Source organism: Peromyscus leucopus, chromosome 6 (genome assembly GCF_004664715.2).
Source record: "Peromyscus leucopus breed LL Stock chromosome 6, UCI_PerLeu_2.1, whole genome shotgun sequence".
Lineage (NCBI taxonomy): Eukaryota > Metazoa > Chordata > Mammalia > Rodentia > Cricetidae > Peromyscus > Peromyscus leucopus.
Window position 1 is genome coordinate 52,665,533 of NC_051068.1, and position 288,358 is coordinate 52,953,890.

At 38.1% G+C, this 288,358-nt stretch overlaps 3 protein-coding genes and 1 pseudogene across 4 annotated transcripts in view; 1 reads left to right on the forward strand and 3 right to left on the reverse strand.

The window, feature by feature from the left end:
• Window positions 1-26,192: 26,192 nt before the first annotated feature.
• Window positions 26,193-55,928, reverse strand: Serpini2 (serpin family I member 2). Its single transcript, XM_028867240.2, has 9 exons — window positions 55,411-55,928; window positions 53,222-53,476; window positions 43,388-43,618; window positions 41,901-42,095; window positions 41,630-41,822; window positions 38,025-38,122; window positions 34,002-34,088; window positions 30,570-30,659; window positions 26,193-26,414 (listed from the first exon to the last, which is right to left on the reverse strand). Exons 2-9 carry the CDS (start codon window positions 53,466-53,468, stop codon window positions 26,338-26,340), a joined length of 1,218 nt encoding a protein of 405 aa, XP_028723073.1. The 5' UTR covers window positions 53,469-53,476; window positions 55,411-55,928; the 3' UTR covers window positions 26,193-26,337.
• Window positions 55,929-59,369: 3,441 nt separating this feature from the next.
• On the forward strand, window positions 59,370-59,494 carry LOC114691755 (annotated as a pseudogene).
• Window positions 59,495-60,606: 1,112 nt separating this feature from the next.
• On the reverse strand, window positions 60,607-215,775 carry Wdr49 (WD repeat domain 49). Its single transcript, XM_037206669.1, has 20 exons — window positions 215,384-215,775; window positions 175,097-175,537; window positions 174,383-174,559; window positions 173,396-173,570; window positions 161,739-161,906; window positions 159,844-159,992; window positions 138,776-139,009; window positions 125,822-125,986; window positions 118,996-119,120; window positions 117,000-117,009; window positions 113,000-113,013; window positions 111,600-111,730; window positions 109,358-109,456; window positions 106,811-106,972; window positions 104,779-104,966; window positions 103,603-103,800; window positions 98,170-98,345; window positions 77,178-77,287; window positions 75,680-75,826; window positions 60,607-61,168 (listed from the first exon to the last, which is right to left on the reverse strand). Exons 1-20 carry the CDS (start codon window positions 215,570-215,572, stop codon window positions 61,038-61,040), a joined length of 3,189 nt encoding a protein of 1,062 aa, XP_037062564.1. The 5' UTR covers window positions 215,573-215,775; the 3' UTR covers window positions 60,607-61,037.
• Window positions 215,776-255,828: 40,053 nt separating this feature from the next.
• Pdcd10 (programmed cell death 10) overlaps window positions 255,829-288,358 on the reverse strand; it is a 40,966-nt gene continuing 8,436 nt past the window's right edge. The window contains exons 2-8 of one of the 2 annotated variants that reach the window (XM_028867191.2): window positions 279,381-279,597; window positions 271,854-271,907; window positions 267,196-267,313; window positions 265,730-265,856; window positions 259,397-259,475; window positions 259,047-259,129; window positions 255,829-256,455 (exon numbers count right to left, since the gene is read on the reverse strand). In XM_028867191.2, coding sequence (XP_028723024.1) covers window positions 256,374-256,455; window positions 259,047-259,129; window positions 259,397-259,475; window positions 265,730-265,856; window positions 267,196-267,313; window positions 271,854-271,907; window positions 279,381-279,476 — 639 coding nt within the window. In that variant the 5' untranslated portion in view covers window positions 279,477-279,597 and the 3' untranslated portion in view covers window positions 255,829-256,373. The remainder of the gene's footprint in view (window positions 256,456-259,046; window positions 259,130-259,396; window positions 259,476-265,729; window positions 265,857-267,195; window positions 267,314-271,853; window positions 271,908-279,380; window positions 279,598-288,358) is intronic. The other variant, XM_028867192.2, reaches the window with a different exon arrangement.

Consider the following 288,358-nt stretch of genomic DNA (forward strand, 5'->3'; position numbering starts at 1 on the left):
GACAACTGAAATGCAAATTTATTTTGTCTTGAAGTATCAGATATTGTCAGTCTGAGACAAACAAAAAAGGAATATGGTTTTCTGAAGAGCCAGATAACCTAGTCAATAATATGTTTTCACTACAGAAGATAACCAGCCCACTCCAGTTAAAAATCTGCATATAATTTTTGGCCCTGTAAAATGTAACCATTTTTTTTACCAGAAGGCTTATTAATAATATAAGCAGTCACTTATTGTATGTTTTGAGTGCTATATATTATGACAGACAATGAAAATGTGTGAGAATCATGAGAGATTAATTCTTTTACTACACTAATTTTCAGGGAAGACTGGATCCTGAAAATGACTGGTTCTATGTAGTTTTTCAGTGGGTACTCAACTCAATGGACTTACTGTGATAGCATCCAAATGGCTCTAACATGGATATCATAGTAACAGCTGATTTGGTGTGTTTACTATTTAATAATGTGTCTACATCTGTTGACTACAGATGCATAGTTTCTATTCCATGCTGAAGTTCGATTGTTTTTTAATGTTTTTTAATAGATTTGTGTGTAGTTTATGATAGGAAATGATGAAATAGACTGTTACTTACATATGGTTTTGCTTCATGACATACTTAATTGATTCAAGTGATGGGTAGCAATGGGCAGATATCTAAAATCTTCAATAACTGTTTATAGGAAACCTGATGAACATCTTTTATCAAAACAGTCTGAAGGCTGAATATCATGTGGGAGATGAAATGCCATGGAGTCCACTTTGGGATACTTTTACAATACCTGTAAGGAACTGTTGGAAATATCAAGTGAACAATGGAATCCGTGGGATAAGAGTGCAGAAACCAGACATGCTAAATATGGTAAGTGTTTGAAGTCATAGGTATGATTGATGAGAACTATTAGATACCAAAGGAAAAGAGAGAGAGAGAATAACTGGACCCTAACATCACAGCAGACAGTGGAAGATGAGACCAAAAAGGATGCGTGAGAAAATGAAATGGTACCCAGAAAAAAATACATTATACAAATAATGAGAAATGGGAATTAAAAAGAGCAATACTTTCAAGCAAGCTAAGTGCTGCAGAGATGCTAAAGACAGAAAGAAAAGTATTGCTTTTGGTGAGTAAAATTTTGCTACCAAGTATAAGAATTAGGATGGAAGTCTGACTGTGTTGAGTTAAAAACTGAAAAGAAGGGTACAGCAGATGAACATGTCAGTGTATTCTCACAGGGAGCCTGGATTTTCAGCTAAACAGAAGCCCTGACCTGAAATTAGTCATCAAAGAAGGTATTCCGGTACACTGTTATCGCTCATCTTCTAAAAGCATGACACTTGAATTGTGAGAAGGCAGGTTCTTAAGCAGCCCATGTATTCTTTCCAACCGGAGAGATTATTAGTGCCTCTTCTGGATTGTTTTAATACAGCCTACATGACATCTTCAGAATACTTAGCTTTTAGCCAGACATTTTATGAGCAGCCCAGTCTGTGTGCATGGTCTAAAAGAGGCATTTATCTATTAAATGAAACAATAAACTTAAAAACATCTTACTCCTGGTTTTCATAACAGTCAGTGAGCAGGTTTGGCCTCCCTTTCAGAAATGCTTACAATTAGACAATTAGAGATATTTTACAAGGAACTCATGATATTAGAAGTTGTATAAACTGATTAAAGTGGCTGAGAAATCTAAGTCAGTCGTGTAAATAAAAGTCCTTTTTTTGGACAATCCCTGGCTTTTCCACCATGGATAAACCTAGGATAATATTCCACCATTCATCTTTCATGGTAATCAGTGAACATTCTCAGTTCTCTACTGAGATCTGTGGGGATTCAGGAAAGTAGGAGGAGGCACTGAGCAGAGCCCAGTTCTCAGTGCCTCTGTAAATGATGGAAGCAATGGAAACCTTACAAGAGGGAAACTTTCATGTGTAGAAATTTGAAGTTGAAAAATATCAAGTGAACTAAAAAAAAAAAAAAATCAGCTTTCTCCTGGTATTTTTGAATGGCCTGTTTGCCTACAGACACAGGATTAGAGAAAGGGCCATTACTTAAACTCCACCTCTACTAAAGTCACCCATTTCGTTTTCCCACCTTCAAGTCCTTTCACAGGTGAGCATGAAGTAGTCAATACTCATTTGGTCTGCTGGGTGGCGCCAGATCATCACGTAAGTGTAAGATCCCAGCAGCGTGAAGCATTTCCAGTTTGGAATCTCTCTCTCTCTCTCTCTCTCTCTCTCTCTCTCTCTCTCTCTCTCTCTCTCTCTCTCTCTCTCTCACACACACACACACACACACACACACACACACACACGCTGCATAGTCATGTTTATGACCCTTGCTATGTATCTTAAATTTCTCTAACAGTAAAGTATGAATGCTAGAAAAACTGCTTAAAGAAATATTTCAAATATAAATATAATGAAGACTTTCTTCCATTAATGCTAAAATATTTTACATGAAGAAACCCCTTTAAACTAATGCCTACATCTACGTTTTCTCAAGGTTAAAAAAAGGCAGACTTAGATACAATATTGATCAGAAAAAAAATCTATATGACCATTATAATTACTGATGTGCTTGTAGTCAGCACTGAGCTGGCCTTGCTCTGTTATGTTGCTAGCTTGTCACAGGACCTCTGCTGTACCCCTAGGCAATCTCCTCCAGTGTCTCCATGTCTACCTTGGGACATGACAATGTCTTCTGAGATTATCCTAAGCAGCTGTAGACTCCCTCTACATCCAGCTCATAAGGAGGTACAACCATCCTGCAGAGAGCCAATCTGCCCTTGTCCTATGGAAACTATCCTCCTTCTGAGTCCTATAATTGCATCTTCCCATGACATCATACTGAAAAATTGCTACTAAGTTGACTGGACTGCACAAAATTTTGAATCAGTCAGTGAGGGAGACTTTTGTTGTTTATTCAAGTCCATTACAGTAGTCTCTCATAATAACAGAGCTCACAATGGTTTATATGGTTACTCAGAGAAGAACTACATATTTCAGACTCCTTTGCACTTATTTATGGTATGTGGTTTAGTTGTCTCCAAGAAAATGTATGTGAAAGTGTTAAGTGCAATTTCTGACTCATTAGTTTTGTAAAAAAAAAAAAAAAAAATGTCCTTTACAATTTTTGATCATGCAAGCAAAAACATTTCCTAAGGAATCACAAATTGCATTAAGCTACTGTTTTGGAGACCTACATCTGAAAGAGCAGTAGCTTATCCTTTACCTAACTAGTACTGACATTAACAGACCAGTGAATTCCATCTCCCATGTTTGAATTTTTAACACAGTCAGCATGGAGCTCTAGTTGCTTAATGACCAGGAACACCTCTAGAACAAGAATTTCCACTCTATGACAAGCCAGCTGCATCTGTTATTCTCACAGCACTAATAACTTTGAAGTCAAACACGTCATCTTTCCACTTCCAGCAGAGTAGAGCTTTAGTACAAGGCTAGGCGCACAACTCATGTTCAAAAACAGGAACAGAAAAATGCTTGTAACTTAGAAAACTAGGGCACGCTGGTAAGCTGCCTTACCTGCTTCCCCAGAAGGTGAGCCATGGGAATATGAAGCTTCATAAGCAGAAGCCTCTCCAAATAGCTAAACAGAACATCAAGCTTGACAACGGAGCACATTGCCAATGCTTAACTTGGCTTCCCCATTTTGACCTGCCAGAAAACGTGGCAGTTCATTAAAAGATTAGCAGTGAATATTAATATTACTAATGCATTAATATCTGACCTCTGCTTTCATATCAGATGTCATAAAATTGCACAAGTGTGGAAATGTCTTAAGATTTAATGCAAAGCATGGAAAAAGAATACTCTGGAACTAATCTGTCAGATGAAAATATGATCAGAAACAGCTTTATTATCCTGCTGACACTTTGATGCTGTATAACAGAGCCCCGCCTCTTTATCTTGAATGACATGAGGCTGTGCTTATGAAAGTTAGGGCACACAAAGAAAGATACCAATCTCATTGAAGGATCATCATTCTGTAAAGGGCATTGCTTAAGATAATTCCCTGCATGCTTTATTCACAATAATTTCAGGTACAGTTATAGATTTGGTTTATGGCATCTAGATACCCAGATGTAAGAAGGCTCAAAGGTGACTTTTATGTTAATTTAACAAGAACAGCAAAATGATTCATGAAAGAAGGACTTCAACCCATAGCTGTTTAACCTAATATATTCTCCAAAAATGTAAGTAGTACTTCCTGTGTAGCACTATTCTGTGCACCTTCATTAAGTAATCATAGCCCAGTAAATAAAAGTGTCTATCAAGACTCTGGGTAGGTCTCAGAGAATAGAATCCTGGAATATTTGTATTTTGTCTGATGTTCTCCAAGTCTTATAGTGAAGCATATCTCCTTTATTCTCTTTTAGAAGGCATTTCTTAGATTTACATTTCCTAGTTCGTGAAAATCAAGTAAGACAGGATTAAATGTAAATATAAGCTTGTGGGAGGCATTAACAAGCTTCTTTGTCCATTTATGTTCTAACTTAAGCTGTCCAGTTGTAAGGTAAAGAATTTGCCTATATCCCTACTTCTTCTACCTCACCTACAAAACAAACAATTCAGAGTTGAGATAAGTCATTGCATTTTAATAAAGCATTTGCGTTTTCCTGAAGCTCAAAAAAAATCTAAAATGTTGACCTACCAATTTTGAGAATCATTGGGCAAGAATGCAAATGAAGGCCCATATATCATGTATGAGTCTTTATAATTTATAAAACATACCATAAATTGAAAGGGAATAATGAGCATTCACTTACTTAGAAAGAAAACTTTCAAAACACCTGGTAAGTTTGGTCTATGAGAATTCTTTGCATTCACTGAGTTTCTTCAATAGCATAAAAGCTTTAAGAGAAGCAGCTCTCAGTCCCTACAAGGGCATACTCTTATGTCTTCTATCCCTGCCTCTCTGTTCTACAATATTGTATCTAGTGGCATGTCCATCTAACCCCCAGGTCCAAACTCCCTCTTTGTCCTTATAAGCACAATTTTATGACCCTTTCCTTAGACCTCCCAGTGAGTATAACACAGTGGAAAATTCTCAATGACAAAGGACTTCACAAAGCACACTAAGTAAGGGTTGGAGGTGGGGTTGTGGCTGTTTGAGAAGTAAATTATAAGTTAAAATTTTGAAAGCATGGTCATTCTAGGAAAGACTTGCTGTGGCAGTTTAAAAGAAAATAGCCCCCAAAGGGAGTAGCACTAATGGGAGATATGACCTTGTTGTAGTAGGTATGGTCTTGTTGGAGAAATTCTGTCACTGTGGAGGCAGACTTTGAGGTCTCATATATGCTCAAGCCACACCTAGTGAGTCAGTTCACTTCCTGCTGCCTATATAAGATGTAGAACTCTCAGCTACCTCTCCAGTACCATGTCTGCCTGCGTGCCTTCATGTCCTACTGTGATGATAATGGACTGAACCTCTGAACTGTAAGCCACCTCAATTAAATGTTTTCCTTTATAAGAGTTGCCATGGTCACAAAGTGTCTCTTCACAGCAATAGAAACCTGAACTAAGACATTTAGCAAATGGAGGAACCAAGGAGGTTTGTAATATGGGACCAAAGTCCCTTGCCTCATGATGAAGACCACACTGAATCTAGGGCAGCAGTGGACAGACAACCAGGATAAGATTGAGAAGTTAGGCTCTGGTCCTGCTTCCTATCATTGTCTCACAATTTCAGTATTTGGAATTCAGTACACTAGTGGTCTGCTGTGTTATGTAATGAGTTGTAGAAAGGTCATACAACATCCATCTCATGAGTTTGTGAAAAAATACCCTATAAAGACCTCTGCAAACACTTGGTGAACTAAATAATTTTCTCTTTTTGTGAACAAATGATCTCTAAAAGTAGACCCTATGTCTTTATGTACCCATAAGTGAAAAAGACATTTACAAAATTTTACATTGAGTTTTTAAGGCCTTCCCTATGCCTATATTTTAGTCTTTCTTATCTGTTCTGTAGTCATGTACAAATACTTTATTGCTATCCATTCTTCTCTGGTGTAAAAGAAAAGGGTCTGTTGCTAGAGTACTTGAAGCAGTTACCCATAGGGTAGAGCTGTGAACTGCCTCGTCCCTAACAGCAGATACTCCTGGTTTTGCAGATTCACAACTCCACTCTTTATTTTATATCTTAAAAAAATGTCTGTCCTATGTCATTGAAGCTTATATAAACATATACAACAGCTGTGAAAACTTTCGGTTACATGGAGTAGATCTTCTTGTTAACAATTTTTTTTATTCTTCTTTCATACATTGCATCTGTACTGAAGTTTTGTCTCCCTCCCTTCCCCACAGTCTTTCCCCTCCCATCTTCCCTTTCCCCCAGACCCACACACCCTCTGTCTTGACTCAGAAAAGAGCAGGCCTCCCAGGTACATCTATCATACAACCTACAGTAAGACCAGGCACATAATCTTGCATCAAGGTTGAATGAGGCAACCCAGTAGGAGGCAATGAGTCATATAAGTAGGCAAAAGAGCTAGAGATAGCATCTGTTCCCTATTAGGGATCCCACATGAACCCCAAGCTACTCAGTCATAATATATATGCAGAGGACCTAGGTTAGGCCCTTATAGGCTCCCTGATTTCCACAAGTCCCCTTGGTCCCAGTGACTTGATTCTATGGGCTTTATTATGCTGGTGTCCCTGACCCCTCTGGTTCTTCCAATACTTCCTCTCCCTCCTGGACCAGACTCCCTGAGCTCCACCTAATGTTGGGATGTGGGACTCTGCATCTGCTCCAATCAGTTGTTGCATAAAATTTCTCTGGTCTCTTTGGTGACAGTTCTGCTATGCTTCAGTCCCAGAGCAGGCAGGACACATTGTAAATCAAAGGTTTTGTGGCTGGGTTTGCCAATCCCTCCACTTGAGGGTTTGCCACCTGATAACAAAAGGTGACCAGTTCAGGCTCCACGTCCTCCATTACTAGGAGTCTTACTCTGGTACATTCCATGGAGTTTATGTTGCACTAGGTTTTCCCTTCGCATTTGAAATGTCCTCCAACTCCAGCTCTTTCTCCTAGTATTTCTCCCCATACCCAGTTGATACCTCTTGTTCCTAACCCCTCCCATACCTAACCCTGGTCGATCTTCAAAAATCTATTCTATCTCCAATTTCCAGAGATATCCTTGTATCCACCCTTAACCCCCTTTTGTTATTTAACCTCTCTGGGTCTGTGGACCGTAGTATGATTATCTTTTACTTTGCAGCTAATATGCACTTATGAGTTAGTATATACCATGTTTATCTTTCTGTGTCTGGTTTACCTCACTTGGGATGATTTTTTTCTGGTTCCATCCATTTGACTAAAAATTTTATACATTGTTTTTGACAATGGAATAATACTCTGTTGTGTAGATGTACCACATTTTCTTTATCCATCCTTCAGGTGAGGAGCATGTAGGTTGGTCTCAACTTCTGGGTACTATGAATAAAGCTGATATGAACATAGTTGAGCAAGTGTCCTTATGAGAGGATGGAAAGTCCTATGGGTGCATGCCTGGGAGTGGTATAGCTAAATCCATACACGTATGGACATCTGATTCTTTAAAAACAAGCCAGAAATATACAATGGAAAGAAGAAAGTACCTTCAATAAGTGGTGCTGATCGAAGTGGACGTTGATATGCAAAACTATGCAAATAGATCCATATCTATCACCCTGCCAAAACTCAAGTCCAAGTAGACAAAAGACCTCAACATAAAACCAGATACACTGAACTAGATAAAAGAAAAAGCAGAGAGTAGCCTTGAACACACTGGCACAGGAGACAACTTCCTGAACAGAACATCATTTGTGCAAGCAATAAGAATGACAATTAATAAATGGGATCTCATGAAACTTAAAAGCTTCTGTAAGACAAGAACACCATCAATAGGACAAGATGGCAGCCTATAGAATGGGAAAATATCTTTACCAACCCCACATCTGACAGAGGGCTAATATCAAATTATATATATGAACGCAAGAGACTAGACAACAACAAACTAAATAATCTAATGATCAGAAACACTGAAGACACTTTATGCTGGAGAGGATGTGGAACTAGGGGAACTCTCCTCCACTGCTGGTGGGAATGCAAGCTTGTACAACCACTTTGGAAATCAATATGGCACTTTCTTAGAAAATTGGGAATCAATCTCCCCCAAGATCCAGCTATACCACTCTTGGGCATATACCCAAGGAATGCTCAATCATACCACAAGAGCACTTGCTCAGCTATGTTCATATCAGCATTGTTTGTAATAGCCAAAACCTGGAAACAACCTAGATGCCCTTCAACTGAAGAATGGATAAATAAATTGCGGCACATATACACAATGGAATACTATTCAGCAGAGAAAAAACAATGACATCATGAAGTTTGCAGGCAAATGGATGGATCTAGAAAAAAATCATCCTGAGTGAGGTAACCCAGACTCAGAAAGACAAATATGGTATGTACTCACTCATAGGAGGATGCTAGATGTGGAACAAGGATGACTGGACTGCTACTCACATCACCAGTGAGGCTACCTGGAAAACAGGACCCCAAGAAAGACACAGAGAAATGGATGAGATCTACATGAACAGCCTGGACATGAGTGGGAGCAATGAAGGGCGAGGGTCGAGGGAAAGAGAGCAGGAGATCCTAGCTGGATCAAGAAAAGAGAGGGAGAACAAGGAATAGGAGACCATGGTAAATGAAGACCACATGAGAAAAGGAAGAAACAAAGAGCTAAAGAGGCCCACAGAAGTCCACAAAGATACCCCACAAAAGACTGCTGGCAATGGTCGAGAGACAGCCGGGACTGACCTACTCTGGTGATGGGATGGCCAAACACCCTAATAGTTGGGCCAGAAACCCCATCCATGGACTGAGGAATCTGGATGCAGACATCCACAGCTAGGCCCCAGGTGGAGCGCTGGGAGTCTAATTAGTGAGAAAGAGGAGGGTTTATATGATCGAGAATTGTTGAAACCAAGGTTGGATAAAGCACAGGGACAAATAACCAAATGAATGGAAACACATGAACTATAAACCAAAGGCTGAGGGGCCCCCAACTGGTTCAGGCCTTCTGAATAGGTGAGACAGTTGATTGGCTTGATCTATTTGGGAGGCATCTAGGCAGTGGTACCAGGTCCTGGGCTTGTTGCATGAGTTAGCTGTTTGAAACTTGGGCCTTATGCAGGGACGCTTAGCTCAATCTGGGAGGAGGGGACTGGACCTGCCTGGACTGACTTATCAGGTCGATCCCAGTCCTCAGGGGAGACCTTGATCTGGAGGCGGTGGGAATGGGGGGTGGGCTGGGAGGAAGGGGAGGTGGAAGGAAGGGAGAGAACAAGGGAATCTGTGGCTATTATGTAGAACTGAATAGTATTGTAAAATAAAATTAAAAAAAAATAAAAAATGGGGTACAGATCTACACAGAGAATTCTCAACAGAGGAATTTCAAATGGCTAAAAAAAAAAAAAAAGAATGTTCAACATCCTTAGCCATAAGGGAAATGTAAATAAAAAAGACTCTAAGATTCCATCTTACACCTGTCAGATGGCTAAGATCAAAAACACAAGTGACAGATCATGCTGGCAAAGATGTGGAACAAGGGGAACACTCCTCCACTGCTGGTGGGAGAGCAAACTTGTACAGCCACTTCAGAAATCAACATGGTGTTTTCTCAGAAAATTGGGAATTGTGGACTATTTCTATACTTGAAAGTTTGTCTTTCTCTGATTTTGTGAAACTTGTAATCCAGAAATATCAAAAAGATGATACTTCTACTTTAAATAGCAGAAAAGGGAGAAAAAAATCACTGTGAATACCAAATACTTTTGTTATACTAGGAAAGAAAGCAAATATAAAACATTCTTATGCTAATTAATTTTAAAGTAGTAGTAACATATACTCTAAATACATTACATTTTTAAATCCCATTTTCAAAGTTAAAAAATATCATACAGAAGAATAGCATGTCTTTGAATTTTTCTTATCTCTTTAATTCCTCTTCAGTAGAAGATAGTCACGGCCTTTTATCTCTCTCTGCATTATCTGTTGCTAGGCATTATAGTATGATATTGGTTACTTATGAGAGCCTGAAGAGTAAATTGGAAAAACAACTTTAAAAATTATCACATAGGCAGTTTGACTTCATAGAGTATCAAGTGCCCTCAAGAATTCCAATACAAACTTTTATAAGTGTTGATAGACAGTATAAAATCATTATAAGTGTTGATAGGCAATATCAAAAATAAAAGAATTAATGTGGTTCTTAAAAAATTATTTTTGTTGTATAATTTAACTTAGCCAACTAAATTTTTATATTTGAAGCATTCTATATCAAATATTCTGAAGGAAAAAACATCATATTTCTATTTTAAATGTATTAATATAAAAATACTTTGATCACATTAAAATTTAAATGTCTATAAAGAGTGACATATATAATGGGCTATTTTAAGTACTCATCATCATTTAGATAAAATAAATAAGTTAGCAATGGATTTTCCTTAAACCCTTTAGATTACCCACATTATTTCTTTATGGATAAACCTTAGAATGTAGCTGGACCATTATAGCATTTTTCAGATCTGGTGTATCATTCATCACAAGACACCTGATAGAAACAACACAGACAAGGGAAGAAGAGTTTCTTTCAGCTCGTCATGGTGGGAAACTCCATAGCAGAGTACATGCAGTGAAAGTGTGCCAGCCCTCCTTACATATGGCAGAGAGAAGCAGAGAGCTAGACTAGAAACAGAAGCAGGTATAGTCCTTAATGGCCTACCCATACTGGCATAAGTAACTCAGCTTGGCCCTACACAAAGGTTCCATTATCTCCCCAAACACAGTCACCCTCAAGGGGCCAGCTCAAAACACGAAACTATGAGGAGTATTAAAGACTCAAACCATATTGTTTGGTATATTTCTATCCTAACCTGCTGGTTTAACGAGTCTTGATCAAAATCAAAGTATAGAATTAGACAAACCACCAGTGAAAGCCAAATATATGTCAAGATTTGGGATAGTTGAGAAAGCCTGAGCACTTGAACTCACAAATTATCCTTGCTGAACTCTAGATAATTTAATTGATTTCTCCTACAATCTTTTGAAAAAGCACCAGAGTACACTGGTTTAAATACAGTCTAGCTTTCAAAAGATTTTTATTCCATGCCAAATGCAGTGTTTATTGCAAGTACAGTAATTGTTTTTTTCTCCTTTGTGGTCACTCATAGCCAACTGAGAAGAGGAGGGAGAATGTGTTTTCTAAAGAGGCCCTGTAACACAGGAAGGCACTATGGAGGTCATGAAGGGAAAACTGGTTCTACCACTTCTTTGAGTTCTATGTTTAGAGACACCAGTGTAGACACAGGTGAGAAAATAGGCATAAAGCAAAATAAGTAAATATTTACTTTAATAAGAAAAAAATTGAATTTTGGTTAATGGTTTCCAGAACTTCTCATTTAAGTTAACCATTTACATGCTAGGCATATTTTCCCCTTTCATGTTACTCTTTTTTGTACATAAGCAGATTTTCTACTTTTTATCTTTCAAGCATCAGCCTGGCCTGAAAGTTGTTTCACTGGCTAGTAAAAAGGCCTCAAATTCTCTTTTAAGGCAAATATCAAAATTCAGAATGCCTACATAATATCAGTTAAAAAAATTAGTTCCAAACTCAAACAAAATCACTATGTGTGTATATATGTATATATACCATATATTATATACCATATATGTAATTAACTAACAAATTTTTTAATGATCTCTCTCTGTCTCTGTCTCTCTTTCTCTGTCTCTGTCTCTTTCTCTCTCTCTCTCTACACACACACACACACACATACACACACACACACACACACGAGGAAAAATGTAATCCCCAAGTCAGTCAATACTAATAGAGACCTCAAAATGATATTGATGTTGTGCTCGTCTCACAGACTTAGAAAAGATAAATTTCAAAGTTGTAAAAGGTGAGAGAAGGGGTGGGGTGGGGGGACTGGGAGGAGTAGAGGGAGGGGAAACTGTATTTAGATTATAGTGTATGAGAAAAGGATCTATGTTTAATAATAGATTAAAATTTAAAATAAACAATAAAGGAACACCTGAATAGGTCTTTACAAAATGAAATCTCCAAAACTGTAACATAATAAATATTAGAATTAAATACAAGTTATATCCAACATAAAATATTAATAAGTTGTAAGATATTATAATGTAAATTATACAATCCATGGAACAGGAACAACAATTTAAAAAATTAGGATCCTATGATAAGAGTCAGTATAATCTACCATATACATAATTAAAAAGCAGGAAAACTAGGTAGAGAAAAAAATATTGGAAAAATAATGGCCAAGATGTTAAAAATTTGTGCTATGAACAAAATATTAGGAAATTTCCCCAGTTCTTTATTTTGGTGAAGTATAGATTTGAACACTGTGGCAGAGATCTGCTTTGTATGATGTCTGCCAGACACCTGCATTTGAAAACTCTCAAGCTGATGTAACACTGATCACATTCAGCATAGTGTTTATCTAGCCCTGAAAGCTAGGACTGCCTGATACTATTGATAAACACTGTTGCTACATCCATGTAGAGCTTTTTAGAATCTCCTAAAGGAAAAGTGTAGCTTCCCCATTTCTGCTCCCATATGACTTATAAATGTGGATTTGATAACTGCCACTAGTAAAACAACTAGTATTAATGTAACAGCGTAGGGAGAGTTACTGTGTTTGATTCTCTAGTATTCTAACACCATTATTCCTGCACTGGGTTGACAATCCCCAGAATTCTTTTACTTAACAAAGAAGAGAGTTCCTGCCATTTTCTCAAGCTCTTTTTCTGGGAAGTTGGAGAGTCAGATTTTGGGGGATTACTGTGGCATTTGAAACTCATCCTCTCTTATACAATTACCTACAACCTTGATGTCTACACTTCATAACAATAAAGAAGACAGGCACTCACATTAGTAACTTTTGAAAGACCCCCCCACCAAAGGCCCAGACACAGTTCCCTCAGAAACCCAAAAGAGCTGAGAAAAGAGATATCTTAAAATAAACAGAACTGAGTCAGTTCCCCCTTCCTGGAGAGGGTGAAGTCAGGTGTTTCCAAAAGAACAAAGTCAGGATGTCTGGTGGTGACCAATTAACCATGAGATGCCCTTCTCCAGAGATAACATGACCAGACTCCCCGGAGATGGGTTGTAAAACTCCTGACAGGGCAAACAGATAAGCTGAAATAAGACAAAATCCAGGCCCGGGAAAAACTGGACCAATCAAGGATGGACCCATACTAACCCCCTCCCCTCTAAGGAATTTTGTGGGTTTTGCCTATAAAAACTAACTTCCCCAAGAAAGAGGAACTCTCCTCCCTGCCTCGCTGTGTTGGGTGTGGTGGACAAGGGTTCCCTGCCAGCTTGAACTATGCACATGTGTGCTGAATTAAACCTTGCTATTGCATTCTGGACATCTTCGGTCTTCAGTGGTCTCGTTGGGGGTCCTAATCTGGGCAGAACAACTTTAAGCTTTTATTTGTCAAAGAAAAAAAGTAGGGGTCACATTAAACCACAATAGTGGACAATTATCCATAGCTGCATAATCACATTTTGAGCCAATCTGATTTCTGTATCTCTAAACATAAATGGAAAGCATAAACCATAAACTGTATGTACTTATTAGGCATAATTCAGCAAACCAATCACCATCAGACAAATTAGCTTCACTGAGTCTTTGGCTTTGGATATATATTAGTATATAACAACCCATCATTAAAGAGGGCAGAATCTTTATGCTTTATAAAGTGTGTGTGGTGGTTCAAAAGAAAATGCCTCCCAAGGGGAGTGGCACTACTAACATGTGTGGCCTTGTAGTAGGTATGGCTTTCTTAGAGGAAGTGTGTCACTGTGGGAATGGGCTTTGAAGTCTCTTGCTCTTGCTTTGCTCAATGTGACAGACAGTCGATTTCCTGTTGCCTGTTGTAGGACTCTTAGCTATGAATTTAGCACCATGTCTACCTGCATGCTGCCATGATTCCTGTCACGATGATAATGGAATGAACTTCTGAAACTGTAAGCAAGCCACCTCAATTAAATGTCTTCTTTTCTTTTTCCTAATTTATTTATTTTTTAGTAACCAATAAATTTTCTATTTACATAGATCGGGACCCTTCCCTGGAGCATGGGTTGGAGCCCAGTGCCTAGGGTGTGACATCTTGCACAGCCTTGGGGCAATGGGGAGGGGCTTGGACCTGCCTCAGCTGAGTGTGCCAGGCTCTGCTGACTCCCCATTGGAGACCTTTATTTGGAAAATAAAGGGGGGTGGGGGTGAGTGTTGCTGGAGGGCTTCTCTCCAGGTTCCCCAAGCCCCGCAGTCCCACAATCCACTTATAAAATAATCACTCAGACGCTTATATCACTTATAAACTGTATGGCCGTGGCAGGCTTCTTGCTAACTGTTCTTTTATCTTAAATTAACCCATTTCCATAAATCTATACCTTGCCACGTGGCTGGTGGCTTACCAGAGTCTTTACATGTTGCTTCTCCTGGTGGTGGCTGCAGTGTCTCCCTCCTCAGCCTTCTGCTTCCCAGAATTCTCCTCTCTCTTTGTCCCACCTACTTCCTGCCTGGCAACCTACTTCCTGCCTGGTCACTGGCCATCAGTGTTTTATTTATATAGAGCAATATCCACAGCAGGTGAGCATGGGGGATGGGATGGGGAGAGGGCGGGGGGGGGGGCTGGAGGAGGGAGGAGGGAGGAAGGGTGAATCTGTGGTAGGTAAATGTTTTCTTTATAAGAGTTGCTGGTGCCATGGTGTCTCTTCACAGCAGCAAACACCCTAATTAAGACCATGTGTCACAGAGCCATGAGGTGAGCTTCATGTTCCGTGAAACCCTGGCATCACAATTTGTTATTTTTACATCAAGCTAAACTTTTACATTTTTCCTAACTTGACCAGACTTCGTTTTTGACAACTTTAATCCAATGACCCTTCATTGAGCACCTGTCAGGTGTTGGTTCCTCTGAGAAACAGGAAAAATAAGACTTTGTTGTAGAGCAGGTTTAAAAAGACAGAATTTGTTTTAAGCTCATCCCAGCATAAGCATTTCATACAATGAACTATAATGACACAGGAGGAGGGTTTTAAGACTACATTGATGGCTTGTTTAACTGAAGAGATATTTGAATTGGGACTCAGAGTAAATAGTGCTTGTAGAAGGTATGCAGATAGGCTTGATAAGAAAGAATGAAAAATATTCCCTGGCAATGTAAGCATCTTAGACAGTCACTGAATGTGGAAGATTAGGGCTGTGCTGGATGACCAAGCACAGATGAGTGATGGCTACAAATGCACAATGCAATTGTAAAAGGCTAGGGGTATTGACTAGAACCTTGCTTTTATTGTTCATGCACTAAAGTGCGATTGTCTTTTTAAATTATTTACCGTTTTCCTTTTTATTCTTTACATAATCTGTTTTCATTTTCTTTCTTTATTGAATATGATAGCTTCTTTTCTATTTTATTGTTAGAACATTCTGTGTATAGATTTTTTTAAAAAGGTCATAGAAGAGAAAAGGTAAAGTATTATTCAGTGAATATGAAAACATGATAGGCAGTCACCCAAATCAGCATTTCCTATAAATTTGTAGAAATATAAATGTTTGATTATCATTTATTTAACAACTAATATCCATGTATAAGTAAATACATACCATATTTGCCTTCCCAGAGAGTACAGGTAAAGAGGAGGGCTCTAGAAAGGTAAGCATTAATCTTCCTGGGAAGGGGAAAAAGAATAGATTTTGTGGGTAGACTGGGGGCCTGTGGAGACAGGAGTGGGAGGTATCAGTTGTAAGGAGGATGGAAGTAGAGAGGGCCAGGGGAGACAGCTGAAATAGGCAGGAATTTGGGGGATGATGTGGAAATCTATCGCAGTAGAAATTTCCTGGAACCTATGAAGGTGACCTAGTGAAGACTCCTAGTAATGGAGAACATGGAGTCTGAACTGGCCATCTTTTGCAGACAGAGAAGGCTTGTTGTGGTGGGACTGATTTGCACTTGGTTGAGTTATTGGTTGAGAGAGTCTCTTGGAGTTCCCTAAACAACCCAGGTCTTGCTAGGACTGAAGGTTGCTCTCTGAAAACTGACAATGGGACCCCATTGCAGACAACGTCCGCAGAGCTCATTGAGTGTAGAGAGGTCAAGCTGGTGCCTGCATGGAGCATTCACTCCTACATTCTAATCTCTTTTGAGTGAGCAGGTACTCTGCAGGCTATGGAAAGATAAATCTGGACACCTATCCAGCCACAAAATCCTCAACCTACAATCTGTCCTGCCTGAAGATGAGCTACAGCAATGGTGGTATAGAATTTGTAGGGGTGGCCAACTAACGTTTGGTTTAACTTGAGGCCCACTGTACAAAAGGGAGCCAGGAACCAGAGACTGGATAGCCTAGAAACCTAGGGTAGAACCAAATATGATTGATTAAAAAAAAAAGAAAGAAAAAAAAATGATTCTTCATGATATTCTACTATAGTCATAGACTGGTGCCTTATCCAGTCATCATCAGAGAGGCTTCCTGTGGTAACAAATGGGAGTGGGTGCAGAGACTCACAGCCAGCCATTATATGGAGAGAGAGTCTAACAGATATCTGGTCCCTCCTATCAGAGATGGAAGAACCTGAGGAAGAGAGGGAGGAAAGACTGTAAAAGTCAGAGGGGATGGAGGACATCAGGAAAACATGGCCCACTGACTCAACTAAGCAGGGCTCATATGAGCTCACAGAGACTGAAGGAGCAAGCACAGACCAGCATGTATGTGTCTGCATCACATTCTGGTTATATGTTATGGCTGTTAGCTTGGTGTTTTTGGGAGACTAATAGTGGGAGTAGATGTGTCTCTGTTTTTTCTGCTCTTGGGACTCTTTCCTCTTATTGGATTGCCTTGTCCGGCCTGGATATAAGGGTTTTTTTGTCATGTCTTATTGTACTTTGTTTTGTCCTGTTTGGCTGTTGTCTCTTGGAGTCCTATTCTTCTTTAAAGAGAAAATGGAGGGGGAGTAGATCTGGAGGAGAGGTGAGGTACAAGGGAGCTGGGTGGAATGGAGGGATGAGAAACTGTGGTCAGGATGTATTATATGAAGAATCTGTTTAATGAATGAACAAATAGAAATATAAATGCTGAGAGTCCCAAATCTGACCCATCAAATGAGGAATGCAGGGGTTGGGACTGAGCCACTGTGCAAGCCCACCAGGTAAATCTACTACTAAGTGTGCGAGCGACTACTAAGCAATGAGCGGTAGTAAGATGGTTATCTTCACTGTCAGCCCGACTAGATAGAGAACCACCAGGAAACACACAACTCTGTGCATGTCAGTGAAGACATTTCCAGAAAGATTTTAACTGAGCAGGGACTAGAGACAGCAGCATCCCATGAGCTGGGGTCCAAGGCTGAGTATGGAGAGATTTGTAAAGCCAGCCTTGCACCTCCTTCTGTTTCCTGATGGGAGCTGCAATGTGACCACTTGCCTTCTCTCCTGCCACTCTGCCTTCCTTAGCATGCACTCCCTCCCATGATGGAATGTACCCCCTCAAACTGTGCCCCAAAATAAGGCTGTCTGCCCTTATGTTGCCTCTTATTGGGTGTTAGGTCACCATATTGAGAAATGTAGCTAAAAGTTAGAGCCAATGATTCAAAGTTTAAATGCCAAATCCACCATTCCCTAGATGTGGCCCTTGAGAAAAAATCTCCTTAATTTCTCAGAATTCAACTTCCTTATTTTTAAAGGTGTGAAAGACTCACCGATTATGTAAGATTTCTATGTTACTCAGAAATAGCAATCTATCCCTAGACATGTTGCTACTATTCACAAAATAGGAAACGTTCTCATAAATTTTCTCCTGAACGTTTTTGTGGATAAAAGAATACAAATAAGGTAACATAAGTCATGTAAAATTAAATGATTCCAAAGAAAAATCTGTTTCAATTTTTATAAATGCCTGTGAAGAACTTGGTCAAATCAGTTTTTTTAATTTTCTGTGGCGCATATGCTTTTAAATATTATTAGCAAGACAACGTTATCATCTTTTACAAGTAAGCATGGGTGTTTGTTAGTCAAAAATCTGTACCAGTCAAGTTCTGGGATGCCAACTTACAGCTGGTGTGTGCACACAGAAACACACACACACACACACACACACACTCGTGAAGTTTGCTTCTTTTTTATTACAAAATAAAAATTATTCTCAACCAAAAGTGCCATATGTGGCTGCCCAAAATGTATCCCAAGTGAGCTTTCTGTTTTCTATGTATTTTCTTCTGTTTACAGGAAGGACATTATTGTCATAGAGATGAGTAATTTGCATGAGGAAATGTTGTAGAATGTTGTTCCTGAACATAGCCACAGAATTAGGGAGAATGGAAAAAAGAAAAAGAAACAAAGATTCCAGAATGTTATTTTACTGTGTTTCAAATATGAGGGCAACAAATACACATTAAATGCTACCTAAACCCAGGGACCTGGAACCATGCTGTGTATTTGTTGGTCTTAGTGAAAGTTCACAGTATGGTGATTCAGATGACAGGATCAACGTGATTCATATTGCTGATACATCCTATGTTTTCTGCTGTGTGAGATTTCCATAGTCACCCTTAATTTGATGTCCACTAACAAAGTGGCCAAAATAAGAGAGAAAATAGGCAAGCTTGCTTTCTCACCAATGCAGCCATATGGGACACTTATCATTTTTAGATTCCTATTTCACTGCTAGAACCTGGGTCCACCATTTTTCCATATCTAAGGGATACAAAGTATAGTTTCTGGATGGATATTAAGACAGTATTTATGTGGTCTATTTTATGTTTTCATAGGCAGAAATTTTATCACTTTCACATCTGAGCTATCTCCCATCCTTTCTGGCCTGCCATGCCTAGGTTGATGGTTGTGGTTTGCTGTCCTACATGAAACACCCTGTTAAAGACACAAAAAGAGCACTGGCAATTGGCACATATAATCCCCCAGATAGGACTGAAAATGTAATTCTGTTGGTACCACAATTTGATGTAGGTATTCTTGTTTGGTGTTAGCCCACACTGTAGAACCAGAACCATCAGGTCTGCTATCTTCTAAATATGGCTTGCAGGGTCACTTTGCACAGTAGCATCAAGATGCAGAAGAAAGCGTTTAGAGCAGTGTTTTTGTTTCTTCATCATCAGGGCACACAGGGGGCATACTCATCTCTACTAGTAATCTGCTGCTAAGAACCAATTACAATGCTCTGTCGGTTAAGTGCAATGGGAGATAAAACAAGATTCCTAGCATAGTGACCACTGACCTGCACGGGCAAACTCTGGACATAAAGGTGTGCTAGTTAGATGTCCCTGCCTAATGGAAAACAATCAAACAAACAAACATCTGTTTTAACAAAGCAAACACCAAAAAGAAAGAAAGAGAGAGACAGAGAGAGACAGAAAGAAAGAAAGAAAGAAAGAAAGACAAGAAAAGAGAAGAAAGAAAAAGAAAAGAAGAAAGAAAGATAAGAAAGAAAAAAACACACGGGTAGGGTACTCCATCATGCATAATGCCCTAGGTTCAAATCCTAGCATCATAGGGCCATTGCTAATAGATATTAAACCCCTAAGGAGAATGTTATAAATGTTCATAATGCAATGGACCAAGAAATCCCAGTGAAAGGAATATTCTAGGAAGTTAAATTTTGTAGAAAAATGCTGCTTATAACAATAATAACTCAAAGGCATTAGTCCAAAGATGAGGCTCTGTTTGAGCAGTCCAAGATTTGGACTAAAGGTTTGTTGTTGTTTGTTTGTAAAGTAGGCTTTCTCTAACTCTTCTCTGTACAGGTCAGGACACTGAAGCCCCAGAGAATTGAGGTGACAAGCCAAGAAGCTTGTTAAGCAGTGACAAATGTCTCCTCATCCATTTCCTTCAATAGCGTGCTGTCAGGCTGATCACCTGAGACAGAAGAAGGCAGAAAAAACTAGATTTAGATGTTTTTTTCTCATATGCTTTAAAGTTAGAGATGGTCACATAAGCAGCCGAGGTAGGATGAGGAGAAGATGTATACAAGAGAAAGTGCTCTTAGCAAGCAAACAGAATAAGACCAACCTACCTCTCCACCAATGCAGAAGCCAGTCTCAGGCTGGCCCCCTCTTCTGGGTCCTTCCTGGGATAAATTTCAATGTTCTGGGGACACACTGTGAGGAGTTATCATTTTAACAGGTTTAAAACACAGAATTCTATTGATACCCACCTGCAGTTTTCTCTGTGTCTTTAAAGGTTTCTAGCTGTTTATCTAATTCAGGAGAATTCTATAAACATTATCTCCCCAAACTAATTATTCCTTATTTGACTTCCTGCTCCCCATTGCCTGATACCACAGATGTCTCTAAAATCTCTCCTGAATTATAACTCTATATGTCAAGAGAAGTCAATTCCAGAGTGTCCACTGGAGTACTCACAGCCAAAGGAATGTTTTGGGAGAAAACAGTAGGTGATTTAAATGAATATGTATGATATAGTAGATGTTTATAATGAGTATTAATTTAATGATATTTATATAGAGACAATGTACTTTTCCAAACGATAAAGTTTTCAAAAGCTTCTTGACAATGAAAATTATTTTTATATTCATTTATTTAATGAAAAGGTATATATTTTAAAAATATTTCAGATATTTTAACCTTCATTGCTGTGGGATGGTCTGTATGTCAAATGTGTTGCTCTGATTGGTCAATAAATAAAACACTGATTGGCCAGTAGCCAGACAGGAAGTATAGGTGGGACTAACAGAGAGGAGAGTTGAGAGAACAGGAAGGCAGAGGGAGACATTGTCAACTGCCGCCATGACAAGCAGCATGTGAAGACGCCGGTAAGCCACGAGCCACGTGGCAAGGTATAGATCTATAGAAATGGATTAATTTAAGATGTAAGAACTAGATAGCTATAAGCCTGAGCCATTAGGCCAAACAGTTTAAATAATATAAGCATCTGTGTGTTTATTTTATAAGTGGGCTATAGGACTGCCGGGGTTTGGCCGGACCCAGAGAGAAAACTCTCCAGCTACAAATCATGGTATAGGGATACTTTAACTACTGAGTTCACTAAAATTGAAAGGGATGGTTCCATCAAGGCTGAGCAAGGTATCCCTCCATAAGGAATGGGCTCCAAAAAGCAAGTTCATGCAACTGGTACACATCTTGGTCCCACTGCCAGGGGCCCCACAAACAGATCAAGCCTGGAAAGTGTCTTCCACATTCAGAGGGCCTACTTCTTGATGTAGGAGGGAAGAGCTAGGCCCGGCCTCAACCTGGCATAACAGATTTTGTTGACTACTCAAGGGAGGCCTTACCTCCCTCTGAGGAGTGGATGATGGATGTGGTGGAGGGGAGGTGGAGGGCAGGAGAAGGGGAGGGAGGAGGAACTGCAGATGGTAGATAAAATTAAAAAAATACTTTAAGTAAAATAAAAAGAAAGGGTCGGTTCATAGTTCATGTGCTTCCATTCATTTGGTTATTTGTCCCTGTGCTTTATCCAACCTTGGTTTCAACAATTCTCGCTCATATAAACCCTCCTCTTTCTCACTAATTAGACTCCCAGCACTCTACCCCGGGGTCTAGCTGTGGATGTCTGCATCCAGATTCCTCAGTCCTTGGATGGGGTTTATGGCACAACTATCAGGGTGTCTGGCAATCCCATCACCAGAGTAGGTCAAAGGCTGAGGGGCCCCCAACTGGATCAGGCCCTCTGAATGGGTGAGACAGTCGACTGGCTTGATCTGTTTGGGAGGCATCTGGGTGGTGGTGCCAGGTCCTGGGCTAGTTGCATGAGTCGGCTGTTTGAATCCTGGGACTTATGCAGGGACGCTTGGCTCGATCTCAGAGGGGAGACTGGACCTGCCTGGACTGAGTCTATCAGGTCGATCCCAGTCCTCGGGGGAGACCTTGATCTGGAGGAGGTGGGAATGGGGGGTGGGCTGGGGGGAGGGGGAGGAGGGGGGGGAGAGCAGGGGAATCTGTGGCTATTATGTAGAACTGAATGGTGTTGTAAAATAAAAAAAAAAAGAAGAAAGAAAGGGTCGGTCGTGAGCTAATCTGGGAAGTGAATTACCTACAGTGCTTCTGTCAAAGAGGGTATATGTAGCTTGAACCCATCCCAGAAAGCTTGTCTCTCTTCCCTACCAGCTAAAAGTCTCACTTTTTAACCAAATAACACACCAGTAAAGAGAATGAAATTAAGCAAGAGAATAATCAAACTTCCATATAATATAGTTTAGGCTCAATAGTAGAGAATTAGAGGCAAACATTTAGCAAATTTTATTGAAGAAAAGCAAATGTACTTTGTTTTTAAAAAGCATGTTCTTGAACTTAAAATTAGCTTCACCTAATTACAGCATCTCAATTATTAAAGTTTCTCTTGTTTCCTAATCGCTGTTTTCATTAAGGCCATTCATCTTGCTATCTGAATTTGGCTTCTTATTGCATTTGCCTCTTGCTTATTGTCTGTTAGCAATCAGGAACAACATCTCAGCTCTCTGAGGCTAGAGATTATGTTAGCTTTGTACATTGGTATATCCCAGAGCCCAGAACAATGCCTAGAGCCTTGCAGAAGCTTCATTAATATTTGTGAAATTAGTGGCTGAAGCCCTAAATCAGCCTAAAATGTAGATCCTGGAAGAAGATAGGGATCCTAGTAATACAGAGGAAATAGAAACCAAACCATATCTTCATTGAAAAAAAATTATTCTTAACTGAACTCATATTCTTCCTGAAATGGCAAAGTGTATTTATTTTTTATTTTGGATATTTATGCATGTGATGTGTGTATGCATAGGCATGAGTTTTGTATGTGTGTAGTTGTGTGATATATGTTCACAGGTATGTGCACGTGCCTGTGCATGCATAGGAGTTGAAAGGAGGATCTCAGATATCCTGCTCTACCACTCTTCAATTTGTTCCCTTCAGACATGGTTGCTCACTGGCCCTGGAGCTAGGCTGGTGGCCATTGAGCCCCTGTGATTTTCCTGCATCCATCCCCACAGTGCTAGGGTTACTGTACAGTCACACCCTACACGTTCTCTGAGCTCAGTTCCTTATGCTGATCATCAAAATATGCCATACTGTTGGGAGGGGTATTTTTAGCTCAAGACAATTCAGAGCAGACACAAGGAAAGCTCTCTGCTTCCCCTCCATTTATCTTAAAGACAAAAAATACATTTTCAGAAGGAACCTCATCCTCTTGCTGTCAGGAAGGACAAATGTTGATCACAGAAGACTGCTTTCAACACATCCAAACCGGAGAAGGCATTACAGATATCTGAATATCACACTTTAGCAATTAGCCTTTGTGGACTATATGCCTGCCTTCCTACAACATGTCAGCTCTTACAGACTCAGGACTTTTCTCATTTTTCAATTTTCCCAAACTTTACTGTTCTTTGTCAAAGATGCCATGTTTAAGTTGTCATTCAAATCATATATTTGAAATGAATTCATTTCTACATGAGGTTTTCTATATGCACATGAAGTATATGTGAACATGCATGCTTATTTTCTGTTATTATTGTACTTATTATACAGACAGTCCAAAGTAAAAACTATGTAGGTCAAAGGGAAAAACACTTTTCTCCTTCTTCAAAGGCTTAGTCTTCTAGATCAGAGAGTTATGAGACCAAATTTATCTATTGTGTTAAAAGTTTTATGCCATTGACTATTTTCTAGAACTTTGAGTCATAGGTTCCACTGGGAAGCCAAGTAATACTGTTTCCTAAGATTCTGAGTACATTTAGCATAATGTACGTAGATTACCTGTTTCAATGCCTGACATATAATTAGGGTTCAATGTGGGTAGCTATTATCATTAAGCTCTCTATCAAGAAATTGCCATGACAAACAAATGAAAAGATATTTTCCATCATTAGCATAAAAATGGTAAAACCTGTGAAACATGTGAAGCTTGATTGAAATTTAGCAATATTTTATTTCTTCTAATAATAGATTTCAGAGTACCAGACCAACCTGGTCAGCTTCATTGTTAATTTGACAAACCTGGGAAGAAGGAATCTCAGCTGAAGAATTGCCTCAATTAGGTTGTGCTGTGGCCATCTTTGTGAGACAGTTTCTTGAATGAATATTTCTTGAATGAATGTGGGCTGTGCTGTCCCTGCAGGCCCTCTGTGGGCCATGTTATCCCTAGGCAGGTAGGCCTTGCGTGTCAAAGGAGGCTAGCTGAGCAAGCCAGAAAGCAGTGTTCCTTCATGGTTTCTCCTTTTGTTCTGGCCGCCAGGCTACTACTGCCTTGGTTTCCCTCAATGATGTGCTATATCCTGTAGCATAGTGTATTATCTCAGCAACAGTCAAGCAAATGAGAGCAGGAACCAAGCTTCTCAAAACCTTCTGCAATTAGACAAAATGATGGTTTTTACGGTGTTTTCATACTGGTGTGTCTGCTTGTGTTCACTATCTCACTGGTCACCTTTTTTCCTGTTCTGATTCATTCTTTGTCTCTCTGTCTCTGTCTCTCTGTCTCTGTGTCTGTCTGTCTGTCTGTCTCTCTCTCTCTCTCTCTCTCTCTCTCTCTCTCTCTCTCTCTGTGTGTGTGTGTGTGTGTGTGTGTGTGTGTGTGTGTTTCTTTTTTCCCTCCCTTAAGAATCAAAGTCATAGAACAGGAAAGATGGTTCAGTGATTACAAGCACTTGCTGCTGTTCTAGATGACCTGAGTTCAGTTTCCAGCAACCATATCAGACAGCTACAATCACATGTAATTCTACCTCCAGGAACTACAACTCCCTTTTCTGTCCTCTGTTGGTGTACACACACACACACACACACACACACACACACACACACACACGCACACGCACACGCACACGCACACAGTGTATATATGCATACAGACACACACACTCAGACAACTAATTCCATTTTTTAATCTCCTAAAAAAGGAAATCTAGGTGAGTATAGCAGAGATATACTTGTACATCCTTGTTTATCACACACTGCAAAGGAATGGAATCCATCTAAATGTTCCTCAATAGATGAGCAAATGGATAAAGGCAATGTGGTTTGTGTACACACTGAAAATTTATACAGCCTTAGAGAAGAATGAAATTATGTCACTTTCAGTAAAATGGGTAGAACTGGAGAATATCATGTTAAGTATGATAAACCAAATTCAGAATGGTGAATATCACATATTTTCTCTCATATGCAAAATCTAAATACTATGTATAAATAAATACATATGATTACAAATAGAAGCAGGACTATATGGGGGGATAAGAGGTCAAAAGGTGGAGAAAGGGAGGAGAAGGGCTCTTTATGGAGGGCAATCTTGGTTCCAATGCTACCTTAGCTAGATATTCAAAAATTATGGAAGGTCATCTCGCTAATCACATTATTTTGGTTGCCATTTTTATCTAAAAAACTGAGAAGGTTTTTTCAAAGTTCTCAGCATTTCTCACTTTCACATATAGCTATAGAATAAATCAGTAGGAAAAGTGATAATAAATTTCATATGCTATTAAAAAGACAGATATGTGGAATAACAAGATTAGTAAAATACACAAAACTCCTACACTGTCTCTACCCTGGGTCTCTATATCACACGTTAGAGAGGGATCCACCATGTAGACTCTTTCTTATTTTACCCCTCTAAGGTCTAGATAAAACTATCATGAATGGGAATCTGAGAGTGAAGTCTTTGCATTAGGTATCCTACATATAATTTTGTGTATATATGTATGTGTGTGCATGTTTGTGTGTGGGAGGGGGTACGTTTCTGTGTATGTGTGCATTTGGCACATACATGTGAAGACAGAGGAGCACCTAGTGAGACATTCTACAGACACATTCTACCTTTTCTGTTGTTGAGACAGGATTCTCAGTGACTTAGTGCTCCATGAGTAGGTTAATCTGACTCCCCAGTGAGTCTCAGGGAAAAGCCTGCCTCTACCTCCCCAATGCTACAATATAAGCACACCATGACACTTGGCTGTTTTCTCTCTCTCTTTTTCTTAAAACCTGTGTTCTGGATTGAACTTAGGTTTTCAGGCACTTTCACAATGGAACTATCAGCCCACATAAATTCAATGTGGAAAAATCTTAGAATTTTTGAACAATTTAGGATTTGTTTATGTTTTATATAATCTCAGTGCTTTAGAAAAACATCAAAAGAAAAAGATTTATATCCATCTTCAGTTATTTTATAGGCACAGTTTTAATCAGAACAATGTTAGAAATTTTTCAAAATGATGACATTTCACCAATCATCCATTTTCCAAGTGTTGTCTTGTATTTGGAGACCATGATTTTTATTCATAGTGAATCTAAATCTCTCCCCTTCACTGTTTGGATATCAGGATCAGTCACTCTTCCCATAAATAAAATTGACTCTAGAAAAAAAGAAAAAAGATGATTTAGAAATTTCTGTAGAAAAAGACAATAATTATATTCTTAATGATTTAACAATCCTTTACTCATTTTTCTCTACAGGTGAAATCTGGCAGCAAGAACCTCCCTATTTGTCTAAAACACTTAGAGCATTATTAATCATTTTTGGTAGTTTGAAAAGTAAATAAAACCCTACAACAGTTTGTCATGGAAAATGCATTAGTCTTGTTTTTCCTGAGAGAGTTTTTCTAAATATAGAACCCAACCAGGCAATCACAGCATAATAAAATGGTGATGAGCACAGTGCAGCTTCAAGTCAGAAGAACTGGCAGCCATCTTTTTATGCACAGAATAACAGCCTCGGGTTAACAGTGCAGTTTCCCAAAACTCCTTCTGCTCTAAATCAAAGCATACTTCACTACTAAAGACAATATTTTCATATCACTAGTACTTTCAAGTGCTCAGCAAAATGATATTGTATCAAAATCAAGCATACACCTGTTTCCAGCCATTCTCTGTTCCGCAGTGACATGGACAAAAGAACTAGAGGACAGATTAGGAATTAATGTTGCGTCAAAACTATTCACCTTGCATTTCACCTGGGAAAGGGAAGTGGAGGAGCGTCAATGACAACCACCATAAACTCTTAATTGCAGGTATAATGAAGGTTAATTTTAAAAAGTGGTAAAATAATTTTTGCTTCAGTTAAAGCTAATTAATGCAGTTAGATATATTTGAAACAACAGCAGGAAGGTCCTATGCTTAGTTAACACCTTGCCATTCAATTAAGATAAAGACATGAATTTTGGGGAGAGTGAGGAGGGGTAAATGGATAGGTTTGCAGGGAGGAAAGGGAAGGAAGAAATACTATAATTGTATTATAATTTCAAGAAGAGATAGACAGTATTAAGAGTGTCAATAACATGGATGGAGCTATAATCTTAAACTGATGTTTTTCTTTATATTTTTCCTCAAAATTGCAAAATTATGTCAAAAAATAAAATGAACACCTAGGTTTCTGATCGATAAGGATGCACCTTTCCCAGGATGAATAATGCTTTTAGTCACAGTGGGAAGCACTGGTAACTTGTGTCTTCATAATGCTCTGGCATAAAAAACTTCTCAGAAATTGGGAGGAATTCTTTAAGTCACTTTTATAGGTAAAAACATCATTTAAAATTTAAACATGGCAGTGTACAACACTTCACAAACAATATTTGTCCCAGTGTTCCCCATCTGTTCATTTCACCATAGAGAATCATACTTTGAATTGAGTCTTTCCAGTCACTACGAAGTTCTGAGGGTTAATGAAACGTCCCTTAACAAAAGAGCAATTCAAGTACAGGGTAGGAACAAGAGTCGATACCACTTATGTTTTCTTTCTTTCTTACATAGGTGCCCTCTTCATTTAACTAAAATGTTTACTCTAGCTCTCCATCAGATGGAGTTTATAACTCCTAACATTAAAATTCACAGCATTGCCAAAACATATGGTTAGATTCCAATTTATTTATTCATAAATATTATTCAAGTTGCTTATTCTTTCAGCTCAAGTGAAGAATTCTAATGCAATAAATTTTGTCTGAGGAGTAATGTCAGCTTGAAAATTATGACTCACTACTTCCTCAGAAATGTGCATTTCATGTACCATCCTTCTCAATTTTCGTCTGGAAGTCTATAGAATTGTTCTGCTCCCTCAGCTTTGAAAAGCTAATGAGTCCTTTATCTCCTGCAACTGTAACAGCTGCAGATAAATATACTGTAATATACAACCCACTTAGTATGAAAATCCAAATAACATATAGAATTTTTACAAGTGGAGTATGTGATAATTTTAAATCCAGATTAAAAATTAGTTGTACAAACCTAAAGTCATCTGCCTGCATACTTGAGAAACTGTCAACTGAATATACATACTTTGGGTAAAGCTTAAGCCATTTCATGATCTTCTAAGTCAACATGTCTCATTTATAAGATAAAAATAAATAAATCACAAAATGCAAACTGCTTTAATATACTAGCACTTCCTAATTTTTAAAGATTTTAAAAAGTTTTTTTTAATGTGGATTAGTGTTTGCTGCATGTATTATGTGTGTGTGGTGTGTATATGAGGCTAGAAAAGGGTGTGTGATTCCTGGGAATTGGATTTAAAGACAACTGTGAGCCACCATGTGTATGCTGAGATCTGAACCTAGCTTCTCTACAAGAGCATCCACTGCTCTCAATCACCAAACAGTCTCTTCAACTCCTATTCTAAATTTTATGTCACAGTCCATACCTCCTAATATATGAGATCTTGTTTATATTAAGCAATACTTTAAAGGAGTAACCCTGCTTCAGAAGGCCTCATTGCAATAATAATCATAGAAATTGTTGCTAAGGTTTAATTGTTAAACATTATCACAAATAAACAAGTATATGGATCATTTTGGGTTTTAAATTTTCACTGCTGTCATACAAGATAAAATTATGAAATTACACTGCCTTAGAACAAATCATCAATTAAGGAAATATAATCATTCTAGATGTCATTTACATATACAATATTGCCCAGTGTAGACTCATTTCTTGCTGTTGTCCATACTCAGTAATTAGATATACTAGTTATAAAAAATGAAGATTGTTCAGTGGTTAAAGTTTTGTAGATCAAATAGCATATTCAGAATGTATTTTAATAAAGACATCTACTACTGGGATTGAAATTGTCTTAATACAATATCAGTGATTTTAAAGCCGTTTCAATACTCACTCTGGAATTAATATTAGACATTAGCATTAACACTCATACCAGTATTAGTATTAGACTAATATTAATTAATATTAGTTTAATATTAGTATTAGAGTTAGACAAAGAGACTAGTGTAACCCTTAAGAGTACCAGTAGCATGGCCATCGGAGAGGGGCTTGGACCTGCCCCTACTGGATGTACCAGGCTCTGCTGACTCGCCACTCGAGGCCTTATTTTCTTGTAGAAGGGAATGGGGGGTGGGTTTGGGGGGAAGGCTGAAGGGGTGGGAGGAGGGAAGAGGGGGGATCTGTGATTAGTATGTAAAATGAATAAAAAATGTCTTAATAAAAAAGTGCCAGTAACAAAACCTTTAGTTAATCTAACAAATTCAGAGTCACAAGTTAACTGTGCCTCTTTTCCTTATGAACCAGTTTATAGAAACTGACAGTTATCTGTCCTTCACTTATTGCTATTTATGTTTATCGATTCTTTTTTAGTGAGAGCCTACTGTGTACTAGGAAGCATGTTATAAATAAGCTTTATATGTTCCTTTAGGTTATTTTTTAAATACTGATTTCTTTTCTAACTTAACAGAAAAATATAACTTAAAATGATGAGCAACATGAGCTGACTTGTTAATGGAGTTGGATTGTGAGCAGAAATCTGCCACCATGTCCTCAGTCACAGTGTGTAGAGGAATTGACATTTCTTCCAAAGCTTTCTAGTATACTTCAGGCTGGATAAAATACCCTCTGCTCTTCTGTGTTTTGTGACTCTCACAGGGTATTGTTGTTGTTAGAATCCTAAGGATGCCCTAAAGATGACTTCTTCAGTGTTTTCACACTCTGGCAGATATTTTCATAAGAGTAAATAGTGGGCAGAAAATTACTATTGAAAATATGGCAATCTATCCGGACAACCTGGATTTCCATGTTCTGACATTATGCCACACAGCCAACTGTACCATCATACCCCCTTTTATGCCTCACTGAATCCTCTGGAGGTCTGAAGTGACGTTTGGTCCCACCTTCCTTCTCAGAGCCTCGATGAGCCTCTCTGTACATAACTCCATAATTCCCAATTTCCATCCACTCCATTGCGGCATCACAGCAAGTTAACCTCATTTGCCACTTTACCAGTCTTTAATTGTATGGTATGACGCAAGCTAACTCTTCTCTCTCTGAGTTTCTAAATCCCTATTAGTCAAATTACTGCTGGAAGTGATGCTAGCTGAACATATGGAACAGCTGTGCCAGAAGCCATATTAGCGCTACCCTATCTCGAACTCTCATCATATCTTACAATACCATAACCGGAGTACAAGATACAATGAGCAAACGCCCATTGAAAGAAAACATGGTTTCAGATACGTGTGTAATAGCTGACAGCTTAATTTAACACTACCTGCTAAGAAATTTTAAAGAGTTACCTGTTTGGGTATGCTTCATAATAAACAGAAATGGATGATTTGCTCGAAATTGAGTTTGAGTCAAACTCATGATCGCAGGGATGTTGATGCCTGTGAAACAGAGACAGCAGTCATTTAGATGTTCACACTCAAGAAATTCATAAAAAATATATTGCAATAGTTTTCACAGACAAATGGATTTTGATGTAATATATCCTAAAGGCAAAGACATTTGTAATTACTTTTCAATCACTGTGCATGGGACTAAATATTTGACCATTCATGAATTCATTCTGACTTCACATTTATGTTCAATGAGAAAGAACACCAAATACTAGATTCAATTTAGTGGAAGCAATGAAAAATGTCATATTTTCAATAGTAATTTTCTGCCCACTATTTACATTACATGATCTGTTCTTAAAATGCTTCACCTTTTAATTCCTTTCCAGACATGTTTGCACTTTATTGCCATATTTCAAGCTGTGAGAATTTTATCTGGGTTCAAAACTACCTACATTACATTTCCAGAATTATTCTGTGAGCTCAGAGCTTTTAAAATTTATAAATTATGCATTTACATATATTGTATATATGCATTATATATGTGTATATGACTTTTATCAAAAAACTAGGAACAGATACTTGCTGAGTTACAATTACTTATTATAATATTTCACATTATTTTAGCTTATGTGGCATTTGCCAATAACGTGGGAAATTTCAGTGGCCAGACAAAGTTTTTTCCTAGATTAAATGTGTTTGCACTCATCTCAGGTTCTATTCATCTCAGATCTGACTGAGTAGGCTAGAGTGAGATCTGAGAATGGCAATTCCTGAGAAGCTCCCATTTGATGCCCTAGTCTCTGAAATGCATTTCTAGCCTAATGTAAACTGCATCTTACTTTCAATGTCCCTGAAAAATTTTGTTCAGGCCCAAGGGGGGGAAAATCAACATGCATTGGTCAAAACTGAAAAAAAAACAATGAAATACAATCTTACAAAAATGACATGAATGCCACTCTTCCATACAGAATAACCATGACAATGCCACCCAAATTACCTGTGGATTTTTCACATCTGAATTACTGAGATAAATCAGAAAAGTAAAGTCAATTTTGCTCCCATTTCATTTTCAGTGAAAACTTTTTTGTTCCTGGCTTGTTCGTGAACAACACCCAGAGTACATCCTTCAAAGTCAGATTCTGAGGCTATTCTGGGGCATGATTCATCAGGATATCTGCTGACTCCTATTACCATCTCCTAATGAGTGCATAATCCTCCTCCTGGAGAATTCTAGCCTCACAGTGAGAGGCACTGTGCAATAGCAAAATGGCTTTGAGCTTTAAACCAGGGAACCTGATATCAGTTCAAATTCTGTCAATTAACAGCATGACCCCAGGCAAGTGACTTTACATCTCAGGACCTTCTCCTTCACTAATATAATTAGAGGATTGCTCACTAATGGATGGGAACTCATTCAGTATTGTGTAAAAGTAGATGAAATGTTGTGTTCATGAGCCATTAACCTCGAATACATAGTGCTGGTTTCTCCGAGGACTGAGAGAGTCCATCTTCTGCAACCTCTGTTTCTTGAACAGAGCAATACAACTTCCTTCAAGAGATGGCAGAATAGTAATGATAGCCCAGTGTGTCCCACCTAGATGTCAAAATCCATGGTACTATGTATCACTATGAAATAACATGAGGGAAAGGGATGGTTGAGCTGGGGGAAGGACAGAGCGGGAGAGGTGGAGGTGGAGAGCAATGAAAGAAATATCTTGATAGAGGGAGCCATTGTGGGGTTAGGAAGAAACCTGGTACTAGGGAAATTCCCAGGAATCCACGAGAATGACCCCAGCTAAGACTACTAGCAATAGTGGAGACGGAGCCTGAACTGGCCTATCCCTGTAATCAGATTGGTAAATACCATAACTGTCATCATAGAGCCTTCACCTAGTAACTGATGGAAACAGATGCAGAGATCCACAGCCAAGCACCAAGCTGAACTCTGGGAATCCAGTTGAAGAGAGGGAGGAGGGACTATATGAGCAAGGAGGGGTCAAGATCATGATGGAGAAATCTACACAGACAACTGAACCAAGCTCATGGAAACTCATGAACTCCAGACCTACAGCTGTGGAGTCTACATGGGACCAAACTAGGCCTTTTACATGTGGGAAATAGTTGTGTAGCTTGCTCTGTTTGAGGGGCCCCTGGCAGTGGAATCCGGATCTATCACTGGTGCATGAGCTGAATTTTTTGAGCCCTTTCCCTATGGTGGGATGCCTTGCTCACTCTTGATGCAGGGGAGAGAGACTTGGTCCTCCCTCAACTGAATATACCAGGCTTTTCTGACTCCCCATGGGAGCCTTTACCATTATGGAGGAGTGGTTGGGGAGTGGGGGGAAACAGGAGAAGGGATGGGAAGGGGAACTGTGGTTGGTATGTAAAATGAAAATAAATGAATGAATAAATAAATAAATAGAATTTGGGAGTGTTTTTTCAACAATACCCTTTAAATGATGCACATTTTAAAGCACTGGTTAATGCTTTAAATCCAAGTAGTATTGGGGAATTAACATAGAGTAACAAGAGAGCCACTAATTGTTTGTTTGTTTGTTTCTAGTTCATTTCAAGGCTTCCACCAATTGTTTTTTCAAGCTTTATTTACATACAACAAAGTTACTATTCAAAATAACATTTGTTCAATGAAGTGCAGAAGAGAGGTTATTCTTAACTTTCAGTGTACTCTCAAACCAACTAGTGAGTTCAGACACCTAGAATCTGACTGAGAAAGTCTGGAATGAGACTTGAAATTTGGCCCTTTTAATAAGTTTCTAGGCAAAACTCTTGCTGCTAGTCTATCTACTGTATGTGTGGTATTTAGGGCAGCCTGTAAGTCCCAAGTCAAAGCTTCCTCTCGTAGGTTGTGAATTTGGATCACTTTGGGAAATTTAAGGAGATCTTAGAGCTTGGATCTCATCTACAGCAAGACAGATCGAATTCTTTTAAACTACCCAGGTGACTCTAATATGCAGCTAAGTTTTTGAGCCACTACTACTGAGATAATAACAAGAATCAAATTAGAAAGGTGATCACTAAGTTAATATAATTAAGAATGATATTAAAGAATACAGTGATACTGAGCACATACATGAGGATTTCATAGTTGAGTCCTGACATTTTCTTCCCAGATGCTTTCTGCTAATTGGTAGTGCTTACAATTTGCACATAAGAAAATATCAATAGATGAAGTTGAACTGCTAATCAAATCATTTTCTTTTGTGTTATGCATAGAGGAAAAGATGTATGTACAACATACACAAGCACCATTTTCTTCCTATCTCTATACAGCAGAAGATAAAAGAAAGGTCCGAATGGGGCAGAACAACCCCAAGCCTCCACCCTGCCCACCATCCTCGTCATTTCTCAAGAAGTCATTTGTTTTACCTGTGGATGTTGCAGCTTCGCTTCCGTCTTCATTTATCTCCAAGAAAACTTTCTGCATGACTCTGGAGACGTAGACTTCAGATGACTCTGATGAAAACATGAAGGATTATTTGACAGTTAAAATCAAAGCCATTACTATTAGGTCCTCAAATAATTACATGTTCAAATATACAGAAACCATGATTGAACAAATGAACTCTCTCCAATGTAGTCAGTTTTCTGGAGATAAGTGTGCTTAGCTTTAACTATGAAATTCATGAAAAGATAGACAGATAGGACAAGTTTGCCCAGACATAAAAGGTGAAGACTGAAAGTACAACCCTCTAATCAGATACCCCACTATGAGGGAGATTTGAATGGACAGAGGGGGCTTTTCACTTTGCCACAATCTACAGAAAGACTGAAAGATCGACCTCAAAGCCAACTTGTCTTTTAAATTATAGATTCAGTTCTGATCTGACATTAAAAAGAAATCCATTTTCCTTCAAGACTGGTTAGGTCAGAAAAGTCTAAAGTAGTTTATGTCATCTGTCCAAATAATCACTTCTGAGCTGTGCTCTTTAAAAACTGGATAAATGTTTCCGTGTAAGACAGTGTCTTACATTTGCTCTATTATGCATGTGTTCTGAGGGTTCCCCTTTTCACCCATGGGTAGAAACAATATGAAATGTTTCTGTCACAGTAGCCTACAAGGAAATTCTTAATAAGTGAAGACATGTGGTAAACATCATGTCAAGTCAGCTTTGCAAGACCAAACATATCTAGCTTCTTCAGAGTCAAGAGAGGCATGCCCTAAAAACTATCTGGCACAAAGTTGGTTTACTACAGACACCACTTAAATCAATGGACATGAGTGTGCTCAGTGACAGAAACCTGTAACATGGAGAAAGGGGAAAGCCAAAGTTTCAGTGTGGATTTTCCAATACATAAGACAGGCACTCAGGATGAGTCACCTAGACAAATTCTCCTCAATAGTTCCCTGAAGTAAGACAGGATTCACAAATAAAGCACACAGTTAGTGACTTAATAGCCTGGGCAGGTAATGGAGAGGTGAAAATTTTCACCCAGATTAGCAATGGAATTAGTCCAAATGGCTCCTAGGTCATTAGGCTGAGGTGTTTGGTCTTATAAATACAGCCCTTGCAGTAAAGCTTAGGAAAAGAATCTGGGACACACTAGCTTAGAATAATGAACAAGAGTTCTATAGACTCATTGGTATCTTTGTCTTTGTTATCATTTCTTTTAAATATTCATGAAAAGACAAGTCAATAATTGTTAAATTAAGAACTCTAGAATATTGCTTTCTAGATGTTTAAGTAAATTTGAATATTGTTCTATTTTTATCTATCTATTCTCTCTCTCTCTCTCTCTCTCTCTCTCTCTCTCTCTCTCTCTCTCTCTCTCTCTGTGTGTGTGTGTGTGTGTGTGTGTGTGTGCAGGTCCTTGTGTGGAGAGGCAACAAGAGGGTGTCAGATTCCCTAAAGCTAGACTTACAGGCAGTTGTGAGTTACCTGATTGCAGTTCTGGTAACTATACTCAAGTCTTCGGCAGAAGCAGGAAGTAGTCTTAACTACTAAGCCATCTCTCCATGTGCTAAATTCTTCTATTTTCCCAAAGTTATAAGACACACACATACACACACACACACACACACACACATATATATATACATATATATATATATATATATATATATATATATATGACATAAGATCTCACTTAGATTAGAAAGTGGAGATGCCTAAAACATAAGTCTTTATTGAACATGGCATAGGAGCTTATAGCATGGTAAGAAGTCATATTTGAAGCCCAAAGTTTCAAACGTACATATTATATTCCAAATTATTGAACTATGTGAGCATAAAATATCTATTTCTTGTAGAAATTGTTCCACTAATATTAGACTAGTTCACATTACATTTTGGTAAAATTTTATTATACAAAAATAAGAAAGCATAGCAAGTGTTGTGACCTAGATAAGTGTCCTTCCACAAGTCTCCTGTGTTGGAAGCTAGGCCTTCAGCTAGGTAGGAAGTAGATGATACTGGAAGAAATTGGCCATTGTGTTTTTAGGAGATCATATCCCCACTCCTGCCTTTTTCCCTCTCTCTGCTTCTTGTCTTCGATGTGATAAATTAGATCCTCTACCAAATGTTTCTGCAGTCATTTGTCTAGTCCAAGCCTAGAGGACCAAAACACCAGGCTAAATCCTCTAATTCAGAATCCTCTTTGGTTTGTTTACAGCAGGCATTTGGTCACTGCTCTGAAAAGTAGCAAATATAGCATTGAATTGCTTATGTTGATAACTACCAGCTTTAGTGTTCAGTCAATGAGGCAGGACCAAACGTTAAAATAATTCAAATAGCTAACCCCAGAGGGGAAAAAAAGGCAGAAAATGTTAGACATTTATTCTCAGCTTGGAGTTATTCTTTTGCGCAAATTATTTTATGAAGCATTTTGGAAGTATTTTCATAAATCATCTTGTAAAAGGTTTATGGAAGCTACAAATTGCTGGAGTTTGAACGGTGAGTTGCTGTTTAAATGCTTAAGGTACACTGAGTGAGATTCCTAGGGCCAGGAAGAAGGTAAAGGGAAAGAAATGCTTGAAAAATGCTTGGCGATTATGGGTTGTGGAGGTGACTTTGGTCCAGGGTGCACTAAAATAGCATCTTACTGGAGTGTTCAATGTGGACTGTGCCTGCTGGTACTGTAGAGATTTGTAAGAAGTCAGATCTAATGTCTCTGTGGAAACAAGTAGTTGTGTCATGTGTGAAGGTGATAACGACTTTGTCTGGCACCTATGCACGGATTCCACTTCCTTTACTCAGAAATGTTATCCATCCCACCCATGCACCTAACTGAATGGTGAGGGAACAAATGGACAAATACTTCCCCAAAGTCTAGATATTTACATAAAAGTCCAAAAAGTGTTTCTACTATATGTTATATGGTGATACAAAATAGACTGGCAAGTCTATCTCATCACAATTCTGCTGAATTTTTTTTAAGTGTGTGTAGTGTGTATGGCTCTCTTCAGTTAATTTTTTTCAGTTATCAGTTTTTTTCAAGGACTGAAGAACTAAAAGAATGTCTGGCATAGCTGTGGAAGTAAGGAACCCAACAAGGCATAATTCCCTAGAAACATGTCAGCATGAACAACCATCTCTATTTGCTGTCAGCCCAAGGCTCTGTCCACAGTAACCTTCCTGATTCCTGATCATGGACATCATCCAAAGCTTTGCATGCTTTAATACCACCAGATTGTCCATCTGAGTTTTATTTGTCCTGCTTAAATGACAGACATCAAGGAGTGATTCCCATCATTAGGAAGGGAATAGAAACGGGGCAGAGTAGAAGTTTACATAATGCTTTTACTTACGTAGTTTTATCATAAGTATGGCAAGAATGTTTATCCAACTTTATGAAATCCTTTCTGAATTTCATTGGGGAAATGTAGCTGGAGTTTTCCTGTGTCCCACTTGGCCTGTGGTCAGGACAAATCTCTCTCATTTGCCAGTCCCACAGCTTCTCGGACCCAAATAAACACACATGGGCTTATGCTAATTAAAACTGCTTGGCCGTTAGCTCAGGCTAACTACTGACTAGCTCTTACACTTTAACTCAGCTCATTTCTGTTAATCTATATGTCGCCATGTGTTCCATGGCTTTACCTGTGTGCCATTACATGCTGCTCCCTGGATGGGAGGCTGGCATCTCTTAACTTAGCCTTCCCGTTCCCAGAATTCTCCTTGTCTGTTTATGCCACCTATACTTCCTCCCTGGCTACTGACCAATCTGCATTTTATTAAACCAGTGTATAAAAGCATTATTCCACAGCAAGGAAAACTTCATACCTGGGAGATACAGTGCATATTAATAGGAGGCTCATCTAAGTTATGACATTTATTCACTACGTATATGCTTGCTAGGACTGATGCTCTCTCATTTTAAGATCAGCTGCTAATAAAATTCCAAGAAAACAAATCAACGTGACAATATAAAAATTACTTATCAACACCATACCTGTTATTCCAGTAAGGTCACAGCCACTACTGAATATCTCAGTTACATTTAAGGAATATAATGCTTCCTTAAAGTCTAATTTTTGCTCCGTTTTAAATCTGTTTCAAAAAGATGAACAAAAATGACTTAAAACACTGTGCACATTTTCTAGGAAATTTTTTTGAGACGTGAGTGGAATGGCAAAGATAATATTGTGAATCTTTGGCTTTCACCAACCCAATTTCATGTTCTTATGTCTCACATCATTTTTATATAGTTCCATTAATTGGTTCCACGTTGGTAATAACTTGCTTCCTGGGTATATTGTTGGTTGGAATGATGAATAGAATGATTTTTAAAGTGACAATTACCCACCCCCAAAAAGAAAAACAGTTTTGTTGTTGTTGTTGTTTCTTTGTTTAACATCTTTGATAGAAGTGTGAAGCTTCCTTCTAACAATTTTTCTGTATTCAAGATTTTCTGACAAAGATGTGCCCTGGTACATGCTCACAACACTATGAGCAAGCAGGAGTCAGCAGTCAACACTCCTAGAGGAAGCTTGTTGGCTACTGATGTTCAGAGAGGCATTTATGTCTCACCATCCTTCCTCTTTATTCTCACATTTTCTGTGAATCTATTCGTTTTGTGGACATTCCTAATGTCTAAGTGGAAACTTCATGTTGATAAACATGGAATGGAACTGGGTAAAATGGACAAGATGTATCAGGTCAGGGGAGAGAGGTGAGATCAGGGAGACAACTTGTGGTGATATTTTATTTGTGCACCCCAATAATACTTATCTGGGGATCAGAGAACAGAGCCAGCCACCAAATTAGACAAAGAGGCCACGTGTGGTGGCACATGCCTTTAATCCCAGCCCTTGAGATCTCATGCTTTTGCTACCAAGTATTTAGGAAGCATACACGTCTTTAATCCCAGCACTAGGAAGGAAAGAAAATGGCAGGGCACAGAAAGGTATATAAGGCATGAGTAAACAGGAAGTCTCACTCTGGAGGCTGAGGAATTGGTGAGGTTGGTTGTGGATTACACTGTTTTTCTGATCTTCCAGCTTTCACCCCCATATCTGGCTCCAGGTTTTTTATTAATAAGACCATTTAGCAATTCATCTTACTAAAGCTGAACAGTGCTTTTGATATCAGGTTATAAATTGAGAGTACAGCATCCAGCTTACTTGAGTCCTTCACTCATGAAGAAGGCACTAGTCAGAGAACCTCAGAGATTCTCTTAGGTGTAGATCTTCCATGGTTTCAAGACATTTATAGGCACTGAATCTCATAGTATTGTTTAAATATTATTTCATAGATGCTTAGAGAATTTTTTTTTCATTTTTAAAAGAGATCACAAACTTTTTTAAAAAGGAGAAAATATGACTTCCTGGGGAAATGCATGTTTACTTATCAGTGACATTCCCTGGCAACTCCTACCTCAAGATCTATGTCTGTACCCTAACAGGCACTTGCCTCAACATATGTACACAGCTGATTGAGGACCTTGGATCTGACACATAAGCTGAAGTTGGGGGCTAGAAATTTGATGGAAAATAAGTCTAACTCAACCATAATACTAATTGATGAGTATTGATTAAATTTCTTCACTGTATTTCTTCAAAATAATGAATACCCTGTGGGAGAGAGCTAAAATTATTTCCTAACAAAATGGAATGTATTTTGTAATATGCTAGACATTCCAAGCCCTAGGTAACAGGGTTTGTGGGGAATGCACAAACTAAAAATCTATTACTAATGAAAACTGCAGTTTTATGATGCTATTTTCAAATTCTTAGTAATTTCCTATTGGAAAAAATTAAATATGATTGTTTTAAAACTATTCTCTTTTTATCATACTCTTTAAACTGAATATCAATAAAGGTAGAAACTATATATTCTAATATACCTGCTATTTTTAGAATAATAGCCCAACAATTTTAGGATAATGACAAGAATACTAAAGACTTATTACAATGTCTAATAATGTGTAATTATCACTAGAAAGTCATTTAAATAATAGTCCTGCTCATACCATAGTCCAGTGAAACCTACAGAAATAGAAATGCATTCATTCATTTGATAAAAGCATAATCTGAGGCCAATATCTAATTATCCATAATTATTGTAGCCAAGAATAAGGGGAATGAAGCAGAACTTCCATGGTTAGTCACTTAATATAGATCACAGTTTTTAATGTCTACAAAAATGGTAGGAAGTCAGCATTGTCATAGAAGAAAGTGTAGTCAGGTTTCTCTGGTCCTACCCTGCTCTGTAATGCCATGGTCCTTTATAAAATAATCACTCAGAAGCTTACATTAATTATAACTGCTTGGCCATTAGCTCAGGCTTATTATTGACTAGCTCTTACACTTAAATTAACCCATAATTCTTATCTATGTTTAACCACATAGCTTAGTACCTTTTCTCAGTTCTGTCTTGTCATCTTGCTTCCTTTGTGTCTGGGTGGTGACTCCTGACTCAGTCTTCCTCTTCCCCAAATTCTCCTCATCTGCTTACCCTGCCTGTACTTCCTGTCTGGCTACTAGAGAATCAGTGTTTTATTTATCAACCAATCTGAACAACACATATTCACAGCATACAGAAAGACATCCCATAGCACTTTCCCCTTTCTGTCTAATCAAAAAGGAAGGTTTTAACTTTAACATAGTAAAATTACATATAACATAACAGTTATTGAACAAGAATTACAGTTACAAAATCTAGTCTATTTGTGTTTGGCAAAATTAAAGAAAATATTCTATCTATGCTCTATTTGTGAGTCTAAAGATTCATTTTACCACTGGCTGGCCAAAACACAGAAAAACTTCCAACTATAAGAAAGCACTCATAAGAAATTTGATTTCTAAGCTTATGGTCAAGATATAGACAAGAGATATGATTTAAATTCAGGTCCAGTTGGGTCAAAGCTAACATGCTGACTCTTTCTGTCTTCTATTCAAAATGTAATTCCACTATAATTCCAAACCATGATCTTGATCAATATATACACTGCGAGTCATTGTTCATCATAGTTGTGTTTCAACTCCCATCTACCTTGACCCTAAACTGAAATTATAAAAGGAATATCAGCTAAAAGTAAAGGAATGGGCAACAAAAATGCTGGTTTGATAAATAGTTAAATTATCATGAAATAGAATATTTATCATATGAAACATTGTCTGTTTGCCTTACACATGGAATTTGCTCCCATGTGTGAACATTGGGTTAAAAAAGGTCTCACATAGGTTAAAAAAAAAAAAAAAAAAAAAAAAAAAAAACTGCAGAAAATCTGAACTCCTGTGCTAAGATAGACCTGCTCCTGGTTTCTTGTCACTACTCTGAATTTGTCTCATTAGTCCCCTCTCCTGTACACTGAGGGTTTTTATTAAATGGGGGAAGAGGGAATTAAAACCTCTTGATGTCTCCCTGTGGGTCTCTATCCTATTATCTGAAATTCAGTTGTGTACATGATAGACTTTAGTGAATCCGGGATTATTTAAGGATGAAAGTAACCAAACCAAATCCACAGAAATACTGCATCAGTGCCAAAATATAAATTCAGAGACTGGGAATTGGCTCGTGGAATAATGTGCTTGCTTCACAAGTGTGAGGACCCACCGAGGGAGGCTCACTTCCACTTCCTCCTCATGCAGCTCAGAGAACCATCTCCGGATGTGATGAGCAGTAATTCGTTTTTCCACTTCTTCTATGCTCACATCTTCTGTGGGAAGGATGATGACCATACTAAACTCATCAGCCTTGTAAGGCAATTCCAAAACCTGACATTCCATGAATGAGTCAGAAAAATAACCTGAAACAAATAAAACTCATTAAATATATTTATCAGTTATCAAAACTACAGTTTAATATATGTAGTTTCTCATATTACCATATTTTGTTCTCAACAGAGCCTTCATCATTGGAACTTTGACAGTTGAGCCATCTTTCTTGCTAAAATCTGACATCTCTGTGTCTTCTTTTCTGAATTTCTGTTTCCAGTCCCCCTTGAAATAAATGGCATTTACCAGGACCAGACGAGTCAGGGGGCCAAACTCTTCCTCAGAAAACATATTTTTAATTTTTCCTATAAATAGAATAGAGAACATAATAGGGAGAAAAATTAAATAGTGATTCAAGGGAACTGACTAAAACAGGCCAAAGCAAAAATGTCTTGCACAGAGCTATTTTTGACAGGGTATTCTATCATCTAGCATGAGCCAAAGGAAATGTTGCTAAATTCTTCCCTAAGAAATGGGTACAAACAGGAACACCAGGAAAGAGGAAATGAGTGTTCTAGGAAAAAGTGGACAGAGCTAGTAATGAACTCTCTGTTGAGATGATATCCATAAGTTGTTCCTCAGACAAGAAGAGGAGAATTGAAATATGTTTTCCCACGTGTTTACCAGTGTTATTCAGACCTAAGGGCTAAACTGCCCATCAGGACAACCAGATTCAGTAGATCAGTGGTCCAACCAAGCTTATTACTCTCATGGCTGCAACCAATGACCAGTGGCTAGCCTGATTGTCATCTTCAAAACAACCAATCTCTCCTCACCTTATTTCTCTGTGCAGTAAGCAATTCCTTGTTTATAACAATATTATTTCCTTATTTCACATCCCTATACATTCTGATCCTCAACACTGAGTCACAGTCTCAATGTGTTCAAATCTGTGTTTGAATCTGCCCATGAAGATGTAAGTAGAAACTCACACAATCATAAATTTCTGCAGCATAATCATAATCAAATAAAAATACTATTAAGGGTTCGATTTATGTTTATTATATCACATACATGGTTATTCAAGTTTCTAATAACTGAAATATTGTAGTAGGGCCTAAGTTTAAAAAGAACCTAAGTGCACAGTGTTCTAAACTTTGAACTCAAATCTATCTTGACCTTAACCTCTATTTAATGACTTTGTAATTTTTGCTGCATTGGTTCTAAAGGTTATATTAGCATATCTATGATAAGATTGTTAGCATTATTTTTAAACATTAACATAATCAACTAAAATATTTACAGTATACTTGGAAAAGTGACATTTGGAACTGACATATCTAATATATTCCTGAACAAAAATAGGCCTCCTGTTTCCACACCTGAAAAAAAAAATCAATACTTCAACAAAAAGTACTGCTAAAATTCTCCCATGAATAATAGGGGACTGACTGAAATTAGTGCATGAATCAATATATTTTTCAAAGCAGTTCTGAGTTTCTCTAGTGTTAATTTAAATAACCGTAGGATGAAATGGAGGATCTGATCCATTTGATCCACAGTAGAATGGGAAATACCGAGCCATTCTTTACTTTGGGATGTTGAAAGTCATGAATCCAACAGGAAACAGCAGTTTTATGAAAATGGGAAACTTTACCATCTGTTTTGCCTTCGACCCAGGTGCTTATTTTCTCTGCACAAGACTTTGCATCCAGAAAATCCACCAGTTTGGTAGCACTCTGAAAAAGTTCCTTGTTGCCATGGAGATATGCTTCCTTCACAATGAATCCTTCTTGAAGGTAGAGGGCACTGGCAAGATTAAATGTAAATTCCTGTTTCTTCTTTGAGATGGCCGAAAAGAGTGACTTCAGCACAGAAAATTCCTCTCCTGCAAAATAATTATAACGTCTCCTCACACATTGAACAACATGAAAACAGTAACTTCTTAATTTGGCCACATGCTCCCAATCATGTCACGTTTTCCATGCTGAGACCTAACTAACTATGGGAAATCAGTACAAAGATTTTGAACATTTGCCTCCTATAAAATACAGATTTTGCAGAAAAATCAACAATGATACCGGACAAAGAATGGTCATGTGAATTTAATTTTTTCAGAACAAAATTATGAATTTATACAGGCTGAAGGAAGGCCCAACTTTCTAATCACATTTAGATCATTCAATAACAGGAAATTTCCATTTAAGACCCCTCCTTTGAGAGGGAACTGTTGAGTATTAGTGGAGATATGACACTGATGAACAGTTTTTCAATGTTACTATTATTTCAGCTTCCAGAGATTGCTGTTTGTTGAAGAACTGCACCTGTCCAGCTTTCAAGGTTTACAAGAAAAGCCCTATAATCATCACTAGGCTTGTGTAAAAATCAGAAGTGCCTATTTGTTCAGATTCAGGAATCTATGTGTATTTCGACTGTCTGCAGGAATAGAGTAGCCATCCGAACAATAGCTACTGGGTAAAAATCAACTAAAATAATTACCACTAGCTAATTATTTATTGTTGAGTGGTTCTGACCCCAATGCTATACATGGCTCTGAATCCCGTCTGCTCAGATGATTCCTTCCATCAGTTCTTAGGCATCTCCTAACGCTACAAACATTTTTATGTACTTCTGACTTTATCCTAGAACTCAGTCATAAAGCCAGAAACTGTTTCCTATAACATGTTATTTCTGGGCTTTCGTTACATTTTCAGTAAAAACTGAAATGCCACTTACGTAACTTGAAAGTTGATAGCATTTGATTAATCTCCATTTAATAACAGCTCACCATTAAAACATACTCATTGAGTAGAATTATTGAGGTGCTGGGGAGATGGCTTAGTCAGTAACTTTCTTTCTGTGCAAGACAAAGGACTTGAATTCAATCACAACATAAAAGCTAGGGAGGTCATTTCATGCCTGTCATACCCACAGTGGGTAGGCAGAGGCAGCAGGGTGCCTGAGGCTTGCTGCCCATCCAGTATAGGCAAGTTGGTGAACTCTAGGTTCAGTGAGAGAACCTGTTTTAAACAATAAGGTAGAGATTAATAGAGTAAGTCCCCTGACATAGACATCTAATCTCCAAAAGTACACACAGAGAGGAATGTACACACACACACACACACACACACACACACACACACACACCATAAAACAAGTATTACAGAAAACTTCTTTGAAAGTATCTAAGGGAGATAAAGTGTGAGAGTACACACGGTTTAATTATGAAACTAGTAGTCATATTTTTTTGTGTGAATAATGGAGCTGACACTGGGGAGCTGCCTCCACATGCTTTGCATCTTGCCCTCCTAACTGGAAGTGATGCTTTGGTCTCTGACACCTCCTTGGTCGGCAGTTTTTAAAAAGGCACAATCTGCCCATCTATGCAGGAAGCCAGGCTAGATGCATTGCATTATATTTGAAACTTCAGGTTCTCTGAAGACAGAGACAAATGCATAAAAGATTTTTAAATATGAAAATACATTTCATATTATTAGACTTGAGGACTTCTATGATTCCCAAAAACCCTGGACTTCTTTATACAAGGAGATGGAGAAAATTATACTCTTTTGTTTGGTTATGCAAAGATTCTGGAACATGGTATTCACTGCTATATAAAGCTTTAAATGGCATATATTAGCAGCTGGGCAGTGACAGAGATGACTCCCTCAGTAAAAATACAAAAGCTTATTCAAGAGAATGAATGACAGAGACAAAGTGGATGATTATAAAGTAATTTTCAGGCATTTATAATTTATGGACACCTTTAAAGGAATGTTAGGGAAAACAGAGAGGAAGAGAAAAAAATAGCTGTACCTCATTTGCCAGAGCAAATAGAATCATGTCATATACTTAAGGTCTAAAAACCTGTGACAAAGAGCTGACCTTTAATAAATTACTGAGCTCCTAGATCAATGGAAAACTATCACCAAGTACCACACGTTTGGGGGAGACTACAAAAATATTGGGCTGATAAACTTGATTATATTTACAGGTTAATGACCTCATTTACACAAATTGAAAAAGATACATATGCATGGCTCCTAATCAGGAATGAGAAAAAAAACTTGTTTAATTTCCTAAAATAGAACCAAAGACAACCAATAATGGGGATACTCTGTTTGAGTATACCAGCCCTCTTAGAAAATGTTTTAAAATTCTAGCACTGGTTCTGATGTCAAGAATCCAAAGGCGAATTATGTGTGCATGTGATCCAAACACGCAAACAAAAGTAGACCTAGGGCCTGGGGAGGTAACTCAGTCAGTGGCATTCCTCCACTAAATCCTAAGGTCCTGAGTCTGACCCTAAATTCAAACATTAAAAAAAAGAAAAGAAAAATTCTGGTCATGGTGACACATGATTATGATCTCAGCACCATGGAGACAAAGACAGATGGATCCTTGGGACTCACTGTCCAGACATCTTAGTGGCAAATTCCAGGTCAGTCCAAGACCATCACAAAAAAGGGTGTATGTGAGGGATGTGGAATGCTGAAGAGATAGTTCACTGGTCCCGAGCACATACTACTCTTGCAGAGAACCGGAGTTAAGTTCTTAGCATCAGGTGTCAGGTGGCTCACCACCATCTGTTACTCCAGCAACATGGGGTCCAACCCCTCTGTCCTCCACAGGCACCTGCACTCAAATGCACCTACCCATACACACACACACACACACACACACACACACACACACACACACGTAGGGGGAGGAGAGAGAGAGAGAGAGAGAGAGAGAGAGAGAGAGAGAGAGAGAGAGTTTAGAAAGTTTAAGATAAAACCAATTTTTTAAAAAAAACTGCACTCTTTGAAGAATAGCACTGTCTTCTGGTCTCCAAATCCTCATGTCTATTCATGTACACTCACAAACTAAGAGACCAAAATTATGGATTATTTCAGACAAATGATCCACACAAATCCTCTAATCCAAACCCTGTTTTTAATAGTAAGGAATCTAATATTCATAGACGTAAGGAAAGTTGAGAGGCAACATGATTGGGAAAAACCACAAGGAATTTTATTGTAGAACTAGAGATGAAATTCTTGCTAAGTATTCTTTCCTTTGTTTGTAGTGCTGGGCATTAAACCTTGTACCTTAAGCAGGCTGGGCAGGCCGTCTAATATTGAGCTGCACCCCAGATCCAGGTTTTCTTTTCATGATGCAATGATAAAATAGAAATGTCTCCAATGCATCCTTTGACTAATCAATTACATTTTTTTTCCAGAGCATTATCAAGTGTTCAGCACAGTGAAGGACATATATTCTGGACAGAAACTTTGATGCTTAGGTAACATGTAAGTACTCTGCACCTTGGGAACCTCAGTGCTGCAGGTATGCTAGCAGTTATATGCATCTTTAGGGTCCTATAGAATAAGCCAGATATTTGTGTGGAATAATACAGCAAGGACCACATATTGGTAGCAGGAAAGAAAAATCAAGACTGACGATTCAACAAATAGCATATTTTATAAATCAGTGGTGTAGGAGGAGGGACTAGAAAGAAGACTGAGTAAGAATATTTACTCTTCTTCCATAGGACTCAAGTTCTGTTCCCAGCAAACACATTGTGTGTTTAACAACAATCTATATCCTCATCTCCAGAGGATTTGATATTCTCTTCTAGTATTTTTAGGCCCCTACATTCATGCACAAGCCACATACATATGCATGTGATTTTAAATAATAAGTCTTTTTAAAGAATAAAATTACTGAGGGGCTAAGGGCAGAGCCAGGAGTGAAGTCAGTTAATGAGATTCATCTAAGAAATTAAGTCTAAGGAGATGTTGAAATATGCAAGAATCAAGCTATATTATATTTCAACACACTATTTTTTTAAAAAAAAAAAAAAAAAAAAAAGCAAAAATTGAGGCTGAGGAGATGGCTCAAAAAATGTTGGCTGCATAAACATGAGGACCTGAGTTTGACGCTTGACATCCATTTAAAGACCTACTCTGGTTATCGGATGGCCGAGCACCCTAACTGCCATGATAGAACTCGCATCCAGTGTCTGATGGAAGCAGATGCAGAGATCCACAGCCAGGCCCCAGGTGGAGCTCCAGGAGTCCAATTGGCAAGAGAGGGGTGATTATATGAGCAAGAGGTATGGAGACCATGATTGGAAAAAGCACAGGGACAAATAGCCAAACTAGTGGAAACACCACATGATCTGTGTGAACTAATAGCTGAGGAGCCCCCATGGAACTGCACCAGGCCCTCTGGATAAGTGAGACAGTTGATTAGCTTGAAGTGCTTAGGAGGCCCCCCAGGTAGTGGAACCCGGACCTGTCCTTAGTGCATGAGCTGGCTTTTTGGAACCTAGGGCCTATGCTGAGACACTTTGCTCTCAGCCTTGGTGTAGGGAGGCAGGGACTGGACCTGCCTCAACTGAATCTACCAGGCTCTGCTGACTCCCCAGGGGAGACTTTGCCTTGGAGGAGGTGGGAATGGGGTGGATTGGGGGGAAGGCTGGGGGTGGGAGGAGGGAGGACAGGGGAATCTGTGGTTGATATGTAAAATTAAATTAATTATAAAATAAAAATATTTTTTTAAAAAAGCTGGTGTTGCAGTGTGTACTTGTAATCCCAGCACTGATAAAGATGGGATGCTCCCCGTGGCTTGCAGGCCAATCAGTCTAGTGAAATAATCTAGCTCCATGGTTAGTGACAGGTCCTGTCTCAAAAAGTAAACTGACCTCAACCTCTGTCTGCCACATGCACATGCACACACAGGTATGCTCATGTGATTACATACATGGATACAGGAATCAAAATGGTAAAATGTGATGAACAAAATATGACAACTTTCAATAATGACAAGATTCGTTTTGTCTTCCTTTGTTCCAGTTTCCACATACCTCTGCCCGCACTGCCTGCTGCTGGCTGTCTCGGTCTTCACTCCACTCTTAATTCCATTTACTGGTCTCACTCCAGACTGTGGAGACGTTTCTCCATCTCCTTGTCATTCACTATCTCACTCTTTCTCGCCTCTTAACAGTGTGTCTTCTCTTAGTTCTTCTTTTCTCACTTTTATCTTTCAGACTTTATTTTCATTATTTTGCCTTTTAACTTTCTTTTTCTTTATCATTGACCCTCCATATGTGTCTCTCTGTTACTTAAAGTGTGAATGGCAGAAATATTTTGGCAGATTATGCTCACTGGTTTGCCATCTATATAAACTCTTACAAGGAAAGTATAAAATTGCCCTTATGAGTCTCACGACATTGTTTTGGGGAAGAGCACTAGACAAAATACTCAACTGCTGTGGATATCACTCTATGTAAATAAAACACTGATGGCCAATGACCAGGCAGGAGGTAGGTGGGACAAGGAGAGAGGAGAATTCTGGGAAGCGGAAGGCTGGGGGGGAGACACTGCAGCCACCACCAGGAGAAGAGCATGTAGAGACGCCGGTAAGCCACCAGCCACGTGGCAAGCTATAGATTTATAAAAATGGGTTAATTTAAGATAAAAGAGCAGTTAGCAAGAAGCCTGCCACGGCCATACAGTTTATAAGTGATATAAGCGTCTGAGTGATTATTTTATAAGTGGATTGTGGGACTGCGGGGCTTGGGGAACCTGGAGAGAAGCCCTCCAGCTACAAATGGCGCCCAACGGCTCGAGTTTCCACCTTAAATCTGAGAATATTTAATAACCAATTCTAAACAGAGCCAAAACCAGGTTCCTGCTTCTTGTCTCATACGGACAGCTAGATGCGGCAAAACGCAAGTTTGAACACTGGCGGGTTCCTGGCGGGTGTGTTTGACCGGCAGTATGGAGGAAATGAGGCATCTACCAGCGGCAAATTAAGCTGTGTGGTAGATTTAGTCTTTACTAGTATTTAAAAAAAAAAAAAAAAAAAAAGAGGTTTCTGGGCTACACGCTGCTTTGATAAAAGCTTAGACCCACTATTTCTGAGACTTGATGACTCCCAGAGCTGGCGGAAAACGTACCACTGCCATGTTGGGAAGCTGAAGTGGGCGGAGCCAGCAGCCACAGCGCCGTTTCAGGCTTACAATGGTACAGTTTAAAGCAATAGGCTCAAGGCTCAAGGTAATATAAAAAATAAGCCACGTAACGATGGCTACCACACAGAGAATCTGGATTATGTTGTCTTTGATATTCGTAACTGAAGAAAAACATTTGATTACAAAAGCTGTTGAGTTATGCCAAAATGTATATTTTAAAAGTACCTTGACTTCAAAATTTGGATATAAGGATATGTTACTTTGGAAAAGAGGTTCTGCTTTTGTCTCCACAGAAAGCCAGAGGCTGTGGATTTGTTCCAGATTAAGATACATCAGGTTTCACCAGCCAAGACCCCCTGAAAGGTCTCCGATGACACCATGGCCCAGATGATCCAACATCCAGACCGGTTTCAAGGCAACTGGTTCACACAATACAGCCTCACGGACTACCCCATAGGTCTAAAATTTTCTTTGTATCCCCATAAGATACAGCGCCCCCCTCCAGCAGGAAGTAGTAAGAGATGCTACGCCCAAATTCCCAAATATACCAAGCTGGCTTTAGAGGTGGAATTGGCTCACTCCCCTCTAAACCCAGACATATTGCTTTAAAAAAAATGGTTAAAAGATTCTTGTGTCCCAAATCAGAAGAGCCCTCTGGTGTGGGACAGAGAAAAACCAATATTTTTATTTAAAACAGGTTGATTATAAATGTGATCTCTTTCTAAAAAAGAAAAGGGATATAATATGATATATAGGAGGATATGGAGATGATAAGATAAAAGGGTAGATTAATGAACCTACTTTTAAAGAATAACTTGTTTAAAATGTTTTACATTGGTATAGATTTTAGTTTATGTTTAAAATGTTTTACATTGGTATAAATTTTGGTTCATTGATACAAACTTGAAGTTAATTTTGTTATACTCTCTCTATATATGTATATATTTCTATTCTTGTTTGAGTGTTGTGTTTATATAACTCATTTAAAATTGTAATGGATAATTAAAAAATAGATTAATAATTAGTCATCTATGATAATCATATCTGTAGCCATGTTAGTTAAGTCTTCTAGGTATACATAGATATATTTCAGATAGATAGGTAATCTTCAAACACTTCATAGACCTGGAGAATATGGCATTTAAATAACTTAGAATTCTGTTGACGTGAGACACAATTGCTCCTGGCTGCACCAATTGATCCCGAGAGAATGTTGGGCTTCTAAGACATTTCCATTTGGAAGTTTGTCTTTTGGCACAAAATGGCCTACTGGGCAAAGAACTGCCCTTGCCTTGATGGCTGACAGTACAAATGCAATGCTCTCCTTTCTGGACAAGCGGGACACAAGGAAAGCGACCACTGTACTCTGCCAAGACAGGGTAAGATGGTCTTTCAGAAATCCTGCTTCTGAAAATGGTCTGTCAGATACTCTAGGCCTGTAGCCAATTTGAATGCACCAACAATGCTGAGAAACATTAGGTGACTGTCCAGGCTGCCAGCTGTCTTGGTCTACTCTTTTAAGATTCCCGAAAGTTGCTTGCATCCATCTACCATTTCTCAGGTACCATTATGTTCCTTCTCAGGTCTTTGATGTGGTTGAAGGCTAGATAGTCGTAATTTCCTCAGTTATGATAAAAAATAAGTTAGCTATAAAACCTTAAACTCACAAATATAAGATAGATAGGACATCTTCTTTAATATTGTAACTATAATTCTTGCTTGGTAATTGTTTTGTTATATGTAATTTTACCATGTTAAAGTTAAAACCTTCCTTTTTAAAAAAAGAAGAAAGGGGAAGTGCTGTGGATATCACTCTATGTAAATAAAACACTGATGGCCAATGACCAGGCAGGAGGTAGGTGGGACAAGGAGAGAGGAGAATTCTGGGAAGCAGAAGGCTGGGGGGGAGACACTGCAGCCACCACCAGGAGAAGAGCATGTAAAGACGCCGGTAAGCCACCAGCCACGTGGCAAGCTATAGATTTATAAAAATGGGTTAATTTAAGATAAAAGAGCAGTTAGCAAGAAGCCTGCCACGGCCATACAGTTTATAAGTGATATAAGCGTCTGAGTGATTATTTTATAAGTGGATTGTGGGACTGCGGGGCTTGGGGAACCTGGAGAGAAGCCCTCCAGCTACACTCAACCCTTGTATTGTTTTGTTTTGCACAGCAGAGGTATATGCATCTTATGGAGTGATTATAGATATTACATGCTAGTTTGCTTCAGACATGCATAGCAGTGGCTAGTAGACCATGTTTGAAGGTACTTCATTATTATTACTGTGAATATTTCTATGTTTACCTCCCACCATTCTGAAGACATGCATGTTTGTATGTTTCCCTCCAAGATGTATCCATCTTGGAATTTAATTTCAGAGGCCTATTTTGATGGCTTATCATAGAATCATGCATTCATAAGCAATATATTACTTTTCAAAGGGGTACCATGTAATATTTCTGAGAGTGGTGTGTTTGGATTTGATGAAACTAATCAAGATGACTACAGTATCTTCATTATACATTATTCACAAAGGAAAACTCAATTAACTTATTAGCAATACCATTGTACAAAATTGCTTTTCTGTACAAAATTGCTTTTATTGAAAATGGAGCAATGGATGCCCTGCCATATTTTCAGGAAAACAAATTCCTAAATACAGATAATGTGTGCTAAGGAAAATGTACTGAAATTAATTATGGTTGTAGTAACTAGACTCCTAAATCAAAAATCCAGATGTCTCTTCTGATGTTCTGATATGCTATGTGACAGTGATATAAAAATCCAGATGTCTCTTCTGATGTTCAGGATATGCTATGTGATAGTGATATAAAAATCCAAATGTCTCTTCTGATGTTTGGGATGTGCTATGTGATAGTGATATAAAAAGCTTAATACTGAGACCACTATGAACTGAAAGCATAAGCCAGATGGCCAGGGAGATGCTCCAAATTTGATGTCAGATGCCCACATGGGACTCCAAACAACCACCCGCATTAAAAAAAAAAAAAAAAAAAAAAACTTTTGATGGAGTATTTAAGAGCTTCCTTCCACCATTTTATAAAACTACTAAGCAAGCTCATAAATTAAATGATGTTTTTCATGGTCTCTTGGTGAAGTAGTGCATTCTTTTTATGAGAGAAGTGAGAGAAACTACTACTGAAGAAGGGTTGAGCAAATAATGCCCTTTCTACAAGAATAAATGAAATGCAATGTTATTTTCAATCCATTCTATCATACTAAAATCAATAAGTAGAAGTGCACAAACAGTTCAGAGAAAAATACAGACATACAGAGAATTTTATTTCTGTATAAGCATTAATTTCTTAATAAAGATTTTTGCTACATATTTTTAAAGGGAACAATCAGAAGTGAATAAAATATACATTTATAATTATCTGTTGGTCATAATTTGGTATGCTCTCAGCTTATTTTTCACATGTTGAAGTTCAATGATCTGAGCTTCTCTCTAATATCCTCAAACTAAAGCTGACTGTATCTATAGAGAGGTACATGTAAGATGCTCACCTGTTGAGGATTCCTGCATCCTTAAGGTTTGCAGAATCTGCTGTTGTGCTTTGCCTTTTGCACCTAGTTGGACCATTCCAAGAAGCACAGTTGTTCCAAGGGGGGAAAATATAATGTTGTTCTTGTGAGAGAAACAAATAGCTTTATAAAGATCCACTGCAAACTCAGCATTTCTTTGAGCCGCAGTTCTTGAAGCTTGAATTCCAGAAAAAAACAGCAGAAAACTCCACAATGTGATCTTATCCATCTTGACTTCTGTGTGTTAATTAAAAATGTATTGTTTTCAAAACAGACTTGATCATGGTGAATTTAATAGAAGAGTTACCATCTATTAGACTATCCTGAACAAATGCATACACATACAGAATATTTTGTGTGTCCTACTACCACAGATAGCCTCTACATCATGGCATTTGCTGTATAAGCATCATGCAATAGGAGAAGCCCTCATACTACTGGTTGTAATAAGTTCCTTCAAAAGCTAGCATAATATATACTTTGAGTATCCTAAAACCAAGGGTAAAACACTACACAGAGTATTATCATTTCTAACTAGCTTTATGATTCTTCCTCTCTATTTTTTCATCAGTTCTAACTAGCTTTAGGATTCTTCCTCTCTATTTTCCTGTGACTTTAATGGAACATTTGTAACTGACTCAAGGGAAACTTGTGTTCAGGTTACTTCAAAAGCGTTTTAGACCAAGAGCTGGAAAGTCAGTGCATTCCAGGTCAACAGAGCAGTCTAACTACCCCAACAACTGCTTTTCTAATACTCTATGAGTCTTGCTTCTAAGAGAAAATGTCCCAACTCTTACTTCACAGTTTTCCAAAAGAAAAAAAAATGAAGAAAGATTAAAATAAACAAAATGACAGTCAAATATAAATGGTAAAGTAAAAACAAAGAATGAAATCTTCAAACATTCTGACTAAACAATTAACAACTATAGGGATAGCAGCAATAGAAAATCATAACCAGTCACAAGACTGCCCCTGTCATAAAAAGTCCACTGAGACAATTACAAGAAAGTCAACTATCTGATTATACCTTCAGTTGAAACAGTTTTGCGAGCTTTGTAGAATAGACATGTTGAGTTCTCACAAGTTTCAGTAATGTTAATTTTATTTGAAAAATTATACATATTAATAACTATTAATAGGCGGCTAGGAAGTGACCTTCGAATGGGAGCAAAGACTAAAGCCTTTAGAATAGTGCGGTTAGCCTTGAAAAACTGAAATACTATATTCTTAAAGTTATAGGTTAAGAGTTACTAAGAAGCATTGATAGGCATAATGATAAAAAATAATCAAATAGCTTCAAAAAGTAAGCTCTAAGGTGTTATTTTGGTACTTCAGATTTTTTTAAGTATAAATAGAAAAATTCAATTTATGTAAACATAGACTTTACAAAGGGCAAAAATCTCAAAGTGTAATACAAAGCAACTAATAGAAAATAATGTTGGTAAGGCATGAATACAGATGTAAATTGTTGTGAAAATGATTTATTAAGGATTGAATCAATATAATACTAGTTTGTGGAAGCACAACAGTAAAAATCATTTCATGAGAGAAGTTTTACATATAAATGAATGTCTACATATTTTGCTCTGATCCGTGTGTGTATGTATGTGTGAGTATATATACATATATATGTGTATATATATATATACATATATATATATATATTTGGCTTTGAACTTTTTATGGATGAATATATGTTCTTTATGAATATATATGTATATATATTCAATTTCTCAGACTATTTCTGACAAAATTATCTAATTACAGCTATGTAAGTCATCAAAATGTTATCAGGATCTTTCAAACAAGTTGGAATTCATTAGATGTATCTTTATGAATTTGGCGAACAGTGAAATAATAAATATTATTAGGAATGATGTAGCTCTCCCTGGTAATATAGTCTTGGTATTAAGATAACATTCATACAGCTACTTCTCTTAATAAAAATTTACATCTGTAAGTAGCCATTTCTACCTTTAATTTTCTAGGCATTTAATAAGTTATAACATCAAACAATTTTAAGACAAATAAAAGCAACGTTTTATTTTTTTAAATTATTATATTATTCCCGCATGAAAGTGAATTAAGCACCATTTCTGTACTTCAATAAGCAGAGCCCATGTTATTGTATATCTGGTTCATTCAAAACTATTTAATTTCAAGGTACTCACCTTGAATTAACTTCTGGTTGTTTACTGGAGAGCTGTGACTAAACTATACTTACTGGAAACCCTTATATATGAAGCACCTTATCAGTGAAGGCCAACTGCACTTACCTGGAACACTGCATGATTAATTCTTCCCCAAGCAGAGCAGGTGTGCACTATGCTGTTATGTGATCAAGTTAATAATCAATGATGCAGTGTGAATGAATTAAGAAAGAGAACAGTAAGACAAAATTGTTCAGTGATATTATTGTTGAATTAGTTATTTCATTTCCTTTAAAAGTAGAAACAATCAGAGAAATGGTGACCGATACTGTAAATGTGATGGACTCTCATGGGACTCCAAGTCAGATTAAGAATTCAACCCATCACAAATACTTCAAAATGCTTGTGAGGAAAAGAAGAAAGCCAAATCACATCCACACCACAGCTGCCACAATTCATCATTTTTACACACTGGTCAGAGGCATTTCCTGTGTCTATGAGTCTCATTCTAATTTACTGGAAAAAAGTATAGATGTTGAAAATGTATTTTTATGTTTAACAAGAAAAAAACTAGATTAAGATTATTAATTTACCAAATTCTGCTTTTTAAAAAAATCAAACCACTATTAACTGCAGGTAACTTGATCGAGAATATTGTGGTTACTTATATGTGATTTTAACATTCTACATGACTTCCTCTACAATCCAGACATCAATAAAAAACATATGCATAATTCAATGGGTTTTATCTCATTTTCATAGTTCCATTCAGTCATCTCAGTGGCAGGCAGGTATTAAATACATATATCATTCGTAATGGCCTCTGAGAAATGGAAAATTTAGTATGGTTTCACTGCAGCACACATGTCACTCTTGATCACCAAATTTAACAGTATTTCGGTTAAGTCCATGGAGAAGAAATAAAATGTACATACCTTCTTAAAATAAATACATCTCTAAAATTTGTATCCCAGACTTTGGGCCTTGTTAATACCTTTCAGTGATTTAACAGGGTCAGTACTCAATAACAGACCTGAGAAGCATTATGACTAGGCGAAGCCATCATCTCCTAATTAGCTAGGTTTTACTTTTTCAGCACTGAAGATTGAACCAGGACTGTTATCCATGCTGACAAACAGCTCTCCCACTGACCTACATTTTAGTCTACCAAACAGTATTTTTTACTATAGAGGCATTCCAAAGTATTTCTTTTTAAAATCTCGGGGTTTCTTCCAACATTATATTTTCTAACATAAAGTTTTTTTCTAGATTTAATGATGCTATAAACAGTTTTCCAAACTGAGCTGTTTAGTACATGAACAATACCTTCTAAAGTGTTCTACACATAAATACAGATCAAAATATCTAAGACTATCAGCCAGTGTTCTTCCATCCATGCAGTAGCACCAGCAACCATAAATCACTCGAATCCTTAGCTACCAACTTATTGTGTCTGCCCATAATTCTGATCATATTGTGATTTATCCAAGAAACAGCTAGTTCTTTCCCTTGAAAAGGAGTAGACAGCCATTCTGTCTTATTTAGACCATTCAATGTGATTTCTCTGTAGTGAACTTAAATTAAAATAGTTCAAACAAAAATATGCATTGTCCTTTTTCTTCTGGAGTAAAAAGCAATAACCATGCTTCCACATTTAAGATGTTTTAGTAGTCAATAAAGTATTATTGTCCATAAAATATTACTGCCCATCATTTAAATACTTTCACAAATCTCTTCTTTTCAGATATGCATTTTGCTCCTAGAGAATAGAAGAAATATGTGCATAATGAGACTTTAAATGCTTTTGTACAAATTTTATCATCATCTATAGCAAGGAGCTAGCACTATAATCTCATCACTTTTCTTAGTATTTTATAGTTATTTTTAAATAAAATATACTTAATTCCAAACTTTAAAAACACAAAATATATACTTTGTACTCATCAACAAAAAAACCTAAAAGTTAATTTTTCCACTTGATCTCAAATTAATCTCAGGCAACTTTTATTCTGTTAGTGTACATCATATATTTTAAGTGATAAGAGGAACATATTCTAAAAAGAAAAGAGTTACATTATATCTAGTATAGATGTACATATTACAAACAACTATTGAAAATCATAACACATCTTATTTTAATATGACAAGTTCCTTTCAGTTTAGAAAAATGGTTCTTAAATAACTGCGTCTAAATGTTAATTTCAGAAACAGTTTATAAATTTCCAGTCTATTAGCATTTGACAGGCAAGACCCTGCTACTTGTTTAGCACAATTAGATGCTATAAAGTATGAAAGAATAGTAAGATGTAATAGCTAAATGCCATTCATTTTTCCTTTTGTGTATATTTTGTCAAATTATTAGAAGTGGTAACAGCAAAAGAAACTTTCAGAGCTTTAAAGCACCTATTGAATTTATCAAATGTACTTTGAGACAGCTCCTCTTAATTATATTTATGGAATAGGACATGAAGTTCATAATGAATGGAATTAGTATTCTATAAAGCATCGAGCATTGCAGACATAATAGTCTACAAAAAGAAAGTCTGTCTATATGGAGCAGACTATATTACACTAATCTCTTCACAAAATCAGGAGTTAAAAATAAGGTCTGCCTATCAGAAAACTTTCTAAATTACACCTGAAAAAAAATAATAGCTCATTCAATTTCAGCATAATTAACCATCATGCTATTTGTGAATCCACTTGAGATAGCTGAAAACAAGATGAAGTTCTCCTGTGTACATGTGAACAAGTTGTCTTGCCTCTGCCTCTATAACTGGAATGGAGAAATGGATGCATGCCCTCATGGGTGTATAGACAAATGTATATGGAGAAACGAGCTGCCACAAAGGATTTGGTATCTTTATTACTTTCCTTCACATCTTAATAACCCCTTAAATTTCTGGGAATGTGTCTCTGACTTAAGTTCACTGTACTATCATCAACCTGTTACTTATAAATCATTATTCTGCTTTGAAATGATGGGTTATCCAATCAAGCATTCCATTCAGTGTAAAAATTCTCTGCAATCTCCCTGTGAGATGGTTTGTTTCCATTTGAACATATAAATGAATCCTTTATCTCAAAGTAATATTTTTTAGTTTTAAAATTTTGCCTTGAAATATTTTCAAATTTACATGAATTTGCCTGTATAGTACAAAGATCTACTATCTGCATGTCTTCCTTTTCAGTTTCTCCAACTGTTACCATTTGCTACACTTGTACATTCTATATATCCTTGATCAATAGATAGATAGATAGATAGATAGATAGATAGATAGATAGATAGATAGATAGTAAATCAATGATAGAGTTAGGTACATAGGTACATGAGTGCATACACAGATGTCTTATGTGTTTTGCATACACATATAATATTTTTGAATCATTTGAGGTCAAGTTGCAGCTTTCTATTTTGGTGATATTGTGTTCCCCAATATATCGTGCACCCTAATAAATTTATCTGGGATCAGAGAACAGAACAGCCACTAGACAGACATAGAGGCCAGAAAATGGTGTCACTCACACCTTTAATCCTATCACTTGAGAAGCAGAGATCCATCTGGATCTACGTGAGTTTAAAGCCACCCTGAAAACAGCCAAGCATGGTGACTCACATCTTTAATCCCAGGAAGTGAGCCTTTAATCCTAGGAAGTGATGGCATAAAGCAGAAAGTTATATAAGGCATGAAAACCAGGAACTAGCCTGGTTAAGTTTTTAGGCTTTAAGGAGCAGCAGTTCAGCTGAGACCCATTCGAATGAGGACACAGAGGCTTCCAGTCTGAGGTAACAGGATCAGCTGAGGAACTGGTGAGGTGAGGTAGCTGTAGCTTGTTCTGTTTCACTGATCTTCCAGCATTCACCCCAATACCTGGCCCTGGATTTGTTTTTATTAAGACCATTTAAGATTTGTGCTACATTCTATTACACAGAATGATTCCAGCACATATTATCTATATTCTGTAAAGAATATTTTTCAATCGCTTCTCGGCCTTTTGGCTAAGATCAAGTGTAGAATATTTTTCAAATAAATACCTAAACACACACATGCACACACATACAGATAGACAGATAGGTGCATGTGTGTGCACATGCACACACACACACACAAAAAAAAAAAAAACCCACCTCCTGTATCTTTGCCATATAGTACTACCATCCAATGAGAAGGTAAAGTCATATACATAAGAGTTATAATATCTGACTCACTAGCCACATACAGAAGTTAATTCTGTCAGAAAACCTTTCCACTCCACTCATTCACAAACCAAATGTTTTCTCTAATGATGCTGGAAAATCTATTATTAAATCCCATGTCACTAAATATATCCTGTAAAAAAGTGAACCGAGTGAGGATACAAATGCCTTAAACTTAGAAATAGGCAGAGCAGGGTTATAATTCCAACAATGATATTTAACCATTAGACAACATTAAAATAGACACATGTTAAAGAATTGCATATGAGATTTAAAATTTAAATAGATAGAATTTTTTGGTTGTTGATCACAATTATCCAATGCATTTTAATTATTTACTAGCATGTGTTATTGCTAGAGTTTTACAGCCCAGCTATTCTAAAGGCATCTTTAAAATATAAATATATCCAAATAAACTGAACCTGTGGAAATTAACATTAATTTTTCTGGAGGATACAATAAAAATTCACAATATTGGCTTCCTGGAGCATGATGTACATAAAGAAAAGTTTGTCACAAGGAGAATCAGTAAAGTGCAGAACTAAATATTTCCTACGGGCTCTTTGTGGACAGTGATGCCTTTATGAAGGTTCAGGCACTTTGCTTCTTTTCCAGGACTATTACCTGTTTGGCTATGATATGCTACTCCATTTTCAAATACAGAAGCAGATCACTTCCATCAATACCACACTAAGGGCATAAGAAAAGGAACATAAATCTAAAATGATTGCTAGGAAATATTGATTATCCTGATTTGACTACTACATATTGTATATATGTGTTGAAATATTAACCTCACTGTGCACATCCACATGTTCAAAGGTCACATGTCAATCAAAATTACTTGAAAATACTTAATGACTTTTAAATGTTGACAACCCCAATTTGATTATTAATGTGTACTGAATTTTAACACTGTACACCATAAATTTGTACAGGTAAAATTTTAAAGATATACATATTAAAAGAATATTTTTAAAGTATTTAAAAAGAATACAACATGCTGTTATTGTCAATATCTAATTGTCATTATCAAAATTGTTAAAGATCAACACATTATAATGAGGGAGAACATTAAAATAGACAAATTTTAAATGATTTTTAATGAATTTGTTAGTCTTTTATATATACTAATAAAGATTTTATAATAAAACACATTGTAAATGTTTGGCTACAGGGGCAATTGCAGGGGCACCTAGGTAGAATACTTTCTTCTGAAATAGATAAGAACCAATCATCATTCCTCCACATTAAACCAATCTTTCCTATATCCCTTCTTAGATTATACAGACAAAGGGACGATTCTGAGTACAAAGAGAACAAACACATAGTCTGAAGACAAAGTGTCTTGACATTTACGTGGAAAGTAATGGAGAAAAGGAATCTGGATGCTTCTTGGCATTTTATGGAAGTGTTCCCTGTCACCGTGGTGTGTTTGTTTTTTGTTTGATCATAATTGCTTCTTATTTCTTTTTATCTTCACTTCACCACTTGTTTCTTGACACAGTTGCTTGTCTTGTCTTTCATGATCAAGAATTCCTTTGGGGAACAGGTTTTTCTCATCAAATACAGCTTTCAAAGCTACAAAATGATAAAGAACATGACATGAAAATTACATTTAGTAAGAGTCCCAGTTAAATGAAATAGCAGGGAGAAATCAATCAAGTTTTCTTTGTGTAAAAAACTAAGTTTCTAGGCCCAAGAATGTACAGGAGAGATTCTTTTCTAAGCTTCTGCTCATTTTAGTTTTATTTGAATTTAACGCTCTCTGTCTCTGTGTCTCTGTCTCTGTCTCTCTCTCTCTCTCTCTCACACACACACACACACACACACACACACGCGCACACACACACACACGCACACACACACACACACGCACACACACGCAAACACACACACACACACACACACAGCTTGTCCTACAGCTTTCTGTGTATGATGACAGAGATTGGTGATATAAGGGTGAGGACTAAATAAGCTGGTGTTTTCTGTTTCTGTTTTTAATCTACTTTACAGCCATCAAGGGCTTGTAAAAAGCCCAGAACAAATTATTCTGTATTGAAATAAGAGAATTAAAATAATCAAAACACAGTTTGACTGTCTGAATGACTAAACACATACATCTGCAATCACATCCTTACAAAACACTCTGATGTGCAGGGATCTGTAGCTTCAAAAAAAAAAAGAAAGAAAGAAAGAAGCAAATTATTTCTATGGTTGGTGATACTGCACAGCAAGAAATAGGAGGAAACTGTGCCATGTATTCAAGGAACTAATTTTGGCCTCCATTGTAACTCTGTCATTTAACCAATGCGTACTGGAAGTACATTATACAAATGTTTTGTACTAAGCTATAGGAACTAACATGAATAACTCATAAGCTCTTCTTTGAACTAATTAAAAGCAGAAACAGTATGTATGCTGGTTGCACCATAAATAGCATAAACATTAGAATAGGGTGCTAACAGAAAGCAGGCTACACAAATCAGGTATAAATAAATAAAGAATGTAAAACAATATGTAAGGTCTAGGGTACAGCTTTAGGTACTATTTATTTGATGAAGATGTGGAAATGCAGACAGGATTTTAGTTACCTATCATGAAGATGGAGATGAAGAAAGATTGACAACGGTGAACAGAAATGTCAGCTAGAAACAGTAAAGTATGCGCAAGGGCAGAAAAAGAGAAGCTACTTTCCAAGTAATGGGATAACTCAGCACAATAGAAGAATAGAGGAGAAAAAACATCATGGGGTGAAACTGAAGCTTGGCTAATGAGAATGTTAAATGTCCAGCCAAAGAATACTGAAAAAAAGAAAAAAAAGAAAGGATACTAAACAACTTTATAATGTAGTAATATCTTAGGCTGGGAAGATGACTCAAAGGATAAAGGACTTGCTTTACAAACATGAAGATAGGAGTTTGGATTCCCAGAATGCACATAAAACCAAATGCAGTCTATAATGCATATACAATACATGTCTATAACCCTGCTGTTCCTACAGTGAAAGGGGAGGCAGAGGCAGGAGAACACTCAGAAGCCAGTCCCATGTGTTCAGTGATAAGGTGAAAGGAGTGAATTGACATTGGAGCTGTCCTCTGACCTCCACATGCTTGCCTGTGCATGTTCACACACACACACACACACACACACACACACACACACACACACACACACGCACACGCACACGCACACGCGCACACACATGCACGCACGCACGCACGCATACATGCACATACACAGACACCCTACACCATCATATACTCCCCCACAAAAATTAAATGTAAAATAAAATATGGTAAATAAGATAAAAGCACAAAACAAAACAAGAAAAAAGTAAACAATAATAAAGCACTCCTTACCAGTAGTACAAACATGGCTATAAAACTCATTATCTTTCCCTTTCCATCCTTTAAATTGGATAACAAGAAGAGAAATGAGGGGAAATTATTCTGCAAACAAAGACCATTGTCATAAAAAAAAAACTCAAAAGGAAAATGCAATCTGCAGCCTACAAAATATGAAGAACACCGCCCAGTCGCTGAGATTGCAAAAGTTACCTGAGAAGAAAATTACACAATGGGGAGTCGAAGAAGAACAGCACCAGCAGCACCAGCAGGGGCAGCTCAGAGAGAAGGAAAACAAACCACAAAGCAAACCAACAAACAAAACACTCACAGGAACTTAGAGCACCCTAGAAATAGATGACATTGGGACCCAGACAGCTGATCACCCGGGAAGAGAGACACTTGGTGCTCAACCTTTGTATGAGATGATAGAAGCAGGACTGCAATTGGAGGACATAGTTGTAAAAAAACATGAGCAACTTACTGAAATTACTTAGGATTCTAAAAGAATGTTTAGCATCACTGTGATGAATTTCTGCCTCTATGTATATTTGTACGTATGTTGACTAAACTCAAGCTACCAGTTAGTCCCTAGGAATTTGTTTTCCAGGTGCAAGTAATAGCGTTTCTAAATCTCTTAGGCGAATCCAACTTAATCAATTGGAAGACATAAAAGCAGTACTGAATCTTTCCTAAGAGAAGGAAAAAATTTCTCTGCCAAGAGTGTCCATCTTCCCTATGACTGAGCTCTATGTATTTTGTGGTTGCGTTGGGCACCCCACACTGCCTCAGACCACCCCCTACCCAATATAGGACCATGTTGGTTCTATTTCTCCGATTCAGTTCCAACTAGTATATTTGCCATGAGTCTATTGTTTACTATAGAATGGTTGCAAGAGATCATAAAGACAGACAGGTGAATTTTTCATGGTCCCTATGACTTGGGGCTGATGTCTGTTGAATAATCCTAAGAAAGAAACTTTGTGTCCATCAAATGCATGGCTTATTTTAAAGTAGCTTGCTTGCATTGTACCCACTTAGGAACTTGAAGCACTGTCTTCAAGGCTACACAGTTTAAAATCTTGGAGAACAGTTTGCCCAGAAGGGTTAGCAACAACCATTATTTGTTGGTTCATTGGTCACATAGATCTTGAAAGCTTCTGAGTGCTTCTCTTTAGACTTTCGAAGAAAAAAACTCCCTACCTGGGCACTGTAGTCTCACATGAAGTTATCTCTGACATGCTTATCAATCTGTTCTTGTACTAGACTTCTCATTTACCTCCAGATACAACAATGTTTGTTCTTCCCTTGACAAACACCAATTTTGCTTCCATCTCAATGGCTTTACAGTTCTGTGTACAGTGCTTGGACTATTCTGCCTCAATGCCTTTGTGGGTTCCATCTCTCAGAATTTGCCTGACATGCAAACCTGTGGGACTGCCCATCCAGTCAGGCTTCTTCTGGGTGCTTTGGGGACTGCATGGGATCTGTATAGGGATAGAGCCCCCTTCTGGATAATTTGGGTACTACATTACATTGCTTCATTTTCCTACACAGCACTTAGTTACTACACAGGCTTTGATCCTCTCTGACTTATTTACTAATAATGTTACCTTTCCTATTGTCGTGACAAATACTGAGAAAAAAACCTTAAGGAAGAGATCATCAATTTTGGTTCATCGGCTCCTTTGATCTTGGGTCTGTGGGAGGGAGTGTATAGCGGTTGGAGCATGTGGCCAAAGTTACTCACCTCAGTAGAAGAGCAGAGAGGAAGTGAACAGAAACAAGATATAACTCTCAAAGACATGTTCCCAGTGACCAGCTTCCTCCATCTCCCTAAAATTTCTACCACCTCCCCAAAATAGCTTCACCATCCGAGGACCAAACATTCAATACATCAAAAGAACACTTCATATTCAAGCCTCAAAACTTGTTTACTGCCTCTCTCCGCTAAAGGATAAATTCAATGAAGCAACTCAATCAAATGAGAGTCATACTCCTACACGTAAGTAAGAATACCCTCTGCATATGGGAGACAGTTGTGTACCTGGGTCTGTTTGAGGGGCTCCTGGCAGTGTGATCACAATCTATCCCTGGTGTATGAGCCAGCTTTCTAGATCCCATTACCTATGGTTGAACACCTTGCTCTCACCCTTAATAATGCGGGGAGGGGCTTAGTCCTGCCTCACCTGAATATACCAGGCTTGGCTGTCTCTCCATGGGAGAACATACCCTGTTGGAGTAGGGGGTAGGGGGAAGAAGTAGGGGGAGCAGGAAGAGGGATGAGAGGGATATCTGTGGTTGGTATGTAAAATGAACAAAAAATTTTTTTAAATGAATAAATTTTAAAATAAAAATCTATTGTAATTAGGAACCATTTGCATTCATTTGATTTATATTCATTCAAATATATATATATTTGTATATTACATATATACATATACATATATATTTGTTGAACTGATAAACAAGTAAAAGGGTGCTGCTCAGTGCTCACACTTTGCATCCTTACATTGTGAAGACTGGAGCAAAAAAATAATGATAAAAGTGTAGGTGTTTGTAGTATACATGATCATATGTTCATGTATTCAACCATAATGTCAGCCCTGAAAAATCAAAATGTAGGGCTAGTTGAGATAGCATAGTGGGCCAAAACACTTGGTTCCGAATAAAGGTCTGAGAATGACCATGGGGACCCACATGATAGAAGGAAAGAACAAACTACCACAGTTTGCCCTCTAACCTTTACATGTATCATGACATATACATGTTCTCTCTGTCTCTGCTTCTCTGTCTCTCTTTCTCTCTGTCTCTCTCTCTCTATCTTCACACACACACACACACACAGAGAGAGAGAGAGAGAGAGAGAGAGAGAGAGAGAGAGAGAGAGAGAAATAAACATGTAATAAAATTAAAAGTAAAAAGTGGCATCTATGGGCTTGAGAGATGTCTCAGCACTTAAGGCCTCTTGATGCTCTTTCATAGGACCTGAGTTCAGTTCCCAGTCCTCATCTTAGACATCTTACAACTGCCTGTAACACCAGCTCCAGGAGATCCAATGGCCTCTTCTGCCTTCTAAATGCACAAATATACATGACATGCACAGAGAGAGAGAGACATAACCACACACATAAATAAGAATAAATCTTAGAATAAAAATCTATTGTTCTCAGGAGCCATTCACACTCATTATTCCCTACTCGGAAAACTGTGGTGTTAACCCACTCACCACATCATTTCATAGTTGGCTGTCTGACAACATTTTCTATAATGACAACCACAAAGTATTTTTAAAGGGATGAAAATGAAGTATGTGCTGGTTGTGAAGAACTGAAAAACACTGCCACTAAAATAACATGATGTCCTGACTTACCAATGACAAAGTTGGCTTATTGGCTGCCATCTGGCCTTTCCCCCGTCCCCACTAACTGGCAACTTCATCAGACTGACAACAATAGCAAAATTTCTAAAGTTGGCCTGAAAAATGTACGATTCTATGCAAACCGTGCATACCAACCAGCTGCAGATAATCTGCCATTTCTGAAAACCTCCCTCACCCATATTTCCAGCCGCATTCTAAATCTCACTCACTATTCTTGGTCTAACTCCAGTGTGCATGATGGACATGAGAATCACTTGTTAAAAATGCATTCTGACTCAACCACAGCCAGGGACTGTGACTCGGCCTCTCTAACAATTATTCTCACCTTGTGATGTCCTGAATAAAACTCGTCCATCTAAGTTCTAGGTGAGCATTGTCAAAGCCCTGGTCAATTTCAGCCTGAATCAGGTTACAATCAGCTGGGAGGAGTGGAGGGAGGGGAAACTGTGGTCTTGATGTAGTGTATAAAAAAAATCTATATTCAATTAAAAAAAACATAGCAACAGGCTGGTGTCAAAAAGTGGAGATCGATTAAAGTGGCAATCTTCATATGATTCTTAATAATGTCTATAGAGGTCATTATCTGTTTATCTTTTCCAGATATCTTTTTATTACATTTTTATTTATTTTTGTGTACATATTCGTGTGTTTGTGTGGGCAGGTGCATGCATTCCACACTGTGCAATTAAAGGTCAGAGGACAATTTATGGAAGTCTGTCTCTGGTTCTGCCCTGTGTTTTCTAGGGATCAAACTCTGGTCATCGGGGTAAGCTTCAGGTGCCTTTTCCCACTGAGCCCCAGAATATCTTTTTCACATATTCAGATAATTTATAGACTACAAGTATCATTAGGTGTTTCTGAGTTTAATGATGGATTTACCTTATCAAACAAAGCTATAGAATACTGTGAAGTATTTATATATAAAATTGATTTTAAATAAGAAATATATATATATATATATATATATATATGTGTGTGTGTGTGTATATATATAATCTGTACTGTAAAAGCCATAGAGAACAATCTTGTGCTTCCATGGAAAACTATTTTATCCTAAACACCCTTGAAGGTCATCAGAATCAGGCTGAGTTCACTGGTCTTGAATTATTTTGCCTCTTTGTGAATTTGCAGGTGGATTGATTTATAGTATTACTACTCATGAAGTCATTTGTTAAAGTTTTTTTTTTTTTTTTTTTTTTTTACCAGCGTATAGCACGGTTAGGGGATGAAATCTTTAGGAGATAGAGTCTAATGAAATGAAGTTAGGTCACTAGTAACTTGAACTATAAGCAGATATTTGAACTTCTGCCCTTCCTGACTTTCTTATTGGATCCAGCTAACTAAAGTCTTCCCCCTGCCACATGCTTCCTGCCTTGATGCATTCCCTAGCCATAGGCTCAGAGCCACAAAGCTAAGTAGTCATGAGCTGAAACCTCTGAACCCATGAGCCAATATTATCTCCCTATGTTGAATGCCATCAAACATCACAGCATCAGAAAGCTGACCAGAGCAGGTTAGTGATGGATATGTAATTCTCTTGTCTGGTAAAGATTGGACTGACTTCCTTCCTACCTTGAAGGTAGCAGTTTGGGTGGCTGTATCTAAGTAATGCTAAAGCTGATTTCCCTGTACAAATTATCCTTACTAATTATCAGTTCTTTTCTTTCCCTATCAAGCTACAACCATCTGAACTAACTTTTGCAATTATGCCAAACCCTCATCAACACCCAAAGATGTTACTAAAATCTTAATACAAATAGCCCAGACCCACCAAACTCTAGGTTGCTTTGTGAGAATCCATGTCCCAGGAGCTTCAGCCATCCAAAACCACTACCTCCCAAGTTGTGGTTCAACAAGTGCTGTGGAATAATCTTTCTGTACATTATGAATACATATTACTCTCGTTGGTTAATAAAGAACTGAATGACGGGCAACCAAGCAGGAAATATAAATGAGACAGCCAAACTGAGAATGCTGGAAGGAAGAAATGTAGAGTCGGTAGAGTCACCAGGAGATACAGAAGGAGCAAGACATGCTGGAGGACAGGTAAAGAAAGCCATGAGCTACGTGGCAATGCATACATTAATGGAAATGGGTTAATTGAAGTTGTAAAAGCTAGTTAGTAATAAGCTTGAGCTATCGGCCAAGCATTTATGATTTATATTAAGTCTCTTGTGGTTACTTGGAAGAAACTGCCTGGACACAGAAAAACTTGCTGCTGAGATCTTGCTTCACTGCATCCAGAAGGCTTCTGGCCTCCTCTGGCTTGTTCAGCAGTAACTGACACTCATTCATCATCCACAAAACAGAACCTGACAACACTCATTTTACCTGATACTGAGCTTCTGGAAAGCAGAAATAGGTAATAAATCCCATTGTTCTTTTGTGCTCCAGAAACAATTAATCACAAAAAACCACCAACTGCTCTCATATTACTGAGACACAACCCTCTCTATCCTTCTTCATTGTTTCCAAAGACTCACAGATGTCTCCTTCATTTGTGCAAAAGCACAGGCCTCCTTTTAATCCTCTGAGTTGGTCCTCTTTAATGAGAGTCCTTCCCAGTACAATAGCCTGAATAAAATCATCTCTTTAATCATCTCTTTAATTATTGTTTGTAATTTTTCTTGATGGGCCACAACAATAATAATAAAACCTACTTTACCTGAAGTGTTTCTGATGGAGCACATTTTCTACAATGGAAGCTTTAAAGATTCATAGAATAAGTATGAATGGTTCTTATGGTAAACCTGACCCTGTGCGCTGGCTCTAAGCACTATGAATACAGCATATGAAAGAGGGATTTCAAGCTGTTTGAGAGTCCACTGGGAACAACTTGGAAGCTAAAGATGTTTCAAGTTGAAAAAGAACTACAAAGAATACAAAAGGATATTAAAAGCCCAGTAGCTAAGACTGAAAAGCCAACAGGGGATTAGGCAGTGTTTGAAAGTGTCCCATGATCCAAAGTTATAGTTTATAACATTGAGAGTACCTGGGGAAAATGCTTCTTATAGTACAATTGCCAAATAATATTCACTATTGTTTCCATGTTTTATTCCATTTATAAATGGAAATGCTTCCCTAAATAATTATTACTTTATAATTTACTGGGGGTAATAACTCTGAGCCTAAAGACCTCATACTTATGTTCTCCAGAGTTCCATTTCTAAAGGCCCACATTGCTGTTCTGTCCACATATTGCATTTAAAATCAGCTGAGAAAACGCTGAACTTTAAATTAATTTTAAAATAAGTGTCTCTTAGCTGTGCTGCTACTCAGTCTCCACGCTTGCTCTTTCCCGCCTACCAAGGCCAGTTTTCTTCCTAGATGGCCGGCAGACACTTCCTCCCACCAAATCCTGAAAATGACATTTCCCTGACTTTGAACCATCTTCATCTGCATTTTCTCTCTCACTGGGGATCTTCTGCTTTGGCATAGTTATCCAACCTGAAATTTGATAGTCATATTCATATGTCTCTGATCAGGTCTGATCAGGACATGTGATCCTTCTCCTTCAACCATTAACACTTTCAAATTAGTTATTTTCTAAGGTTTTCTTATTTTTTTTTAAATATTGTAATATAACATTTGATAAGTGATTGGGATGTGCTGTCATGTGCTGTAATTAACCCTCATAGCTTTGCAAGATGGGTATCATTATCCGGATATGACAGATGAGAAAACTAATAATAAGAGATGTAACCCACACATATGCAAGTTCCTACTCAAAGGCAAAGTGAAGCATGGAAGACAGATGGACTGCACACATCTCAACTATTAAACTAAGCTGCCTTCAACCTAGCCACATTATATCACCCTCCACACTGCTCCTAAAAAGTCTTCTAAAATAGGAATGGGATCAAGTAAGTTTCCTCTTTCTTTTTCAACAAGAATTTTGTTTCTGTGGAGGATCTGGTAGGCAGTGGACAGTTATCATTCTCATATAAAGCAAAAGAGAATGTAAGGTAAATGACAAATAATTCTCTTATAGTCATCAGAGGGCATGGGAAGAAAGCAAAGATGAACACATTAATTAAAGGGAAAAACAGCATAGACATTTCCTAGATGATCTGATATTCTTTACATCATATGTGGACATTTGTAGGAGACAGATTTGTACTGGGTATGATCAAACCTGAAATATCCCCAGCACTCAAGAAGATAAGAATTAGGTCTTTCAGGCCAGTCTGGGTTAATAGTTAGTTTAAGACCAGCTTGGGTTACAAAGCAAGACCCTGTCTTGAGGTGGAGGTGTATACTTTGCCTCAAATGTTCTGATAGCTCTTTATGGGGGGTACAGAGAAATCCAGTGGCTTTAGCCAACATTCCCTTTTGCATTCTCTGAACACTGGTAGGGGTGGGAGACTATTCAGTAGACTGAAAAAGCAAAGAAATATACTGTCTTGTGAGATTTATAGGACAATACTCCTCTATCTAAAAGGGCAGAAGTCTAACTCAGGCATTCTAAATCAAAAGTACCCTAAGTCCAGTAAAAACTGCACCTCAGAACTGCCTATCACAGTTCCTAGTTTTATTGACACAAGTTGACCATCATTCTCTTTACAGAACTAAATAGGCTTCACTTCAATATCTACAAAGATTTTACTATTTCTGTTGAATAACACATGACAAGACTTACAAGGAGGTCGTAAAGTGTGACCAATAACCAAGAGTAAAGCAGATAGCAGAAAAAGAGCCAAGGTTGCCCAGTGTGAGCAGATCAGAGCTGTAAAATTACTGTTGTAAACAAGTCTTGCCTGCATGGTAGGTGCAAGAGCACACTTCTGTCATCCCAGCTACATAGAAAAGTAAGGCAGGAGGATGCTTTAACTTCAGGAATTTGTGGCCAGCCTAGGAAACACAGAAAGACTGCATTTAAAATAAAACAAAAGTTTTAGGAGTAACCAATCACTTGTTGATGGGATTTAAGGTTCGCTCCATGAAAAGGAACCCATGTCTGACATTGATGGGGTGGCCAAGAACCTGAGACTAGAGATAGGCCAAGGACCTAGGGGAAAAAAAAAAAGAAAAAAAACAAAAAACAAATACTACAGTCTGCTAAAGGAACATAGCAATAAAAAGACTCCTAGCAATATCATGCTATACTCATAGATCTGTGTCCTCCTCAGCTGTCATCAGAGAAGCTTCCTACTGTGTCAGAACATGGTCCAAAAATAGAGTTGTGTGAGGAGAATTCAGAGTGGTTGTGAGGAAATGAGCCAAGAGTCTTGGAATTGTTCTTGGAATGTGTTTTTGTGCCCCTTTCAGGTGTAGCAGGTAGGAGTGAGTTTATTTCAGATTATTGGCTGTGGTTATTTGTTTACATGCCTTTATGGAAAAGTATATTTTTGCCATGTGCTGCTTGTCATTGTGATTATATACAGCTCGAACTCATGAGAACTTTACTCATTTGTGCTTTCTTAACTCCCAGAGTATGAATTGCTGATGCTCTGAATAAAGTTATCTATTGCTAGAACTTTAATCCACCCCATTGATAGGCTTTGATCTCCCAGGTTCCACCACCTCTAGAGAATTAAACACTCCTGCATAGATGGGAACAAATACAGAGACCTACAACTAGGCAAAGTGTAGAGAGTGAGAGACCTCAGAACACTCAGTCCTAAATGGAATGTCTCCATCAAATCTCTCAAGGCTCAGGGAACACTGTAGGAGAAGAGGTAGAAAAATTGTAAGAGCCAGTAGGAATGGAAGACAGTAGGGAACCAGTGCTTTCTAGACACAACACACATATGAACTCACAGTGAGTATGACAGTATGCACAGGGCTTGTGCAGGTCTAAATAAGTAGGGATCCAATGCTGAGAGCAGAAGAGGACACACATCTCTATTCCTAACCCAGAAGCTGTCTCTAATTGATAACCACTCACAAAGGAAAAAATTTGTTTTCTCCAACAGACTTCACAGGGTATGCACACCTAAGGGCAGGTCCCATGTGCAGCAGAAGATGACCAACACAAAATGAACTCAAGGATATATATGAGGTTTTTTGTTTTTTGTTTTTTTTTTTTTTGTCTCGTAATTGGGCATTCTTTGTTACTTTTTTACTTTACAGATATTTTGCTTACATATTATTGTTTGCAGTTTTGTGGGTTTTTTTATGGAATTTCTATGTGTGCAAATGTATGTGTCTCTGCATCTGTGAGTTTTTCTTTGTCTCTTTTTTGTTTTGTCCTATTCTGGTTTATTATTATTTTATTTTTATCTCATATCAACATCATTACCATCATCATCGTCATTATTTAGATGCTTGTTTGTTTTCAAATGAGAGCAAGAAAAGGTGTGGAGTCTGGTGGGTGAGGAGGTGGGAAGATCTGTGAGGATTTTGGTGGTGGGGAATCCATAATCAGAATACATTGTATGAACTACTTTCAGTAAAACAAACAAACAAAATAGCAAGGAAAAGAAGCCTGAAAGAAAAGTTGGACAAAATGAATGAAAATATGGTACTTTCAATGAGAAACACAGCTATACAAAAGGGACTCAAATATCACTCAAATAAATATGTGTACTTACATGCATTTGTATGTCCAACTTATTTATGAAATCTAAATTAGATAACTGATTAGATAGATACATTTTCTTAAATTTTCTGCATGTGTGTCTGTGCATCACTTGCCTGATGCTCACTGAGTTCTGAAGTTCAGATCCCCTGAAACTGGAGTTATGGATGGCTGTGAGTCACCATGTGGGTTCTGGGCATAAAACCCCAGTCATGAAAAAGCAACAAGTGCTTTTAACCATGGAGACATTTCCCTAGCCCCTGGACTAGACACATTTCAAAACAGACTGGAGGGCTAGGGAAGTGACTCATAGGATAAAAGCTGTTGTAGGGGAAGAAAAAAAGCTCTTGTGAAATCATTGTGACCTGAGTTCTATGCCCAAAACTCATGTCAAAAAACATTGATAAGTAAATTCATATTGAAAGCAATTTTATAGCAAGTTCTCTCTATTAAAGGATATGATCTCAAATGGAGCATGACTACCCCAAGAAGTAAGGCAGGGCAGCAAAAACACTATTTATTGTACCTTGAGGTCAGTCAAAAATAATGATAATGAGATATAAAAGCCAAAGCAGTCACAGAGGAGATAAAGTGAAGTCATTCAGAGCAATGGACTAAAACACTTCAGTGGCTTCTCATTTTTGAATAAATAAATGCCAATATCCCTTGAATGACACTGTGGGTGCTCCATGATCTGGCTTGCTAGCCAGCTGGGGTTCTGCACATTCTTTTTGGAATTCAGCCATATAGACCCCATGTGCTTTCCTTTGACTGTGTTACTCACACTTCTATTACTTTACCAGAAACACACACACACATACACATACACACACACACACACATACACACACACACACACCTTTTTTTTCTGGCCTGCTTAACTATTATTACCTATTTACCCTTTTTAACTGTGATACCTTCCTAACATTTTTGGTTGAAATGTGTGTAAATTTGTGTGTATGACTGTGACCATGTGTATACAAGTGTATATATGTGCGAGGATGCATGATTGTGGTCACCCTTTGATATCAGAAGCCATTCACACTATTTTTTGTTTTGTTGGTGGCATGGGTCTTTCTGCATACACATATATAATATCTTGTGCTGGATGGTTTTATGTAACCTTGACAAAAGCAATAGTCATCTGAGTGGTGGGAATCTCGATAGAGAAATCCCTCTATACAAGGGCTGTACGCAAGCCTGTAGGGCACTTTTTAAAATTAGTGATAGATAAGAGATGATTCAGCCCATTCTTGGAGGGCACACCTCTGATCTGGTGGTCCTGGCTTCTATGAAAAAAACACCTTGAGATAGCCATGAGAATCAAGCCAATACGCAGCACTCTTCTGTGGCCCCTGCATCAACGTCTGTCTCCATATTCCTGACCAGTTTGAATCCCTACCTTGGCTTCCCTCCACAGACTGTGATTCAGAAACATAAGCTAAATAAACCCTTTCCTCCCTGAGTTACATTGGTCATCATGTTTCCACCCAGCCCCAATAGATCCCACAGCTCACCCTGCAGGTTAACCTAGCTAGCAAGCTTCCCCTAGGATCCTCTCTCTCTTTCTCTCTCTGACTTTCCTAATTCTTGGGTGCTAGGACTACAGGCTGCAACTGTGCATACCCATCCAAATACATGGGTTCTAGAGATCCAAAATCTAGTCTGTAGCAAATTCCCCTCAGACTGACTCTCCCAGTTTAAAAAAAAAAAAAAAAAAGTTAGATAATCCTGATGAAAAATGACAGGACTACAGATTGGAAGGCCCATTCCATATACCTAGAGGCTTAAAGTTTATGATTATGTACTTCTAAGAGAAATTAGCAGAAAAATCTCAAGAAAATAAGCAAATGAGTGCAAATTTAGAACAGAGGAAGTTTAAGAAAAGACCTAGCAATGTGGTAACAGAAGATTGGAAAGTACAGCAATGAGACATGACAATTGTTCATGATGATAACTGTAAAATATCTCCAAGTGTGGATATAAGAGAACAACTGCCTCCTACAACGGTATTGTCAAGAAGAATATTGAACCCTATGTCAGACTCTGGGAAAGCTTAGAGACTGTGGGTCTCAGATGACTGCCATGTAGCTCTGTTCCTTTCAGTACCACACGTTGAAAAGACTCTGTTTCCATTGATTATTTGAAATGAGAGCCCCTACAGTGCCCAGATGCCTTCTCAGTTCCTCACCCAGTCTCAGGTTGTGTTGCCTGAATTCCCACAAGGCTCCTTTTGTGGAAAAGATGTTTGTACAGATCTTATTCTCCAAATGCTCACAGACTGCAAAGGCTAGAAGAGTCTGAAAAATAGAGCAGCCCCATGCACATGCTATTTGGAAATCCTCAGAGATCATTCCTTTGCATTTTTTCCAGTTACACTTCCTTGTCCTCTCTTATTAGCCCAGCACTGCAGCTGGAGCCTCTGAGACAATGCACTTTAAGTAGCCGCTATTTATAGAGGCAAAGGAAAAACAGAGCCAGATTGCTAGAGACTCTCTTTTAAATCTTTAGAATCTCATGATGTTTCTATCTCTGGTATCAGTTTTGAAAATGAAGGTTATTTGGGAAGGAGAGGTACTCATCTATGACAGATTCATAGCATCCAAGGCAGTCTTCCTTCAGAACAGCGACACAATAGAAATATCCATTTCACATACTGCAGCCTGTTGGCTCTTCTTGCTGAGAGCACAGAGCTGTAAATCTTGACAAACCACGCTACACTTTGTTTCATGGCAACCTACAAGGCACATGTGTTGATTTTGTGCTATTCTACTGTATTTCATTTTCCTTTAATTGTACTGTATGAAGAAAGAGTGGAGATTGTAGGTACACTGAGAACTTACTTTCAGAGAGCAAAGGAAGCTCCGGAATTTGGGGCTCATCTTCCTCTGGCTCTTCCTTAAAGTATTTGTCAGGGTTTAAAAGGAATTCAGGTTGCTTCACTTCAGGCAGCTCGTTCAACATTCTAAGGCTTAAGGACCTAAAGATGCCTTCAAAGGGCAATTTAAGGGAAGGAAGAGAGGAAAAGGACAATGTCATTAACTCTTTGAAATGAGCTAATGCATTTCCAAATTTACTTTTTAAAATGTAACCTTCTTATCACTCAGTTGATGCAGCTGCAGTGATTACCACATCCTCTAAGCTCAGCTGAAAATAAACCCAGGGTCCTTTCTGTTCAAAGGACAAGGAGGAACCCAAGACTTCCTTTTCGTTCATTTTGCATTTTGTGTATTTTTCTACATTATTCCGTTGAAAATGCATGAGCTGGCTTTTTGGTGCCCACTACCTATGGTGGGAAACCTCGCACAGCCTCGAGGCAGGGGAAGGGGCCCAGACCTGTCTCAACTGAATGTACCAGCCTCTGCTGACTGCCCAAGGGAGGCCTTATCTTCTTGCAGGAGGGAATGGGGGATGGGTTGGGAGAAGGGCTGGAGGGACAGGAGGAGGGAAGAGGGGGAATCTGTGATGGGTATGTAAAATGAATAAAAAAAAAAATCTTAGTTAAAAAAAAGAAAGAAAAGAAAATGAGTATTCTACAGTTTTGGAAAGGCTTCAATTTCTCTTTTATCTCCAAGAAAATTATATCCTTTGTGAAATGCAATACATTTTTCAGTGTTTTTTGAACGAAATATCTAAATTTTGAATTGACAGGTACTTTTTCATTCCAACGCAGCAGCATTTTCTTTATTTTGCCCGTGAAGAAGTAAAGGATTTATGCAAGCCACACATTAAAAGCCAAGTTTTGAATGAATTGAAAAAAGTTTTTGCTTCATGTGACAAGGGAATAATCACAGAGAAATCAATAAATGCCAATAGAAGAAATGGTTTTATGTTCTGTGGCTGGTAGTTCTGTGGAGGCAGGAACTGCGGTTCTACTATCATGCTGTACTCGCTCTGCAAGCCGACCCTAAGCCCGTGGTTCTTGAGCTTTACTACGCATCAGAATCATCACACAGAGAGCTAAGTAAACCGTGGGTCACCATGTACCACCTGGCTTTTGATTTATTCAATTTTTTTTTTTTTGAGGAAGGGAAAGAGGATGCATGTAGTAGGATTTACATTTTTAACCTGTTCCATGATGCTGATGGTGCTAGACCTACACTCTTTGAGAGCCAGGGTGCTGAGCAGTCAACACCATTTGTTGTGCATGCTAGAAACCTTGTGTGCTATTTAGTAGGCCCAAGCCTTACCCTCCTCCTTCATCAGATGAGGACCATAGGATTACCCGTTATATTTATTAAGGAAAAAAATGAACATTCCTGCTGGACAATATAGCTCTGTGTCCTATTCACACTATTCTATGAAATGTCATTCTCTACTGTGTCAATAGCAATTACTTACCGGCTGATTTTTGTATAATTTCACGATGGCAAGGTTTATGTGTTTTTTTCTTATAGATATTTCTCTTCTTATATTCCTGACTGAAATTTATTTCTTCTGATGATCTGACCCTGGAAGAAAATAATTAAAATATAATAATAATTAAAAGGATAGACAGAGACTTTCTGGCTATGGTAATATAACTTACGTTTGCAAAAAGCATATCTCTTCCTGTGTTTGTAAAAAGTGATAGGAACATTTGCTTAAGTTAATGAAGCCATGCCTTGAATAAAATGCCCTGCCCTAGGCGTTAGTAGAGTAGAGAGAATACAAAGGAAAGAAAGAGTCTTCTGTAGCTGTGAAGTCAGGGGAATATGATACAAAAAAACAAAACAAAAAAAAAAAAAAAACAACCTCACAGAAACACATTCACACTTCCTTTGCCTTGTGCTTAGGTGACAAGACCCCAGAAAAGCAAATATTGTTGTCATCTGTCAGCATCTCTTAAACCATGGCTCCTCTCTTATAGTATCCAAAAGCCAAAAATGATCAGTAATTTTTAAGTTTCCATATATACCTATAAGAAAACATTAAAAGAGCTGGAATGCACACAGAATCTCCTGTAAATGGAAGGTGGAGAGCTGTGCTGGCTAACCTTGGTTGCCAACTTGACTACATCTGCAGTCAACTAAAACCCAAGCAGCTGGCACACCTGTGAAAACTGTTATGATTGGGTCATGGGATATGTGAAGCCCTACCCTAAATCTAGGCTACACTTTCTGTTGGTATCCCATATAAAAGGATATGGGAGAAGGAGGTGTTTATATTTTGCCTGCTTGCCCTCATTTTCAGTGGCAAATTTATCTATCCTGCTGCTGAAGCATTCCTTTACTGGGGTTTGAACCTAATTCTTTGTTTTACAGTGTTCACTGAAGACCAGCAACTCTCAAGGAAACATCTGAGACTCCATCATCAGACTGGAACTTCTGAGACATCCAACCTCATGGTCTGAACACTACTGGATTCTTGACCTTTCTGCAGGGAGACAGCCATTGTTGGACTAACAAGACCACAGCTGATAAGCCACTCTAATAATTTACACACACACACACACACACACACACACACACACACACACACACACACACACAAGTTCTATCCCTTAAAGAACTCTGACTAATATAAGAGGAGAAATGTTTTATATCACTGTACAACACTGGCAGAGAAGAGAAAATAATCTTCAGATGCTTAACACTAACTACTATAGATGCCTGGCTTAACAGATAAAACTTCTGATTCCAAGTCCCTGTGAATGTGTAAGGAGCACCAGACTTGGAAATGTCCACCTTCCTCAAGTCATGTGGAATGATGGGAATTTGCTGACCTACTACTCTGCATCCTTTTCCCATATCTTCTAGCCTTTCATGGTTGGCATTCTCCCACCTGATAATTTTTATTCCCAATTCTGTTACAGATTTTGTAACTACAGAATGATGAGATAATTCTTAAACCCACAGTCCACAGTCTCAGTTTTCTTTTTATATAAAGAAAACTCTGTGGTTGTCTTTGGTTTTTGGAACTGGGGCGGGGGGGGGGTTGCGGGGGGCTTTTGTGATTGTTCATGCAGACGCCCACAGAGAACAGGGAAAGTGTCGGCTCTCCCTGACACTTGAGACTACAGTCTCTATATGTAGTGCTTGGAAACAAACTCCAGTCTTCTACAACACTAGCAAATGCTTTTACCACTGAGCTATCTTTCCTACCTTCTTGCTCTCATTTTGAAAGAGGTCCAATGGCTTGAAGTTCCACAAAGTATCTAATGATACTATTCAACAAATGTCAATTTATTGCCTTTCTTCATCTATTCTATTTTACAGTATCTCACAAACTCAGCTTGAATTATCAATACAAGTAAATTCAATCTGTGTATCACCTTCAATGTTATTATTAGGTGCATTTACACAATTTAAGAATTTATTGACTGATTTTTTTTTTTACTCATTAATAAATTTTTCACTCTAGAAAGTATTTTTAGGTTTATAGAAAAGTCATGACAATGGCACAGAATTCTGGGACAGCCCTCACTCATTTTGTTTTCCTTTTTTTGGATGTTTTACATTAATACTTACTACATTTTTAAGATAGCAATATTAGGACCTGGAAAGCTAGCTCAGTCATTTAGAGTTCTGACTGCTCATGAAGAGGACTGGTATTGAGTTTCCAGCACCCGCATGCCAGCTCACTACTGTAAAAAGAAATTTCCAAAAGAAACTCAGGACAAATGACTGTGGTGCCTATTAGTATATCAAAGTGGATGCTGGCCTCCAGGATTTCTCAGTATCACTTCACCTGTGGCTTTTCTCAGGTCTTCTAACCCTGTCCCCTACCCTAAACTTCTCTGCCCATGGCCTTCCCTTTCCCAAGCTTCTCATTCCTATGTAACACTGCCATTTCAGCTATGCATTCTCTTTGTGCTCTCTTCTCTCTCTCTCTCTCTCTCTCTCTCTCTCTCTCTCTCTCTCTCTCTCTGTGTGTGTGTGTGTGTGTGTGTGTGTGTGTGTGTGTGTGTGTGTCTATGTGTGTGCGTGCATCTTCTTGGTCATCTCTCTTCCTCTCTTTCTCTCTACCCCACCCCTCCTCTCAAGTCTAGTCTGCTGGCCCTGTTCAATGTACTGCTTTCTCTCCATGCCCTGAACTCTTCCAGATGCCTCTGGAGATACTCTTCCTCAGATCTATAATAGAAATGTTCCCTTCAGTCCTACCTTGATGCCAGCATGGCCTCACTTTATACATGCTAAAACCTGGAAAAACCTGGGTAGCAAGAGAAACAGCGAACCAGATGTTTCCTGGCCATTACCTGACTCCCTACCTTCCTGGCCTTTGACTGGCATTTCAACCTTCCTGAGTCCCAACAAACAGGCACCCTACTTTGAACTGTGAAGCAATTACAGAAGAGATTATGTTATTATTATCAACAAAAAGGCTGGAATGTCAGGTCCAAAAGAAATGGGATGAACAGCTAACTGCAGTACCTATTAGCATACCAAACACATCCTGGCCTCAAGGCTCTCTCTCAGAATCACAAACACCTCTACAGAGTTCATACTGGCATCATACCTCTTCTTAGCTCTTCTCACTCAAGCCCCTACCCTAAGTTTCTGCAGCTCATGGGCTTCCATTTCCCCTAGCTTCTCATTTCTCTATAACCCTGCTATTTTGGCCATGCGACCTCTTGGTCTTCATCTTCCTTTCTTGGCACCTTCTCTCTTGTCTCTGTCTCTTGGTCATCTCTTCTCTTCCTCTCTTCATCTCGTGGCCTGTTTTAGTATGCTGGCCATATTCAGTGTACTATTTTCTCTTCCTGATCTAGACTCCTCCAGATGCCTCTGGATGGACTCTTCCTTATGTTTATAATAAAACCCTTTCTCTCAACCATACCTTGGAGTGGGCATGTCTACACTTTATACAACTATCACCTGTAACTCCAGTTCTAGGAAATCTGATGCCTCCTGGCCCCCATGGGCCGCTATTGGTACATGGTGCACATGAGCTTAGGAAAAGACACAGGCACTTACAAATACAGAAAGGAAATTTTAAGAAATTATTTTAGAAGTCAATATTAGCACCTAATTAACCAAACTCTAAATTTTATTAGCGTTATTAGTGTTGCTTTTCCTTAATGTCCTTTTTCTGTAATGTCAAAATTCTAAGTATCTGAATCCTGAGTCTTCTCTAGTCTATGACACTTTCTCATACTTACTGTTTATCACAATCTTGACAGTTTTAAGGAGCACTTGCCATGTTTTTAGTAGACTAACCCTTAATTTGAACCTTTGAGTGGCTTTTTTCATGTGGTTACACTGTAGTTATTGGTCATTGGGAGGAAGGCAACAAGGGTGAAGCACTGTCTTGATTACATACTACCAGACATACATTGTCACCTGACTGCTGCTATTCACCCTTATCACCTGGGGAATATTATGTTGTCAAATTCACACTAATAACAAGCTTTCTTTACTCATTGTAATATAAATTTTCTTTAGAAGCAAGTTACCAAACAACCCATACTTTAGGAGAAGTGAGGCAAAAACTTGGGTGCTATTTCTTGAGTGTTCCTGTATCTATGAGAGATCTCTTTGGAATCACACACTTTCTAAGAGAGTTCTGCTCTCTGAAAATAAACTTTGGGAGATGTAAAGTTTTTTGTTTTTCCCAGCAAAACTGGATTTGTTTTCCTCACAATAGGCCATTGCCTATAAAAAGTAGCATATTATCAGGACAGGAAAGGTGGCTCAGGTGCTAATAGCACATATTACTCTTGCAGGGAACCCCAGTTTGGTCCCCAGTACCCATGTTGGGTGGCTAACAACTGCCTGTAACTCCAGCTCCAGAAGAACACAGTACCTTTGTCCTCTGTCACACCTATATTCATCATCACAAAACTAAACACAGACACACAGATAAGGAAAAATAATAAAAATAAATATTTTCCAAACTAGAATCTTATTTAGCCACTTCTGGGTTTCACACACTAAATCTAGCATTTTAAGTCTGCAAAGAAATCTGCAACAGTGGGAATTTGGTAGTGAATATAGGGAAGGTAGCCTGCCACATAGGCAAGCTTTGTAACTAGTGGATTAATAATACAATTTCACTAGAAAAGTATCATATACATAAATTGATTGCAAAAGCAATCAAAAGGAAGGTCCCACTTCTGAATATTAATGCCAGACTTTGACTTTCCTCAAAGTGTTATGACCTCTTACCCTTATTGAACTGTTTTTGCATCCTCACTTGGGTATAATTTAAATTAACTATCTTCTGTAGGAAACAAAATGTCTCATGCAGAGATAGACAGAGGCAGGCAAAAAATAAAAGAACTTTCCAGGATTACAGTATATTGATTAACTTACTTAAATGACTACATATAGAATAGGATTAGGCTAATAAACCTTGAATGCAAAGGGCATCTCTATGTAAAGCTAGATTGCAAAATCATCTACATACCCTAAGTCCAAGAACCTGTTGTTTGCTTTCCACTGATATCTACCATTCAGAAGAGTGGTTATCATGAAAATATACTGAGAACTAGAAAGGGGTGAATATTCCTAAGAGAAGGAGCACAGATAAAAATAATGAAGCACAGGAATACAAGAAAAGGCTTAAATAAATTTTTTTGTGTTTTTTTTTTCTTCAAAAAGGCTTTACACTGTAATGTTGGAGGGGGCGCTATGGCTTCAACCAACAGGACATCAATTTCTCTCTGCTCTGGATGTAGACAGGAAGTGTGATAATTGTGACAAAAACTCCAGAGTCCTACTAGGCATAAAAACAAAATAAAGGGTAGTGACTCTGCTACAGGAAGTGCTTCATAAGATACTGGGTGACTGGAGAGCAATTCGTCATCATTTTAATCTGGTACATGCTGGACAAGCATCATAGCATAATGGGAAAGTTTTAGCTCAGCAACGAGAATGTCTATTTGAATCCTGTGGGTGGATATTTGATTCTCTCTTCCCAACTCCCCCAGATGTGAAATGAGAATTAAAGTAACAGGAGACCACTTCCTAAATATAACACAGGTAGCACAGTCACTAGGAGCAACAATTAATAAATGGGACCTTCTCAAACTGAGAAGCTTCTATAAGGCAAAGGACATTGTCAATAATAAGACAAAAACAGCAGCCTACAGAATGGGAAAAGATCTTTACCAACCCCATATCTGACAGAGATGAATAATAGACACAAAGCAAATTTGTGTCTACATTCCACAACCCCAGAGAAGCTAGGTAAAGAGGAGGACCCTAAAAAGGATGTGCATGGATCATCCTAGGAATGGGAAAGGGTTAAGATCTCCTTGGTAAACTGGGAGGGGGAAATAGTGAAGAGGGGATGGGGGGTGGGAACATGAAAGTTCCAGATGGCCAAGTTGGGAGAGGGACAGAGAGAAAGAGCTATGAAAGAGATATCTTGGCAGAATGGAACACTAAGGGGAAGGGGAGAAATCTGGAGCTAGGAAAATCCCCAGGAACTCACAAGATTGTCCCCAGCCAAGACTCAGAGCAATGGTGGAGAGGGTGCTTGAACTAGCCTTCCACTATACTCAGATTGGTGTCTACCCTAATTGTCATCATAGAGCCTACATCTAGTGACTGATGGAAGCAGATACTGAGACCCACAATCAAGCACTTGGCCAAACTCCTGGAGTTCAGTTGAAGAGGGAGGAAAGGGATTATAGAAGCAAGAGGTGGGGAGGGTCAGGTATATGATGGGAAAAACCAAAAAGATAGCTGACTCAAGCTAGTGGGAGCTCATAGACTCTGGGCTGGCCGCTGGGGAGCCTGCATGGGACCACACTAGGCCCTCTGAATGTGGGTGACCATTGTGTGGCTTGATGTGTTTGTGGGTCCCCTGGCAATGGGACTAGGACTTCTCCCAGGTACAAGAACTGGCTTTTTAGAGCCCATTCTCTATGGTGCAATGCCTTACTCAGCTGTGGTGCAGGGGGGAGGGGCTTGGTCCTGCCCCAGTTTCATCTGCCAGCCTGTGTTGACTACTCATGGGAGGCCTTACCCTCTATGAGGAGGGGATGGGGGGAGGTGGGGGGAGTTGGAGAAGGGGAGGGAGGGAGAACAGGGGTTGGTATGTAAAATGAAAAAAAAATTGAAAAAAAAGAGAAATAAAATAACATCCCTCACCTTGAAGTATAGTGAGAATTAATGACTTAAGTAGAAAAAAGAGCTGAAAATCATCTTAATGATTCATGATAAGAGCTCAATGAATGTGGGTTATTATATTATTCAACAACACAACATGATTTTATGCTAAGAAGAGAGTTCCACACCACTTTCTAGCATGTTCTAGTACTCTTGGTAATTCTCAGAAAGATCAGACAAAACATCAAGAAATATGACTCACTCCCCAAATGATAGCATACTCCTTTAGGGTTTTGAAGACTTAAATTTCAAAAATTAATAGGTCTTTATGTTTCATATTTGAGTATATGATAATTATCACCACAGATTGTTGGCAAAAGCTGGATGTCAGTCATTGAAGACTTTTATGTCAGATGATTACTAACTTAAAATAGAACATTAATATTTTTATATGTTTTTCTTTAAGTCTATTGATTTTCTAATTTACTTTCTAGCTTGACATCTATTGCCAAAACAATTAGGTAATCAATAGCAATACAAATTTAAATGTCAACTCCTTACTAATAATGATAGAGCATAGTGCACTGTTATTGCAAGGGCATACGGAACACTAATAGTGAAGTGCAGCTTCTGCTTTATGAAAATTGCTGTGAAGTTAATGTAAATTTCTATTTCGTTTCTCAACTGGCTTTTTCCTGGTTCTTTATAATTAATCCCTCTCTAAGGTAATTTTTAAAATGATGGTCAAAAGGAGAAATGTGACATATAGTCAAAGAGGGAATAGAATTGCTTACTATTTCTGTAGAACCATAATGAACATTGATGAATGGGTGCCATACAAATGGACAGATTTGTCTCACCTATAATAGTGATTAAGTAGAAGAGCATGTAAGATGCTGCATGGATGCATCTCATTGAGATTCTCCAAAGAATGGCTGAATGTATTAAAGATGTTGCTGGGAACAATCTAATATGCTTCTAATATTTTTTTCAACTTCGCTATTAAATTATTAGAAGTCAGTACACATATCAAAATGTTCACATTCAAAAACAAAAAAAAATCCAATTTAAAACAATGAGGAAGATATCTTGGGTAGGGTGGCTGAGGAGGAAGAGGCAGAATTATCTCTGTTAGTTTGAGGGCAGCCTTGTCTATATACAAGGATCAAGGCCAGCCAGGACTACGCAGTGAGATTCTATCTCAAAGTCAACCCCTACTTCAAAAGGCACAAAAAAAAAAAAAAAAAACCAACAGCAAAAAGATATCAAGGGACGACCAATGAGCTAGCTCAGTGTATGAAGGGAGTTGTCACTCCCTATGGATCTGAGTTCAATCCCCGGAACCCACATGGTCAAAGGAGAGAACCAACTCCAGACACACACTGCGACACTTGTGCATACACACATAAGACAACAAATAAATGCAGCAGTGCTGACTTCCTGCACAAGACCTACACAAGATCAAGGCAGTCAACACTCCAGTGTGGCTGGGTGAGGAACTAAGGGGCCTCACTTCCAGCTGAGAGACTATTGACAGTTGATGAGTGCTGGGAGAGGAAGAGTCAGTTTCCTTTAAGGGTGTGGCCCTGGTAAATCAGCTGTGCTCCAGTACAAGGCATCACACATCTGAGTATATAGGCAGCACAAAATTAAACTTAATGGGTTATTTAAAAAAATGAAACAAGAAAAGAGGGCTTGAAATTGGGAAGAACAGTGCAAATGGGTAGTGGATCTGAGCAGAGTTGGAGAAAGGCATGAGAGTGACTGTAACTAAAATACATGCATATATGTATAACATTTCTAAAGAGTATTAAACATGTCATATGTTTAAAAGGCATATTATGGGAGCAGTTTAATGGCAACAACAGTATCTAATCTCGAGAATCTAGAGAAATTGTTTTTTCGTATGAGCTGTGGGAAAGACCAAAGAATTAAACAGAAGTTTTAGCAAGGTGATCCTGTTTGCAGCGGGGTCCTTTTGTTGTTCACTGCTACCAACAGTAGGCACACTAGCCCATGAGCACTTTCAGGAATTCTTTTGTCTCTCCAATTTTGCGGTAGGAACACTGAGGTTACAGGTGCATAGAACCAGACCCAGCTTTCATGTGGATTTTGAGGATTTGAACTCAGGTCTTTCTCACAGCAAGCATTCTAGTCATGGTTCTATCTCCCCAGCCCTTACTGTATTTTTGGTGTGTGTGTGTGTGTGTGTGTGTGCGTGTGCGCACGTGCGCGCACGCTAAATCTATATACTAAGCCCCCATTGATATTTGCATTTCAATTATTTTTGAAAATATTTGTATGCACTAATAATACACAGGCAATACGAGAAGTGGCCATATTAAAAACAGAAAGGACTATGGATTGGGGTTTAGCTTACTGGTAGAGTGCTTGCCTAGCAAACACAAGGCCCTGTGTTTGGGCCTCAACTCTGAAAAAAAAAAAAAAAAGACAAAAACAGAAAGGACTAAAGCAGTGATTCTCAACATGTGGGTCACTACCGGTTGGGGGATCAAATGGTCCTTTCATGGGGTTGCCTAATACCATCACTAAACATAGATATTTACATTACAATTCATAACAGTAGCAAAATTACAGTTATAAAGTAACAAAATAATTTTATAGTTGGGAACACCACAACATGAGGAACTGTATTAAAGGGTCACAGCATTAAGAAGGTTGAGGACCACTGGTCTTAAGTAATTTCATTTACTAAATAAATATTGCTAAAGGCATTTAATATTTTTATTATCACCACTTTGCACAATAATTGAGCAACATGTAGTTTATTTAATGTGCATCCAAAATTCTCTCTCCAATTTTTTTTAAAACCTTGGCCAACCACTTTGGGGTGGTGGGCTTAGTAAAGAAAAAAATGTATTACTTTTATGGTGAAAATATATATTAAGGATATACTGCCTAAATGTTCCATTTTGCACATAATTTCCCTTTGTGGGAATATATTCCAGTAAGCAGCACTCCTCCATGGCCTCTGCACGAAATCCTGCCTCCAGATTCCTGCCCTGACTTTCTTCAACAATGGACTACGATGTGTTAGTCTAAGCCTAATAAACCCTTTCCTCCTCAGCCTACTCTTGGTCTTGGTTTCATCACAGCAATGGTACCCCTTACTAAAACAGAGTGCCAGCACCACCTACTGCTATCACTTAGGGGGAAAACTGTGCATCCATAATGGTTCTTGTTTCCTGTTGCACCCCTTCATTTGTTCCTCCACTACTTTTTCATTTTTTTAATAGTTTTGGTGATTTGAATGAGACGAACCCCATGTTCTTGGACATTTGAATGCTCAGTACCCAGTTGGTGATTATGTGTGGCTGTTTGGGTGGACTTAGGAGGTGTGGAGTTGCTGGAGGAAGTGAGTCACTCGGCTGTGACCTTTGAGGTTTAAGAGCTTCCTTCCATTCTCAGTTCTTTCTGTTTTCTGCTTGTGGTTGCAGACAGGAGCTCTCAGCTGTTTCTCATCCCTCTGGGACTGTAAGGCAGAAATAAGCCCTTCCTTCCATAAGTTTCCTTGGTCATGATGCATCACAGCAATAGAAAAGTGACTGATACTAATGGCAATTTTTTTTGTTTTGCAGAATTAAAGGGAAGAGAAGATGTTTCTCCGTATCCATCGCTAACTTAGTACTAAGACCTTCCTGTTAGCTGTTCAAGTTCTCCACTCATCTTCAAGATTTACATTTAAGATAACTTCTCACCACCTACCTACTTCTCACACATGACTTCATGCAATATTTTAAATGTTATGGAAGCCAAATGTTCATGTATAAGCCTGAATGTAATAGGTATCAAATTATTTTTTCAGAGGAAACAATTGGGTGCATTCAGATGAAAATAGAACTTATTTAATTCTTCATGCTTCTTCCTTATTGCTTCATTATACCTTTTCTGTCCCTCTCCATCTTTCTTGTCTCGTTCCTCTCATCTAAATTTACTGACACCTGCAATTACCTAGTCATCAAAAAAAGTTTCCTCAACTCTCTTCATGTTTTCAGACACACTTGTTTTTCTTTTGCACTTTTGCAGGACAGAAACTAGCCTAGTCAGTTCTGTGTGTTTACTCATTTAATTAAGTAAAAGAGCTTGGGCTTCAGAAAATATTTTTTTTTTCAAAAAGCAATTTTCCAAGGCTGAAAGGGATAGATTTATTAAATCTGTAGAAATGACCAGAAATTACAACCAGCAAGTTACAGCTGATAAATTTATTGTCACAATCCTGGTCACATTCCTGGGAGAATCAAGGAATACAACCAACCAGTCAATTGTAAGAATGTATTTGTAACCATTTTCTTTCACTTACCACATAATTCCTAAATGACATTATTATATGCTGTCTCATAACAACAATCACAAAGTTATTACAAGCCAATTATCTGGAATAAGCAGAATTTTAAAGAGCATAGGCAGTTGTTCTTATGTAATTTTTGTCCCTTGAAAAGCATGCTGCACAGCTGATAAAATTGTGCCTCCCTATCCTGAAATTGTCTGTGGCCTTCAGACACACATTCAGTGTTGGAAGACCAAATAGAGAAAACAAAACTCTAGTTTTAAGGAAAATCCATGAATTTTAAAACCTATCAGCACTATTTTTCATAAAACAAGGTGTCTAGGAGTGATAAGACATAGAACAAAATGAGATAGAAATCCAATAAGAGGTTAAAAATAAGTTCAAAACTCTGTTTTTTTTATAGTAACACAATTTATCATAAAGAATGGGACACTAAAGGTTGCAACATGGTTCATCAACTAAGGGCACTTGCTACCCAAGTCTGACAACTTGGGTTCAATCACTGATGCAAAGAAAGAACTGACTCCCAAAAATTTCCCTTGACAAATGATATACATGAGATATTTATGGACAACTATGTTAATTAAACAAATTTAATGTAAATGAATCTTTTTATCAGCCAACAACTAAGAGCAGTCTCATGCCTCAGCCGCTCTTGGTGTTGAAGTTCATATGTATAGCAGTTTTAAGTAAAAAAAAGAAAAGAAAACAACTAATTACATCAGTGTTTAAGGGGGTCTAGATAACCGCTTTCTTTTTGATGAGCTTAGCAGCATTGTCTAGATATCGCATAACCGTTTTTATGATTTACACTTCCTCTTAGTTATTTTAGTTTTATGTTTTAGCCTGTAAAATCATCAGTTATTCTAGTTAGTATGTCTGGACCATGGTCAGGGCTACAGACAGTCCCAGAATGCTTGCTAAGATGGTTGATGCTATTGGGGTGTGGAAAGCTGTGAAATATTCAGGCAGACACAAAACAGAGTCAGGACAAGATGGTGTTACCTTAACCATTTCACACTGAACTCTACTTCACAGCATCTCTCTGTCTCTCCTGTCTCTCTTTCTGCCTTTCTCTGTTGTCTTCCTCTCTCCTTCTATCTCCCCCCTCTCTGTCTAATAAATAAAATGAAAATTTATTTTTAAAATGGTAAACTGGCATGTTCGCTGGGATATATAATATTTACATTGACTCTTTCAGGGATATGGAAGAAAGAGGAACCGTGATCTTGCTGTGTTGACCTCAGTTAACCCTTTTTCTCATCTCCAAACTGAGCTGGTGGGAAGCATCTTATCCTTGGCAAAGTCTTTCCACTCTCTGCCTTCTATGATTGTATATATTGGCGATGATCTATTTCTACATCAAAAATGTCCTTTGCTGGAGAATAAATTGCTACTTGACATTTTGGAAAGCTACAATTCAAAGAGATGGAAGAATAAATACCAAAGTTCAATTTAGCATAACAGGTTCTCAAAAAGGGAACATTTTTCTTTTGTCTTGACGTCAGAAGTTGAAAGCATTGAAAAGCAAAATTATTAATTGGGAGTTAAAAAAAAAATAACTATCTCCCTTGCTCCAAAGTGATGCAGTAGAATCCTTGTATTGACCCACTGCACCTAAAGGGATTGCTTCAAAACAGATCTTGTAATGCTTGTGCCCACTACCACACTGAAGAAGAGACAAACACAAATTTGATATTATCACAGGAGACTCAGTGTGCATTCATGCCTACTTCCACAAAGTGAAGCACACTTTACATTCCCTTATTTGAGCCTCAGTTCATGTTGACCATTCAACAAACTGAAAGTATAAGCCCTGAAATGACATTAGAGGATAGCAGTGGATTGACATCTCATTAAGACATAAACAGGTACCTAGGCAGTGTTGTGGGTAGGAGCTCAGCAGTTAAGCAGGAAGGAGAACGCAGTAGAGTATGTATGACTCTAAGTTTGTCTATATGGACTTCCTATGGCTACACAGAAATTAACACAAGCAGTGCACATGTAACACAAGTGCATAAATTGTGTACAGGCTGTAATCTAAATACACCTTATGTGCATTACCTCAGTAGACAACTAATGGGTGCATCAGTCTGAAACATTCAAAACAAAGATCCCTTTATGGAGGCCACCAAAGAACCCCCAAATGCATGTACTCCTGTATTAAAGCTCAAACTCTGCCCGTGTGCTAAGCCTGGAGAACTGTGATTCGATCATTATCCTTCTTCTTTACCTTCTCCATTTCTTAACCTCAATGACTGGAAAATAGAAATATCAGTGAGTGTCAGGGAAGAAGGAAAGGCAGCTTGTGCTGTGGATGATATTCTATTGGTCAACATAAAAGACAGTACCACTCAATTGATACATAATGAGAATTTATAGAACAATTTTCTTATCAATTTAAAGCACTATTTATTTAATATTTGGAGTAAATAGTGAGTGAATTTTATTCTTTAAGTGGTAAGTTCAAATGCCTACCAGATTATGCTTTGCAATTGTATGTGTATTGCTGTGGATATCACTCTGTATAAATAAAATGCTGATTGGCCAGTAGCCAGGCAGGAAGCATAGGCAGGAAAAGCAGAGAAGAGAATTCTGGAAGTGGAAAGCTGAGGCAGAGAGATGATGCCAGCCGCCGCCATGACAAACAACATGTGAAGATGCTGGTGAGACACGGACCACATGGCAAGATATAGATTAATAGAAATGGGTGAATTCTGGGAACAGGAAGGCTGAGTGAAGAGAGACACTGCCAGGCACTGCCATGACAAGTGAGATGTAAGATACCGGTAAGCCACAAGTCATGTGGCAATTTATAGACTAATAGAAATGGGTTAATTTAAGATAGAAGAACTAGATAACAAGAAGCCTGCTGTGGCCATACAGTTTGTAAGCAATATAAGTCTCTGTGTGTTTACTTGATTGGGTCTGAGCAGCTGCAGGACTGGCAGGTGAGAGAGATTTGTCCTGACCGTGGGCCAGGCAGGACTGGAGAAAACTCCAGCTACAGTGTATGATGGGAGCACTGCTTTTCATAAGCATATAATAGTTCTTTACTGAATTAATAAAAACCTTCCAAAGAGGAGCTTCCTAGATAGTGTTACCAGTAAATTCTAGAAAACATGTAAGTCACAAGAAATACCAATTCTGTTCCACAAAAATAGGAGCAAAAGAACATTTAGTAACATATTCTAGGCAGCAGCAAAGTTCTCATACCAAAAGGAGACCCAGAAAGACTAAAGTCCAATTTCCCTCATGAACATATTTTCAAAAACCTTAATATTACATTATTAAGCCAATCCAACTGTGTATAAAAAGGAATTATATGTGATAGTCAAGTGAGATTTATTCAAATGTATATGTGCAAAGCTTGTACACCATTTAGAAATCAATGTATAAAATCCTCCCTAGATTCAACATCAGATTAAAGAATTTGTAGCTAATATAAAAAGAAAAGAAAATAGGTACAGATTGGAGAAAAAGAAATAAAAATAGTTTTGCTTGAAAATGATATCATTGTCTATAAAGGAAAAAAGTAAAAAAAAAATTTTGGAAATAATAATAAGCTATTATAGCAAGACTTAGTGATATTAGAGTTGATTTTTAATAAAATAAAATCTAGTTATATGTAATCAACAAGCAGTTTGATTTTGAAGCTGAAGTACACTGTTTATGCTAGCACAAACATTGAAACATTTAAGTATACTTCAACAAAACACACATGAAAATACCTTTATTAGAAAAACTATGAAACTCTAAAGAAGGACATCTTTTTTAAAGACATATACAAATAGAAAGATGCTGTAATATAGAAGTGTCTTCTGAACTGAAACATTCCCTCCACTGGGAGAGGGCAGGACTCAAGAGACTCCAGGTAAACAAAAGGTCACATGTCTCAAAAAGTAGAAATTTGCAGGATTCTAGACAGTACCTCCCAGCTTGTTAGTAGCAGTAAACAGTTGCTATGTGACCAGCAAAGCTGAACAGAGATATTTCTTCCACCTGGCCAGTGGCCTGCAAGTATGGCAGCTTTCCTGGGTTGTGTTGGCACAGTCTTTTTCAAGGCACAGCTACTTTTTTGAGCCAACCCTTCTGCATGTTAGTTCTCACTCGTATTTCCATTAGTAATCCTGATAAAAACTTATCCGTTTACCAAATTGTACTTTGGTTCAAGCATTACTTCAGTCTTTGTTGTTTCACTCTGTGAAGGCCAGTGGGATGTATTGTAACTCCCCTGCAATAGTCTGCCATATAATAGATGGTCATGAGTAGAAAGAATGATACTGGTTTGTCCCAAGCTGACCTACATTTCAATAACAACCACAATCTTAATTCTAGAAACGTATTTTATGAATGTGAACAAAGTGACTGAAGTTTTTATGAAAAGGTATAAGAACCAGAACAGCCAAAATAATATAGAGGGATAAAACAAGAATACTATGAACAAACTGTACCTTTCTTCAAGGTTTAATATACAATTGCAATAACTAAAACAGGACTATGTTGGTAAAAACAGACAATTAGATCAAAAGTTCAGAAATAGATCCATGCAAATAGAGTGGAGTTATTATTTATAATTTTATTCTATGTGATTGCCAACTTGTGATTTAAACAAGACATCATTTGATGTTAAATACATTAATTGTTCATTTTGTTACTTAGGAGTCAAAAGAAATGAACTATCAAGTCTTCTGTGAATATTGAGGAACATTAAATGTGTGTCCCTTAGTGAAAGAATCTAGCCTGTAAGGATTGTTCACTATATAACTCTTAATTATATGTCATTATGGGACAGACAATGCTAAGAAGAAAGCATAATACCAGGAGGTGCTAAGTTCAGTCACAGGGATGGTAGATAAGTAACTGGGGGAAAGACTAAAGATACGTAAGAATTAAGTCTGAAAGAAGAAACAAAAGACAAGACTTTAGATGGCCTCAAATAGATAGAGAAGCTTTCTTTAATTCCAGAAAGGTGGCATCCCCAAATATATGTACATTGTGATCAGGCCTTAGGACTCAGAAATGCAAGAACCAGACAGAGTTCAAGAGCACACAGATTACATGCTTTAAGATGGGGGTTTTACAGCTAAGGATAGAGAAGGAAAATAGCCACAGAAATTGTAACACATAACAAATGAGCCTTACACTATGAAGCTTAATGAGCAACACAATATCAATGTTTATTCATCAACTGTAACAACTGTTGAGTACAAACACAAGACTGAGGAGTATAGGGGAACTTTTGGTACTTTTAATTAAAATTTTATAAACCAAATATGTATGTATATTGGTAAACTTCCAATTTTATAGGAGAAAGAATAGATAGAATTATCTTCTCAAATATGATAGTTTCGAATATAAGGTGAAATTATGAGAGCATAAGTTAAGAATAATACAGGAAATAAAGCTAAATGAATATTGAAACTTCCTTGCATTTAAGAGTAAGTGGGCAATAAGAATAGAGTTTTGCTGAGTTATGTGGGGAAATGATAAATCTGATCAACAAAAGTAAGGTAGAAACTTAAAAAGAGTGGCATATAATTAGAATTAAGCTCTTGAAACTTCTTTTGCTCAAATTCCTGTGTATTTTACCAAAAAATAGGAGTACAGTCTGACAAACATTCTGAGGTAATAGTGTTTGATGAATGACAGATAAATGATAGATGATAGATATAGATAGATAGATTAATGATAGTGAGATGGTTGATAGATGATATATATGTGACAGATCAATAAATAGAACTCTGCATGATAGATAATAAAAATAGATGATATAAGATATATCTAGAGAGAGAGAAAGAGAAAAAACTGATTATTATCAAAGAAAAGGGTTATTTCTCATAATTAGGTTGAGGACAGAATAGAAATAGAAGTGTAACAAGAATAAGAGGAAAGAAGTCCATGAATTGGAGAGGGAAAAGGGGAAGAAAGGGAAAGGCAGAAATGATATAATTATATTTGAATTTAAAATTTAAAAAAATATTTAGAAAAACAAAGATTAGACAACACAAACTAGGAATCAATGTCTGCCAAGAATTCTTGGGAAAATTGGGATACCAACCCAGCCACACAACCTTTGACCAACAGTCTGTAATGCCTATTGGATGTGCCGGGATAAGAGTGGTTCAGTGATTGTGGGAGTGGCCAACCAATGACTAGTCCAGTCCTAGACCCATGCCACAAGAGTGAACCCACTCCTAACACTTCATGGAGTTCATGGAGTTCCAGGACCCAGAGGCTGGGTGGACCAGAGATCTAAAATAGAACCAAACACAATTGGAGAAAAAATGTCAATGTAATGATGCCTAACAATATTCTGCTACACTCATAAATTGGTGACTACCCCAGTTGTTATTAGAGAGCCTTCATCCAGTAACTGATGGAAACAGATGCAGAGACACACAGTGAACTCCTAGCCTTCTCAGGGAATCCTACTGAAGAGAGGGAAGAAGGATTGTATGATCCAGAGGTGTCAAGGATATCACAAACAAACCTACAGAAACAACTAGCCTAGTCTTATAGGAGCTAAGAGTCTGAACCAACAACCAGGGAGACTGCATGGGACCACCTTGGGCCATCTACATATATGTGACCATTGTGTGTTCTCTAATAATCTTTTTGAGCACTGTGAAGATGTGTCTTTGCCAATGAGACTTCTTATTGGATTAATAAAAAGCTAAACAGACATTATCTAGGCAGGAAGCACAGGTGGAACATCCAGATACAGATGACACTGGGAAGAAGAAAGATGGGGTCACCAGGAGACACAGAGTAAGCAAGACATGCTGGAAGATAAGTGAAGCTACGAGCCACGTAGCAATATGTAGATTAATAGAAATGGGTTAGCTTAAGTTTTAAGAGCTAGTTAGAAACAAGCGTAAGCTATTGGCCAAGCTTTCGTAATTAATAAGAAGTCTCCATATCATTATTTGGAAGCTGGTCAGCAGGACAGAAAAATCCTCCTACAAGTGACATTTGATGTCCAGGGCCATGAATATCAACATAAAACCTAAAAAAAAAAAGCTTAAAGAAAGGTTCCAAAGACACAAAAATGGAGGCAAGCATGGCCTCCTAATCTCATCTCAACACAATACAGAGACATGTCTCCCAGCAGCTGCCTGCAGGATGGAGCTAGCCACCAGCCACCATGTGCTAGCACCATGCACTAATATACTGGAGGCTGTCAGGACAGTTTAAGATTCATTTCATGTGATTAAAGAACAATACAGATGCTCAATAAAGACAGATCCAGACACAAGAAACCTCTAAACAGGTTACAGTGTGTTTAAAAGTATACATAGGCTTGAGAAGGAAAGGAATAAAAATCGCTTAAAATGATAAAGTCCTTAAAAATAAGAGTAAAGTAATATAAAAGAAAAAAGTCATGTAAAGATGGAAAATAAACAGATGGATGCTGTATGTTATTGTGTTGTCTTTAAATTTTTTTGAGTGCTGATGAATGAGCTATAGCTGTTTAGATACAGATTATAGAGGCTGCTGGATTAAACTAATTTACATATTTTTAAAAATGTCTTGACTTCAAAATTGAAGTTAAAAGATGTGTTGCTTTGGGGAAGAGGTTATGCTTTTGTTCCCACAGAAAACAAAAGGCCCTGGATTCATTCAAGGTTGAAGATGACCAGGTTTGGCTGAGAAAGACCCCCTGAAAATACCGGCCAGCCTCAAAAACTACTCTAGTCAAGACTTATCCATTATACTGATATTCTCAAGGTTCTCCCAAAGATTCCAGCACCCTCCAGACAATAGGAAGCAGTCTAGAGAAAACAACACCCACATTCCCAAAAGATGGGTTATTGATGTGTCTTTGTTTTGGGGGGAGGAGTTGGTTGCAAGTTGTTACTAGTCATGGTCAAGAAAATACTATTCAAAGGAGGTTAGATTCAGGGATCTCTTTAAGAAAAAAAAAGGTGGGATATCAAAATGATAGGAGAAAAGGGTAGATTATTGAATCTATTTTAATACCCAAAGCAACTATTAATCTCAAAATAATTTACATTGGTATGGATTTTGATTTATTCAAAAACAAATTTAAAGTTACTTTTGTTATACTGTAGGTATGTTTCTACTCTTGTTTGGGGTATTGTGCTTCTATAACTCATTTAAAATGCAATGCATTAATAAGAAATACATATTAATAGTCATTTATAACAACCATACTTATAGTCATGTTAGGTATGTGTTCAAGGTCATACAGAGATATATGTTAGATACATAGATAGTCTTCAAATACTGCAAAGCCCTACAGAATATGGCATTTAAAATGTTTCATGACAGTGAGACACATCTGCTCCTGGCAGCATCAATTTACTCCAAAAATGCATGATGTGCATCGAAGAACCTCCATGTGGAATTTACTTGTTTTGTGGCAAAAAATAGCCATTTGGGCAGGAAACTGCCTTTGCCTTGACAACTGACAATATGCTGTCCAAACTGGGCAAGCAGGATACAAAAGAAAGTGACTGTCAAACTTTGCCAAGATGGGGTAGGAAAATCCTTTAAAAAAATTGCTGCTTCACATACACAAAAAAAAAAATCTGTCAGATATTATAGGACTGTAGGCCAAAGATGAATGCTCTAACATTGCAGAGAAACTTTGAGTTACTGGCAGGCAGCAATATGTCTCTGTAATTTGGAAGTGGCTTGCATTGCACTTCCTTTCTACTCAGGTAATATTGTATCCTTCTGGGGTCTTTGTTAAAGACTGGATAATTATAGTTATAATTTTCCTTAGTTGTGACAGAAGGCAAATTAAGTATAGAACTTTAGACTCACCAAGATAGGATAAATTGTGGAGCATTTTCTCAAAAATTGCAAAATAAAAATGGATTGCACATTGCATTGTGAATGTAATTCTTACCTGATAATTGTTCTTAATATATATAGTTTTACTGTGTTAGAGTATACACCCTTTCCTTTTTACTTAGACAAAAAGGGGGGGATGTTGTTGAGTAATCTTTCTGTACACTGTGAAGATATTTTCTTTGCCAAAACAACTTCTTATTGGTTTAACAAAAAGCTTAACAGCCATTAGCTAAGCAAGAGGTATAGGTGGAACAGCCAGACACAGAGGACACTGGGAAGAAGAAAGGCAGAGTCTCCAGGAGATGCAGAAGAAGCAAGAAATGCTGGAGAACACGTAAAGCCATGAGACATATGACAGTGTCCAGGTTAATAGAAATGGGTTAATTTAAGTTGTAAGAGCTAGTTAGAAAAAAGCCTAAGCTACTGGCCAAGCTTTCATAATTCAGAACTCTCAGCATTATTACTGAGGAGCTGTTTGGTGGAACAGAAAAATCGGCCTACAGTTTTGTAGCTTGGTCTACTTGTGAGACTCCTAACAGTGGGAGCACAGGCTGTGCCTAATGCTTTGGCTGGCTTTTGGGAACCTATTTTTCATACTGGGTTGCCTTGTCCAGCCTTATTGCAAGGGAAGGTGCTTAGTCCTACAGCAAACTGATATGCCATAATTTGTTGTTACTCATGGGAGGCCTGTCCCTTTCTGAACAGAAACAGAGGAGGAGTGGATGGTGAGGAATGGTAGGGGAATGGATGGGAGGAGAGAGGGGATAAACTGCAGTTGGGATGTGAAATAAATAAATAAATAAATAAATAAATTTAATTTAAAAAGTAAATGCATACAGTCCAGTACTGAGAAAACTGAGGCAGAATAATATTCAAGAACAACCTAGGTTGCATGTAAAAACCTTGTCAGGGATTACCTGACTGAAACAGAGAGACAGTGGGGGTAGAGAGAGAGATAGAGAGACAGACAGACACAGAGACAGAGATGGAGAATGTAAATATGAAGGGAGGGTAAGAAATAATAATCAATGGAGGCAAGAAATAAAATACATAAGTAGCCCTAAGAACATGTCCATACCACACACAAATACTCAATAATCTCCAAACCTTAAGAAAAAGTATGAGGTTGCCATTGGATAGCTACAGAGCACCACAGGAAGTTAGGTCCAACTGTAGCCATGTCTTATTAAGACTTCACATCTAGATAATAATTACAAGTACTTACATGTGTGTTGAAATATCTTTGTTTTTTTCAGCAAGTAGAGAATCTTCTGTTGAGCATGACTCCTTTTTAGAAAATAAAGAATTTATTTTCATGCTTTCTTCTTGACTCTTATTTTCTATTAAACTACTATCTCGTTTAGGAAGAGAAAAATAACTTTCAATATCCCAATGGCCTGCCTGAAAATGAAAATCTATTTTATTTTCATAAAATTTGTTTTCATCTATCACTTATGAACATTTAACCTGTACAAGATTATTAAATAAGCTCTCACTGACATTTACAAACAAAAAATGACCAAGACCAGCTGTGATCTTAGTCTTGTAACATACATGTAATGTATATAACTTTTGCAAGGGTAGAACATGAGCTACATCATGAGAAAGAAACAAAACTTATAATGCAATTATAATGAACCACACAAGTGACTAGTGATTACCATTATACTTTTAGTACCTGAAGCAAAAGAAGATAAAACTATCAAAAAACATTTTGTCAATTTTTTTATAATATTTTTTTCTACCATTTTCTTTTCACCCAAATTTTTTAAAAAGGCCTCAGAAACAAATCCAGTTTTTAAATTTTTCCAGGAAAAAAAAATGGCTGTGGCAGTTTTTGTGGGCTTTGCCTATGATGATTGATATAGCAATGGCTCTGTGAGTTCATATGTGCCTCAGTCCTGTTGTGTTTGGGAAGCACTGTTTCCTTGGTATTTTCCACTCCCACTGGCTCTTGTAATCATTCTGCCTCCTGTTCTGCAGAGTTCCCTGAGCCAAATGGGAGGAATTGACGGAGACAACTCATTTACGATTGAGTGGTCCAAGGTTTCTTACTCTCTACACAGCTGTGGATTTCTGTATTTGTTCCCACAAATGCAGAGCAAGCATCTCTGATGATGGGTAAGCAAGACTGATTTATAAGTATAGCAAAATGTTGTTAGGAGACTGAACTGTAAACGAGCCACCGCAACTAAATGTTTTCTTTATAAGAGTTGCTGTGATCATGGTGTCTCTCCATAGTAATAAAAACCTTAATTAAGGCAGTGTGGTGTCCCAGAACCATCAGGTGGGCTTGGTGTTCCAACAGTGCCACTCCCTATGGACCTATGGGGGCCATTTCATTCAAACCACCACATTCTACTACGTGGCCCTCATATGTTTATAGTCATATCATAACGCAAAATGCATTTAGTCCAACTTCAAAAGTCTCCATAGTCTTTAACAGTCTCAGCCCTGTTTAAAAGTCAAAAATCTCTTCTGAGACTCATAGCAATCTCTCAAACATAATCTCCTAAAAAAATCAAAATCAAAAGCAGATCACATATATACACTATATAATGGCACATAATATTTTTTACCATTCTAAAAGGGAGGAAAGGGAGCATAGTGAGGAAACACTGGACCAAAGCAAGACCATCTGGCAAACTCCAAACTCTGTCTTCATGTCTGATGTCAAACCCTCTTCAGATCTCCAACTTCTTAGAGCATTGTTGACGGCAACAGACCTATTCTTCTTAGGTTGGTTCCACACCCTGCTAGCAGCTTTCCTTATCAGGTATCCCATGATTCTGGCACCTCCAATACCTTGGGGTCTCCAAGGCATTCCAAGCTTCACCTTCATAGATTCACACAATGGCCTCTCTGATCCTCTGTGCAGGGACACTCCTGACATAAGCCTGGCCTGAACAACTTTCCTTAGTTGCAGAGAGATTTCATAATGTGGTGGTATTGTGTTCCCAGCCTAACTAGTGGCTTGTTCTGTCTCTCTGATCTACCAGCATTGACCCCAATAACTGGCCTCGGGTTTGATTTTATTAATAAGTACTTTTAAGATTCCTGCTACACATTTCTTGTATCCTTACCTCTAAATCTAGAACCATGTGGTTGGAGCTGCCAAGTTCTTCTGCTTGCTGGGGTTAGAACATGACCTCCTCATTCAAATACCATTGTCAACAGTTTTCTGGTTTTAATGGTTTCCTTCACTGTCTATGTTTGGCTGTCCTGGAACTCTCTGTAGACCAGGCTGGCCTTGAACTCAGAGATCTGCTAGCCTCTGCCATCCAATTGCTGGGATTAAAGGTGTGCACCACCATATTGAAGCCTTGGCTTTTCATTATTTTATTTTCACTTTTCTTTAATTCCTTATCATAAGGTGGTAGCTCGTTGGGTAGGTATACCACTGAGGCCACCACTTCCTTTATTCCACTAAACATCAGGCTTTTCTTTAATCTGTTTATACTTCCCTGGTGACCTTTTTTCTTCAAACTCTACATTTAGAATTTTTCCTTGTCCAGCTTGCTCTTTTTCATTACAGATCTGCATAAGACTTGCCACTAATAACCACTGGACACAACCAACACTAGGCTATTTAAAATACTTCTCCAAACTCAATCAATTAACACTCTTCAATTCAGACTCAGCCTGACTTTTCAGACAAGGGCAAAGGCATCCACATTCTTTGCCAACATATCACCAGAAAGATTTCTAGGCCACATTCTGATATTCTTCTCCTCTGAAACCTTTTGAGCTGAGCCCCACAGTTCAAATCATCCTCAGCACTACTCTCTTCCATGCTCCTACTAGTATAGCCTATGAAGCCCCACTTAAAAGTGCCCAAATCCCTTTTCTAGTCCAAAGTCCCAAAGTGTTCCACATTCCTTCAAACAAAAACATTGTTCAGCCTATCACAGCACCACCCCAGTACCTGGTAGCAACTTCTGTCTCTGTTAGGACTTTATTGCTGTGAAGAGACACCATGATCAAGGCAACGCCTACAGAGGAAAATATTTAATTGGGGCTGGCTTACAGTTCAGAGGTTTAGTCCATTTCATGAAAGGAAGCATGGCAGCATGCAGGCAGATGTGGTGCTGGAGTGGTAGCTAAGTTCTACATCTAGATGGGCAGGCAGCAGAAAGAGAGTGTCACTGGACTTGGCTTGAGCTTTGGAAACCTCAAAGCCCACCCCAGTGACTCACTTCCTCCAACAAGCCCCCACCTTCAATAATGCCACTCCCATTGAGTCTTTGGGGGCCATTTTCTTTTTCCTTTCTTTCTTTTCTTTTTTTTTTTTTTTATGTTGACAAGGTCAGATGTTTTCTTTTAAGCCAGATTGATTTTCCATGAGATTTTACAAGAGTCTCATAGGCAACTAAGTACTCTGTTGGGTGTTGTTTTGGGACTTTTTTTTTTAAGAAAAATTTTTTTTTCCATTTTACATACCAATCAAAGATCCCCCTCTTCCCTCCTCCTGCCCCTCCAGTCTCCCCCTCCCAACCCACCCTCCTACAAACTACCACAGTATCTTCAATGTCTGAGATTCTCTCTTCCATCTCTTGAATTCTGTTGGGGTAGCTTGCCTCCGTAATTCCTATTCAAAATCATAAATATTTCATTTCCAGAATTTCCTGTTTGTGCTTTCTTATTGTCTCTATTTTCATTTTCTGATCTCTAACAGATTAGTTTTCTTCAATTTTTTTTTTTTTTGTATTTTCTTAGGTTTCTTTAAGGGATTTATTCATTTTCTCTTTTTTTTCTGAATTAACATTTTTTAATTTTATAATTAATTTAATTTTACATATCAGCCATAGATTCCCCTGTCCTCCCTCCTCCCGCCCTCCCTGCTCTCAATACACCCCCCATTCCCATCTCCTCCAGAGCAAGGACTCCCCTGGGGATTCAGCTCAGCCTGGTAGATTCAGTGGAGGCAGGTCCAGTTCCCTCCTCCCTTCACCCAGGCTGAGCAAAGTGTCCCAGCATAGGCCCCAGGAGATCTATCATCTTCATTTAGTTGGTTTTAAGGGTTTTTTTTTCCTTGTGCTTCAGCTATGTTGGAACACTCAGGGCTTGGTGTGGTAAAATAGCTGGGCTCAAGGACAAACATATTGTCCTGACTGTTATTGATTGTGTTTTTATACTGGCATCTAATCATATGGGTTTGGGATGATTATATGTCCAGGTATTGATTTCTGGGTTTCTCTTTGGTGGATGCTTTGTTCTTTGGTTTCTGTTTCCTCTCTGGATTTTTGGAGAGTATGATGCCTGTGTGTTGCCTGATTTCCTGGTCTGCTCAGCTGGTGAGTTCACAGGTAATGCCTGTAGGTGTTGGAGGCTGGTATAGAGCCATGAGTAGGGGCATGAAGGCTAGGAGAGGATGTATGATCTGTGGGATCCACAGGAGATGTGATCTGTTGCAGTTCTAGGGACAACCCTGATTTATTTAGTATAGAGAGCAGAGAAGGTCTGTGGGCAGCCTATCTGGTTTTCTGGTTGGTATGGCCTGTAGCCGAGCAGGAGATGACTGCTGGAGTTGGGGGCCAAGACACAGAGACTAGTGGGGATAATGGGGTAAAAAGGGGATGGTCTATAGGATTCACAGGAGATGTGAGCAGGGGAGGTTTCAGCTGATGATCTGTTGGAGCTCTAAGGATGGAACTCAGGATTTTTTTTCTAAAATATCCTATAATAAATATGTTGAGCCATCAAGACCAACCAGCTTCCCATGTCACATTGAAGGGAGCAAGCAATCTCAGCCTAAGTGCTGCCATTTTGACTTCAGACTCCATTTTAGCTGTAAGGTGAAATAAAGTTCAGGTTCCGAAGCCATAGGGGAGCTGAGAACTTTCCGATGGCTGACCAACCTCCTCCCGAAACCACAGAAATAGTCATTATTTTTATATTTCATTCTTTAGAAACATTGTGGCTCTTCCTAACAACAGAAAGAACTAATTCATCTGATTGGTTGGACTGAGATGCTTGCACTGTATGTCGGTTAACAATGATGGAAAATCCCTAATCTGACTTCTGATTGGTAAAATTTGTGACTGTAACTTGGCAAAAAATGTTTGTGATTTTGTGCTTATAAACCCCACTTCTGAGCTGGGTGGTGGTGGCGCACGCCTTTAATCTCAGCCCTTAGAAGGCAGAGGCAGGTGAATCTCTGTGAGTCTGAGGCGAGCCTGGGCTACAGAGTGAGTTCCAGGATAGGCTCCAAAAGCTACACAGATAAACTGTCTCAAAAAAAATAAAATAAAATAAAATAAATGAATGAATGAATGAATGAACAAACCCACTTCTGCCCCCGCTTGGGACTGTCAGGAGAAACAAGGCTCCTGAGTTCTTGTCTGTAGCCCTGATTGATCAGCGACCCGCTTATGTGGTGAATTATTAAAGTCTTTGGAACCCGTGTTATGCCTCTCTCCTTTCTCGTGGCGCATAACAGGCTAGCTGTAAAAACACGTACCCCCTCTCCCCCCACCCCCGTGCCTCCATGGAGCTGGTTGCAGGGAAAGTGAGAACAGAGTTATAGCTGCAGCATGGCCCATCAGGCCATTCATAACTAGTAAACTTTAGACAGCAGAGGAGACGTCCATGGAAATAAGGGCATATTCACACTAACTGTCAAGTCAATTCTAGAATAACAAAGAAGGAATGTGCATACCTGACCAAAGATTAAGGATGGGGCATTGCAAAGTCCAGTCACGCAGATACTGCAGTCTGCAGAGGAGGAAATGATAATCAAATGACCACCTGGCTCACACATCTGCAAGGAACTTATCCGATCCTCATGAGGTTGAAATGATCTGAGCAAAGGTGGAGACTGGGTGATTTTGTTCTCAGTGGAATTAGTACAATAGTCCTGAATGAAAAAAAAATCCAAATTTTAAAAAATCCAAATATTAAATGAATTGTTATTTAATGTCAATTTTTAAGAAGCCTGATGTGGAAATGGGAGGGTGCATTTAGAAATAATAACCTATGGTTCACCTTCAGGAGAGAGCTCATGATGATAAAGGTTAGAAACAAAGATATTAATGTTGACAAAATCTTGACACTGAAATGATCAACTTGAGAAAAGAGAACAGGAGAGAGAGAGGGGGTCAGAGACTAAAAAAATAAATAAAACGTAAGTCGGTATCTGATAGAGGGGAGCTTGGCCACATGGAGACACCTAATATTACATCATCTTATGATTTTTTTTTTAGTGGAGCAGGTAATTAGTTATTATGTCAATTACCTTAGGATGTTGACAACAGTAGATGAAGGAGCAGCACACTAGATGGCATTAGAATTTGCTTCATAGAAGGTGTATCCAGCTGTTCATGTCCCATCAGTGCTACAGTGAAGTACTGATGAGACTGTACTTCTGCACTGGACAGCTGAGGTGGCTGCATATTAAGATTCGGCACTGAGAAAAATCTATTCGGTTTTGCTTTTGTGTGTGTGTGTGTGTGTGTGTGTGTGTGTACATGTGTATGTGGATTATTTTAAAACTGTCTCTGCTCAAACTATGCAAATGGTTTCTTTTTTGTTTGTTTGTTTGTTTGTTTGTTTTAAGATAGGGTTTCTTCATGTAGTCCGGGCTGTCCTGGAACTCTATCTGTAGACCAGGCTGGCTTCAAACTCATAGAGCTCTGTCTGCCTCTGCCTCCTGAGTGCTGAGATTAAAGACATGCACCATCACAGCCAGGCAAATGGTTTCTTTAAAATAGTCAGGACAGAGCATTTCCTCCTTTATCTAGGAAACAGACAAGGTGTGATTCATAGCCAAATACATTTTTTATTAGACAGTGTGCTAAAAAGTAATGATGATGCTGTGAGAATATTTTCCGTTTACCTCTATGTTCCAGATTTTCAACCATCCATCAGGATCTCCAGTGGCAAGGTATTGATTTTGTTTATCAGTAGACATAATAATGGATCCAACTCCAGCATGAGCCAAAAATTCAGCCAGAAGTTCTTTCTTGAATGTGTCCCAGAACCTGACATAACCAGATGCTCCACATGACACCAGGTTGGCACCTCCTGTTACATAGGGGAAACCAAATTAGAAAAATAAACCCAGAAATCCCAAAGCAGCTTCTCCTACTGGATCACCCTGTTGGGAGCATATGAGAGTGGAGAGTCAGCATCACTGTGATCTATCCTGGGCACCATTCTGACCCTCCAAATTATAAAATGGCAATTATTCTATGAGGCCCTCGCTGTAATATTAAGAATTAGTGTGGAGTATTAATGACACAGGTTATATAAAATATTCCACTGTTTGGTTTTCTTTTACTCTTTCATTACATTGATATTTGCATTAGACTTTGATAAAATTAATTTATTTCTTTTATAAATTTACAAAATACTAATTTAAACATTATGGTACTATCCTGAAAAATATAAAACTTATTCTCCATAATAAGCCATTGGACATGTACACAAGAAGCAACAACCCTTATACATGGATCTAGATGCATGTACGCACTCATGTCAGTAAAGATTGATTCCCTACTGAGCAGCAAATCATGGATTCTATATATGAGCTCATTTTTAAATTTTTCATCAGGAATTTTATTATAAGCCCTTGTGGAACTCTTTTGTTGTTGTTAATAGATCTGGAACTAACCATTTATAATTTCCATTTACGCAAAATGTTTTGTGAAAGTATTCCTCTGTGGTAAATTTATTATTCGATAAATCTGTAGATGGCTTTCCATTTTTACATAAGTGTACTGGGCATTAACAATAGAGTTAAGGTGGAAGTTATGGTATGTCTGTTTCAGTAGGAACAGTTTAGAAACCTAACATTGAGAAGAATTAGTTATCAGAAATGGAGTAATTTTAGGATAATGTTTCATATTCATAATGTGAGGATAACTATGTTTTGAACAATGACAGTTTTGTAATCAGTTTCAAATTCATCTTAAATGTTCAATTAGGTTTTTGAAACAAGTAGAGGTATAACTTTATTGATAGTGAATTTTATATAAATATCTCACAGGTTTTCCAGTTGCAAATTCAATGTGGAAAAGTGATTATACAAACTATGGCTCATATGTGTTCATTTCTTTTTCCAAACATATAAAATGCTCATATCTATCTAGATCCCTAATGTTACACAGACACAAAAATAATTCTCAAAATATAATTTAGGTGACAATTCAATAAATCTTCTTTATGTTAGATTTTGTAGAACAAGATGTAAGCTGCATTCACTTCATGCTACAAAAGTAGGTACATTGTAATTTTGTTTATACACTAGCAGCTCACCACAAATAGTCACAGGGTACCACCAATGCTAGTATCTCTCTTCACAAAAATTCAAATGGGACTCTGACCTATTATAGTGAATAAAAATCAAGTAGCAAAGAAGTGCCAAACATCCCCAAAGAATACTCAGGACGTGAACCAGGTTGGTATAGGCAGTCAATTCAAACCTCCCAGTTGAGTCCAATCTCTAACCTCCTCAGTATAGTACCTCTTCAATGCAGTAACAGATATGATTAGCTTTGATACATGTGGACCTACACATTGACTCACATATTTGTAACATGTATCTAACCATGCCCTCTGCCCTTCTAATACACCTATATGTCATGACTGAAACACTGGTATCAATTATTTGCCATATGAAATAATTGTTGGAATTTTTCTTGCTTTCAACTCAAACTAGAGAATGGGTAAATTATTAGGCAGATCCATTCACCACCTTCCCTAGAATAAGCTTCCCGTCCAAGTGCCCCTGGTTTTTCATGAACCAGGACAAGCTTGATAGCTACACAAAGTCAAATACTATAAGATCTAGATAATAAAATAGATTGAACTTCCTTTATTGCTTCCTTTCTTAAATAGAAAAAGGCAAATACAAACATATATTTTACCTGTTACTGTATTGTTCTTTCTTGCTTCAAGGAAGCAAAGCTTCATAACAGCATTATTACCTTCTGTGTCACTCTCAAAATTTTGGGTAGCAAGGGTGGCCTGCTGTGCCAAGCAGTGAGCTGAGCAGCTCCTCTTGGTATTAAGCTTTTGGGTTTCTGGGTCTGTGATGAAGAAAAGAACAGGATTCTTGGGGAAGAGAAACATCTTCTGTTCAAACCAGCATGCTTGAACAACAATAGACCATCTCCATCCTGGCCTTGGGTGAGATGATGTCATCAAGTCTCACAACACATATTGAGTCAGCTCCCTACTGACTCGTATCACATATCAAGCCACCTACTATTCTCGTCTGCTACCTCAACTGAAAAGATTGCTTGATTTCATTTTTGCTCTGCATATGCCAGGCACACTTCCTGTGTTTTCCCTTGTGATGAATTAATTAGAACTGTATATCTTAGTCATTGTTAACATTCCAGAGGTCTCAATATAAATGTGTCACTAACAGCATGAAATTCTACTTAATGCTTATCTTGCAAGAATTTAATGAACATGAAATCAAATGAATAAATATATGCATACTTAAATAATCTTCTTTAATGGTTCCATTTGTGAGTGCATTACTCTGGAAAGGACATTCCTAATGGTAGTCTAATTATATAATTCTATCATCTTCAGGCCATATTATGAAAACTGAAAATGTTTATAACAGAATTAATTGATAATTTTCAAACAGTTTTGCAAAAATCCCTATGAGAGATACCTTCAAATTTTCGAAGTGAAAAATATAGTAATGTTCTGGGTGGGGTAATAAGTCAGTTGGTAAAGTGCTTGCCACACAGGCAGGAGTGCCTGAGTTCCATCTGCAGAACCCACTTTAAAGTGAAGGGTACTGTAACATGCACTTGGATCCCAGTGCTGATGGGGAGATGCAGACAGGTGGATCCCTGGGGTTGAATAGCCACAGTAGCTCAGTCTACTTCAAAAGTTCTAGACCAGTGAGAACCCTTGTCTGAAAAAACAGAACAACATAGCAACCGAGGTAGAAAGCTCCTGAGGAATGGTGGGTGATTTTGTCCTCCAGTCTCCATTTGCCTGTGCACACACATGTACTTAAATCAACACACACACACATGCACAGACACATTCAAGAAGGAGAAGGAGGAATGTAACAATGCTCTCAATGTCTTTCACAAGTTGGGTATTGTGATTTGAATGAGAATGTCACCCACAGGCTCAAATGTTTAAATACTAGTTCCCAGTTGGTAGTGCTGTCTGGGAATAGCTTGGCTTTGCTGGAGGACTATGTCACTGGAGGCAAGCTTTGACTTTGAAGAGCTACATGCATTCCCATTTAATTTTCTGTTTCATGTTTGCAGTTGAAGATGTAAACCCTTGGCCTAGTGTTCTGTCACCCTGCCTCCACTTTGCCCTTATTTACTTAAATACTCTAGAGTCATAAATGTAAATAATGTCTCTCTTCTATAAATTGCCTTTAACCTGTTGTTTTAGTGCAGCAATAGGAAAATAACCAATACAAGTATTGTTTCTTTCTCTGTCTTATTTCTCTATGTGTTTAGTGGTAGCCACAGTTACGATGCTCTAAATATAGACAGTACTCTATTGAAGGCAAAGGGAGAGAAAGAGGCAGAACTACACCATCTCCTTGGAATGTTGAGATTAATGAAGTTAGTTCTTTGTACATAAGGCAGGTCAAAGCTTTGTGTCGGTAACCAAATAATCCCTCAAAATCTTAAATTGTTAAATTGGTTTTCTTACTCATAATAAATCACTCTTCAGCTTTTCATACACACACACACACACACACACACACACACACACACACACACACACACTGCATCTAGTAGCCAGTACTTCAAAATGTGTTCTCTATGAGCTTACCCAATTGAGACAATAGTAACTAACTCGACTATAAGTAACTATTCGGGAATGAAATAACTATTATCTAAAGAAACCAATCTAAAGAAAAACCTTTAGTTTCTAAAGAAACTAAGATAAAACATGAAAGGCAATTGTGGAGACACTTTACTGAAGTAAAAATATTCATGTGCTCTGCTAACTGCTATAAAATATAATATACTCCTGTCTAATGCTCCTCACGAGTTTCTAAAGTAAGGAATAATTTATGATATCCAGGTGGCATAATATTTAATACAAGCTCCAGACTGAGGCTGAACAGCCAGTCAAGTAAGCAGAGTTCCCATTTTCCTACCAAAGGATACCCAAGATCACTCAAAGACAATTCTGCAAGTTTTATTGGCTAAAATGAAACTAAATAAAAATGAGAGTCCTGCTCCCTACTGTCAATAATACAAAAATGCTTACTTAGCATAAATAGAAAAGTGGAGTGCTGGATAATTTGTAAAGCCAAGTCAGTCTTAAGGGTCTTCTTACATTATCACTAATCCTTGGAGCTTACAGCCAGTCATCTATAAATCAGGTGTACCCAGCATAAGGGGCATACATAAACAGCCAGGCCTACTGTACTACAACTCAACCCAAGGTTTCAGTTTCAAATTTGCACTCACCTAATTTGGATGTTAACTGCCTCTGGTAATCAGGGTGAAGGACATGGTGAGCATTTTCTGTGCTGCTATTCCACAGAACAATTTCTCCATCATAGCTACCTGTAGGAGCCAGGGCAAAGAACATAAATTATCAGGTGATTGTATAGAAACATGCAAGCAGAGACAAAAGGAAGCCATTATCATTGTGTATCATATAAAATCTTGCAAATAGTAAGTGAAAGACCCTAACCCTTCAGGCTCACACCCACCAAGCCCCAGGAAATAAGGAACTAAAAAGAAAACTAGTTCCAAGGGCAACCTGATTCAGCCATTACTCAACCACCCCTGTAACAATGTAACAATGTAAAAAGATTTCTGTTAAGAGATGTGCTCAACTGTGGCTGGGATAGTTGCAAGTGTTCCAGGAAGGACCACTGTGACCTTTGTGTAAACTCCACTCCCGCCCTGATACACGCCCCTTGAGGTTTCAGGAAGAATGTACATTCGGATGTGACTGTACCCACTCTGTGATCAGACCATGATCTTGTGAAACAAAATTGTATGGGAATTGTAATCTTATGGCTTTTGTGGGTTTTTTCCTTTAAAAGAACCCATGTGGCTACAGTAAGATGCAACTCTTGCTCTTTGGAGCAGAGTTTGCCCGACTGTATAGCTGCATTAATAAACACCTATTGCTGTTGCATCAACTGGACTGGAGTCTGCGTTCTTGGGGTGCCCACTTGAGACCCTAGATTTTGGGGTCTAACATAAGCATTCTCTATTTTTGGAGACCGAAACAAAAGGAAGCCATTATCAATGTGTATTATATAAAATCTTGTAAATAGTAGGTATTCTTTATTTTTGTAGACATGAGTAATAATGATACCTGATATATTGTTAACTGTAGAATATTAATATTTATAAAGTAACCCATGTAGTTGGTGGATATGAGCCAATTAGCTATATTATTTTACTCTAATAAATCACTCTGAATAAAGGATCTGAAGTTAAACAGTTAGAGTCTGAGTCCAGGTTCTGCCAATTATTAGTTATGTATCATTACATATGATATTAACTCATCTTGATGCCAAAATGTTTTCATCTATAAGATTGGGTTAACCATTGTACTTATGTAGTAATTTTAAAAATGAAAAGTATGTCGAGTGGTGTTAAGCACTAGGCAGATAATGACAAAGTGTAAATTCTTAGAGTTCTGTTCCTACACTATTTGTGTTACAGAGAGTTCTTTGCATTTCTTTCATCTAATTTCTTTGTGAAATGTTTTCTCCAGCTCTACAATTCTCCCTACATGAAGTCATTTGTTCCTCCTTTGTTTTGTTTTCATAAGAACAAGAGAAAAGCTCAAAAAGAAAAAAAAATGATGACCAAGCCTGTGCTGTGGACAAGTCACATATCAGTGTCCAAATGGCACACTCGGTGGTCACTGAGGACAGTCTATTACTGAGCAGAGAAACAAAGGCACGTGGGGAGCACAGAGCACAGCTGAGTTTGAGTGAGACATATAGATGGTGACTTCCTAAGATTTGGAAAGAGGAGAAAAAACATATTAAGTTTTGTACTGTTCTGGACAGAGCACTCTACTTAGCTCAGAAACTGTTAGATAAGGGGGTGGATTCCAGCTCCCCACAGAAAGTCTACTACTATCTACTATGACTCCAAAATGCATTATTAATTAATCAAGGGCTTAGATTAACATTTTTCCTGTATAACTGAGGGCATTAGAATGAATTAGGAGTTAGATTATGCTAAAGAGTTAATTTGTTCCATGCAATACCTATGATGTTATCTAAGATAGATATAAAGGAGAGTTAAGATATTCTAATTAAGAAGGATTTGAGTGCCACCAAGGTATGATTTTTACCTTACTGCTTTGAAAAATGAACAATACAATCAAAGTTAGTGTTCGCTAATGAGTTTATTGTATGTCAAGCACTATGTTAAAACATTATACTGGCTCTCTGTACTTTAAAACAAGCATGTACCCAGACAGAACTATGACTTGAAGTTTAAATAAGTCACAATATCATCCATAGTTAATTAGCATAGCCAGTGTGTGAAATCAAAGATATAGCCATGGAAGCTGGTGGTCCTAACTACCATAGAAATAAGGACTTGAAGGAGCTATAAGATGGCTTCATTGGGAAATCTATTCACTTTTCAGTTGAGAAAAGTCTTTTTTGTTAAATTTACCCAAAGCTAACAAACTATCTCTAATCCATTGTCCAGAGAAGACTCAATTTACCTGTAGCAAGAGTTTGCGGGGGTAAAAATGCGGCACACAAGATGTCATCTTGATGATGGATTCCCCCTTTCCACTCTTCAGACTGGATGGAAAACTGATTGAAGTTCTGGGGTCGAAACACAGTAACTGCTCTGTAAAATGATATAGAATTTAGCTGTGAATTGAAAATCGGTACTGATATTGAGTAGCCATTATCCACTTGAATGGTGCAATTTGAAAAGTCTGAAAGACTATACCATCCAAAATGTTATCACCACTTGTCATCCATAATAAAGTAAGCTGCCCACTGCAGTTTCTTTAAAATTCTTGCATGAAATCTCTGGTAAATTATAAATGCTTAATGTGGGAAGGTTAATTATGCTCCCATAACTGTTAAAACCAAGGATACATCCATTTATCAGATTAATTATGTTTCCAAGACTCTGAAATAAAATTTCCTCACATGAAACTATTAAGAGTTTTATGGCAATAATAACAAAAACTAGAGTAGGTCTATGAACAAATATTGTCTGGTAGTTTAAATTAAATCAATATGGTTTCTTTAATCAAAGCTGCTTCTTAGGGTGTTTACATATAATCATCCCTATGATATTTTCCAGAGTTACAGTAGCCATAGAATTCACTTTAGCTTTAAAAGTTGCCATTTGAGGAAAGTGTTTGAAAATTGCCATCCACAAGAAGTATGAGATATGGAAAACATAGAAATAACAGTTTTGGAGAGGTCAACCTTGAGGTACTGCTGGCCAATCTAAGTGTAGAGTATGGTGAAGATAGACAGTCTGGTGCCCAGGAGGGAATGAGAAAATGTAGGTGACAGTTTATGGGAAAATCGGCACTGCCCTGTTCCCACTCAGTATCTTGAGCTCTGGCTGACAACCACTATTAAGCCTCCCGTTCTTTTCATGGCTACCCTCTCTTCAAATGACCATTCATTACCATAACTTGAGTCTTCACTCTCATTCTTCCTCCCCTCCCTGACATCTTTCTTCCTCTCCTGCTTAATTGTCAAACCAATGTTCATCTTCACTTGTGAATCAGAAGCTGCTTCTCCTCCTTGAAATTCTTGCTTCCAGTGTTCATTTGCTGTTAGCCTGGCCGTAGAGGCAGGCTCCACCCTCTCCCAGACCCAAGGATGTTTGTCTCAAAGTGGCCTCCTAGGCCCCCTGTCTCAGATGGGCTGCTCACCCACGTATTCTGTGACATGGAGGAGTGGAGGACAGGAAACTAGCCCAAGAGAGAAAACAGGTAGACAGTAAACCGTTTCCAGCAGATGTCACTCTTTTTTTTTAATCATGATATCCAAGTTCCTACAGTTGGGAAAAGAATCTGGAAGTCCAACCATGAGAAGCTTATCCATGGAGAAAATATTCAATTAGGAACTCAAACTGACTGCCTCACACTTCCCATTCCATTTCTCCTTGATGTTTTGAACACCAGATTTGACAACATTTTGCTACCTACTTGTTTATCAATCATCTATATATTACTTGCTATTTATTCAAAACAAAAGGAATGACTATCATGGATCATGCTCCAGAAACAGAACACAGTACACAGTTCTTGCTTTTCTGCTTGCCCTCTTTATTATTCATTCCTGAGTCTCCGTTTTCTTGACCCCTTCTTTCTCTCACCCTTTGGGTCCTAACATTCTATATTATCACTGTTTCCCTTCTCTCTCTCTCTTCATTCAAAGATTCCATGTATCAGCATGGATTCTAATGTTGGTTCCATACAAATGGCTTTCTATTGATCTTCATCCACAATGCTTACCAGGATTGGATGGTTTCAGTTTGCCAGTCCGAGGTTCTATAAATATTGTCCTTCCATTGCGAACATATCTTAACACACGAAAAAATCAAAAGTTGCCAGCATTTTTCCATACACTGTCCTAAATTCTAGAATTTAGTTTACAGGCCATCCTTACAGCCTCGCATGTACCATTTTCCCTCTGGTCACAAATACTTACATTTTACATCATGCAAGTGTGACATAGTCATTCTTTCCATTTCCACTTTAAATGGCCACTTAGCGCTTCCTAGCACAGAGCTCTCCACCCCTGGTCAACAACTGTAAGAGGTCCCTAACCCAGTCTCACTGCTGCTATGAAATCTTCATCCTGATATTAGACTCACCTTTACATTCCTGAGCTTTTAATATCACCTCATTCTTCAAGCAAGTATTACTTCTCCCCAGAATGTCTTCAACATTTAGAATCAGCCCCAAATGACTAAATATTAAATGGAATGTGCTAAGTGCACAAGCAGCATTGATTAACTGCCATGGGAGTCCAGAGCACAGATCATGGAGGTCCAGTTGAGGATTTATATTTACTATATAGACCCTAAAATATATATAGGACATGGGAAAAAGAAGCATGCTAGGGAAAGGAGAGAAGACAATGAGAGATGAGGTTGAAGCCTTGCTTAAAAACACTAGCCAAGTGGTGGTGGTGCGTGCCTTTAATCCCAGTACTTGGAAGGCAGAAGTAGGCAGATCTCCGTAAGTTCAAGGCCAGCCTAGTCTACAGAGTGATATCCAGGACAGGCTCCAAAGCTACACAGAGAAACCCTGTCTCGAAAAAAAACCAAAACAAACAAACAAAAAAAAGACTTCCTGGCTTTCCATTTCTCACATTACAAAATTCAAATGTGAAAGCCTGATTTTCCAGATCCAATAATATATAGACTTAATCTCCTTCTTGAGAATTGTTTCTCCCTATTCTTCTGTCATTGCCTCTTAGCAGTGTGTGTGTGTTTGTGTGTGTGTGTGTGTGTGTGTGTGTGTGTGTGTGTGTGTACATTTTCAATGAGCTTTGGAGCAAGGTCATAAAAAGCTATGAAGTAATATTCTTTGCACAACATTGAAGAAATAAGATTTTATTAAAATAGAGATTATATAATAAATAAAGTACTATGCTCATCTGAATTGTACAAATAGATTACAAGGTTTCAAATCTACTGTTTTACAGGGAGGTTTAAAAATGTCAGTCATATCCAGGGCTAAGTTACTGAAGAACATTATCTTGCACAAACCAAAATCTTATTGTTCTCTATTTCCAGATTGTGGTTGATATATTGTGCACCCAATAAACTTATCTGGGGGTCAGAGAACAAAACACACACTATGTTAAACATAGAGGTTAGGCAGTGGAAGCACATGCCTTTAATCCTAGTATTCTGGAGGCAGAGATCCATCAGTATCTCTGTGAGTTCAAGGCCACACTGGAAATAACCAGGCATAGTGACACACACTTTTAATCCCAGCACTTGAGATTTCATGTCTTGCTTGGGAAAGACATGTGCCTTTAATCCCAGGAAGTGATGGCAGGAAGCAGAAAGGTAAACAAAACAAGGCGTGAGGACCAGGAACTAGAAGCTTTTTAAGCTTTGGGGCTTTTATCAGCAGTTCAGCTGAGATTCATTCAGGTGAGGAGAGGACTCAGAGCCTTTCAGTTTGAGGATTCATGGAAACAGGATTGGCTGAGAAGATGGCAAAGTGAGGCTAGCTGTGGCTTGTTTGGTTTCTCTCATCTTTCAGCATTCTCCCCAATATCGGGCTCCCATGTTTCTTATTTAATAAGACCTTTTAAGATTCGTGCTACACCAGATGTTTTGTTTTCCTTTGAGGTATCTTCTGTCCTTCTAGGGGAGCCTCATGTTTCTGTATCCTATGCACCATCTTCTCAGGCCACTCATATTCCATGAAGGTCCTATAGGAACTCACATGTGAAGAAATAATTCCCTTCTGACCTCTTGAATTATTCACTTTCACTAATTAGATTAAGATTGTATCTCAAAGATCCTCAGTTAGATTTTAAGTACAAAGAAACAAGGGATCCTCATTTCTTGAACTGAATGAGGGAAACATCTGCTTAAAGAGAGCTTTCTGTGACCATTCTACCCCAGGATTCTCCCTGGAGTCCACCATCCCTTCTTGTTCTTCATTTTCCTTGGTAACATTCATCATTGTGTTCTATATTTTTTGTTTGTCTCCTTTTTGTTTTTCTGTCTCTTCTTCAGTAAAAAGAAAGAAAGAAAAATTTATGAAACAAAAAGGTTTCCACCTGTACTATCAATGCTAGAATATTATTTCATACACAACAGGCAATGTACAAGTATCTATCAAATACAGTTTAAGAATTATTCCTCTATTTTAAAAATAATAATTCTAATATGAATATCATTAATTGAGGCTTGGGAAGATACTATAAATAAAAAAACTCAAAGATCTAAAATTCAGTTTACTATCACAATATCATGTGTATATATATTTCTAAGTTCCTCTGTCTAGTAGCAGGTTAAGGGGAAGGTGAGTGTAGAATGGGAGTGAGAAACATAGGTCAATTCTATATCTGTTATGTAAGCCAACTGTCAATGTCAAATGTCTTTTTTACCAAGATTCCCATATTAAATTGATATAGATATATTTAGGGTGCACCACTCAAGGCATGGAATGCTTCTCATAATATTCTACAAAAAGTAGCCCTTTTGACGTTTGACCTTGTGTATCAAAACACTGAAAAACTAATTACTTGGCACTTTTTCCTTAAAACCTAACCTGAAAACTTTGATTTGAAATGACAGTGATCCTTAAAATATCCCAAGAATCCACACACTCTACCTCTTAACTTTTCCACCTCAAACACAACTCTCTTTTTTTTTTTTTTTTTTTTTTTTTTAGTTTGAACTTTGCCAAGAACAAAATTGAAGTTTAGGATGAGCCAGTTTTCAGCCATTTTGAGGGTCAGATAGACTTGCACTTTGGCACTGAAGGTATTTACCAGCTCTGTTCCATTCCTCTTAGATTGGGAAATGGGGAGAAAAGGGCAAATTAAAGTGCTATAGCATTCACCCAAGCAGACATGATGCTCTAAAGAATACAGATGTGGTACTCACAGATGCAGGTTTCCAAACACTCAGGATATAAAATGAATAACCCTTAGGACAATTAGGTTGTATGTTGGAGAAAAAAATAATCAATAAAAATGGTGGAGGTCTATGCCTGGGGCCATGAGGTGAACCCCAAAATCCAAGAGCGAAATGATGTCAGAGAAGAGACTAAACAATGTGTTCAGTTTAGAACATGCTGAATCTTGGATTTCAGTGAGAAATATCTAGTAGAAAAGTAGATGAGTGAGCTTAGAAGTAACAGCTTAAGTCAGAGGTTTGAGGTTTCCAGAAGATACTGCCTGCCTACTAAGATGAAGGTAAGGATTAAATTAGATAATGTATGTAAAGTACCCACTGCCTCACAGCACCAGGAACAAAATAAACAAAACAAACCAGTTAGTATATTTAGGTGCCTCAATTCAATAAAAGCAATTTCTACACAATCCTGAGCATAATTATCAGACCAGTCTCTATCCTGAGATAGAGCCTGAAGTTAAAGTTTTACTTTAACCCAAGAGGCTCTCTCACTGGATTTTACAGAAAGCCTGATAAGATGATTGTCATTCTTTACTTTTTCTTTGTTCATCACTGAACCATACTGAGCTGGTTTCAAGTCCATATATCCTCAGCTAGAACCAAGCAATTGCCCTTTGGCTTTATGAGCTAAAAGCTGCATGGTAGGAATGACTCTATCTTGTTCAAGAAAAATCCATCCTAAAGTATTGTCTCTAAGGAAACATATTTTTGAAATCGATATCCATAAATGTTGCATAACATAACTGATAATTCATTAATGCAATCTCCAGATAAAGGACCCAAGACTGACAAGTCTGAGAAAGATGGAAAAAATAGAGATGAAGATGGAAGAGTACTAATTTTCTTTCTTTCTTCCTAAATCTTGCCTTAGTTTGCAGGAAATAACTAACAGTCTACCAATGTGTATCACATGAAAAATGTTTCTTTAGGACACTTTTCAATAACTTGATATATCAAGCACTTTAAATTTTGTCTTATTCACAATCAGAAATACTATCTTTGATGCTAATTTTTAACTATGACTATCTAAAAAAATATAAAGAAATGCTGTATGTGAATTTTGTTTTCATTCATTTTTTTCCTGTTCAGAATATAAGCTGGATCAGATAGATAAGATACTCTCATCCCTCCCATGGAATTAGAGACTTAAATTTATTCATAACCATGGCTTAGCTATAGACCTCTTAGCCCTAGCCTGCTGAAGAGCTGTAACTTGATAATGGATAATGATTGCTCCCAGGGATGTGAAGAAGCCTTGTCCTTCCAGCTAAGGATGATTGAATTGGTCTTTAATATCAAGTGGAATGATCTGAACTACATTTTCTTTATCATCAAACTGCCCTTGAAAACAGTTAGTCCACATATAATCATTTCAGGATTGAAAAATAAAATGTCTTTTCGAAGATTGAAAAAAATCACCCAGCATACATAGCTGATTTCAAAATGTCTGAACCCTAGCTTCAGACCATAAACGTTATGATTATATAAACAAACAATGTCAGGAAAGTTACCTAATATGGTAATATTTTGTGAATTATCAAAATTCTAAGTGATAAATTCTCAAAACAGAACACACTTAATTTTCCTGATGGTTATACAATAACATAGAAACACCCTATCTAAGATCCCTTAGTTCTCTCAAGAAAAGTAAAAAAAAAAAAAATTATTTTCCTAATAACGGTGTGAGAGAAGTGCACCTATGGAAGAGACAGTATGCTATGTGAGGGGCATTTCCACAGTGACTGGAGAAGGGTCTGGCTCAGGTGTCAGGGAGCCATTTCTTCTATGGCAAGGAATAGGGCTCTTACTGTGATGAACATAACCTGTGGTTCGTAAGCCTTTGGAACTGGTTTGTGGAAGAGATTGGGATATACTTGGAGATGCAGGGTATGAAAATGTATCAAAAGAAAAGTGAAAGTTTTTCTGTGCAATTGGGGGAGGCAATTTACAATACTAAGAGTTTATTGGATTTACAATAGAGACTTGGAAATTTAAGAAATGGTAGCACATATTTGTTTTTTTTTTTTGTTTTGTTTTGTTTTGTTTTTTTTTTGTTTTTGTTTTTTGAGACAGAGTTTTTCTGCGTAGCTTTGCGCCTTTCCTGGAACTCGCTTTGTAGACCAGGCTGGCCTTGAACTCACAGAGATCCGCCTGACTCTGCCTCCTGAGTGCTGGGATTAAAGGTGTGCGCCACCACCCTCCTGGCTGGTAGTACATATTTATCCGGAATTTTTTTAAAAAAGACTCAAATTTCCAAACCTAGGAGAAAACCCCAAAATGTTTCCCCTAGCCAGCCAAGCTGGGTAATTTTACTGTATTTTATTCACAGAGTATCTAGTCGATTCCAACTCACTTACCTAAGCTACCAACAAGTTAATGAGTCATAACAAAATGAGAATTCTTTGTTCTCCTTTTATACTTTGATTCAAATAAAAGCATCCTCATTTTCCCTTCTGACAATTTACATAAGCATATCATACCTCTCCCAGCCTACAACCAGGATACTCTTCTTAAGAACCAGGATCTGTGAAATATCCACAACTCCATCTTGCCCAGCATTTAGGGTGTGGTGACAATATCCATTAAAGTCCCACACCTTTAAGAGAAAAGTGAAAATCAACATTGAGATGGAAAGACGAAAATATCTTCAGGATGTGAAATGACACAGTGCAATAGGATGACTTGGTTAAATATAAGTGTTAGTTTATCTCAGTTGTCAATTTTGTGAGGTCTGAAATCACTTAAGAGGCAAATCCCTGAGTTTACTCTGAGGGTGTTTTCAGAAAGAATTAACTCCTATGGAGAGACCCACTCTAAATGTGAGTGGTTCATCCCATGGGCTGAGATCCCAGACTGAATTAAAAGGAGAAAATGAATGGTGCATGGGTACTTACCAGCCTCTTCTGGCTTCTCCACCATGACGAACTGTACTCCAAAATATGACCCAAAATAAACCCTTTCTAAAGTCACTCTGGTAGGTATTTTATCACAGGAACATGAAAAGTAACTAATGCAGAAAATTAGTATCAAGAAATAGGTCTCTTACTGTGATGAAACTAACCATGTGGTTAATAGTCCTTTGGAACTGGTTTTTGAAAAAGGTGTAGAAAAGTTTGGAGCTGCAGGGTACTGATGGTCTAGAATGTGGTAAGAACTTACTGTGCTGCTGTGGGAGTTTTGCAGGAGAAGAATGCTGAAAGAAATGTGCAGAGTAGAGGATAAGATCATGAGCTGTTAGAGGGGAACAGGACTGGGCTAGAAGATATTCATCTTATAATTTGGCAAAGAATCTGAAACCTAATCCTCATGTCGTGAGAAGTCTAGAAGAGCTGAGTTTTAAAAGCAATGACTAGCCTACTTCTGTGGGTATGTATATGTGTATGCTTCTCCTGCTTTTTCTTCCTCTGTTTTTTGGTTTATTTTATTCTAGTTTTTTTTCTTACTTATTTTCTACAGATAGAGAGAAAAAAGGTATGGAGTTGAATGGGCAGAAAGGTGTGGAGGATCTGGAAGGAGATGAGAGAGGGGAAAACCTTGGTCAGAGTAGATTGTGTGGAAAAAAATCTATTTTCAATTTTAAAAATAGAGTAGTTTGTTTGGCAGAAGATAGCATTCAGGCTGTGCTATGGATACTGTGCATTGTTTGTATCTTGCTCACCCATGAGAAAGCAGCAAGTAGATCAAAGCAGTGTGAAAATGTTCAGAGAATAATGGGATTTGAGTGAGGTTAAAGTTGGAGACATGGCAGTCGAGGTAAAAGCAACTATAATTGTTGAAGAGATTAATGTCATTAAAGAGATAAACAACGTTGTTCATAAAAACAACAGAAAAAGTGGCATGAGGATAAGACGTCAACCATCACAGTCTGCAACTTCTAAAAATGAAAATTAACTCATAATAAGAGAGCCCTGACTGAAAATACTACCAAAATTATTTCTTACTAGAAACCATCTCCCTGAGGTTGCTTATGCACAGATTTGGCCATCCAGACACACATAGGACACAATAGTTGTGGTAGAAGGGTCAAAATACAGTTCAAGATGGACCTTGTGGACCTTGGCAGCAACATCCACATGGTCCTGGATTGACAGAAACTTAAAATATGAGAGTTAATAATTTAGGCCTGCACAAAGTTTTCAGAAAGCTGCTAAAGCCCAATAATATGTAGTAGAGTCAGATGCCCAGTAAAAGGGTTTTGAGAAGTCATTGTGTGAAGCTGTGATAGTGAAACCTAAATTGCATTATAGTTCCCAGGATGTTAACGGTGCTAGAACCAACTAAGATTTGGTGAAGAAAATTGTATGTATGGCATGGAACTTACTAAAAGAGAGTGATGTGTACTAAGGCTGAAAAATGAGAGGGACAGCACTATCCACAGCTGCCAGGGCCCAGATGATTCCATCATGACCACAAGATAAGTTGTCGAATTTTGTGTTTGACATGATGGGTGGATTGTAGTCTTGCTTTGGCCACTCATTCTTTGCTCTACCTTTATATCTTTATTCTGGAATGGGAATTTTTATTTTGTTGTTGTATACTGTGTGTGTGTGTGTGTGTGTGTGTGTGTGTGTGTGTGTGTGTGTGCAGGGCTCAGAATTACCTTGAGTTGTAACTAAAAATTGAGTTGCTCATCAACTTCTTAAGAGACTTTGAAGTTTGGGCTTTTGAATAATGCTAGAGCTGCTAAGATTTTGGAAACTCTTTTAAATGAACTGACTGCATTTTACATTATGAGATGTTCATGAGCCATTGATGGCTATGGTGGAATGATTTTTGATGCTCGGAAGAAGTTGAGTAGAGCACTTATTTAGCATGAACAGCATCCTATGTTTAATCCCCAGCACTACACACACACACACACAAAAAATTGTTACATTTGAGTATTAAGTTGATGAGGGATAGTCTTGTGATGAGTAATTTGTTAAGCTGATGGAATTTAGAGTCACATAAGAGACAAACTTCTGGGTATGTCTGTTAAGGTTTTTCCAAAGTTTTAACTTAGGTGGAAAGGCCCAAACTTACTGTGGTGATACCACCCCATGGAACATGATGTTAGACTGGATTACAGAAAGAAGAGCTATTGCAGCATCGTTCTCTCTTTGTTTCCTGATTGGAGATGTGACAGGACCAGCTCCCTGTGTTCCTGCTGCCATTCCTCCCCCACCATGATGAACTAAACCAGTGGTTCTCAACCACCCTAATGCCGTGAACCTTTAATACAGTTCCTAGGGTTGTGGTGACCCCCAACCGTGAAATCATTTTTTCATTGCTACTTCATAACTAATTTTGCTACTGTTATGAACTGTAATGTAAATATCTGTACTTTCCTATGGTCTTAGGCGACCCTGTGAAAAGGTCATTTGACCCCCAAAGGAGTCTTGAACCACAAGTTGAGAAGAGCTGAACTAAACCCTAAAGCTATAAGACAAATCTACTTGGTACTAAATATAGTTTTGGTAGGTTATGTTATAATTAATCCTCTCAAAATTCAAATTTAGGTGATACCAAAGTCTTTTAAATATCTGGAATGAACAAGAATGATGGATTAATGGAAACTTCTTTGTAGATTTAAAGTAGGGGCTGATTACAAGATAATTCAAGGCTTTCGAGAGTTGAGAATGAGGAACTCTCAGCATCTGTGGGAAAGAAACTGAAATTTTAGTTGTTCACCAATGAGTAGAGTTGCAATTAATCATGCCCGAGCAATGAAGCATTTATAATACAAATAAACAAAGAAACAGGATTACAGAGTTTCTGAAGCAGTGAACAGTGGATAGACTTGGGAAGTGTAAGCTTTCCTGGCAAAAGGAAGGCACAGAAGCCCCATGACCCTGCCCACATGCCTTTCTTCAGACTTTTCCAACTGGCTATTTATCTGTATCATCTGAAATATTTTTAAATAAATATAATGAAGTGGTTTTTTTTTTTTTTAGTTCTGTGAGATTCCCTTGAAAGTAAGTGTAACACAATGAAGGAGGGGTTCATAGGACTCTGGATTTAAAACACATGGATTAGAGGCATAGGTTACAATCTATCTTTACAACCATCATTCCAATTATGGAGCAGTCAACTAGGGCTCAGCCCTCAGTCTGTAAACTCTAACCTAAATGCTATGTAAATAGTTTAGGAACTGAATGTGTTAAATACTCCCAACTAGTACCTGCTGGAAAATCCACCACATGATTGCTTCTGTGGAGGAAAAATGTCTGTAATTTTTTAGTGAGCACCAGTGTACTGCTCTATTGAATATTCTGGAGTCTGTTGAAATCCTGCTTATTTGTTTGTCTTCCATTATGTGTGATATAGGAACCATACTCCTCAAGGATGGCTGAAGGATTAAACATCTAATTCAGGGCCTAAAGCATGCTTCTCATGTGGTAGGTCTCCTGTCTTTTTCTGATTGAGTTGCCTGGGGACAGAGGTTGCCAGGCCCATTCTTAAAGAGTATCTAACAGTGGTTCTATTCTCTACTCAGGCACTGAGGTACTGACAGGGCCAAAAGATACACTTTTAGAGAGGGAATCAGTATGTCACCAGCAATTAGAAGGAAGCCCTAAGGTGAAACATTTTTGACAAATATTATGCTGAGGTCAAGTTTGCACTGTGTATCAAAATTAAAATCAATACACTCTTTGACTTCCAAGTTCAACATCTGAAAACCTCTCTCACAGATACACTAATTCTTGAGAAATGTCTTATTTTCAGGCTATACTACAACATTATTTGTAAACCCTAAAGATTTGAATCAAACAGATTCCTATTATCAGGAGACTTAGGCTGTATTATATGATATAACCATCAGAAGATGGATCATGCAGCTGGCATTGTTCAGTAGTTAAAGCACATGTTTATAATATGCACAGTCCTTGTTCCATCCTCAGCAATACCCTCCATGTACACAAAAAGAGATAAATTGTCTGTTATTTCTAGACTAGCCCCAAAACTCTAACAGCTATGACACCTTTCACTAAGGTACTTTAACTTTTGGAGTTTTAGTGTCCTCAATTGTAAAATATGTATTTGACCTTGTACTACTGTGTATATGGGGGGGGCTTGTAACAGTGTCTGGTTTGAAGTAAACATTTTGTAGACTTTAATAAACATCATTATTTATATAGAATATTCATATAAACTAATGTCTAGGACAGAACCATAAAACAGCAGACCAGCATGTTCAGTGGTCTATCATCTAGCAACAGATAGCTCTTCTAGGCTAGAAAAATGGACTAGAAACCAGAAATACTGGTATCATAAGCAGAAAAGAAAACAGATTCTGTGAAGACATTACTTCAAAGATTAATTAGTTTTCAGATCTTTCAAAACCATGATAAGTGGAACATAATGTTAATTCTTTGATCATACAGCTTCTGACTTGAAATCGTAAATGGGGTTTCAAATTGTCATTCATTCTTATTTCTTCACAAAATATGACCAAAGAAGCTCAGTCTTTAATTTACATGTCTAATACAGAGGTTGCCAGACTTCAGATTATGTTGTTTGACTGTGGTAAGAATAAATGCACCATAAAATTCAGTAAATGGCTACTAAACAGATTTTAAGGTTTATTTTAGTATAAGTTTATATGTATGTGTGTCTCTGAGTGTGTATGTGCACATGTGCAGATACCCATGGAGACCAGAAGAGGATGCCCTGGAGTTAGAGTTCTAAGCAGCTGTACAAAGTGGGTATTGAACACATGTCTGCTGAAAGAGCAAAAATGATTCTCAACTGTTGAGCCATCTCTTCAGCCACTGCACAACTTAATTCATAGACACCTCTAAAATGTGCAGGTTTCTGCAGAGAATCCAGGGTCACCTGGGTTCCGCTTCCAGGTTGTATTGCTTTCCTCTAGATAAGACTCTTAATCCGTTCAACTGAAATAATTCCCATGAAGAAATATTGAAAAGATCTAGCCATCCTGCATTCTAGGAAGTGTTTATCATGGATGATTTTTTCATTATCTACAAGGTCTGCCTTACCCTAGACTCTATAACCAGTTCCTTCTACATAAGGGGTAAATGGGTCTTTATTTTTTGCTTTATTTCTGCCTTAGTTTCACACTTTAGGAATGGGTAATGAGGCATTGGCTGATTCCTTTCACCTGCCTAACATTCCAGTTTCAGTTGTTGCTCTTTTATTTCACTTCACCTGTTGGGACTGGTGTGACCAGCAACTTTCAGATGTTGTACCAGATCTTCTGAACTGTGATCCTCCCTACACCAATCTCCCTCCAGTCCACATCTCATTGATGTAGCTTTGCATAACCATGTTCTACTGATATACAGAGATTTCCATGCTGAACCCACCCAGGCTCCCTTTTCATGCTGACAGTTATCAGCCTGGGCTTTTTCTGAACTCTTGCCACTAGCTGTAGGATAGGGTTTCTATGTATCCAGGTAGCTTTTTGTGGCTTCTCTGCACTTTAACAGGGTGAATTATGCACCCTATGCCGATGGTCCATTCACCAGGGGAGATAGTCTAGCATCTTTCTGTCCTTGTTATGACAACTTTGAGAATCATGTGGTTTATTCAAGAAACAACTTTCTGTTTCCTCACAGAGTCACAAGTCATCTCCAATCAAAAATGACCATGGCTCTTTACATGGCTCTCTTCATGACACAAGGCTAGAAGTGTCTCTGGTAGGCATAATTTCTAGTATATCTGTCTGGCTTTACATGAAAATTTCCTCATGATGCAAATTAAACTATCTCCTTTCTCACAGAAGAAATAGATGGTAGTTATAAAATAAGAAAACTAAAAGAAATAAGGTACTGTTAGTTTAGGATGAAAAAGAAATATGATTATGATTATAGTTTTATTATCCTATCTCACCACCTCAGTACTTTCATATAACAAAAATACAAGTCATTAAATATGTTTATTTTCAAGTATTCACTTTTTGCTAAAAAAAAGTATATTATTGCCATTTAAAACCTTTATTATGTTGTCCTATTCCTCATTTCATAAATTTAGAAGAAAGAAAACTAGAGATGTTAGCTGAAGCATATGAAAATTATCCAGGCCTCTTATTTTCAAAAAGTAATCATGCACTAGAAAAGGCTTTCTGAAATAAGTATGCCTAGCTGTGTCTTTTTACAAATAATTTATTCAGAAAAAATCATTTATCCATCATTCTGACAGCTTCATTATTGGCTGATTTATTTAGCTCTTATCTCGTCTTGTCTTTCTTCTTCCGAGGCCACAAAGGCAAAAGCAAGCAAAGTTTTAGCTGTGCCTCTCCACACATCTTTCTAACCTCCTCATGTCTGGGTAGAAGAAGCCTCATTTTGGCCCTACCTTTACAGTCCCATCTGTGCTGCCAGTCAAAAGCCTCGACTCATTTGCATCCAGGGCCATGGTGCTGATCTCTGCATTGCCATGGCAACCAGAAAACTGTTTGATTTTCTGCCCAGTTTCTATCATCCAGAAGGAAACAGTAGACCCCACATCAGAGCTGATTACCTAGGAGAAAATAACATAGTGGAGAAATTAAATATAGTTTCAGGATCAACCACTTTCATTTCAATAAAAATACCTTGCCTGTGCAATTTCACTGCTGAGATCCCCCAGTGGTTAAAGACATTTTTTTATAATGTTTTTCTTCTGTTTGTTAAGCTGATAACATTTCAATTTGTAGGCCAGCGCTGAAGTAATGAAGTCATGATCTTCTTTATCATAGAAGGCAGTAATCTGCTTCCTTTACCCACCATTCAGCTGACTGTCTAGAGGCCATCTTGACTTAATACCTCACTGTCAATAAACATAAATCTTTCACGTTTATTTAAGAAAGACAAATCTCATAGTTCTGGTACTGTGACACTATTTACTAAACAAGATGGAACTTTTTACTTGTGATCTACTTGCATGTAGCAATAAGAAAAAGAAACACTTCATGACACTGTGGGAAGTAGTTAGGTTCAACAAGTTACTGGAACTGTTACTTTTTTTGTACCATCAGTCCTCTTCTTTCTCTTTGCTCAGAGTGGGGTGTGTGTGTGTGTGTGTGTGTGTGTGTGTGTGTGTGCTATAATTATTCATGTATCACTAAAAACAAAGAGTGTATGTTAAATATAAATCCACATATACACTTCAAGAGGAAAGCAACAGAACAAGCACTGGCAGGAACAAGACAATGTGTGATAAGAATGAGAAAATATGGGTTCGATAGAGGCAAGTCAACCACTTCTTTCCACTCTAGGTATACAATGCCTGTAAGGCATTTTTTGTTCAAACCACTCTACCAGTGAGACTGTAGAGATCTAGCTAATGAAAGAAAAATGATAAGCACATGAATATGTAGACAGTAATTTATGTAGGGTAATATCTTGATTTTGAGAAATCAAAGTATGTCCCTACTGTTTACACATTTTCATTCTATAAATGTAAACTTATTGAGAAAAGTTTATATTTTATATCGTATGTGTTGAGGGAACCTAAAGTATGTTAGGAAAGCTAACACCGATAGTGATCATAAACACATGCATACATTCTACAGGCTCTTACTGAACATCCAGCCTGTGATAGGAGGACTTGAGTGACTAATTCCTACTTTCAAAAACTCTAGCTGAATGCATTAAAACTTCCAAGTAGCGTCAAGAGAGATGGCTCACAAGAGCTTGCCACACAAGCATGAGGACCTGAGTTCTAGTCTCAGCACAAAAAGGTAAAAAGAAAGAAGAAAAAAAACTGGACATGGCGGCCCATTGAACTTATTATCTTAGTGATCACTTGCAAACCTGAAAAACATTATTGGGGCCAGGATTTTACCAATGATGTTTGGTGGTTAATTCTCGTTTCCTACCTTTTGTAACTAGTTTTGTCAGTCAAGCTGAGAGTGACACAGTGTGGTCTACCTTTACTCAACTGTAGAACCCCATGAAATTTAAATTTTGCTTAAAAGAGAAGAGTGCCTCTTATTGAAAAGCATTAAGAAATTCAATGAAGGCCAAGTGCACAGGATGTGAAGGGACAAAGAAAGGAGATGTCTCAGTTAGGGTTTCCATTGCTGTGGAAAAACACTATGACCAAAAGTAAGTTGGAGAAGATAGGGTTCACTTCACCTTTCAGCTTTACAAGTACATCACACAGAGAGGCCAGGGCAGGAACCTGGAGGCAGGAGCAGAGGCTGGATTGCTGCTCACTGACTTTTTCCTCATGGCTTCCTCAGCCTGCTTTCTTACAGCACTCAGGACCATCGGCCTAAGGGTGGCACTGCCCATCATGGGCTGGGCTGCTCTCTTAGTTATGCTTCTATTGCTGTGAAGAGATGCCATGCCCAAAGCAACTCTTATAAAAAATAAACACTTAAATGTGAACTCAAAGACCACCCCTCCCCCAGTGGCAACATCCCCCAACAACGTAGCACATCCAATTATTCCCCAAACAACTCCACTAACTGGGGATGAGCATTCAAACACATGAGCCTATGGGGGCCATTCTTATTAAAACCACCACAGCCTCTCACATCAATTACTAATTAAGAAAATGCCACACGGGCTTACCCATAGCATGATCTTATGGAGGCATGTCAGTTTCCTCCTCTCAGATGACTCTAGCTTGTGGTGAGTTAACAGAAAACTAGGACACAATCGTTGAAATAATGATCTCACAGCGGCTGTGATTGCCTGGACAGGATGTTGGGACTATCAATAGTCAATTGTGGATTGAGGAAGAGGTCACATGGGGCACAATCTCTCCTTGATAAACTGGCAACCGACAAATTCTAAAAAAGAGGGAGTTATTGCCTTCAGTGTGTCCCCAGCTGTGTGATCCAGTGGAAAGTTCCAAACCTGTGGTAACACAGACAATTCTGCTTATGATTGAGTCACAAAACAAACCCAAAATGACATGAACGTAATAAAGGACCACACAAGCAGGAGAACCTATAACAGGAGTATAATATAGACAAAAGTGGGTGGGGGCAAGAGTAGTTGGAGTGTATTAATCATATACATGTATGAAATTATTGAAGAAGAAAGTTCATGAGTTTAAAAAAATGAGAGAAATGTCATTGTTTTTGAAAAGGAGAAGACTGCTACAAGGGCTGTTGTTGATAAGGACATCTCTAAGAGAAGAGCAGAAACAAAGCAGGGCTGCAAGAAGACCACACCGAGCCGACTAGAATCGTGACTGAAGAGCGTCTTAGCTAACCGAGTCATTCCAACAGTGGAAGGAGAGGAGGGCTTGGAAGAGGTGACACACTGTGGGTAAAGTTGATATCTCAGAGAAACAGAACAGAATCTGGATCGGATCCCTGTTAAGCTTTGTTCTCGTCTCTGAAGTTACAATTCTGATTAGATGATTCCTTAAATGACATAAAAGATTATTACTAAGCTAGGAGGAAACTTCAAAGCTGAATGGCCTATGTCTTTGAAATACTGTGACCTAATACATTATCATCCCAAGCAGATGACTGTTTCCACTTGATTTTGTTTGAACACCCAGATTCTCCAGCAAATGTGCTAAAGTCTGACTGTTTCACCAGTTAATTGTCTGAAGTTGGGCATGAGGGTCGAGTATATTAATTAACCTCTGTAGACATCACTTTACCCATCTGTTGTGCAGAGATAATTATGACAACTAGCCCAAACCTTGTTAAGAGGGCTTAAAGAAGCTACGATTTGTAAATCACTAAGTGTAGCATATGGTATTGCTGCAAATAAGCTATAAAAGTTAGCCATGTCACTCTTCTGAGGTTCGTTTGTCTGGCCTATTATCTGGTCCATTCATCTTTCAAATTCAAATCAATTTAAGAAAATATAGTATATAATTTTCTGCTACCACAACAATGAGTGATTATAATTTTAGAAACTAGATTTCAATGTACATTGAAATTTCAAATATGTCATGGCTGTTACTGTTATCTTACATAATTATCTTCTATTTTATTCTTTCAAGTGTTTTGATCATAGTCACTCTTTTACTCTCTTATTCTCTCTTAGCTCCTTTCCACACCTAACATACTCCTTCTTCAAGCAAGTCTCCCTCCTGCCATTTCTTGCACGTCTTTGTCTGTGTGTGTGTGTGTGTGTGTGTGTGTGTGTGTAGGAGAGAGTTGTGCATGTGTGTCTGTGTGTGATAAGCACAATATTTAATTAGAGTTGCCTGTATAAGCATGGAAGGGTGATTTTTTTTTAACTGAATAATGATGGCAACTTACCAATTGCTATATCACCGAGTAACTATTAACTAAAACTCCTGTGAGGGGGAGGTAGGGTTTCATAAACTTCTCTTCCACCCATGGTGAATTATTGACAGGCCAAGTCTTATGCAGGTCTTAGGCAGGTAAACCCAGCTGTTTTAAGTTCTGTCATGAAGTAGCCACATAATGTCCAGAAGACAATGTTACATAAATTCTATGAAATTTAGACTCCATACTTTTTAAATAAATGCAACTTTCTCAAAGCATAAAAGAAAAAAAGTGTGAAAATGGTCTTTTAAAAAAAGACTAAAGTTTGTGATGGATTTTTTTTCTATTCAAATTAAGCAGGTATTATATGCTCTGCTGTTCAGTACTAAAAGGTGAATATTCCCCAGCAGAAATATGCATGGAAGTTGACATGTAAAAGCCATGTTAACAGACTCCTACTCCTTTACCCATGTAGACATTTGTTCTGGAATAAGCAATGCTCACCTTCTGCATTGTACCCTCCCTCCCCTGCCATCGGGTTGAGCTCCAGCATACTAGGCATCAGCTTTTATCACTATTTCTCTGCTCCTTTAGGGCTATTGTATGAAATCTGAATCAGCTGTGACAAAAGCAGAGAGCCAGTCTGATTCCATTATATGGCAATCTGCCTTCCTATGCTGAAGGCAAGAAAGCAGTGCATTGAAATCTGCCATGTCACAAGTACACAACCTGCTTTAACTGGAGTCAACACTTCTAGGGCAACAGTGGAGAATTAGAAAAACAATGCACATGAAAAGATTTCATGTTTAATAAGAGAAGAATACACTTAATGTAGATTGGCAGATTAGGAAAGTAATTTAACTGCAGGACACTGGGGGCTTTATTTTTAGCTTCTTATTTTTGTCAGTAATAAAGCCCAGAATAAATACTGGCAACACACTGGTGTGCTTCATTTTGACTACAGCAAATTTCTTTAAGTATGCAGCTCAAGCCTTGATGTCTTTTATCAGAGTAAGCCTCAACCACTGTTGATTTGCCCTCCATCTGCAGAACAGAAGTGGCCCCACATTCCAGAGCAAATGGGCCTCACATGCAGGCCTGCTCTGACAAGAACACAATCCATTTTATGTACCTGAGCTATTAAGTGTCTAGGAATATATGGGATCTTTCTGCCTCTCTCATCTAAGGCTGTCACAGCTAATCAGACAGTTTCAAGAAATCAGAAGCTATATCCATGTCACCTAATTGTCTTCTTGCAATTCCACAAATAGCAGGCAAAGTGAGTCATCCTTCATATGCATCCCAAGTAGGGGTCTAAGTAACAGCAGGAATCAAAAGTGATAGCAGCAGATGCCATTGACTACCAGGGGATGGAGACATTTTATTTAATTGCTGCTTATAATTTTATTTCTTTAGTCAGTGCTATTTATGGCCCCATAAGATGAAGCAGGTTTCTTCCTTTATTCTCATTTTCCATTAAATCATGAGGAGTGATCTCAGTAAGCAGAGAGATGAGCAGAATGCTAACATACTGTGAACTAACATATACACTGGATTCAAATATTTTAAGACAACCATTCTCCATCTATAAATTTTGTTCATCAAACGTTGTATCTTCCCATGTTAATTTGTAGCTATTCTTTCATATTAATTCCTTGGATTTATTGATCACCCATAATGTGCAAGGCTGCAGCATATAGAAGACTTACTTACATTAATGGAAGGCTCTGTATTACCTTTTATGAGGAAAGAAAGAGGAAAATGTGAAGATGTAGAAAGTAAATGAAGAAATGGGGAGAAAAAAGAAACAGGACGTAAAGAAAATGCATTAAAATGACGCTAAGTAATCATAAGAATTGCACAGAAATGTACTGAGACTGAAGCAAAGGGAGCACTTTGGATGGGCTCAAAACCAAGGCAAGACGTAACTGACATGAAGGAATGAGTTATCCAGATAACTCTGAGACGAGAATTTCAGGCAACAGAGACAGCAATGCAAAAACCCTCCAAAGAGTAGCAAGGAGGCACACACAGCTCACAGTGTGATGGGGGAGAGAGCCACTCTTGAATCTGCCTGTGGACAGTATACAGGGTTTCAGAACACCCCAAAGAGCTCCATATCACCATGTATGACAAAAGCACTTAATATAATGTATATTCTTAAACACCTCATTTTTTGTTTGTTTGTTTTGTTTTGTTTTATTTTGTTTTTTGAGACAGGGTTCCTCTGTGTAACATTTCTAGTTGTCCCGAAACTAGTTCTGTAGACAAGTCTGGCCTTGGATTCACAGAGATCTGCCTGCCTCTGCCTCCTGAGTACTGGATTTAAAGGTGTTTGCTACCACAGGTAACCCTTATAATTATTAAATTATATATATATATATATATATATATATATAATTTAAAAGAACAGAATATATACAATATTACACACATACATAATACAAATACATACATACACACATATATACATAAATACATACATAAATGTGTGTGCTCACTCGTATAATAATAAAATAATATGTGGATCCCGCCCTTGACCCAGAGATATGTTCATGCCCTTGCATTTCCCTGTCTAGTTTGGGAATCTCAAAGGAGTTATCACTCCCCTCATAGAACCAGAATTCCAGGGCAAAATGGGTTGCATTTGGACCTAAAATTGCAAGGTGTTACTGCCTCTCAGGAAATGTGGACCATGTGGGTCTCCTCTGGAGGAGCATCAATGCGGGACCCCATGAAGAACTCCTTTAGGCCTCCTGGGTGGAGTTGGTGGGAAGTTACTAGTAAAAAAAAAACCTTCTGCAAACATTTAATTAAAAAAAAAACAAAAAACAGGCAATCCTTTGGCTGTCCCAAAGAAGTGCTCTTCTGTTTGAATTAATAAAAAGTGGAGCAGTCCACTGTGCCCTCCCAGTCATGACCAGGGACACCCCACTCTTTGCATTTATAAGCAAGCTTTGAGAAACTTATAATTATATTTTATATACTGCAATAGCAGCAACACTTACATTATAAAAATGAATAAAATAACCCTGAAAGGTGCTCATCAAATCCGGAAAGCCACTTGCTTCCAGAGGAAAAATACTAAGTAGATAGATAAAGGGAGGTGAGAGGGCACTTTATATATATATAAAATCTTTTGTCCTTTTGATAGGAGTGTTACTCCTCCCAAATAACATTCAATAAAATAAGTATGTGTACAGGTGAGCATGCAACTCTGTGTGTGTGTGCGCACAAGCTCACGTGCTAATGCAACCCATAAGGCTGTGGGTAGACCATATGCCTTTATCATGTGATTAGAGCATATGGTCTCAGGACTGATTTATAATCAATTACAGTTTTGAGATGACCAATGACAAAAAGGTGTGTTAACACAAAATGTGTCCTTTGGAGCCTAACAATAGGGCAACAAGGAGAATATTGTCATTCGTTTTTCTTCCCAGTTCTGTTCAAAAAGGAATATTACTGGTCTTGCCGTGCACACAAGTTCTGAAAGTGTGGCATGTCATGTAAGGCAAAGATAAAGCTTTCTGTCAATTCTACCTTGCCTCTTACCTCCAATTTTACAATTACTGAGAGAATTAACACTTAAACTGTTGAAATGTTCAGATAACTCAATCCTCATCCACCCACCCCACCCCCAAATAAAAAGATGTGCGAAAAGGAAGGCAGGGCCTGTGGCTCAATATTTAATAAATACTTGGGACTGAATTCCTGTGAAAGAGTGAGACTCAAAAACAGCACCAATCTGGATAAAGTCACAAGCCACAGTCTGCAAATTTGCATAGCCCGTGACCTATGATCCTTTGCAGGGACCCAGACATGGATGCTGGGAAGGCTGAAGGAAGTCAGATGGCTACTGTCAAACAAATCCCTTGAAGAGACCAGAGATGTGATTAATACATGTGCACTTGAAAGGTAGATAATGCTAAAATTTGAGAGGCAGGCTGTGTATCTAGTTATCAAATGTGGACATACTTTAACCTAGAAATCAATTTCTAAGAATTTCCCCTAAGCAATAAAATCATGAGTATGAACGTATTTATATGCAAAAACATCATAAAACCAAAATAATCATTAAAGAAAATGGATCTGTAAAATCAGATACTAAGAGATAACACTCTGCCTCCTAAAAATATTATTGGGTAGGTGATGGGGAGATGACTTATTAGCTAAAAGTGCTCAGTGTGAAAGCATGAGGACCATAATTCAGCATCTGTGTAAATGATAGGTGTGCATGGTGACCTGTCTCTAGTCCCAGGTCTAAGGACCTCCAGATCAACCTGGCTATCAAAACTAGTCAAATTAGTGTACTCTAGGTTCGCTGAGAGACCCCACCTCAATACACACACACACACACACACACACACACACACACACACACACACAACACACACACACACACACAGATAGATAGACAGACAGGCAGGCAGGAAGACAGACAGACAGACAGACAGACAGACAGACAGATAGATAGATAGATAGATAGATAGATAGATAGATAGATAGATAGATAGATAAAGTAGAGCAGTAGAAGAAGACAGCAGGTGTCAACCTCTGGCCTTGAAACACACACACACACACACACACACACACACGTACACATATATTCATGCACATGCACACACACACACACACACACACATACATACATACATGAAGAGAGAGAAAGAAATGATGAAGTTCTAGGTTTAGGTGTAATGAAATATATTCCAATACATTACTGAATTGAAAAAGTGTGTCATACAACCATATTTGTGCGAAATAGTTTCCACACAAAATAATCATAAAACTTGTTGATAAAGCCTCAGTTCCTTCCTTAGTTGGGCTTCACTGCAATTTTTTGAATTTCTTCTAATTAGCATGTAGTAGTTGAAGGTGATATCTTATACAAGTTAGTTATTCTAATAAAATTGTAAATACTATTTATGTCAAAGTTCAGTGACACCTATCTAACTTGACTACAAATATATTAAAAGGTAAAAGACAATTGACATTGTGTTTTGTAAAACCACATGAACATGCATTATTAAGATGAGGATCAGAATCATGAAGCAGAAATTTTGCCTATTCTACTTTATAACACATGTAGAAATGCATATTTTTAAAATTTCCTACAATTATGAAATCTGTGCAAATACTGTGAGAACTGTCTTCAGCATCCTGAGTTAAGATCTTTCCATGGTCTTCCTCATCAAATCACTCTTGCTTTCTGGATGGCTGTGAGAGTGTGCTGTGGATATTGCTCTGTATAAATAAAATGCTGATTGGCCAGTAGCCAGGCAGGAAGTATAGGTGGGACAAGCAGAGAAAAGAATGCTGGGAAGTGGAAGGCTGAAGCAGAGAGAAGCTGCCAGCCACCGCCATGAGAAGATGATAAGATACCGGTAAGCCATGAGCCACATGGCAACTTTTAGATTAATAGAAATGGGTTAATTTAAGATATAAATTATATATATATATGAACAGTTAGCAAGAAGCCTGCCACAGCCATACAGTTTATAAGTAATATAAGTCTCTGTGTGTTTACTTGGTTGGGTCTGAGAGGCTGTGGGACTGGCGGGTGAGAGAGATTTGTCCTGACTGTGGATAAGGCAGGAAAACTCTAGCTACAGGGGTGTGCAGTTGTTTCTAACAGAGTTTGTTCAGCTTAGCACCCTCTCTTAGATAGGAGTTGGAAGGGGAAAAGGCATGGAAATAAATTCTCAGAAATGTACCAAGCTATTTTTATACAAGGCCAAGGTGAAGTCCCCTCTGAAGCTCAGCTGGGAGGAAATAACATTGAAATGTGGGTAAAATGCAAAAATGACATCAGAAGAGAAGGCTATTGTCAAATTCAGACAAAACAAAAATCTTCAGGATGGCACAAAAGGAGATAGAGAGTAGGGGCCAATGGGCTACATTCTGGATTTTTTAACATCCATCACCTGGCACAGGCTTCAAACAAGAAACTAAAGAGTTCTAAGAAGTTACTAAGAAAACTAGATTCCTCAAAGCAGTGTCAGTCATGGAGAGAGTTATGGAGCTGGGAGAACTTTTCCAGTAAAGAGAATTAGAAGCAGAGACTTGCTTTGAAGAGATCAGCCATCAGCCACTACCAAGACAATCCTGGAAAGGCACAGTGCTGCATTATGATTCCTCAATCCTCTCAGGCACACATTTTGGCAAGTGAGGTCAGTAATGCACCCAGCATAACAACCCCACCTTTCTACCTCACCAGTTCTCAAAACTTTTCATCTTGAGATCTCTTTACAGTTGTATAAATCATTGTGGAATCACAATGGCTTTCATTTGTGTTCAATAAAATATATGCATAAATATAAATAATGAAGAAATATTTACATTTATATATGCATACATTTATTGCATTGCACATTTAAAGTGTTAACTGTTAAAACAAAATACGAGAGCACACATTCCCTTAACTGCCAGAGCAATTATGTCATCACCCATAGTGTACCACTAGAAAGCTCGACTGCAGAGCTGTGAAAGAACTGACATGAAAAATACTCTTGGCATCACATACTCCCTGAAGATTTCAGACTCCCAGGGATTGAGATCATTGTATGAAAAATATTTTGGCCTCGAGTCTGTGCTTTATTTTCTGAGACCAAACAGAAATATCAGTGAACAGCATCTATACTCTGGCTTCAAGCTCTGTAGCCTACCAAGGCTCCCATAAGAACTCCCAAACTAAATCTGTCCCCATAAATCCACCATGCATGACAAGCTTCACTAGTGCTCCTGATGTGTCTTCTGGCTGGTCTTTTTCTTAGAGTCCCATGCTAAATTGCAAGGCACTGCTGAAAGATCCCCCAACTCCTACTCAAGGTACCATTGTACACTTTTTCATCTCTCTCTTCTTGCATTTTCCATTCTGTGATGAGTATCTTCCTAACAGTGTGTCTGAGAGTACGATCTAGGCCTGCCCTAGAGAGCAGTCTCCCTGAGCTACTAGGGACTGGCAATTAAGGATGACAGCTTACTACCCTTTGTTTCACTTCTTACACCTGATACATGTTCAAAAACATGTTATTTGCTTTGTCGAACTACTCTAAAGTAGTAACTAGTAAAGGACTGTGGGGATAAGGTTTCTGTGTACTTCTCTTGAATGCATTTCTACGATGTTATGTGAAAATGTTTTTCATTAGCTTAGTATCTAGGAAAGGCTGTTAATGCAATACACAGGCCTATGTTCTTTGGAGTTATTTCTTAGTATTTTGTGATGTTAGACATGGCAACAAATAGAGATACACTTGACTCTGCACAGATACTTCCTGCAACGTCTGGTAAATGGGCATATTCCTTTGTCTCTATAGCCCGCCTGTGTAATCTTGGTTTTATTTTCAACTCCCGTGTGAAAGATTCCAGTTCTTTTCTGTGTCCTGCAAGCTGAATTCCTCCTGGATGTGGTTTATCTCATAGATAGACAACACAGGATCTTAAAGATCTACACACAAACATGGCTTTGCAAGTCTCAATTAACAGAATGTTCTCTGGGAAACAAATGTGGCCAGCTCTCAGCATCCACCAGGGAGCCAAATTAGCTAGTTGCCTTCATGAAGTTCAGTAAAATATTTGCAGGGGAATGTTTCTGTGCAGGTGGATTTCACACTGAATTGTTTTGTCAGGGATTTTTATCTCCTAGAATAACCAGAAAACAGTGTTTGTAGTGGTGACATGACCCAATGCTCATTACTAACAAAGTGCTTCCCATGTTCCTGAGCCGGTGCAGGAGCTTCCCCAGTCTTGAAAGGAAGACTGGGTTGGAGTTACTGTTTAATTGGCCACAAGCTGGAGATTCACTTTCTGCATCACTTCTACTATGTTGTTTCCATGGGGCCTGAGATGATAATAGCAGGAGGCTAAACTCCAATGGTGCCTGTTCCTTCCATCGGACTCACAGCTGACCCCACTACCAGCTTGCCTGGCTGGAGGACTTTTCTGTCCTCTAAGAAGGGCCAGGATCTGTGTGGCATCAGGTTCCAGAGGAGCTAAGCTTCATTGAGATTCAGGTAGCGATCCCATATGCAAAGGCTGCAGTGCCATTAGAGTGGTGGGGAGACAGACAACACTCGTGCTGCATACCAAGTGGAGTCCCATTTAACTGAATCATTTTCTTATGAATACATTCCATGCTGCCACTTTGAGCCACTGCTGTAAAAAAAGTGCTGGGAAAAAATGGATCTCTGCTAATTACATTTCATGCATATTTCAGAACTTTCCACGGGGATGCAAGAGGGTGGTGATCATAAAAGGAAATTTTGTAACTAGGTTCTCCTGCATTTTGGCTCACAACCTGAAATAGAGGTTAATGAAGATAAGTATGATTACACTGTGACTTGAGACTATGATTCCTTATAACTCTATTAGGACTGCTTTTGTGACAGGCAGAAAATGAAATTCCCCTTTCAGTCCACCTGGACGCACACATACTGCATTAGAGCATGTGGCTGTTCAATCATTTCCTATCCATGTGCTGTTTATTGGATTCACCATTGGATTTTTTAATTGCACTTTTGAGGTTATGATATAATTACATCATTTCTCCCTTCCCTTTTCTTCAGAACTCCAAACCTCCCCTGAAAACCCTTCCTTGCTCTTTTTCAAATTCACGACCACTTTTTTCATTAATTATTGTTACATATATATTAAAATATATATTCCTAAATACGACCTCTGTCTATATAATGTAACTGGTGTATGTGGTTTTGACAATGACAATCTGATATTGGATAACCAAATAGTGGGCTCCTCCCTGAGGAAGACTGTTTCTCCCACTCTCAGCATTCCTTAGTTGCCTGTAGTTCTTTGTGTAGAGCCTTGCAGTCTTTCCCTCATCCACTTTGGCATGTCTATTGTAGTTGTCTTTGATCTGCTCATGATGGAAGAACCTACATCTACCACTTTACTAAAGCAACATCTAATCTAATCTCTAACTACCCTCTAAATATTGGTCCTTATATCCATCCATCAGTGTAGTCCATACCCTTCATCAGGAAATTTCTTTTTGCAACAGAAGGAAACCATGACCTTTGGTTTTAGGTTAGGTTAAATTAAGGAAAGTGACCACTGAGCTTTGGGATATGTCAGGACAACAGCAGAGAATAACATGTCTTTACCTGCTTCAGGAGGGAATTGTAAAGGACACATGTGACCCCTTTCGCATGGCTCTTCACCCTCTTGCTGGCTTCATTTTTCATGGCTAACAAGGCAAGCTGATTATTGAAGGAGATAAAAAGCCGTCCATGGGTTTCATCAAACTGGAAAAGGCACCTGAAGTCTTGACTTTTCGGGAAAGAACAAGCTATCCTTTGAATGGAAAGTTGGTGTTGAATATCCCAGAGTCTCAGAATCTGAATGACAGGGAACAAATAGGAAAAATGAAATAAATGAGTCAACAATGAGTCTGCTTCAGGCAGTATCTTCCCATCGCTCTCTTGACCCTGGTCGTTGCCTCTACAGCACTGATTGCTTTGTAATTTAGTTAGGACCCTGGTGTTTGGTGTTTGGACTACCCCAAAGTGCCTACAAGCTTTACTAGGGAAATCATTGAGGGTTCAGTCAGTCTCAAGGATCAGAGTATAGGCTTAGTAAAGGATTGGAGTAGGCAAAAAAAGTCTTCCCTAAAAATGTTCATGCATGAATCCCAGAACCTACGACTATGTCATTTTCCAAATTTTTCAAGTGTGGTTGAATTAAGATCTTTAAGATTAGAGAGTACCCAATAGCTTTGGCAATGACCTAGATTGATTGGGGGCTCCCACAGGACCCATTTTTGCCAATAACTTGATTACATGAAACCCGTTAACCACATCCAGGGGTTCATTTGGTGACAAGAGATGGTCATTTGGGCCAGGCAGTGGTAGCACACTCCTTTAATCCCAGCACTCAGGAGGCAGAGCCAGGCAGATCTCTGTGAGTTTGAAGCCAACCTGGTCTACAGAATGAGATCCAGGACAGGCACCAAAACTACACAGAGAAACCCTGTCTTGAAAAAAACCAAAACCAAGAGAGAGAGAGAGAGAGAGAGAGAGAGAGAGAGAGAGAGAGAGAGAGAGAGAGAGAGATGGTCATTTGGGGCTCCATCTCCTGCATTATTTGGTGATTCCATTTAGATCATCTTCATATATGCATATATTTTAGGAAGTTTCTACTGTATTAGGTTTCCATAAAACCCCTCAAATGGCTTTTAGTTTTAACTGCCCCTCACCATATTCCCTCCCTCACTGCCACACACCCCCTCATGTTTAATCCTCCCACTCCTGTCCTCCTCTTGCATCCATAACTACTACTCCCTTACTGGGGCGATTCAATCAGCCTGCCCCTTTCTTACTCTATACCTAAAGTGTATACTCTATACTCTATACCTCTGTGGTTATATGGATTGTAACCTGCTTATCTAAGACCCAACAGCTAACATCCACATATAAGCGAACACATACCATGTCTGTCCTTTGGGATTTGGGTTACCTCACTCTGGGTGATACTTTTCTAGTTACATTCATTTATCTGTAAATGTCATAATTCCAGTTTTTCAACAACTGAATAATATTTCATTTTGTAAATGTACCACATTGTCTTTATTAATCCCTTGATGGATATCTAGTCTGTTTTCAACTTCTGGTTGTTACAAATAGAGGAGCAAAACACTCTATTGCTGTAAACAACATCTGCATGATTCATTGCACACTGAAAAGCCAAGCTGGCCTACCTAGAGCTTTCGCCTCCACTGGCTAGTGTACGAGATACTGCCTAGCAAAGGAGAGTGGTAAACACCAACCCAGCACACACCTTTCAATCAACAGTGGTGACTTGAATGAAGATGTGCTCGTGCAACAATGGCCCAAAGCTTGCGAGAGTAACCAACCAATAAGTGATTTTATTTAAGGCCACTCCATGAGCTAGAATTCATCCCAGATGCTGCTTGGGTGGTCAAGAAGGAGACTAGATAGGCCAGGGACCGATGGGAAGACTGAAATACTGCCATTCTACTAAATGAACATAGCAACAAGGTGACTCCCAAGGGCATTCTGCCGTACTCGTAGATCAGTGCCTTGCTCAGTCTTCATCAGTTAACTATCTAGCCAAAGTAGATGAGAATAAATACAGAGACCCACATGTGTAAAATATGAAGACAGTGAGAGACCTTGGAGCGCTCAGTCCTAAATGGGCTGTCTCCATCAATTCTCTCCCCTCGTGGCTCTGGTAACTCTGCAGAGGAGGAGGGGGATTGTAATTGTAATTGTAAGAGCCAGAGAGGATAGAGGACACCCAGGAAACAAGGCCTTCTGAACCCCGCAGGAGTGATGCCCCTGGGAACTCACAGAGAGTGTGGCAGCGTGCACAGCCTGCACAGATCTGGGCATAATGCGGTTCGGTGTTGAGAGTGGAAGTGCACATGAACCCCCTCCCCTAACCTAGAAGCTGTCTCTAGTTGATAACCACTCACACATGAAAGACCGGTTCTCCAATGAGGTCTCACTGCGGACACAAACCACTCTGAAGGCCAGGCTTCATGGGCAGCAGTAGATGACCAACAAAACAGGAACTCAGTGGTATTTTGGAGGATTTGGAGTTTTTAGTTTAGTTTAGTTTGTTAGTTTTGTTTTTAATCTCACAGTGCTCTGTCTATACATTTTTTCCTTTGCTTCATTTTCTTTACTTACCCTACATGTTCTTTGCTTATATATCCTGGTTTCTGATTTTGCATTTGTATGGAATTTCTGTGTTTGCTAATGTATTAGTCTCTGCATCTTTCTGTGTTTCTTGTGCCCTTTTTTTGGCTCTTTGTTTTACTGTTCATTTGTTTGTTTTGTCCTATTTAGGTTTATTTGTTTTCATTTTCTCATATTTTATAATTACTTTTCTTCTATTTTTTTACATGTCTGTTTTCTAATGAGAGATAGCAAGAAAGGAAGTACAGATTTAGGTGGGCAGAGAGGTGGGGAGGAGTTAGGAAAGAAGGAATTATAATCAGAATAGATTGTATGACAAAAACTTATTTTCATTTTTTTTTAAAGAAACCAAAATAACAAAATACTTTAAGATTTAGGTTTAGAGAGTGGGTTCAGTGGTTAAAACTGCTGCTGCTCTTCCAGAGAACCCAGGTTCAGTTCAATCCTGGCCACACACGACCACCTATAACTCCAGTTCTAAGGGCTCCTAGGTCCTACCTGTCTCTGCATGCACCAGGAATTCACATAGGGCACATAAATTCATACAGGGAAACACACATACGCATAAAATAAAGTAAATAAATAAATCTTAAAAAAAAACCTTTAAGGACTTTAAGATTGAAACATTAAGATGAATTATTTTGGTGAGACTAGAATAAACATGTGTTGCTTTAAATACTGAAGGAGAAAGCAAAGAAAAAGCCCAGCAGTGGAGTGTGAAGACTTTTCCTAGTGTTGCTGGCTATGAAGGTGGAGAATAGGGCAATGACAGACAGAGAAATAGGCTGGAATAGAAGGAAGGGAAATGTATTTTCCTCAGAGCCGCAAAAGGGACACAGCCATTCCAACATCTAGATTTGAGCCCTGTGAGAGCCTTACAGAACATGGCACAATTCTAATCTATAGAAAACCATACAATATACTGTAAATTTATATAGTTCCAAGCCATAGTAATTTGGTCATTTGTTCTATTATAGATAGAAAATAAATGTCATCCTCCCTCCCTCTCTCTCTTTTTCTCTTTCTCTCTCTCATGTGTGCGTGTATGCATGAATATTGTTTTGTGAAATAAGTGGCACTAAATAAAATCAAGTTTAAACAAATTATATATATGTTACTTAACACAAGATATGTACAAGAAATGTATTTATCAATGGACTGTAGAGGACAATCATTGAATCTTTGTTTGAAGAAAGATTACTTTCAGCAGATGTTAATTAATTCTTTTCCTAATTCTTCCATTCACTCATGGCTCATTCTAAAGCTTCTAACTCACACTTTGTCACCTGGATATGTACAGGAATGGGGTATCCATTATGCTACAGATTTGGCACAGGCTAATAAAGAGTTACAAGAGAGACCTGAGAACTGGGGTCAGACTTCCTGCACTCTACCCTCAACTTTGTCCCTTACCAGTAGGTGATCTCCAGCAAGTTCTCTATCTCTCTTGAGTTGTGAATGTAATACTTACCTTATCCAGTTCTTTGAGAATTAAACTCATATCAAGCATTTGGCAAATACCCAGCTTTCAGTAATTGTTCAATGAATGTTCTATTTTATTACATTTACTTCATTGTTTTCTGTATTGAATATTTACAAAAGTAAATATTCTCACTTAAGAGCAGAAAGATGCATTTAAATAAGCTAGTCTAACTAATTCAATGGAAGAATGTTATGATGTAGGAATGGGGCTCAGCCTACTGTTGGGTGAGGTTGAGGAGGGAGCAGGAGGAGGAGGGATGAGAGGGGGGATTTGTGGTTGGTATGTAAAATAAATAAAATTGTTTAATAAAAAATCTGAATGTTAGTTACATCGTATACCTGTAGTCACAGTACTCGTGGACAGAACTGGAAGAATCCCTGTGCCCATTGTCAGCCAGTCTAAGCAATCAGTGAGGTCCAAGTTCAAGTGAGATAAATTGTCTCAAAAAATAGGGTTGAAAATAATTGTAGAAGACACCATATATGACATCTGTACACTCATATACAAGTTTCTACACCCAGGTACATGCATATGCATACACAGACACACACACACACACACACACACACACACACACACACACACACACACGAGAATTGTGACTTTATTGGTAAGAATCTCTGGATCCTAATGGTTAATACAACTTGTTTTCTTCTTTTAATTATTATATTTAAAATGATCCTTTGGGCTGGACATATAGCTCAACAGTTAAGAGTGCCTTTTGATCTTGCAGAGGATTCAAGTTAGTTTCCCACATCAGGACACATTAATATATACACATAAATAAAAATAAACCTTTTTAAATGTGTTGTTAGCTCTATAGTAAATGTCTACTCATAAATATGCTTTTATAATAAAGCATATGCAATTATATATGTTTATAATTATAACTTTTATAAGTTATAAATCATTTAAGTATATTAAAAATACAAGAATAATTAAAAACTATTGTTTCAAACAGTCCTACTCATTAGTTTATTCACATCTAGATGATTTCTGATGGCGATGATGCTCATATCCTTATTGTTCAAAATCTTGTTTTGTTGAAAATAGTCCTCCTTCTAAGAAATAGAAACTTATTTCATATCAAAATAATAACTTGGAGCATAAATAAGTACTGATTAGCAATAACTTACTAGTATTAATGGGCTACAATTTCCTAACAACAATTTTCTATTTTGCTATTTAAGTAATTTATGTTGGCTTTAAGATTTTGTTTTGGTTACTCATATAACTTATAAAAAAACTTAAAACATATGAACCATAGCCTTTCTAGTTTATGTCATAATATTTCATGCTACTAGCAATTTAAAAAAATAAACATTTTAATTGGAATGTCCTTAATTCTCCTTAAAATTGTTGTTGATATAATTATCAAAATCATTTGGGCCTTTGCACCTGCCAGACAAGTGTTCTATCACTAAGCTATATCCCCAGCCTTAAGTCAAGTTTTATTGCTTTTTCTCAGAGATACCCTGAACCCTCTCAATTAACAATTCCACCAAATCCAATTCCATTTTTAATTTTTCATGTTTTCTCTCTGCTGGGAATCAGGCAATAACAGAAATATACTGCCAGCAATATGTAAACACTGCTCTCCTGTGTTCCTACAAACTGCCCGAGGGCATGGGGACTTTCTTAAATTCTCTAAGTCCCCTTCACTATTGTTTCCTATACAAATGGACCTTAAATTTGACTTTAAAGACAACTTATATCTTCTAAGCACTAACTACTTTCCTAATCCACTTTCTCAGGCAATTAAATCAGAATCTTTAAAGACAAGCTCAGAGAGTACTATTTTAAAAATAAATTTTCTAGGTCATTCCTTTGTCCCTAGCTGAATTGTTCTCTGAGATTTTATGGTCCAGTCAGTGCTAATCTCTGTGAACAAGAAATATTTCTCTCAGCTTAATAACTAATATCATGTGTCTTGGCATTAACCCAGATGATGACCGTCCACCAGCTTATACTCAGTCTAGATCCTGTTACTGACACAAAAGAACTCATAGTAATTCAGTCTCTTCAATCAAGTCATTTGCAAAGATGTTGCTCAATGGTACAGGTATTATTTGAGGATCATAAACTTCTCTCTTCTTTTGTGTTCAATTAACTTCTAAAATAGAATTAAGACATAGTTCAAAATGAGTATACTAGGGACTGGAGAGATAACTCAGCTATGAAAGGATTTGCCAATGTGTGCTCGTTAGATTTTTGTCAACTTGACACAAATTAGAGTCGTCTAGGAAGAGGAAACCTCACCTGGGAAAACATGTCCATCAGACTGACCTGTAGGCAAATCTATAGGGCAATTTTTTTTTGATTGATTGATTGACATAGGGGAGGGGCCCAGCCCACTGTGGGTGGTGCTTGGGTTTTATAAAAAAGCAAGTCAGTAAGCAGCACTCTCTCCAGTCTATGCTTCAGTTCCTGCCTAAAGATTCCTGCTTGAATTCCTTCCCTGAGTTTATTTTATAGTATATAATTGAAGGATAGCCTTCAATTATAGTGGAAAAGGAAGCCAAGTAAACGCTTCCCTACCAAAGTTGCATTCGGTCATGGTGTTTATCAAAGCAACAGAAAACAAACTAGAACACAGCACATGAATGGCAACTTGTATTTAGATGCTAAGCAACCACATAAAAACAGGCATAGCAGCTTTTATCTGTAATCCTAGAGCTGGAGAGGTAGAGACAGGTGACCTCCCAGTTTAGTGGAGACTATCTCAAAAAATAAATAAATAAATAAATAAGGTGGATAGTTACAGAATGCTTCTGACGTGAACCTTCAGCCTCCACTTACACATGCACATGTATGCACACACATCTGCATGCACATTTACACATATACATGAACATGTACATTCATCATACACAGTGTGTATATATGTGTGTAATATATAATTTGCTTTATTTTATTTAGGATAGGGTCTTTCATAGTCCGTGCTTGCCTTCAACTTAATATGTACAGGCAGATGATCTGAAACCTCTTGTCCCTCCTGCTTCTTTCTCCCAGGAGCTAGGATTAGAGATGCACATCACCACACTCAGCAAAATACGAATATAATTAATAGTAATCTTATTATTTATCAACTATGTTTTCTTTTTTACTAAGAATAATAGATAAATTCCTAAAATCAGATTGAACAATTGGTTCAGTAAATTTAAATTCTTATCCACACGTGCTGTTTCTACTTACATGTTGATGCCTAACAACTTATACTGGCCATACCAATTCACATTAGTCAGGTTCTTGAACTTATGCTCAGTCAGGGCACACTTGGGGATCTTTATTTCATCTCTCCTTTTATAAAATTGGAACATATTATTTTCATTAAAGCAAAATTTATTTTTTTCACATGATGATGAAGATATACTTTCCTGACCTCATTTCATGTCAATTGTTAACTTTTTAATTGTGCGTGATTATAAATACCATTGTGTTTATGTGTGTGAGAGGTAGAAGCCAACACATTGAGACTTCAGATACTCGGATCTTAATTTAATCCAGCTCAAGTTTGTGATCTTGCATGTGTGACTTTATCCATCCATTTCCTCACCTTCCCATAGAAGGACTGTTGCTAACTCTGGAATTATGTCAGTTGTGTGAAGAATATAGTAAAATTGCTTATCCCATTATGTAAATATTTCCAAATCACAGCTGAAAGTGTGTTGTGAGGATTGTATTAAGATGTAGGCCAGCATTTTGTTTTTAGTCAGGCTTTTGCAGAACTCTGCTCCCTGCCAGAGGTACGCAGAATCACTATTATTCATATAGACACTAATAAAACTCCAATAAACAAATATTTCACTTTTTACTACAAACATTACATTTATAAATAGCTGCATGAATATGGAGATGCATGAATAAATGTGTGGATAGACAGAGACTGTTTTCAGTGCATTTTTGAAAGCTGAGTCAGCAGCAGATAAGATTTAATTCAAGGTACATTGCTTTAAAAGGATCATAATTTCCAAGTAATGACAGAAAAGTGAAGGAGGGAGAGAAAGCTGACTCAAATTATTATGTATGGGGAGGCTTCCTAGTGTTCATAACAGTGTGGAAAAAAATAGAAAAAGAAAGAGGAGGCATGAGGATGTGTTCAGCTAGGGGGCTTTGAAGACTGCAGTGCAGAAGCCTGGCACTGGGAAGTCAGTTCCAAAGGACATGGCTTAGGCATAAAAATAAGAAGATAGAACTGCATGGCTGCCCTGAGTAAGACTTTATGTAGCAGCTCTGTTTAGAATTGAGTCTTTCAGTAATATACAAAATCATAATCAATAGACACTTCAAGGGCATTTTCTTTCACAGTATATAGTCTCACAAAAATGTTGATGTGGAATTCATCAGCACAGGTTTTATCCTAGAATCAAGTGACAGCTGTTTCTCCTCCCAGAGGAACAGTTAAAGGTGGCAGGGGGAGTGGACGACATACTGGTGTAGGTCCTGGTTCACTGTCCCCATCAAGCAAATAACTCATTACACAGACAGACAGGCCCACAGACAGACAGACAGACAGACAGACAGACAGACAGACAGACACACACACACACACACACACACACACACACACACACACACACACACAACCACGACATGAAATTTAAAGGAGAACTAGAAATGAAGAAGGGATTTGGTGTGAGTGGAAGGGGATATTGAATAGGAGGGGTTTTAGTCAAAGAAACTATGTGCATGAATTTATAAAAGAATAAATAAACAATTTTAAATTTTTTACCACTTTTTCCCAGGAATAAGAGCACTATTCTCCAACTAAGTCCTGTTCTCTGATATCCATCTTTAAATGTTACCATAACTGTTACCTTCCTTTTCTCTTACTTTTTTCCAGTTCTTTGACACATAAATGCAACAGGGAACACCTATAGCTGATAAACATTTTCAGCAAAGTAGCTGGATACAAATGTAACTTGCAAGAGTCAGTAGCCCTTCTCCTCATTGCCATATCCTGGCCCACATTTACAGCAGAAGCCTCCTAGTCCACCAGAGACCAAACAAGCATCCTGAAGCTCAGAGACCAGGTCATCTCTCTGAAAACCAGGTAGAAGCCTTGTACAACACCAGAAGCCAGGCAAGCTTCCTCAACCCCATAGGATTCCCAACCAGATCAGAGGCCACACACATAGCCAGGACTCAAGCCACTCACTTGGGCAGCAAACCCCTGTTGGACCAGAGGCTATCTAGGCCATCTGAAGTCCAGCTCCTGACTTGGCCTGAGACCCTCTACTCAGCCACAGGCCACCTCAGACAGACAATCAGAGAGAAAGCAGAAACTAAAAAAGAAAATACCCATTTAACAAAGAAGAACCCAGAAATAGGTTCCTAGACTATAATCACTCTAAATCCAGATATCTAAACTTTAATCTAAGAACACAATGAACACCAGCCAAGGCAATATGTCACCATCAGAATCCAGCCATCCCACTACAGCAAGCTCTGAATATTCCAACACAACTGAAGCACAAGAAAATTACCTTAAAGCCAATTTTATGGTGATGATAGAGCTCTTTAAGGAGAAAATTAATAAATCCCTTAAAGAAGTCAAGAAAAAGGAGGAAATCAATAAATCACTTAAAGAATGTCAAGAAAGCCAAGAAAAGCACACAGTTGAAGGAAATGAGCAAAATTGTTCAAGACCAGAAAATGGAAATAGAAGCAAAAAATATATGTAATCTGAAGGAATTCTGTTACTGGAAAAATGTTGATAAGTGATCAGGAACTACAAATGCAAGCATCACAAACAGCATAAAAGAGATGGAAGACAGAATCTCAGACTTTAAAAATACAATAGAATAAATGCATTCATCAGCCAAAGAAAATATTAACTCTAAAAAATTTCTGACACAAAACATCTAGGAAATCTGGGACACTATGAAAAGACAAAACCTAAGAATAGCAATAGAAGAAGGAAAAGAATCCCAGCTCAAAGGCACAGAAAATATTTTCAACAAAATAGGAGAAATTTTTCATAAGCTAAAGAAGGAGCTGATTGTCAAAGTACAAGAAGCTTACAGAACCCCAAATTGATTGGACCAGAAAATAAAGACCCCTAGTCACAGGATAATCAAAACACTAAACATATGGTGATCAAAGCAAGAAAAATTAGCTGCAATAGGAAAGGATCAAGTACTCGAACCTCCCATTCCCCTATGTTCTCATCCCACATCCCTTGCCCTCCATTACCCCACATCACCCCCAGTTTGCTCATGTAGATCTCATCTATTTCTCCTTCACTGGGCAATCCATGTGTCCTTCTTAGGGTCCTCCCTGCTAGCTAGCCTCCCTGGAGCTGTGGATTGCAGTTTGGTTATTATTTGCTTTACATCTGGTATCCACTTATGAGTGAGTACATACCATGTTTGTCCTTCTGAGTCTGGGTTACCTCACTCAGGATTATATTTTCTAGTTCCATTCATTTGCCTGCAGATTTCATGATGTCATTGTTGGGAGAGCAAGGAAAGAGATAACATGATAAATGAAGACATCATGGGAAGAGGGAGAAACAGAGTGCTAGGCAAGTTCCCAGGAATCCACAAGAATGACCCCATCTTAGACTACTGGCAATAGTCAAGAGGGTGCCTGAACTGGCCTACTCTGGTGATCAGAGTATACCCTGAATACCCTGTCATCATAGAGCCCTCATCTGGTGACTGGTGGAAGCAGATGCAGAGATCCCAAAGCTGGATGCCAGCCCCAGCTCCAGGAGTCCAACTGAGGAGAGAGAGGGGGCATTCTATGAGCAAGGGACATCGAGATCACGATGGGAAAATGTAGAGATGACCAGCCAAACTAGAGGAAACACATGAACTGTGGACCAATAGATGAGGAACCCCCATGGTACTAGACTAGGCCCTCTGGATAAGTGAGACAGTTGTTTAGGGGGCCCCCAGGCAGTTGGATCGGGATCCATCCCTGGTGCATGAGTCAGCTTTTTGGAGCCTAGTGCCTATGACACTTTGCTCAGTCATGGTGCAGGGAGAAGGGGCTTGGACTTGCCTCAGCTGAATGTACCCGGCTCTGTTGACTCTCCATGGGAGACCTTGCCTTAGAGGAAGTGGGAATGAGGGAGTGGGTTTGGGGGTTGGAGGAGAGAAGAGAAGGGAATCTGTGATTGGTGTGTAAAATGAATAGAAAATATCTTAATAATTAAAAAATGAAAAAATATTTAAAAAGGGACTAATAACATACAAAGACAGACCTATTACAATTACACTCGACTTCACAAAGGAGACCAGAAAAGCCAGAAGGCCTGTAACACTTGGGTGCCAGATGTAACACAAATTGCTAAATGGTCTTATAATTAAAAAAAAAAAAAACTGGAGTAGGATATTGGGGTAAAAGCTGAAAGATCAGAGAAGCAGAACAAGCCATAGCCAACCTCCTCAGCCGATCCTGTTTCCACAAATCCTCAGACTGAAAGCCTCTGAGTCCTCACCCCTGAGGTTCTCAGTTGAACTGCTGCTAAAAGTCTCTAGTTCCTGGTCCTCACGCCTTATATACCTTTCTGCTTCCTGTCATCACTACCTGGTATTAAAGGCATGTGTCCTTCTCAAGCAAAGACATGAGATCTCACGTGCTGGGATTAAAAGTGTGTGCCACCACCCCTGGCTCTATTTGAAATGTGTCTTAAACTCACAGAGATCCAGACAGATCTCTGTCTCCTGAGTGACAGGATTAAGGATGTATGCCACCACTGTCTGACCTCTATGTCTAACTAATCTGGTGGTTGACTCTGTCCTCTAATCCCCAGATAAGTCTCATTTTGTTAGAGCACAAGTAAAATATCACCACAAGGGCCTGAACTGATGTGCTGCAGACTCTAGAGACCGGAGGTTTTAGCCCAAACTACTATACCCAGCAAAACTTTCAATCACAATAGATGGGAAAAACAAGATATTCCTTGATAAAGTCAAATTTAAACAATCCACTAATCCAGCCCTACAGAAGGTATCAGAAGGAGATCTCCAATAATCTCACACCAGCATAACCAAAAGAAGGAAAACATAATGCAAACACACACTCACTCACTCACTCACTACCACCACCAGCAGCACTACCACTACTAACAACAAAATAATAGCAATCAACATTAACTGGTCATTGATATTTCTCAATATCAATGGTCTCAATCCCCCAATAAAAAGACACAAACTAATAGAATGGATGTAAAAACAAGATTTGTCCTTCTGCTGCATACAAGAAATACACCTCATCATCAAAGATAGACATTACCTCAGAGTAAAAGTTTAGAAAAAGCTTTTCCAAGGAAATGAACCTAAGAAGCTAGCTGGTGTAGCTCTTCTAATATCTAACAAAATAGACTTCAAACCAAAATTAATCAAGCAAGATGAGGAAAGGAAAAATCCACCAAGATGACATTTCAGTTCTCAACATCTATACCCCAAATGCTAGGGCACCCACATTTGTAAAGCAACAGTACTAAAACAGTACTAAATCACATATTGATCCTCACTCATTGATAGTGGAAGACTTCAATAAACCACTCTCACCAATGGACAGGTCACCCAGACATAAACTAAACAGAGAAATAACAGAGTTAACAGACATCGTGAACCAAATGGACCTAATGTATGTCTACAGAATATTTCACCCAAACACATAAGAATATATCTTCTAAGCACTTCATGGACCCTTCTCAAAAAATGACCACATACCCAGTCACAAAGCAAGCACCAACAGATACAAGACAATTTAAATAACTCCCTGTATCATATCAGACCACCAACATAGTAGAGCTAGATTTCAACAACAGAAAGCCTACAAACCCATGGAAACTGAACAAGTCTCTACTGAATGACCACTGAGTCAAGGCAGAAATAAAGAAAGAAATGAAAGACTTCCTAGAATTTAATGAAAATGAATGCAGAATATACCCAAACTTATGGAGCACAAGGAAATCTGTGCCAAGAGGAAATTTCAAAGCAGTAAGTGCCTTTATAAAGATATTGGAGAGATGTCATACTAGCAACTCAACAGCACACCTGATGGCTCTAGAACAAAAAGAAGAGGCATCAGATGTAGGGGGAGGAGGGGAGAGTACTGAAAGAGAACTGAAAAGGGGAGAATTTGGGGGTGATATATAATCCTAGTAGAATGGAAACTCCCAGGCATCTACAAGGGTTACCCCAGCTAAGCCTCCTAGTAATAGGGGTTACATAGCCTGAACAGGCTAACTCCTGTAATCAGACAAGACTTCAAGTGAAGGGACTGAGACACCAACTCTGCACCGGAACCTTCAACCTACAATTTGTCCTGCCTACAAGACACGCTGGGGTAAAGGTGGTGCAAAAATTGTGGGAGTGGCAAGCAATGACTGGTCTAGCATTAGACCCATGCCATGAGAGGAAGCTCATCCCTGACACTGCCTGGAGCGCCAGGACCCAAGACCTGGGATAGAACCAAGCACTACTGGCAACAGCAACAAAATGCTATAACCATAGATTGGTGCCTCGCCCAATTGTCGTCAGAGAGGATTCATCTAGAACATGATGGAAATCAATGCACAGACCCACAGCCAAACATTAGGCGGAACTCAGGGAATCCTATGGAAGAGAAGAAAAAGGATTTCAGGAGCAAGAGACAAAGCAAAGGCACCACATAAAAACCCGCAGGATCAACTAACCTGGGCTCACAGGGCCTCACAGAAACTGAACTGACAACAGTGAGCCTGCATGGGACTGACCTAAGCCCTCTCCATATATGTTGTAGCTTTGTAGCTTGGTCTTCTTGTGGGACTTCTACAGTGGGAGCAGGGACCGTTTCTGACTCTTCTGCCTGGCTTCTGGGACCCTGTTCCTCATTTCCAGCCTTAACACAACAAGAGATGGTTAGTCTTACTGCAACTTGATATGTCATGTTTGGTGGATCTCTCTGGGAGGCCTGCCCTTTTCTGAGTAGAAATAGAGGAGGAGTGGATGACTGTGGTGGGAGGCACTGAGAGTAGAGGATGGAGGGGAAACTGTGGGTTGGAAGGTAAAAAGCTTCCGTACAGAAGAGGACAACCAGAATTCTGACAAATTGGAAGCCTACAGAATGGGAAAAGATTATTTACCAACTACACATCTTAATACATACATATACAAAATACATAAAGAACTCAATAAACTTGATATTAAAAAAAACCAAATAGCCCAAATTTTAAAATGGGGTACAGGTCTACATTGAGAAGAACTGAGGGTAGAACCAAACATGACTAGCAAAAAAATCAACAGAATGATTCCTAATGACATCCTGGTAACTCATAGACTGGTGCCTTGTCCAGTCGTCATCCGAGAGGCTTCCTCTGACAGCAGATGGAAGCAGGTACAGAAACCCACAGCCAGATATTATATGGAGAGAATCTAAATATGAGGTCTCCATCAGGTCCTCATCATGGTGATTAAGGAAACCCATGAAACAGGGGGAAGAAAGATTATAGGAGTCAGAGGGGATGGAGGACACCAGGAGAATTGGGCCCACAAAATCAACTAAGCAGGGCTCACATGGGCTAACAGATAGTGAGGTGGTAAGCTTGGGACCTGCATTAGTCTGCCCCAGGTTCTCTGTATACATGTCATAGCTGTGAGCTTGGTGTTTTGTGGGACTCCTAACAGTGGGAATGGGTGTATCTCTGACTCTTGCCTGCTCTTGGGACTCTTCCTCTTATTGTGTTGCTTTGTGCCGTCTCAATAGGAGGGCTTTTGTCCTGTCTTATTATGTCTTGTTTGGTCCTGTTTGGCTATTGTCTCTTGGAGGCCTGCTCTTTTCCGAAGATGAAATGAAGGTAGAGTGGATCTGGGGGAGCAGGGAGGTTGGGATGAGCTGGGAGGAATGGAGGGAGGGGACACTGTGGTTAGGATTATTGTATAAGAGAAGAATCTGTTTTCAATTAAAACAAAGATTATTAAAATTTAAACATGGGAATCCTCAGTTTGCAAAACTCAAATGACTTAGAAACACTTCAAGAAATTTTCAACATCCCTAGCCATCAGGGAAATTAAAATCAAAACTACCATGAGATTCCTTCTTTCACCTGTCAGAATGGCTAAAGTCAATAATACAAGTGACAGTTCATGCTGGAGAGGACGTGGAGCAATCCCACTGCTGGTGCGAGTGAAAACCTGGACAGCCACTATGGACATCAATACGACAGTTCCTCAGGAAGGGGGGAATGAATCTACCTCATGATCCAGCTATACCGCTCTTGGACGTACACCCCCAGGACACTTCATCCTATCACAGGGACACTTGCTCAACCATGTTCACTGCTGCTCTATTCATAATAGCCAGAAATTGGAAACAACCTAGGTGCCCCTCAAAAGAAAAAATAGATAAAGAAAATGAGGTACATTCACAATGGAGTATTATTCAGTACTTTAAACAATGACATTATGAAATTTGCAGGTAAGTAGATGCAACTAGAAAAGAATCATCCTGAATGAGGTAATCCAGACCCAGAGAGATAAATATGCCATGTATTCACTTATATCGAAATAAGTGCCATTAAATAAATGTTAACCAAGCTATAAAATCCATAGACACAGACAGGTTAGGCATAAGATACTAGTGGGGACTCCTGGATCTTCCTGGGAGGAGTAAATAGATTATATGGGTGGACTGGAGGCCAAGGTTTTGTGGGGGAGTCAAGAATGGGAGAATCAGGTGGGAAGGGAAGGGGAGATGAAATGGAGGGAGGGAATAAGAGGAGAGACAGTTAGAATTGAAGGGCATTTGAGGGGCAGTATAGAAACCTAGTGCAATAGAAACTTTCTATAATATGTAAAAGTGAGCCTAAGTCTCCAAATAATGATGGAGACAGAGCCCCAACTGAATGTCTCTTGTCATTAAATAAAGCCTTCAGTATCAGTACTGGGCTTCATACAATTGAGTTTTTTGGCCAAGTGGGTCCTATGGAAATCCCCAAACAACCCAGACTTTAGACAAGGCAATGGATTTCTCTCCACAAACTGACAGCAAGACCCCTTTGCTAAAGACAGCAACCACACAACTCACTGAATATGGACATGTCTAGCTGGGGCCTGTATACAATCTTCACCCCTATGTTCTAGTGTCTATGACATGGAAAGGTGCTCTGCAGGCTACCAGAAGAAAAACATAACCATCAAACCAAACACAAAACGTTTGATTTACAATCTGTCCTGCCTGCAAAATGTGTTAGGGCAATGATGGCACAAACTGTGTGATGTTGTGTGATATTTTGTTTATGTTCTGACAAATAAAGCTTGCCTGGATATCAAAGAATGGAGGTAACCACTAGTTAACCATAGAGGCTAGGCTGTGGTGGCACACACCTTTAATCCCAGCACTTGGGAAGAGGGAACAGGAAGATCAGGAGTTCAAGGCCACCCTGGGCTACACCAGATTGAATCATCGGTCTAAAAGAGAAACAGGGCTGGGAGGTGGTGGCTCACAACTTTGATCTCGGCACTTGGAATCTCATGTCTTTGATCCCAGTACTTGGGAGGTGGAGACAGGAAAATAATGCTGACAGAGACAGGTTCTCGACCCCCATTCAGTCTAAGGATTCATAGAGATAGGATCCCTGCCCCCATTTTCATCTGAGATTTCATAGAGGTTAGAAGTCTCTAGTGGCTGGCTGCTCTGCTTCTCTGATCTTTCAGCTTTCACCCTGATAACTGATTCCGGGTTTTTATTGTTAAGACTAATTAGATTCATGCTTCAGTGTGGGAGTTATCAATCTATGTCTGATTTGACTTAAGACCCACTCCATGAGATGGAACCCATACCCAACATTGCTTGGGTAACTAGGAACCAGAGACTACATAGCTAGAGACCTAGGGTAAAACCAAATACTACTGGTCTAAAAATAAATTAGGAGCAATACCTTTTAAATTGATTGGTAGTTAAATAAAGGAATCATTGCCAACTATGCCATAAAATAGAAAGGTAAAGGAAAGAAAAGAAAGTGACATAAAGTAAATATATATATATATATATATAGTATACACACTGTACATATATATACATATATAAGGTATGTATTCTCATAAAATGTTCTCTATGAAATTTATTTGGGAAAATATAATGGTGAAAAATATATTGTGTATGATACACATATATACAAATAACAAGTACCATCTTATATCTATGCATACACACAAAATAACATATAACAACATATTGCAACAATATATTATGTATATAATAGCACTGTGTAAGAAGAACATAAAGTATTCATAATCATTTCCTGAGAAAGAGCTTTGAAGGAGAAGTGGGAAAGAAGATGTTTCCCACTTTGCCCTCCACCCATCTTTATCATTTGTAGTTTTTAAAGGAGAGATTTAAGCCATTTCCTTGTGCAATTGAAACAAAATGAAAATCCTTTCCCGCCAGATGAACAGATGGAAATTGGAATGGGTCAAGACCAATAGGTAGGGTCTAGTAATCAACATAAAACCTCAGTGTTTCTCTTGCCAACCATATTTCTAGAGAGTAGATGCCAGGATTTGGGAAAAATTAGAACCTCAAAGGATTAAGTTAAAAATTAACATGATCCTGATGGCCAAATCAGGATTAGCATCCCATGAGAGGCCAGATAGGAGCAAAGAGGAGCTGAATCCAGCTTTCTTAGTGGAATGTTAGCCCCCAGCAAAGAAACCTTTTCCTGTCCTTACAGTTCTTTCTTAAATGAGCAGATATCAGCTTCCAGCAGGACCTTTCCACCAGTCACTAACATGTTAAAAACAGCAGCTTAGGAGAAGTTCAAAATAAAATTCCATTGGACTATGATAATTTATCATGATACAAAGTCTTAAAGGAATAAAATGGTTTCATCCTCCCTTGAAAAGTGGTAATAGAACAACCTCCCTGAAAGAACTAAAGTTGAAGCTCATATTGTGAGGAAGTTATTTAGATCTGAATTTTTGATCCACAAATCCTCTAATTTATCAATTGATTGATGGTAGCACAATCCAATCAAAGATACCTTAGACCTGCCTCAACTGAATCTATCAGGCTGGGTTGACTCCACAGGGGAGACCTTGCCTTGGAGGAGGTGGAAATGGGGGGCAGGTAGATTGGGGGAGAAGGCTGGGGGTGGGAGGAGGGAGGACAGGGGAATCCATGGCTGATATGTAAAATTAAATTAGTTATAAAATAAAAATATTTAAAAAAAAGAAAAAAAATACAATGTTTCATTTTCCCTGGAGTTATAGTTTAACTACTAAACTAAAAATTCCAAAAGAGTTTTGCAACAATAAAGCCGAGACTTAGCCCAGTAACAGAAAACCCTGCTGTTTGCTGTAGACATAAGGAGTAAGCTTTTCATACATTCATCAAAGTGAAATGCATTCCAACCAATGTTGAGTGACAGCATGACAAGCTTTATAATGATGAAACAGTTTAGAGACCAAAGTGAAAATTGAAGGACAAAACTGCTTTGGAAAAGGGCCAGGTAGTCTTAATATTGATCAAAGCTGTATGCGATCAATCCTGATTCAAAATACATGTTTTTACACTTGTCTTTAAGGTTATAAAACCTTTCATGGAGCTCCATAATGATGAAATATTTGATATTTGTTTCACTTTTGTCTTGTTCAGATTTATTCACTTAATTATAATTTATTGAGGACCTTGCACATGTATAGCACAATCCAAGAAAAATACAGTCCCTAACATCAAAAATACTAACACTGACTTAAGAGTTACACTACTTATATATTATCTTCTACCACATGTTTAAAATATTAATATGTACTAGATCCTTGGAACAATAAGAAGGAATTTAACAAATAACCATTAACTTCAAGTCAAAATAAAGACAAAATACAGAAACACAGTGCAGAGTGTTCAATAATTGAAGTCAGAACAAAGTGTTCAAAGACCTCAAAAAGTAAGACAACTAAACCCAGGAGGGCATCCTAAGAGGTCTCATTCTGAGTTTCTTTGCTACTTTATACCCACCGCAACAGTTCTTCACTTGGAGCTAGAAACATGTAGACACAGAATAAGCCCTACAGTAGGTCAGGGTTTGGAAGATACTGACAATACAGGTTTAAAAAAAATACCAATATCTCAAGGCAGGGAATTAATGATGACAATGTTCTAAGGAAGAACATTTGGAGTTTACAGAAGGAAACACCCATGTCTACATGAGTGACGCCAAAAGATATGAAGACTGACAAACACCCCTCCATCAGATTGTAACCAAGGACAGGAAACTTCAGGAGAATGTGGAGTTGCAGTGCCCGGGAACTGTATGATGGTAAAGGTCGAAAGTTAATAGAGCCTGGGTGTGACATTAATAAACGAGAAGAGAAAGAAGTGAAGCAGGCTGGCCAACTGGAGGAGGACTTTGTGTAAAAGGTTAAGAATTTCAGAGTTGATAATTAAATGGAGGATAGAAATGAGAGACTGAAGATTTTCATTCATCAATTTGTTTGTTTTCTTGCAAACTACTTTGTTAGCAGAATGGAAGGAAATTCTTCTGCAGTAAGAAGACATGGTAAGCAATGTTTGTAGTATTTTAGAGTTAAAAAGATAGGGGTTCCTTTGGTTTTGTTGTTGTTTTGTTTTGTTTTTATACTGCACCTCACTATGTGTCCCTGGATTGGCTAGAATTCACTCTGTAGACAAGATGGACCTTGAATGAACGATCCACCTGCCTCTGCCACCTAAGTGCTGGGATTTTAAAGTATGCACTACCATGCCCAACAAAGACAAGATTTTTAAAGTTAGAACAAGGACAGCTGAGATGAAGAGGCAAGATGATGAACAGAGTATGGTGATAAAATAAACAAGAACTGGTAGATGAGTGGTAATGTTAAGGGGAAAGAGGATTTATATGATAGGTAAAAAAGAAAAGTAAGTTAGAAGAATTAGGATGACTGGGGTATGGCTAAGAAGTTGAAGATGAATTTCTAAGTTTCCAAATAGTTTCACTTATAACACAGATACATTCTTCTCACACAGAACAAAAGTTCTCTCAATCTCAGAGACTATTTCCACTTATTATCCACTTATCTCTTCATAACCAAGTATCTTTAAATTATCGTGTGTGTGTGTGTGTGTGTGTGTGTGTGTGTGTGTGTGTGCCTCTGCATAGGCACATGTACCACATGTGTGTCTGGTATCTGCAGAGGTCAGAAGAGGGCATTAGTCCTCTGAAACTGGAGCTATGGATGGTTGTGAACCCAACCATGAGGATGCAAGGAACACAACCTTGGTCCTCTGCAAGAGCAACCTTTGTCCTCTTAACCACTGAGCCATCCATCTAGCCAACACTCTATCATAGCTTTGACTGAATCTTTAAAGTTTGGAATTATGTAAAATGGAAATTACGCCATACATAAGAGGCAAACGTTTTGGAGATTAAAAATTTACTTAATTAGATACCACAATGTATTCATAATCCAATTTAGACTACATAATTCTTGGGTCAATTTCCACAATGTTGAAAATGCCCTATCAAGGCCTGAGAACATAACTCAGTGGTAAACTGTGTGTTTTTAGCATGTTGGAGGCTTTACGTCAGATCCCTAATATCTCCAAATATAGATAAAAGAATTCCATCAAGATCATCAAACAGACGTTTAATTGAAATGTATCATATACTTGATATTTCCAATTAGCTTAAGTTTATAATTTAATGAGTCTCTTTAATATTAAAGTGATACTAGTGAACTGTATCTTTTCACTATTTTATCCAAACAGCATTTTCTTGCCCCTGCATCCATTCTTTTCCATGTAGAATGAATGAAAACTCTGGATGCTCTTAAGATGTGACAAATAAAAAGAAATAAACCTATGAATACATGATTTGAACAAAAATGTAATGAAATGCTTTTTGTCCAGTTGCCCAGAATTCTTATGAAGTAACCATCAATCAATACTTGTTCCAAATGCAAATTTCCTCAAGACTTTATGATTAGCCAGTTTGTATGAATGACTGACATCTCTCAGAGAGATTCAGAGCCCAGTGGAGATTTCCTGAAGAACTGGGAATGCAGGTAGAAATTAGATTTCTCGAGTTACTTACTTTGTCTCTGGAAAAGCTAAAAAGCTGTTTCCTCTCAGCAAAGAACTGGACTGCTATGACACTAGCTGAGTGACCCCAGAGCACACCAACTGGCTTAGAGAGGACATAAGGATTCCATAGGCAAACTTTGTTGTCAATGCCGGCCGTTGCTAACCAGAATTCAAAAGAAAATAAAATGTTTTTAATTATCTCTTTGAAATTAGTTTGTCACATGTGAACATTAATGCACCCTGTCTTGAAGGAAGAAAAATCTTGTCATTATCCAACTAAATTGTGGGTTGATCTTGAGCAGTGGTTCTCAACTCGCCTAATGCTGCGACTCTTTAACATAGTTCCTCGTGCTATGGGGACCCCCAACCAGAAAAATTTTTCTTTGCTACTTTATAACTTTAATTTTGCTGCTATTATGAATCATAATGTACATATCTGATATGCAGGATATCATGACCCACAGGTTGAGAATCATTGACCTTGAGGCAGGCATCTGCATAGGCTAAAGAAGCAGAAAAGATTGTCTCATTTAGAAATCTACCCACAGCCTGCCTTGGAAAGAATACATTTTCTCTTCCAAGCCCTAAAATTCCCTATTTCTGGGACACAAGAAATTTAGACAACATGACAGGTATTGGGGTCAAAAAAAGAACTAAATATTCACAAGTCAATAAGTGAAAGTACTAGGAACATGTTATTTTTACCACTGTTTAAATAATCAAGTATGCACAAGCCACCAAGCATCACCAATACTTCCATCCTGGTTTATTGTGGGATCAGGCATTTTTGATCATGGCTCCTTTATATTCAAGAACCATCTCAAGAGCAAGCTAGGTACTATGTGAGCATGTGGGATGCGATTTAACTCTCTGGTTGTTTCTTGGTCTTGAGCTGATTATGCACCTGCACTTATGTTTTCCAGCACTGCTACAAGTACCAAACAGATCAGTGTAGAGAAATTGAATAACTAGTCAGCCAGTGAGATAAAGAGGTGATATTTGGGTCCTTGCCAAATTAATTCATCAACCCCTCCAGCCTTCTCTGGTATATCTAGTGTATTCGTGGAAGTCATTGCTTTTCAGCAGGCCTACCTTAAGATACTTTATATCAGCTATTATTATTGGTTATTTTAAGTGTCTGTTTCCTTAACGAACTCCAGCATTTTTCCTGTGAATGCTAACTACTGGATGTGGATTTGTATGACCCACACCATAGGCCATATGTGGTCTGTATAACTACTCTATTAATTTTCAATAACAGATCTACATGTCAGTTTTATAATGCTTGAACTTACCTATGCATATATCAAATTATCAACTTTCAGAATATCTAGGTATTTCATTTAAAAGATCAACACCTGGAAAAGTTTATATTTCCTATACCTTTTGCATCAACTTCCTTAATAAATTAAAGCTATGATAACCTATAAATTCACAAAAATTATTAGAAACTGTAATCTGAAAAGTATCTGGGATTTGCAGTTATACTGGTGTGTGCAGGTGTGTATATGCTGGGTGTGTGCATGTGCGTGTGCTCACATGTGTGTGAGTAATGAAAGTGATGTATTTGTTTGGGGGCAGCATTTGATGGTGTGAGAAGGATTGCAGCATAGCAGATGCTGTACAAACTGTCTTCTTTCCCTATATCATCTTCCACCCCTTCCAATTTCAATAAAAAGACTCATTAAAGCATCGGGGTGCTTTCTCATATTTCACCCCAGTGTAATTCAAACGCACCGCACATCATATGCATCATTATCAAACATTCTCAGGCAATAAAATGTGAGCTGCTCAAGTTGGTCTCCCTGGCAATAAAGCAACAAGGTGCTGCACTTCCCTGCATACAAATATGCATCCTAGACAATTTATGAGGCCCTCATAGTTATCATGATTTATTTTACATACCAATTAAATTGAGCCGAGAGTGGTAATCAAAAGCATGAATGCCCTGGGCAATGTGGAAAGATGTCATTTTAAGGAGGTTTCTTGACTTCTCTCTCCAAGCCAGCACCACAGTATTGGTACTGCTGGTTGTACTGGAGATGAAAGCATCCAAAGAGGCACTGTAAGTAACTGGAAGAAAAAAAAAGAAAAGAATCTTGAAATTTTTATATTAGCAAAATAGAAATATTTAAATACATAATGTATTATATATTAATTAATATATAGTAATACATAATAATTAATATCAGAGTGTGATGATACATCCCAGCACTCAGAACAGCTCACTCACCCATCCCCTCCAATCAATGAATTTATAGCAAGAGAAACCACAGCGTATTCTCCATTCTGACCTTCGTCTACATTAGAAATACCTTAAGGTTTTGTTTGTTTGTTTTTATGGAACATAAAGTAGAAAACAACACTCATCACAAAAATCATGGAGTATTCTGTAAACAGAAAATGAACAAGGGATCATTACTTTTTTACTCTTCCTCTCAGACCTGAGGCAGACAGACAAACAAGAACTAACAAGCACCTGCTTGCTATAGCTCATGGTTAAACAATTGTTTATGTACATTTTGACCAATCTAGAATGTTGAAGAGTAGATGGGCCAGGACTCAGACATGGTCTGATTCCCAAGTGAAGCTAAGATTCAGATCAAGATGGCTGACCCTGTGTCAGATGTTGTGGAGCAAAATTCTATTTCCTATGTAATAATGGCCCAGCCACACTGTGTATCATGATGGGCTTTGTTTTTTCATCAGTCACAAGCTCCCAAAGGCAAGTAACTGCTCCTTGACCATCATGGAACATGATACCTTCTACTCACAGAGCACACAGAGGTCCTCTCTTGCTTTTTGCTCAGACTATAATTACCTGTATCCAAAATTGCAAGATTTCTGGCTTATAACCAAGATAAAATTACTGCCTCACACAAAGGATTTTGTCACTTACATAGAGTAAAATTTGTTAAACAGAAGTGCTTTTATTATTTTTTTTTCTGCCTGCTGCTTGCTAGGTAGAATCAAGTGAGGCAGACTAGGAAGACAATTCTCAGTGGACCAGGAACATTTCTGTACATCTAACGAAACTGAGCACTGGCTGCCATTTACTCAAGATCATCTTTTCAAAGACATGCGCACCGCAAACAGCCTTAGAATGCAGAGATAGTGTCTCCCTTCGAAGGAAATGGCAGGCATGCCTGTTATCCAGAAGAACCAGAGTAGTTTTCTCGGAAGCAGAAGGAGATGCATGTCCTGTGCCCATATAAAAGGCTCATGTTCTCTACACCTGGGTTTCTTCTATAAAACATCCATGTGCAGGCACAAATGTGCCTTTTGTGGACCTGGAGCAAATGTGTCAAGACTTACTCTGCTTGCTTTCCTATGAATTACATATGTATTTAATTTTTTAATCTGTGACACAGGCGTGCATATCATCTGTCATTGTAGGAGTTTTCGTTCTGTTGGCTCACTTCCAACAGTGTACTACTGCTTATACTTGAGTCAATATACTTACTCTATAGCTAAACTGAAAGGAACTTAAGGGCCAGCGAGACAGCTAAATCCAGGTCAAGGTGCTTGATTCTACTTCTGATGACCTGAACCCAATACCCAGAACCCACATGATGCAATACTCATGCCACAGTGCACTCACAGACCATGCTTATTCACTCACAGAGTCAGTCACACACAAAGAAATGAATATAAAAATAATTGTTTTCAAAGATGTGAAAACTCAGTCTTCAAAACCCTCAGCAGGTACTGCTATGGTTATGTATGTATAGCCTCTCAAATTGATACATTGAATCCTGCCTTTCAAGGTAATAATAGGAAGGGTTCACCTTGGGTGGTGATTAGAGAATTATAACCTTGGAACTGGGATTCATGTCCTCATATAAGAGATATAAGGGAGTTTGTTTGTTCCTTTTATTCGGACAGGACACAGAGAGAAGATATCATCTATAATTCAAGAAGTGCCATTCTCCAGACACCATGTCTACCAACAGCGTAATCTCAGAACTATAAAAATAAATATCTATTATTTATAAGATATTCAGAATATGGGCTTATATAAATGCATATAAACAAATTTCCAAATGATTACTAAAGGCAAGGAATCTGAACCACAGCTAGTACAATCCTTTCTATGTAACCTGTTCTAGTGAGTTCATTATTTCTGAAAGCAGCTAGAATGTATTCATTCAGGAGCTGATATTGACATGAGAATGGCTTGACTTAATATATTTCATATCTGTCTTCCTAGCAAATAAATATCTCACATGACCAATTTATATTTAATGAGATTGAAACTATTTAGAGTGCCATCTACAGATATCCCTTCCCAAAGGATGTCATCTAGTCTTCAGAATTACTTGCTATTTGCTAACACCTGTGGTGTGATGAAGAGACTGAAGAACTAAGTTCACTCTGTACCTTATACATGTGTTTCTGAGCTTAGGAAAAGGGACATGTAAATCAAATAACTAGACAATACCTTATCCCATAGTAAATTGCTACATTGAATAGTACATGGGTGAGTAAATAGAAAGACATCGTGTATGAGTCAGTGTTTTAAAGACATTTCACAATCTATTGATGACAGAATTTTATTGATGAGGGGACAAAACGTCTCACTTGTATTAAAGGAGCAAAATTTGAATGAGGAACTTCTTATGTGCATCAACTGTTATATATGCTTAGCAAAAGAACATTTAAGTATCACCTATGGGTAGGGCTCATCAGTTAACTGTACCTACTGCTCTTGCAGAAAACTTGAGTTTAGTTCCCTTCATCCAAGTCTAGTGGTTCACCAAGACTCCAGATCCATGGGATCTGACACCCTCTTCTCATCTACTTGGGCAACTGTACCCATGTGCACATACCTACTCCAGATACACAAACTTACACATAATTATTTTTTTAATTTAAAAATTAAGAATCCCCCAAGGAAAACTGCATGACATTGCATACTTGTGATGCCATCTCTGAGATGGGAGAATGGAAAAATATAAATTCCAAAATTTTGAGCACACAGAAATTCAACCTACCTTCTAATTTTACAGATGAAGAAAAATGAAAAAGAAAAACCACCAAAACAAGTTTAATTATAAGGCTAAAGACAGAAAATGACAAATTTGGGTATGGAGTTCTGGTATTAATCCTCTAATCAGAGTACTGGTGTATAACATGTGAAATATTACAGATCCAGACTCAATGCTAGACTCTGGCAGAGCCAGAATACAACCTGTCTACAGAGCCAGACTCCTTGACAATGGGGACATCTCATGTTGTAGCATGCAAAGGAGTCACTGGGAGATTACAGTGAAAATGCAGATTCTCACTGTGCAAGCCTAAGATTGGGCATCACTCACATAGTACTTGATGCTGCTGCTTTATACTCACTAAGGACCACACTTAAAATAACAAGATGCTGGAAAGAATTCTGTATAGACATTACTTCATACTCTAAAGGAAGACCAATCAACAGTTCTTAAATTTCAGAGAGCAAATATTTATTTAAAATCTCATGAAAACCATAGTTCCATCAGAAAGGTGTGCACAGAGACAAATTTTTGTATAAGATACCAGAGTTTTAAGAATCTCCCTACCATGATTCATACATGATAGAGCTGAGAAACTCAGGCAATGAACCTCTGAGCACAAGGTAATGTTAGATTAGAAGAAAATTCCACACCTGCTTTTTTATGTGGCTCTTCAGTTTTTATTTTTGGAAAAGGGTTTTGATAGGTACCTCAGGTTGTCCTGGAACTCACTATATAGCCCAGACTGGACTCTAACTCACCATACTAGCATCTGAGACTCCCACGAGCTGAGATTACAAGTGTGTACTACCATACCTGACATCCCTCGGGTGATTCATAACATTTCTTTTACTAATTAGTTCTATCTATCAAAGCACAAAATAGATACTGTATTTTAGCTTTTACTCATTTAATGCAAATAAATTTAATCAGATTTTGATGTTGAACTGAACACAATTTCTCCAAGACAAACAAAAGCCAAGATGCAGAAGAGAATTTTAGAAAGGGAAGCACCCTCTGGTACATAGAATAACTAGATATGAAATGTCATGACACAGAAGAGATCCTACTGAAAAAGAGGGTCCATGTTCCCAGTCCGTTTCTAACTCATCCTCTATTATTAATTTTCCTTGCCTTATGGATTATTTTTATAATGATGAAGGTAATTTGCTGAACCCTTCTCATGTACCAGGCAGCATGCCTGGAGCTCTTGGTCTATCATAATCTTCATTGTGTAAGTTATGTGAAGTTTGCTAATGAAGAAATAGACATTCCAAAACTCAATTTGCTCCAGGTCATGTGGCAAATTACAAATGGAGAAGAGAGTGAACTGACTGTGAGTTCTCCTTTTCTCTTCTATTGTATTCTTCCTTTGCATTCAACCACACTGCCACCATATGCCGGGACCACATCTCGGATGATTTTTACTATAGGCTACATTTCTGTTCCCTGTGGGCTCACTCTCAAACAAATCCCCACTTGAACTTCAGTCTTCCCTTTCCTGACTCCTTCATGTTACTACTGAGTCCCCACAAGAACCATCGTCCTTTACCTTCCTGAATATCTCCATCCTTTTCTGTCATCCACTGTATTTCTTTCTTGTGAAAGAAAAAAAAAAGAGATACTGATGGAGAGAAGTGGGAAGGTAGAGGGGGGGGAGGAAGAGAGAGAGGGAGGCCTAAAGGAATAAGCAGTTCATGTAAAGGTGAATGCTTTGAGCTTCGTTAGAGAATAGTTAATTTCAAGGGCATTTCACCTGCTGCATGATGGTAATTTTTCTAGATATATCAGAAGAACAAATTCTGCAGGTGTGAAGTACCATTCAGGGACTCACTTGATATATTCCTTTTGTTTATGGAAAATGTTTAAGATTATTATAGCATGGCACTTAAAATCAATATTGTAAGATCCAAAAATACAAACCATTGCGCTATAACCATATCATCAAGTCCTCAGAAATTCCATAATGTGATTATAATAGAGTAAAGTTTCCTATCCAGAAAATTACTTTGTCACATGTTCCCCAGTACACCCAGTTGGTTTGGGGGACATGTAAGGCACAGAACTTCATCCTGCTCTAGTGTTCAAATTATTGTTCTAAGACTTGAACGTGCAGCTTACTTGGTGACATTTATGGGTCGGCAAGGTCACATTACTGGAGCTTCAGCAATCTGCATCTCACATCTAAATCAAGATATAACTTGTTTCTCATTAAATTGTAGAAGTATAGAGCTCTGGGCGAAGACATGAGTGAAAGATGAGAGAAGAGCCACGGAGCCATTTCTTTAAAACCAAATTGCCTAAAAAAGAAAAATGTTTTCCTCACTTCTTTAATTGTAGTAGGGATAATAATACACTGTGATAAAAATAAAATTAAAAAAAGAACACCTCTCTAGAACATTAAGCTATAGAATAAGATGAGCTGGACAAATTAATTATTTGTTTTTCACACTCCTGGTGAGTTTGAAAATTAGAAGAAATATTTTAATTTTATGTAACATTTTAAGAGTAAAAGACAAACTTTGTTTTTTATTATATTTACTTATTGGTCCAGTAAGATATTAATTTTCAACAGTTCCACACTTCTTTGCAACACAGGGATTTAAAAGGACACAAAAGCCTCCTTTTTTATTTTTGACATTAGGGTGTGTGTGTGTGTGTGTGTGTGTGTGTGTGTGTGTGTGTACAACTTGAGTAGAGAGGAATGGGGAAATTGAGAATGGATAGCTGGGAGGGGCTGGAGAAAAGAAAAGAAGGGCAAAATGTTGTAATTCTATTTCAATTAAAAACATACAAATAAGCCAGGCGGTGGTGGTGCACGCCTTTAATCCAGCACTCGGGAGGCAGAGCCAGGCGGATCTCTGTGAGTTCGAGGCCAGCCTGGTCTACAGAGAGAGCTCCAGGAAAGGTGCAAAGTTACACAGAGAAACCCTGTCTCAAAAAACAAATAATAATAATAATAATAATAATAATAATAATAATAATAAAAATAATAAAAACATTGAAATAAAAATTAAAGACACCATAAGAAGGCATCAAGGGAACCTGCCATTCGTCCTTATCTGGGTACTGTCAAAATGACCCCCCAAAGTTGCAATTAGTTAATGTGAGAAAGTGATTTGAAGATGAAAAACAATATCCCAAAGTGAGGGAATGCTATTGAATGCCCTTAAGATAAGACAGAATCCACCACTCTACATTTGCAACAGACCCTGAATTAGTGCGGAAACCTGGGTCATTCATAATCCAAAATTCTTACAGGGTTCAGGCTTTCATTCTGAGTCATGTGAGTAAACACACCAAGTTATCCTGACAGTTGACAGTTTTAATTTTTTTTTTAATAAAGAAGTGTCATTTTCAGTTTTTTTTTTTTTAAAACGTACCTTGGAGTCCCGTTCCCTAAGGCTTTCCCCCTTTACCCACAGGGTTATTCATACTCCAAGCAACAATCATGTCAAAAGGAAATACAAGAAACAAATGTCTACATTGTCATTAAAAGTCAAAATGTGTTTTTAAAACCAAAATCTATACTGCTAAGCACCTTTTAAAATAAGAAATTTCCAGAATGTTAGGCAGAAGAGTGTGTATAATATAAGCAGGCTGAAGGAAGAGAGTGTTTTCTTCAGACACAGGTCACCAGCTAACAGCTAATTTCTACTGCCTTAAACACAGTATGACTCCTGGCAAAAAGGACAGCATGGTCTAGCTACTCAGTGATGCAACCTCCTTTACCTAGAAGTGATTTCAGTTCTGGGAAGCAGAGCAACACAGGCACAAGTCCCCAGATTCAGCTTCTCTTGCTAGCTTAATTCCCATCAATTATGAAGACTCCCTAAGGAATCACAACCTGGTGTCTGTGCTTAAATTCTCTGGCACCAGCTCTATTAATTACTGCAACAATTATGATTTAGTTATCATTATAAGCTGGTGGTTATCACCTTCTGTTTATGACCCAAAGTGGAAGAATACATTTTGGTGTGATAAAAGCCTATAGTTTTTGTTTCAGCAATATTTTCTAGGCAAGAACTAACCCCTGAGAGACAGCCCAACTAGTTGTTTGTTTGTCTGTCTGTTTGTTTGTTTGAAACAAGATCATGCGCTATGGGTCAGGATGAACTTGAAATGTCTGTACATCCCAGGCTTACATTAGACATACAATCTTTCCTCAGAAATTGAATCCCAGAATTAAAGACATGCACCACTACCTGGCTCATGTTTTCTTAATAGCTACATTCTCAGACAATAACTTCTCAAGCATGCCCTATAGAAGACCATTCCTAAAAAGGAAATTTTCTGAGATTCAGGACAGTCTTTCCACTACTACCCTAGATATCTACATTCATTTTATAGTCATTTCAGAATGCAATTATTTTTTATTAAATGATATAGAACCACTCAGACAAGATGAAACTATTTTCTCCTTCAAAATTTTAATACTAAATCTTAACTCCTGTTTAAAGCATATGTTAACATACTTATAGCTAAAACTGAATTTCCCCTCTGACATTTCAACATAACAGGTATTTTACCCTTGGTTTTGCTAAATATGTATTTCTGTAGTTGTGTTTCTATCTTTACTTGTATAGTCTCTTATCCTAAGAAGAAAATGACCGAATATATGCCTGAGAAATTGTAAGAATTTCGAACCATGCTGCAGCAGTGCTGGATATCAAATCCACGCAGCTGTCATGGGGCTACACTTGGCAGAGCATGTCTTGGGAATCAGTGAGCATTGTCCATGACTGCTGCAAACCCTGGTGAGCTACAGCTTGCTCTGTCATCCATTTCTCCTCTCTTCCTCTTCACTTTCCTCTTCCTCCCTTCTCCTCATACTAGAACAACTGAGCTTTAGAAAATAGAAAGTCATATTTAAGCTTGTATCCATTGTTACATCTCAGAAGATCCCTTTGCAATGGTTAAGAGTTAAGTAGTTCCATGTTTACAGACAGTTGAGTTTTAAACCTAGAAACTGAATAAGGAAAGAATTTTAAATTACTTATGTGTGTGTGTGTGTGTTCACGCACGTGTGCTTGTGTGTGAGATAAATTGTGTGCCTATATGCATGAGATATTATGTTTCTCTGTGTGTGTATGTATGTATGTGTTTGTGTATGAATACCCCCATGCACTAGGGCCTCGTGTAAGTGAGATAACTATTTTACCACTGAGCTATATAACCAGCCTTCTTTTCAATTTAATTTTGAGATAGAGTCTCAGAAAGTTCCCAATCTAGCTTTCAGTTCACTCTAAAGCTCAGGCAATCATGATTCCCTTGCCTTAGTACTGAGTAGCTATGCATGGTTAGATTATACATAAATATATTTACACACAGAGATAGATAATAGGTAGATAGACAGACATACAGACAGATAGATAATGATAGATGATAAAGAGATAGATAGATAGATAGATAGATAGATAGATAGATAGATAGATAGATAGATGATAGATAAATATTTTATGTTTAATACTGATTAGCAACTTGACAGGACCCAGAATACCCTTAATATAAGCCTCTAGACATATCTGTGAGTGCTTATCTAAATTAGAATGATTTCTAGGTAGGCCTGTGAGGGATTTTCCTTATTACATTTGCTGAAATACAAAGACCCACCCTGAATGTGGGTGTCCATTAAATATAAGGGGAACCCAGGGAAAGATCCGGCTTTACTTGCTTGCCTTTATATCTCTCTGAGAGTTTAACTCTGTGTTGGTGAGTTCATCTCACCTATTGCTGCCATTATACTGTTGCTGCTGTTTACTGACATTTGAACCCTGAACTAAACACCACTAGCTCTCCAGGAATCCTCTCCACCAGACCAAAAGTGCTGAGACATTGGGCCTCCTGAACTGACAAGCTACCAAACATCAGTCTCTTCAGTGTGAAAAAAGCCATTATTGGGATGTGTCTGTGTGTATATGTATGTACATACATATATACATACATAAACTTTTTCTGTAGCTAGTTCCTAGTTTACAGTGATTTTAGGAGGCATATCTCACACAGGATTTCTTAGGTCTTAGATACAAACTTCACTCCGACTTACTTCCATATTTTTATCAAGAGATGAGAATGATATGATGAAAATATGCTGAGGAGCAAATTTACCCTGACCTGAAGAATAATCTCATATTGCAAGCAAAGAGACAAATGACTCATGGACAAGGTCCTGTGCTATTAACAGTGGTTTATTTTATTTTATTTTATTTTATTTTTGGTTTTTCGAGACAGGGTTTCTCTGTGTAGCTTTGCGCCTTTCCTGGAGCTCACTTGGTAGCCCAGGCTGGCCTCGAACTCACAGAGATCCGCCTGGCTCTGCCTCCCGAGTGCTGGGATTAAAGGCGTGCGCCACCACCGCCCGGCTAACAGTGGTTTATTTTAAAGATGCTTAAATGAAATTGAGGTAGAATTTGCAGTAGATCTTGAGTAGAAGAAAACATTTGAACATCACTCATCTGCAGAAACTCTTACTTGATATAAGCTCAGCCTCTTCAAAAGGATCATACTACAGGCTACTTCTTATTTACCCATGTTACTATAAAACAATGGAACTCAAATAATACACTAAACTTCATACTACAAGCTAATTCTTATTTATCCATGTTACTGTTAAATAATGGAATCCAAATAATACACTAAACTTCAAAGACCCACTACATTAGATTTCAGAACTTACTGCTTTATTTTTATAATTTATTCTTTCATTTATCTATAAACATATAGTACTTAACTCAAATACAGCTCCAATAACTTCCTTCAGTTCATCTCTAGTACCTTGATCCTTATTTTAGTATCACAAAAATTTGACACATAATTTTATGCCTGCCATAATAGGACATGATTAGGAAATGTCCAGCTTTGTTTTTCACCAACTAATATCCTGCCAAAATCAAAGGATGGATAGAATGTACCAAATATATAATTTATACTGAAAAAAATCATAATATAGTATCACTTGTATAGAACTTGATTTGGGGCCACACCATAGAAGATCAGTTACAACAACATGTGATCCAAAGCTTATAAAGCTGCTAGAGAAGCCAACAGTTGATACACTTGACCATCCCTCCTTTAGATTATGTTAAAAGTTGAATGGTAATATTAATTTCATTAGATATTATTCAAGTCAATGGGGTTGCTAATTTCTATTCTTTTGAGTGGATTTTCATTAATGTGGCATTTTTTGGCATGAGAAAAATCACCATGGTTCTTTATATCAGAACAGATATTATACACTTGGCTTCTGAATCATCATATTCATTTTTTAAGAAATAAAGTACTTATGAAGTCATTAACTCATTAATGGTATTAATGGTTGAGTTTTAAGAAAGTACTAATATTCTATAAATGCTGATTTATAAAATAATCCTATCACAAAGAACTACTACACATGCAGTCTAGACAAGAAGAACTCGGACATTATAACAAATTGAAAAAGTGAGGGAAAAAAGGAGGGGGAGGGAGAGAGAGGGAGGAAGAGAGAAAGATAGAGACAGAGACAACAGAAACAAAGAAAGCTTTATCTATAATTTGAAGGCAGAAAAGGAGAACTACATGTCTAGTCCCAGCCTGTCCTGTATAATGACACTTTCTCTTAAGAAAAAAAATGAGTATGATAAAGTGATTGTCTTAGTTAGGGTTTATATTGCTGTCACAAAACACCAGGACCAAAAAGCAAGTTGAGAAGGAAAGGGTTGAATTGGCTTACACTTCCACATTGCTGTTCATCATAAAAGGAAGTCAGGACAGGAACTCAAACACAGCAAGAACCTGGAAGCAGGAGCTGATGCAGAGGCCATGGAGGGGTGCTACTTACTGGCTTACTCCTCCTGGCTGTCTTATAGAACTCAGGATCACCAGCCCAGGGATGGCACTACCCACAGTGGGCTGGGCCTTCCCCCATCAATCACTAATTAAGAAAATGCCTTACAGCTGGATCTTATGGAGACATTTTGTCAAGGTTCCCTCCTTTCAGATAACTCTAGTTTGTGTGTCAAGTTGACATAAGACTAGCAAGCACAGTGGGCTTTCTTATAAAAATATATTTAAAAAATTAAAAGTACATGTCCATTTAATAAAAGTAATGTCTAAAATATATAGAACAAATTGTCAGTGAAATTAAATGAAAGGTAAAAAAGAAAGAAAAATAAAAAAATTACATGTGAAGACAGACAAGCCGTGTTTCTCATAAGAATACAAAAACGAGGAAAAGAAAAGAAGCCCTTTTGAGGAATTCATTAAATTCTTTCCTGAGCAGCGTGTGAATGACTGACACAGGGTAGGATCAGAGTGGAATTGAAGCTGAATATATTCTATGACAACTTTCCTGTCTTTTGAGATTTCTGAGTGCATAGTTCATCTGAATTCTTTGAATGAAGCATAAATTTTAGGAGGAAAGAAAAGAAGTAATTCCTTTCAGCATTCAGGGGATAAAGTGAGTCTAGGCCCAAACCTCCAGAGAACCAATTATTGGTTTCTAGAATTAAACATTCTGTGTGAACCATTTTCATTAAAGAATATAAATGTAGAAGTTGAAAATGACGGTTTCCTCGTATTACTGTTTAAATTCGGTACCTTGCCTGACCCAGTCTCCACGATGAAGTGTGTGTTGTAATATGTGACAACATTTGTGACATCCAGAGAGCAGCCCTGCCCAGTCAATGGTCATTGTTGCTTCTTCATCATCACAGGCATTAGCAGGCCGTTCAAAAAGGGAAATCATGGCTGCCGTGAAAACAATCGCTTGAACCTTGAATCATTGAAAGAGGAACAAACATACGCAGTGTAAGTGCTATCTATCTGCGTCCTTTATGGTTAACAAGAAAGGGATCATGAGTTAGGAAGGTTTTCTCCAATATTACTTAAAGTATTCAGGCAGTGACAGTAGAACCACTACACAGTCGGGGAAGTGGTTTCCAAGCACAGCTTTCATTTTAAAAGGGACTTGCCATTGACAACAGTAAGAATGGAAGCTTTCACAATCATGAAAGGGAATTGATCGTTCAAGCCTCTTCAGTGTCTGGCTCACTCCAGTGTTATTGAGTAAGTAATGATTCCTCTCATCTAAACTGAAATTTAATAGGAGGAGAAATGGCTGTGTCCAGTGTCACAGGTTCAATGTTTCCATCTTTGATGCCTCGATTCCTTTGTTAGGTGATAGAGAATATGAACACTCTTTTGGCTGTCTGATAATAAACTTCCCCCAAATCAAAACAATTCACTTGAAAGGCCCATGGAAAGTTAGTTCAGACATTTAATAGTAAGTAAATATTTATTAATATTAGAATCTAATGCATTAATCATTTTATAATGTAAAGTTTGTAAGTTTTTAAACTAGAGAAATGTGGTTACAATGAATAAATACAAGGATATCATAATGAAGGTTTGTATTTTATCACTAAAAGGAGGGATGGTAGTATCATTCATTCCTCCTATGTCTACGGAGAATTGCCTCATAGTTTATAATATAGAAAGTGATACTCAAGACATTTCAATTTCTACTTTTCGCTACAGTTTGAGGATTCAATCCTTATTGTGCAGTCTTATCATCCTCTCACTTACCTTTCCAGTTATATCCCCAAAAGAAAGGATGGATTCTTTGGGATCAAGAGGATTATGCCAGTAATCCATGCATATGGGAGTTCCTCTCAGGCCTTGCAGTTTGTACTGACAAGGAAATTCTTCTTTGGACAGTAGATCATAGAAACAAATCTCTTTGCTTGTAAAAGCCACTGCAATCTAGAGTAGCCAAGCAGAAAATCAAAGGATATTTATGGTGGATTTAGTGAAATTATTATACAAAGCAAGCATGCAAATCTAATTTCCAAATGAGATGTAGTGCTCTGAGAGTCGTTAGCAGTGTTATGGAAGTATACATAGTACAGAGGTATTTAATTCTAACATTGGACTTTAGCCAAAAATCAAAACAAAACCAAATACTTTTATCGTGAGAGGCATTCAAGCACCTTTTTTCTCATTTCAATCCTACATCCACTAGCACCCTCCATCCCTAAAAATATTGTCAATTAGTTAGATAAAAAAAATTTTAAAAAACATGAGTCATTATCTGTGATATCATTTTAAGACACCCAAGCAAAGGGCTTTGGAAGGCAAGTACTTCTGCTTATATCCCCTCCAGCTAAGATGAGAGGCACCAAAGATGAATGTGGCTCTCTGGTCACTGCTGGTGTTGCACTTGATACTGGCCAGGGGCTTTCCCCCATAATTTTCTCATCTTTTTCATAAGTAGAGAGTGTGTTTATAAAGATTTTGTACCTTGTTAACATTTTCCAGAGAAACCAAACTTGTCACCCAGAGGTGTTTGAGTTTGGTAGCATCTGACGTGATAGGAAGTGATTCCTGCAACTTCAAGTTCTCTCCCCAGATTCCTAGTAAGCCTTCCTTGCTAATGGTCAAATAACGACTTGAATTCTTTAAGTAAACTACTTTCTGAATGGTGTCCTTGTGCTTTCCTGGGAGGAATTCAAGATCCTTCCATTGGGGAACCACTGTTGCCTTTGTCTGTTCCTCTCTCTCATAAAGCGATAGCAGTACAAATGAAATCAGCTTGTCCCAGTCAACAAAGCCATCCCGAGCCACATCCACTTTGTCAAAGAGTTCTCCAAATTCTTCCTCTGTGCCCCAACCCACAGTGTCTGTCATCTTCTGTATGAATTCTTCCCTGGCCATACAAATGGTTTGTCTTGGATCTTGGGACTAGAAATGGGAAGAAAAAAAGAAAGAGAACAGAAAAATCATCACACAGAGAAGAGCATTGTGCTGTATCAGGGTTGAACTTAGTCAGCAATTCTTGCAGCATGGGAAGAAAAGCATCTTCCATTTTTGAGTGGTGTTATACTTACGTGGATTTTGGCAGGCGAGACAAATAATTTATAGTGCTAGAAACTGCATCCTCAATTACAGTGTTGAGGCAGGAGAGTTAGAGACTATGTGTTGATAGAAGCAGGGATTGCAGAGATGTGAGACATTAGCCATGAAGCTGGAAAAGGCAAGGGATCAATTCAGAAGGAAAAGCAATCCCAAGAATAACTTTGTTTGCCCCATAAATCTCATTTTGGACTTCTGCCCATCAAACTGTAAATCAATAAGATGGCATATGCAAGCAGCTAAGTTTGTGGTAATCTTTTATAGAAGCAACAGAAAGCAAATATCGTGGCTTACAGAAGAATGGGTGAACCCTTGAAAAGTTTTGATAGAGCCAGTAAAACTACAACAGAATACAATTTCAATTCAATGGTAAGAACTATACTCTGTAACATACTATTATAAAAGACACTGTAACTATAGTTATATTCCATAAAGTACCTGCAAACGCTAAGTTAGCAGATACTAAAGCATGGCTCCCAGAGGAAAGATAAGGTCATGTTTCTACAAATCTATCCACTTCCATTCACATAAGGTGTTAATGATATCATTGTACTTGGTGTGTATTTCTACTGAAAGACACCTTATTTAATGTTATTGTTACTTCTTCATAACTGAATTTGTGATCAACAGTATTGTAATTTAAGTTTGAATGAAGCCATGGTACATTTTTGGCATTTCCAAATACTTTTTGAGCTTGGGAATATCAGCAACACTTCCCCCAATGGATTCAGGGACCATTTTAAACAGCAAGTCATCAGGTGGGGGTGTGGAAAATGTGGCCCACAGGAGATGGAGAAGACGACCCTTCCTTGTGTTGCAGTGGCAGTGTTAGAAGGCAGCAGAATGGCAACCTCATTTGACCTTGTCGATAAGTCTAAGAGACTCACAGTTTTTTCTACTCTCTACACACCTGGGAAGGACCAGGAAAGTCGTGTGAGTAGTGATTGGTGGTACAAAGAAATTTGCGGTAGAAGGCAAATCCGCTGTCTACACGTAAATTAGTTAAGAACAGAGCTTAATACAGGTGGTGGGGTTTGTGATGAAGGAATCACCTTTCCGTATGAAGGAGTCAAAGTATGAGGATACACCTGGCATATGAGTTATCAAGGAATACAGCTGCTCGCATGAATGGATGTTTTGTTTGCCATGGTCAATGCCATTTGCCCTCAGCATTCCCCTCCCCCACACACATCTGATTCTGGGCCCATCTATTCATGTGTAAGAATTATCAGCAAATTAGTTCATTGATTAGCCTTAACTTACCCATTTGTAAAATGAGTATATCAGTATCAGTCATAGTAGCATCATTATGAGAATAATCTGAAGTGCTATTGTATGAGAATCGATTGGGGTAATCAGTTGGTTAGTAGAGATTTGTTTAGGCATTTAATTAACTAAGTCAGCTTTCTGAAAAACAATTACAGTGGGTGTTTTGACAGCTGTAACCCATCATTCTTACCTTCACTAAATTATTTTTAGTCTGAAAAGTTTAGATAGATTAAATGTTTCAAGGCTCATATTTTTAGTATAAACAAAGATACCTGGATCTAAGTGCACTCCATCAGAGACAAAGTTGAAAACTGTTTTTAAAAATGAAGTCAATTGTGATCTTTATTGTAAGATGCTACAGCAGTGGTTCTCATCCTATGGGGGGGGGTCACAACCCCTTTGGCAAACCTCTGCCTCCAAAATTATTTACGTTATGATTCATATCAGTAGCAAAACTACAGTTATGAAATAGCAACAAAAATAATTTTATGGTTGGGGTCACCACAGCATGAGGAACTATATTAAAGGGTGGCAGTGTGAGAAAGGCTGAGAACCACTGTGCTGCAGAATAGCATTCACCGCCTGTCCATATTGCTAGCTCGTTGATTAAACACCACTTTAAAGCAGACCTTCAGTATGTGTTTTACAAGCTAGTAACCATATTATATTGCTAAAAACAAAAAAACAAATCTGATAAATACAGAGACAATTTTGTGTTGTGTATTCAAAAGTATGGAATTACAAATCTAGCATAAATAACAAGTTATGTTCCCTGAAGTAATAAAAACAGCTGCATAAAAGTGTTCTGTACATTTGATAATGCCAACATGCACTCAGAGGAAAGATGAGAATTACTCCAGTTTATGAACCTGATAAAAATGCATAGAGGTAAGTATGACATCCTTGGTGGTTCCATTAGTAATGGTTTGCTCATTACCTGTTTGGTTTAAGTTTAAAAATAAAAACATTTTTTGCACATCTTTGATAATCCTTTTAGCATCTGGTCAAGCCTTCTTGAACTAAAAAATTAATGCTCTTGTCTCTCAGAACATAGTTTCTAATTCTGATAAAAATTTATATGGGATTGGGGTACAGTCGTTCTGCTCAACATAATGGTTAAACTTATTTGCCATGTCTAAGGAAGCACCCAGGTACTGACTCTGGTTTCTGTCCTGAGAACACCCAGAACACATGCTGATACACTCAAGAATGCCTCTTGATTATCTCCCTCAGCACAATTTTAGAATTCATAAAATCGTCTTACTGAATATCTCTCCAATAAAGAACATTATAAATATCATATTATTTTAATATTTATGAAAACTGAGCTCAGAACCTCAGTGTGAAACTGCAAAAATACTCTTTTGGGTTTGGTTTGGTTTGTTTGCTTGTTTGTTTTTTGTTTTCAAAACAGGGTTTCTCTGTGTAGCCTTGTTTGTCCTGGAACTCACTCTTAATCCAGGTTTGGCCTCGAACTCACAAAGATTCACCTGCCTCTGCCTCTGCCTCTGCCTCTTGAGTGCTGGAAAAGGTGTGTATCACCACTGCCTGGCTAAAATATTCTCTTCCACAGAAATCTGACATCCCTTTTTAGCACTAAGAAAAGATTGTGTACTTTTAATTCTTATTAAACTTGCCTGTAATGATCACTTTTCTGCATTTTTTCTAGATCAGAATCAAAATTACTACATCTTATTTAACAAATGGCATCCTACCATGTACAAATAGAGATATGTAGATAACCATCTTTCATTTTTATTTTTCCACTTACCTCCTATTTTGAAGCTATCCCTCCAAAATGTATACTTATCTTTACCACCACAATATTCTTGGATAAATAGATAATTTAAGGATCCTTTATTAATAAACTTTTCTACTATTTTCAAAGTACTGGTTTTATATAAACAAGCCTATACATACATCATAGATCAATTATGTAATTAATTCTTAAGGAAAAAAATGTATTAGAAGCAGAATTTCTGAGACAAATGATTTATACATTAATTTTGGTAGGAAATGATAATTTTTATTACATGTACACATTGGGTTTTCCATCAAATCCATAATCTGTCCCCTCCAAATGCTACCCCCTACTCCCCACCCCTCACCCCCACCCTCGCTTTTTCCCTTCCAACTTCCTGTTTGATTTTACACTCACTGAGTTCACTTAGTTCTGACTTTACAGGCACGGATATAGGACAGTATACTGGAACATGTTCCTCTCAGAACATATTTTTGAAAAATCTTGACATTTCTTCTGCCAGCAGCCATCACTTGGGAATGTAACATGTCTACTGACGCAGTAAAGGCACAAATGTTATGGGAGTAATCAACTACTTCCAGATTAGATTTAAGGTCTGCCTCATAAAACCGAATTCATGCCTTATATGGAAATTCTGTGATTGCCTAGGTCATAGGGGAGAATCCAATGCCATTATCCTCCTAATAATAGGATTGTAACATTAGCTAGGGGTGTGGCTTCATGAGTTCTTCCCCTTCCATGTCGGGATTTCTGGGTGATTTAATTTTTGGTAGGTTTGGAGCATGCAGTCACAGTAGCTGTGAGTTCCTGTATACAATAGCCCTGTCATGCCTGGCAAAACTGATTTATTTTAGATGTCTACTCTGGCTCTAACAATTTTTCTGTGCCTTGTTTTGCAATGACCCTGATCCTTGAAGGGCTGGTGATATAGACAGCCCATTTAGAACTGAACACTCCCCAGTCTCTTGTTCTCTTCACATTGACCAGTCATGGATCTCCGAATTAATTGTGATCTACTACAAAACAAAATTTCCTTGATGAGGAGAAGTGAGATGTCCTAATATCTGGATAAAAGGGTAAGAACTTGGTGGGGGCAGTTTATTTCTACAGCCAGTCAAGAGAATAATAGTATTGACTGCTCCCCTGTGACCTAAGCAGTCACAGAAATTTCTATACAAGGCATGAATTCCATCTTGGAAGGTAGACCTTAAACCTAAGCTGAAAGTGGTTGGTTACTCTCATAATTGTGCCCTTATTGCACCAGTAGACATGTTACCAGGCCATTCATTATTGTAGCACACAGGGTTCCCAGCTCACTAAGGCTGTTGATTGCTTTTCTCCCCTGGAAGTATGCATAGAACCGCCCAGCAGTGTGGAAGCTAACTGGTGGGGATGAAGCTTCCAGGTTAGCACCAACTTTACTTTTTCATGTTCTATTACTCAAATATGTGTCATTTTCCGCAATAGGGTCTTTTTGTTTGTTTGTTTGCTTTTTTGTTTTTGTTTTTTTTTGAGACAGGGTTTCTCTGTGTAGCTTTGTGCCTTTCCTGGATCTCGCTCTGTAGACCAGGCTGGCCTCTAACTCACAAAGATCCACCTGCCTCTGCCTCCCGAGTGCTGGGATTAAAGGGTCTTACCATCAAGTTCTGGAGAGTAAACAATAGCAATAACCCATTGCTTGAAAAACTTGAAAAAAGTGTACCAATACCTAGCACTGAGGGCTTTTTTTGTTTTGTTTTGTGGTTTTTTGTTTTGTTTTGTTTTGTTTTTTTTTTTTTGATAACCTAAGGTACCTGGGAGAGGACTTGTCCCCTGTTATAGGGTACCTACATTTAAACCCCTTTGATATGTGTAAACATATATATTAGGATATATATATATATATATGTATATGTATATGTATATATATATATGGATACTTCTATAGTGTTAAGTTTCCTTATGGCTTCTTCAAATAGTTTTAGTAATAATAATCTTTCCTCATAATCCCTCTGTTACCCAGTCTTCCAATCATCCTCCTCATTTGATCCTTTTTGTTCTGTTTTCCCCTTTACATTGATAACCTGAGTCCATGCCCCTTCATTTGAGATGCAACTGCCCCCCATGGCTCCTTATTAGTTTCTATGATTTTAGGAATACTCCGCTTTAAGCACACCTATCTAAAGATTTGCGGCTAGCATCCACATATGTGAGATGTTAGAATAGCTAGCTACACTTGCTTATTTCATAGTTCTATCTGCTTGAAGTAACTTTTTCCATCTTTTTACTCAAAGATGATATGTATTGTTAATATTGAGGTATATTTCTTGGAGGCAGCAAATAGATCAGTTCTGCTTTTTGATCCAGTATTCTAATCTATGTGTTTATTGGGGGAATTGAGACCAATAACAGTCATTACTTAAAGATGCATATGAATTACTGTCACTTTCTTGATTTTGTAGTGTTTTCTCAGAATGCTTTTGATTGACTGTCCTGACATTGTTTATTCATTCCCTGAAACCTTTGGGGGATATTTTCCCTTTTTTTCAGATGCAAGTATCTCTTCTGATATCCTCTGTTGAACTGGCTTAGAATTCACAAATTCCTCTAATCTGTTTTTCTCACAGAAAGTATTTATTTCTCTTTTAATTTTAGCAGATAATTTTGTTGGGTATAATAGTCTGAGTTGTTCATCACTGTCTTTCAGAGCTTGAAATACGTACTTTTAGCTTTTCTTGCTTTAAAGATTTCTGTTGTATTACCAGGTATTATTCTAATGGTGCTGACTTTATAAGTGATTTGACCTTTCTCTGATCCTGTCTTCAGTGTTTTATATTTGATATGCTTGGATGGGCATCTCTTTCTATAAGCTTGGAGAATTTTCTTCTGTGACTTTACTAGATAATTTAATAAATAATATATATTCTCTACACTTTCACTATGATAGTATCCTTTTATGCTTATAATCTGAAGATTAGATCTTTCTATGGTGTCTTATTTGAATTGCTTTAACATAGTTATAATCATTCTTCTAAATCCTATTTCCAGGATGGCATTTTCACTAACAACCATTACTATGGGGTTTATGGTTTTGGAGGAAATATGTTGTTACCTTGATTTTTTCCTGTTATTTTTATTCCAGTGTTGGGATTTGTATGTCTAGTATTGGTTGGTTGAATTTTTGTTTTATCTTTTTTAAAGCTTTTTTCTTTCAACACAGGTGTCTACAATGTTCAGGAAGGAGCAAATTCAGAGCAGAGTTGGACTATTGATTTCCCAAACCTTCTGTATGTCAGCCATAGCTTGTTGCCTACAAAGGCTTGGGAAAAGATATTGGAGAAAGTTCATCGTAGCAGTGTGAACTGCTCCTGTAACTCAAGGTTGATTGGAGTGACTTGTGTCAGTCAGGAAGCTAGGAGTACTCTGTTGAATACAAGAGGAAAGTACAGGGTGGCTGAAAAATCCACAGCTGGGATTTGGCAAGTTCCAAAGGGGAGGGGGGGGCAGACCCAGGAGAAAGTAATGGCCCTTGGCAGACAGCCTTGGGCCTAAAAGGGGAGGCACACATAACCTATTTGTGTCTCCAGGCCATGTAGGGAGGCTGGAAAGTCACTAAAGTGGAATAGGCAAGAATATGGCAAGTTCCAAAGGGAGGGAAAAGCCTAGAGAGAAGGCGGGTTCTGGCAAGTAGCCAAGAACAGAACGAACACATTCTTAGTCTTTGAAACTCCATGTCAAATCCCTTTCCAAATTATTAGACAAATTTATATTCTTTTTAGCAAAACCTAAGTTTATCTATACTGAAGACCCTCACCAAAGTAGGTGCTTGTTCTACTCATCAGGTAATGATGAAACATAATTTTTAGAACTGTGCTCATTTACATACATTCTGAAAAAGACCCTGTAATAATAACAGCAATACTTTATAACTAACTACATAATTATTACTTTTTCTCCTGCTTATAAATTTGCACCTGAACAGACTAGAATTCACATTAAGTTTAAATCTATGAGGAAATCATAATACAGTTTGGTCAAAATCTAGATATTTTCTCTCCTGCCAAAGCCTGGCAATGGATAAGTGTGATCCCGGCCTAAGGTTCATTATCTCCATTCATTGTTGAGTATTCGCTACCAGAACTTGTAAATAAAGGTCAAAACATTAGATAAAAGATTTTCTTCCACCCATCCACTCAAGAGAAAATATGAAAGGATAGATATACCATACAAGGCATCAAGGAGAAATATGTTTATTCATTCAACAAATACTAAATATTCATTTCATGCCAAATAATATTATAAACACACAGAATGAACTTTAAACAAGGTAAACTCTCTTCAAATACTTTCATTTCAGTGGAAGCCAAGATATGTCAGTAATAATGAGTAGAACATGCTCCCTAAATTGCTAAAAGTAGTAAAAGCCTAAACACCACTCTATTGTTTTTCTTCATTATTAAACACCATGTGGTATTTAAGCTTGATGACATTATATAAATACCAATCTTAAAGAGATCGAAACCTTTTCTGTAGTCTGTACATTTATATTTTTTTTGTTTTTACTACACACAATTGGGATTCAACAATGCTGTCTTCTCTCTACATGAAAAGTTCAAAATTGGTGTCTAAATCTTGTTTGCTTGAGACCCACTAGTTTTATAAAGCATTTCACCAAATTAATATTTTTGTTAGGTAGTCAGTGTGAGTTTTTGTTAATGTTCCACTACAGTTGAGTGAACAGACACTATCAAAAATGCATCCTCTATCTCTATAATTAAATTTAAAATTAACATGCTGCTTTCTCATGCTTCATTCCATTGTACTTGCCTCAATTTCCCTTGGTTATAAACCATGCTGGTTATGAATATGTATTAGGGTTTGCTGTTAAACTCTGTGAACATTTTTGAAGCAGAAGAAAAAATACGTTATTTCAGAACAGATGCATCCACTTATAACATCCCCTGTAATTTCCATCTGTCCAAGAACAGTCAGTCAGTCATGAGAAAGTGAGCAACAGGACAGAAGAGACCATGCAGCTGGCTCAAGTTCATAGCTCTCCCCTGATTCAATGGGCTTAGTTGGTTTCAATTTCCACTTAATCTAGGAAAAGGCACTTACTAGCAAAAACATGGACCTTGAAATCCCAGCATATAATTTACAAGTTTACAATAAACCAGGTGGTGTTGGAATTGAACTGAAGATATTATACAGTCATTATTTTTAAATTTATTAATTAATGATGTATAGATATTGATACAGATAAGTATAAATAAATTCTAGCTATGTCAAACAAAAAGGCACAGAAATGATGTCATCCCTGTAGTGGTAAGGACACTGTTTCTCAGATGATAACTGTCTAAATACTGTTCTCCAGTAAACAGAACTGGGATCTTGATAAAAATGGCAGACTCCAAGTCTTGGGCAGTAATGGCATCTTGTGCTGGAAAAATAAAAATAAAAGATTGATAGGAAATATTAAAAGAATAAAAAAGCTCCAGACACTGGTAGCACATACCTTTAATCCCAGCACTGCAGAGACAAAGACAAGTGGATCTCTGTACATTCAAGGCCAGTGAGTTCCAGGACAGCAAGGGATACACGGAGAAACCCTGTCTCAAACCTCCCCACACAAAAAAAAAGGGGGGGGGGAGAAAAAAGAAAGAGAAAAAAAGATACAGGAGCTGACCACTGTCAAAATTTGAGGCAAGTTGCACATTACAAAGGGTAATGATGGTTATGGCTAATAAGGTATTAATGTGAAATATCAGCCCATGAATCTGTGGTGCTCCTCGAGATAAAATGAGTGTGAAAGGGGAAGAGAGTGAGATAAAGTAGTCAGTCACAAACAAATGCCATCGTGAGAATAAATGAGGATTGATAACATTTAAAACATCATTTTCTAATCACTGGTTCTAGCAAAAATGATTGAAAATAAAGCAATAATCGGGCCAATGAAAGTTTACTGAAAAATGTTTCTAACATAATATGAATGTTTCAACCAACAGATGTGTTTGTAGTAGATAACAATAGGGAACCCACTTTAATCACAGATTGACATGCTATATTTGGCAAACCTGTGCCCCAAAACATGACAGAAAAACTTAAAAAGAGGAGCAATTTGTTTGGGCTCATAGTATCTGAACATTGAGTCTATCTATATTTGCTTAGCTCAGTATGCTTGGACAGAACCTCTTGATGGTGGAATTGTGTGGCAGAGTCTTTTCACTTCATGTTGTGCAGAAGGCAGAAAAAGGTTACAGTAAAAAGAAAGAGAGCAAAGTATAACCCTAGGGACATGCACTCAATGATTTACTTCTTCTGATTAGCATCCACCCCATAGCCGTTACCACCATAATATATGTCACCACATAACAATTTCATTAGTATATTGATCCATTCATTAGATGAGAACCTTTATGATCTCCATGTTTCTAGAAAATGCCATTCCAGACACCCCTAGAGGATTCTTCACTAATCCCCCAAGTGTTTATCAAGTTATCAACTAAGATTACCCATCTCTTATGGTATTACTCCTTATGCCAGACAATAGGTAGGTACACAGAATATATCTTCTGCTGTGTCTTCACAAACATTAGAGGGCCTGAATCTAACAGTGAAGAAGCAATAATCAAACCCCAATTGTAGTTTAGAACAGCCTACTGGCTCAAGTTCTTTGAAATATCCATTTCATGAGAGATGAAAGAAAGAACTCCTGAAGATTAAAGGAAACCAGAGACAGACCAACTAAAGCAAATGTGTGATCCTAGATTGCATCTGTGATTTAAAAAAAATAGCATATAAACTATAAAATATTGCAAAGATGAGTAGGGATATTCTAGTACAGATTTTGTTTGGTAATATACGAGGTTAAACTTTCTTGGTGCAAAATGGCATTATAGTGTTCTAGCAGGTGTATGCTGAGCTAATTAAGGCTTACTTAGGATGCCTGAGTTACTTTTAGGTAACTTAGGTAAAGCCTTTTACATCAAAAGTGTATAAAGTGAAAAGTAAGACATCAAAGTAGTAGTTGTTGAATTTAAATGAAAGACTGTTTTACTGCAGATATGCTTCTATCTTTATGCTTTCTGTGTGTTTGATAAATTTTAAAGAAAATTCAGAGGGAACAATTAACCATTTCTTCTTCTATGTTCCATAACTCTACCTTACTTAGAATGCCCAATCAGTCAACAAGTTCTGTGCATCACAGCTTTGAATATCATTTCAATCTCTCTTCAATCCCTTCTACAGTTTCCAACCCCCTGCACCAGCTTTCTAATGATCTTTCTTCTTCCTCTATGCCTACTGCCAACACCACTTTTATTCCCACAATGTTGTAAAAACACACAGGCTTAATAGTTGTTTCTGAACTACCAATCTTATTATGTAATTTCCATAATTAAAATGTGCTAAGCCTCCTCACAGCCCCCAAGATAAAGCTCAGTCCCTTTAACACAGTTCCTTAAGTCCTCCCTGATGTGGTTGTGGCTTGGTCCTCCAGTCTCATCTTTTATTACCTTTTCTTTTGCAGATGAGTTCTAGATCCCTGAAAATAGGTAGCAAAATACACCATACTGCCAAGATGTGGTGTCACATCTACAACATCACCATGTGGGAAGCTAAGGCAGGAGAGTCAAGAGTTTGAGTCCAGCTCAGGCTACACAAGGATTTCAAGGCTAACTGGGCTACACAGCAATATCCTGTGATTTATGATTAAAATCAGTAAATCAGTCAATGCCTCATAGTCCCTTGGTAAAATAAGGCTTTGTATTTTTTTTTAATTTTTATCAAATTACTTTCTTAACCCCCATTCTATCTAAATGAATGATGTCCTTACCTGCAGATGGCTTCCTGGATGTTTCTCACTTGAGGAAGGCTTCTGAGAGACCTCTCTGGTATGAGAAAGTACTTTCTTGCTTGAGGCTGAACTGTTCCCCAAAGGCTCATGTGTTAAAGGGATTCTTTGCCATATGATGAGATTTGAGAAAGTGGCTGGATCATGGGAGCTTCATCCTCATTTGTAGATTAATTAACTGACGTACATACTTTGATGGCATTATTGGGAGGTGGTGAAAACTAGTAGATGGGGCCTAATTTAAAAATGTAGATCGCTGTGGGCACACCTGCGAGGAAATGTATTGTCCCTAGATGCTTGTTTTATAGACTTTGCTTCCTGGAAATCAGTAAGTGATTAGCTTTCCCATGTATAACCATCTACCATGATTTTCTTTTTCACCACGACCCAGAAACACAGAACCAAGTGAGCATGGACTGATGTCTCTGAAACTGAGAGGCAAAAGAAATACTTCCTTCTTTGCATCATTTTCTCTGGTATTCTATCATGGTAATTAAAAAGTGACAAGTAAATCCCCCATCCTGTTTTCTTCTCAATCCAGTTAAAAATCACAAAGTAACACAAGTTTGCTTTCACTACAGTCCTCACTGAGGAAAGGCCTTATTTTAAGTATTTTTCAATAGCTACATATAGGCCATTCCATAAATGTCAGTTGTAAGTGTGAGAAAATGAATGAGTAAAAGAATATGTGAATATGAGTACCTCATAAACCTCTCCCATGTGCTGTAGAAGAGAGATGACTATTTCACCAGTAATAACAACTTTGGCATAGAAGTCAGAGTAGAGAATGATGGCAAAGAATATAGAACAACAATGTAAAAAATAATTGTGGAAAATTAGGAATATGTTTGAACAAAGAAACAGTGAGAGATATTTACTACAAAGAAAGATACAAAAGCTGGTTATCAGATCAATTGGGGCAATAGTCTGGATCAGCCAAAAAACTCCGGTAAACATGAATAAACCACTTACATGGGATATCTGTTTCCTCACTCATTAAATAAAGTTAGTAAAGTCAGTCTCTGTGGTTGCTTGTTGTCTTAGTTAGGGTTTCTACTGCTATGAAGAGACACCTTGACCATGGCAACTCATACCAAAGAAAAACATTGAACTGGGGTAGCTTATATTTTCAGAGGTTTCATCCGTTATCATAATGGTGTGACATGGTGGCGTGTAGGCAGATATGGGTCTGGAGAAGGAGGTAAGAGCCAACATCTTGACCATGTTGGTCAAGGGCAACAGGAAATGGTCTGAGTCATTAGGAATAGCTTGAGTATATATGAGACCTCAAAGCTTGCCTCCACAGTGACACACTTCCTCCAATAAGATCATACCTACTCCAACAAAGCCACACCTCCTAATAGTGTCATTCTCTATGAGCTTATGAAAGTCAGTTATATTCAAACTACCACGTTCTACTCCCTGGCCCCCATAATCTTGTAACAATGTCATAATGCAAAATGTGTTTAGTCCAATTTCAAAAGTCCCATAGTCTATCACAGTTTCAACAATGTTTAAAAGTCCAAAGTTCAAAGTCTCTTCTGAGATTCATGTAATCTCTTTAACTGTAATCCCCTATAAAATCAAAATTAAAAAAGGTCATATACTTCCAACATATGATGGCACAGGATATATGTTACCATTCCGAAACACAGGGTAGGGAGCAGAGTGAGGAAATACTGCATCAAAGAAAGACTGAAAACCAGCTGTGCAAACCCTAAATTCTGCATTTCAATGTCTGATGTTAAAACACTCTTCAGATCTCCAAATTCTTTCAGCTTTGTCAGCTGCAACATACTTCTTTCTATTGAGCTGATTCCAGTCCCTGTTATCAGTTTTCCTTGGGAGGTATCCCATGGCTCTGGTATCTCCAACATCTTGGGGTCTCCAAGGCAATCCAGGCTTCAACTTCACAGTTGCACTTAATAACCTCTCTAGGCCTCCATTCAGGGACACCTCTTATACTTGTCTGGTCTCAGCAGCTTTTCTTAGTAGTGGAAGAATACTTCGTAACTTCTTTCTTCTGTTCTTGACTCTAATGACAGAATCACATGGCCAAAACTGCAAAGTTCTGCTGCATGCTGGAGCTGGAATATGTCCCCCTTTTCAATTACATCTTCACCAGCTTTGTTTTCCATGCCTAAATTTGTCTGACCTGAAACTGGATCTGTAACCAGGCTGGCTTTGAACTCAGAGGCCTTTGAATTACAACTTCAACAGCTTTCTGATTTTGGTGGTTACCTTCACTGCTTAAGCGTGGCTGTTCTGGAATTTGCTCTGTAGACCAGGCTGGCCTCAAACTCAGAAATCCATCAGGCTCTGCCTCCCAAGTGGTGGGATTAAGGGTGTGCACCACCACATCTGGATCTCAACTAAATTCCTTTTCACAATTTGGGAATTTAGCTGAGTGGGATCTTGCCCTGAGGTCACCATGCCCTTAATCTGCTTATCTCCTTGAACACAGAATTTTGCTCCATTTCACTTCCTAGTGCTCCTTTTCTCCTCAAATTTTACATTTTGTGTTTTTCCTTGCTCAGCTTGTATCTTTTCATTAAAATCTTCATTAAAGTTAACACTATTAACCACACAACAGAGTCTATAGTATGCTGTTCTGTGATTTCCTTTGCCAATGGGATTAATCCAAAACTATTCACTTTTGCCTTAGGTAGACTCTTTGGTCAGGGGCAAAGAGCAGCCACAATTCTTCATCAAAATATCACAAGAATGGTCTGGTCCCTGGGCCACATATTAATATTCTTCTCCTCTGAAACCTCTTGAGCCAGGCCCTCACAGTTAACACAGTTAACTCTTAGCACCACTGTTTTCTAGGCTTCTAGTAGTATGGCCCATTAAGCAGTGCTTAAAGCATTCTACTGCTTTTCTAACCCAAACTCCCAAAGTCCATCTTACTCCAAAGAAAAATAGGATCTGGCCTATCGCAACAATTCCACAGTTCCTGGTGCCAATTTCTGTCTTAGGGTTTCTATAGCTGTCAAGGGATACTATGACCATGGAAACTCTAATAAAAGAAAAACATTGAATTGAGGTGATTTACATTTTCAGAAGTTTAGTACAATATCATCATGGTGCAATATGGTGGCATGTAAGGAGACATGATGCCAGAAAAGTAGCTGAGAGTCCTACATCTTGACCCCCAAGCAACAGGAAGTAGTCTGAGTCACTGGGCGTGGCTCGAGACCTCATATATGAGACCTCAAAGCCTGCCTCCAGAGTGATACACTTCCTCCAGCAAGGGCATACCTACTCCAACAACGCCATACTTCCTAATAGTGCCACTCCCTGTGAGCTTATGGGAGCCAAGCACATTCAAATTACCACACTTGTTTAATGCTAAAACTCAGTGAAAAGAAGCTGATGAAGATTAGACAAAGTACCTATAGAAGGCCCTGCCTCTATGTTCATCACAGTTTAAATTCAGCAAGTTATATATGCATTCTGCAATGAAATCACAGAATCTTGAGTAATTAAGATGCATTGACATTTTAGTAGCATTCATCTTTTCACTGAGCTATAATGTAGGCAAATTATCCACAAAATCATCTGCTATACTTATCTCACTACAAATATAGTTGTATTTTTCATAGTTGAGGTCTCTATACATAAAAATATTTACATTTTAAAATTTTATTGTATGATTGTGTTAATTCCTAGGCTTCCATTGATTAGTAAGTATTAACAAATATATAGATCTGCCTGATTTTTTTTATACCTGTTATATGAGTATAGTGTAATTTATTTCTCTGTGTATCCACTGATTAAAATTATTATAAATATTCTAGTTTATTAGCAGTAGTGTATCAATATTCTGGTGAACATGCATTTCCTATGCATATATCCAATTTATTCAGGGTATTTTGTATATAAATAGATATTCACTGGTTCTAAAATTGTATGTGAGATAGGTAGATGATAGATAGATGATAGATAGATAGATAGATAGATAGATAGATAGATAGATAGATAGATGATAGATAGATAGATAGGTATTATCTTACAAAAAAAAATTTGCCAACTTAAAATTTGAGCAATTGTACCTATCTTCTTGAGTTTTATTAACAGTGAATATTGTTTATCACAGTCATCTTTGGTGATTTGGTATTTGAAAACTAGTCTTCTTTCCTGATTATAGCTTTAAAACATGTTCCTAATGATTTTTAGTTTCTTTTTACTTGATTAGCAGCTATTTATGTAACAATCTACCTTAAAGAATACAACTCATTAAATGTAAAATAAAGTTACATATGATATCTACATGAACATATGTGGATAGAAACATAAGAAACACTAAGAATTAAGAATCATTATTGGGAATTAAGAATGATTAGCAGAATTCAGAATAGTTAGTGGGAGCAATACAGTAAATTAGTGTTCCAAGGTAGGAGAAATGATGCTGTGATTCCTTTTATTTCTTCTAACATTTTTCATTTTTAAGATTGTAATATAATTACATCATTTCTCACTTTCATTTCCTCCATTCAAACTCTTTCAAATATCCCACCTGGCTCTTTTCTAAATTTATGACCTCTTTTAAAATTATTACATGTATATATATATATATATATATATATATATCACATATATTCCTAAATATAACAGGCTGAGTCTGTATAATGTTAATTGTATGCATGTTTTCAGAGCTCATTTTTTTTGTTTTGCTTGTTTTGTTTAGTTTTTGTATGTGATATATATATATATATATATATATATATATATATGCATGATTTTATGAGTGAGTTCAAGCATGTATGTGCCATGGCATGTGTGTGATGATCAAAGGAAAACCTTGAATAATCAGTTCTCACTTCCCACCTCGTTTGAGACAGACCACCCTCTCAGTGCCATGTACTCTAGGCCAGCTGGCTTCTGAGTTTTCAGTGACTCCTGCCTCCCATCTCATCACAGGAACACTACCACTGCCTGTATGTGCTACCACATCTATCTTTACAATATTTTCTGGTTTGTTTTGCTCCTCCTTTTATTTCTAGAACATTCTTCTCCTTTCTGATTTCCTTTAAAATACCAGTGTTTTGCTTCCAGCTCCCTTAACGATTCCCCTGCAGTCCATTCTTAGACACTCTGGGCTCTCTTCAAGATATGTAATTTTATCTTCACCCATGAGTTCCCCATGCTTGCTGAGATCCCCTCACACTGACCAAAAATTGCTTTACCTTGAGTCATCAATTTGTACAAGTAATAGTGTTTTCCCTAATCAAAACATCTATGATAAGAATGACTAAAAGAACTTCCTCTGTTCCTCTAGATCCAGTCCCCCATCTTATACCCATCTCTGTAGCAAGAAACCTGTTGTTGTCTCACTTTCCTCACTGACCCCATTCCCAAGAAATTACAAAGACTTTCTCCACCAACCTTACCCCCCAACTCATCCCAGTATCCCAGCCTCCCACATCAGCAGACATTCCCTGTGAATACACCAGCTAAGCAGACCAGGAAAACTGGCAACAAACAAACATCACACTCTCTGAAAATCTGGAGAGGAAATAGACACCAAGGAACAAAATATCCAAAATGGATAAACGGTACTTAGACATAAAAGCATCCCAAACCCAGATGACTAGATGCCAGCATAAAAACACAATAACAGTCAGGGAAATATGACTCCACTAGAACCTAACTATTCTACCAAAAGAGAACCTGGATATACCAAAATAGCTGATGTACAAGAAAAAGACCTTAAGACTGACTATATAAAGATGATAAGTGTCCTCAAAGAGGAAATGAATATATACCTTAATGAAATCCTCATAGAACAAACAAAAATTAGGAATAAATGAATAAATCCCTAAAAGAAATCCAAGAAAACATAAACAATTGAAGGAAACAAATAAAACTGTTCAAGACCTAAAAGTGGAATGAGAATCAATGAAGAAAATACAAACTGAGGGAATGAAAAATGTAGGTACTCAAGCAGAGGAAAGCTTCACCAACAGAATACAAAAGATAGAATAGGGCTGGAGAGATGGCTCAGAGGTTAAGAGCACTGACTGTTCTACCAGAGGTCCTGAGTTCAATTCCCAGCAACCACATGGTGGCTCACAACCATCTGTAATGAGATCTGGTGCCCTCTTCTGGCCTGCAGACATACATGCAGACAGAACACTGTATACATAATAAATAAATCTTAAAAAAAAAAAAAGATAGAATAGGGAATCTCAGGCACAAGAAATGGATAGAGTTATCAAAGAAAATGTTAAATCTAAAAAAAAATCATGACACAAAACATCTACGAAATCTGGGACACTATGAAAAGACTAAACCTAAGAATAATGAGACTAGAGGAAGGGAAAATATCCTAGCTCAAAGATCCAGAAGATATTTTCAACAAATTCATAGAAGAAATTTTACTTAACCTAAAGAAGGACATGCCTTTCAGGTACAAGAAGCTTATAGAACACTGAATAGATTGGCTCAGAAAAGAAAGACCCCTTGTCACATGGTCATCAAAACACTAAACATACAGAACAAAGAAAGAATATTAAAAGCTGCAATAGAAAAGGACCAAAATTATAGATAAAGACAGACCTATTAGAATAGCACTCAACTTCTCAAAGGAGACTCTAAATGCCAAAAGTGTCTGAACAGGTGTGCTATGGATTCTAAGAGACCACAGATGCCAGTCCAGGCTACTATTCTCTGGAAAAAAAAAATCAATCACCGCAGATGAAGAAAATAAGGTATTCTGTGATAAAAAACAAATTTAAATAAAATCTGTGTACAAATCCAGCCCTACAGAAAGTGCTGGAAGGGAACGACAACCTAAGGAGGTTTACTACACCCATATCTCACACTAGCAAAATCAAAAGGAAGAACACACACACACACACACACACACACACACACACACACACACACACCCCAAAAGCAGAACTACCAACAACAACATAATAGCAGTCAACAACTACTGGTTATTTATATCTCTAAATATCAGTGGTTCAACTTCCCAATAAAAACTCACAGACAAACAAAACAGATATGGAAGCAGGATCCATTCTTCTGCTGCACACAAGAAACACAACTCAACATCAGAGATAGACATTACCTCAGGGTAAAGGGTGGAAAAAAGATATACCAAGCAAATGGACCTAAGAAGCAAGCTGGTGCAGCCACTTTAATTTAACCTAACAAATAGAGTTCAAACCAAAACTAATCAAAATAGATAGAGAAGAGCACAACATATGCATCAAAGGAAAAATCCACTAAGATATTCCTATTCTTAATATCTATGGCCCAAACACAAGGGAACCTACATTTATAAAAGAAATATTAATACAAGTTAAATCACATAATGTCCCTCATATATTGATAGTAGGAGAATTTACGACCCCATTCTCACCAATGATCACGTTTTCAAGAAAAAAAACTGAACAAAGAAAAATTGGAATTAACAGAAGTTATAAACTAAATGGACCTAGCATATATTTACAGAACATTTGACCCAAACACAAAAGAATATACCTTTTCCTTTGTACCTCATGGAACTTTCTCCAAAATTGACCACTTATTTGGTCACAAAGCAAGTCTCAACAGATACAAGACAGTTGAAATAACTACCCATAACCTATCAGACCACCACATATTAAAACTGGATTTCAACAGCAAAAGAAAGAACAATAAAATAGAAAAAAAAGAATGATGCAAAGAATCAGTAAAGCAAAGAGTTGGTTCTTTGAGAAAAATTAACAAGATAGGAAAACCCTTATCCAAACTAACTAAAAGACCTAAAAGACGGAGAGAAAAATATCCAAATTAACAAAATAAGAAATGAAAAGCAGGCTATTAAAACAGACACCAAGAAAATCCAGAGAATAAGGATATACATTAAAAACTTGTACTACACCAAATTTGAAAATCTAAGATAAATGGATAATTTTCTCAATAGATACCACTTACTGAAGTTAAATCAATATCATATAAACAATGATAAATTTAAATAATTTAAATAAACCTATAACTCCCAGTGAAATAGAAGCAATTATTAAGAGTCTCCCTGGCAAACAAACAAACAAAGCCCAAGGCACTATGTATGGGATTAATGCCAATACCCCTCAAATTATTCCACAAAGCACAAAAAGAAGGAAGACTGCCTAATTCATAGTATGAGGTCACAGTTACCCTGATACCCAAACCACATAAAGACTCAACAAAGAAAGAGAATTGCAGACCAATTTCCCTTATGAACATAGATGCAAAAGTATTCATTAAAATACTTGTAAACTGAATCCAAGAATGTATAAAAAAGATTAGGCATCGAGATCAAGTAGGCTTCACACTAGAGATTCAGGGATAGTTTAATATGCAAAATAAATTAATGTAATGCACCATATAAACAAACTGAAAGAAAAAAATCACACATGATCATCTCTTTGGATGCAGAAAAGGCCTTTGAGAAGATCCAGTACCCCTTCCTGATAAAAATCCAGGAGACATTAGAGATATAAGGGACATACCTAAACATAATAAAGGCTTTATTTTTTCAGCAAGCTTATAGCCAATATCAAATTAAATGGACAAATGAACTGAGAAAGAAATCAGGGAAACAACACTTTTTCACAGTAGCCTCAAATAATATAAAATATCTTGGGGTAACTTTTACCAAGCAAGTGAAAGACATGTATGGTTCAGTAGAATTAACATGGTAAAAATGGCCATGTTACCTAGTCACTTAGAAGTGGATATTATTGGTTAAATAAATGATAATCAAGCTACAATCCAAAGATTCCATAGATTCAGAAAGGTTAGGTAAACAGAAGGGGTCTGGGGGAACTCATGGATGTCCCTGGGAGCAGAACACAGAATAGGTTTTATTGGCTGACTAGAGTCAGGTAGTGATAGGAGCAGGGGGTAGGGATCAGGTGCTAGAAGAATTGTGGTGGAGGGGGAAACTATGGAGAGAGACAACTGGAACTGGGAGACTTTGGGGGGAAGGTATGAAAACCTAATGCAGTGGAAACTTTCTGGAAAATATAAAGGTGATCCTAATACGTACTAGTAATGGGGGATATGGTGTTTCAATAGGCCATTTGTTGTTGCTGGGTGAGGCTTCTAGCTGAAGGACTGGGTTGCATTCAGTTAACTTGTTGGCCAAGAGAATCACATGGAAGTACCCAAACAACCCAAGCTATTGCTAAGACAAAAGATTGTTCTCCCCAAACTGACACCAGAGCTCTGTTGTGGAAGGAAAACACCCACAAAACCCATGAACCATGGAGATGTCTACTTGGTACCTACATGGAGCCTTCACCCATAAGTTCCAGTCTCTTTGGTGTGGGAAGCTACTCTTCAGGCCATTGAAAGAGAAATGTGGAAACCAGTCCAGGCACAAAACCTTTGACCTGTGATCTGTACTGCCAGAAAATATGCTAGGGCACTGGTGGCACAGAACTTGTGGAGTCAGCCAATCAATGTCTGATTTGGCCTAAGGTCCGCCTAATAAGAAGGAACCCACACCTGACACTACTTGGGTAACTAAGAACCAGAGACTAGATAGCCCAGAGACCTAATGGTCCAAAAATCATTGTAATAATTACTAATGATGTGCTCCTATACCCATAGATAGCACCAAGTCCTCCATGTATACATTATAGATATCAGCTTAGTATTTTTATGGGATTTCTGACTGTGAGAATGAGTGGATCTCTAACTCTTGTGCCTGTTCTTGGAACTCTTTTACTCCCAATTAGCTGCTTTTGCACATTCTGCTGTGCAGACTGCTGGCTCTTTGGATTCTCCCCAGCCCCAGTGGGTCGTGGCTTTCTCTGGGACCTCTCTGTGGGCTGCTGCCACACCATCATCTGAATTGCTGCTGTCAGCAGACCTGGTGAGTCAATTGGGATTTCTTAAGGGAAGAAGTAAAGAAAGTTTTTTACCACATTAGAAAATGAGAAACATTTTTACAATGGAAGGCGTTTGGTACTCTGTTTGACAATACATTAAGCAGCCTGAAAATGGGAATGTTTGGAATGTCAGGTATTTCCTCTTAGATGAAGGCCCCATTGGGTGGGGCCAACTTATGGCTCTTCCTGGGTCCAGGTATTGCCTGCCAGAAGTTGTTTCTGGGCCTCAGGTATTTCCCCTTAGATACAGGTCCCACTGGGTGGGGTCTGCCAGAAACTGTATCTAGGCCTCTAAGCTTCTCATGGCAGCTATGTGGTCAAGCTGTTTTGGGGCCCCCCACATTGTGATCCCACAATGATGATTCTACATGGACTATGATAGTGACACCATCTGACAAACACCACTTGAGACAAGCCCTGAACTTTCCCATTATGCAGAGACTGGGCAAATGATACAGTTAACTCTCCCAGGACTTGACAATTAAACCAAAATTTACTTTTCAGGATCCCCTGAAGATGCCTTCACCCCAAGACAGAAGGAAGTAATTTTAAGAACACAATTCCCAAGAGATGGGGTTGGTGGTTTTTGGTTTTTCATTGGGTTATGGATAATTGTCATTGTTTATGATGGTTGATTACAAATTGTTAATTGTTAATGGTCAGAAAAAAAACTAAGCCAAAGAAATTAGATTTGGGGTTCTTGTTTTTACAAAAAAAAGGATATAGAAATGACAGGATAAAAAGGTAGATTATTGAATCTACTTTTAAAAAGCAGCTACTAGTTTTAAATATTTTACATTGGATTGGATTTTTGTATATTGTATACAAATTTTATATAATAATATAAATTTGAGATTAATTTTGTTATAAAATACTATACATATATTTTTAATCTTATTCATGGTATTGTACCTAGACAGTCCATTTAACAATGTAATGCAAATTGCTAGTCCTTGAACATTATTATTATCAACTAATTAGGATATCAAGAAATGCAAGTTAGTATTTAGTCACCTATTACAATCAAACTTGTAATTATATTAGGTATGTTTTTAAGGTCAAATATATATTTTAGATATACAGGTCATCTTCAACATTTCAGAGATCTACAGAATATGACATTTTAAATGTTTTAATAACATATTCTTTTCTTATGACTATGAGACATGTCTGATCCTCACAGCACCAATATACTTCAGAAAAGATGATGGGCATTGAAGAAACGCTATATGGAGTTTATTTTCTTTGTGGCAAAAGTTAGCCACTGGGCAAAAAAACACCTTTGCTCAACTGCTGACAGTATGCTGTCCAAAATGGACAAGCAGGACACAAAAGAAAGGACTACTGATCCTTGCCAAGACAAGGTAGGAAAGTCCTTTAGAAAATCCTGCTTCACAGATAAGTCTGTCAGATAGGCTAGATGGATATCCCAACATTGTAGGGAAATCTTGGGTGACTGTCCAGGCAACCAGCTTTTCTGTCATTTCTCACATTTTTTGGAAGTCGCTTGTTTGTACTTCCTGCTTACTCAGTTAATATTATTTCCTTCTTGGGTATCTGAGGGAGTTGAAGACTAGATAGTTATAATTTTCCTTGTTAACAAATTCAGAAAAGAAATTCACTAAAAATGTGTAAAATGCATAAATCTAAAAGACATCAAAAGGTAGTTTTCAGTTGGTAATACAATTTGGGATAGAAAGTAAATTAGGTGCAACATTTTTGACTCACAAAAATAGGGTATATAATGGAGTATTTTTCTCTGAATTTGTCAAATGTTTATAGACTGGACATTGTTAATGTAACTCCTGATTGTATATTTTGTATATACTTGTTATACTTATTGTATATAGTTTTTCTTATATTTGTTATAACCTATTATTATTTTAGACAAAAAGGGGGAAATGTGGTGATATATTGTATATAAAGCTTGTCTGAGGATCAGAGGACAGAGTTAGCCACTAGATTAGACATAGAAGCCAGACAGTGGTGACACACACCCTAATCCTATCACTCTGAAGGCAAAGATCCATCTGGATCTCTGTGAGTTCAAGACCACATAGGAAACAGAGACAGGCAGTGGTCACACACACCTTTTTCCCAGTACTGGGAAGCACACATGCCTTTAATCCCAGGAAGTGACATGGCTGGGTGGAAAATGGTATATAAGGTGTGAAGAGACAGAAACTAAGGCAGTTCAACTGAAACCACTTCAGGTGAGGACTCAGAGGCTTTCAGTCTGAGGATTCATGGAAACAGGATCAGCTAAGGAGTTGGCAAGGCGAGGTTGGCTGTGGCTTGCTCTGCTTCTCAGATCTTTCAGCTTTCACCATGATATCTGCCTTTGGATTTTTTATTAAAAGATCATCTAAGATTCAAACAATAGGAACTGGCAGGAGTGAAGGGAGAGGGAGGAAAAGAGTAATAAAAAGAATGTATTGGAAACTATCTGAAGGCAGATCTAATCCAGCCTGTGTATGAAAAGAAGGTGTTCTTGAGATTTGATGTTTATAGATGAATAATGGCCAAGATTTGGCTAGGCAGTCCTCCCTCCATGCAGAATAATAATGATCACTAATCATCATCATCATCATCATCATCATCATCATCTAAACTAAAGTACCTGCATTTGGTAAGCCCTGTGATAGCCCTGTATTCAACTAAATAAAATAAGATCATGCCATACTTTGAGTAATGTTCCACTGTCAGATGATTTTGCGACTGACTCCTTGTAGGTACCAATATGGACTAACTGTGAGTGAGTGAGTGAGTGAGTGAGTGAGTGAGTGAGTGAGTGTGTGTGTGTATGTGTGTGTGTGTGTGTGTGTATGTGCGTGTGTATTGCATGTTGGAGAGGTCTGTTGACTGGCAAGAGAAGAGTCCCCTGAAGTGAAATGCTATTCTTTCCTGTCCTAGGTAAGGAATATGGGGAAACAGTTCTTATACTAGAACTGAGGAAAATACTTTCTGTCTCTCTAGGGCCCTGAATCAATATGGCCCATAGTATTTAATGCATGGGAGACTCATTGCATTCTCCAGGATTTTGGAGAACCACAAGTATCTCTTTGATATATAAATGTTGAAAGAAGTAAGGCAAATCAAGGGAACAAGAAAACATAAAGAAGAAGGGACTCAATCAATACCACCCAATAGGACTTTCCATGGTGATAACATGTGCTGTATTTCCAACCAGCCAATATGGTAGTCAGTAGCCACATGGGCATACTGAGCACTTTAAATATTGTTAGTATTTGTATGGAACTGATGTTTTAATTCCATTAAGTTTTCATTTTATTTAGTGTATACGACCACACCTAACTTGCACCAACTAGGCAGTACAGAACTTATTGGAAAGCTAGGGTAACAATCTGGTGTTGTATGTGAAGATAATTAGAGAACTATGCCCACACACAAGGCAACTGGAAGAATCGAGGAAAACAATGGCCCTGCTAGTTTTCAGCAGAGAACATCAGTGCCTGGAAAATCACCATTGTTAGAACTGCATCACTGACTGAGGCTACTAAAATTCCTTGTTTGTGTAACAGAGTTACAATCTGTCTTTTCTGATACAATGAACAGGGAGAAAGCCTTCAGGGTTTGTTCTTGAGCAAGTATGAGGTGGAGCTTTGGGATTTCACGAGGGACAACTTAAGGCTTCCTATTTTCTATCTATTTCTGATTAGGTAGTGCCTTAAATCATTATGGGCACACTATCTTTGGTAACACATGGCAAAATAAAACATCAAAATTATATAGGTTACCATTCTTTATCAATTTTCTTTATTTTTGTTGTTTAATTTTAATAAAATTTGTCATTGTGGCTGTCTAGCTGAGTTGCATGACAAATAAAAGCAATGGCCATAGTCTCCTTACTAGCTCCTGGCAAAGAAACTTCTTCATGGCTTGCCTTCTCTACTCAAGCCTGACCAGAGAGAGAGCAAGGTTAAAACATTTGTCCACCGAAAACACACTTTATTACTTCCCCCGTTCCAGATTCATCTCCCTAAGTCTCTATTTTACAAAAATACAGGGAGAAATTGGAAAAGATGCAGCCATGCGAGAGCTCCTCACCAAGTTGTATACAACAGCCATAGCATTCAAGAAGACACATTTATTTTCCCATTCAGGTCAGGGCACATCTTTATTTCCCTGACTTTTTTGGTGATGACACTATTTACAAACATTGCCCATAAATCTTAACAAGTCAGAAAAAAATCACCAAAGAATTCCTCTGCCACTTTCAATTTCAATTTTCAATTGCCAGCTGTAGGAGTGTTGGATTTGTTCCAAAATTATTACCTTGGTGCTAAGGAGGGGGACCTGCAGAGCTGGCCTGATTTTCTGCTTCCATCAAAAATAAGTATTTGATTCCACTAAGGGAGCTGGAGGAGGAGGGCTCTGGCCTGCTGCTTTTGTTCAGCAGGTGACAATTGATTGTGCCTACTGAATGAACTTTGTGCCACATAATAGAGTTATAGATTAAGCTTTGCCTGTTTACTTTCTCAAAAGTCTCCATTGAGACGCCTTTAGGAAAGAAAAGCTAATAAAAAAATGTTATGGCTTATTCTTATCTTTTTATTCTTCAAGCCTTTCTCTGCAGCGATTTGATGGTAGGAGTTTTTTATTTGCAGATTATGCATTGACTCCAAGTTAGAAGAGCACAGAGCCTGTACAGTCTCAACATAACATGCTGTTTTATGAGTGAAAGTTTTATCCTACTTAAATCTAGTTCTCTATAGCACCATCTCAAAAGAAAGTTGTCTTGGGATTGTGGATGCCTGAGACTCACTGGCAAGCCAGCGTAGCACCAGGGCACTGCAAAACTGTCAAAAACCAAATTGATAGTGACCAAGAGATGACAGGCAAAGTTGTCCCTTGGCCTCTATATGTACCTATGTACATACATACCTGCCCACACGTTTGCCTCTGCATACACTAGAACATGCACACACATACATACATACACATATGCAAAGGCAAAAAGGACTAAAAATGTTGCAGGGCATGGGCAAACAATAACATACAATAGGTAGGGCACTGGAACCAAGCCTGGATGAGAATGCATGAGCTAAGGGATGAAGTAAACATGGTTGCTGATAGAAGGAATTCAGAACTCAGTCCAGGGAGCCAGGTGTGCTGAATCAACTGGGGCACCAAACCAAACAGATAGTGGAGCAGCTGTGAGCAGAGGCAGAACTTCCTGACACATCAAGGTACACAATAGAAAGTGTCAGGAAAAAGAAGTGCTTGGACATCTTGAAGCCAGGTCTTGGAAGCTCAACATACATGGAGCTCCTGTTGGGCTTTTCAAAGGAAAAAAAAAACACTCAATTCCCTTGTACAGTAATCTCCACCTCTCACCATTCTTATAGAACCAGCAGCCACAGCTACTCTTTCTCATGCAATTGCTGGCTTTTGAAATTCTAAAGAAAATGCAAACTATGGTTGATATCAGAATAATATAAATATCCAGAGACTGTGCTGCTGGGGATGCTGTAAATGTGTTGCTCTGATTGAGTGATAAATCAAACGCTGATTGGCCAGTAGCCAGGCAGCAAGTATAGTGTAGGTGGTATAAAGAGAGAGGAGAATTCTGGGAAGTGGAAGGCTGATTCAGGAGATGCTGCCAGCCGCCATGAGTAGCAACAAGTAAGCAACAAGTAAGCCATGTGTCATGTGGCAAGGTATAGATTTATAGAAATGGGTTAATTTAAGATGTAAGAACTAGATAACAAGAAGCCTGAGCCATTAGGTCAAACAGTTTAAATAATATAAGCGTCTGTCCCAATGGTTCGAGTTTCCACCTAAAACCTCATTTCTCTAAGCACTGCAAGCTCTGCAGAAAAGTTGGAATGACAGCCTTTTTCAGTTCTGTGAATAATCCTGGCTTCCCTCCCTTCCGGCTGATGTGTAGCCATTTGACGTGGCTACTTGAAAGGAAATAAAACCGTAAGCTCCCTTGTAGTCATTCTACTCTTTCAACTTCTTTGTTCCACAGAGGATCAAGACATCAATTAAAACCTTTTGTCTGCAAATAGAAATGTGAAATAAGAGAAAATGACGGCTTTGTACTCTCTGTGAAGATTAGTTCGTGCAACTCTCATTTCATATCATAAATGAAAAGAACATGGGGAAATTACAGTACCCGATTCAGAAACTTGACTTCCTTTAGGAAACATGAGTAAGAATCAAGACAATGTTAGACGTTATGTGGTTCAACCTCTGCTAATCAAATTATAACAGCTAGTCTTCATTGAGAATGTTTCCTGTGAGGCAAGCACTGGTCTTAGTAATTATACCTCACAACAAAACCCCCATTTCTTCATTGTAGAGATAAAGGAAACAGGCACAGAGATACTGGGTTGCATGGTAACATTGTAAGTGGCAAAGCTGCCTAGCAGGTCTGATGTGGGCTCTCAAACACTGTGATAATTGTAACTCATCTATACCATTGTATAATGGGCACAATTACTCACTTGGTCCCTAAATGTTACTACTACAACCAAATAATAGTATGGTATAAGATATTTCACTTAGAAGTTGATATAAAATATGCAATGTCCATTCATATTAACAGCTTAGCAGCCTCTCTCTCTCTCTCTCTCTCTCTCTCTCTCTCTCTCTCTCTCTCTCTCTCTCTCTCTCTCGTGTGTGTGTGTGTGTGTGTGTGTGTGTGTGTGTGTGCATGTGTGTGTGTTTTTAGGTGCTCATACACCTGTGTGCACTTGTACGTGAAGGTCAGAGATCTACATCCAATGTCTTCCTCAACTGCTTTCCACCTTACTTATTAAGTTTCCACTTTCCCAGCACTGGTATTACAGCTATGCTTGACTGTTCCCAGATTTTATATAGATACTAGGGATCAAACTCACGTCCTCAGAGCCTCGCTACCAATTTAATAACAACATGCTACACTTTTCTTTTTTCTTCATTTTTAAAAGTTCTCTCTGTCTGTCTGTCTGTCTGTCGGTCTCTCTCTGTCATTCTCTCTGTCTGTGTCTCTCTGTCTGTGTCTGTCTGTGTCTCTGTTTCTCTCTGTCTCTGTCTCTGTCTCTCTCTCTCTCTCTGTATGTGTCTGCATATGGGTGGCATAGACTACAGAACACACATGGAGGTCAGAGGACAGTTTTGTGGAATTGATTCTCTCTACTTTTCATGAGTTTCAGGGAACAAACTCAGGTCTCTAGGGTTTCCAAGCAAGTGCCTTTACTTGTTAAGCCATCTCGCTGGCTCTTGCTTTGTTTTTGAGACAGGGCTTCACTCTGTAGCCCAAGCTGGCACTGAGCTGAGGAGTGTGGTGGTAATCTAATTGTACTGAAATATTATTTTGATTGTATGTTAATAAATAAAGTTGTCCGGGGGTCAGAGCTATTAGAGCCATAGCAAGAGTGTGGCGGTGGTGGCACACGCCTTTAATCCCATAAGATCTCTGTGTGTTCAGGGATACAGCCAGCATTGGAGACATATGCCTTTAAGACCTAGGGGGCTGTACATTCAGACAGTGACGAGGCAGTCATGTGTTTGGGTTTACAACCAATGAGAAGGCAGAACAACATACTATAAAAAAAACAAGCCGACGGGAAGTAGGTCTCTCTTTCGCGAAGCTGGGACAGCAGGAGGAAGGGTGAGATTTTAGCTCTGAGCTCTGACCTCTGGGCTTTCTCTTTTACATTGTTTCTGTGTTTCTTATTTAATAAGACGGTTGGTTACATCTACATCTGGCGCCCAACGTGACAAGAATCCATTAAAAACTGCTTGGCTTGGCGACAGGTCCGCTTTCCCGCAAGGGCGGCAGGCGGCCCGCGGCGGCGGCGGCGGCACGTGGCGGCCGGCGGCGATCGGCTTCTTAGTCCTTAGCCTGGGTCTAGTTCTGCTTGACCTCAGGCTGGACTATCGGTGAGCTGCTTGCTTAAATCCTGCTTGCTTAAAGCCGGTGCTACAAACAACTCAGAGTTGCCCTGCCGAACAGGGCCCTGCCTGTAAAGCCAACGCACGTGGTCGGAGCTTAAGGAAGCCAGACCCAAGCCTTGATTCGGCACAAGAGGGAACACGTGGCTGCATTTAAACTTTAGCCAGCTACGCTTTCTTGCGCTCTCTCTCTCTCTCTCTCTCTCTCTCTCTCTCTCTCTCTCTCTCTCTTTGGATTTACACCTGGGACACTAGGTGGCTGCTTTGAAAATCCCCTTGGATTTCTACTGTTCTACGCAGATTTGGTAAGTCATAACATATCAGATATTTTAAAGGAAACTATCTAAAAGAGAATTTTTTCCACATTAGAAAACAAATGGGTTTTATGTGTACCTTGGAAGAAAATTGGTTTTTGTTCGAAATTGTAGGCAGTCTGGCAATGGAGCAACTATATAATATTAGTATTTGTGGAATTATGCACCTTATCACTATAATAATCCACATTTTAATATTTAAAAAGATAGTCAATTTAAGTGCCAGGATAACAGCTTTAGAAGAACTTGTTAAACCTGTAAAAATTCAGACAGAAGAAATTAACAGTGAAGTTGTTTCAAATCGGGATCATAAGGTTGCAGAAAGAAAGCCTGTTTTCACACAGTCACCCTTAATTTATCCTGTAACCGTACAGCAGATGCCTGATCAAATGGCTACACAAAATACTTGGGCTCCAATTGAAATGTTGGATTTAAAAAGGTTTAAGGAGGCAATAGTATCTTATGGCATGCATTCCCCATATGTAAAGCAAATGTTAAACTCTTGGTCAACATATAATAGGATAGTACCACAGGACTGGCGGGACCTCGCACAAGGTGTTCTGGAACCCAGCCAGAGACTTCAATTTCTGACTTGGTTTAAGGAGGAGGCTAAAAACATAGAAAAACAATGGAGGGATAAAGGAATACAAGTTTGCCAGGATCAGCTTATGGGCGAAGGCCAATATGCTTCAGCACAAACACAATGTTTATATGATGTCCAAACCCTAATTTTATGTCGAACGGCAGCCTTGAATGCATGGGACAAAGTTGAGGAACCAGGAAAAAAATCTGAGTCATTTACAAAGGTGAAGCAAGGCCCAAAAGAGTCTTTTACAGATTTTTTACAAAGACTGGCTTCAGCAGTAAAGAGAATGGTCTCGGATTCAGAAGCTAGTAAGGCAATAATTGAATCTTTGGCCTTTGAGAATGCGAATGCAGCATGCAAAACAATAATCAGGCCATTAAGGGCAAGATCTGCACCTATGGAAGATTGGATTAGAGAAACAATTAATGTTGAAGCTGATGAGCATGATGATACATGGGTAGGAGAAGTAATTTCAAAAGGTTTGAGGAGTGTTAGATGTTTTGGATGTGGAAAGCAAGGACATTTGAAAAGGGACTGTAGACAGGTCATTCCCAGAAACAATGTTTCTTCAAGGAACAATGGCAACAGAAGGCCCCTTCCTTCTGGAGTATGCAGAAGGTGTGGTAAGGGAAAACACTGGACCAACGAATGTAGATCAACAAAGGACAGACAGGGTAATCCTTTGCCTCAGTCTTCGGGAAACTCCCAGAGGGGCCTCGCGCAGGCCCCAGTGCAAATCCAGTTCAAACCTTTCCTGCAGCCATAGAGGAAATGCCTGCTCTGGAGAGCGATTAAATAACCAAATGCCTATTGGAATAAATCATGCTGGTCAGGATGATGAAACAGAGAGAATAGAAAATTCAGGAGAAAACATAAAGAAAATTTTTTGGCAAACTTCTATTAATGAACAAAGACCAAAATTAACAATAAAAATAAATGGTGTTTTGTTGTCTGGTCTGGTAGACACAGGTGCGGACGTTACCATAATTGCACCAGAATTTTGGCATCCAACTTGGCCTCTTCAGGAGGTAAACGTTCAACTGTTAGGAATTGGGACATTATCTCAGGTGAAACAGAGTGCAAGATGGCTCGAATGTATAGGTCCAGAAGGACAGAGAGGAAAATTAAAACCATATGTGGCTAACATAACTATGAACCTGTGGGGTCGAGACTTGTTGCAACAATGGAATACTCAGATTAACATCCCTCCAATCTCAGAAACAAATCATAAACTAGCACATATTACTGAGAGAAATATTAGAAGATATTGTTCTAATGAGTGGTCACCAGCCATCCATATTATACAAGAACAGGGCACAATAACTGATGATCTTCCAAAGACACCAACAGCTCTACCTTTAAAATGGTTAACAGACAAGCCTGTATGGGTCCAGCAATGGCCTTTAACAACAGAGAAACTCCAGGCTTTAGAAGAGCTGGTAGAAGAACAGTTAAATGCTCAGCATATTGAAGAATCAACCAGCCCTTGGAATTCTCCTGTATTTGTTATTAAAAAGAAATCTGGTAAATGGAGAATGGTAACAGACCTTAGAGCAATTAACAAAGTAATTCAGCCAATGGGCTCTCTACAATCTGGGATGCCTTTGCCTACTCTGTTACCAAAAGGATGGCCTCTCATAGTTATTGATTTAAAAGACTGTTTCTTTTCAATACCCTTACAAGAAAAAGACAAAGAAAGATTTGCTTTTACAGTGCCTACTTATAATAATTCTCAACCGGTTAAAAGATTTCAATGGAGGGTCCTCCCACAGGGAATGTTGAATAGCCCAACTCTGTGCCAATATTTTGTACAACAGCCATTGGAAGTGATACGTAAAAAATTTCCTAAATCTATAATTTATCATTATATGGACGATATTTTACTAGCTGACTCAAATGCAGATACTTTAGAAATAATGTTTGAAGAAGTAAAGAAAATTTTGCCTTGCTGGGGATTACAAATTGCTCCTGAAAAGATACAAAGAGGAGATTCTATTAATTATTTAGGATATAAAATAGAGTTACAAAAATTAGACCCCAAAAGGTGCAAATTCGGAGAGATAGACTACAGACTCTTAATGACTTTCAAAGATTATTTGGAGACATTTCTCATCTACGAACTATTGTTGGGGTAAAAAATGATGAACTGACTAATTTGTTCAGAACCTTAGAAGGTGACAAGGACTTAAATAGTCCAAGAGAATTATCACCTGAAGCTGAGAAAGAATTGGCCTTGGTAGAAAAGAAAGTGCATGAAGGACACGTGGATCGTATTGATTCAAAGCTGGATTGCATTTTGGTTATCTTACCTTCTAGGCGTTCTCCTACTGGAATATTAATGCAAAGGGAAGATATTATATTGGAATGGATATTTTTACCAAATAAACCAAATAAAAAATTAAAAACTTATGTGGAAAAAATCTCTGACTTGATTTACAAAGGAAAATTGAGACTTCGTCAATTAGCAGGCATAGACCCAGCAGAAATTGTCGTACCATTAACTAAGGAGGACATTGAAAAATTATGGACAGAAAGTGAACCTTGGCAAAGAGCTTGCAGTAATTTTTTGGGAGAAATTAACAGCAAATATCCCAAAAGCAATAGAATTGATCTTATAAAGAGAGCTGAATGGATCTTGCCTCAAATTGTACGGCAAAAACCCATATCTGGAGTTCGTACATTTTATACAGATGCCAACAAAGAAGGAAAGGCTGGTTACAAATCAGAAAATTTAAGTAAAGTGGTTCAAAGTCCGTATAATTCAGTTCAAAAATCAGAATTGTATGCTATTCTGTTGGTATTAATGGATTTTTCAGAACCTCTCAACATAGTAACTGACTCTCAGTATGCTGAAAGAGTGGTGTTACATATTGAGACTGCAGAATTTATCCCTGATGCTTCAGAATTAACTTCACTATTTATTCAATTACAAGATACAATCAGGAAAAGGAATCATCCTTTATATATAACTCACATTCGATCCCATACTGGTCTGCCAGGCCCTCTAGCACAAGGCAATGATGAGATTGATAAACTATTGATAGGAAATGTGCTGGAGGCCTCAGAATTTCATAAAAAACATCACGTTAATAGTAAAGGTTTAAAAAAGGATTTTTCCATAACCTGGCAACAAGCCAAAGAAATAGTAAAGAAATGTCCTACTTGTTCCGTCTACAATCAAACGCCATTACCAGCAGGATGTAACCCAAAGGGTACTCAGAGAAATGAAATCTGGCAGATGGACGTGTTTCACTTTGCAGAATTTGGAAAATTGAAATATGTACACCACACTATCGATACTTATTCAGGATTTCAATGGGCAACTGCTTTGAGTTCTGAAAAAGCTGATTCTGTAATCACTCATTTGCTAGAAGTTATGGCCATCATGGGTATACCTGCACAAATCAAAACTGACAATGCTCCATCATATGTCTCTGTTAAAATGAAACAGTTTTTTGCTTATTACAATATAAAGCATATTACAGGCATACCACATAATCCTACAGGTCAAGCAGTTATAGAAAGATCAAACAGAACTCTAAAGGATATGCTAAACAAACAGAAATGGGTAACAAAAACCCCCAGAAATAGACTGCATAATGCTCTTCTAACTTTGAATTTTCTGAATGCCAATGAGAAAGGAACAACAGCTGCAGAGAGACATTGGATAATAGAAAAAACTACAGAATTAAATCAGCCTATATACTTTAAGGATGTGCTGACCTCAGAATGGAAACCAGGGTATGTATTACATTGGGGACGTGGTTTTGCTTTTGTTTCTACAGGAGAAGATAAGCTGTGGGTACCATCAAAATTGATAAAGGTTCGATTTGAACAAGAGAGACCTCTTAATTGAGGAGGTGATAGTTCATCAACCAGCATGAACATCCAATTTAAACTAACTTGTATCAATAAAACATGCCTTTTCATTTAATCAGATAATAACTTGTCAAAAAGGAACATCCCCAAAATTAGTCTTGGGAAAGGTTTTTGTTTTTGTCTTTTAGGAGAATGAAGGTTAAGGAATCTGAAGAACACTGGACAAATGAGACAAATGAAGAAAAGGGACAAATCATCTATCCCAAGAAACAGAGTGAAACGGTGTATGGGTATATATTATCTAAAAAATTTTTATGTCTTCCTAAATGTTTGTTTCTGCTTTTCTCTAAAGATTTAACATTATTGGTTTTCTAATAGTCCCAGTTCAATTAAAATTTAAAGCTGACTTTGGAGTTGGAGAATGGCTCTCTCCTTCTTTAAACTCAAGCATGTTGTTAAAAGGAAAATGCAAACTCCCTGTATCATGCCAGAATAAGAGCCATCTTCTGCTATGGTACAGGACAAAAGCAAAATTAATTAAGGGACTATTCTATTACTAATCTCAACTCTTTGATTCTATTCTGATTCTTTAAACTTTTCTCAAAGTATAAATTTTATATCAAAATTTACAAGATTAATATATATATACATTTTAAACTTTGTTAAGATATGAATGGTCACATAGAGTACTAACTAATTCTAGAAAATAGGCTAGCTGCATATATATGTTTTTGTGTTCGAGTCTCTTATCAGTTTTCTGCAGGAAATCACGGCCAGGCCTAACATCAACTGAAGTCTCCAGAAAGAAGATGGGGCCCCACAACAACAACAATTCCACGTGGACAATAATAATATCATTAAGCTGACAAACATCATCCACAGATCAGCTTTGAACGACAAGGTGCTCAGAGCAAATTTGAGATGACTAGCTGAGATGATCCAGTCTCAAAGACTACTTGAATAAGGACTTGAGATAAACCCTGAACTTTGACATTATACACAGACTGGATAATGAAGGATATAGTTACCTCTCCTAGAATTTGACAATTAACCTAAAATTTTTCTTTCAGGATAAAGAAAACTTCGCCCATATCCAGCAGGAAGCAATTTTAAGAATACGACGCCCACATTCCCAAAGAGGTGGTGTGGGGCGGGTGGTTTTTTGGTCTTTTTAATGGGTTTTGGGTCTGGGATAATTTTCAGTATTTAGGGGGGTTGGTTACAAGTTATTGTAAAGGGTTAAGAAAAAGGCTAAGCAAAGGAGATTAGATTTAAGGTTCTTGTTTAAAAAAAAAAGAAAAAAAAGAAAGAAAGAAAGAAAGAAAAAGACAATTACTAGTTTTAAATACTTTACATTGGATTGAATTGTTTTATATTGTATACAAATTTGAAACTGATATTGTTAGAAAATGCTATATGTATATTTCTAATTGTATTTATTCCATCCATTTAACAATGTAATGCAAATTTCTGATCCTTGAATGTTATTATTATCAACTATTAGGATATAAAGAAATGAAAGCTAGTAGTTAGACATTATCATAGAACTTGTAGTCAGATTAGATATGTTTTAAAAATTAAGCAGAGATGTTTTAGACAGGTCATCTTCAAACCCTTCAGAGATCTACAGAATATGGCATTTAAAATGTTTTAATAACTTAGAAAATTTTTCTTTTTTGAGACATGTCAGCTCCTGGCAGTACTAATCTACTTCAGAGAAAATATGGGCATTGAAGAAACTGCATATGGAGTCAACTTTCCTTGTGGCAAAAGTTAGCCACTGGACAACAAAGTATCCTCGAATCAACAGGACAAAATGGACAGACAGAACACGAAACAAGGGACTACTGATTCTTGCCAAAACAAGTGTGGTGATGGCTTTATCAAAAGGCATCTTCTGAGGCCAGGACAATACGGCCCCATCCCTGAAGTGGCCTTCGCATCCGGAAAAGGTACGGTGCCCTTTTCTTCAAAGCAGCTTAACAGGCAGAGGGCCGATGGATTCTGTTGTACAATGGAACAGCAGCTAAAAGCTCATGCCTCTCGAAAGTAGACTGGCATTTAATAGAGGGATGTGGAGAAGAAGGGGATGCTGAGATGAAGCCATATATACACAGCCAAGAAGAATGGACAGCTGAATTTAAAAACTGTCAACAATTTCCAGAATTTAAAATCCTGAATCATGACAGGACACTAGTGGAATTCAGGTGTTTCTGGTATGTGGACTGCTCTCACCCAATGTGAGGTTGAACTGTTGACCTTGTGTACATCCTTGTGTACATCCTACTTCACAAATGAGTCTGTCAGATACACTAAGCCTATAGGCTGAAGATGATGCCCCAACACTGCGGAGAAACCTCAGGTGACTGCCCAGGCAGCTGGCTGTTTCTGTCAACTCACAAAATTTTTTGGAAGTTGCTTGCATGCACTTCCTGTTTTTATTTTTGTTAGCTAATATTATTCCCTTCTTGGGTCTCTGAGGGAGTTGAAGATTAGTTAGTTATGGTTGAAGATTAGTTAGTTATAGTTGAAAATTAATTAGGATAGAAAGTGCATTAGATACATCTTGGATTTACCAAAATAGGATAGATAATGGAATTATTTCCTCTGATTTGTCAAATACCTGTTTAGGTATTTATTACTTGTATATATTGTATATAGTTATTGTACTTTTGCATATAGTTTTTCTTTTGTTAGTTATAACCTTTTGCTTTTTTTCTTTTTATTAAAATAGAAAAGGGGAAATGTGGTGGTAATCTAATTGTACTGAAATATTATTTTGATTGTATGTTAATAAATAAAGTTGTCCGGGGGTCAGAGCTATTAGAGCCATAGCAAGAGTGTGGCGGTGGTGGCACACGCCTTTAATCCCATAAGATCTCTGTGTGTTCAGGGATACAGCCAGCATTGGAGACATATGCCTTTAAGACCTAGGGGGCTGTACATTCAGACAGTGACGAGGCAGTCATGTGTTTGGGTTTACAACCAATGAGAAGGCAGAACAACATACTATAAAAAAAACAAGCCGACGGGAAGTAGGTCTCTCTTTTCGCGAAGCTGGGACAGCAGGAGGAAGGGTGAGATTTTAGCTCTGAGCTCTGACCTCTTGGCTTTCTCTTTTACATTGTTTCTGTGTTTCTTATTTAATAAGACGGTTGGTTACATCTACAGAGGAGCTCTTGTGTAAACTTCTCCAGCACCAGGATAAATGGAGGCTGGTTCTTAATGTGATTTTTTCCCCCTAGTACTTAAGAGACCCAGCCGAGGTCCTTGAACATGCCAGGCAGATGCTCTCCTCCTCAGACCACTGCCTCCAGTCTCTGTATTTCATTTAATCACTGCCTGTATTTAAAGAGCTGGATCTTAGCTAATCCGTGATAGCTCTCTGTTCCAAATAAGCAGTGTTTACAAAACAAAAAACAAAACAAAAAACCAAGCAAACATAATACAAGCTAAATGCATCTGTTTGCAGAGCCTGATGTTTCTGAGACCTAGTCTTCCATGAATGGACCTTCTGCACCAGCCTTTACAGTGCTGCACTGCAGGTATGCCCGGGAGCAACTCCCTCTGTGTATGTATATGGACCCACTGCTGAGGTGGATAGGATGGATTCAGCTGAAGCCATCCCATGTGTCATCCTCTCTGCATTGCTCCTTCTCTGCTCCTGACAGTCAGTCTTGGCTGTGAACCTGCCGTCAGCTTGGTTCCATCCTGTCCACTGAGTGTGTGAACGATGAATGAACTTCCTGCACATTTTAAAAGGAAAAGTGTCATAGATTTCCAGTGTTTGTGGGTGTTTGGAATTTCATGCTCTTATGCTTTTGGGTCCATTCACTCTTGTTTCTCCATCTTGTAACTTCAAAATAAATGTTCAGTCATTTGAAGTTTCGGGGCCACACAAACAAGTGCTCAAACTTCCCTTAGCTGTTGAGGTTTGGTTTGGGTTCACCCAAGACTGATGTGTTACAAATGTCGCCCAGCCCCAACATTCAGCAGCAGTTTCCCTGACATGCCTACTGTATAAAACCTTAACTCTCACAGACCCCAGCATTCAAATCCTTTGTGTTCTCAGCATTAGAACGATAATGCCACATTTCTGTTCATTCTGGAGCCAACGCTGTTATAATCTACTGTTATATTTTCTTGATTGTCCTCAAGCTGTCAAAATGTTTGCAGTGACTATCAAAACATGCCAAATTTATCTGGGGCAGTGGGCATGGGACACACTGGAATCTTTCAGACAAATGGAATCAGACGAATAGCAAATATACAAAGATTAAAAGAACAAAATGCAGTATTCCCAGTGCTGCTGAATATGATAGATTTTGTTACACAGAAATGATTGATATTTATACAGGTAGAATCTGAATTGTTATACCAAGCAGCACCAAGTATGTTTTCTTTTGGGCTGGGAGTGGGGGTGGGGGGCTTGGGAGGGGGGAGAAAGCTGAAAGATCAGAGAAACAGAAAAAGCCACAGCCAATCTCACCTTACCAACTCCTCAGCCTCCAGAGCAAGACTTCCTGTTTACTCACACCTTATATACCTTTCTGTGCCCTGCCATCTTCCTTCCTTCCTAGTGCTGGGATTAAAGGGCTGTATGCTTCCCAAATACTTGGTAGCAAAGGCATGAGATCTCAAGTGCTGGGATGAAAGGCATGTGCCACCTCTGTCTTGCCTCTGTGTCTAATCTAGTGGTTGGATCTGTCCTCTGGTCCCCAGATAAGTTTATTAGGGTACATTTTCAATAGTAAATGCCTTTTAAAAGTTAATTGTACTTTTAATTCTCTCTCTCTGAGTGTGTGTGTGTGTGTGTGTGTGTGTGTGTGTGTGTGTGTGTGTATACTTGTCTCCACAGAGGCCAGAGACATCACTCCCTCTGGAGTTAGAGTTACAGAAGGATGAGCTGCCTGCCGTGGACCTGAATTCAGGTCCTCTGATGGATCTTTACACAGGACTCTTAGCTGTTGGGCCATCTCGCCAGCTACCACATCTGTTTTCACTGATAGCTACAGGTTAAAATCTATGCCAATTAGAGTTCAGTGTCATTGCTCGATTTCATGTTTTATTAACTTTAAGACTGACTGAACTCCAAAACATTATATGTCTGCTTCCAATGAATACAGACACTTCAAGCACCCCCAGAGAGCTTGTGGAGCCCCGAGATCACATCTTAGCAAGCATAATGAAGCAGAAAGGATAGAGGTTTATGTCTGTCTAAATTCCACAGCACTGAATGGCACTCTTCCTTCCTGCATTTGAAACTTCCAATTTCACTTTGGAGTATGTTAATTCATTATACATAGTTGCAGAATTCCAAATTAATTAGCTAAGGTAAGGAGGGGGAAATTATGCAGTTGTGGTTACCGTGTGGTTTGTTTTCTATATAGAATGAAAACAAAAACCTCAAATTGTGCTTTGATGGGCATTATTGCAAGAAAGAACAAGAGGCATGGGAAGCGGGTCCCTTGCTGTAGGATTATAGACCAACATAGTGCCCATATCAGATCTGAAAGGGGCTGGGTCACTTAGAGGGAGGCAGAAGTGAGACTTCACAAACTAGACATATGTGCCTGCATTTTCTTAGTTCTATTTTCTTAACAAGTACAAGGACAGTTATTTACCAAGAGGGTTAATTTAATCATCTGACTTTTCTCATTTGTAAGCATATGTTTTACTTTCTGGCAAAGTATATTAAATTCTAAGAAAATATGCAATAATCAATTGTACTTTTTTGATAGTGTTATTTTTGTGTATCAACTTCAAATTGTTAGTATTTGTCCCAAAGACCTGAAAGATAATGCTACAAGCACTTGATGTTAATTAAGCCTGAACCTGACCCTATTCAAGTCCCTATTTGACTATTAAATATATAGAAATGTGTGTGTGTGTGTGTGTGTGTGTGTGTGTGTGTGTGTGTATACAGATATACATGTATGCATACAAGTATGTGGAAGCCATAAATCAGTCTCAAGCATTGTTCTGCAGGGGACATCTACCACATATTTTGAGACAGGGGCTCTCACTGGGATTGGCTGATTCACTGACTATACTGGATTGATGGCCAGTGAGGCCCAGAGAATTCTGTGTCTCCAGTTCCCCAGCACTGGGATTCTAAGTGAGCAACCTGTACACCTGACTTTTCACATGGATGCTAGGAATCAAACTCATGTCTTCAGACTTATGTTACTGATACTCTGTTAACTTAGCTATCTCTCAGACATGCTATTAAAGGATTTTTAAACAAAAGTGTGCATTTTATGATACTGCCCCTTGTGAACAGCCCAAATCCTCCGGTCAGTCAGCTTAGCACTTACCTCAAAGACCTGTTGTATCTTCATGAAATCCTCCACACAGAGCTGATTTTCAAGGAGGCCTGTGCCATAGTCTTTACTCACAGTAACACCTTCTGTTTTTTCAAGGCATGTTGTCTCCAGCTGTGGCCCCTTGTTTAATTCAAGTGCAGCACCAGTGTAACCCCTGATAGCTTCACCCTTCCTCAGCATCCTTCAACCCTCTGTGTTTGTCTCTTTTGTTGCTGCTCTGTCCTTCAGTAGGTGCCTTTGGAAAGGGGCCCAGCTTAGACTAGAATTTAAAATGAAAGTTCCAACTATATAATGAAGCAAAATGTTTAAACAAAAACATTTTGCCCACTCACCCACCCAGTGATGTTCTTGCCCCCAAAGGCCACCTTGCCAGCAAATGTGGAGTTGTTTGTTCCCTCTATCCTGGTGTGTTTGTATGTTTCCTGGCAACCAACATTAAGCCAACTTACTTTCCCTTTCCCTCCCTGTGCCTGACCAATGCCTGAACTGAAGGTCTGAATGTTTAAAGTTGTCTTTAAGTTATGTTTTAGAAGACTAGTTCACCTTACTCATTTTCAATTAAGGTACATCCTCTATTATTTAAAGACAATGCTGAAAAATATATTTTCTATGAAGCATGATATGATTAGCCAAAGAAAAGAGCTTGACATTAAAGAAATTTATACTTTCCACTCACAAAATATCTTATTTTTATTTAATAAAGGTCTGCTCCTTATATTCCCTTTGTTATAATATTCATGTACACATGTAAGGATAACTCAGAAAAGGTTCCAACTCATTAAAACTGTAAGAGAAAGGAAAACAAATATCATTACCTGAAAAACAATGATAATTTTACTACATTGCTACATCTATCTATACCATCCCCATTTCAGCTAATAAACATGAAAAGGAGAAGTGGGGTGGGGAACAGTAACTTGTAGCGCCCACACTACTACCGGTTCACCATATCCTAGCGAGGGGCTGAGGATTAAAACAGCGACAAGACAGAGGGTCATTCGTCTCAGTAGAATGCCCTTTATTGACAGAAGGAAGAGGCCTTAAATACATGCTTACAGCACAATGGAAGAACCTAGGAGGGCAGAAGTTCTCTACAGATGTTTTACATTCTAGCATTACACCAATATGCAGGATACGCAAGCAAGGGACCTCCAGTAAGCTTTTTAGAAGAAATGAAACTGGCAGGGAATTAGCATAGGGAGGACATCTGATCAAGGTCATCAAGCAAGGCAACAGCTACCCAAGGAACGGGGTCAGGGCCCAACAGTAACTGCTGGTTGTTTTACTGTGGTTGTGTTTTTGTTTGTTTAGTGTTCTTGGTGTTGTTTGGGATTTTGTTTGTTTGGGGGTAGTTGTCATGTCCATTTTCCAGGAACTACACTTGGAAATTCCCACTCCTTCCTTTACTTGGACTCCATACAACTTTACCAAGCATGCAGTATCATTATTCCTACTTTATGAGTGATGTGATAACATAGAGAAATTAGTAAGATGTGAACCACAGCAGAGTGGTTCTCAAGCATCAACCCTTGTATTTCAGATGGTTAGTATCTTATTTTCATCTTCTTGAAATGAAAACATGGCAGAAGGGCTTCCCTTGGGTCTGGTCCAGCTGTAAGGGTCTATGAGCTCCACAGTGCATGGTCATGCTGAGAGCCATTCCCACAACACAGAGGAGGTTTTCTGCAAGCTTCCTATGACAGCTAACAATAAAATAAAAACAAATAAAAATTAAAAAAATTTTTTCACTCATGCATCCATCCACTCATTCATATATTTATTATATGTTCAAAAATCCATAAGATTTATTTAGACCTAGTGCCTGATTTCTGTGAGGCTTACAGTTTAATGGGGCAATTATCTATCTAATTTGTTTTTCAAGACAAATCTAACCTCTTGCTGCTTACAGTGCTGTGTTCAGAAAGACTCTGAAGACATGTGTGCAGAGGAAAGGATGGCATTACAGATTACAGATAATATATCATAGATGCAGAAGGGCAAATGGGAGAACTTACAAGTTTATCTTTTCTTTGTGTGTTTGTGCATGCTCATGTTTGTGTGGGTGCACATATATGTGTGTACATCAGGAAGCAAAGGGGTATTCCAGTATCCTACATCAACTGCCACCCACCTGTTTTTTCTTTCATTTTATTAAGACCAAGTCTCTCCCTGGCTTGGTCTTCCCAAATAGGGTCATCTAGCTCACCAGCATGACCTAGGGATCTTTCTGTTTCCTGTCTCTACCTATCCAGGATTGGGATGATAAGCTTGTGCACCACGCCTAACTTGTGTGTAGGTTCTGAGGATCAAATTTGAATCTTCAGGTTTGTAAAGCAAGGACATTAACAGTGTAATCATCTCCTCAGCCACAGTATGTACCTTTCCTGGATTAGCCTCTCTTACACATTAGGAAAACATTTTTAGGAGTGCAATCATGTATGCCACACTAAGTTATCTCACACGGGAACAAATTTTGTCTGCCTACCACTTTATTGGATAAGTTAACAATGGTTTATATCAGCTAGATCAGTCCCATGTCTGTTTGTAAAATATTTTATAGTGATATTCTATAGAGTTGGGCTTTGTTCAGTAACAGATACTAATGAGGGAGGGAAGAGGGAAAAAGAAAAAACATCCGCAAAGCTACACCAGAAGAGGCAGGTATCCCACTGGCTGATGATGCAAAATTCCCTAATTATTCTAAGACCATTAAGCTGACTGGCCTACTTAGCTCCCATAAAGATGTATCTCTAAATGTTTTCATTGCTAAGACAGCAATGTGTAATGAGAAACTAACTAATTGAGCTAGGAACTAATCAATTCACACAGTTGTCTTTCTGGAAAATTATGGCAGCAGAAATCATTCTTGATAGTCAAGTCTTAAACGGCTCTAATGTTCATTATGGTCGTATGGGTAATTTTCAGGTTACCTTTTTTTTAGTCGTGTAAAATTCATAACCAAGCTCTTAATTGCTGAACTTGAACTCCTTTGCTATTTTCTGTGAATCAATTAAAATTCTATAAGGAAAAAAACAGGATGAAGTCTATGTGTCCAGTGTTGATATTTTGCTAAGGCAAAGGACTTATAAATTAATAATGGCTCACTTCTCCTGCAGGGATAGGCCAATCTCCACCAGCACAATAGAGCACCCAAGGGCCAAATGGACCCACACACCTACCTGCTTTTGCTTCCTTTAAAATCTTGGGACTTTTCCACTGAGCAGATGCCCCATCTGTGGCTTTATGCTTACACTCCAGTCCATATCCAAATCCCTTTGCTTTTTCTGTCCTGTAATTACTCTGCAGGGAGGTGAATTTATGCTCCTCTGTTTTCCTTGCCCCCTGTTGCCCACTTCTTTGGACTGGAGTTACAGCTAACTTTCTTCACTCTCACCTAGAATTCTCTTCCCATCTCCTCATTGGAAATGGTTCAAAGACAAGGCTGCTGCTGCTTCTCTGATCCAGGAGAGAGTTACCTCCCCACTAGCTTCTGGTCTTCCGAACCTACGCCTTCCCAACATGACCATACTGACCAAGCAGTTAAAAGCAGCTTCCTCCTAGAGGCCATGGTGGAGCATGCGGTTAACTTCATCTTTTTAGCCCTTGGGTAAACATTTGTTTCTTCATTCCTCTGTTCATCATCTTCTAGGTACAATTAATTGCCCCGTCTATTCTGCAAACACAGCATTTTGTTTTATTTTTGTACTTTAGCAATAATCGTGTTTTTCTATATCATAACATAGCTGTCTGTGTCTCCCTTCCCTACTAGGGCAAAACACCTTGAAAACATGACTTTACCTCAGGAATGCCTGTGACCTTACATTGCCCTTCAAAAAGCTGATCATCGGCTATACAACAGCAGTGATGTGAGCTAATTCTTTGGACAGCATGAGCAAAAGCAAAACTTACCTATGGGTTACTACTAATCAGCACAGGGCCCTGAGCACAGATATCACTGAGTCAGAAAAAGGCATAATCTGATCAAAAGACAAACAATATTTGAGATCCTGTCATTTTGATGGTTGGTCTTGACTGTGCATAAATTCTGTCAACTTGGCAGAATTTAGAAGCACCTTAAAAATACACCTCTGGAAGGACTTGTAGGACATTCTCAGAAAGATAAGTTGAGGGGTAGGCCTAGTGATATTACTGCAAGATACTTAATGTTTTATCTTTTTCCTATCCCAGTACATATAACCTCAGATTGCATACCATACTAGGGCAGTGATACTAAGAACATTATGAATATCATTTCATCCAGTTCTCTTGCAAGCCCCATGCTATGCCCAGGATAACTACTACCAGATTTTAGTGGAAAAAAAAATCTGAGGCATACATAGATATGCATCAAGTAACAAAGAAACACCAGGGCTGGATGAAATCCAAAATACCTGTCCATACACTTCCTCCTACAAATTCCCAGAAAGAAAAACCTGCTAAAAGCCACAGCAAATCCATTCCAGTTTAGGAACTAAGATTTACTAAAAGGAAGGAAACATGAAAGTAGATACTAGGCAATGAAGTGGAAGGTGCTTAGCATCCAGAGTCAGGTCACACTCAAGTCTTGGTTCTTCTTTTCATTCCTATAATCACAGCTAGGTTGTATACAATGAAGATGGTAATACTGTTTAACGTATAGAATAGTTTTCTAGGCTTTAATGGAAAACTATAGTGAAAACTGAAATGTATAATGGAAACATACTATGTGCATAAGTTAGTAACAGTAAAGAAAAGGTTCCTGAGCCAGGCAGTGGTGTTGCACGCCTTTAATTCCAGCACTCGGGAGGCAGAGGCAGGCAGATCTCTGTGAGTTTGAGGCCAGCCTGGTCTCCAAAGCGAGTTACAGGAAAGGTGCAAAGCTACACAAAGAAACTACAAAAAAAAAAAGAAAGAAAGAAAAGAAAAAGAAAAAAGAAAAAAGGAAAGGCTCCTGAAACCTTGTGGAGATGTAGTAGGATTTTGTACAGGACTGGAACATTTTAATTGTGAGTTACAATGAAGCCAATTTATCTGCATCAGAGCATGCCATGTCTACACTGAGATTCTGTAACTGTTTTCATTGCTCCTAAGAAGGTCTAATGTCCAAAGCTATCCCAGAGAGCAATGTCATATCAGTATTTCAAGATTAGTCAAAAATGCAATGAATGATGAGAGATATAGGGGTGAAATGAGTTAGCATTTTGTAAAAACATTTTCATCTTTAGCATTAGGCAGAGCTAATGGCCATTTGCAGTGGTCTTTACTGAGATGTGGTCTGCTTGATATTCTGAATTTTTTTTAAACTGAATATTTTTTAAATTTATCCCTCCTCCCTCTCTTAGACTGAACTCCAGATACCCCACCCAGTGTCTAGCTGTGGATCTGCATCTGTTCCCATCAGTCACTGGATGAAAGCTCTATGATGACAGTTAGGGTAGTCGCCAATCTGATTACAGGGAAGGCCAATTCAGACACCCTCTCCACTATTGCTAGGAGTCTTAGCTTGTGTCATCCTTGTGGGTTCCTGGGAATTTCCCTAGCATCAGGTTTCTCCCTAACTATATAGTAGCACCTCTATCAAGGTATCTCTTTCATTTCTCTTCCTCTCCATCCTTCCCCCTACTTGATCATCCCCTGCCCTGATGTTCTCATCCCCCATCCCCTCCCATCTCCCCCTCCCAGTTTGCCCAGTACTTATCTACTTCCTCCTCCCAGGGTAATTCATGTGTGTCCTTCTTAGGGTCCTCTTTGTTACCTAGTTTCTCTGGGGTTGTGGATTGTACCCTGATTATCCTTTGCTTTACACCTAATATCCACTTATAAGTGAGTAAATATTATATTTGTCTTTTGGGGTCTTGGTTACCTCACTCAGGATGATTTTTTCTAGTTCCATCCATTTGCCTGCAAATTTTATGATGCTATGTTGAGCAATACTCCATTGTGTCAATGTACCACAGTTTCCTTATCCATTCTTCTTTTGAGGGTCATCTAGGTTGTTTCCACATTCTGCTTATTATGAATAATGCTTCTATGAATATAGCTGAGTAAGTGTCCTTGTGGTATGATTGACCATCCTATGAGTATATGACCAAGACTGGTATAGCTGGGTCTTGAGCTAGATCAAGTCCCAGTTTTCTGAGAAACCACCATACTGATTTCTAGAGTGGTTATATAAGTTTGTACTCCCACCAGCAGTGGAGGAGTGTACCCCTTACTTCACATCCTGTCCAACATAAGCTGTCACTGGTGCTTTTGATCTTAGCCATTCTGACAGGTGTTAAGATGGTATCTCAGAGTCATTTTGATTTGCATTGCCCTGATGACTGAGGATGTTGAATAATTTCTTAAATGTCTTTTAGCCATTTCAGATTCTTCTGTTGTGAATTCTCTGTTTAGATCTGTACCTCATTTTTTAAATTAGATTATTTAGTATTTTGAGGTCTAGTTTCTTGAGTTATTTATGTATTTGGAGATCATCCCTTTGTCATATGTGGGGTTGGTGAAGATTTTTTCTCAATCTGCAGGATGCCATTTTGTCTTTTTGACTGTGTCCATTGCCTTACAGAGGCTTCTGTTTCAGAAGGTCCCATTTATTAATTGTTGTTCTCAGTGTCTGTGCTACTGGTGTTATATTAAGGAAGTAATCTCCTGTGCCAACACTTTCAAGGCTACTTCCCACTTTCTCTTCTATCAGGTTCAGTGTATCTGGATTTATGTTGAGGTATTTGATTCACTTGGACTTGAGTTTTGTGCATGGCAATAGATATGAATATATTTGCATTCTTCTACATGTCAACATCCAGTTATGCCAGCACTATTTGTTAAAGATGTTTTCTTTATTCCATTGTACAATTTTGGTTTTGTCAAAAATGAGGTGTTTATAGGTGTGTGGATTAATGTCATGGTTTTCAATTTGATTCTATTGATGCAGATGTCTGTGTTTATGCCAATGCTAAACTGTTTTTTATTACTATAGCACTATTAGTAGAGCTTGAATTCAGGGATGGTGATGCCACCCTGTAGTGCATGATCTTGATAATTTAAACATAGAAGCCAATATTAGGAGCTGAAAGATCATAGAGGCAGAGCAGCCAGCCACTAGCTCCATGAAATCCTCCACTGAAAAGAGGCCAAGCCCCTGTCTTCTCCTGCCTTATATTCCTCTCTCTACCAAGCAATATCACTTCTTGTCTTTCCGTACAGACCTCTAGACCTCTATGGTTAACTAATGGCTATTTTCACCCTCTGATCTTCAGGCAAGCTTTATTTGTTAGAGCACAAATAAAATATCACCACATTTCCCCTTTTTTGTCTAAAATACAAAAGAAGGTTATTATTGGGGAAAATTATAAAGGCCACTCCACGTAGTTAAAAGGAAGATTTATTTAGTGGATGACTTACAAATGAAGGAATGGATAGGTCGCGGGGGTCTGGGGAAAGTGTATCGCAATCCAGCGGTGTTCTCTGGAGCTCTGCACAATCAATCTCCACTATCCAGGGTCCAGGCCCAGAGAGCGCGCCCAGAGCGAGCGCTTGCCCATCCAGCTCTCAGGTTTCCAGCACCTCCCCTCGCCCCGCCTCGTAGGCGTGACAGTTGCCAGAGTCTCAATGGGGGTTGGAGCTTCCAGATCCAACCTGGAATGGCTACCCACTACATCTCCCCCTTTTTGTCTAAATAAGAAGGTTCTAAACTAATACAAGACTATATACAAAGGAATGGTTATCAAATATTGTCCAGAAATAATGAGGGATAATGACCTAGATAAGATGTAACTACAACCAATGCAAACAATATCAAGCAAGAAACACATTCTAAAATCCAGAGAAGTATAGAGCATAGGTAAACGGCATGTTATAAAGATCATTCAAAGGTGTCCTATCCTAAAGAACCTGGATCTAATACTTAATATGTTCTATCTAAGATATTATATATACTAAGTTGTAACTATAACTGCTAGTCTTCAATCCCATCAAAGACCTGAGAAGGAACATAATGGTACCTGAGAAATGGTAGACGGATGCAAGCAACTTCGGGAATCTTGCAAGAGTAGACCAAGACAGCTGGCAGCCTGGACAGTCACCTAATGTTTCTCAGCATTGTTGGTGCATTCAAATTGGCTACAGGCCTAGAGTATCTGACAGACCATTTTCGGAAGCAGGATTTCTGAAAGACCATCTTACCCTGTCTTGGCAGAGTATAGTGGTCGCTTTCCTTGTGTCCCGCTTGTCCAGAAAGGACAGCATTGCATTTGTACTGTCAGCCATCAAGGCAAGGGCAGTTCTTTGCCCAGTAGGCCATTTTGTGCCAAAAAGACAAACTTCCAAATGGAAATGTCTTAGAAGCCCAACATTCTCTCGGGATCAATTGGTGCAGCCAGGAGCAATTGTGCCTCACGTCAACAGAATTCTAAGTTATTTAAATGTCATATTCTCTAGGTCTATGAAGTGTTTGAAGATTACCTGTCCATCTGACCTATGTATCTGTAAATCTGGATAACCTAACTAATGTAACTATAGAGATGACAGGCATAGGCGACTATAAATCTATAAATCTTATCTACCGAAATAACCTAAGGACTAAGGCTTCACGTAAATAAGATAAACAGTCTATAAGCAAATGTATGGTGAAGAACGATGACTTCAAAATTGTGACAATACAGAAGATATCTATAACAGAGGTAGGAATATATAGTGCGACATGCAATATGACAATAATCTTAAATATATATCAATATACCAAATATCCTAACAGAAGTAGAACATATATAAAGTATGACAGATATAAATTTACATTTGTATCAATATAAAAATGTTTCAAATAAGAGTAGAAATATATGTACATTATAACAAATATAGTTCTGTATTTGTATCAATATACAAATTATCTTAAACAGGAGTATAAAAATAGTTTACATTTGTATCAACATATAAGAATCTATAACAGTACAAATTACAGTGCAAATTGTCTAAGGTTGCTATTTTACCAAGTTTGTTTACTAGTATATACAATGATTTACCATCATATCTTATACCTATCCGTTCCATTTCTTCCGCCCCCCCCCTTTTTTTTTTTTTTTACAATACTGAGTTAATATTTTCTTCCACCCCCAACCCTACAACCGTCATCCATAACCCTGAGAATTATGAAACCTAAGGGAGAAGGGGCGTCGTTTTCTTAGAATTGTTTCCTGCCGTTTAGGGGGTGATGTTATCTCTGTTGGGTACTGTGAGAAAGCTCAGATAGTTAAATCTTAGTTAGACTAACTGTAGGTTCTGTAGCAAGTTTTAGAGTAATGGGTAAGATTGTCTGAAATTCTGGCAAGAAGTGTAGTATGATGATGATTACCATGGCATCATTCTGGATTGGGTAGAGTTGTTGTTGTTGGGGCCCCATCTTCCTTCTGGAGACTTCTGAGATTGGTATTGGAAAAACTTATTTGTTATCAAAAATGGGAGGTTTGGATTTAAAGAGGACATAGCATGTAAGAAAGGATTCTGAGAAATCAAGAGTAAGCATGGAGAGAATTAGAATTTAGAAGACAATGGTCCCTTATTATTGGTTTCCTTCTGTCTCACACCAGAGGGCTCTTCTGATACGGGACTGAAGAATCTCTCAAACTTTTCTTTTAGCAATATGCTTGGGTTTAGAGAAGGAGTGAGCCAATTCCATCTCCAAAGCCAGCTTGGCTATAATTGAATTGGAACCACAACTTTTTTAGATTGATAGAGAGAAAGATGTTAGACAGTGAGATTTTACCATGTGTAGATTGGTACCAATAGATTCTTCCTTTCTGTTGTAAATATCCGGATATCCAAGGCCTTATAATTTTTGGAAGATGGGTATTTCCATTATCCTGGAAAGACAAAAACAGAACCCTACCCCACCCTTTGATTGTTAAATTTTCTTACAACTTGTAGAGATGTCACATTGGTGAATGATCTTTTACTTCTCTTCATCAAGGGGTTTTTCCTGTTCGAATCGAATTTTTATTAATTTTGTTGGTATCCATAGCTTTTCTTCTCCTGCAGAAACAAAGGCAAAACCCCTTCCCCAACGTAGAACATATCCAGGTTTCCATTCTGAGGTCAGCACATCCTTGAAATAAACTGGTTGGTTTAGCTCAGGAGTTTTGTCTGTCGTCCAATGTCTCTCCGCAGCTGTTGTTCCTTTCTCATTAGCATTGAGAAAATTCAAGGTTAATAAAGCACTATGCAGTCTATTTCTAGGAGTCATTGTTACCTGTTGCTGTTTATTTAGCATATCCTTTAAAGTTCGATTGGATCTCTCTATGACTGCTTGGCCTGTGGGATTATGTGGTATACCTGTAACATGCTTTATATTGTAATAAGCAAAGAACTGTCTCATTTTATTGGAGACATATGCTGGGGCATTGTCTGTCTTAATTTGTACAGGTATTCCCATGATGGCCATAACTTCTAATAGGTGTGTAATCACAGAATCAGCCTTTTCAGAACTCATAGGAGTTGCCCATTGAAATCCTGAATAGGTGTCAATGGTATGATGTACATACTTTAATCTTCCAAATTCTGCAAAATGAAACACATCCATCTGCCAAATTTCATTTCTTTGTATACCTTTTGGATTACTCCCTGCAGGTAATGGAGTTTGGTTATAGATGGAACAAGTAGGACATTTTTTTACAATATCCTTAGCCTGTTGCCAAGTGATGGAGAAATCCTTCTTCAAACCTTTGTTATTTACATGGTGTTTCTTATGACATTCTGAAGCTTCTAGCACATTACCTATTAGTAACTGATCAATCTCATCATTACCTTGTGCTAAAGGTCCTGGTAGACCTGTATGTGATCTGATATGTGTTATATATATAGGATGTTCCCTTTTTCTGATGATTTCCTGCAATTGTATGAATAATGAAGTTAATTCTGTATTATCAGGAATAAATTCAGCAGTTTCAATATGTAAAACAACTCTCTCTGCATATTGAGAGTCAGTGACTATATTGAGGGGTTCTGTGAAGTCCATCAGTACCATAAGAATGGCATACAGTTTTGCCTTTTATACAGAGCTATATGGACTTTGTACCAGTTTACTTAAGTCTCCTGATTTATATCCTGCTTTCCCTGATTTATTTGCATCAGTGTAGAATGTGAGGACTCCAGAAATTGGCTTTTGTCGTACAATGTGAGGAAGGACCCATTCAGTCTTCTTTATGAATTCTATTCTCTTGATTTTGGGATAGTGGTTGTTAATCTCTCCCAAAAAGTTACTGCAGGCTCTCTGCCAGTATTCATTATCTTTCCATAGTGATGAAATTTCCTCATTAGTTAAAGGTACTACAATTTCTGCTGGGTCCATTCCTGTCAACTGGCGAAGTCTTAATTTACCCTTTTGAATCAAATCAGAGATCTTTTCTATATAAGTCTTTAATTTCTTATTTGGTTTACGTGGTAGGAATATCCATTCCAATATAATATCTTCCCTCTGCATCAAAATACCTGTTGGGGAATGTCTGGAAGGGAATATGACAAGAATGCATTTAAGTTCTGGATCCACACGATCCACATGTGCTTCTCGAATTGTCTTTTCTACTAGAGCCAATTCCTTCTCAGCTTCGGCTGATAATTCTCTTGGACTATTTAATTCTTTGTCCCCTTCTAGAGTATTAGCCAAATTTTTTAGTCCATCTTTGGGTATTCCCATGATACCCAGTAAGTTAGAAATGCTTCCTAATAACTTTTGAAAATCATTAAGAGTCTTCAATCTATCTCTTCTTAGTTGTACCTTTTGGGGTCTAATTTTTTGTAGCTCTATCTTATATCCTAAGTAATTAATAGAATCTCCTCTTTGTATTTTTTCAGGAGCAATTTGCAGTCCCCAGCGAGGCAAAACTTTTTTTACTTCTTTAAACATGCTTTCTAATGTATCTAACTTTGGATCAGCTAATAGGATATCATCCATATAGTGATAAATTATGGATTGTGGAAACTTTACACGAATTATCTCTAATGGTTTCTGCACAAAGTATTGACACAAAGTAGGGCTGTTTAACATTCCCTGTGGGAGGACCTTCCATTGATATCTCTTGACTGGCTGAGAATTATTATAATTAGGTACTGTGAAGGCAAATTTTTCTCTATCATTTTCCTGTAAGGGTATGGTAAAGAAACAGTCTTTCAAGTCAATAACTATTATAGGCCATTCTTTTGGTAGCATAGAGGGCAAGGGGATCCCAGTCTGTAGGGAGCCCATTGGCTGAATTACTTTATTAATAGCTCTCAGATCTGTCAGCATTCTCTAATTACCAGATTTTTTTTTAATAACAAATACAGGAGAATTCCAAGGGCTGGTAGATTCTTCAATGTGTTGAGCATTTAACTGCTCTTGAACCAGCTGTTCTAAAGCTTGTAGCTTCTCTTTTGTCAAAGGCCATTGTCCAACCCAGACAGGTTTATTAGTTAGCCATTTTAAAGGTAAGGCAGTTGGTACTTCTGAGAGTTCAACAACAGTCGTGCTCTGTTTGTGAACAGCCTGAATGGTTGGTGACTGATTTTTATAGCATGTTATGATATTATTTCTAGAAACATGTATTGGTCTGTATTCCTTTTCTGAAAGTGTAGGAATTTTAATCTGGGTATTCCAGTGTTGTAACAGATCTCGGCCCCAAAGATTTACTGCTACATTTGTTACATATGGCTTCAGCCTTCCTCTCTGTCCTTCTGGCCCTATGCATTCAACCCATCTCGAACTCTGTTTTATTTGAGATAGGGTGCCAATCCCTAACAGTTGGACATCTACCTCTTGAAGAGGCCAATTTGGATGCCATGATTTTGGTGTAATTATAGTCACATCTGCACCTGTGTCTACCAGGCCCTCCAGAACCAGGCCATTAATTCGAATTCTAAGCTTTGGTCTTTGTTCATTTATGGAAGTCTGCCAAAATATTTGTTTTATAGTGTTCTTCGTAAACTGTGATCCATCTATCAAAGCTGTTTTATCATCCATTGCAGTATCGGTTTTTACATTAGGCATTGGTTTATTCAGTTGTCCTGGAGAGGAATTTCTTCCACAGTGGCTGGGAATGTTCGTACTACATTTGATTTGGGGCCTGCAAGAGGCCCCCTGAGGCGTTTCCCGCCAGTAAAGGGTTGCCTTGTATATCTATTTTTGATCTACACTCATTGGTCCAATGTTGGCCTTTGCCACACTTTCTACATAATCCAGGAGGTGGTTGGGGTCTCCTGTTTAGGCTATTCCTAGAAGGAGTATTACTTCTAGGAGTACCCCACGTACAGTTTTTACTTATATGACCTGGTGTACCACACTTAAAACATTTGGTAACACGGGGCCTTCTTTCACCTCTGGGATTTGTCTCTCCTATCCAAGCCTCATTACTGTAGTTAAGAGACTGAACACCATTAGTGTACTGAATCCATTCTTCCAAAGGAGCTGATCTGATCTTTAGTGGTGTAAGTATTCTTCTGCACTCTGCATTAGCATTGTCGAATGCCAAGGACTCAGTTAATACTTTTCTTAATTCTTTATTTGATACAGCTTTTGTTATAGCTGTGTTCAGCCTTTGTAAAAAATCAGTGAAAGATTCATGTGGTCCCTGAAATATCTTTGTGTATACCTCAGTTGGTTTTCCAGGTTCTGGAATTTTTTCCCAAGCATTTAGAGCTGCTGTACGGCATAGGGATATTGTATGCTCATCATAAGTGGCTTGTACATTCCTGTCAGCAAAACATCCCTCACCAAGTATTTGATCTTGGGAGATCACAAAACCTCTGAGTTTACCTTGTTGTTCTAAATTTTTTGCCTCTTCTCTCAACCAGCTCTTCCACTGTAGCTGCTGGCTATATTCTAGAACAGCTGAAATTAACTGATGCCAGTCATCTGGGATGATTCTATGTGAGGTAGACCATGAATTTAACATCTGTTTTACGTATGTGGAATGTATCCCATACGTAACTACTGCTTCCTTTATATTTTTAAAGTCCCTTGTTGAAATTGGTTGTAATGTATATGTCATATATGGCTCGGGGTGTGTGTCATCTGCTGGCTTCTCATGGACGATAACAGGATAAGCCATTGTATGAGAGCTGTTTGGAGATGTTACAACCTCTATGGTCTTGACCTTCTGCTTATTAGTTTCCTTGTCACGTTTACTGAGAGTTTCTTCTAGGGCTTGCAAACGAGCACCTAGGGTCTGTTCTAGGGAGTGAACCTCCTCTCTTGTAAGGGACTCCAGATTTCTCATGGAATCATAGACATTTTTATTTTCCTCAGAAGTACATGATTCCATGGACCTTATCTTATCAATTAATGATAATCTTTCTTCCTTATGCAATGTCTGAGTAGCCATAACTTCACTCTGGAGAGTTAGTGTTCTATCCATTAGATATTCATATTTATTATCAATAAAATCAATTTTGGGTACAAGCCTGTTTTGTAAATCCTGATTAGTAGATTCTAGAGAAAGAATCTTTTCCTGTAAGCCTTCATTACTATCTTTTAAAGCAGATTCCAGAAAGAGAATCTTTTTCTGTAAGCCTTCATTGCTATCTTTGAAAGCAGATTCTAGAAAGAGAATCTCTTTCTGTAAGTCTTCCTTGCCATCTCTTAAAGCAGATTCCAGAAAGAGAATCTTTCTCTGTAAGCCCTCACTGCTATCTTTGAAGGCAGATTCCAGAAAGAGATTTTTCTTCTGTAAGTCTTCATTGCCATCTCTTAAAGCAGATTCCAGAAAGAGAATCTCTTTCTGTAAGCCCTCACTGCTATCTTTGAAGGCAGATTCCAGAAAGAGACTCTTTTTCTGTAAGTCTTCATTGCTATCTTTTAAAGCAGATCCCAGAAAGAGAATCTCTTTCTGTAAGCTTTCATTGCTATCTTTGAAGGCAGATTCCAGGAAGAGAATCTTTTTTTGTAAGCCCTCATTGCTATCTTTGAAGGCAGATTCCAGAAAGAGATTCTTTTTCTGTAAGCCTTCATTGCTATCTTTTAAAGCAGATTCCAGAAAGAGAATCTTTTTCTGTAAGCCTTCATTGCTATCTTTTAAAGGAGATTCCAGAAAGAGATTCTTTCTCTGTAAGTCTTCATTGCTATCTTTTAAAGCCTGTATCAGTCCCAATAATGACTCATCTTTGTTCTTATTATTAAAGCAGTGTTTGAACACTGTGTGAATTATTACGATGAATGCCAAAATGGTACAGGCCAAATATGCCTGAGGAAGGTCATATATTTCCAGGAGAATGTCATTCATCATACAGGCAAAAAGGTTTTTAAATTCTTGTGAGGTAATGTTGTCAGCCATATTACAAGAATTACTCAAAATTTGTTAGTCAATTTTAAGATGTAAAATTATCAAGTACTTTTAAATAAATAAATAAAACACTGCTTTGCCTGTCTTACCTTTCCGTGGTGCGCGGGGTGTAGTAGCGCTTCTCAGCCAGCAGGCGGTGCTGGTACAGCTCCAAAGCAGGGCCTGCTGGCGACCTTGGCTGGCGGCAGCTGGAGGCAGATGGCGGGATGGCCGGGAGCTGGGGGCCGGATACCTCACTCGCAGCGGTTTTTCACTGGTCTGGGGGCTAAGCTAGGGAGCTGAGACCGGACTAGCTGCTCCCCTTTTCGGGAATGGACTGGTTATATGGAACTTTGCAGGTGGGTTTAGGTACCCGCCAGCCGGGGAGCAGGCTGAGGGCAGGAGCCGCCCAGACCTTTGGAATTTGACCCACGTGGGCGCCAGATATTGGGGAAAATTATAAAGGCCACTCCACGTAGTTAAAAGGAAGATTTATTTAGTGGATGACTTACAAATGAAGGAATGGATAGGTCGCGGGGGTCTGGGGAAAGTGTATCGCAATCCAGCGGTGTTCTCTGGAGCTCTGCACAATCAATCTCCACTATCCAGGGTCCAGGCCCAGAGAGCGCGCCCAGAGCGAGCGCTTGCCCATCCAGCTCTCAGGTTTCCAGCACCTCCCCTCGCCCCGCCTCGTAGGCGTGACAGTTGCCAGAGTCTCAATGGGGGTTGGAGCTTCCAGATCCAACCTGGAATGGCTACCCACTACAGGTTATGACTAATATAAGAAAACTATATACAATACATACAATAACTACATATAATATATACAGGAAATGATTACATCAACAATGTCTAGTCTATTAACAATTGACAAATTCAGAGAAAATACTCCACAGATCCTGGTGAGTCCAAAAGGTTGTGCCTAATTCATTTTCTATTCTAATTTGCATTACCAAAACTATCTTTTAATATCTCTCCACCCTATATATTTTACACCTCTTAATGAGTTTCTTTTCTGAATCTGTCAACAAGGAAAACTATAAAATGCTGTGGAATAATTCTCTTGTACATTGTAAAGATTTGTAACTCAAATTGTATTGGTGAAACTATAGGCATTCCCTGGTTATATGGAACTTTACAGGGGGGGTTAGGTACCTGCCAGCCGTGGAGGAGGTTGAGAGTGGGAGCCACCCAGGCCTTTAGAATTTGCCCCACATGAGCGCCAGATATTGGTGAAATTATTAAGGCCACTCCATGTAGTTAAAAAGGAGGTTTATTTAGTGGTGTAACTTACAAATGAAGGGATAGGTAGGTTGCAGGGTCTGAGGAAGACATAGCACAGTCCAGAGGTGTTCTCTGGAGAACTCTGCTTGGTCTACCTCTAGCGTCCAGGGACTAGGAACCAAGAGAGGGTGGCACATCTTGTAGGTGTGACAGTTACCAAAGCCTCAATGGGGGTTGGAACTTCCAGATCAAAGCTGGAATGGCTGCCCACTACAAAATTGTTTTAATAAAACACTGATTGGCCAGTAGCCAGGCAGAAAGTATAGGTGGGGCAACCAGACTAGGAAAATTCTGAGAAGAGGAAGGGCAGAGTCAGTAGTCTCCAGTCAGATGCAGAGGAAGCAAGATGAAAATGCGACACTGAAAAAAAGTACCAAGTCATGTGGTTAAACATAGATAAGAATTATGGGTTAATTTATGTGTAAGAGGTAGTTAGTAATAAGCCTGAGCTACTAGCTTATCATTTATAAGTAATATTAAGCCTCTGAGTCAATTATTTGGGAATCAGCTGAGAGATGTTTGGGAATTGCTGGTGGGACAGAAACTTCCACCTACAGTTCCTCTATTGTACAAAATTGTTTTGGCTATCCTGAGTTCTTTGATTTTGAATATGAAGTTGAGTATTGTTCTTTCAAGGTCTGTAAAGAATTTTGTTGGAGTTTTAATGGGGATTGAATTGAATCTGTAGATTGCTTTTGGTAAGATTGCCATTTTTACAATGTTGATCCTACCTGTTTATGAGCATGGGAGATCTTTCCATTTTCTGATATCTTCTTCAATTTCTTTCTTCAAAAAGGTAAAGTTCTTGTCATACAGGTATTTAATTTGTTTGGTTAGAGTTATCCTAGCTTTTTTACATTATTTGTGGATATTACAAAGGGTGATGTTTCTCTGATTTCTTTCTTGGCCTGTTTATCATTTGAATATATGTAGGCTACTGATTTTTTTAATTAATCTTGTATTCTGCCACATTACTGAAGTTGTTTATCAGCTGTAAGAGTTCTCTGGTAGAATTTTTGGGATCACTTATGTATATTATCATATTATCTTCAAATAGCAAAAGTTTGACTTCTTCCTTTCCAGTTTGCATCCCTTTGATCTCATTTTGTTGTCTTATTGCTTTAGCTAGTACCATATTGAATAGATATGGAGAGAATGGACAGCTTTGTCTTGTTCCTGATTTTAGTGGAATCACTTTGAGGTTTTTCTCCATTTAGTTTGATGTTGACTGTTGGCTTGCTTTATATCGCCTTTATTGTGTTTAGGGACTTTTTTTTAATCCCTGATCCCTCTAAGACCTTTATCATGATAAGGTGTTGGATTTTTTTTTCAAAGGCTTTTCAGCATCTAATGAAATGATCATGTAGGGTTTTTTTCTTTCAGTTTGTTTATATGGTAGATTTCATTGACAGATTTTTGTATGTTGAACCATCCTTGCACCTCTGCTATGAAGTCTATTTGATCGTGGTGGATGATTCTTTTATGTGTTCTTGGACTGGGTTTGCTAGTATTTTATTTAGTATTTTTACATCAATGTTTATGAGAGAGATTGGTCTGCAATTCTCTTTCTTTGTTGTGTCTTGGTATAGTTTGGGAATCAGAGTAACTGTGGCCTCATAAAAGAGTTTGGCAGTGTTTTTTCTGTTTCTATTGTGTGGAACAATTTGAGGAATATTGGTAATAGCTCTTCTTTGAAATTCTGGTAGAATTCTGCACTGAAACACGCTAGCCCTGGACCTTTTTAGGTTAAAAGATTTTCAATGACTGCTTCTATGCCCTTAGGGCTTATAGGTCAATTTAAATTATTTATCTGGTCTTGATTTAATTTTGGTATGTGGTACCTATCCAGAAAATTGTCCATTTACTTTGGATTTTTCAATTTTGTGGAGTACAAGTCTTTGATGTATGATCTAATGGTCTCTGGATTTCCTCAGTGTCTATTGTTATGTCCCCCTTTTCATTCCTGATTTTCTTAATTTAGATATTCTCTCTCTGCCTTTTGGTTAGTTTGGATAAGGGTTTGTCTATCTTGTTGATTTTCTCAAAGATCAACTCTTTGTTTCATTGATTCTTTGTATTGTTCTCTTTGTTTGTAATTTATTGATTTCAGCCCAAAGTTTGATTATTTTCTGCCATCTACTCCTCCTGGATGAATTTGCTTTTTATTGTTGTTGTCACAGAGCTTTTAGGTGTGCTATTAAGTCACTAGTATAAAATTTCTCCAAATTATTTATGGGGGTACTTGGTGCTATGAACTTTCCTCTTAGCACTGCTTTCATTGTTTCCCATAAGTTTGGGTATGTTGTGAATTCATTTTTATTGAATTCTAGGAAGTCCTTAATTTCTTTCTTTATTTCTTCCTTGACCCAGTGGTGACTCAGTTGAGCATTGCTCAGTTTCCATGAGCTTGTTGTTTTTCTGTACTTTGTGTTGTTGTTGAATTCTAACTTCAAGCCCTGGTGATCTGATAAGATACTGGGGGTTACTCCAATTTTTTTTGTGTATGTTGATATTTGCTTTGTGACTGAGTATGTGGTCAATTTTTAGAGAAGCTTCCATGAGGTGCTGAGAACAAAGTATATTATTTTGTGTTTGAGTGAAATGTTCTAGAGATATCTGTTAAGTCCATTTGAGTCATAACATCTGTTAGTTCCCTTATTTATCTGGCAGATCTGTCCATTGGTGAGAGTGGGGTGTTGAAGTCTCCCATTATTGATGTGTGGGGTATGATGTGTGATTTAATCTTTAGTAAAGTTTCTTTTACAAATGTGGGTACCCTTGTGTTTGAGGCATAAATGTTCAGAATCAAGATGTCATCTTGATGGATTTTTCCTGTGATGAATATGAAATGTTCTTCTCCATCTCTTTTGATTAATTTTAGTTTGAAGTCTATTTTGTTAGATATTAGGATAGCTACACTATCTTGTTTCTTAGGTCCATTTGATTGGAAAAAATCTTTTCTTAACCCTTTACTCTGAGGTAGTGTCTGTCTTTGAAGTTGAGATGTGTTTCTTGTGTGCAACAAAAGGATAGATCCTGTTTTTATCCCCATTCTGTTAGCCTGTGTCTTTTTATAGGCAAATTGAGTCCATTGGTTTTCCTTCTAGTACTTTCTGTAGGGCTGGATTTGTAGATAGGTATTTTTTTTAACTTATTTTGTCATGGAATATCTTGCTTTCTCCATCTATGGGGGTTGGAAATTTTGCTGGATATAGTAGTCTGGTCTGGTATTTGTGGTCTCTTATTGTCTGAAAAATGTTCACCCAGGGCCTTCTGGCTTTCACAGTCACCCGGGACTCTCACATGGCATTTGTATGAAACCATCCACTGGAGCATGAGTAACTAACTGGACAGTAGCTACAGCACTGAAGACAATGATTTTCTTCTTCTGCAGCAGCCCTAAATTGCCTTGAGCTTCCTTATGTGTGGTGTAGCCTCATAAGCCTCTCCCCCATCAATAACTATTTACTGCCTCAGTCTTATACAAGGTCTATGCTGACAACCACAGCTGCTGAAAGTTGTTGAGCACCCTGGCCATGCCATACCCATAAGGCAGTGTTTCATAGACTTCTTCCCTCTTATTTGGCTCTTACATTTTTTTGGCCCTGTCTAATTTTTTAATAACAAGATGTTTAGAATATTATAAATATAGGCAGATAGAATGTGACCCTGTTAGATTCCTAGAGTGTACAAATTCCTAGAATTTCCTAGAATCTAGTTTTCCTAAATTTCTAGAATCACTCAAATCTGATACTCTTTTTATATTTATTAGATGTGGGATTTAATTCCACATGGACTCACTAAATGGAGCAGACTCAAGTGAAAACATACTGAAATAGAAATGATGTATGATACAGACAGAGACAGAGAGACATAAACACACACCATATACAGCATGTATACACACAAAAATAGAAAGATTATTTACTGAATACAATTTCAGTATAAAAAGGTTACAGAAAGAGCAGTAGATTGCATATATATATATATATATATATATATATATATATATATATCCTTTAAATCTATTTCTCATCCTTTGTTTCATGTCCTTTGTTTTCTGTTTTGCTTTCCTCCCCACTTACTATAAGAAAAAGAAGAGCAAAAATTGCATCAGCTCACACTCATGTGAAAAATGCTGCCATTTCACCTTTGTTTATGGCAAGAAATTCTGTGTAAGAAAGAAAAGAAAAAGGGAGCAATAAAATGGAATTCAAAACTTGTAAAAACCAAAGTTCTGAGGCAAACTGCACTTTAAAAGATTGAAAGCTGTAGTCCCAGGAGGGAAAAACACCACAATAAATACTTCTTCCAGAACATGGTGCTCCTGAACACAGTGTTTCTAATTAAATGCCCAGAGGACCGGGGCTCTATTTCTTCCCAGCAGGAACAGCAATTGTAAAATTAATATTGGAAACCCACCCGAAATCCAATTGTTGTGAGTGTACCCAGAGAAGTCATCTTCCGAAGTGCAGATGGTGCTTCATAATCACGGCCTCAGCCAAATGCTGCCACAGAAAATGCATCTCGATTACTCAATGCATTTTAGTTTTCTACTTTTCAAGATAAACTCTTACCACTGTCTAAAGAAATATGAGCTTCTTTTGGGAGGGCCTTAAAAACACACTCTGAAGTTAGGTAGGGAGACGTACATGTTCGGTGCCGCCGCCGCCGCCGCCGACGACGACGACAGGAGCGCTAATGACATTTTCATCTCCACTGCAGATGGAGGGGGCAGTTAGCTCTGCAACAAGCTCATCCATCTATTGAGAAAATTTAGTAGTGGAGATATGTGCCTTATAGACTTACCAAGTGGGATATTAAATTTAAGAAAGTAAGATAATTAAGTGAGGAGTGCACAGATCTGACAGTAACCAACTGCAGGAGCTTAAGGGAATCATTTAATATTTCTGGCTTCAGAATCTTCTCATTGAAAATGAAAGAATTAAATCAGAGGATCACTAAGGCTCCTCCAAGTACTTCCATTATAAATCATGGAGGAGGGAGCTCAAGAATGTAATGAGCTCTGTCTGATAAGAAAAGCTGCTGTGTTCTGTGTAATGGCATTGCATGAACCCCTGAAGTATAAAAAGCACAACTAAACAATGCCAGAACTTTTTTAAGATAGTGGATGAGATCATAACATAGACCAAGCATGAATCTGTCACTCAAGCATCTGTTAGCTCAGCCACACTCAGCCCTGCACTCCCTGCTTCTGGTGTTGGAAGTATGGTGGCATTTCAGCTCTAGCTCGTAGTGAAAAGATTAGTTATTTGGTTATTCATCAGTCACTCATTTCTTTATACATTGATTGAAGATTCATTCAAATAAGCTGGCCTTTGTTTTCATGAGAGGTACAGTCTACCAAGTGAGATAAGCTGGGGATTGCTGTACATTGTTACAAGAACACAGTGAGGTTGTGTCTAAGGAAGAGTGCACAGGAGCTCCTAGTCTACAGTTGAAAGGCTAGGAGAGGAAGATACATTGAGTGAGTTTTACCTATGACAGCACTCAAATGATGATTAGGTAGTGGGTAGATCAAATCCAGAAGAAAGAACAATTAAACAGAGGGAATGATCTATGCTAGATTATAGAGATGAAAGTTTTCATGATAACATTCCTGGGGACAAAAGTGGTGACCTTTAGGTAGCATTTTAGAATGAGGAAGATGTTCAGGTGAGAAAGTGAAAAAGACAAGACTGATTGGAGAGGAAATCTGGCCTGGAATTACACCCACTGTATTGTTGTCTGTGAGTACTCACTGAGGTAACACTGGGACTTCAGAAGTTTTCAGCTTTGGAATGTAATATGATGCTAAGCATTTGAAAAACTGAATTGGCCATTGGTTTCCCAGCAGTTCAATTCTAGGCAGATTTATAAATGATTGAGGCAGTTTTGAAAAATCCCATGTTTAACCCCATCCTAGAACAATTACTTAAAATCTATCCCTGCAGGTGGATTTCAGACATGAGCAGTTTTGAAGCATGTTACATGTTTCTTGTGTGTAAACAGCTCAGACTACTAAACTGAAGGGAATCTGAATTGATAAGCAAGGAATAAAAAAGAGGAATGGAAGCATGATGAAACGGACACCATGGCCTTAGCCTAACTACTCTACCATGCATGCCTGAAGAGCAATGTACACTCTCATAGGCAAGCAAGCACTGTATCTCAGAGCTGCATCCCTTGTTTTGGTTTCTGTGGGCATTTTCTTAGTAAAGTGTTGAGTTAGGAAATCATTATTTTACAACCACCTTTAGTAATAATTGATTCAAGGAAGAATACTTATCAATGAATGATATTTTCTCGGGAAATAAAATATTTGCCTCATCTCAAAGTAGTTCCCCCAACAGATTGCTTACAATTAATTACAGGAGAGGCAGTACTTTACAGTAAAGGAGTTTCCAAAGTTAACACCACCAATGGTGGGAAAAACTGACATTATATGTATTCTAATGTGATGTACATGGAGGTACCTCACATCACATTCTCAGTAACTGTGAAAATACCTAACTGAGAAGAAAAAAATTGTAAGAGTTAGAGCTGGGGAGGAGTTAGTGCTGCAAAATAGTGACTTTGGGACATGGTAGGACCACTGCACTCATGAATGAGCTCACAGTATAAAATGTATGAGACCTGAACAAGACCAAACCATTCAAAGCTCCAGCACATGTGGGGAGGGGTTTACAAGCCCTACCCCAAGCTGAAGAGCTTTGGAAGCTGAAGGCTTCCAGGGCAGGGAAGAGTCAGTTTTCCTCAGGGAAGTGGCCCCTGTTGGTTTGTTCAGACTCCAGTGGGGGGCGCTAGAACCATCCACATAAAGATGCACTGACCAAATCCAATGGTTTATAAAAGCTGGAAGTGAAGTTTTGATAGGGTGTGGTGGGAGGCAGACCTCAGAGGAGCTGAAAGGGAAGTGAGTGATAAACAGAATCAAAATACATTGTTTACATGTATGAAATAATCAATGACTAAAAAAAAGAAAATATACAACCAAATCTAATCATGAGCTGGTAAACAGACAGATGGAATTCTATACAATAGCCTCTGTCTTTGAAAAAGTCAGTGATACAAAAAGTTGAAGAAAGCTTAAGACTGAAGATATGTAACAAGAAAGCACAGTTTGGGAGTTTGGGCTGACTGCTGCAAGGGTATGCGGAGGACTGGGCTAAGAGTGGGAAATACACACACACACAGAGAGAGAGAGAGAGAGAGAGAGAGAGAGAGAGAGAGAGAGAGAGAGAGAGAGAGAGAGAGAGCAACGTTTTTAGGATAAGTGTCATGATACTTAGAATATTTTCAGCAAATCCAATAATAGATAGCAAAACATTAATAATTCACACATATGTACATTAATATACTATTCTTCTGTTTTTATACCATTTCTTCTATGACTTTAAATTTCTTAAGCCATAAAGTAGAAGAAAGATTGAACTTTCAGGATCCGGCCCATAGCCATTGTAGCATCAGGGGATGCCAAGCTGAGTGGGGCAGGGTAGGCTCAATGAAGAAGCTGTCTGCTCTTCTCACTTTGGTTTGCATACCTGGGGTGCTCAGAATGCCTTTTGCCCCTGCCCAGGTGTCCTTGACTTTGTGGTCACTCTCTGTGTCTAGTCTATTCATCAGCATGTTCTGCATTTGATTAACACTGACTATTCATTTCCCTATGAATCTGGCAACCGTGGAGTACAGGTGCTTGACCCACTTGAGTCCTTTAACCAAATCTCATTTTCTTATGTCCAGAACACTTAAGCTCCTTCAGAGTCCTGAGAGCCAATGTGTTAAAGGGGATTTTATGGAAGTTCAAATGTCTAAGCATTTCTGAAGTTTGAAGGAAGGCTATTGAGCACAGGTTAACCTATCCTCTTGATGCTTTGAGAACAGTTGAGTTCACTACCTGACATTCCCACCCCCCACCCCCCCACCCCCGCTCTGACCTGCTAATAGGAACTCATATTTTGTGCAAGTCTTTGTACCCACAATGAGGAAAGACAAACTGCTTTCCCAGATTCCATTTCAGGTAGAAATGGCCACATGACACAATTATGGCTAATGGAAATAAACATACCTGGAAGATGCTGGATACCCAGAGGGCTGCTGTTTTATTTAATATGAAAGACAGGCAATCAATCATTCTTATCTTTGCCTTGCCTAATAAATGGATATGATGACTGTCGTAGATGACAGCAAGACCATGAAACTCTTAGAAGGTCATTATTTAGCCATTTTATCACCATTGACAAATACCTTTCTTATTCCTATTGTATGAAGAGAGCTATCACTTTGAGAGTTGAGGAATATTGGAATTAATGGAAGGATCTTGGGAAGGGCTAGAGAAAAGAAAGGAGAGGGAAAAGTAGTGTAATTATATTTTAATTAAAATGTATAAAATAAAGCATAATTATAGTGATATTAATAAAATGAAGTTTTCAATCTGAAAATGGTTCTGTTTATTTAAGCATTACCATGTATTATCCCCTGTAATCTATTTTACTAAACAATACAAGCAATTATGAACATGCTGACCATCATCGTGCCCATCGTTCATAGTAAAGCTATGACTGTAATAATTTCCTGTATTTCACTGTGTTTTGTATTCCAAATCCATCAGAAGCATCAATTATGGGCTATTTTTCTTTCTTTCTTTCTTTGTTTCTTTCTTTGTTTCTTTCTTTCTTTCTCTCTCTCTCTCTCTCTCTTTCTTTCTTCCTTCCTTCCTTCCTTTCTTTCTTTCTTTCTTTCTTTCTCTCTCTCTTTCTTTATCTTTCTTCCTTCCTTCCTTCCTTCCTTCTTTCTCCTTTCTGACTTCCTCCTTCCCTCCCTCTTTCTCTCCCTTTCCCCTTCTCCCTTTCTTTCCTGTTAACTGGGCAGCATCTGTTTTTCCATGCTTTGTTTTTCTCCTGTGTAGAGAACAAAGAGTTAAAACTAAACCATGAGCTCTACATTTTCCTTAGTGTTAGGCAGAATGTTGGAGACAATTCTTTTCTAAATTCTAAGGAAGCAGTTATGGACATGCTGATTGGCTTCAGAAGTTCTGCAGCAAAGCTGTGTGGCGGTGGTGCACTCCTTTTATCCCAGCATTTGGGAGGCAGAGCCAGGCGGATCTCTGTGAGTTCAAGGCCAACCTGGTCTACAGAGTGAGATCCAGGACAGGTACCAAAACTACACAGAAGAAACCTTCCTTGTCTCAAGAAAACAACAACAAAGTTCTGCAGCTCATAAGCATGTGCAGTAGCAGAGAGAACACAGGTGTACAATTATATGGATGAGTTCCCTCATTTTGCATTTCAGTGGTAATTCTGAAAGTAAAACTAACCAGTAAAAAAAAATAATGAATGAGAAAACATACTTGGGAAGAAGTGAAAGGATTAAAGAAATATGGTGTTTTAGCATCAGGAAAAAAATCAGATGAGCGCCTAATGTCAGTGCTCTCCGAGAGCTCTTGAACCCTGCACCTGCAGGTCAGCTGTTTTACTTATGAAGTACAGATCACACACATGGCGAAACTAATGAGGATCGTTATAGTTGTCTGTAAAGGAGAGACCAGGAATGAAACAAGAGAGAGAGGAGGGTAAGAGAAAAGACAAAATCCAGGGAAAGTAAAGCATCTAACAGTGAAGCAGATTCACAATGGAACTTGAGTACCATTCTTCAATCCTTGGGAAGGCTTGGGGATTGGATTATTTTTAAGTCAACCAAATTTCTCTCCAAATGTAACTTGAGCAACATTTGAACTGGGTTGTGTGTGTGTGTGTGTGTGTGTGTGTGTGTGTGTGTGTGTGTACACCCGTTTCACTTTTCCAGTTTCAACTGACAACTTGCCCTCTGACTGACACATTTTACCTCATTCCTACTTGTGGTTTCTACTTCCTCTTAACACTGGTTCCTGTGTGTGCCTTGTTGCATTTAACTTTGTGTTTCTTCAGCCTCTCTCCCACTACAGAAAAAATTCTTAGAATTACCAAGTTTAGAATTTTTGGCAAGAATCTGAAGAGGTCCTGCCATCACTAAGTTAACAGGTGTCCTCTAACTCTACCCGCATAAAAACTGTGGGTATGAAAGAAGCTGCTTGCTTGTTGCTGGCAGTCTGTGCATCCCTTCACATTTGGTGGCAAGGAACATTGTCAGCACAGAGGTGGGTGTAACACCAGAAGTTAGCACCTTCTAGTGTTACAGTTACTGTGAAGGTCTAGGAAGTGATGAATCCCTAGTGCCTAGCTATAACAGGTACTATTATAGCTCCCGGGAAGGCTTAGATGCCAGGATTCCTCATTCTGTAGCACCAGCCAGTGTGATAGCCTTTTATAAAACTAGACATTGGGATTCTTCAGTTGCTAAACTTGGCCAGCACTACATCTCCTAGCCTGGGTTGTCTAAGACTCAGGACTTAATAACTGAATATATCCCTGGCTCCCAATGACTAAGGTCTAAAGATTTTCTTTGACTCTGACAGCATGGTATTGGCATAAAAACAGACAGGTTGATCAAGGGAACCAAACTGAAGACCCTAACACAAATCCAAATACCTACAGACACTTGATTTTTGACAACAAAGCCAAAATTATACAATGGAAAAAGAAAGCATCTTCTACAAATGGTGCTGCTGGTATAACTTGGTGTCAGCATGTAGAAGAAAATAGATCCATATCTATTACCCTGCATGAAATTCAAGTTTAAGTGGATCAAAGACCTCAACATAAATGAAATTACACTGAACCTGATAGAAAAGAAAGTGGGAAAGAACCTTGAATGCTTTGGCACAGGAGGAAACTTACTGAGCAAAACACTGCTAGTATAGGCATTAAGATCAATAATTAATAAATGGGATCTCATGAAACTGAAAAGCTTCTGTAAGGCAAAGGATACTATCAATAAGACAAAATGGCAGTCTATAGAATGGGAAAAGATCTTCATCATCTCCACATCTGACAGAGGATGGATCTCCAAAATATATAAAGAACTCAAGAAACTAGACATCAATAAACCAAATAATCTAATTAAAAATAAGTTACAGATCTAAATAGAATTCTCAATAGAGGAATTTCAAATGGCTGAGAAACACTGAAAGAAATATTCAACATCCTTAGCCATCAGGGAAATGCAAATCAAAATGACTGAGATTCCATTGTACACCAGTCAGAATGGCTAAAATCATAAACACTGATGACAGCTTATGTTGGAGAGGATGTGGAGTAAGGAAAACACTCGTCCACTGCTGGTGGGAGTGCAAACTTGTACAGCCACTTTGGAAATCAATATGAAGGCTTCTCAGAAAATTGGGAATCAATCTACCTCAAGACCCAGCTATACCATTCTTGGACATATCCAAAGGATGTTCAATCATACCACAAGGACACTTGCTCAACTATATTCATAGCAGCTCTATTTGTAATAGCCAGAACCTGGAAACAACCTAGATGCCCCTCCACTGAAGAATGGATTAAGAAATTGGGTGCATTTACAAAATGAGGTATTACTTAGCTGTCAAAAACAATGACGTCATGAAATTTGAAGACAAATAGGTTGAACTAGAAAAAAATCATCCTGAGTGAGGTAACCCAAACCCAGAAATACAAACATGGTATGTACTCACTCATAAGTGGATAGTAGCTATAAAGTAAAAGATAACCATGCCCAATATACAAACACAGAGAGGCTAGGTAACAAGGAGGACCCAAAGTGGGACCGGGACACATGGATTTCCCTGGGAAGGGAAAAGAGATCTCCTGGGTAGACTTGGGGCTAGTAAGGACGGGAACATGAGGGATTGAGTTGGGGTGAATGGAAGGGGAGAAAAATGAAAGAAATGTCTTGATTGGGGGGCATTTTGGGGTCAGGTAGAAACCTGGTGCAAGGGAAACTCTCAGGAATTATAGCGACGAGCCTAGCTAAGATTCCTAGCAATAGTGGATAGGAGCCTGAACTGGCCATCTTCTATCATCAGATTAGTAACTACCCCAGTTGTCATCAGAGAGCCTTCCTTCTTCCAATGACTGATGGTGGAAACAAATGTAGGGGACCACAGCCAAGCACTAGGCCAAGCTGGGGGAATCCTGTTGAAAAGAGGGAGGAAGGATTGTACTAGCCAGGGTGGGGGCAGGCAAGGCCATCACAAGGGAACCCACAAAAAGCAACTAACCTGGGCTCATAGTGGCTCACAGATTCTGGCCCGACAGCTAGGGCGCCTACATAGGGTCCACCTAGGTCCTCTACATGTGCTTGACAGTGCAGCTTGAACTACTTTGGGACTCCCAGTGGTAGAAGCAGGGCCTGTCGGTAAAGCTTTTCCTGGCTTCCAACCTATTCCTCATACTGGTGTGCTCTGCCCATCCTTAACACAAGGGGAAGAACTTAGTCCTACCTCAACTTGAAATGCCATGCTTTGTTGATACCCATGGGAGACCTGACCCTTTCTGAACAGAAACAGTAGAGGACTAGATGGGAGGTTGGACAGGAGGGAGGTGCTGGGGAGGGGGAGAGGGTGGAAGCTCTATTCAGGATATAAAATAAATAAACAAATGTAATTAATAAAAAAAAGATTTTCTTTGACTCTGTACAGCCTTCTGTTCTTCAGCTTCAGCTCTTGGACCTCTTTAGACATCTCTCTATTTTTGCTACCCTTCTTTCTACTCCAGCAACTCTCTCAGACTATTGAGCCACCAACACTTTAGCTATTAGGCAGCTATTTTCCAGCTTGGTCTGTGTCTTTCAGCTGACTCACTATGTGAGCCTGTATGGCTTCCTTCTGTAGCCATTATATTCATTCTATTGGTTCTGTTTCTCTAGAGAGCCCTGACTAGTATACTGACTGTGGATGCAATCTAACCAGCCACTTCATGCTCCTTCCACTGTGACTTCCACAAAGGTGATAAGCTGTACCCTCAAACTGTGAACCAAAAATTAAATCCTTCCATTCTTGTTTTAAATAATTAAATAAAGTTAAGACCCTATTAACTTTTTAAGGTATATAAATGTCATCTGGTTTCTGTATAGAAAAGAGCTATGTTTTTTGAAAAAAGAAAAGTAATTCCTGGTGAATAATATAAGCAGTGAGCCTGGTATTTTAAACTTTTCAAACTATTTGTCCCATGTTAGCTATCATTATATGTGTTGGTGACTACAATATCTATTATTTTCTGTTAGTTTTAATTTTAGCCGTGAGCATCTCAATCTATTGAAAAAAATTCTCCCTTTGATCAAACATAGATTCTTTTATCATACAATATAACCTGAACAGTTTCCTCTCCCTCTACTCTTCCCAGTATCTCCCAACCTCCCCTCCCATCCAGATCCACTTTCTTTCTGTCTCTCATTAGAAAAGAACAGGTATCTAACAGATAACAACAAAACATAACAAAATAAAGTGTAAGATAAAACAAAAACAATTATATCAAAGTTGTACAAGCCAAGGCAACTGAAAAAATAAAAGGCCCCCAAGAGAAGGCACAAGAATCAGAGATTCACTCTTTTTTTACTAATTAAGTAATTAATTTTCTCTAGCCCCGTCAAATTTCCCCTCCCTCCCTCCCCTCTCTCCTCCCAGTCCCTCCCCACCACCTCCCCTTTTCCCTCATCTACTCTTCCACTGTTTCTCTTCAGAAAAGGGCAGGCCTCCCATGTATATCCCATGTATATCTGGCAGCAATAGCATATCAAGTTGCAGTGAGACAAGGCACTGCCTTTCCTATTAAGGCTAGACAAGGCAACCAAGCAGGAGGGTAGGGTCCCAAAAGTAGGTAACAGAGTCAGAGACCGACCCTGCTCCCACTGTTAGGAGTCCCACAGAAAAACCAAGCTATACAACTGTTACACCTGCAGAGTGCCTGGGTCAGTCCCATGCAGGATCCCTGGTAGTTGATTCAGACTCTGTGAGCTCATGAGTCCAGGTTAGTTGATTCTGTGAGTCTTCTTGTGGTGTCCTTGACCCCTCTGGCTCCCATAATCCTTCCTCCCCCTCTTCCACAGGATTCCCTGAGGTCTACCTAATGTTTGGCTGTGGATCTTTGCATCTGTTTCCATCAGTTGATAGATGAAGCCTCTCTCATGACAGTTTGGCTAGGTAATGATCTATGAGTATAGCAGAATATCATTAGAAATTATTTCATTGACTTTTTTTTCTTTTGTCAGTCATGTTTGGTTCTAGCCTAGGTCTATGGGCTGTCCAACCTCTGGGTCCTGGCCCTCCAGAAAGTTTCAGGGCTGGGCTTCCTCTCATGGTTTGGAACTCAAGTTGGACCAGCTATTGGTTGGCTACTCCCATAATTTCTGTACTTCCTATACCCCAACGTATATTGTAGACAGGGTAAATTGTAGGTCAAGGTTGTGTGGCTGGGTTGGGGTCCAAATCCCTATACTGTAAATCTTACCTAGTTACAGGAGATGGCCAGTTCAGGCTCTGTATCTCCCACTGTTAGGAGTCTTAGCTAGAGGTCACCTGTTGCTGGATCCTAATGGTTCCCTTGGGGCAGGGGCATCAATGGCACAGACACCTGGAGTCAGTTGAAGACACACAATGAACTCGTTTACTCAAAAACAGGGAAGGCCTTATATACCTTCTTCCTGGCACCCAAACTGTGTTCCAATCTGGTGGCATTGCATGGTCTTCCCTCATTGGCCGGGCACAATCAGGAACTCTGATAGCAATCAGGAACTCTGACAGTACCTGTTGTTAGGCCCTCAGGCAGACTCCAGGTTGGCTCATAAGGAAGTATGCTTTTTGCAAGCCTTGGCAACTGATTTGAGCCAAGTTCCTCAACCCTATGAGTCTGTCCTACTACAGTCACCGACATAGATTCCTGGGAGTTTCCATAGCACTAGGTTTCTAGCTCATCTCAGAGATGCCCCTAATTCCATTTGTCTTTCCTAATACTCTCTCCCTCTATCCTCCACCACCTCCTGTTCCCATCCAGACTCCAAACCCTGTCAATCTGTGATGTCCATTATATTTCTCCTTCACAGTGAGATTCATGTTTCCTCCCTTGAACCTTCCTTGTTACTTACCTTATTTGGGTCTGTGGACTGCAGTATGGTTATCCTTTATGGCTAATATCCACCTATAAGTGAGTACATATCAAGTTTGTCTTTCTGGGCCTGGGGTACCTCACTCAGGATGACCTTTTCCAGTTCTATCCATTTGCCAGCAAATTTCATGATGTCACTCTTTTTATCAGCTGCATAATACTCTATTGTATAAATACACCACATTTCTTTATCTATTCTTTAGTTGAGGGATATCTAGGTTGCTTCCAGTTTCTGACTATTAAGAATAAACCTTCTATTTGTCCCTGTGCTTTATCCAACCTTGGTTTCAACAATTATCGCTCATATATACCCTCCTCTTTCTCGCTAATTAGGCTCCTGGGGCCTAGACATGGATCTCTGCATCTAGATTCCTCAGTCCTTGGATGGGGTTTCTGGCACAACTATTAGGGTGTTTGGCCATCTCATCACCAGAGTAGGTCAGTTCCGGCTGTCTCTAGACCATTGCCAGCAGTCTATTGTGGGGGTATCTTTGGGGATTTCTGTGGGCCTCTTTAGCACTTTGTTTCTTCCTTTTCTCATGTGATCTTCATTTACCATGGTCTCCTATTCCTTGTTCTCCCTCTCTGTTCTTGATCCAGCTGGGATCTCCCGAATGGAAACACATGAATTATGAACCAAAGGCTGAGGGCCAACCAACTGGATCAGGCCCTCTGAATAGGTGAGACAGTTGATTGGCTTGATCTGTTTGGGAGGCATCTAGGCAGTGGTACCAGGTCCTGTGCTCATTGCATGAGTTGGCTGTTTGAAACCTGAGGCTTATGCAGGGACACTTGGCTCAATCTGGGAGGAGGGGACTGGATCTGCCTGGACTGAGTCTACCAGGTTGATCTCAGTCCTCGAAGGAGGCTTTGCCCTAGAGGAGGGGGAATGGGGGGTGGGCTGGGGGGAAGGGGAGGGGAGCAGGAAGGGAGACAACAATGGAATCTGTGGCTGATATGTAGAACTAAATGTTATTGTAAAATAAAATAAAAGGAAAAAAAGAATAAACCTTCTACGAACACAGTTGGGCCTAGATGAACATAGTTGGTCAAGTGTTGTTGTTACCATCTTTGAGTATATGCCCAGGAATGGTACAGCTGGGTGTTGAGGAAGATTGATTCCCAATATTCTAAGAAGCCATTACATTGATTTCCAAAGTAACTGTACATGTTTGCACTCCCACCAGCAGTGGAGGAGTGTTCCCCTTACTCCAAACCCTCTCCAGCATAAGCTGTCATTAGTGTTTTGGATCTTAGCCATTCTGACTGGCATAAGATGGAATAAAAATCTCATTTTGATTTGTATTTCCCTGATGGCTATTGAACATTTCTTTCAGTGTTTCTTGGTCATTTGAGATTCCTTTGTTGAGAATTCTGTTTAAATCTGTACCTTATTTTTAATTGGATTATTTGGTTTATTGATGTCTAGTTTCTTGAGTTCTTTATATATTTTGGAAATCAGCCTTATGTCAGATGTGGGGCTGGTGGAGATCTTTTCCCATTCTGTAGGCTGTCATTTTGTCTTATTTACTATGTTCTTTGCCTTACAGAAGCAATTCAGTTTCATGAGGTCCTGTTTATTAATTGTTGATCTTAGTACCTGTGTTACCAGTGTTTTGTTCAGGAAGATGTCTCCTACAACAATGCACTCAAGGCTCTTCCCCAATTTCTTTTCTATCTGTTTCAGTGTATGTGATTTTGTTGAGGTCTTTGATTCACTTGGACTCAAGTTTTGTCCAGAGTGGCAAGTATGAATCACTTTGCAATCATCTACATGCAGCCATCCAATTTGACCAGCACCATTTGCTGAAGATGCTGTCTTTTTTTTTTCCCACTGTGTATTTTTGGCTTCTTTATCAGAAAAGGTTTGTAGATTTATGTCTGTGTCTGCAATTAGATCTCATTGATGAGTATGGCTCTTTTTTATGCCAATACCATGCAGTTTTTATTATTATAGCTATGTACTAAAACTTGAAATCAGGAATGGTGGGACTGCCACAGTTCTTTTATTTTTCAGGATTATTTTAGCTACCCTGGGTTTTTTGTTTCCATATGAAGTTGAAAATTGTCTTTTTGAGATCTGTAAAGAATTATGTTAGAATTTTTATGGGGATGGCATTCAATCTGTAGATTGTTTTTGGTAGAATGGCTATTTTTACCATATTAATCCTACCAATCTATGAGCATGGGAGATCTTTCCATCTCCTCATATCTTCTTCAATTTCTTACTTCAAAGACTTTAAGTTTTTGTCATACAAATCTTTTCTTGCTTGGTTAGAGTTACTTCAAGATATTTTATATTATTTGAGGCTACTGTCGAAGTTGTTTCCACAATTTCTCTCTCAGTTCATTTGTCATTTGTATATAGGAGAACTACTGAGTTTTTTGAGTGAATCTTGTATCCAGCACTTCACTGAAAGTGTTTATCAGTTGTACGAGTTCCCTGTTGGAGTTTTTAGTGTCACTTATATACCTACCATATCATCTGCAAATAACAATACTTTGAATTCTTCCTAATTTGTATCCCCTTGATCTTCTTTGGTTGTCTAATTGCTCTAGTTAAAACTTTAAGTACTGTATTAAATACATATGGAGAGAGTAGACAATTTTGTCTTAGTCCTGATTTAAGAAAAATTGCTTTGAATTTCTCTCCATTTAATTTGATATTGGCTATAAACTTGTAAATTACCTTTATTGTGTTTAGGTATGTCATTTGTGTCTCTAATCTTTCCAGGACTTTTATCATGGAGTATTGGATTTTGTCCAAAATCTTTTCTGCATCTAACGAGATGATGTTTTTTTTTGTTTTTTTCCCTTTCAGTTTGTTTATATGGTGGACTATATTTACTGACTTTTCATATATTGAACCATCCCTCCATCTCTGGGATGGTCATAGTAGATGAATTTGATGTGTTCTTTGATTTGGTTTGCAAGTATTGTATTGAGTATTTTTGCATCAATGTTCATGAGGGAAATTGGTCTGTAATTTTTTCTTTACTGAAACTTGAAGTGGTTTGGGTATCAGGGTTACTATGGTCTAAAAAAAAGAATAGAATTCCTTCTGTTTCTATTTTGTGGAATATTTTGAGGAGTATTGTTAACTCTTTGGAAGTCTGGTAGAATTCTGTGATAAAGCCATCTGTGGCCTGGGCTATTTTATTTGGGAGACTTTAAATGGCTTTTCTATTTCACTGAGGATCATACATCTATTTAAATTGTTTATCTGATCTAGAAAACTGGCAATCTCCTGTAGCCAGGCAGGTCTTTCAGTGGCGGAACTAGGTTGCATTCAATTGAGTTGCTGGACAAGGAGGTCCCAAGAAAATCCCCAACCTAGGCTGTTGCTAAGACAAAAGGTTGCTCTCTGAAAACTGACAGTAGGGCCCCATTGTTGAGGACAACACCCACACAACTCATTGAACATGGAAAAATTGAGCTAATGCCTTGCATGGAATACATTAATCCCTGTTCTAATCTGTGGATAGGTATTCTGCAGGCTACCTAAAGAGAAACATGGACACCTACCCAATGCCCCAAACTTTGCCCTACAATCTGTACCAGCCCTGAAAACTTTGGTCTACCATCTGTAATGCCTGCATAATATGCTAGGGCAATGGTGGCACAGAACTTGTGGGAGTGGCTAACTAAAGTCTGATTTGACTGAAGGCACATTCTATGAGAAGGAACCCACACCTGACACTGTTTGGGTAACCAAGAACTAGAGACTAGACAGCACAGAGACCTAGGGTAAACCAAACATCACTGCTCTTTAAAAAAAAAAAAAAAAAAAAAAAAAAAAGCAAACAAAACAAAAATCCCCACAAAACAAAAATAATTCCTAATTATTCTGATATACTTATTGATCAGGGTCTTTTCCAGTCATCATCATCAGAGAGGCTTCCTCTGGCAATAGATGGGAACTGATGAAGAAAGCCAAGGGACAAACATTATGCATTTATCATCATTATGTGGTGATATATTGTGTCCCCCAATATATTGTGTACCCTAATAAAGCTTATCTGAGGATCAGAGGAAAAAGCCACCCACTATATTAAACATAGAAGTCAGGCAATGGTAGCACAAGCCTTTTATCCTAGCATTCAGGAGACAGAGATCCATCAAGATCTTTGAGAGTTCAAGGCCACACTAGCATCAGAGGCATGCGTGGTAACACATGCCTTTAATCCCCCCACTAACCATGGAGACCTGTACAGACAAACAGGAAGTGCTGTAGCTGGGGGAAGAGAGGAAGTGAGATGGCAGAACAGAAAGGCATATATATAGGTGTGGATATACAGGAAGTAAGTCTCTTTGGAGGCTGAGGGTTAGTAAGGTGAGGTTGGCTATGGCTTGTCCTGTTCCTCTGATCTCTCAGTTTTAACCTCAATATCTGGCTCTGGTTTTTTTTTTTTTTTTTAATAAGACCATTTAGCAATTCATCTTACAGTCTAAATTGGAGGTCTCCATCAAATCATTCCCTTCTGAGTTCAGGCAATCTTGTAGAAAAGGAAACAGAGTGTATGAATCAGAGGGGGTGAAGGACAAAAGAAGAGCATGGCCCTCTGAATCAACTAAGCAGGGTGCACATAAGCTCACAGAGACTGAAGCAGCAAAGCCTGCATGGGTCTGCACCAGGTCTTCTGCATATATATTATAGCTATTACCTTAGTATTTTTGTAGGACTCCTGACTGGGACAATTAGGTCTCCGGTTCTTATGCCTGCTCTTGGGACTCTTCATGTTGGGTTGCCCTGTCCAATTTCCATATGATAGCTTTTGCTTCATCTTGTTATATTTAATTTTGGCATGTTTGGCTTTCTCTTAGATGCCTGTTTTTTTCTAATGAAGAGAGAAAGGGAGTAGATCTGAAGGGAAGAGAGATGGGGAGGAACTGGATGGAGTTGAGGGAGGGAAAACTATTATAATCAAAGTATGTTGTATGAAAAAGGAATCTATTTTCAATAAAATTTTAAAAATGCAAATAAGGCAAAATGTCCCACAATGGGCCATATATTGAAAGACAGGTTCTGAGGGTAGCACTGTTGGAAAGTTATGTAAATCTTTTATTTTTTCCCAAACTTTATTATGTACGTAGTGTTCTGTCTGCATGAATGCCTGCAAGCCAGAAGAGGGCACCAGATTTCATTACACATGGTTGTTGAGCCACCATGTGGTTGCTGGGAATTGAACTCTGGACCTTAGGAAGAACAGTCAGTGCTCTTAACCTCTGAGCTATTTCTCCAGCCTGGAAAGTTATGTAAATCTTAAAAGCTGAGTCCTACTAGTAGGTCTTTTAAGATTGAAGGACATGCTCCTGGTTGTTCTCTTCCTTTCTCTGCAACATCTCAGCTATGAGGGGAATGATTCACTGGTGAGAATGTGCTCTTACCACTTAATCTTTATAGGCCTCAGTGTCAGTCTTGGGTAGAGACTGTATTCAAAATATGTCTTTTATATATCAGCTGATTATCTCAATTATTCTAAGTTACCCTAATGGAAAGCTTTCTCTCTTTTTCTCCCTCTGCCAAGTTGGAACTCTTGATTTCTGACTCTATCAGATACGTGAGCAAACAGATTTTTGTTACATGGGCAACCTTCTGTAGTTTGCTATGCCTCCCCACCTAGATTAATGGTGGGATTAAGCCAATCAATGATACTGAATTATACTCAAAATACACAGTTATATAATTTATCTGAGGTGTTTTACACAGCTCATCAAACTGAAAATCTCTAAATTTAATAATCACTTTTTTTCTTCTTTTGCTATATATAGCCTAAGCTGGACCCAACATGTGGTCCAAGCTGAACTTGAACTCAAGATCTTTTTACCTCAGCCTACCAAATACTGAGATCACAGGCATGTTTCACCATACCAAGCCTCAGATTCTGTTCATTAAAAACACTGATGATCACATTGTAGCTAATATCAATACATCATTAGGAACCTCTTCAAATAACTGTACTTGAGCTTACCCTGCAAGTTAACTGTGAGCACAGCAGGGAGCAATGTGACAGAGATAGCTGATTTCCTACAGTTCTGCTGCCTATGGTACAAGGAGAAGGTGCAGAGAAAGTGCACTGTGCTCAGTGTGTCCTCCGAGAAAAAACAACTTGGAAAGTTTCTAAGGCTCAGTTGCTAATATACAGTTCTCAGGAACTTTGGATTTCACAACTCTGCAAAATTATTTCTGAAACTGAAAAGAATGTTGGCAGTGGGATGGCTGAGATGGTAAAGACTTTTGCCACCAAGTCTGATTGGCTGTCCAATCTTCAGGACTCGTGAAAGAAGGAGATAACTGACTCTTGCATCTTTTTCTATTACCTGCATATGTCTGCTGCATGTTCACAGGGAACAAATCTTCCTGTTTGGCGAGGTAAATAAAGTAATTTGAAGCCTCTCTGAGGTAGAGTTCCATGATGAACAAGTGAAGTGATTAGAACCATGGTTTTAAGGGCACAGAAATAAAGAGGATGACAAGAAAGAATTCAATTTGGAGTTGTGAATTCATTTCTGAGATCAGTGTAAGGGCACATGTACATGTACATTTGTATGCAGGCAGGCATACATTTTCTAGTTTGTCTGTTGAAAGGCCTAGATGCAATGACAACACCCAGGATCCAGTTCTAAACTTTTAGTAACTTCCCTCTGGGTCTATGGAGAAATTGCTGGTCTTAAATCTTGGGATGTGTTTTATGCAAAGTTAATTAGTGTGTGTGTGTGGGGGGGGTGTTGAGTGACACACATCCATATACAAACAGAAAAGAGAACTCACAGAGCACAGGAGTCAGCTGGAGTTATCTGTCAAACTGAAAATAATTTGAGTACCAAAGTATGGGATATAAACCACTAGGAAAACAACGAAAACTTATGAACCTGCGACAGCATTCAAATTTTGGTGTAAACATAGCTGGATGAATGAATAGATGAGATGGGGAAAAGACTTCTGCAGGGCTGACTGGTGCATGTGGAAAAAGATGCTAGGGTTGGAAAGTCACCATTAGATCGGAGCAAGAAACATTAATATGTTCATCCCTCAAGCAAGATGTTAACGTGTACTTAAAAGCCTCCCAGATATTGCTTATTAGGTGAGAAATTATACTATACACTGGAGAAACACAAGTGCACTATAAGCAGGTGAGGAAAACTAGAACCATCCGTGGAGATGGGTATGCACTCCAAATCCCATTCCCGTGACAACCACTAGTGCGACATTCTGACCAAGGATGTACAACTTGGATCTAGTAAGAAAACCTGGAGTGAGGAACAAATTGTAACAAACAGAGGCTGTAAGACATGCAAAGCATCCAGAGGTATATAGGGGACGCAAGGCAGGGCAAGCAAACAGGACGGCAAAAAGTATATAGTTTTTCCTTTATGCTACAATTATCCTTGCAAGTTTCTTGCGAGTTTGAAGTTGTTTCCAATGAAAAATTAAAAAATATTAAAAAAGACAGACATTGGCTCCCCAATCTAATATTGCCCCACCTAACACCTATCATTTCCTGTGGTATGTTGTTTAAGTTGAGGGGGGGGGGTGCATTGGATGTTAGAAAAAAAAGCCACATTGTTATAATTTATGAAGCAGTAAACCACACAGGGGTTTGGTGAAGCAGGTTCTTACTTATTCCTGGCAATGAAACAAAGACCAGTGAGAAGAACATATAGAACATACAAACCCAAGTTCAGCTCCCAGCTGACAGCTATGTTATAACCTCGCTGTTTCTTCAACTATGAGGAAGTTGATTAAATTGTAGAATCCTTAGGAAATCAAAGTAAAAAAACGCATTTTCAATAGTACTTGACACAGAACACAGCAAGACAGTGAGTTCCTTCCATGCCTCTCCTCAGAAGCCACCTGACACTGGCTCTTTTCACGATTCAACTTAGGTGCTTTGGAAGGACTTATGGAAGTAACTGCCACTCAAAATTGTCCCTTTTTATGGACACACGTTTCACTACAACAGAAGCCACATGTAGTAGATGAAGCCTTATAAAGAGAGAAGACTTATAGAAACAAGGCTGGCAACTTCTATGAAGGAATGAAAATACAAGGGAGATGATAGTTTGGGTTGGAAAACCCCTATGCAAATAACACACTTGACTTTCTTCTTATTTTCCCACAATAAATGATAGTTTTTGATGAAAATACTAGAGATTATCACTTATGTTTGTTTTAATAGTTCTGCACTTTTGAAGAATGACAAGTCAAATTAGGAACACGTTCATAGGTAATAAGAGTTCAATCAATTATCTATGTTTTCGGCTTTGCTTCTTTTCACATACTGACTTATATTTATCAGGGTCATTTTATGTTATCAATGACAGTAATCTTTAAAAATTCATTTTCTAAAAATAGAACAAAAATAACTAAATTGTATTATAGCCAAAATATACTGTCAACAGATTTAGTTTAATATTTAATTTCTCTATAAAAGATGAACAAAACCTGATTTCCTTTTATTATAATTGAATATTCAAATCACTCAAAATGAATATTAGATACATAGTTTACTTATAACTTCTCTAGTGTGAAACAAATTTACATATTTAAAGAGTGTATATTATATTAACACTGATGAAATCTCAATACAACTATTGGAATAGTTTTTATTAATTGTGACTACTTTGGGGACAATGTGCAAAGCTTATTAGAGCCTAGCATACCAGAAGTAATTTCTTGGGAGTCAAAATCTACAATGTCACACAGTTCAGAAAGCATCATTACAGTATAAAGACATTGTAGACTGCTCTCTCTTCTCAGAAGTCTAAAGATTAGAAACAGTGAAAAAATATCCAGTCTTTTATATGTAACAACTAACAGAACTATTTTAACTGACTACATTTTGCCCAAAGTGATTAAGGACAAAAAATAGGAATTCTTGTTGCTTTATTATTTGATAAACTGCTAGTAAGCTCCCATTAGAAGATTTAACATTAGACCAAGTTGTCTTGGTCTTCTGATCATATATACACACACATATATATATGCATCCTTCTTTTTCAAGTAAAGAAATGTTTAACAGATGTAAACTATTTATTGAATATTTGCCACCAAATATTGTTAAATACATTATCTTGCAGCATATCGCTTTCAAGTTAAAATGTCAGAAACAAACACCAATATTTACAGTTCTTGTAAGGAATGTTATATAATGACACATTAAGGCGTAAATTCTTTTGGCTTATAATTCTTAAAAGAATGATAATAGCAAAAGTGATGCAAAATCTTCAGTGTGAGATTATGATTAAGCTACATTTTACAAAAATATGGTGTAAGATGGCAATAATCCCATTCAACATCCTGGATTAGATCCCTTCAGGAGGGACTGATAATTTATACAGTCAAACTTTAAAATTTACAGATAAATGCAGTTTAATACTGCCACTGAGAAGTACATCTCTTAACATATACAACTTTCAGGCCACAGTTTTGAAGGTCTGAAGTATCAAGTTGGTTTGATGAATTAGCCGGTTGGCACTTATGAACACATTTATTGCCCTGTTAAAAAGAAAAACAACAAGCATTAATTTCATTCCCAAAATTCACTCTTGTAAAATAAAATATTTATAGTTAATGTCTTATATCAACGGTAGCAATGAAATAAAGTGGGAAGAGGCAAGTTAGTACTGCGAATTCTAAACTTTCATTCCAGTTTGGGATTTAATGTTTTAGTATTTCAAACTGTAGTGTCTAGGAATTACTGCCCCCTGGTGGTTCTGATTGGCAATAAGGTGTTGAAGGTTGCTACTCCAACATCCATTAATTTATAAGCCTAACAAATTACTAGTCAAAAAGGATTCATTCAGATTGGTCTTCAGCTATGATTTCATATATAAAATAAAATACAAATTTTAAAAGTTCTATTAACAGAATAAAATCTGATATACTCAAAAGGATTCAGATGAGGTCTCCAGTTAACATGATCTGCTGAAGCATGATACTAAGCCTCAAGATCTGTAATGGCATAATAACATCTGGCATCGATGGGCATGAAAACCAGAAAAGTTAACCAATTCTAATCTCACCCTCCCTAATCTATCTAAAAAAAAGGGGGGGATCGATTCAATATGAGATCGGACAAACACGGAAGGGCAAACACGCAAGCATGCTTTTAAAAGCTGCTTTCCTAGGGTGTTCTCCTGCAGACTACAGGGCAGAGCTGAGCCATTCGTCTCACTATTGTGAGGTCAGTCCCATTTTGTAGTCAGTCCCTCTGCACCAGGGCTGCTGAAGTTTGGATCTTCATCACCCAGGCAGGGTTATGAATGACCCAGTTGAATCAATGAGAATTTGTATCCCTAGTGAAAGATGTTGTAAAAGAGCGTGTTCCACTAACAATTTCCATTTGGAGTAAAGAAGTACAAAATTCAAGGCACATATTTAAACAAAATAAAATTGAATTTAAAGCTGCTGAAGAGTGGGGAAACACAGCAAGCTTGAATAATCCACACATAAATAATTTTAGATTACTGAAATGTAAATCCCACCTTTCCATGTTCATTATACATGATTTATTAATTAAAATTAGAAATAATTATATGATTATGAAAATTATACCATTGGTTATTTGCGTTTGTTTCATTTATTAAACTAAACCACAAAAGATCATTTTCCCTAGACAACCAGAATTTGCATATGCAACATAAAACCATAATGTAACTATCTTTAATTTGTTATATAAACAAAAGTATTTTAATTTGTCTGAACATTAAAATTAACCCTAAAATTTTTATTTCAAAGCAGTTTTATTTGAAAATATTATTATAATAAGTATCATAAGGGTGTAATTTTATAAAGGATCTTAAAACTTCAAGGATATTTGCAGTGCCTGTTTAAAATGTTTTTCTAATTTTATACATTATTAAAAAGGTTTTCAGCAAGGTGTGGTGGCGCACACCTTTAATTCCAGCAGGCAGGTAGATCTCTGTGAGTTCAAGGCCAGGCTGGTGTATAGAGCCAAGGTTGTTGCACAGAGGAACTCTTATTTCCAAAATACAAAATAAAACCAAAAAACCAAAAAAAAAAAAAAACCCAAACATAAGTCTTTTACAATACAATTTCTAGCATTTTACCTGAAGTACAGTAAACAACATATAATGAAACCATACTACAGAGGTCATGACCCACACCATCTATTTAAATACTGAGCTTATACACAAAAAAGTCTGTAGATCTGCATAGTGCTGTACACATCTTATGTAAACTTAAAACTAATGTCCCGCTTACAACTCTCATATAGTTCTCTTAAATAGTTATTTGCTTTTGTCTTCTTTTCATTCAGTGTCCTGTCTCTTTAGTATACCTCTTATTCAGCAGAACAATGTGGTAAGCCACTTTACTTTCCCTTTAGGATAATGGATCCCTAGCCTGGCAACACTCCAAAGCCACTTGGACAGGTTTACAAAACATCTAGACCATGCTCCTATGCAGGACAAGATCAGGATTCTCTCAAAGTGGAATTGTGGTAATGAGATTTTTAAAACTGACAAAGATGGTTTTAACATGTAGACAGAATTGAGAATTATTGTATTAATCTCTGTACAGTACTTTCTCAAGGGACTGGCAGCTTTAACAACATCTAAAAAATCTGAGAAATTAATGGACCCCAATTCCAGACCCTCATGAGATGCTACTAAAGTTTGAGAACAACTATTTTAGGGGTTAATACAAATCCTTAAGTATGGCCTTATAGCTCTAAATGGCAAAAACAAAACAAAGAAAAAAATCAAAAGATCAAAGGAAAGATTTCAGGAGACAGGTGAAGATTGGTCTCAAAACTTCTCAGTCTGGGTCTGAGTGGTGGTTAGAACAGCAGCTACTCACTCTCCAGTCATCCGCCTTTGTTAAACCAGATGACTTCAGTATTAACAGTGTAAGACAAGAGCTTAACTTACATGGCTTGTCCTCTCTCCTCCCTTTTCCTCTCCCTCTCCCTCAAGTGGGTGCACAAATTAACTCGGCTTGTCAGGCCAGGCTGCAAGAGCCCTGACCCATGGAGTCCTCTTACTGGTACAACTTACATGGTTTTAATGTCCTACAAAAACACATACATTGAATTTTAGTAGAAAAGTATAAATGACAGTACTTACTTGCCATCTTTAAAATATGTCTTCAGAGTGTCACTGAAACTTTTGGAGTACTTTACAAATTCTTTCTTTTGGTGTTCAAGTGCCTATATTTATGAAAAGAAAAATAAACTAAGTCAAAAGAATAGCACAAAAGACTAAATTAAAGACCAAGGAGTATAATGAGTATGAGGTGAACTTTATACTCGGTAAGCCTTTTTAAAGAGGGTTTACTAACATAACCACAGAAGGTTTACATCTGAAGATAAACTCAATGAGACAATTTCCAACAAGCAAACCCTTTAGTGTACAGGTCGGAAAACACCTGCATATATGTTCCTATCTAGGGTGGCAACAACAAGCAACTAACTTACCCTGCGGTTCTGGTATTGATATTTCTTGAAGACATTATTCACTGTATCAAGTAGTTCTTTTATTGCACTAGCTATATCCCTGTTGAGAAAGGACAAAGAATCTTTAAAATCAGCTATAGTAAAAGCATGTATGTATGTGTGCATGTGTAATTATGGATCACATCATACCACCCCCACTTCCCTCACTGACATAGGCCAAGCTGGCCTCAGAGACAGTCCTGCCTCTGCCTCCTGAGTGCTGAGACGAAAGGTGTGTGCCAAACGCATGGCTTGCTCTTCTCTTTTTTTGTAGATAGGATCTCAAGTAATCAGGGCTAGCTTTGAACTTCCCATGTAACCAAAAATTCTCAACTTTCATGAGCCTCCCTGACCCACCTCCAGGGTGTAACCATTTCTAGTTTATGGAGTGCTGGGGATAGAATCCTCTTTGTGAATGCTAGGCAAGCACTCTACCTACCGAGACTGCCAGACCCTCAATATATTTAAGGTACTGATATTAGGCTGGAACATAAAACATTACGTATTTGAGTAGAATTATTTTGACACTTGTTACCAGTACTGCTGCTAGTTTAATAGTAGCAGCCTAATCTATAAGGGCCTCTGTATTTTCAAACAGCTTCAATATTCTGTTCTGCTGTGATAGGCAGAGCCTATCACATTTAATAAAATGGTGTTGCACAACCTTGCTATGTTTTTGAGAAAAGCTATAGCTGCAACCAATCAAAAATATTAAATCTCTACATATGTAAGGTTCAATAAATTCATACTGGAGCTAACTAAAATAGAATATAATTAAGAAGATAATAGTAATCACATAGATATGCAAATACAGCGTCACTTTTTCACGTATTTTAATATTCTACCAAAAAAGTAACTATTACACTGTTGTCATGTCTAATGAGGAAGATGTGAATATAGTGGAAATGGCTGGACAGGGTAGGGCAAATGAGCAGCTCAAAAACAGACAGAAAAGGAACACTAGGAGGAAGAGAGAAAGGGCTTTGGTACAGTTTACCCTAGATCTGCTTTTAAGAACTGGGAATCTGAAAGGTGGGCCTGATGAAAGGCTGCATCCCAGTCTCTAGTACTAGAGTCTTTCCTCAGCACCCCAAATTAAAGAGCTATCACTAACAACACACTGTCAGCACAAGGCTATGGAATCAGCTGGGTGACCAGAGAGCCTGCTTTTAGCTGCACTACAGGAAGTAGGAAGGAAAGAGTCTGCACCATTCCTGTCTTTCAACTTCAACAAGCCCAGTTCAGAGAGATGCCTCTCAGAGAAGGGAGAGATCCACAAGATGCAACAGTCCCAGCAAAGCCACAGTGAGACCTAGGGCTGAGCAAAGCCCCAGGAGCTTGTGGACTTCGCTGCTACAACAGCCTCAGGCCACAAAGCTGATGGCCTCAAGCACTCTTACACCAGCTCTGCCCTACAAAACAAGCAGGGAGGAAAACCAAATACACAGGGCAGGAAAGTTAGCACAGCTTTGTCTCACTGCCCAGGTCCAAACCTATCATGAGACAAGTACTTAGAGACAGTGAAGGCCCTGCACGAGAGAAAGAACACAAACAGCCCAGGACCAGCTCTGGCAATAGGCAGAGCTCTGTGCATATGCGTGTCATGTTTAGGCTGCCTGAGGAGTACTGTCCTCCTCCTGAGACTATATAGATCTCTGGGGCTAAGGCTTAGGTACAACTCAGTTTGGTATCAAGTGGCTGCCTCCTTAACCCATCTCTGAAACACAAGTAGTAAAGCTAGTTGGTCAGTGCTCATAGTTGACTCTAGGGCTGTCCCAGCATCAAACTAGTTTGGCTTGCAACACTGATAACTACCACAAAGGGTTCAGTATACCTGAGACTGGGCAGACTCATGCATAACAAAACGTGCCATCAGGCCAGGTGGGCAATGGTCTTTTTCTACCAAGAATACTTCAACCCAAAGTATAGTGTGGTGACAGACTACAGTTGTTAAGACAGATGGTACACTGGGCAGTTTCCCAGGCTGCCCTGTCAGCAGATTCCAGAACAGCTCTAAGTTTCATGGAAACACAGACCCTAGTCTACCAGACTGCTAACCTAGGAGCATCACTGGTGCCTAGAACTTTCTTTGGTTGTACGTTTACCAAACAAGAGCCTTTGCAAGGATGGGCCCTGGTTCTAACCCTCTAATGTGCTGTTCTTCATTGGCCATGGGGTTGGAATATGACAGATTGGTGGCGTGGTGGCCACAGCTTGAAGACAGGATTCTAGGAATGCTCCACTCACAGTAATTCTATCTGAAGCAAGGACAACCACGTAATGTCAAACCTCAAGCCAGGGAGTGTAGACAAGGCCTTCAGACTATCTGGAGAACAGGGGAAGACTTGGACATAGAGAATTTTCATTCTCTAATTTCTGAATAACAAAACTTAATATACCAACTGACAAAACTGCTACCAAATTCTCTTTAATTTATTAAAAAACAAACAAACAAACAAGAAATTCTAAGAAGCAATGTTACCTAAACACCAGATAAGAACACAAAGCACTGTAGCAAAATAATCAAAGATTAAGAAATGGACAAGAAACCTAAATAGGTATTTCTCAAAACACCAATGTCCAACAGGTAGATGAAAAGACATTCAACACTACTAAGTAACAAAGAAACACAATGAAAAGCATAATAAGGCACCCTAGGATAAGTGGCACTAATAAAAACACAAAGATAACAAACAAGTGCTGGCAAGGCTGTAGAGAAAAGGAGTCACAAATACTGAATGTAAACCAAACAAGGAATTGCGGTAAAATAATTCTCATATAATTATGAAGAATTTGCAGCGGATGGATTCTGTTATAACTAACAGACATCATGATACAGAGAGAAAGAAATGCGAAACTGCAGTTATTTAGCAAGAAAATTTTGGTTAACATATTAATTGTAATGTAATGGTAGGCAATGGACATCAGATGAAATAAATGAACACAGAACTTAGCAAAAAAAAAAAAAGAAAGAAGAATAAACCAATGAATGCATGGCTTTCCTTTTTAGTGCATAAATCAGGATTCGCCACTAGTCAACATCAATTAAAATGTCAGATTTTTAATACATATTAAATTAAATATATAATATTTAATATAAATTAAATATATATTAGTTCTACAACGATCTACATAAGTTCAAATGTAGACAAACAAAAGCATTCATTAATAAAAAAAATGACAATGTTCTCGGACTAGATCATTTTTTCTCTCTAATCAACCAGGTCATGAAAAGGAGGAGCCCTTTCCTCCGTCCATGAGCTATAATGTGGAGTATACTCTGGGTTTTCTTTCAGCTCTCATAAGCATTACCTTCATTTCTAAGAGTCAAAAATTAAATAAGAAGCTAAGCAACTTGTAACATAGCTACGTCTTACAATGGAGAGTCAAAACCAAGTCGGCAAATATAACTAAAAATGCTTGCATACTTACTAGTCATCAGAAATATTTTCACTATATAAATACAACCTACAGCATCATTTATATCCAAATAATATTTCATGTAGTTAAGTCATATGGGCTTAATATTGCTAAGATGGGAGAAAGAAGGTTAATTACTTTAAGTATGAAAAGGTAAGGTATGTTAAAGAAAAAACAGAACTGTAGCCATTTACACTATTCATATATGATTTTGACTTCTCATTTCAGAAATAATGTGGATATCTAAAAACTTACCAAAGCAAATAAATCCTCAAATGTATAATAAATACATTTGCATTGCCATTACTCCTTTTTTTTTTTTTTTTTTTTTTTTTTTGGTTTTTCGAGACAGAGTTTCTCTGCATAGCTTTGCGCCTTTCCAAGATCTCGCTCTGTGGACCAGGCTGGCCTCGAACTCACAGAGACCCGCCTGCCTCTGCCTCCCGAGTGCTGGGATTAAAGGCGTGTGCCACCACCGCCCGGCGCCATTACTCATTTTAATTGTGCTTAGTACATTCAAAAAGTGGAAGTGAAATATTGAAACAACTACAGGCACACTCTCAAGTGTTTGAGCTAAAACTGGGTTGTTCATAATATAGCTTACAATCTATTTCCTTGAAGCCACAGTAGGTTTAGGAAAGATGCTCACTGACTCTCTAGGGCAGTGGTTCTCTCTATAATACAGTTCCTCATGTTGTGGTGAGGAACATGTATAACCCCCAAGCATATAATTATTTTGCTGCTCCTTCATAACTGTAATTTTGATACTATTATGAATAATACAAATATCTGATATAAAGGACATCTGATATGTGACCCCCGACAGGTTGAGATCCACTGCCCTGGGAGGAAAGAACCTATCCAAGTAATGGTTAAGGTCTCTGGTTCTACCTTTCTGTCTTGGTTTTCATTATATAGTCTTCTCTCAAATCTACTGGCATTCAATGGATAATATCTCTTATTACATTTTATTCAAATAGAAGAAACTTGTCTGCACAAAGTTAGATCAATGTTATTAGTCTAGGAATGGAGAACAGTAAAGAGGAATCTAACATCAGGCTACTAGGGTTCAAGCTGCTTTACAACCTTAGGAATTTAACTTATTTTTTTGTGTCTCATTCTCATCTCTTAGAGGAATAATAATATTATTATTATTATTATTGAACAGGGTTTCTCTGTGTAGCTTTGGAGCTTTTCCTGTAACTCACTCTGTAGCCTAGGCTGGCCTCGAACTCACAGAGATCCGCATGCCTCTGCCTCCCAAGTGCTGGGATTAAAGGCGTGCGCTGCCACCACAAGCTACAGGAATAATTATTAACAGAGGAAAGTGCTTGAAATAGTGTTTAGATTGCTGCTGCTAAGACCTTGCTAATTCTAAAAACCCATGTTTCAATAGTCTGAAGCAAAATCTGCTAAAAGTATGATTGTGAATATCAGTCTACATAAAGGCATAATGTAACTTTATCAACAAACATAATTATCAAAAGCAACTGAAACCACATTAAGTCATTAGAAACTTAATAAAGAGATCATCTAAACAACTGAGCTTGAGATCAGTAACAATAGCCATTAATGTGCATATGCATTTTACTAAAGTACAGTAAGTTAAAAATACAGCTCCCTACACAGGTGGCTATATTGTAATGACCTTTTTCCATACCCCTAGTTCTCCAGCTGCTGTTGGGGAGAGTCATTCAGGATTGTTTAAACATCTATCATCACAAACCACTTTTTATACTGGGACATACTTCTATGCTTCTTTATCACTAAAAAACATGTGCTCCAAACATTTGACATAGCCTTTTGTAACACAAGTTATACAGAGTATTACTGAAAGACAAAGCTAGCATTTATCCCAAGTGAACTTTCTAACTGTGTAACTATGTTTTCAAGGTAGCATACAATGTAGCCTATGCTACAGAGACAGGTGCTAATAAAACTAGGCTTCCCAGAAGTTTCTACTTATGGTTTCCCCAAAACACTGCACTGATTAGATATTAAAGGTGGTATGTTGGTTAGTTTTTTGTCAACTTGACACAAGCTAGGGTCATCTGACAAGAGTGAACCTCAACTAAGAAAAAGTCTCCATAAGACTGGCCTGTGGGTGAGCCCGTGGGTATTTTCTTCGTTGATGATTGATATGTGTGAGCCCAGGCCACTGTGGAGAGTACCACTCTTGGAGAGGTAGTCATGAGGTATATATAACAAAGCTAAGCAAGCTAGTAAATAGCATTCCTCCATGGCCTCTGCTTCAGCTCCTGCCTTCAGGTTCCTGCCTTGGTTTTCCTCAATGGACTGTGACCCCGTAAGCAAAACACCCTTTCCTCCTCAAGCTGCATTTTTGGTCATGGTCTTTATCACAGCAAAAGAAACCTAAGTAACAAGTGGGCCACAAGCCTGAGATCTAGTTCTCTAGAACTCCTCCTTTTGCTGTTTGCCTACCCATCAGGCTCTTAGACCCTATTATTTAACCTACAATCCAAAAGAAGAGATTTAGAGGTTCATTCAGTCTGGTCAATATCAGAAAATGCTAGTCACATCTACATATTCACTTACTCAAATGACTTATGCCATTTCTGAAATGAAAACTATGTTGGTCTTTACTGCTACCAATGTAGTGTCTGCATATGTTTTCATTTGAAATCCACAGGTTCCCATTATTTATATACTTTAAATTATCATGTTTTGTTCACTGTTTCAAAAATTCATTCATTATTGCCATTTAAACATTCTAAAAAAACCAGGATATTCTGAAGTCATTATATTCAAAGATAATGACATCCAAAAACTTCAGATTTTATTCCAAAATAGTATTTTAGTTAAATTTCATATCAAAATACAAAGAGACTTAAGGACTCTTGTTTTTAAACAAGTCAAAGCAAAAACCTCACTCACTTGATTGTCTGTAGAAACCTCACTCTGTCATTGATCTCGTCTGGGATCTTACTGAGAATCTGTTTAAGTGCCCGTGCCTTTTCATTTAGATCCTGGAATTCTGGCTCTGGTCGTTCAATCATGTACTCTGATAAAACAAAAACACAATAAAAAATGTCATGTAATTCTCTGAAAAATTCAAGTCTAAGAGTTGATCAAAGGAGGATGTAGTGGGAGGAGGGCCATTTTGTTAGAAAAGACAAAGGAAGTTCAACTTGATCCAGTTTTAAAAAAAATACCAAATAACCAAAAACCTAGGATTTCTCTGAAGTAAAACAGCCTAAGACCAAACATTTTTAATTTGAGCTATTTGGAAAAACCTAATAAAATCTTAAAAACCATATCCATCCACTAATATAAAGGAGAGGAGGCTTTATCAAGCTCATGAGTCCTCTGTTATTCTACTATATCATGAAACCTTAAATAATGAAATTCATGAAGAATGCAAAGGTCATTTATATATCAATGCGAGGGAAAGGTTAAGTTCCTTTAGTATTAAATATATGATGATTCATTATATTATAACTCCTACACTATGGAATGTACTATGGTTCATTATATTAAACCCCTATAGTATGGAATATACTATGATTCATCATATTGAAACCCTTATAGTGTTGAATATACTATGGCTCATTATATTAAAACCCCTATAATGTAGAATATACTGTAGCTTGTTATATTAAAGCCACAAAGTTGTTTGTATTTTCAGTATATTCCTGGAACTTCATTTGAACCCAACCTAAGGGCTGGGATCAGCGAACGGATTTTTGGAAAAGAAGTTCAATCAGACTTGGCAGATGAACAGGCCAACTACCATGCTCACTGTCTAGCAGGAAGCTCACCAACTTACACTTTCAATGTCAGCTGGCCAAACTGGTAGCAAATACTCAGTCTCAGGAAAGGAAAGACATGCAATCAGCTCAACAGAAGACATGTCCTCTATTAATAAATGTAGGGCACTACTATATTTTTCTAAATATTGGAAAATGCTATTAATTTTAAATGAAGCTATTTCTAATTGTTTTTATTAAAAAGCAAAATAGCAAAAATGTTAAAAAATGTTGTCCTCTCAAATCTGTGGTTGGAAAAAGAAATGCTACTAGCAGTAGCTTCAACTAAGACAAATGGCTCATCTCTTTCAAATACATATTTCTCAGAACGTTTAATGAAATGAAACTTAAGTGCTATAATGATGGGGGAAAGACAAAGCACGCAGCATCAACACATATCTCCCCTAACTAAATCTGACAAACACAGACAGTTAAAGGGCCTGCTTGTCTACTTACACAGACCATGTCCACTACTATCACAAGAAGCATGAAGAGATTAGGGGAGGGAAAATGGCTATCTGGATGAATGGTAATGAGCTCAAAGAAGTGCTTCTCAAGAATAGAGAAACTAAACACAACTCTCCTTTCTGGTACCTTCTACATCGTCAGCTGCCATACGAAGAAGGGACTCTGTGAAGTTAACTTCTACACTTTTTTTCTCTAATATTTTCATAATGATGTCTTGTGTGAGGCCTGGATTTTCCTTTTCAGCCTGTAAGAAAAAAATTGTTTTCATGTAATCAGCATTTTAAAGCTAAATTTTAATAGTTCAGAAATTACTCATAACCAGAAAGCACTGGTGAAGCAGGTGCCACCAAGGGCACCATATTCAACTTTGTTCAGCTCACGCATCACAAGCTCTTCAGTATACGTAAAGTCACAGAGGTACTCGGGATTCCTTGCTTCTCCATTATGTCCTCTTTCAATCAATTTAACAGTGACAGAAATACACACACACTCTCTCTCTGTCTCTCTCTCTCTCCATAGTAGTCTTTTCATGAATTTAAGTACATTGAGAATTCTCAGCATATGTAACATTTCCTCTTAAGGATGAGCAATAATAACTCTTACCAAATGTACTTTGAAGATATGCTGTATTAGAATTACATGCCAGGAAAAACAAAAACTAGTTTTTGCTAAAATTTATTAAATTTTATTTAATAAAATAATTTAGTAGTTTTTGCAGTTTTTAATAAAATTTATTTCTCTTACCCTATTTTTCCATACAATAATTTCCATTTCCTATTTTATTTTCATAGCAAGAAATTTTGTTCAATGGCTTTTAAAATATCACTCTTTGAAAACTGATTTTTATTTATTACTATTCATGCATGTGTGTATGTGTAACGGGATGTCTGTTGACCACAGTGCAAGGGCACATGTGGACAGGTCAGAGGACAGCTCTGGGGAGTCAGTTTTCTTCTTCCACCTTTGCCGGGGTTCAAGGGATTGAATGTTACTCATCAGGCTTGCTTGACATTAGCATTTTATTTATGCATGGAATCATCTTTGCAGCCCTCCACAATACCCCTGAAAGTTATATACAGATCATGAGAAATAAATGCACATTTCTTCTTTGTGACCTGTACTTCTTAGGGTACCAAGATTGAGCCAAACCACGAAATTGAATGTTAAGGCAAATTTCACATTTCCATTTTCTCAATTTAGCTTATTCTGTTACTAAAAAAGTTCCTAAGCACATTGAAAGTTTGTCTCCTTTAGGATGCCTGCTGATTAAATCCATATGATGATGGTTTTTCTCTTTTGTCCCAATTAACATGTAGAAACAGTTTCCACTCTTGATCCAATGGCACTCACTCTACTTCTTAGTTGTCAAGCACAATTAACCTCTCTGCTTTTGCTGTTTTATTCTGTTGTCACTGCAGTGAATTTTCTTCTGCATCACCACTTTCTTAAAACACTCTTGTTCTTATGAGGTCTCAGACAGGAAAACCTCAGAGATTGTGAACTAAAGTAGGAAAAGACAAAATATACACATGTACCTCAATGTTGGGATCCCTGTACCTGATGTCAAATGCTATGCTTATCACTTAGATAAATGATTAATGAAGCATCTAAACTGTTTCTGTTTTGTCAAGGTGAACTTTAAAAGAAAAATTGCCAAATATAGTTAAATGCACTGTTAAGAGTATTAGTTTGCTGAACTGCCAAAAAACTGTACTTGATGCTTATTTGGTAACAGTTGTTTACCTTCCTTGTCCAAGTAGCATTAAGTCCACCTACATCATAATGAATTATCTCGGGGGAATGAGAGCATTTGCTGTGTGCTTGCAGGAAATATTAGCAAAAAAAAATCTTGCTAAAAAGTTAGTGCTGAAAGAATTAAATGCTCTAAGTCTGCACACAAAGTTTTAAATACTAGTTTGATCTGAAACAGCAAACTATCAGAACTGGAGAATGCAAAAGTCTCACAGAGGCCCTGAACGTTCATAAAGCTCTTAGCACCAAATGCTGTTTATCAAGTACTTTAGGTTGTACAAATAACTTGGGTAAGTGGTATGTTCTAACAATTTGGCAACCCCGAAACTTAAATTCTATGCATACAACAAGAGACAGCATTTTATCTCATTGCTAATAAAAGCTATGTATTAATGGGGATGCTTGCATTTCCTGAGCACTGTAGTTTCTTAAATACTGGGCTTAGATTGGAACTACCATTCTCCTTTCTTCTTGCACACTGACTTTCTTGTGGTACTTGCTTTTTTTTTTTTAATTTATAACCCCAAATGTATTTATAAATTAGAAATGGAAAGATCTACAAATGAAATTATGAAGGTTCACCAAAGTCATTTAATCTGTCAGTTTCTCATTCATTTTTATGTCTTAATAATATTCTATTGTATGAATAAGCCACATTTTATTTCTCTCTAATATTTGATAGCTATTTGAGTTGTTTTAACTTTTTTACTATTAGCAACACACTGCTGTAAACCTTCATGTACATGTTTCATAGGTGCACATTTTCAGTAGTTTGAGGATATATTCCTAAGGGTAGAATTGTTGAGTAACAGAGTAACAATGTTTTGCATTTTGACCAACCACCAAACTGTTTTGCCAAAGTGGCACACCATTTTACAATCTCACCAAATCCTTTAAAAACAAGGATGTGGTACTTGCTTTTTATTAGTTCCACAAAGATATGACATCACTGAAAGGAACGTAGATCAATCTAGCATGTTGACATCACGAACTATTTCAAGTTAAGTTCATGTATTGTAAACAGATGCTAAGTATCATGGTACTCACTGTTCTAAAATACTTCACAACCTCCTTGAGTTTGCAGAGTGCCTGGACACAAGTTTTGGGAATATGTCTTAGAATTTTGGGCTAAAGTCCTGGCTAAACTACTTAGTTCAAAAGCTCAAATTGAACAAGTGCCTCTGAAGCCTCTGTTCTTAGATCAGAGACACTATCTGCACTTGACAGATTTCAACCTTGAACTTGATGGGTACTCAACCTTTGTAAACACTCTAATGTGAGAAAAACATCCACTCCATAAAAGCATAGTTTTATGGTCAGTGATTACCAATGTAGGAGATAGCACAGCATGTCAGCAACTGCCAAGAGGGGCAGGGTAACAGGTAATCAAGAATTGATACCTTAATAGAAAATAGTCTGTGACATATTTTTATTTGGGGAAAACCTACTAATCTTTTCCTCCAAATAAAAACAGGTAATACAATATGATTAAAAAATCACTGAATAAGCCAAGAACTAAAAGTATGGATTCAAAAACTAGCCAGGCAATATCTTACTGCCATGTTCAAAAGGAAAGATGTTTTAAAATTTATTTTTATTATCTTTAATTACGTGTCTGCACGTGGGTGTGTGCACGTGAGTGGAGGTGCCTGAGTAGGCTAGAGGTATAGAATCTCCTGGAGCTGGATTATAGAAGGCTGTGGGCCTCCTGACACTGGTGTTGGGAACAGAATTCAGGTCCTCTGGAAGAGCAGTGAGTTTTTTTTAACCTCTGAGCCATCTCTCCAGTTTCTCAAAAGAGAAATTTAAAAATACAAAAATCACCTTTTCTACAGAGATCCTTTAATTTGATTTGAAATCTAACTAGCTGTGAGATTTAACAATAAATCACTGCTTTACTATGTGATACATGATGCTTTCAAATAATTTTCACTATTTTTAAAATTAAGAATCATCACTATGAACTTGAAGCAGAATAGTACTTGCCTGTAGTTTCCAATACTTGGAAGGTTGAGACCAAAAGGTCTTTTGAGGGCAGAAGTTCAAGGCTAGATCTGTGGCTAACAAAGGTACCCATGGACAAACCTAGATATGTCTATCTATCATAGTCACACAACTGTAATGCTGTCACACTGTCATGAGAAAATTCCTCAAGAATACATTGTTTTACCTATTTCTGAATATAACTAAAGATAACAGCTACTAAAAATTTTATTCTTAATTTAAACATTAAAATATTTTGACTTAAAAATAAAAGCATAACTTAAACTTAAAAATAAAGCATTACTTTAGTTAATGATGGGAATTCAAAAGTAAACAAAATTAATCTGGGGGCACCCAAACATATATATGAGTTGAGAAAGCAGGTAATAATTGAAAATAATATGCTTAATATGTACATTTAGTCTCCAGAGTACAGTTATACAATAGAAATATACCCTGAGAACAAATATGAAATCAATCATACAATTTTAAGTTTTCTAGTGGTTGTATACAGTGAAGTTGCTTTATTACTAAGCTAGCTTATGCTCATTTTAGTACAAAGTTACCAAGCATGTTTGTATTTTATACTCAGCACACATCTGTTTAAAGAAATCATACTTCTAAGAGCTCAACATGTTGCCAGCAATGATAAAATCAACAGCTCGGGTCTAAGGCTAATAGAAGAACATCACTTGGAGTGCTTTAAATATATTTTCAAAGTAACCGTAATCTGCCATATATGAGGTAGATTTTTATATCTCATAATTAAACAATATGAAGTATAACTAATTTACATTTTTATAAACATGTTTTTTAAGAATAGGAAAAGGAACATAAAAATGTTCTTCTAAAACTGACCATCTGAAACACCATTTGTTGTGGTTTGCCTTTTGTAAGTGCTTAAAGCTTATACAGAATAGACCAAAGTGTAAGAACTATCTAAGTAATCTAAAATAATTTTCACTAAAAGAAAACTAACAACAATCACATGGTGGTATTTAGACTTACATATAACAGTTTAGTAAATCTAAGAGGTTATTGTGGCTCACCTTAATGAAAGCGGCTCTCAGGGTCTGAGCTGCAGACAAATTTACTCGTTCTAGCTACAATAAAAAAATTACAATTAATACAAATGTTCTTGGGAAAAAACATTTCTGATGTTTCACTCTCCAGTAATGATAAATCCATCATACAATAAGCAAAAATGTTTTAATAAGTCACAGTTCTTCAAACATTTAGAATTTGTACTCAAAACTGAATTTTTTTTTAAAAAAAAATAAGATGTATTCTACCTTAAAGGTAGATTTATGATACAGAATATATGGTATACACATATAATACAGAATTCTAAGTCTTAAGAGAAACTACACATAACTTGAATTCCTGAAAATAATGAGGACTAAGGAGAAATTCACTGCTCTGACTCCCTAGCTATAGTTCTGTGTGTACATGCAACTAACAATCCAAGAAAGACCAACATAAGGAAACATGTGTCTAGATTCCATTTCGTACTGCCTTCCTTTTTAATTACTTTAACTCTGTCAAGGATTAAGCTTAGTCTATTTTTTGCCAATCAGCAAATAGTGCTGACAAAAAATAATAATACTCAAACTGAAGCTCAGATCATCAGAATTTCAGAGTTGTTTCCATCTGTTGTCTACTACTCCAGCAGTAATTTTCTAAAATAGTAAACCAAAGTTAACTGCAGGTGCTGGAGAGAAGGCTGAGTAGTTAGGAGGATTCATGGCTCTGCAGAGAACCCTGGTTCAACTCCCAGAACCCATATGATAGCTCATACCTATCTATAGCTGCAGGAGATTTAACAACTCTTTCTGGCCTTTACATACAGGGACTGCACACATACATAATACACTTATATACATGAAGCAGCCAAAATGCTCATACACACTAAAGTAATTTTTTAAAAAGGTTAAATGTAATGACTTTAATTTTACATCAAATGTGAGGCTAATAACTCAACTTATTTTAATAGTAAACAACGCATTTAAGAAATGTATCAGTACAAATTATGTAGCACAGGACAAAGCAAAACAATCTGTCAAAAATAACAATTGATGCTGGGCGGTGGTGGTGCATGCCTTTAAACCCAGCACTCGGGAGGCAGAGGCAGGCGGATCTTTGTGAGTTCGAGGCTAGCCTGGGCTATAGAGTGAGTTCCGGGAAAGGCGCAAAGCTACACAGAGAAACCCTGTCTCAAAAAAACAAAACAAAACAAAAAAATTATCTCACAATAAACAATGTACCATTTAGCTTAGTATTTAATCTGACTTCTACGGAGGGCTGTGAAATGCACTAACTAGGTAAAGGGAAGGTAAAGGAGCCCAGTAAACAGTTATGGGAAAGAACAGACTGTAAATAGCTTTTAACACTGGCAAAGGTCTATCTCAACAATGAAAACAGTTCTACTTCCAATAGTTGATGTAATTATAGTGAATGCTGTTTATTATAGTGAATGCTGTTTAAAGTAACGGTGCGGCTCATCAGATCTTAGGCTGCTACGAAATCTGGGACAGGCAGACAGGATGGATGTTTTTATACTGACAGCCCATGTTCTTTGTGTTTACAGCCTAGGGCCTCCTTCTGACCAGCCAAAGCTCTGAGTCAGATGTGTGCCTTCAAGCAGCAGCATTATTAAATAACTCAGTATCATCCTCACTGGAACACAAGTAAAAGCCCAGAACAGCAAGTGCAGAGCTGGTAAAATGTATCCAAGATAGGAATTTCTAGACTAAATTTGCACATTTGTATTTTACAAAGACAACAGTCACAGGAAGGTCAGACATAGCTTAGTAAATCCAAGCCTGTAAACTGAAGCCCTTCAGCAAAGCTCTATTGGGAGTCGTTTTGTGGTTACTGTACACCCACATATCTGCAATGAACTCAATAGGTTTCTTACTCATCTGGCTTCCAATGCCCAAGAGTTGCCAGGTACACAGGCCCAGACCTCCTATTTGCAGAGAAGCTCCCATCTCAATGAACTATCTAAATTGTTCTCAAATCTACACAGGCCTGTACTGTACTTAGGCAGCCAGATTTTTACCCCTCTATAAAAAGTACTTCTTTTACCCCCTCTCAGTTGTGATTAAGATTTAACAAAACCATGTTCAACACACTATCCCTCTTCTCCTGACAAAGTTCTGAGAACATTCTAATAACAGCAGCCATTTCATTAGGCATCAACTAAGTGCCTATGGAGTCTCTTTCTACAAAATAATCTCTAATTTTCACAATAAATCTGTTGCTATTGTCATAATTTACAGATGGAAACTCTGGTTGATACAAGTTTCCAACTTTGTACTGAGACAAGGATCATGCCATAGGCTTGGCTCTCAGGCCTGTACACAAGCAGAATTTATCATTTCCTACATCATTTTCTACACTGGAGTTGGGAATTGCAACTCTGTAAGAACTAGCAGATACCCGAGTTCTACCATGTTGAAGAAGTCAATGTTAAAAAGGATTCAGACCCTTACTAACCAGAAGTTTGAACTCAGTAGCTATGTGAAAAGCTGAACAGTGGGGCTGTCATCAGCTTAGTTTTCGGAGATAGTACCTGAAGTGGTTTGAAAACCAAGAACTGGCTTCTTAAAACCATCTTCACAAGCTCTACCACTCAAAGGTTTCTTCAGAGTTAGTGACACATGAGGATATGATGATCTCATGTTAGTCTCTAACAGAAAAAAAAGTTTGCAGTTTGTTTCCAATACTTATTACTGAGTGGAATCCTGAAAGCTGTTGGAGTTACAGCTGTTGGCTAGAGTAGTTTCATAAAGAACCCTGAACTGTTTGCAAAGTTACTAGATTACTAGTAATTGACAGTTTATACACCACATAGTTGGCCCTAATGGGGAGAGATTACAGCTACATTTTGCATCGCTGGACACCAAAATAAGTGGCATTGCTTGGGCCTCTGCCTCACTTTATGTCACTACTGAGAGGAGGACAAGAAAAGCATTCAAATTAGAGAAAAGGGTGCTGAAAATAGCTTATCTGCACTATGAGGTGGACAACAGTGTCTGTTGAAGGATCCCTTAAGGAAGTGAGCATGGACCTCTCAGCTCAACCCCACACTACCAACTGCACCAGGGCTCCTTCCTCAGAATTGAGGATAGCTTTTCAACACTATTATCAACTGTACTTGCCAAATTTATACTCAGGTTCACAAATAAAATACTTTATAAATTCAAGTGTAATCCCAGTTCTCAAGAGCTCATTTATTGTACTGATCCCTCTAGAAGCATCAGTTATTCCCATATTTTTCAAGTATCACATGGATTTCCAAACCCATAGTTAGAAGAAAATAGAAAAAAAAAAAGAAAGAAAGAAATCAATTCAGCCTTTGTTCAAATTTTCAACAGTATTGCATAAAATCTTGTAAAAGTTTTTTTTTTTTTTTTTCCTCTCTAAAGGTCAAAAGAATTAGGTTACTTAGTTCTAAACTGGATATAAATCTACTGGCTTTCTTAACATCAGACAAGATCAGGTTTTCCCAGGGTGACCACCATCCTTACACCAACAAGTTTATTGATCCTATTTCTTAGGCTAAACCTTAAACTAAACTGGGCCACATCACAAGGCTCAAACTCCAGGTGTATCTTGTAGGAATGTGGCGAGTCAAGTGGAAAAGTCGGCATGTTAGCTGCCACAGAAAGCAAATGTCCTCAGCTCTGCTCTGTCCAGAAGACAAGGAAAAAACCCTCCTCTGTGTTCCCAAGAGAGTAGTTCCCGAGTTTACCAAACTCTATGACAAATCAGACAAGACGGGCCACATAAGTAGTATACAAACATCTGCTGACTCTGTTGGAAAGTATGCAAACATTCTATGCTGACCACAATTTTATCAAAAATATTGGATGAGATCTTCATAATTATAACACCATATGCCTAGTATTACTCTAAATACATCATAATACATTAACTAATATATTTTCACAGGTTGTTGAAAATTAAATCAGTTATTCTTTATTCCAATTTTAGTCATCAGGAAATCCAGGCAAAAGCATGTCTTTTTTGCAGCATTATACTAAGTGACAGCCCAAACTAGGATCGATGACGAGACTACAGGTAAAAATCCATTCACTTTTCAGTTTGCCTGAATTCTTCCCCTCCCAACAAAAAAGAAGTAAAGAGGTTAAGCTAGAATAGACTCAGGTCACATTTGTTTACTAGGAAAAAATGTAGAGCTATATATCAGCAAAAACTGGCAGAAGTAGCTCGCTGAGAAGCTTCTGAATAGAATATTATTCACAAGTATATTTTGAAGTTATTTATTAATAAATTTTTGCAGCCTAAAATTCCTATTTAGTTGCAAAACTTTATTTCACAAAATATGCCCCATAATGCATCAGAATGTATTTTATCTTAAACCTATCTCTCCACATACACGTGGCTTATGTTTCCTGGAAGAAGGAACTCCCCTCCTCTCTTCTCCATATACAAAGACTCGGTAAGAACAATGCAGTTACAGGAGAACCTGACCAAAAGCCTGGAGGTCTGTAGAAAGCAGGTTTTCCATAATGCGGTAAGGAGGAGGACTATTTCACAGTAAGTTTATGTGTACAATTTCTGGGGCTCTGAACTCAGTGGCCACTGGCTGAACGAGAAGTGTGCTCTTTCTCAGTTATCTTACAGCTGCATTACTAAGTACAGCCAGCGCTCAGAATGCCTGCCATAAACAAGTGATTTGTAAACTTGAGCAAGAGTATAAAAATCTCTAACATGAAGCTTGTCCCTCTAGATAAATGATACCTAGACTGTAGCTACTATGAATAAAATGTTAAGAAGGGAAGGAGGAGACTTCCTAATGCTTAGGATATACTAAGGGAAAGATCTGGAAAGCCACTTCTATTTTCAGCATCCCCACTGTGATTCTATTCTCTGGAGAAGTAATTTGAAACTATTTTTTATGTTTATCTCAACCTGTACAGTACAGAATAATAAAGCCAAAGTAAACTATAATTTCCCAATGGTACCTATACAAAAAATTCAGTTTTGAACTATAGTTAACTGTGACTTTAATTCATTAGGTACCTTATATTAATACACAGAAATGCTAAAGAATAACGCTAGCAGTGACTACAATGCCTTTTAACCCAACACTTCATTCATGAAGTCCCAATAATTCTATTCTATTCCTCCATCCAACTCTAGATTTCATCTGTCAAGAGGAAATTTAAGTACCACTGCCATATCTAAAACAATAGTTTAGAGCATGTTTTTGAATACAGGACAGGAAGTGATTATTTTTTTAAGTGTGCTACAAGGTTAGGCCAGCAAGCTGAACCTCAGAATGAGACCTCAGTAATCGGGTGCAGCAATGCTAAGTCTATCACTGGCAGCCACTTCATTTTCAAACCGTGCTCCTCAAAATTAATTCTTAGAACAACGATGAATCACTAAGCCTATGCCCTTGAGGCCACATGTGTTTTCAGATCTCATCTGGGGTACAGCACCATCTTTACTTATAGATTTACCAGCCTACTCACAGCAGCTTCCTTTTCTTGGAAGTAAATTTCTCTTACATGTGAGTAAAATAAAGTTCTTATCAGAATTAATCCTAACAATTCGTATAACCCAAGCCCCATATTTCTGGAGCAAATTCAAGACTCATACACATTAGGAAGTTAGTTACCCCATGTTTCTAGAACAAAAGCCTTCTCTCATTCCTCTTCACTAACTGGAGGCTGAAACTGATGCTCTGTAAATGAAACCTGCCTCCTCTCAAACCGAGAGTCAAAACACCAGATTAATCCAGAAATTCTCCCTAACACTGCAGCAGACACTAAGCTGAGCACACAGACCTAGAAAGACAAAGCACCTATGAGTGAAATTATAAAAATGATTTTTGAAGAATGTAAGAAACCCTAACTACTTCAACCCTAAGCTCCTTACCTAACCTAAGGGCTTTCTCCTTGTGTCACTCCTGGTACTAAGTCAGCTAAGGAGCCCTAAACAGCCATGTTCCCCAGTGCATTCTGGAGAACAGGTATGATGCTTGTTTCTCTCTATCCTCACGCCCTAGCACAGTACTAAGCAATAAGCAGTCAGAATGTACCATAAGGAAGCACTTCCTTCTAATAATAGCTACTTGCAATGAAGTATCACAACAAAAAGATGGATCTAATTATTGGCTTGTTGAAAGCTGCCCCAGATGGGACTACCACAGAGGCAACTTTTAAGTTTTACAAGAGAGGCTTTCTCCTTAGTAAGAAAATACTCCTGAATTTTCTAACCTCTTGCACAGTTAGGTTTGGTTGTAAGGTTAAGTTCTTAAAAAATAGATGTACATGGAAGTCTTGTGTAGGACTTTTTTTTAGTAAAAGTTATACTAAGTAAGTAGACCCCCAATGGAAACAAGACTTCACATCTTACCCTTCTGGACAAGAACTTAGGACATGATGGAGCTTTAGTAGCTATCATACATCCTGAGGAGATTGTAACATGATAAAGCAGAAGATGAATTTCTGATGACACAGACTTATAACACTATTAGTCTTGAAATCCTCTGCCTCCAAAATCTTTTATGTAATGGAGATAGAAACTTTTACTTATACCATAATTTTGAATTTCTCCTGAAAGGCCTCTGAACCTATTTGGTAATGTTTGAAATTCTACAATATGCCTGGTTTGAAAAAAAGGATAATGAATCATTCTCTCCTGCTTCTAAGATTAAGGTTCATAAGTACATCAAGTGCATCAACCAAAATAATGTGAGGACAAAAAAATTGAGTCTTAGAATAACACTCTAAAATGCTTTGGCATTTTCCTAAGGGCTTCCAGCTATCTTAGCAACAAGAACATTGGTGATTCTGAAGATTAGCTGTATTGTGCAGCAAAAATAATTATTAGTTTTTGTTTTGTTTTGTTTTTTTGCTAAAGCCACTGACTTTATAGAGACAGAACTCGCAGAATTGATGACTGTCTTATGTAAGTTTAAAAAAATAATTTCACTATTCAAGGTCTCCATTCAACATTATAGAGAAGGAATTAACTAACATCAAAGGGACTTACCAGTCTAGAATTTTCTTCATATATTAGAATAATGTTAATTTAAACAAACAAAAAAGAAAGAAAACGAGAAATGTACTTGTGTCATGTTCCTTCAATAAAAAAGCTACCAATGATTTCCTCAGATACAACGTAACAACATCTTCCAAATATCAATTTTTAAAATGGGTTTGGTCACCATGACCTTGTGCCTGCCATTCTGGCTATGTGCAATGTACTTGTTTCTACTCTTGTCTCTTAGATTCTAGCATATATGTATCTTGTTTAGTGGGGCCTGTTCTGAACCCTACAAGAGCCCATCTACCAATTTCTCATTTTTTCTCCCTTACTTAATAGTACTTACTGTAATTTTCAACTTAGAATTGTATGTAATATCTATCTCCCCCACTAAGAATATCATATCTATTTGCTTTTGTTTCTACAGTTGTATGTATGAACTGGACCCAACAGCCAACACCAGTTCATACAAATGTCTGTCATGTGGGAGAACAGATGAGTAAATGAAGCCAGGTACTAAGGAATTGCAGAAATCTTAAATGTACACTCACCTCATTAAACACAGGATACATAACTGCATAGAGAGGCATAGAAACCATGGAAGTGGTCTCAGCTTCATTCTTCATCTCTTCCATTGTCATCCTCATTCAAAAGCCAACTACAGTAGAAAAAGCAATGCTAAATGCAAAGGAATCTTCATTCACTGCAGAATTTCTTCCTTTTCTATGTATATATGATAAAGAATGGTACACAAAAAAGAACAGCAATCTGGTGGAAGGGAAAGGAGAAAAAGCAATTTATACTATAGGGAAACAACAAAATTTTAGAAACATTCCTTTTAAAATTAGAGTTGCTGGCTATCACACCCAGAAGCTATTTGTTAATACATGTTCCATGTGAAAACCACCCCAGTCAGCAAGATACTTTGCTCTTCTTTACAGACTCAAGATTCAGAGACCTCTTGAAGTGAAGCACCCTTTCTGTCCCCAGGTACTCAAGGAGCCTAGACGTTGACAAATTAATGTTTAGTACCTATAGACACAAGATGTAGTTCTTACTCATTAAACAGGTCTTTACAAGATTCTTCCGAAGAACTCAATTGTCTGACAAAGAGCTACAGTAGTGCTTCAAAAGCTCCCGTCAAATCTGAGTGCTTAGTATTCTACTGTACCTTTACCAGTGAAAGGGGCTCAACAGCTGCTAACAGCTAAGTCCTGGTTACGGCAATTTTTAAAAATGGAAGGAAAAAAAAAACCAAAAAGTTTCCTTTTTCTGAGCTAAACTTTGTTCCCTGACTTTACAGGATACTACCAAAACCAATTCCTAAACTTTATAATACAGAGCAAGAGAAAACCACTAATATAACATACTACTGTAGATTTATGAAGATTGCTTTGGTTCTAAATTGCATGAAGGGAAGAGCAGAGAAGCAGAATTACAGAAAGTGGAAACTTACCAAATTAATAAGTCAATGCAAGAGATAAATAGGGATCAGAGCTAAGTAAGAAGAAGCAGGTAAATACCAATGGTAGTCTTCCTGTTCCTATATAACTACTTAATATGCTTCTAGGTGATCTACCTTCATGGTGGCACATGCATCTAATCCCAGCACTCTGGAAAGAAAGGAGGGTTTGCGAGTCAGAGGTCCATCTATGCTTCAAAGCTAGTCTCACTTAATAAAACAAAACAACCAACCACACAAAACAAACTTGGAACCAAGGAGAACATAGATGAAATAGTAAGAATCTATGGCCCCAATGAAAAAATGTGAGAAACAGCAAAATAGGATCAGAGACAGACCTTCGAGAGCAACTGAATTTGATAATATGGAGGATCACTTGTTAAATGTTTTATTGATTACCCATATGCATGATAGTAAATACACATCAGCTGATAAAACATACAATCTTTAATCATATAGTGCTGTCATGAAAGGAAAAGAGAACATGAACAAGTGTGAGAAGGAAAAGCAAAGCTGGCCTGTCTACTTGCTGAAATGGGAGAGGGTGACAAGATCAGCATTACATATTGTTTCATCAAGAAGATGGCCAGACAGTTTAAAAGCCATGGAACATAGACAATGACTTAGAAATTAAGAGCACCCTTCAAAGAACAGCATACTAGCTAGCATCTTGGAAGCTTAGAGTGAGCTGATCAAAAGAAAGGTTATGTTTTCCCCAGTATTTCAGTATGAAGGAGATGGCAACGAGCAGAGCAGGATTAATTGGATCATTTTTACTTTACTCTTAAGTACACATGTAAATATCACCTAAAACAGGAATTGACAGGTTCAGGGATCAGGGTAGATGGCTAGAACCATTAAGAGATCCTGCTGACATCTCTACATACAATAAGCCTACTCAAATCTTATGCATATACTAGTCTTGTGCTTTTCTTGGTCTTGTATTTAGTAAGCGGTTTCTCCTCTAAAACTAACATTATACTATTATCAGATCTTTAACAACCTTTTAATATTGTTACTATGAAAAAATGCTCCTCCAAATACTTTACAACAGAACTGTTTTTAGAATATACATTACAAACTGGACCACTTACGGTTCAATAGCAGGAGATAGCCACCAATGGTTCCAGTAAGGCTTTTAACAGACTGAATTACTCTGCCAGATTTAATTAAGCTGAAGTGTGCTTCTTTCATTCCTTCCAAATGCTTCTTCATTTGAAATGGTTTTATGGACAACCTATAGACATGCCAAACCAACAAAAAGCTTGCTATAGAAATAGCCAGGGCCCACTGAGCAGAGGCCTGAGGACCTTGTTTTGACAAGCTTCCTTCCTTGGACAGTTGCAAGTTTCAGCCATGCCATGGGAGATGAACAACACACTAAAGGGTACTTGTTTCTGGGTGAGAAATGATCCTGCATGTACAGATAACTGAAGATCCCAGATTCTAAATCCCAAACCTGGAAGTGATCTCATCCACCTTCTACCTGTACTAAAAAACAAAAGTACCCAAAGGCTAACTAATGTGTTTGTTAGCTTTACTGTAATTGTAACAATTTGCCTGCATAAAGAATCAAAGAGGAACGATTTCTTTGCCTCAGTTTTGGAGGTTTCCGTCCACCCTGAAGACAGCACAGAGTAGCAGATGTGGCAGACAGGAAGCAGCAAGTGGCTCTCTCCTTTCTCCATTCCAGTAGATCTTGGTCCCTAGTTTATGGGACCATGCTACCCACATAAGCAGGTCTGGACAGATTTTCCCCTTAAAGTACTCTGGAAATGCTCATGGATGCAGTTCGTGGTGCTTCAAGATGCTCCTTAGTCCAATGAAGTTTACAATCAATATAGACTACCACACTGCATGTTGATTTACCCATGGGCACAAGTACTTTCTAATAATAACATAAATCATAAAAACTTAGTAAGGTACTTGCTGTTGCCACCATGTACCTGAGTTCAATCCCCATCACCCATATAAAAAGGCAGGAATTGGAGTGAAAGTATATATAATTGTAATTCCAGAGTAAACACAGCCAGCCAGATTCCTGGGGTTCACTGGCCAACCTATCCTATCCTAGCCAAACAGTAAGCCATCTCCACAACCTAGTGAGACACTGTCTTAAAAAGCAAGGTGGCGGCTCCTGTAGAACAACAAAGAGAGAAAGAGACAGAATGTGTGAATACAAGTGAATCTATCAGGAATGGCTTTATGTTTATCTTTTTATTGTGCTGCTTCAGAGGAACTGTTCAGTTCAAAGTGAGCTCTGTAGGTGAATTAGTATGCATCCATAGAATAAATAAATAAAAATAAATAAATAAACAACAACACACCAAACACACACACACACACACACACACACACACACACACACACACACCCCACACACACACAGGGCTGTAAATATTAAGAACTTTTACAAATGATACCCTTAGTTTTTGTTTAGAAATAAATGTTATGATGTAGGATTCTGTTACAAATGGAACCTTCTCGTTAATGTTCCTTATTCAAAATAGTACCATTAAATTCTAACATAAGAAAAGTCAGCTTGAAATGTCTTCCTGAGTTTAAAACAATCATCACTTGTTTAGAATGAATAGGAATAAAATAATTACTGGCCACTTCCACTTCCAAACTTAGTCTTCAGGGTTCCTGCCCTGCCTGACCAACGCCAATCTGCTCATGTAAAAAGCTACAGTATCTCACAGTTTCCTGAAACAGACTCACTTTACTCCATCTGGGGCATGAGAGATAATTCTAAAGCTGCTACTAGTTACAATAGACAAAGGAAATAAAGAAGAATTTCTTGGAATTGAACTGAATATGGTTATTTCTAAATAACCTAGACTTTCACTATTTAGCAAACAAAACAAAACAAAAGGAACAAACAAACAAAAAATGCACCTTTCTCTAGCATGGTGCAGAGTCCATGTGCTATTTTCCAATTCATGTGTATTTCTTCTCTCCATAAGGACTTAAGAGATAGCGTAGAGTGATGTTTGAATGAACACACTAAGGATGTAAGTAGACAATCTTTAAGTTCAGCCTTGCTAGTACCTTTTCAAGTACCAAGCTTAGCAAAATAAAAAACAAACACGAAAATCTAACTAGTCCTATTAAATTCCACATTTGGTCACATTTACCAGTTTTTACTTTTAGTTTCCTCAAGCTCTTCCTATTACATTAAACAAAGACAATATAACATTAGAAATTATAAGCAAAATCAAAATTTCACAGTAATTTAGACAAAAGTAAAATTAAAGATTAAATAGTAAGATATTATAAACTCTAAAATCTTGTATGTATTATGGCTGTTAGAATGTTTTTAGATTCTGAAGGCACAACTGGTGTACATTTTATTTTATTCTTTTAGGATAGGGCTCATTTTGTAACCTTGGCTGGAACTCATTATATCAAACAGCCTTGCATCTAGCTCACAGAGATCTACCTGTCTATGCCCCCTGAGTGGTGGGATTAAAAGGGTGCACCTCTATATCCAGCATTATTTCGTGTTTACAAGATTCTCCAAGTAGAAGAATTCCCAATGCTATATAACTTTGCTTTCCATACAAGCAAGACCAAAAAGGCCAATAAGCTTTTAGGAGAGGGTAAATCTTTCCCTTTAAGACAAAGTTTTAGCTCCCAAGTGCTGGGAGATATAAGCCATCGCCAACTATTTCAGAGTTTATTAGGAATACTCATTCCCAAGACTACTCACTTATAATCCAGGTATCTATTCTTAACAGATAACCCAGATGAGTCTCAGGAAGAAGGCAGTCTGGGAATCACTGTTATGGAACAACAACAACAACAATAACAAAAAAACCAACCAAACAAACAAAAAAACAGTGGATAAAGAGAAAATTTAGCAGCTAGGACCAGCTTCAAGGATACAGGTAAAATTAAGTCTGATGAAATATCTGGAAAGAATCTGCAAAGAGTACGAATCATGCTTTATGAAATTCCAATTTATCACCAGCCACCAGCTTTCCTTTTTCCATCAGAAGAAGACAGGTGGTGAAACTGTATCCTCTTTGAGGTCTTTGGTATCCTAAAACTGTTACATTTCTATTATTATATGTAATACAGGTCCAGAAAGTAAAACAACTCTCAACAGATCAAAAAAATTAATTGCAAGATCTAGTAAGGAGGTGCTCTCCAAGAATGGGCTGACTGAAAGTTTCAAATGGACACTTTCTTGTTTTCTCTACATAATTATCAAGAATCTTACTGGTCAGGCTCCTAGAGAAACCAGTTCCCCCAAACTACACGCCTTGAACTGTATAGATCACACTACAGCCATTTTACAAAGTAGGAAAGCTCTACTTTGTCCTCACGACCTTTACAACTTTTATGGTGTGTCAAGAGATACAGAGATTCCAAGTAAGAGCTAACAATTCTTAAAAGGTTTGGAAAGAGGAAGACTGAGAAATACTGTAAGCAGAAAATTCTTAGATAAAAATGAGCTTCAAATCTTCAGAATACACTTAGGTTACCAAGCTTTTATGGAATGCTACATTTAGGAACATATACAAATAAATACCTTGCTAATAGCAAGAAATATATAGCACTCTGACACTATACTGCTGGTATGCATACTTATGAATGTCCATGTCCACACACATGTATCTCATAATATCAAATAGACAGCTTATACAGGAAGCTACAGGGGGGAAGTGAAATGAAGTGCACAAATGGGCTCAAATTGTTTTGGCTAAATTGTGTTGTGTGTGAACAAATCACCTCACCTCTATTATATTCTTCTTTAAGATAATTTAAGTCCTATACTTAAAAGAGATGGAGTTCAGCCGGGTGGTGGTGGCTGCGGCGGCGGCGCACACCTTCAATCCCAGCACTTGGGAGGCAGAGGCAGGCAGATTTCTGTGAGTTCGAGGCCAGCCTGGACTACAAAGCAAGTTCCAGGAAAGGTGCAAAGCTACACAGAGAAACCCTGTCGGGGGGGGGGGGGGGGGGGGGGGGGGGGATGGTGTTAAAAATGAGGTAGTTTATAAACCAAACTATAACATCTTTACATTAAATGTTGAGTTACTAAGTATTATATTTTAGGTCTTTTAAATATTTTTCCCAGAAAAGTATATGCATACCATAATGATGTCTGTCTCACTGCACTGGAAAGTCCAGTCTGTTTAATCAAATTTTGAAGAACACTCCTTTGTTGAATTACATTTTCCAGAAATGAAAATTTCTGAGCTGAAATTGCACCTTACTCTAGCATGGTGCAGAGTCCATGTGAGAGACACTTTCCTCTTTCAAATTTGAGTATCTCAAATATGATGTTACAGTAAAAGAAAGCTAACAGAGAATTGGTACTCAAAAATGGAGCTATTGACGATAGCTACATGAGACAATGTGAAGGAGTCTTTGGGATCCGTTTTGCAAGAAGGGCTTGGAAAAGTTCAGAGGAACAAACTGTCATATAACACGGAAGGATGTAAATGTAATCATGTAAAGTGAAGGGTAATTATGTCAGATCAGAAAACACAGATGTATAAAGGAAGTCAGGCTGATGAGGGTCCCAATGGAAATGAAGACTCAACTAGCAATTGGGCTAAAAGCCATGCTTGTCACACCATGGGGTGGGAGGGTGCATTTTGTCCACTCTCTGGCACTTTGACGAAGACCAAGCTTGAACATAAATAGGCAAGCTTATCTGGAAGAGGAAATCTCAGGGCAAAAAAGCAAGTCAGGAAATGATACATACATTACCAGCAGGCAAACTTTATAATGACAATCATAAGCAAAAGGAACAGAATGGAAATTTGAAAACTTCCTAACCTGGCCAAAAACAGAGCATGTGTAAGGATGCAGCTAGAGGGTGAGGTAGCTAGGCTAGTAGGGATAAAAAATACAACCGACAGTTTGCATTAGGAGAGTAGGATGGTGCCTCAGGGCACCTCCCAAATGTGCAAAACCAAGGCACCCATCAAAGGTTCAGAGACTTAGGAGAGCAAATGTTTCAGATACCCACCCAATCAGAATCTTGGGAGAAGAGCACCCTGCCAGGCCTTGTCTGCCCAGGGAATGGTTTTCCTAGGATTCACTTTCCTTTTCTGCCAAGAGGAAACACAAAGGCGACTTCTGTGGTTCCAGTAGGCCCTGGTACAGCTTGGGCTGGTGGCAAACACTGCCATTTTCCACCTGATGCTGAGTTTCCAGGAATGCAGAGGGAAGTAGTTAAGTCACACAGGTTTTCATCTACATTTCAAAGGAAGCCTGGAAGGCCAGCTAATCACAGTGCAGTTGCAGTCATGGGAAGTTACCCGGAATGGGCAACTATGGGGCTGTAGAACCGAAGCTGAAGCTTACAGACCACGGTAAGGAAGAACTGACATGCAGTGCTCATCAGGTAAAACTACAGGAAGCATGAAAGTCACTCCGAGTGAGTAACCAAGTGGACAGTAACAAACAAAGCTGAAAAGTAGGGCTGCCCAAGCTCTTGGAAGCCCACATTCTGCCAGTGTGTCCTAGGTACAGATGTAGAGCTTTAGAATTTAATGTTTGCCTTGCTGGCTTTCCCAGGTGATTAGGGCTGAACACTGCTTCCAGTCTCCAGCTTCTCACTTCTGGAATGAATATGGGCACTTTTTGCCTGTTCCACCTTTGTATTTTAGAAGGATTAGGCTTTCTTTTTTATTTTTACAGGGGCTTGCAGCTGAGTTACACTGATCACTCAGGTAACTCTGGACTTGAACTGAGGAGAATGTCAGAACAATTAAGACTCCGGGACTCTTAGAGACTGACTGAATGCATTTTAAATCACAACATGGACATAAGCCTTGACAGGACAGAAGCTGAATGCTGTCATTTGGAAATTCGATGTCTCTCAGACCCTCATGTGTTGAAGACTTGGTTTCCATGGAGGTGGTGTTAGGAGTTGATAGAAACTTTAAGCAGTGGAACTAGTCCAAAGAACTTAGGTCAAAGGTGTTATGGCCCTGAATTTTTAAAATAGGCCCCTTTCTTGTTCTTTGTTCCCTCTGGTGTGGCGAATGATCTTATTCCTACCTCGATGGGCTGGCTCTATCTCCAAAGCACTGGGGCCAAGTGACCATGAACTACAGCCAAGTTGTTTATCTCAGGTATTTTGTTATAGAGAAAGGAAGTTAATAGATTTCAAAATTAATATTGCCTACAAGGCAACAGGGCCAGAAGTGCCGCCGACAGACCTGAGAACATCAGGAACACTGATACTCAAGAACATATGTCAATGCTAACAGCAGCTAACTTCCAGGTTTGAGGTGAAGAGAGGACAATGCATGGGGCATAGTAGTTAATATTAGCTATCATGATCACGTGCAGAAATGCACACGTAATTCAGGATGAAGTTAGGTATCCTCCATTTTCACTTCTTCAGGGCATCAAGGACCCTGAAAACAAAAAAGCTGGTAAAGATAATGGTTTTAAACCTCTCTAAGACAGCAGAACTACTGTTTAAAAATAAAATCATCTCCCTTCTCCCCGTCTGTGTGTGTGTGTGAAACAAAACATTATTCTTTCATTTAATAAATTAAGCACTTAAGTCACTATTCTATAGAATAACTAATATAACTATCACTAACATAAACACTATAAATAAAACACAAGTGAGGGGCCATAATAGTAAGGTTTAAGAGAGCATAGGATACTTAGAACCAAACTTTTCTGTAACTCAGTACCAGATCTCAATCTCTAGCCAGTAACTTCCTTTGCTATAGATGTTGACACATTTAAGAAAGTTAACTGCTAAAGTTCTAAAACTTTAAATTAAAAATAACCATTATAGACATCAAGCCCAGTCTTCAGCTTTCACAACTCAGAAACAGAATGGTAGTTGATAGTGTTAGCCAAATACATTAATGTGCTTCCAAGGTCTCTTGTATTTGGTGTTGACAAACAGTACTATGCTACCCTGCCTCACTCTGCGTCACCTCTGGCTCAATCTGTACAGAGCAAGAGCTGCGAACTCCTATAAAACTGTCAGGAGACCGAAGTAGGCAGGAATGTAGTTAAGATCTGACATTGTGAATTTCTAATTTGGTAACTCTGACTCACCTTAAAGTCAAGTATTGTACC

Coding starts and splice junctions, on each gene's coding strand:
- Serpini2 (XM_028867240.2), bottom strand. CDS start 53,468: ATGGATAAGATCACATTGTGGAGTTTTCTGCTGTTTTTTTCTGGAATT. Junction 30,660..34,001: donor CGAAGCTGCAACATCCACAG/GTAAAACAAATG, acceptor TCTGTTTCACAG/GCATCAACATCCCTGCGATC. Junction 26,415..30,569: donor TATGAAGCATACCCAAACAG/GTAACTCTTTAA, acceptor CTTTTTTTCTAG/AGTCAATTTTATTTATGGGA.
- Wdr49 (XM_037206669.1), bottom strand. CDS start 215,572: ATGCTGAGGAAGGGTGAAGCTATCAGGGGTTACACTGGTGCTGCACTT. Junction 109,457..111,599: donor CCCGCAAACTCTTGCTACAG/GTAAATTGAGTC, acceptor TGGCTCCTACAG/GTAGCTATGATGGAGAAATT. Junction 104,967..106,810: donor AAAGAACAATACAGTAACAG/GTAAAATATATG, acceptor CCTATGTAACAG/GAGGTGCCAACCTGGTGTCA.